The sequence below is a fragment of the Mesoplodon mirus genome (genome assembly GCF_964341445.2).
Source record: "Mesoplodon mirus genome assembly, chromosome: 4".
Classification (NCBI taxonomy): Eukaryota; Metazoa; Chordata; class Mammalia; order Artiodactyla; family Ziphiidae; genus Mesoplodon; species Mesoplodon mirus.
The window spans coordinates 36,564,286-36,829,665 of record NC_138979.1 but is presented as its reverse complement, the minus strand read 5'-3'; the positions used below and the strand labels follow the sequence as shown (position 1 = coordinate 36,829,665).

Here is a 265,380-nt window from a genome sequence, read left to right as displayed (position 1 = left end):
CTTGATAGAGTTAATCATCCTAGCTACTCCTACGTGTCACTATATTTACTCGTATCCTAGATATACTCCTATCCTAGCTCTGTGTGGCTCAGAGGTACAAGCAACCTGAGATGGCCAGGTGCCTAGGCTTCTAATTCACTTGAATCATTACTATGAATTTTTGAAGATATGTTTTCTTGGGAACTGAAACCTCTACACCAGTCTGGTCCTAAACCTCAGATATGAGAAATGCATTGAGATGTAGTGATAACATGCCCCTCTTCACCCTACTTCCTAGCCTGTAGGAGAAATAGCACCATGAATTGGTTGCCAGTTTGGAGCTTATGCTACATCTTGCAGGCCTTACCCAACCTTGCAGGGTATTGTTTTCAGCTGGTGCAGTAGCTGAGTTTTCAACAAACCATTTCACCATATTATCAAGCTAACTGCTTCTAGACTGTGGGGATCCTGACAAGATGAGCAAAGGCCATAGGCATCAACCCATTACTTTGCTATAAAGTGTATTCCCTGGTTGAATGCAATATGTGGGGATACCAAAATGTTGTTTACAACAGTTGATAATTCTATGGATTTTTTTTTTTTTTTTTTGCGGTACGCGGGCCTCTCACTGTTGTGGCCTCTCCCGTTGCAGAGCACAGGCTCTGGATGGGCAGGCTCAGCGGCCCTGGCTCACGGGCCCAGCTGCTCCACGGCACGTGGGATCTTCCTGGACCAGGGCACGAACCTGTGTCCCCTGCATCGGCAGGTGGACTCTCAACCAGTGCGCCACCAGGGAAGCCCAATTCCATGGATTTTGATGGGAGAGGCATGATGGGTAAGGAAAGCAAATCCAAATCCAGAAGAAGGGCCCCTAATGGTCAAGATAAGTTCCTGCCCTGTTAAAGCCATAGCATAAGAGTAGATTGAAGCGAGCTCAGCCGTAGGGCAGGAGGAGGCGTTATGGGAGAGTGAGTGATGCCCACACAGAGCTTGCCTGTGCCTCCAGAACCCTATCCTGGAGCATTCACCTAATGATGGTGGCCATGCCTGATTTTGGCTGGGTGGATCCAGCAACCCCTGTTCATAAGGGCCAGCATGATCACCTGGTAGGCTGTAGCCAAGCAGTTAGACTCCCCAGAGCCCAGTGGCAAGTCAGAGGGCTGTGTGTCAAAAGGATAATAGTTACTAGTTGGCCGGCGTATCACTTGATTCCAAACTCTGGGTTCTCCTGCCATATTTTTTAAATCAAGACTTGTCACAATCTCCATGTGGCTCCCCAGTGTGCCACAGACAGATCCCTCAAGCACCACTGGCTCTGCCAGGTCATGTAGCCTGGTGGCAGAATCATATGTGCTAAAGGCTTTTCCTGCTGGAGAGCCTTCACTTGCTCTGCGCCCTGCCCAAAGCTGGCAGTCTTCTGGGTCAGTCAGTAAATGGGTTGGAGCAAGATGCCCCAAACTGACAATTTTGCCTGGAATTGGGCCTTAGTGGTGAGGAATTCAAAATGTAGGAATTTGTCCTACATTAATGGAGGACCTATTCTGACCTCAACAGACCTCTTGATCCCCAGGAACTTTATCAAAGGAACAGACATTTGCATTTTCACATGCTTTATCTCCCACCTCTGACTCACATGTATATGTCTTACCAAAGCATCTTGGGAAACTGTTGATCTCCAGACCCTATCAACATGATGCCATCAGCATGCTGGAACATTGCATTGCTGAGGTCAAGGTCCCTGTGAGGCAGTCTGTGGTACAGAGCTGGACAGCTAAGATAATATATATCATTCGGCAGGACAGCAGTGGAGTACTGCTGCCCTGCCAGCTGAAGACGAATTGCTTCTGATGTTCTTTGCTCATCAAAATCAAGGAAAAAAATGAATTCACTAGATCAAAGGGTTCATACCAAATGCCAAGAGCTGGATGAATTTGCTTTAGCAAGAAGACCATTTCTGGAACAGCACCTGCAATTGGAGTTATCACGTTTTAAAGTTTACAACAATCCAAAGACCTCCTGGTGTTTTGCACTGGCCAGGTTGTGCTGTGGTAGAAATCACTATGACTTCACTCTTAAATCTGATAGTAACACTAATTTCTACAATTCCCTCACAAATACGGAATCACTTTTGATTTACCATTTCGGTCGGGAGGGCGAATTCTGATGGCTTGTGCTTCTCCTATCCTATTATAGTCATTCTTACCCCACTAATCAGAGCCATTGTGGGGGTTATGCGTGTTTCAGAATATATCCATTTTAACTGTACACTCAAAATAATCTTTCATTGGCTTTGAGATTCCACTGGGTCTACTATGGCGCAAAATTTAGTCTATTAAACATCTCTATGGATTGGGAGACCACATGCTCTTCTATTGTACCCAGAAATTGGACTTGGCTTGGAGCCAGTGTCCTACAAAACCCCTCTCCCCAAGTCTGAGTACTTTCCTTTCCTTTCCGTTCCCAGATAAGTGAACACAGATCCCTTTGGGGAAGGCTGCAAGGAAGGTTAACAATATGCATCTAAGTGTTAAAATAAGGTTTTTCTTCAAAGATATTTGACTTCCTCTCCCTTGAAAGTCTGGAAATTAAGTGGGAGATTTTGACTCTACCTTGGCAGCTGAGACAGACCTCTTTGCCCAACCAGAAACCTTTGGTTACAGTAGTAACTAGCTGATATCGTAGGCACTGTCTGGTCTTTTTCATTCCTGGGGCCCAATGATTAATTAACCACAGCTAGAGGTCTGGTTTCCATGCCCATGTCCATTATGATGACTCCTCTACTGTGTTCCTTCTGTCTATCTCTGCTGCTGAGATCAGGAAGTTCATTTCATAGGAGCTCTTCCAACCAGAATTCCAGGCCTAGAGAGGAAAGCCAGCAGAGCCTCGCCAATTTCTCATGGCAGGGAGTGAGACCATCTTCTGGGTCATGTCAGAGGACAGAGGGCAGATGGGCTGGATGCATGTCAGGGACCCAATAAAGCATTCTTGTTTCCTGAAATCTGTGAGTTCCTGCCTTTCTTGGAATTTTGGTCTTTTGTTATAATTTAACATGGGTCAGTATTTAGTCCAGATTTGTATTATCCACCCCCATCTATAGCCCCCCTCCCCCTGCCCAAATGGTAAGAACTGTATCTGGCTGTATGAGCTTCTATAGAATCTCTGGTGAGTGAGAACATATCAATAAAACCTGAATCAAAATTCTGTTCCGCTATCTTGGTCAAACAGCCTTAAAAAGTTTCCATAAATTTCCCCTATATTTTTTGGCAATGTATATTAGCTAGCTCATACAGTTTCTTCTGGGAGTAACTCTTCTTTTTCCTGATTTGATTCTGCCTCTCATCCCCTGGGTTATGTTGACTGTGGATTCTTGTTGCTGGCAGACCAACAGTGTTGTGTGGGACAGGGTCTGGGTCTCAGTTTTGTACCCTGATGTTGTCAGTACCCCTGAGCTGATTACACTCAGGGAGCCTGTTTCATTCATTAAACTTACAAGGAAATGGAATTTTCACACTAAAAACCCACCTTGCTGTTTTTATGAGACATGTAACCATCCAGAAGACTGGACACTACCTGACAAGGGAATTCTTCCCTTCTTCTGAAAGGAGAACTTCAAGGGAAGCCAAATTTTCAGAAGGTTGTTTGAGCTGAGAACAGACAGACCTCAGTTCAAATCCACATCTACTAGCCATGTGAGCTTGGGCTTGTTGCTTAAGCCCTTGGAACTGAGTTGCACGTGAGTGATTGGAGCTAGCTCTAGGTAGGAGTGTTAAGAAAATTCAGCTGAGTAAATTTAAAGATCTAATTGGCCTTATTCATGAATTGGGCAGCATCGCATCTGGCAAGTATCAATAGAAAGGAGCTCTGAGGAAGTGTACAAAGTGGAAGGTTTTTAAAGGCAGAAAGAGGGTGGGACCATAAAGTCATAAAGGAAAGAAAGGATTATTTCAGGCAAGGTCACCTTCCCTTGGGGGAAAAGGGGAAGTCTATCATGCAGATGAGATGACCTCACTGTGCTCATCAGGTAATTCCAGATTGATTGGTTAAAGGTTGCATTCCTGGGAGTGGCTGAAACTGTAGTAGAGTCTTGGTTTGCTGTCCTAGGGACAAATGACTCCATTTTGTGCCTGTTGTTCATTTTTCTAATAGAGGCATCCCCTACTGACACCCAGAGGTCCTGGAATCCATGAGGCACTGTCCACACACCTCAGAACTGATGTGGTTCAGAGATGGCTCTTTCCTATTATTTCCAAAGGGCAGCGAGAGATAGCAGCTACCGTCTACTCAGCCTCAGGGGATGCATCACGCATGAAGATGAAGGACCTTCATGCGTGATGTACGGAGTAAATCACTCGAACGAGAATCCCCATCTCAGGCCAAGGAATCTGCTTAAGATGCATCAGGTGTCCTACTGTGTAGACTGTGTCACTGGCAGAGAAATTTCATTAGGGCTCTTGTTTTCTAACAGGGCAAATTGTATATTCTTGGAGCAGTTGGAGTCAAATTATTCAGATTATGTGGCTGAGTGCCCATTAAATCAACCCCTGTGGAATTTGTGCTGGGTCTTACTCAGGAAGTTGCTCAGAGACACAGTATCCCTGGTTTCATGGAGTCTGACTAGAGAATACAATTCACAGCTATTAGGTCTAAGTGTGGGCCCAGAATCCATCCTGCCTGCCAAGCTGGGAGACCCTGGTGTTTCTCCCTTCCTTCAAGGTGGGGTGGCTAACAACATCTCCACCCCACCCCTGAAAACCGTCTTTCCAGCTCTCATCCCGTGGGAAACAGTCAGTACTGCCTCCTGACCCACAAGCTGGTCAGTGATTAGCCCCTGGGCTGGGTCAGGCTCTCCACGAACCCCAACATGCATGGAAGTGAAGGGACTGGGACACAGCCTTTGGAAGAGGGAACCTTGCTCCTAAGGCACAGTGGCAGGGAAAGCAGTGTCTCAAAGCGAGGCATGATATAGGCTTGGCAGGCCCATGCAGGAAGGAGAGTTGGTGCCAGTCAGAGAGGAGACCGTGCCTTGTGTCCTTTGGCACGATGTTACTGGTGGAAGCCCACCTGGGTGGAGGGAAGCAAGCTGCACCTGGAAAGTCTCAGTGTCTAGATGTGACACTCAGAGGCATTCATTTTTGTTCTTCCTGACCATTGTATTTAACTTGTGATGCCCATTTGTCAGCACCTCCCCTATGACACTACTGGTCTGTGGTAGATTCATTTGACCGGCTCCTCCCAGGAGGCCTACGGCCCTGCTCACGGAAACTTTTATAAAAGTAGCTGGCTTTGCTCTAAGTGGGTGCCACATCAGACCACTGCCCTGACAGAGGGAAAAAATGGAACAATCAAGGAACTATCTTTGCCTATATAATTAACCAGCTTGTCAACTGTGACTCTATGTCAGGCTCTGGGCCAACAAGGCAATGGAGATCCAAATTAACAGCTCCCACAGCCCCTGCCAATGGCTGGCAGGAAATACTGTGCCTCCCAGAGGAGGATATAGCCTTTGGTATAAAACCCACAAAAGCCACGGATATCATGCTTGAATCACGTCCTTCACAGGATGACGTGAATTAAGACCTACCTTTGTGGAACATCTTAACCTGCTTCAAACTGAAAAAGGAAGCATCTCAACCTCTCGTTATATAAAAAGCTAATATGAGTTGGAAAGGCAGGAGGGATAGAAGGTAAAACGAAAACAGAGACAAGGGAAATACACTTCACATTGTAGCAGCCAGTTAAATATTTGGAAAGAGTGATCTCTTAGCTGTTTGGGGAAAATCCCCCTGCCTGGTGGCCATGGGCCCTCATGGGCATGGGACCAGGCGTCTTACTTTACCAGCCCTTCACTGTGGCTGAGATAGATGAACCCCCAGACCCATTCTTTCATCTTGTACTGGATAATGGCTGTTTGTGCCCATCTGTTCCCAATGAATAGAAAGGGTCAAGGGGTGGACTCTAGCAGGAGACACTGGGATAGTCATGGCAAGTAAGCTGGGGCAGGGGAGTTTGGCCTTTTGGGTGTTTGGAGTATTTCCTTCCTCTGTGAACACCTGGACTTGCTGTATAGGTGCTTAGAAGAGCACTGTGCTCTCAGTCTTGTGAGGGTCCCTTCTTACGGAAAGTGTGTAAGAGTTACAAGCAGAGGGCATACACGTCTAAGATATTTCTCCAGTTTTTTTTTTTAATAAATTTATTTATTTATTTATTTATTTATTTATGGCTGCATTGGGTCTTGGTTGCTGCGCACGGGCTTTCTCTAGTTGTAGCGAGCGGGGGCTACTCCTCGTTGCAGTGCGCGGGCTTCTCATTGTAGTGGCTTCTCTTGTTGCGGAGCACGGACTCTAGGCACACAGGCTCAGTAGTTGTGGCGCGCGGGCTTAGCTGATCCGTGGCATGTGGGATCTTCCCAGACCGGGGCTCAAACCCGTGTTCCCTGCATTGGCAGGTGGATTCTTTAACCACTGCGCCACCAGAGAAGTCCCCTTTCTTCAGTTTTTGTATTTTGCTCTGTGTCATCAGAATTTGTACACTCTTTCTAGTTTAGCATATTTCTACTAGGACTATAGGAATCCCATCTTTCAATGCCCCAAATGAGAAAGGAACCATTGGATTAAATGTCCTTTCTGCTAACCGCCCAGGTGTAAGAGAGAGAGAAGCAGGTTTAGGAAAGAGGAATGACAAGCTCATGCTCACGGAACTTGACCAGGGAGGAGCCTCTCTTTTTAGTCACTGCTTGGACACATGAATAGATGTGATGAAAAAGACCTTATCTGTGAAGAGCCAAGAGGTGAGAGCAGGCAAAACTGTGAGAAGAAAATAAGGGGACTGTTGAATGTCCCTTCTGCTGAGGTCTGCCTCTTACAGTTCAGAATGTTTCACTCACCCCTTGTAAAAATATCCTCTTCATTATATCAGAGTCTGGCAAGGAGAAGGGACTCTCTACCACTCAGACCAAGAATTCCCCTGAAACAGGAGTGGCCCCAGAGAACTGAAGCCAGAAACAGGTAAGGGGTTGCCTCTGAGGAATGGGACAGGGATGGGAGAGGTGGAGCAGCCTCCTCATTATAAATCCTTCTAAGTGCTTCTGTTTTGTTTTGATTGGAAGGGGGGAAAGATACACGATACACACACATGTTGCTATACATATATAGCAACGTGCAGGCCTTTTTGTTTGTTTGCAGTTTCACATATTTATTTTTGGCAGGAAGGAAATCATTGCAAACCTCTTGACTGACAATGTTCACCCCCTGGAATCGTGCACATTCCACATGTAGTATTTCCCCAGTGATGCTGGACTGTTTATCACATTCAAATGTCCAACAGAAAACCATGACTACCCAGACACGGGCATCTCCACCACTTGGTGGGTGGTGGTATTGGTCTACAGAGAAGCTCCCTGGAGAATGGAACAGGAACAGACACTATCAAATTTACAGTAAAATAGGAACAGAGGCAGCCACTTGATTTTGCACAGGTAAAAGCAAGCACTTCAAATCATCCACTCTTCTCGAACCCTGGCATGCCAACTGTCCATCACAGCACCTTTAAAAGCAGAGGCACAAATGTCACAAGTGTTTGACCATAGGGCTGTGTGGTTCTGGATTTCTTGAGAAAGCCGTCTTTAATATACAGCGTTGTAAGTGTTGCCAAGTTATAGATTTACAGATTTCCTTTTTATACAACAAGTTCAAATGCTGCAACTGTGACACGTCTGTGTCATTAGATATATATATATTCCTTGCCTCGCCCTGCTCTGGACCTAGCACCCCACCCCTGGGTCAGTTCCAGGCCTCACTGTACCACCCCAGTGAGATCATCTCCTCAGGAAACAGGCCACAGGGAGTCAAGTGACATGTTGAGATCACACAGCTGGATGGGGCACAGCCAGGACCCATGAAGTCCTCCAGCTCTTGTTCTTTCCCTGGGGGCTCATCCCAACCCACCCAGCCTCCCAACCGCCCAGCCCGTGGCTCTCAGCCAAATTCCACCTAAAAAGAGAACTTGGTTTCTGGGGGCCAGGATCGCTGTTGACTGCCCCTCCTTCAGGGCAGGAGCAGGGGAGCAACACAGGGTCTCCTGGCCTGGAGGAGGAGAGCAGTGTGTCCAGACAGCCCTGAGATGGGACCTGTGACAGCGATGACACCTGCCAGCCTGATGGTGCCAGCCTCTCTGCCAAACACCTCACCTGCATTCGCTCATTTAATCCCCATCAATATTTATTTATGAGGTAGGTACTATTACCCACCGTTTTACAGATGAGGGAACCAGTTCACTTTCAGAGCCAGGACTGAATCTAGACCTTTGGGCTCTAAGCTCTGGGTTCATTTCAAGACACACAGCCTATTAAATCCTTGTTTGAGAGGTCAGGGCACACGAAGATGTCAAGGCTCTAAGGTGCAGCGTAGGGAATGTTTTGGAACAAGTTTGGCTCCTCCTGGATGTGTTGTGCCTCCTGGCTTCTCTCTGGGCACCAAGAGAGGAGGGGGAGGAGAGAGGAGAGGATGGAGGAAGGGGGAAGGGGAGGGGAGAGGGAGCAGGAAAGGGGGGAAGGAGGGGAGGAAGAGGTTAGAAGTGGGCAGAGGCAGAGAAGCAGGTACAGTCCCGTCTGCGCTTCACTGGGGCTGGATGAGGCCCCCTGCCAGGGCAGCTGCAAGCCCAACCCTGTGGGGGCTGCCCATGGTGGCAGGTGTTCTGCTCAGGATAAACCAGATGATGCCACAAACGTTTAGCTTATAATCAAGGCAGCACACAAGCCTCCAACAGAGTGGGGCACAGTGTGGATCTCCACCCAAAAGAGCAAATTGCAAAAAAGCTGGTAGAGTATAAGCCTCTTTTGTAAAATGAATAACCTAAAAGAGTATTCACTTATGAAAAATGACTGGAGAAAAATTCCACAAGCTCAGTGGTGGTCATATCTAGAAGGCTCAGATTAGAGGAATTTTTAACTTCCTGTGTTTTGTATATTTCTATAATGTTTAAATGTTTGCTGATGCATGTGTAATACTTTGGTAATCAGAATGACAAAAAAATGTTTTTAAAGAGAAGGGGTACCCCCCACCCTTCATCCATCATGGTTCCCAAACTTCCAAAACAACCAGCATGTGCTGGTAACTCCGCCTCTGTGTTACCAGGAAGTGTTTATGCATCATAGAGGGTTTTGTCCTGAGTGTGTATGATTAATTATTAAGGAGATGTTGTCAATCCTGTCAGATAAGTTTAATGTTTAGTTTGAGGATTGAAATGTTAAAGGCTTTGTCCACTGACTTTGCACGCTGTTGCTTAGGTGTCAGTTAAAAAGCAATGGAACCAAAGGGCAAGCTGTGATTTTGTTTTGTTTTCAAGACCACTTAGACCTGAAACACTTTTACTATTTATGGCACTACACTGCTTTCCTTATCTTCAAGCTCAGGAAAATAGGTTGTTGTTATAATTACTGATCCAGTGAGGAAAGGGAGACTGTGTAAGATGCAAAATGAACGATAAAACACATGATCCGGGCTTCCCTAGTGGCGCGGTGGTTGAGAGTCTGCCTGCCAATGCAGGGGACACGGGTTCGTGCCCTGGTCCGGGAAGATCTCACATGCCGCGGAGCGGCTGGGCCCGTGAGCCATGGCTGCTGAGCCTGCACGTCCGGAGCCTGTGCTCCGCAACGGGAGAGGCCACAACAATGAGAAGCCCGCGTACCGCAAAAAAACCCAAAAAAACAAAAAAAACACATGATCCAAAAAACTGAGTAGCACTGATGGCAGGTGGAAAAGGAGGCCCCAGGAGTGGATATGGGGAGAGTGAGAGTAATAAAGCTGAGCTTCCTGGAAGAGGTGGGCCTGTTTGGGAGCAGGAAAGAGTAGAGAGGAGGGCATCATTGAGGAGGAAGGCAGATTCACTTATGAGGCAGGAGCTCCGCAGGCCAGGCCTAGAGTGGGGCCCACTTGCCCCGTTTCCTCTTTTCCCTGAGAGAGGCTGGGGTCCCTGCCCCGGCCGTGGCCCTGGGCTCTGGAGACTGTGCTGGACAGAGCCAGGTGGGAGGCCCAGCCAGCTCCAACTCTGGACTCTGCCCAGGAATTTCCACTGAGATGAGAAGACAGGCCAAAGCGCAAGCAGGTTGGATCCAGCCCGTCCCCGTGGAAACGCGTGCTTCCGTCTCCCTGAGAGGGACTTGTTGACCACAAAATATGTGAGTAGGAAGAGGAGCCTGCCCCTCTCCGTGCAGCTGTGTGTCTGTGTTTGCGTGTGTGCATGGGTGGCTGGGCTTTCCCAGGCTCTGCCTGTGTGTGTACTTCCCTACGTGGGCCTGCTCACATGTGCCCTTGCATGTGTGCTCCTGGGTATGTGAGCTTAGCCAGTCTGGCGCTTGGACAGGGTAGGGTGCTACCCAAGGGGAAGAAAAAGAGAGGGGACAGGAGTGAAGAGAGATGGAGTCTTCGTAAGGGCTCTTATTTACAGATGAGTTTAGGCCTATGAACTGAGCTTCAGCAAAGAAAAAAAAGAAAGAAAGAAAAAGAAAATAAAAAAGGACTATATTGGCTCCTGTAATTGAAAAGTGCAGGGGTAGTACTGGTTTCAGGTATAGTTGGATCCAGGGACTGGAATGTTGTCTTCAGGATATTGTCTCTCCATCTTTCAGAGATGGGAGAGTGTAATACAATGAAAATATCACTTAATGGCAATGGTTTTAACCTGTTGCGGTGAATGATGAAAGCTAAGTCCTGTCTTCAGAAAAATGCCTTTCAGATACATACACATGCTATACATAATTCCTTCCTTTCCTTCTCTATGAAGTGGGCAGACCTTGCCCTGTTTCTGCCTGACCTCCCAGATTTACAAGGACTTGCCTCTCACAGGTTCAGGAGTGCAGGAAGGGGGGGCCTTCCTCTGTCACTGGGGCCCCTGGCACAATGAGGGTTGAGCTCTGGGACGGGAGAGGCTATGCCAGGCCACTGTTCCCCGCTCCCCGCCTCCTCCCTTCCATCCTCTGCCCTTCGCCCAGCCCCTCATCTGGGTCCTGCCTGGCCTCCCCTTTCAGCTTTGGGCCCTGACTTTGTCTTTCAGCTGCAAGGTCTGGCGCACGGAGGACGACACACTGAGACTAAGAGAGGCCAGCTCTCTCACATCAGCAGCTGGTGGTTTGGAGAACCTGGGGGCTGAGCTGTTGGAAAGCCTGGTCTGTCCCCTCCCCCACGTTGGTTTGGCCCCTCCTGGTAGGAGGGGCCTTTTTTCATCATCTTCCTCCCGCCCCCACCTCCTCCTCACCTCTTTGCTTGAACACTTAGGACCCCCGCAGTGTGTTGACCTCCTCCACACAGAGCAGCCCCCTTAATCACTCACTAAACATCTGTGCACACCTATCATGTGCCAGTGTAGCCTGCCCTCGTCAGAAAGGTCAGGGAAGGGCTCTCCCAGGAAGTGACATTTCAGCTGTGATCTAAATGATAAGGAGGAAGGGGCTTCCCTGGCCATCCAGTGGTTAAGACTCTGCTTCCACTGTGCGGGGCGGGGTGGGGGGGGTTCGATCCTTGTTTGGGGAACTAGGATCCCACATGCCTCACCGGCACAGCCAAAAAAAAAAGAAATTAAAGGATAAGTAGGAGAACCCTCATGATGGGGGAGGATGGGGACTCTCTGGGGAGCCGTCAGCCTCTGAGGAGCTGGCAAGCTCGTCCTTGCTCTGGAATGGCCAGGTTGAGGCCCTCCACTCAGAACTTTGGAGCCCAGAACTAGGGACCCACTTCCCTCCCAACCTCCCCTGAAGCACAAATATCCCTCCTTCATGCAGGCCATGAGGATGTGTCTAGCACAGAGCCTAGCACACAGTAGGTGCTCAAAGTTTGGAATTTAAGTCCCCTCTGGTTACTTCCTGTGCCCAGTCCCCACCCCAGCCCACTCCCGAGGCGACTGTGGGCACGCTGGTGGCAGCCTGGGTCTCTCCGCACTCCAGGCCCCCAGCTGTAGTTCTCGCGGGAGGCGGGAGGCACACTCCGGTCCATCTCTGGTGGCTTTAGGAGGAAGGCTGGGACCCTGGCACAGTGACTCAAGCCCTGCAGAAGTCAGGGACAGCGGGAGCAAGGCTGGCCTGGAGCCCTCAGGGTGGTAGGTCGTCTCCAGGAAGGATGTGGGCTGGCCTGGGGAGGAGGCCCCTGTGGGGAACCTGGCCTCCTGACAGGGAAGGGGCTCGCTGGACCTTTGCTGAAGAAAGGAGTAAACATATTTTAGCCAACAAATGAGTCCTGCTGACCTCTGCCTCAGAGGTGAGCCGGGCCAGAGGTTCGGAATCTGCTTTGAAGCAGCCAGAATGAAAATCCCATGGTGGACCCCAATTTATATTGAGGAGCTGCTCTGGTTGAAGTTGGATGGGGGCCCTGAGCCAGCCTGGTCCCCTCTTTACTCCCCATCTGCCTTCTACCCTATTCGGTCTCTGGGGCACCTCAGGGAACCTTGAAGCTTAGTTTGAAAACCCCTAGACTGGGCCAGGCCCCTCCTTTCACATGGGGAGGCTGAAGCCCAGAGAGGGAGAGAGATGGACCCAGGTCACACAGGCAGCAAATCGAGCCTAGAGCTTGGCCTCCTGACACCCAGGCCTACTGGGGGGGTCCTGACTGGCCAGATCCTGAGCTGATGAGAGCGTGTTGCCAAAAACTTGGCTTCTGCGCACTAGTGCCAAATCGAATCTTGGAGACAGAGTTTTGGGTGAAGTAGAAAAGCATAGCTTTATTGCTTTGCCAGGCAAAGGGAGACACAGCCGGCTCCTGCCCTCGAAAACTGTGTGTCCCCACCCAGGAGGATTTGGTGAGGAGTTTTATAGCAATGGTTCAAGGGTGGGGTTGCTGACAAGACTAGGGTGTGTGCAGGGCCTGCACCCCTTTAATTTTGTTTCAGGTAATCTTCTTGATGAGTTTCTCTGGTTCCTTTAATCTGGGCTCAGGTGGTCTTTTCTGGAATGAAGAATGCTGACATTTCCCATCTGTTGGGTTTTAGTTCTGTAAAGAGCTCAAAGATATTGTTATGTGTTTCCCTTGAAGGGGACCCAGGACCCTGCCCCAAGGTTGCACTGTTGTTTGTTGGCTGCTCCTCCCTTTTCTCAGCATCCCTTCCCTTCCCTGATTAGCAACTGTTTGAATCTGCCCTTTGGGACTCAGGGAAGGTCATGGAGGCTGGAGTCTGTTCCCTACAAACAAGAAACGGGGGACATAGGCTTCTGTGCCCAGAAGGCCCCTAGGGTCCTGCTCGGTCTCAAGCATTCAGCCGGGTGGGGTTGCGGATTCCATCTGTCTGCCTTGGGACGAGATTGAGGAAAAATGCCTCACTTAGGAGGTGGGCGGTGGGGACAGAGAGAGGGGAGAGAGTTTCCTTTAAAAAGTGACTGGTGGCTGTATGAGTGTGAGTAAGCATCTCCTACGTGCTCAGCCAGGGAGACCACAGAGGTATTCAGGTACCAGCCTTTCCTCCAGGGACAGACAAGTGACCAGTGACCAGACAAGAATTGGCATTTGCACCGGGTCTAGAAGGCAGTGGGGCTGTGTGACGGCTGCCAGTGGACTGTTCACACTTCCTCTCTCTGGGAGGTGCTGTTGACTCAGAGGATGATGTCCCACAGGAGTAAATGCAGAGCTGGGCACCTCCCCACTTTGCTCCTCAGACAGTTGGAAATGGGACAGGGGAGGGGAGGCAGCCATCGTGGTTTGTGCATTTCTGTATGTTGGTAAGGTTCTTCCTTATTGTCTCAGTTTGTTCCTTCCCAAACCCTGGAGGCAGGATTATCACTGGGGTAGTGGTGCTCCTCCAGGCTGAGACACAGCTGGTACAGACAGAGGCCGGAAGGAGTGGATGGCCTGAGCCATTCCTTAGTTTGCTCTGGGCTAGGGTTGCCCTGTAACCCTGTGGGATGTCAAGGCCAGTGCCTGGCTCGCCCCATGTTGCCATTTTACTGGGGACGTACCTGAGTGGCTCCTACCTGGAGGTGTTGAGAATCCCCACAGGGGTGGGAGTCTGGGGGCACCACTCATAGACCCTGCTGGTCTTCTCCCCAGGAGGAGCCTGCAGCCAGCCCTGAGGGTGAGATGCTTCTGCAGGGAGCATGCACAGCTGCTTTGATGGATCTGCACAGGCCTGCTATGTACTGGTGAGCTTGGGGCCCAACCCCACCAGGGAGATAGTCACTCCTGCTTAGCCCCATGGCTCCCACCACCCAGGTTTCAGCCACCTCCACCCCAGTCATCCATATCTCAGGGCAGGGTCATTCACTTACCCAATAACTCAACAAAGGTTTGTTGAGCACAACAAACCTCAAGGCCAGCTCTCGTTCCAAAAGCTGGGGAATGAGAATTGAACCAGACCAGATCTTGTTCCCAAGGTACTCTCTGATCAGTAAGGGAGAGGGGAACAAATATTTCCACATGATGCCAAGAGCCATCTGGGAGCACCAAGGAAGGATGTGGGGGTGATCAGGGAGGACTTCCAGGAGGAGGTAACATTCCAGTCTCACAGGTTGAACAGGAGTTAACCAGGTAAAAGGGGAAGGACAATAGGAGTGAGAAGGCAGAGGAACACTTGAGCAAAGGTGAAAACCTGCAGTATGTGGGCAGGCAGCTGATAAACATTCAAGTATGGCTGGAGGGTAAAGTTCTAGACCGGGAGTGCCAGAGGATGAGGCTGGAGGGATGAGAAGGGGCCAGGTATTGGGAGGGAGTTGGAGAAACTTGGATTTTACCTCCAAGGCCAGAGAGAGCCATTGAAGGATTTAAACCGGGAAGTGTCAAGTTTGGATTCACATTGTGGAAACCCAGAAGAGGCAGGCGGGAAAGACGGGAGGAGATGTTGAGGACCACATTCCATACGGGAGAAGATGAAGTGCTGGAGGATGGAAGGGGGTGGATTTGAGAAATCTTCGAGAAGCCACACCAGCCAGACTTGGGAGCTGATCCCCTGTGCAGGTGAAGGAGGCCCTGGAATCCAGGATGCCTCAGGGTTCTGCTTGGACCACGGGGGTGGTGATGCTGCCCGCCAGAGCCAGGGAACAGGGGTGGAGGAGGGGATCTCAGCAGGGAGGGGGATGGAGAGTTGTTTCGGACAGTGTGTTGGAGGTAACCGCTGCCAGGCCCTCCAGGAGGAGAAGAGGTTTCCCAGGGGTGCTTGGAGAATGAACTGAGAGGTGGTTTGCAGATGGAAACCTGGGGACCAGCCACATGGAAGGAATTAGAGAGGAAGAGGAATCCTGAGACAACCTGAGAAGGCGTGCAGGTGGGGGCAGCAGCAGGACACCAGGAGCAGAGTCGGTGCAGAAGCCCAGGGAGCAAAGGGTTTCAAGAAGGAGGGGAAGATCACCAGCATCTCTGCGGTAAGGGGACCAGCAGGCCAAGGATGGAGCAGTGTCCGTGGGATTTAGGGACAAGGAAGTCATGGTGACTTAGGGTGGACTTGCAAAAGCTGGATGGAGAACAGGAGGAGAGGCAGTGTAGACAGTAAGTCTAGACAGCTCTTGCGAGAAATTTTTTAATGAGAACTGGGCGGGAATATTAAAGGAAGGGTGTGGCAGTGTCAAGGAAGGGGGTGTGTTTGTGAAGGGAGACACTTTGACTGTGTTTATGAGCTGAGGCAGGGAGTTTGTAGACAGAAGAGGAAGAGCGAGGAGGTGGAGATGACTGGTGGAGCAAGGTCCCCTGGGCACGGGGAAGGAGGGGTCCAGGGCCCAGGCGGAGAGGCGGGTCCTCACGGCTGGAGGCTCGATTTGGCTTGGCAGGTGGGAGATCTACAGGGGAGGTGGGTGTGGATGCAGAGGCCTTCGTGGGGACTACACAGGGGAGAGGACATGGAGGCATGACAGCAGGGGCCCCAGTCTTCATGATGAAATCAAAAGCAGGATGCCCTGCTGCGATGGGGCTGGTTCATGGCCCTGACAGCTTCCTCCTCGAGATGTCGGACACCGCGAAGTCTTCCTTTGGCAGGAGCTGAGCAGGGCCGTCTTGGTTCCCCTTGTGTCCACCTTCACTCAGACTCAGATTTGTTTCTCTTGAAGAAATGATTGAATTCCTTCTAGCAGATAATGGAAATGACCTACCATATCCTATTTCCACTTTTGTCTTGGCTGTCAGGAACTCAGTCTCAATCATTAAATCCTCCCTTACTTTCTCCATGTTTGGGATTTTGATTTCCTCCAGCTCTTTGATATCTTTATTGTATCACGTCTTCTATGGCAAGGCTCTCCACGTACTTCCTGAAGTAGGTGTGGTAGAGAAATGAAGCTCATGTCCTCAGCACTTAGTCTGAGCCGTAGCAATGGCTTCCTCACCTTAGGTGGGCTTTCTCCGTGGATGCAAAGATAACACTGGAGGCTGACTGACATGGAGGGCCTCAGTGTCCCCAATCTCAGAAGAGTGTACCTCTTGCCCATATTTCCAGCCAAGTCCCTGGAGGCCTTTGATGGGCCTAGCTCAGGTCATGTGCCCATCCCTGGGCCCAGGGTATGCTGTGGTCTCCCACCCCTGACGTGGGTCAGACACCGCGGGACCACATGGGCTAAGAGTAGGGAGGGGGTGCCCAAAAGGAACAGAAAATCCTATCACCGGAGAGGTGAATGGATCCTAGAAGGATGACAATACTTCCTAATACATGTTTCTCCCGTGTCCTGCCTGGAGGACTTGTCCACACAGCCCTCTCTCCTGCACGACATGCCAGTTCCTGCTGGCCACAGACAGACCCAGGTTGGAATTCCAGTCCAGTTTCCTCCCTGTGTGAGTCACTTCACTTCTCATCTCTAAATGGGGATCACCACAGTACCGACCCGTGAAATGGGTGTGAAGAGTAATTCTGGCGGTGCTATAAGTCGTGCTGACCTTGGTGCCTGTCTCCCACCAGCTCCCCCTCCTTTGACTTCCCACAGCCCTATGCCTGCATCCCTGGCGCTGCCCTGCAGAGCCTCACCTGTGTGCTTCTAACTAACCCCCATACAGGTGTCCCAGCCCACAAACTTCTGCGTCAGAGAAAAGTAACTTTATTTTCCATAACTCGACTTATGGAAAATAAAGTTTCTATTTCAATTTCATTGTTCCAAGTGAGGGATAGGAACTGAGCGTCTGTCAGTTTGGAATATGCCTTCACCTCTTTCCTCAGGAGTCCCTGGGGGTGATTATCCATGATCAGTTCTCAAGGGTCTGCTAACCTGTCCACTTCCCCAACTGGTCCTGGGTTCTCTGCCGCTGCAAGTAGCCATGGAGACACCCCCATCTCCATCGTGGGCCTGTTCTGGTCTCCTTTCTCTCTGAGCCACTCATAGAGATCATTTCCTCTGCTTCGGTGCCTGCTGAGGTGTGCGGAACCTTAGAAGCCTTCTGTGACTCTGCCTGCCCATGCATTCCATGTGCATTCCTCTCCGTGACATTTTGCTGCCTCCCTGGGGCAGGACGCCTTTGCTTGCAAAGCCACAAGTATGCCTGGGCTTTTGCCACCTCCCCTGGCTCAGAGTCCTTTTCTCTGGGACCCACGGGTATCCTCTAGTTTGGCAGCAGAGGGGGAGGGGGAGGGATTACACTTACTCAAAATGTTCCATCCCACATTTTTTATCCAATGGAAATGTTATAAGTCCTTTCCATTCTTCAAGGGCTCTGGCTCTTGAAATTCATAAGCCAGGGAGAGATAGCTCCCCTCTGCTATCTGCTATCATATTCCTCTCTTGAGGTATAGCACAGACTGGCCTAGCTGCTCAAATGGGGAGAAGGGCAAAGGGGGAAAAGGAAATTCCAGGAAGATAAATGGTCACTGATGAATATTCAGAATGGGATCCTGACACACACAAGTGAATGCCTTCCTGGAGCCACTGACTTATCCACCTCTGTCCTCCTCGGAACCTAGTGTGGCTCTGGAACATAGCAGGCGCTCCGTTGATGCTCAGAGATTCATGCTGTCTTGCCTCCTCCTTAAACATCTCCCTCAGCACTTTGGTCAGCACTTTATAGTTTGCAAAGCCCTTTTACACACATTCTGTCAATTAACTTCATAATGACCCTCTGACAAAATAGAGACAATGGTGCTCATTTCCAGACGAAGAAACTAAGGCTCAGAGAGCTCTGGCTGGAGTAAGGTGGAGCTGGAGGATAGGGCTGCGGGGTCCTGCAGACGCCAGTGTCATTATGGATGACCCCGTCTCTGTTTCATCTCCACCTACTCCCAGCATTTGCTGCCTTCCTGCTGATGGCCTGCCTCCTGGATTTCCAGAGGGCCCTGGCATTGTTTGTCCTCACCTGCGTGGACCTCGTCTTCCTGGCCCACAGCCTGCTGAAGAGGCTGCTGGGGCCAAAGCTGCTGAGGTGTGTCAAGCCTCTGGGGCATCCCAGCCTGAACCTCCGGTTTAAGAGGTAAGTGAGGCCCCAGGGGAGTATGGGGGTGGGCAGGCACATTGGCAGAGGGCCACATTGTCAGAGGGGTCACAGCCAGGGCTGGGTGGGGAGGTCCTTTGTCCTTGTCGCACCAGAGGGCTCCTGGACCATGGGGAGCACATGTTACTTGCCTGCCTCCTGGGAGCTCCAGAGCAGGTGTTGCTGGGTAGCTTCAGAGGCATCTTTGTGCCATCTTTGTGGCATTTTGCCAGTTCCCACCTGATTCTCTGCTCCAGTTAAAACAGGTGACTATGATACCTGAGGACAGGAATCAACAGTTTCCTAAATTCAGATATCCCAGCCCATTCAAGCAGGGAGGGCCCATATCAATGCCTCCTGTCAGATCACCTGGAGCATGCCTGAGACATACAGCTGCAGGGGACCAGCCCTGGTGTCTGATTCAGCAGTCTGAACTGAGGTCCAGGAATCAATATTTTTTTAACTTTTTATTTTATATTAGAGTATAGTTGATTAACAATGCTATGACAGTTTCAGGTGTACAGCAAAGTGATTCAGTTAAACATATACATGTATCTATTCTTATTGAAATTCTTTTCCTTTTAGTTAATATTTTTAGTTAGCCACCAGGGGATTCTGATGTAGCCAGCCATGTTCCTGAACAACAGTTTGGGATCCCCTGGTTTTTAAACTGGGTTCCTTAGAGCTGTGGAAACCTTGGAGGTACCATAGGGCAGGTGAGGGAGATTGGAGAGGGGAACGTCAGACACCCTGCCTCCCAATCTCCATTTCAACCAGACAACTCTATTATATCTGTTTTATAAACAGGTTTGCAAAAAAAAAAAAAAATTTAGCTGGAAAAAAATGTTTCTATGGCTTAAAAAAGGTACTCTTTTTTTGTTGATGAAGAAATTGGTGCCCAAAGATAATCAATGACTAAGCCAGGCAGGTGCAGGGCATAATGGTGTTTCCCAAAGTAAGACCCCCATACCACAGCAAAATGCTTTGAGCCAGCCTATAAACAAATTTTTAGTTTTATTTATAAATAGGTTTGTTTTTACATTTGCCTTCTCTTTATTAAATAGATTTATAAAAGGATTTATTTTTACAGTCATCTTCTGTTTATGACAAATCACTGATACTGGTTTTCCATTTGAGGTATTGTTATAAAGTTTCCTTTAAAAAAATATATGCAGGGCTTCCCTGGTGGTGCAGTGGTTGAGAGTCCGCCTGCCGATGCAGGGGACACGGGTTCGTGCCCTGGTCCGGGAGGATCCCGCATGCCGTGGAGCGGCTGGGCCCGTGAGCCATGGCTGCAGAGCGGCTGCTGAGCCTGCACGTCCGGAGACTGTGCTCTGCAATGGGAGAGGCCACAACAGTGAGAGGCCCGCGTACCGCAGGAAAAAAAAAAAAAAAAAAAAAAAAAAAATATATATATATATATATATATATATGCAGGTAGGGAGTTCCCTGGTGGTCTAGTGGTTAGGATTTGGCGCTTTCACTGCCATGGCCCCAGGTTCAGTTCCCAGTTGGGGAACTGAGATCCCGCAAGCTGCGTGGCATGGCCAAGGAAAAAAAGAAAAATACATGCAGATAAACTAGACTGTATAAAAACTAAAATTTTTTGATTCAGAGGACACCATCAACAAAGTGAAAAGACAACCCACAGAATGGGAGAAAATATTTGCAAATTATATACCAAAAAAAAAAAAACACCCCACAGCAAGATACCACTTCCCATCTACTAGGATGGCTATAACAAAAAAGATAAATGATAGCAAGAGTTGGCAAAGATGAGAAAAAATTTGAAACCCTCATACACTCCTGAAAGAAATGTAAGATGATGCAGCTGCAACAGAAAACAATGTCAGTTCCTCAAAATGTTATACGTAGAGTTACCATACCCAGCATTTCTGCTCTTAGGTATATACCTAAGAGAAATGAAAACATATATCCAAAAACTTATATGCAAATGTTCATAGCATCATTATTCATAATAGCCAAAGTGGAAACAACCCAAATGCCCATCAACCATTAAATGGTTGAATAAATTGTGTCTGTACATATAATGGAATATTATTTGGCCATAAAAAGAAGGTAGTACTGATAAATGCTACAATAATGACAAAGCTTGAAAACATTATGCTAAGTAAAAGATGCCAGTCACAAAGAACCATGTACTGTATGATTCCATTTATATGAAATGTCCAGAATAGGAAAATCTATAGAGACAGAGAGTAGAGTAGTGATTTTTTTTAAAATATTTATTTATTTATTTTGTTGTGCCAGGTCTTAGTTGTGGGAGGTGTACTCCTTAGTTGCGGCTCATGGGCTCCTTAGTTGTGGCATACAAACTCTTAGTTGCTCATGCATGTGGGATCTAGTTCCCTGACCAGGGATTGAACCCAGGCCCCTTGCATTGGGAGCTTGGAGTCTTAACCACTGCACCACCAGGGAAGTTCTGATTAGTGACTGACTAGGGCTGGAGGGAGATGGGAGGATGGGGGTGGTGAGTAGAGGTGTGGGGTTTCTCTTTGGGCTGATGAAAATATTCTAAATTTGATTGCAGTGATGGTTGTACAACCCTGTAAATATACTAAAAACCATTGAACCATACTCTTTTTTAAAATTAATTAATTAATTTTCATTTTTGGTTGCGTTGGGTCTTCGTTGCTGCACCCAGGCTTTCTCTAGTTGCAGCGAGCAGGGGCTACTCTTCGTTGCGGTTTCATGCTTCTCATTGTGGTGGCTTCTCTTGTTGCAGAGCATGGGCTCTAGGCGCATGGGCTTCAGTAGTTGTGGCACGCGGGCTTCAGTAGTTGTGGCTCGTGGGCTCTAGAGCGCAGGCTCAGTAGCTGTGGTGCACAGGCTTAGTTGCTCCGCGGCCTGGGGGATCTTCCTGGACCAGGGCTCAAACCCGTGTCCCCTGCATTGGCAGGCGGATTCTTAAACACTGCGCCACCAGGGAATCCCTGAACCATACTCTTTAAATGGGAAAATTGTATAATATGTGAATTTTGTCTCAGTAAACTGTTTTTAAAATACATGCATTTGGGCTTCCCTGGTGGCGCAGTGGTTGAGAGTCCGCCTGCCGATGCAGGGGACACGGGTTCGGGCCCCGGTACGGGAGGATCCCACATGCCGTGGAGCGGCTGGGTCCGTGAGCCATGGCCGCTGAGCCTGCACATCCGGAGCCTGTGCTCCACAACGGGAGAGGCCACAACAGTGAGAGGCCCACATACCGCAAAAAAAAAAAAAAAAAAAAAAAAAAATACATGCATTTGATTTCAGCTTCCAAAATCAGGTCAAGATGGAATAACAGAGACCAGGTTTATCCTCTCACTTGAAGCAACTAAAAAACCAGAACAAATAGTATATGGCTCTTAAGAAATTGGGCATCAGGCAACAAAGAACAGTGATCCTTGAGAAATAGGAAACAAATGAGATGAGCTCTATGATTGCCCCAGCTTACTGCACTGAGGGGGTTTCCAGCCCACAGTGCAGCAAAGGGGCATTAAGGTGGGGCCAGTAGATTTCCTGAGTTGAAAAGACAGAGCTTGGACTTCAGGAAAGCCAAGGTGGCTAGAGTTCACAATGCAGAGTACCAGAGGGGAGAGATCTGCTCCCGGTATCTGCAGAGGGTTCTCCTCCAGTATTCAACTGAGTTCTGATCACTGAATGCGTATGAGAAAACTATACAAGGCCTAGAAAAGAACCACTGAAAAGGATTAGAGAACAGTGGCCAGAGATCACACAGGGTCAGGAATAGTGTTTGCTCTCAAAAGTCAGAGTGGAAAACCTCATGATTCACCAGATATTGTTTAGAGTACTAAGAAAGATCTTGGGTCAGTAATAGGGAAAAATTAACTACAGAATAAACCCTGCTCAGGCTCTACCTAACAAATTTTAAAAAAACATGAAAGAGTCAAACAGAGCATCAGTTAACCATGGCACATTAAGTAGGCAAACAGACAAGTAATTGAAATCTCCAAAGGAGAAGGAGGGAAGAAAAAATACTTGAAGAAATTATATCCAAGAAATTCCAAATCTGATGAAAATTATAAACCCAGACATCCAAGGAACTCTACAAACCTACAGCACAAGAAACATGAAGAAAACCACACCAAAGCACATCATAATCAGAGAAAGCATTTGACAAAATTCCACTCCCATTTCTGATAAAAATTCTGAGCAAACTAGGAATAGAAGGGAACGTCCCCAATCTGATAAAGACCAGCTACCAAAAATCTACAGCTAACCTCATACTTAATTGGGAAAGACTGAGTGCTTACCCACTGAAATCAAGAACAAAGTAGGAATGTCCATTCTCACCACTTTTATTCAGCATTGTACTGGAGGTTCTAGCTTGTGCAGTCGGGTAGGAAAAAGAAATAAAAGGCATGTAGATTAGAAAGGAAGAAGTAAATCTGTCTTTATCCACAGACAACAGGATTGTCTACATAGAAAATCCTATGGAATCTACAAAAAAACTAGTATGACTAATAAGTGAGTTTAGCAAGTTTGAAGGATACAAGCTCAACATACAAAAAACAAAAGTATTTCTATATACTAACAACAAACAATCATAAAATTATAAATGTTATTTAGAATAGCATAAAACATATGAAATACTTAAGGATAAATCTGACAAAAGACCTGCAAACCTGTGCATGGAAAACTACAAAACATTGCTGAGAGAAATTAAAGAAGACAAATAAATGGAGCAAAATACCAAGTTCATGGATTGAAAGAGTCAATATTTTTAATATATCAATTCTCCTCAAATTAATCTATAGATTCTAAGAGTATTCAATCAAAATTCTAGCAGACTTTTGGGATAGGAATCAAAAGATGATTCTAGGGGCTTCCCTGGTGGCGCAGTGGTTGGGAGTCCGCCTGCCGATGCAGGGGACATGGGTTCGTGCCCCAGTCCAGGAAGATCCCACATGCCGCGGAGTGGCTGTGCCCGTGAGCCATGGCCGCTGAACCTGTGCGTCTGGAGCCTGTGCTCCACAACGGGAAAGGCCACAGCAGTGAGAGGCCCGCGTACCGCAAAAAAAAAAAAAAAAAGATTATTCTAGAAGTCATATGGAAATGCAAAGAACCTAGAATAACCAAGACGACTTTGAAAAAGATGAACAAAGTTGATGAATTTACACTACCTGTCTTTAAGACTTATTATAAAGCTACAGTAATCAAGACCATGTGGTATTGGCCTCAAGACAGACAAATAGATCAATGGAATAGAATAGAGAGTACAGAAATAGACCTATATATATATATAACCAATTGATTTTTGACAGGGGTGCTAAGACAATTCAGTGAAGAAATAATAATCATCTCAACAAATTCTTCTAGAACAATAGGATATCCACATGTAGAATAAGAAGGAGGAGAAGAATAGGAGGAGCAGGAGGAGAGAGAAACAAAGGAACTTTAATCCATGCCTCCCATTATATTAAAAAATTAACTGAAAATAGATCATAAACCTAAATGTAAAGCCTGAAACTATAAAACTACTATAAGAAAACGTAGGAGAAAATCTTTGTGACCTTGAGTTAAGTAAATTTTTTAGATACAGAACCAAAATCACAATCCATTTTTTTAAATTAAACTTCATCAGAATTCAGGACTTTTGCTCTTCAAAAAGACTTGGTTAAGAGAATAAAAACATAAGCTATGATTAGGAGAAAAGCTTTGAAAGTCGTATACCTGACAAAGGACTTGCATCCAGAATGTATTAAGAACTCTCAAAACTCAATAATAAGAAAACCCAGTTTAAGGGTGGGCTCAATATGTTAACAGATGCTTAGTTAAAGAAGATATATAAGTGGCAAATAAACACATGGAAAAATGCTCAACATCATTAGTCATTAGGGAAATGCAAATTAAAACCACAAAGAGATACTGCTATATGTCTGCCAGAATGACTAGAATTCAAATGATTTACCATACCAACCATGTTGACAAAGATGTGGAGGAACTGGAATGTTTACATACTGCTGGTGGGAATGGAAAAATGTATAATCACTTTGGAAAAGAGTTTGGCAGTCTCCTAAAAAGTTAGATCTACCATATGAGTCACCCATTCCACTTATAGTATTTACCCAAGAGAAAAGAAAGCATACGTCCACATAAAGACTTGCACATGAATGTTTGAATGTTCATAGCAGCTTTATCTGCAATAGCCCCAAACTGGAGACAACCTAAATGTTCATCAACAGGTGAATGTATAAGCCAACTGTGGTACATCCACACAATGGAATACTACTCAGCAATAAAAAGAAATGAATGCATGCAAAAACATGGATGAACCTCAAAATAAAATCATTACACTAAGTGAAAGAAGTCAGACAAAAAAAACATGTGCTGTATGATTCCATTTCTATGAAATCCTAGAAATTGCAAACTCATCTAGTGACAGAAAACAGATCATTTGCTGCCTGGGGATGAGGGAAGGAATTACAAAGGAGTATGAAGAAGCTTTTGAGGGTGATGGATATAATACACTCACTGCGATACTGGTGATGGTTTCATGGTGTATACATATGTCAAAACTATCAAATTATACACTTTCAACATATTCTATTTATTATGTCAATCATACCTCTAATACCAGGTGGGCAAGGGTGGAGGGAAGGGATAGTTAGGGAGTTTGGGATTGACATGCACACACTGCTATATTTAAAAAGGATAACCAACGAGGACCTACTGCATAGCACAGGGAACTCTGCTCAATGTTATGTGGCAGCCTGGATGGAAGGGGAGCCTGGGGGAGAAGGGACACATGTATATGTATGGCTGAGTCGCTCTGCTGTGCACCTGAAACTTTCACAACATTGTTAATCGGCTATACGCCAATATAAAATAAAAAGTTAAAAAATCATATCTCTAATAAAGCTATTAAAAACAACCCCCTTCCAAAAAAATAAACCCCCAAACATGCATTTCAGTTTTTATAAAATGAGTTAACTTCAAGGAAAATAGTACAGGTGGCATAGAGACAGGGCAGAAATCGTGCCAATGGAACTGGGATGATAGGAGTTTGGGAAACACACCAAAAATAAACAGTCAACTCTGGGGTTAGCCTGATGGATTTCAGGTCCTGGGTCCTCCTCTTACTGGCTGGTGACCGTGTACAGAACTAGTTAAGGGAATAGATTTGCTGCCAGAGTGCCTGGGCTAAGATCTCAGCTTTGCTACTTTCTAGATGGGCAGCTGTGGGCAAGTCATTTAACTTCCTGGGCCTCCGTTTCTTCATCTCTAAGATGAGGACAGTTACTGGAAGTCTCTCAGCACCCAGCATAGTTCCTGGCACAATACAGGTGCTCAGTGAACCTTATGTGTGGTTATAGTACCCAGTGAGTTGAAGACTGGGTCGGGGCTAGACCTTGAATACCCAGTACCCAGACCTGGGCTCTTGAACATTTCAGGCTGCCTCCTGGACAAGCAAATCCCAGCCCCAGGGAGGGAGGTGTTGCTGTAAAAGTTGCATCCAGCCCTAGGTCTCAGATGCTCAACTCTGCATTGCAGACTGACACTACTGCTTCTGGGCTTTGGGTGAGCAGAGCCCATGGTCCATGGTGCTGAGTTCTAGCCCACACAGACCCCACCTCACCCTGGCAAGGTCAGAGGCTGGGCTGAGCTGAGCATCATTGCAGCTTTGAGAACTCCTGCCTCTTGATGGAGCCATGTGCTCGGCACCATGCTAAGCTGAGTACACACATCCTCTGATTTAGTCCTCTCAGCAGCCTTGAGAAATGGGGTGTCTTTGGCTTTGTTTACCCAATGAGGAAACTAGACTCAGAGAGGCTATGTGGTCTGTCTGAGGTTACACAGCGTTCTCTCTCTCCCCCCACCAGCCCTGAGTACACTTTCTCTGGGGCCCTGGGTGCTATTGTGTGGGGGTGAGGAGATACTGACAGTGATGACTTTCTGCCCCTCTCCTGCAGGTGTAGAATAAGCCCTTGCTGCTTTCCTGGGCCTGATCCTACGGCTGGTTCTGGACACCTCTCAGCGGCCTGAGCAGCTGGTGTCCTTTGGAGGAATCTGCATGTTCATCAGCCTCCTCTTTGCCTTCTCAAAGCATCACCGTGCAGTGAGTGCTTAGCTATCAGGTCCAGAGTGGGCTGCAGCCCCTTCTCTCTCTGATATCAGGTCCCCCCGCACCATTTCACAGTGTGGTTAACACCTTCCCCCAGACTCCAGCCAAGCCTCCCAGAGATCCTGATGCACACCTGGGTGTAGGGATCACTGCTAAGGAGTCATTAAATGCTGAGAGGTAGCAGTAGCCCTTAGGAGTCCAGCTCCCTTCTGCTGGGGGTGGGGAGAGTGCATTGAGAGAGAGAGAGTGGGGTCAGGGTGGCTGGGAGCCCTAACTATGTAGGAGGCATGGGGGAGGATCCAGACAGACAAAAGTTACACGGAAGCTGGACACTGACGCCACAACTCCAGCTCCACCTACCCCGTGATGACCCAGGACCAAGTGCCATGGCACACTCCAGGCTGGTCCTTGGTTAGATCTTGCCCTACCCCTGCTCACTGCCCAGGCCCATTGCTGCCAAGTGTGGCCTATTCTGAACTCCATGAGGAATGTAACCATTGGCAACTGGCCCAGAGCTCTGGCTGGGTCCAGCCCTCATCCTACAGACTGGCCAAATCTCCCATAGCCCCTCAGCAGTGCTGTGCCCTCTGCCCTCACCCAACTGTTCCCTGTGGATCTCCCGAGGAGCTGAGCTCACCAGGACCTTTCTATCGGGTGGCAGGTATCCTGGCGGGCTGTGTCCTGGGGTCTTGGACTACAGTTTGCACTTGGACTCTTCGTCATCAGAACAGAACCAGGATTTATTGCATTTCAGTGGCTGGGTGACCAGATCCAGGTGTGTACATGGGGTGCACTTACCCAGGGCGTGTTGGGTTGCCAGGGAATGGAGGAGAAGCCTCTCTGCTGGAGGGAGGTGGGCTGTGAGGACATAGAGAGGGACTGTGACCAGGATGGTGGGTGTGTATGGGGCCCCAGACCAGCTGGGCAGCTGGGGGCTGAGCATTGCAGCTGCTACTTCTCTCAGGCCTGGTACCACCTGCCCAGACAGAGCAGTCCTTTCAGAGGCTGGGTCTGATGTGGAAGAGAATCTCAAAACAGGTAGGTTCCTTGTGGGAAGGCCCACAAGGCATGTGGCCCTCAGTGGTCATAACAAAAGGAACTTATAATAGTCAAAAGTGCTTTAAAAATTGCAAATGATTTACTTTGTATGTGTATATGTGTGTTTAAAAATAATGTTCATTTTGTTGAAGTTATATTTTTTTAATTCCATTTTTTTATTGTGATGAGTACACATAACACAAAATTTACCATTTTAACCTTTTTCTTTTCATTTTAACCATTTTTGAGTGTCATTAAGTTCCTTCACATCATTGGGCAATTATGATTTACTTTTTTCTTTATAAGTATATTTCATATTTATTTATCTTTTATTTATTTATTTATTTAGGCTGTGCAGGGTCTTAGTTGCAGCATGCAGCATCTTTAGTTATGGCATGCAGACTCTTAGTTGCGGCATGCGAACTCTTAGTGCGCCATGCGAGATCTAGTCTCCCGACCAGGGATCGAACCCGGGTCCCCTGCATTGGGAGCGCGGAATCTTACCCACTGGACCACCAGGGAAGTCCCATGATTTACTTTTTAAAATAGAAATTATCAAGGACACAAGGTTGATCCTATACTCACCCCTCTCTCGCCATCTCGAATTTCCATGCGCTCTCTACAGGGAGAAGGAGGGGTGGGGCAGGGAGATCCCACATATCTGGGCTCTGCGCACACCTGCTGGCCACGCCAAGGGTATCTGCATGGGTGTCGTGCAGGAAAAGACAGTTGCTGCTCTGGGCACACCCCTCATTTTATAGATGAGAGCACTGAGGCCTGGACAACTGAAGTGACTTGGCCCTGCTGTCACAGTGCTTGTTCTGGCCCTAAATACAAGTCTCTTGTAGAAGCATAGCCAGATTGCAACACCAAGGCCAGGAGCCCGGGATGGCCACAGGATGGGGCTGTACCATCGGTGGGGAGGGGAGTGAGCAGACACAGCGGACACCACCTTTGACAGCCTTCTCCAGGCAGCTCACTGTTTGCTTCCTCCTTTGTCTCTTCTTTATCGTTCTTGTCCTAACAACTCTCATCTCTTGAGTATTTCTTTACAATTTATTGAAAAGGTGTCTCTTCTGGAGGACGTGCTTGGAAAGGGCAGGCGCCCATGAGTGTGGCTTTAATGACATACGTGGTGCCCCTGCCCCTGTAAAGCCCACAACCTGGGCGGACTAGTTCTGCAGCCTCCATGTCCCTCTCCCCACCCTGGGTTGCAGGGAAGCCCCTCGGAACAGGCAAGCCTCCTCCAGTTCACTGCAACCTGGTTCCCTGGGTCCTGTTTCCTCCTTCCTCCCTTTTGGCCTCACTCTGGGTTTTTGTTTTGTTTTCTCCTTTCAGATCTTCCTGAGCTATAGGTCCAGCTTCTGGGGAGGCTCTGGTCAAGGATGTCTTTGCATTTCAGGTCAGCTTGACTCTTGGCCTGTAAAGCCTTTTAACAGCCTCTGCCCTCCCCCTCCAGCCCAGGCGGAGGGGGAGGGCTCCTGCAGGCAGAGCCCTGCTACTGGAAGCTAATGAGGCTTAAGCCTCGGGGTCCTGAGAGGGACCCCGGCAATGCACTCACCTGGGGGTATGTTTTCAGTATATTTTGTAAAACTTGCAAAAGTAAGATATATCTGTATTCTTTTCCAAAAAAAAGAATCCCCAAATCATAGAAATGCTGGGAGTCTGAGGACAAGAAGAGAGGGTGAGGACATGGGGATAGCACCTGCTATAACCTTAGCCCCTGCCACGCTGCAGGGACCTAGAACTGTAAAGGACATTTTCCAGGAACCCTTACGCTCCAAAGATCCTCTCAGGGTACTCCTCCTTCAAGGCCCCTCACAGGTTACCTCTGCCAGGAAGCCTGCCCTTATTAGTCCAGCTGCAAGCTCTTAAGTCGCTCCTCTGGACTCTCCTAGACCTACAGTCCCTCCCTCCTTCTTTCCCTCTTTCCTTCCCTCCTTCCAACAAAAACGTATTGTGTGCCTTCTGCAGTGCAAAATATTATAGGGGAAATTGAGATAAAGACTGAAAGACTTTACTGTGTACTGGTAGAGCCCTAACTGTAATTTAAAACAAGGCAGACTGTGCTGAGTGTGCGGTGGTGTGACTGCTTCACTGTTCCGGGGTGGAACTGTGGTTATATTTCTTCTTTCCCCAACTGACCGCCCAAACACCCAAGTGCCTCCTTCAGTAAGATCTCGAGTGTAGCTCCTCTGCTTGCCTCACAACCACATTGTCTCAGGACCCTGCGGCTGCTCCAGGCTTAAGTTCTACTTCCAAATGCCAGGTGGAGAGAGACAGAGGCGTGGGCCCCACTTACCCAGTAGCTCGCCCCAGTTTCTGCCCTGTTACCATAGCAGCACAGATGGGAGTTGGTGCTGCCCGCTCCAGCACGTCCTGGACCACAGTAACCATGGGGCTGCCGTGCAGGATCCCATGCGTAGGTTCCAGAGATTTCTGCTTTTCGCCATTACTCAGCCATCGTTCCCAGAGCCTTCCCACCCTGCTTGGGGGTGTTGGGGCCCAAAGACTTCCAGCCCAAGCCATGGGTTTGGCATGAACTTCTGGATGTCAAGCCAGTTCATGAATCCAGACACCTCCAGCCCACCCCCAACCCTGAATCATGGTGAGGTCCTCTGGGAGCTTTGTTCTTTGTTTGCGCCAGCAACTCTCTGGGAAACATCCACTCCATCCAGGGGGTTCCAATAATGTCAGCCCTAGGAGGAAAGGGGGAGGGACCAGGTTCCTGTCCTCTCAGGACAAATTTGTCCATCATGTTTTTCTGAGATCACTTCAGTGTAGGGAGGGGATCACTTCTGTGTAGGCCTCTGTCAGCCCCTCCAAAGGTTCCCTAACACCATTCTTGTAGGGCAGAGGCGGGGAGGGGCTGCTCCCTTTACATTTGCATTTCCAAGTAGGGGCCACCAAGGTTTCAGGGAAAAACAGTGAAGTCCTGCTCCAGGGTGACTTCTTATGTCCACCAGACAGAGAAATAGCGGCAGTGGCTTCTCACACTTTACAAGGCAAACACACAACACTCTGTGATTCGACCTCCCAGGCAGCCAGGTTCAAGTGTAACTGGCACAAAAGAAAGTATCTGGGGAGTCCATTTAGGGAAACATTTTAAAAAATAAGGACAGTGAGGATGCCCCCTTAAGGAAGTGGCATTTGAATTGGAGCCTTAGGACAGGAAAAAATTGGAGGCACAGAGATAGTCAGGAAGAAGAAATGCCTGGGCAAAGGCGCGGAGGTGAGAAAATGCTGGGCTCTCTAAGGTACAGGGTGTAGTTCAGTTCGACGGGCATGTAAGCTATTTGAAGAAAAGGATGGATTGGAGGATAAACTGCAAGTGTGGTGGGGCTGTCTCTTGAAGAGTCTTAAATGCCAGGCTGAGGCACCTGGATTTTGTCCCCAGGAAATGAGGAGCTATTGAAGATTTTTGAGCAAGGAGGGACTTGATTGGAGCTTTGGAACAGTTGTGATTTCAGTAGTAGGTAGGAAGGGTTGTGGCCAGGGTGCTTGGAAAAAGGAACTAGTGAGGAGGCTGCCTCACACCCAGGTGATGATGCAGGGCCACCAGACTGCCACAGTCCAGGAGAGAGGTCACCATGGGGAACGAAGTGGGGGTGTGCGGCTGAGAGACCAGCTCTATGAAGCTCATCACTTAGTTCCACACATTGCAGCTGTTACTTTTAGCTGTTTGAGGACAAATCCTGGGTCTTACTTATTCTGGTGTCAGTTAACTGACCCTGAGCCCTGCAAAGCCCTGCCCAGTGCCTGCTACACTGCTTTTTGCTGAATGAATGAGATGGATAAATGATGGTTCTTCTGTGCAAGTGGGAAGTCTCTCTGCCTGCTGGGAACGTCTGGCTCTTTGAGCGCCTGGCTGTGGGTTGGGCTCCCACACAGCCAGCCTCCCCCTGGCTGGGCCACCATTCCCATGACTGTGTGGTCCTGAGCAGCTTGTCCTTTGGCCCAAAACCAGGGCTGAGCTCTTCTTTCTCCAAACCTCCCCAGCAGAGGCCAGAGCTTCCCAACCTTCTAGAGCCAAAAGCTACACACAGGCTTTGCAGCAAGATCCAGGGCCCCTAGAAACAATTTTGTCCCCCTCTGACCTGAGATTCTGGTGGAACAGTGAAGAAAAGCTTAGGGAGAAGGAAGTCATAGTAACAGCTACTAGTTATGGAGCAAGGACTATACGCCAGGCACTCACTTCACCTTTACAACCCTATGGGGAAAATAATATCATTATCCCCTTTTTGCAGGTGAGGATACTGAGGCTCAGAGTGGTTGTTGCTTGTGCAAGCTCATAAAGCTAGAGAGGATTGGAATCAAGATTGGAATAAGCCCGATGCTCTTGCTTATTCACTTCTGTGCCTTAATATCAGAGCCCTTGCCTTGGTAGACAGTGGTAACGAAGGGGCCTCAGACCTTGGATCTTTGTTTTTCCCTTGGTTTAGAAGAAAACAGTATTTCTTAGGTTCATTTGGTTGAAAGGGACAGAAACCCATTTGAAACTTGCTTTAAAGGGAGGAGAGAGGGAGAACTGTTTCTTGGCTCACAAACTGGAAAGCAAGGTAGAGCTGGTGCCAGCTGGAACCAGGGCCCCAGAGCTGCCAGGCTCATGGCCCTCAGCCTTGAATCTCTGCTCATCCCAGGGTGTTAGCTTCATTCTTTCATACCAGATCTTCTCCGCAACAATCTGTTGTTCCCCCAGCAACACCAGATACTCATTTTTATATGCATGTCACCCAGCACAGGGGAAATTCTTCTCTGCCTGCTCAAGTTAAAAAATCCCAGGGTGGGTTTTGGATTGGTCTGCCTTGGGTCATGTGACCATTCTTGACCCAATCACTAAGGCCAGGGCAGGCGATACTGAAGTTGGAGTGACCAGAGTCTCATGTTCCCACCCAAAGCCAGGGAGTCAGTTGCTCTGACTGAGTGGAAGCCACCCTCTGAAACTCATCATTTGAAGAATTATTGCCTGGGACAGGCAGGTACTATTAACCCCCATTATAGAAAAAAAGACAGCTCCCTGTAGGACCTGGATTAGCTCTGTTTTCAGGGTGCCCTTCTATTCTAAGTGAGCATCTGTGGTCTAGTATAGGAGCGGAGCACACGTGGCAGATAGCATACCTGCCTGGGAGAAACAGCAATGGCATGGACCCTTTGATCTGGAGTCCCTCCCAGCTGTAACGTGGGGCCACATTTGGGCGTCTAGGCTATACTTCCTGATCGGGGTGCTTAGCTCCTGAGTTCATTGGTTGTAAACGACAGAAACACACCTCAAGCTGATTTAAACCAAAAGATTAAACAGAAAGCAAACAAACAAAAAGATTAATTCTGGTAACTGAGAAATCCAGAGGCTTCAGGTCCTGCTGGATCCAGGTATGCAACATCACCTGGGATTTGCCTTGCTTATATCCTGGTTCTATGTTCTTAGTCTTGGCTTTAGTCTTAGTCTTTGTCTTGGATAGGCTCTCTTGAGGTTGTGACAAAGAGGTACCAGGCTTACATCCAACCAACTTAGCAACCCTAGCAGAGAGAGAGAGCCTGTTTTCCACTAGCTCCAGCAGGAAATCCAAGAGTAGGCTCTTTCTAGCCTGGCTTGGGTTATATGCCATCCTTGAACTGTAGCCAGGGAAGATACCTCACTCTGGTGGGCCAAACCTGGAGCCTCTGGGCTGAGAGGAGAGGAGAGGTGGTTTCCTAAAGGAAAGTCAAACTTTTTTACCAAAAGAAGTGAGGGAAGGGGCATCTAAGCAGCTGCTGTCCACGAGAGCCACCACTCAACTTCTCTCCCAGTTCAGCAAAGAAGGTATCCCCTGGCTTGCTGCTCTGTCCATCCCCTCACCAATGTCAGTTGTGTGTCTCTCCTCCCTTTCTAGAAGAATATGTACATACCTGCTACTTGCATCTCTCCCTGAATCACCCTTCAGAACTATGGATTCATAAACCGTTGGGCTAGGAGGGAGCTCATTGATCTTTGGGCCTCCTGTTTGTATTACAAATGGTCAAACCATGCCCCAGAGAGGAGCAGTGACCTGGGTATAACTGCACAGTGAGTTTAGGTAGAGGCAGGGCTAGAAACAGGTTGTTAGACTTCAATTAAGTGATGTTTTCTTCCTCATACTCTAAGTAGAAGTCAGTGACATCAGGTCTCCCTTCCAAATACAAAAAGCATCCCTAATAACAGCAATGATAAATTTAAAACCAATTAATATTTGCTAAAGACTTTGAGGTTGGATGTTCAGTCAAGAGAATAAAAACAAGAGAGGTGAGTTTATCATTAACCAGACTTAGCATTTCCTAGTCAAACACCAACTATTCCCTGGCCCCGGGGAGGCCCTGTCCTCTGCACAAACTCCTGGCCAGTGTATTATTAGCCAGTGGTCTCCTTAGCAAAGGCATGCCGGAATGAGGGAGGACTTAAGACAAATGCTCCATGGCCACAGAACTCCCTTTCTCAACAAGATTTACTAATCACAAAGTTTCATTCACACCCTGCCCCCCTGCCTATCCCTCTCTCTCTCTCTCTCTCTCTCTCTCTCTCTCTCACACACACACACACACACAGACACACACACACACTTGCCGAGCTTGGGGCTTATCCTCAAGCTGGGGGTAGCTTTGTTAGTGCTGAGTCGAATGGAAGACTCAAGGGTTTTCTTTCCGTCTTTTCCATGAATCATGTGGCCCTAGTCCAAGGCCTTTGGCCCATGTCAGCCTGGGGAAATCTCTGAGCTCACTCAGATTTTCAGAATCCAAGCTGCTTCCTGCTGGGCCATGGTCCAGCTCATTGCTCCTCCAGGAAGCCGAATCTCCCTGGGACTCCTTCAGCCCTCCATCTCCTCTGGCACGGTCGACGTGGCAGCCACCTCCTGGCTGTATGGTCTCGATTAGTCATTCCACCTTGGCTCCATCTCCCTTCTAGTAACTTTCCACCCACACGATCGCCTCCCCCCCCACACTCCCGCACCTTCCTGGGTCTGGCCGACCTGGGAGCACATGCTCACTCGCTCCCTCGTTCCCTCGTTCCTTCACTATCACTCCAGTCTCTGGAACATGCACCCACTCACGAAGCTCAGCAGTGCTGAGGAAATGTTCTCCCTGAGGAACCCCTAGGGAGAAAGTGTTTTCGTCTTCCAAGGGTTTCGGGGTGTCTGCCTGATGCAGCCTCTGCAGTCGCCAGTGGTCATCAGTGCCAAATTTGGCCAGAAAAAACACATCAAGTAAGATAAGAACTGACAGGTGCCATTGGATTTAGTCATTAAGGGGTCACTGGTAACCGTAGTGAGCGCGATTTCCAGAGGAGGGAATGGAAGGGAAGTGGAGATGGGGTGGGTTCTGAAAGGAGGGGGATGGGATGATGGAACTGGAGAGATCTTACGAGAATGTGGCATCTGCAGAGGCCTCTGAAGGAGACTTTGACAGGCAGAGATAGATAGGCATGGGGGCAGGCTGGTGAGGTCATTCTGGGTGAAGGGAATGGCATGAGCAGGAAATCAGGAGGCATGCGCAGCTTATCTGGCCTTGGAGTAAGTCCCTTCCGCCCTTCTGCAAGGTTGGTGGACACTGCAGCAGTGTCCTCCGAGAAATTTTCCAGCTTTGGGTTTTTTTGGTTTACTGTGGCCTGGGGCTGGTGACAGGGCTTAGGCCTTGGGGGCTGAGGGTTTGGGAGCTGTTGGGACAGCCTTAGGAGGGCGTCAGCAGCCCTGGCTCAACTCTCTCCATAGAGAGGAAGCGGCAGGGCCAGGCCCTGAGTGGGTTTAGCCCTGCCTTCAGAGCCTGTTTCCTGGGAAGAAGATGGCGTCTGCTCAGAGAGTCTGGTCTAGACTCTACAGCAGTGGTTCTTAGAATGTGGTGTCCACACACCAGCAGCATCCGGAAAGGGCAAACTCTCAGGTGCGCCCCAGATCTACTGAATCTGAAACTCTCGGGGTGGGGCTCAGAAGGTGCGTTTCTGACAAATTCTCAGGTGATGCTGCTGGTCAGGGACCACCCTTTGGGAACCACTGGCTTAGAGGCACTATACTTTTCTTTTCCCTTGAGTAAGGGGGAGCGCTGGTACTAGCAGGACCGGCCTGCTCTGAGTTTCCACAAAGTGGTGGTCAGGACTTACTCGAGGCTGCTACACCCTGGGCTGAGGCTCTCCCTGGGAGGGGATGCCTCTCCTGAAGACAAAGAAATGAGGTTCCAGGACTGGCACTAGGGCAAACCTCCTCAGGGTCATGGCAGGTCCTTGGCAACCTGCTTAGTGGCCAAGGAGGTACTCTGTCTCTTTGCAGGTGTGTAACCTTGGGCAGGTAACCAACATCTCGCAACCTCAGCTTCCCCACTGTGAAGTGGATTTACATGGACCTCAGTTGCTTTGAGGATCCGTGAGTCACCACACGTTGCGTACCTGGCTCCTAGCAGGACTGCATAGTGCACGAGTGGTAGGACTTAATGGCACTTTCCTCCCCCTTCCCACAGCGGCGCTGTCCAGCTGCCTGCCCTGTCTTCTGCCATCTCACATGCTACAGGGCCCAAGGGTATTTCCTGGACTGGCAGATCATATTGGCCTCAGGGCCCTTATTTAGTATTAAATGTCCCAGCTTCTCTTCCACCAAAGATCCCCATCTCCCAGCTAGAAAATGTCTCTTGGTTGCTGCCAGGAGAAAGTCCCAATTCTGCAGTCGGTTTCCGCTGCCCCGGGCCCTCTCCTTCCTGGCCTGAGCCATCTGTGCTAACCTGCCAGGCTGCCAAGTGGTCCCTCGCGTGATAAGTTGAACAGGCCGTCTAGACAGTACGTGATCCTCTCTGCATTTTTCTCCCAGGGAGAGCAGGATGATGTCACCACCCTTGTGATGGGGGGTGTGTCCAGCACCAGGCGGCCCTGGGGAGTCACAGGGCAGGAAGAGGGTTGCTCCACCCAGTGTCTTCGTTCCCTGTCAGGTGACACTCCCTGCAGTGAAGTGCAGTGAAGCTGGTGACGGGGATGTCAAGTGGAGCAGATCCAGACAGAACCCGCGGCATTCATCTGGGACGGGAAAGGGAAAACAACCTCAGCAGGGCTTGTTTCTCTTCTCCGGGGAGCTGCCTAGGGCAGAGTCTCTGTTCTCATCAGGGACCACTCTGTAGTCCCGATTCATTTTGAACCAGAGCTTGAACTTGATTGCTCTCCACTCTCCTTCTGAACAATGAAAACAACTCTTCCTCCACCCCTCACCCCTCTCCGCAGCCCCTCTTCCTTCCAGCACAGCTAAGCTTCTCCTGTTGTCTCTATACTTCCTCACGTCCCACTCCCTCCTTGGTTCGCTGATACCCAGCCTCTGTGCCCATCTCTCCTGACACTGCTCTCACCTAGGTCACCAGGGAGCCCTGAATTGCTAGGTGCCAAGCATCCATCTCAGTCCTTACTGAGTTCTCTGATGCATCTGGCACAGCTGATGGACCGTCCCTTCTAGAAAAGCTGCCCTCAATTTCCATCGCACCCCTTCCTGGAAGCCCTTCAACCACTCAGTTTCTTCTTTGTCTCCACCACGCACTCCTGCTTTTTCTCTCAGCCTTCAGGGATGCTGACCCCAGGGCCCTGTCCTCAGCCACTGCTCTTCTCTTCCAGGGCAATTTCCTCAGTGAACTGCATCTGCCCCGTGGCTTCAACCTGCACTCAACCGAGCCCTGGCCCAGACCTCTCCTCAGAGCTGCTGGCCCTTCTGCCCACCTGCCCAGTCCACCGTCCACTTGGATGTTCCACAGGCATCTCAAACCCAGCAAGTCCAAAACTGCACTGATGAGGTTCCCCCAAAGCTCTCCTGTGCCCGTGCTCCCCTCCCTTGAGAAGTGTCCACCTCTTATAGAAAATTATAGGAGCAGGTGAGAAATTAGAAATGGAGAAAGAAGAAAACAAAGTTTCCACAGTCCCAGCACACAGAAGCAACTACCTTGACTATTTGGGTGTATGCCTCCCAGCCTTACTTCTATGCTTTTAATATTCCATTTTCCCCACTTAACATTCTAGCATAAGAATGCTCCCATGTTATTACTAATTCTGTATAACATTATTTTAAAGCTATTTGGAACAGATAGCACATTCCAACTGTACAAAAGAGGATTTGGTAGAAAGTAAATCTCCCTCCCACCCCTGACCCCCAAGTCATCCAGTTCCTTCCCCAAGGCAGCTGCCATTCCTGGTCATTTGCATATCTGTCTAAGGATATCTGTGCCCACACAAGAGCACCTGCAATGCCATCCGCACCTTTTTTACTCATAAAGTAGCACACCGTGCACCCTGTTCTACACCTTCTCTTTTTTCATTTATTTTTTAAATTTTTAAATAACTTTATTTATTTATTTATTTATTTATTTATTTACTGAGTTGGGTCTTCGTTGCTGCGCACGGGCTTTCTCTAGTTGTGGCGAGTGGAGGCTACTCTTTGTTGCGGTGTGCGGGCTTCTCATTATGGTGGCTTCTCTTGTTGTGGAGCACGGGCTCTAGGCGTGCAGGTTTCAGTAGTTGTGGCACGTGGGCTCAGTAGTTGTGGCTCGTGGGCTCTAGAGTGCAGGCTCAGTAGTTGTGGCGCATGGGCTTAATTGCTCCGCAGCATGTGGGATTTTCCTGGACCAGAGCTCAAACCCGTGTCCCCTGCATTGGCAGGTGGATTCTCAACCACTGTGACACCAGGGAAGCCCTCTTTTTTCATTTAACAGTCCATCTTGAAAATCATCCCCAAACTACTCATAGTGAGCTTCCTCACTCTTGTTTCCTGACTCTGAGTGCACCACTGCACAGCCACACCATAGGTTATCAAACTAGTCCTCCACGGAGGGACATTTAAGTTGTTGCCAGTCCTTGTTATTATAAGTCAGACTGTAACAAGGAAGTACGGGGAAGGGAGGGGGAGGCCCTGGGGAGAAGGAAATGGACATGAGGAAGCTTTGAAGGAGAAATTGAAGAGGCTTGGAGTAAGTGAAAAGCAGTCATAAGCCTGGTAATAGGAAACAGGGTGACAGGAGGAAATGCAGATGGCTGGTCCACAATGAGTGTCATTCAGAGCTCACTGGCACCGAGTGGAAGTAGAACACTAGAAAGATGAGGGCCTCTGATTCAGGCCCGAAGCACAGGAGGGAGGTTAAGGCCAGCGTCATGGGCCAAGGATTGAGCTCAGGGTGGAGGACGGACCCTGTGCTAGGAAGGTGCTGGGCCCTGAGCCAACTCCCAAAACCCTCACAACAACCTGAGAGGTAGTCACTTCCTCCCCATTTTACAGACAAAGAAGCAGGTGATAAAAAATGGTGGACTCAAGTCCTGCTTCTCTACCATAGTCCAAGGGATGCCTGGGTGGGTGGTTAATGTTTAGAGAGGGACAGAGAGGACAGCTGCCTCCAGAGAGGCCCCATATGCGATTTCATGCACTGAATTCAGAGCTTCTTCCCTGACCCCGTTGGGTCTCTGAGTGGCAAGCCCTTGGATGAAGTGGCTGTCTGGGGCCTCCGAGGCCCTGCGTGGTACCCTGCCACCTATCTGCCTCTAACCCCAGGGCCTGTGCTCTTTGCTGGCAGGTTTTGCCCATCACTGTTTTCTTCAGCTGCGCCATGTCAGTTCTCTACTACGTGAGCCTCATGCAGTGGGTGATCCTGAAGGTGAGTTCTCAAGGTCCCAACCCCGGGCCCTCCCAGAATCACAGGCTGACAGGAACCACACTCTCCCAGAATGCCTTGCTCCCAAGCCCACACCCTCCCCAAATCCCCTGCTCTGAGGGCCTGGACCTTCCAGCATCCCCTGCTCCCCAGCCTCCTCTCAGAGTCTACTACCAACCAAACAACTTTTCACAGAGTCTCTTGTCATGCTACTAAGGAGAAATGGCGCCAAAATCCAGTGGGGTCTTTGGGGGAGGGAAGTTTACAGAACTGGGGCTGCATTGAGGAAAAATGTTAGGGGAAAAAATAATTTATACCAAAAAGATCTTGAGAGCAGTGGGTCCTGTGGGCCAGACTTAGCTGATATAAATGTCAGATCCTGTGCTTATGTTCATAAAATCTGCTGCACAAAACCAGGATGCAGGAGACAGACAGCATTGGACAAGAGATTCTGAGGTTTTTAGCTGATTGAGCTCAGAATAAACCAGTATCATCAGGCAGCTGCCAGAAGTGCAGCCTGTGGTTATGTTAAGAGTGCACAGTGCATGGTGTAAGGGAGACAGTTATCCCCAAATCTGGAGAATGTGTTCAACCAAGGGGCTATGACAAACTTCACTATCAGTGGGTTCAGTTTGAAAGGGCCTGAGACCATACATTCCATAGAATGGCTGAAGGAAGTAGGGATGAAGGGCCAAAAAAGAGAAGGCCAGGGTGAAGAAGGTCACAGGTAGGATTCTAAACACTTACAGAAGGTTAGGGAAAAGGCAGCCTGAGAGGAACCTACAGTGGAGAGAAATTCCAGGGAAGCAGATACCATGTGGATTGAAAGAAATAACTTTTTTTTTTTTTTTTTTTTTTGTGGTACGTGGGCCTCTCACTGTTGTGGCCTCTCCCGTTGCAGAGCACAGGCTCCGGATGCGCAGGCTCAGCGGCCATGGCTCACGGGCCCAGCCGCTCCGTGGCATGTGGGATCCTCCCGGACCGGGGCACGAACCCGTGTCCCCTGCATCGGCAGGCGGACTCTCAACTACTGCGCCACCAGGGAAGCCCGAAAGAACTTTTTAATACAGTGTTTCCCAAAGCTTTTCACAAAACTCTAGTTTCACAGCAAGTTAATAAATGCTACTAGGTAAAGGGATCCCATGGTCAAATTATTTTATTTTATTTTTGGCCATGCCATATGGCCCAACCAGGTATCAAACCCGCGCCCCCTACAGTGGAAGCGCAGAGTCTTAACCACTGGACCGCTAGGGAAGTCCCTTGGTCAAATAATTTTATGAAGCTAAGCTAGACACCAGGCTAAACAAATTTAAACAAGTTTTGTGCAGGACTTCTCAGAGCCTTTAATAAACTGGTAAGTACTGGTCATCTCCAAGGTGTGTGTGTACAGCAATTCTCAAATATATTTGACCAGGGAATCCTTTTTTCATGGATGATAAGCCCCCATCAATGGAGGTATGGAAGGAGAAGATGAATGGACCTTTGGGGAAATGTAGGTAAGCGAGTTCTACATGGGTTGGGAGTTGGAAGGAAGACTTTTAAGATACTTCCACCCCTGACTCTCTCTGTCCCTGGGGCTTGCTGATACCAATCCACAAAGAGCACCCTGCTTCCTTCTAGATCTCCTGGCTGATGCAGGCCACCATGGGCCCCATGGCCACAAAGACCCTGAGTGTGGCTTGAAACATCTTTGTGAGCCAGGTCAGTATTGCAGCCTTCTGCCCTCAAGGAGGGCAGGTGCCCTGGGTCCCTAGAGCTCTGATTCAGTCAGCAGAAGAGCCAATCAAACCTTCTCCCAGGGTCACCAAAGGCTGCTACCCTAGGGATGCTCCATTTGGGGATACACTCCTTGCCTAGGTCATGCCAAGGAGGATAGTATCTCCCTGGCACCTCCTACCACCCTAGGCCTAGGCTGTCTTCATCAGCTTAGAGACCCACAAGTCCTACAGATGGAGTCCAATGTTCTCCTTTTATACATGCAGAAACTGAGGCTCGGGGCTGGGAATGCCTTGCCAAGATCCCATAACATAAGCCAGGACTTAGAATCCAAGTCTTCTTCTTCCTGGCCAGGGTTCCTTCCACAACATCAGTTTGTCTTTTTTTCCCTCCCTCTTTCTGAAAATGTATTTTCCAATATAAGTGTGACTCTGAAGGGACTATCAGTCCTGAGTCCCTTGCAGAAGGCCGGACCCTCCTAGGGGTAAGACTCTGGTGACCGTTCCAGAATCCTGGCCCATCTGCCCAATATGTAAGTCACCAAAAAAAATACTTGCCTGGGCTTCCCTGGTGGCGCAGTGGTTGGGAGTCTGCCTGCTGACGCAGGGGACATGGGGTCGTGCCCTGGTCCGGGAAGATTCCCACATGCCGCGGAGCGGCTGGGCCCATGAGCCATGGCCACTGAGCCTGCGTGTCTGGAGCCTGTGCTCCGCAACGGGAGAGGCCACAACAGTGAGAGGCCCGCGTACCGCAAAAAAAAAAAAAAAAACAACTTGCCGAAGTATGCCATATTTCACTGGGCAGTTTAGGAAACTTTGGAGAATATTTGCATCTTCCTTGCTTGATGCAAATGTGTTGATTTCAAAGGTTTTTTTTTTTTTTTTTAAGCCAATTAAGACAGATGTGCTCTGAGATAAATAGTCCAAAATCCCTTAGTTATTCAAAATGAGGCAAAAGAGAAAAAGATATTTCAGTATCAGCATTTATTTTATATAAAATGCTGCAAATGTAATCAATGGTTTTTGCTGAGAAAATACAAATCTTAGGTGAATGTGACACGATAACTGGAAGAGCTCCAAAGGCGAATTAACTTTTGCGGGGACGGGGAGCCTTCAAGGATTAGTGGTATCATTTCAAGCTCAGTGTTGGCAGGCCTGGGCCCTATTCTCTTCTCTGGCCACAGTCTGTCCCCAGGGGATTGCCCCAGCCCCATGACTTAAATACTTCCTCTCCCCTAAACTCCAGTCTGCTATATATACAACTGCCCCCTTGACCCTCCACTTGGATATCCTTAGATAATTTACTACACAAGTCCAAACAAGCAGAACCCTTGATTCCCTCCCTCAACACACCTGCACGTCTCCAAGACTTTCCCTTCTCAGTAAATGGCAACGTCTTCGATGAGGTTGTTAGACAAAAGTCGAGGAGTCATCCTTCCTTCCTTTGCTTCCCTTGCTCCCAGCTGCATCCCGTCCATCAGCAAGTCCTGCCAGCTCTGCCCCACATCACATCCCAGACCTGCCCTGCTGCCCTTTTTCTTTTTTTTTGCTACGAGCCACACTTGTCTCTCACCTCGACACGACAATCACCTCCTCTCTGTTCTCCCTGCCGCTATTGCTGCCCTTACCCATCCTTCACACACAGGCTGGAGTAGCCCTTTATTTATTTATTTATTTATTTATTTTGGGGCCATGTGGCGTGTGGGATCTTTTTATTTTCAATTTATTTATTTTTGGCTGCTTTGGGTCTTCATTGCTGTGCGCGGCTTTCTCTAGTTGCGGCGAGCAGGGTCTACTCTTTGGTGCGGTGCGTGAGCTTCTCATTGCGGTAGCTTCTCTTGCTGCGGGGCATGGACTCTAGGCATGTGGGCTTCAGTAGTTGTGGCTTGCGGGCTCAGTAGTTGTGGCTCATGGGCTCTAGAGCACAGGCTCCGTAGTTGTGGCACATGGGCTTAGTTGCTCCGTGGCATGTGGGATCTTCCCGGACCAGGGCTCAAACCCGTGTCCCCTGCATTGGCAGGCAGATTCTCAACCACTGCGCCACCAGAGAAGCCCAGCATGTGAGATCTTAATTCCCCGGCTAGGGAGTGAACCTGCGCCCCTGCATTGGAAGCGCAGAGTCTTAACCACTGGACAGACAGGGAAGTCCCCTGGAGTGGCCCTTTAAAAACCCGAGTCAGATTATGCCTCTACCTGCTGAGGTCCACTGCTTACCCTGCCTTGTCCATCTGCCCTCCACCTCCCCCATCTCTATCCCTGTTCCATAGCACAGTCTGGAACATAGTATGTACTATAATTATTTATTGAATGAATAAACGAATGGCTCCAGGCTTCCCCACGTGCCCTGAACTAAACACGCCATCGAATGCCCCAGTTCCTTTCTTTCTGGCAACTCCCATGGCTTCACTAAACGTTCAGGCTTGGAGTTACATCTGCTTCTGGTCCTTTGCACGAACAGAGGTAATTCTTTGAACCTCTCTGACCTTCTGCTCTCCTGGAACGTGGAGACGACCACTTCTTTCCTAGAAGGTTGTAAGTGATGAGTGTGAGGGGCCTAGCTGGGTGCCTGGATGTGGGAGGCACTTGACACAGGGGAGCATTATCAGGCCCAAAGGAAGGGCTGGGGGTCCTTCCACAGAGCTGGGCTGATGCTGAGGTTCACAGAGGCTCAGCCAAGTACAGACTCTGGTCCTCACCCCACCCTGCTGTCTCTTCCCCTGGGGTCCCCAGTCCTCACTGTGACCTTCTCACTCCCAGGTGGAGAGGGTATGCCCCAAGTGCCCGTGCTAGCCTGACCAGCTCTGCTTGTTTGACATCTTTCCCGTTTGCAGACTGAGGCTCCTCTACTGATCTGGCCCTACTTGGCAGACATGACACTCTCTGAAACCCACGTTGTCACGACCAGAGGCTATGCCACCATTGCCGGCAGCCTGCTGGACGCCTACATCTCATTTGAGGTATGCAGAGCCCTCCTTCTGCTTGCTGAAAACCAAGAACCTGAAACCCACCTTTGTGGGAGCCCCACACAGCTCCTGGCCAGAGCGACCTGGGGTCTTCTCTCATGGGCTACGTCCTAAACCAGGGCTGCTGTGATAGTGGGAGGAGAAGCTTCACCTGAGTAAGGCAGGCCAGGTGGGCTGGACCATTTGGGCTTCTCACGTGGCCAGTGGGAGCAAAGGTTTCCAGTATTCTGCTTACTGAGGCAAAGTGCTAAGTGTTTTAATATCCCCATTTCAAGGATGAGGAAATTGAGACTCAGAGAGTAAGTGAGGTGCCCAAAGCTAGGATTTGAGCCCAGACCTGTCTGACTGCAAAACTCAGACACACAGTCCCCCACCTAGGCCACCCCTGGAGCTTTGTCCTACTCTTCCTGTAACCCGTCCTCCCACCTCCTTTCCTTTACACCCTCTCTGGGCACAAGTCCTTCCTCTACTCCTAAATTATTACTTGTGCAGCTTTCTGAGCACCGTACATTTCTAAATCAAATTCCAGTGGTATGAATCAGGCCCTTAAACCAATCACAACACTAGTGCATGGCAAGCAGAGATGAATCTTCAATGTGTCCCCTACAAAGTGCCTGGTAAGAATGCATTACATTTGTGTAAAACACTGTACTTGTTTGTGTTTTCACATGCAAGTCTTTCAAGATCTTATTTTTTCCCCTTAAATATCGAAGAAATTCTTGCTTCTTACAGAAATGAATAAAGTAAAAAAGAAAAAAAAACCACTTCACTCCCACTTCCCATGGATAACTGCTCTTACTAGATGAGAACAGCAGTGCTCAGAGTGTCCTCAGTGGGCCAGCAACGACACCTTCACCTGGGAACTTGTTAGAAATACAAATTCTTGGGCCGCTCTGTAGACCTGCTGAATCAGGAATGCTGGGGATGCGGCCCAGTGTCCTGTATTGTAACAAGCCTTCCAGGTGATTCTGATACTCAATTTGGGAACCACTGACTTAAAATATGTCATTCCAGGTATTTCTGTGTAAAAAGTCATTTAAGTACATATAACTGAATATACATATACTTGCTTTTTTTTTTTACTAAAGATGAGGTAATTCTATTCACACTTTTCTGCAACTTGTCTTTTTCTTATAAAATTCTGAGCATGACATGAAATCTGAAAGTGTAAAGGAAAAAGTTGACAGAGCTAACTAATAAAAATGAAAAACCTGGGCTTCCCTGGTGGCGCAGTGGTTGAGAGTCCGTCTGCCGATGCAAGGGACATGGGTTCGTGCCCCTGTCCGGGAGGATCCCACATGCCGTGGAGTGGCTGGGCCCGTGAGCCATGACCGCTGAGCCTGCGCGTCCGGAGCCTGTGCTCCGCGATGGGAGAGGCCACAACAGTGAGAGGCCTGCGTACCGTTAAAAAAAAAAAAAAAAAGAAAAACCTCTGAAAGGTAAAAAAAATCACAATTTTTTAAAAGTTTAATGATGATCAAGAAAGAAAAGTTCATAAATGATAAACAGATATTCAAGCTCACTGATAAATTAAAGCAATAATAACTTATGTTTCTTCTCAAGGATATGCAAAATTTTACATGCCTCTAAACGGCAAGGCTGCAGGGCATTCATATACTCTTTTTTTTTTTTTTTTTTTGGCTGCGTTGGGTCTTTGTTACTGTGCGCAGGCTTTTCTCTGGTTGCGGCGAGCGGGGGCTACTCTTCATTGCAGTGCGCGGGCTTCTCATTGCAGTGGCTTCTCTTGTTGCAGAGCACGGGCTCTAGGCACACGGGCTTCAGTAGTTGTGGCATTCAGGATCAGTAGTTGTGGCTTGTGGGCTCTAGAGCGCAGGCTCAGTAGCTGTCGCGCACGGGCTTAGTTCCACGGCATGTGGGATCTTCCCGGACCAGGGCTCAAACCCGTGTCCCCTGCATTGGCAGGCAGATTCTTAACCACAGAGCCACCAGGGAAGCCCCATATACTCTTCATGGGAGTGTAATTTGCTCTAACCTTTTTGGAAAACACCTATCAGTCAATTTTAAAAATACTCCTCTTTGATCCAGTTAGGAATATTATGATACAGAAATATTTTCACAAGTGGTCAAAAGATGCAAAATTCCAACATTATTTGTAATAGCAAACAACCCAAGAAACATAAATGTAGAGCAGTAAGGGAATGAGCTGGGTAAGTTCATCCGTGCAACGCACGGTCACTCAGCCCCTAGGGTGAGGTGGGCCTCCGTGTGCTGGTTTGGAGAAAGGCAGCCTTCCTCTCCCAGGGCCCAGGCTCTCCTGATGCTGTGTGTGAATGGGTCGGGGGATGAAAGAATGACCAGCCTTGGTCTCAAATTCCACCTGTCTTTCTCATCTCTGTCCTTGAGGATGGCCAAGGGGATGAGGTAACCTGCCCCTCAGTCCCTCCTTCCCTCAGGACCCCTGGGCCACACCAGGAGCCTCAGCTCCGCATACCCACAGAGCTGTCTGGGCAGGATGGCTGCTGCCTAGAGACTTTTCAAGAAGGCCCCTTGCACTCTGAGGCTTTGTCTTCTCCGCCCAGCACCCTCCACCTAGAATTTTAGAGGTCATCTGGTTTGCACCTTTTCTCACCAAGGCCTAGGAAGGACCCATCAGAGCTGATGCATGCCACCCCCCTCCCCCATACCTCACCACCAATTGATTTTGGAAGGAATTTGATATTTCAAAAATGAAAACTTGATACTTTGTTCCTGAAACTTTTTTCATGGTGGCGTATTGGGGGAGGGGTTGCCCTGCTATCTTCGGGACTTAGAGCCTTTAAATGTCTTAACCTTGCTTTGGGTCCCACAAGCCAGTTAAAAGAATGGTATTCTTTCTATCGCATAAGCGTCGTTACCATTACTTAAGACTAAAGTACTGGAAGAACTCTCTCCCTTTTCCACAATCGCCTTACAGCTCAGCCTCCTTTCCTTCCCTGTCTCAGGCCAGAGTCCAGGCCCAGCCCCAGGCAGGCGGGCCTTCCCACTGAAGGGGCCTGGTACCCACTTCCCTTTAGCTCTACAGAATGTGCAGAGGCCACCAGGATCAGCCAAGTGGTCGCGGGTCTCCATCCAAACCTCTGGTACAGAAGCCCCAGGCTACCACCATAGCTGGCCTGGTGAAAGGCACCTAGTCCACCTTCCTTCCCTCCTCCCCTCCCGCCTCTGGATCTGCCCCCAGGCTGGTCACAGAGAAGCTCTCTTCTGCCCCCACCTGGCTCTTGGCCGCCACTACAGCAGCCCCCAGGCTTCCTCCCACAGCCCTTCCCATCCTCTCCCCTCTCTCCTTTCACGCCCTCTTCCAGGCAGTTCCTCACTGTATCTTGGGCTCTGCCCTTAGGCCCTGAATTCCAAAGAGAATCCCCCCTTTCTCTCTCCTCCTTTCTCTTTGATGCTCAGCTTCTGGCTGCCTCTTCCCTGAACCCCTCCTATTGCTAAAATCTGGATATTTCTAGATCTGCGCTGTCCAACACAGCAGCCACTAGCCACACATGGCTATTAAGCCCTTGAAATGTGGTCGGTCTGAAATGAGATCTGCTGTGAGACTTAGTATGGAAAAATCAATTAATATATTTTATTGATAAATTTTACATTGATTACAAGGGTAGAAAGATAAAATGTTTGGTATATTGGGTTAAATTAAATACATTAATGAAATTAATTTCATCTGTTTCTTTTTACTTTTTTAATTGGCTGCTAGAAAACTTAAATCACAGTTGTGCTATATTTATATCAGACGACACTAGTCTAGACCTTCTCCCTGGTCTGAGGTCCCAAGTGTCACTTGACTGAATCCTTTCACTGTGACCTCTACATACATGTCCCTTTTCAGTGTGTTTCCCAAAAACTCTAAGGTAGGCACGAGCTCTCTCTGCTAAAACCCCAGAAACTGGTCTCCCTACCCACCCCTTTGGCTCGGGATCATTGTGAGAAGAGATCCAGATGTGTGCCTTGGGCTGTGAACACAGGATGGGTTGAGGGGATGGCCACTGATGTTTCTCAATCAATTGTGCAAGAGTGGGAGCCCCTGGGACAGGGTCTGGGAGGCCCAAGCAGGGCCAAGTAAGAGTCAACCACATGCTTAGTTTCTACACCTGTAAAATGGGTGGAATTACTGCCCACCTCACAGCAGTCTAAGAATTAAATGCCATAATAAACAGAAAACACCTGGCAAGGGACTTCCCTGGTGGTCCAGTTGTTATGACTTTGCCTTCCAATGCAGGGGGTGCAAGTTCGATCCCTGGTCAGGGAGCTAGGATCCCACATGCCTCACGGCCAAAAAACCAAAACATAAAACAGAAGCAATATTGTAACAAATTCAATAAAGACTTTAAAAATGGTCCACATAAAAAAAAAAATCTTAAAAACAAAAAACAAAGAAACACCTGACATGGTGTTGAAAAAGTGGTTGTTCTTTCTCTGACATATTAGGGTCAGAAGTCCAGCCTTCTAAAACTGGCCCATTTTATGCTTTGGAATGTCTGGATTTATTTCCTTTCTCAGTAAAGACCTTTTTGAAAGTTCACATGGATGGCTCCTACCCTCTATCCCTCTTCACATAGGACACCTTTGGGTAGACGAAGGAGGGCCTTGGGCAGGAGTGGGCCCTGTCATGCTGGGACAGAAGGTGTTCCTGACCTGGTGTCTGGACGCAGCACTGGGGAATGTCATGGCCCTGAGGCATAACTGGCAGCAGAGAGGCCGTGTGTGGGCTGACCCAGTGCCCCCGGGAGCCCTGCCAGTGCAGGACTCAGCCCTTTCCAAGATGAGCAGGAAATGACTGCCTGGGGCATTTGAGGCAGTGGCCACGAATGGTCCATTCAAAGGACAGTGTCCAGGAATGTGCAAGGTGTGCCCCCCACTGAGACTCGAGTTGACAAACCAAATGTAGCCTCCAAGCTGGAGGAAGGGGGAAGATCCTGGCTGGTGGAGGGGAAAATCCCAAGATTCCAGATATGGTATTGTGCCCGCTGGAGATGCGCGGCTGAGGAGGAGGTCAGCAAAGTCCCAAAGCTTGGCCTGGAAAGTCCAGAGAGGACACCTGCCTGAGGCTGGCTATTTCCATGAGGAGCAAGGCCTGCACACCCAGTGGCTGTGATGGGGGCACGTGGGAGGTGGGTGCTGGAGCTGGTACACATCTTAAGTGGTTTCTGCTTACCACTGAAAGGAAATAAAGGGGTTTAAAAGAAGAAGGAGGAGGATATTACAAGGCTTTCAGAGCCTCAGAGGGTCTCTGAGGTCTGCTTCCTCATCAGTAGTTCCTGGTACTTCCATGGGCTTCTTTGGCTGTCTGCTTTATTCGCCTGAACATGTAGCTTAAACTTACCTCCCCTCCTTTTGTTCCTTTTTATTTAAAATTTTAAAACTGCAGTTGATTTATTACAAACTTTAGGAAGAAGTCTATTTTACTTTTCTGCTTATAAAAACAGTATATATCATGTGGACGTTTAGAAATATACAGAAAAGCTGAAAGAAAAGAAAATCACTCTGGCCCCACTAGCCAGGGACAGACAATTGGTTGACATTTCGGTGTATTTCTTTCTGATCTTCTTTTTATGCATAGTTGTGGAGTTTGTTTTTTTCCCTATCATTGTGGTTATGCTCTATATGCAAGTATGCAGGCATTTCTCCACATTATTGTGAAGCCTTGGTAACCATTGTTTTTGATGGCAGCTTGACAATGCATAGCCTTCCCCCCATTGTCAGATGTTTGGGTTGGTTCTAATTCTCCCATTTGGTAAATAACACAGTGGTGAAAAAGTGTTCCATCTCTGTGAAGAGAACAGGGAAACAAAGGGTTTGGGACCACAGTGAGGATGAAAATTCAGGAAGGGAGAATCCCGGAGGTGTCTGGCAGCTCCATCATCTTGCTGTGAGGGCTTCTATAGCGTGGCTCCAGGAGACCGACCCAGGGTCAAAGGGTGTGTGTTGTATGTTGTAGGGGCAGATTTCCTTAGAAACAGCTCTCTGATCACAGGAGTAGAGGTGATGGGCTGCCTTGAGGTGGTGAGTTCCCTGCCACACTAAGTGACCGGAAGGATCCTCTAGAGGGAAGACTTTCCTTTACTACGAGGTCAAATTAGGTCACATCTTGGATCCATTCCAACTCTCAGGTTCTGTGAACTTTGTCTGAAACCATCACAAACCCCTCAGCCAATGATGAACCAGCCCTCAGATCAGTGGTCAAAGAGAGACAGCCTAGAAAGGGAGGAAGAACCTTGAACTTGGAGCCGAAAGACACGAGGGGTCTAATTCCTTCCCTTCCTTTATTTTGGGCAAGTCATATTTAACCCTTTGGGGCCTCGGTTTCCTTGTCTGTCAAGTGAGATCACAGTACTTGCCCTGCCTAACTTCCTGAAGTCCTGGGGGAGGTGTGGGAATAGAAGGTTCTGTGCATACGGCCTGTGACCCTCTACACATAACACGTATTACTATGACCAGTGGCAGTGACAGTGACAGCAGTACCGGTGATGGTGATACACCAGCGGGGTAGAGTACCGTGTCCTCCTGCTGCCCTGGGCCACACCTCTGGGCCTCCACATTTCCTGACAGCTCTCTAGAACCCTCATTCTCACTCTTGCAGATCAATGCTGCCTCCTTAATTGCTGCCTCTGTGAAGGCTGCCCCTTGTGCTTTAGCCCTCTACCCGGACGTGGAGGAGTCCAAGTTCAGGGGTGAGGAAGGAGTGGAACTGACCTACAGGTGAGCACAGCAGGAGGGTCTGCAGAGAGGGGAGTGGGGGGGAGGGGTAGAGACAGGAGCAGAGGTGGGGGCAGCAGCAGGTCCTATTTTCTCTGCCCGTCTCTGTCTTGCACCAAGCGCAGCCCACCTCCTCTCTCTCACTGCCCTGGTCGCAGCTTCACTTGTGAAGATAAAGACTCCAGTTCTCGCTTCTTATTTTCCAGTCTCTGACCAGCAGGAAACATGGACTAGTCAAGGCATGGGCAAGTGACCTGGCTCTTGGGGATGTGCCTGGTGTGTGTCTCTGTGTGTGTGTGTGTGTGTGTGTGTGTGTGTGTGTTGAGGAGGGTCGTGAAAAGGTTCCACACCACTTTCTCTACATGCCTTGAGGTCTGATCCCCAGTGTCAATCGCATTGACATGTTGAACACTGTCCTTGATTTCACTCACACCTCCTGACATCTCTTTATCATAGTCTTAGCAACCTTTGTGTAACATTTAATTATTTTATTTATTTATTTATTTTTGCTGTACGCGGGCCTCTCACTGTTGTGGCCTCTCCCGTTGCGGAGCACAGGCTCTGGACGCGCAGGTTCAGCGGCCATGGCCCACGGGCCCAGTCGCTCCGCGGCATGTGGGATCTTCCCGGACCAGGGCACGAACCCGTGTCCCCTGCATCGGCAGGTGGACTCTCAACCACTGCGCCACCAGGGAAGCCCTAACATTTAATTCTTAAAAAATGTTGAAAGACACGACTTTTGACAAATGTGCTTGTGGATACAACGGGCATCCCCAACAGCACAACTTCCTGAAGGTCTAGAGCAGCGCTGCCCTAGAGGAATGTGAGTCACACCTATAATTCAAAGTTTCTAGTAGTCATCTTTTAAAAAGTAAAAAGAAGCAGGTGATTTTAATAAAATGTTTTATTTAACTAAATATATCCAAAGTATTGTCATTTTAACATGTAATCAATATAAAAATTATTAATAAGGTATTTCATATTCTTTCTCTTTTTTTGGACTCAATCTCTGAAATCTGGTGTGTATATTTGCAACAGATTTCAATTCAGATCAGCCTCCTTTCAAGTGCTCAAAAGTCACACATGGCTAGTGGTTTCTGTCTTGGACAGCATCTGTGCTAGGAGTCTGGGTCTTATCCTAGTGCTTGGGCCAGGCTCTTTCTCTCTCTGGTCTCAGAGGGAAAACAAGGACCACTGGCTCTGAAATGCTCTGTCCAAGGTTCCTCTTTGAGCCTGTACGGTGGGGAGCCCTGCTGTTTGTGGAGATAGGCCAGTAATGATGGCTCTTGATCCCATCAACAGAGATGCTCAAAACCTCTTAGAAGCAGCTAGCAGTGGGGCCGCCATGTCCGTGAGGGTCGTGACCAACATCGCAGCCAACCTGATTGCTTTCCTGGCTGTGCTGGCCTTCATCAACGCTGCCCTCTCCTGGCTGGGAGACATGATGGACGTCCAGGGGCTCAGCTTCCAGGTACAGTTCCGGCCACCCACGCAGCCTGTGGAGGTGGTGGTCCTGGTCGGTGGGTGATGGTGGGTGGACACCCACAGAGCCCAGGCCAACCCCAGTCCCAGCCACGCCTCTTTCCTCATGCCTAGGCTCATCTGCTCCTACATCCTGCGATCAGTGGCCTTCTTGATGGGCGTGGCCTGGGAGGGCTGCCAGGTGGTGGCTGAGCTGCTGGGAATGAAGCTGTTTCTGAACGACGGGCGCCGAGAAGTGGGCCGGTTCCAGGAAGCAGTGGATCTCTGTGAGTGTACCTGTCCCCTCCCTGGGGCAGGGGGTGATGCAGCGGCTGCCCTGTGGGCCCGGCTGAGACACACTGAGGGGCTGCTCAACCTCCCACATCCCGTTGCCCTGGGCAACAAGACAGCTTCAGAGGCCATCTTTCTCAAGGCCTCTTAGGAGGCTGAGGTTGAGAAAGAGCCCTGTTGGAGGTATCTGAGCTCCAGCTGTAGACAGGCCACCATCCTGTGCAGCCCTGGGCCAGCAGCTGTACCTTGCCTCTTCTGTTGGAAAACAAGTGTAGAACCTGCCACTCCTACCCCGAAGGAATGGATGGGAGCATCTAATGAGCTAAGAGAGTAAAACAGGGAGACCTCACCACCACATTCATCTTCAATATATTGGATTCAGTTCCGGGGTTGGTTTCTTCTGTTAAGACTTATTTATCTATCTATCTATCTATCTATCTATCTATTTATTTATTTAGTTGCAGCACGCGGGATCTTCGTTGCCCCGTGCGGGATCTTCGTTGCAGCATGCGGGATCTTTTTCTTTAGTTGCAGCATGTGGGATCTTTTAGTTGCAGCATGTGAATTAGCATGCAAAGTCTTAGTTGAGGCATGTGGGATCTAGTTCCCCGACCAGGGATCAAACCGGGCCCCCTGCATTGGGAGTGCGGAGTCTTAGCCACTGGACCATCAGGGAAGTCCCTGTTAAGACATTAAAAAAAAAGAAAAAAGCTTTCTAAAATGAAACTTTCTAAAAGAATAACAGCTGTATGTAACATGATTGAGAATGACAAAATTACCCATCATCTTATCATCCCAAAATTACAGCTATTATATATTATAATTATAATTAATCATATTATAATAAATATAATAATATAATATATAATTCCATTATTTGGCTATCATACACAATGCTGAAATGAATAGCTTTTTGCACAGAACTTCTCCCTCCTCTCTGAGCATTTCCGCAGGAGCTTTCCCAGATGTGGGATGACTGCATCACATGGCACCGATCCTCGTGTGGTTGCTGCCAGTATCTTTCCCAAGGGGTTGTAACAACTGAAACCGCCCCAGCTGTGCCTGTGAGCATTGATTTTACCACACACTGAACAGGGCTGAGTAGCCTCTTAAAAAAAAGTTTTGATACGTTAAGGGGCAAATAATAGTTCAATGTTTTCATTTGTTACTGGGTTACTAGGAACTTTTAACATAAAATTTTTTTCTTGCCTTTTAAATTATATTTTTAATTGTAAAGGAATGCACTCTTCAGTTAAAAAAAAAAAAAAGTTTGTATGGAGTAAAAAGCCCAGGTTTCCCCTCACTCCTCATTTTCAGCTCCAGTATCACTCCCTTCTCTAGAGATAGTGGGTGGTATGTGCCTTCAGGATCTTTTTAAATAAACTTCATTCCTTCAGCAAGTATTTTTTGAGACCTCTGAAGTGCCAGGCCCTCTGCTGGGTACCAGGGATAAAAAGGGGAATCCGAAAGACATGGTCCCTGGTGACATGGAACTTACACCTAGTGAAAGACACGAGCAAAACGCAAGAAAGCAAAGGAATAAAAATTTTTAAAACCACAATTTGTGGTAAGTTCTATGATGGAAACAATAAGAGGAAATAGGGAGGGGGTCTTCCTTGACTGGGCTGGTCAGAAAAGGCCTCCCTGAGATGTGGTTATTAGGCCAAGACTTGCAAGGAGGAGGAGGGGCCAGGAGAAATTGGGAAGAGCATTCCAGGCAAAGAAAGAGACACATGCAAAGGCCTTGAGGTTGAAAAGCACTTGTTTGGAGAACTGAGAGGAGAGCAGTGAGGTTAGAACAGGTGGTAATTGTAAAAGAGAGTGACACAGGCCGAGGAGCAGTAGGAAGTTACTGAAGATTTGACTTTTGACATTTTAAGATTACTTGGGCGGCTTGGGAGGGTGATTGTAGGTGAGTAAGCAGAATGCAGGTACCTTAATACTTTTTCATCAATTTGTATAAACTCTGTGTGTTATAAAGATATTAACCCTTTTCTGTTACATTTTCTACATATATTTTTCCTAGTCTTTTTTTCTCCCCTTCATTCTGTATTCAGGGATTTTTTTAAACACAAAATTTACACCAAATCTTTGCATTTCTTCTGTAATATCTAAATTTAGAAAGTTATCTCCATTCCAAAAATCTGGCAAGGGTTAAATTCCTGAAACAATATGGTGAAGTAGTTAAAATCATGCACTTTGGAGTCAGACAAAACGGAGTTCAAATTCTGACACAGCTGCATTTTTGCTGTGTGAGCTTCCTCAATCACTTCTGTGAGCCTCAGTTTGCTCCTCTCCAAAATGAGAGTAATAATATTATTTTGTAACGATAATAATTATTCTATATTTCCTATTATTTGATGTTTAAAATATTCATATTTATCTGCTTCAGTGATTTAGAATTAATTTTTTATATGGTGTGAGGTATGGGTCTAAGCCAATCTTTTTTTCCAAATTGTTCCATTTCGGCTCTTAACACTTCTAAGAAATTACACAACCGTTCAGAGCAAAAGGGAAAGAGAATTACCTTGCTTAAATACCTCCCCTGTGCCTGGTACTTCCTGTACATTAGATGATCTTTATGACAGTCTTTCTAGGCAGCTACTATTATTCCCACATTCCTGATAGAGAAACTAAAACTTAGGAGGCTATCAACTTGCTCAACCTGAAATAGGCCGTGACGAGCCTGGAACCCAAGCCGACTGGGCTCCGAATCCCTCCCTCTCTTCACTGGGCCACCATCCTGCTCTTTGGGCATGACAACACCTCAAAGGACCTCAGCCTGAGTGCATTCTCCATAAACAAAGGTGCGGGGCTGCAGCATGTCGGAAAGGGCCGTTCGCCCACTGCTCCTGGGTACAGAGCTTAGTAGGGCCAAAGTGAGAAGACTGGGCCAGCCTGAATCATACCCAGAAAGGCTGGTAATTAAGGAGATTCAAGGGCAGATGAGGAGGGGGCTATGTTTGTGAGGTTGTGTAGCTTGAGTTGACTTAGAGGTAGGTGTGCATGGCTGGAAAAGGGAAGCACCGAGTGCTTCAAAGGTCAAAGGCACATAGGCAGTGGGTAAAATTAAGGCCAGGGTATGGGGTGGTTTGAGCAAACTCCCATCCCATCTGAGGGAAGCCCTTCCCCGCTCATCTTCTGTCTTCTCAGGTCAGAGCAGAAATATGACGTTTGCCCTCTGTGGATTTGCCAACTTCAGCTCCATTGGGATCATGCTGGGAGGCCTGAGTGAGTCCTATAGGGGCCTCTCGGTATCCTGGAGGGTCGGGGATGGACACTAGTCCTGGCTCTGAGACATTTCTTGGGGATCTGTAGGTCTCATTTCTCCCATTAGTCTAAGGCAGAGCCTGAACAAGGTGGCCGTGGAGCTTCCTCCCAGCCCTGGCATTTCATGATTTCTCTGCTGCTGGGGTAGCCCAGGAGGTTAGCACCTTGGCCTTGTAGGCCAAGCCTGGCTCAGGGCTCTGGGGAGGGTCAGGAGGTGCAGTGGTGACCTGCCCCCTGAGGCTTTAGTTCCCGTACCCACAAGGGACAGGCAGGCCTGGTGGGGCCTAGGGAAGAAGGCTCTGCACAGCTCTCAGCTCTTTACAAAAAACATTTCCACCCCCTGCAGTTCCCTGCCTGGTGGTGTAACCATCCTGTTTTGCTGAGTCTTGCAAAAGTGAATGATGGCCCAAGTCACTCAGCTAATAAGTGGCTGCACCTGTGTTTAATCCCAGGTCTGCCTGACTCCAAACTCACGTTCTTTTCCTACACTTGCCACTGATGGCATGGGGGGAGGTGTGGAGTGCTACCTAGGGGCCCGACTCAGGCCAAGGAGGACTCCCAAACTCAAAAGCATCAGGAGGACAGCGTCTGTCCCTCTGGCCACCCAGAAGAGAAAGGGGTGTCAGCAGATGCAGCCGGAGGCACAGATACAGGCAGAGAGGCATGCTGAGTCCTGGCCCTGAGCACTCCTGTCCTCTTGCAGCCTCCATGGCCCCCCAGCAGAAGAGCAACTTCTCCCAGATCATGCTCCGGGTGCTCTGCACGGGGGCCTGTGTGTCTCTGGTGAATGCCTGCGTGGCAGGTGAGTGCAGGCCTGGTGGGCTCAGGACTCAGAGCCCTGATTCTCCAGCTGGCCCTGGTCCGGGGCCAGGCACTGGGGCTCTGGCCTCTCTGGAAGTCCTTGGGTGGGGTTGGAGGGTAGTGAAGGCCTGGGCCCTGCCCACCAGCTGCTTTCCCTGCACAGGGATCCTCTACATGCCCAGGGGGCTGAGGTCGACTGTGTGTCCCTCCTGAACACGACCCTCAGCAGCAGCAGTTTTGGGGTGTACCAGTGCTGCCGCCAGGCCTTCCAGAGGTGAGAACCTGGGCCGTGGGGCGGAGGGACCCTGACAGTGATGGGGTGCAGGAGGCCCGATTTCCCAGCGGAGGCCTTTGGCACCAGGGCAAGGGATAGAAATGTCATGGCTGTGGCTGATGTGACCAAGGGAGGAGGAAGTGGGGCTTGAGGACCAAACTTAGAGATGAAGTTTGGACCAGAGACACGGAGCAACTTCCCCAAAGTTGCACAGCCTTTAGTGGCCAGCAGAGCCAGGCCTAGAGCTCAGACTGCAGCCTTTGCTTCTTTTTGGCACTGACCCGGAGTTCACCCTAGAGGCCCTGGACAACTGCTGTTGATTTTATAATCACACGATCTGTGCATAGCGGGGACAGAACATCTCTGTGCCTTCTGGAGGCTCTTCTTCCCCAGGAAGCAGCTGTCCCCATCGCTCTCTCTCCAGGCCCACCCCCTTGGGGAAGCCACAGGGCTTAGACCCACCTCAGTCATAAATTGGGAAGGGTGACAGGGTGAGTGGGCAGAGTGGGTGCATAAGTAAATGAGGGATGCCCCACTCGTCACCACCTTTCTGCTCTCCCTTTTCCTGCCTCCCCAAGTATGAATTCTCAGGGCCACCTCTGCCTCTTCTCTCCTCTCTATATCCAAACAGCTCCCTGCTCTTCCCTATACCCCCTGCCCTGGGTCTCCCCCATTCGCCCTTCCCTTCTGCTCCAGGGCCCTGAGCCCTGGCATTTCAGCTGATTCCTTCCCCCTCCTCTCTAGGCGCTGGAATCTTGCTGTGGTTTAGCCCCTGCCAGGCAGCTTCTCCTGGAGACCCCTTCCTCTACGTTCAGAGACTCCCCACTGCCTTCCTCCATAGCACTTCCCACACTGGAGTCCTGTGGAACACTGTCCCACAAGGTATGCAGAAGTTTCCATGATCCACTGCGTCTGGGAAACACTAAGCTAAAGAAAGTTAGGGGTTTGTGTTTGTTTACTGTGGACTCATCAGTTTGATGTGGGTATAATAGGAGACATTTTCCAAATTTGGCTATAAGAATCTTTTTGATAGAAGCATGTCTTAGTTGAAGATTCCATGGAAAACAATTTGGGAAATATTGGTTAATGTTCAGACTGCTTTACTCTACATAACTGTGACACTTGCAAATGTAACAGAGCACTGTGTGTCAGTGCACTGTTCTCAGTGCTTCATACTTTGTAACTCAGTCCCTACAACAACCCTGTGAGTCAGATACTATTATTATCCCTAGTTGAGGAATCAGAGTCCCAGAGAGGTTAAGTAACTTGCCTAAAGTGGCACAGCTGGGAAGAGGAAGAGGCAGGACTTGAATCCCCGCCATCCAGTTCCACAAGCTGTGGTGTTTCATCTCTCTGCTAGGCTGCTAACGTTCAAGGAGCTCGGTTGTGTGACTTGCTCTTACCCACTATGCTTGCCTTTTCTCCCCAGCCCAATCCCTCTGCTCCAGTAGGTCAGGCATCTGATGTGTTTTCCCTGCTTGTAAGCCTTTGTTTCTGGAGTTCCTGTCACCCAGCACATCCTGCCCTATGCTCCTCCCACCTCTATCCTCATTTCCCCAGCAGCTTTGGCTGCGGTGAACTGCAGTGCACCTGTCCCCGAGGTCACAGGGCCCCTGTTCACTCACCCACCTCTGTTGGATCAGGCTTCCCATCTGGGGCCTGAGGCAGAGGGAATATGGAACCTGGTCAGCAGTTACCATGCTTGGTCAAGGATTTGGGCTCTATGGGGCACTGGTCTTGCTCCTTGTGACCCCCACAGGCTAGCCCTGGGTCCCTTCCTTAGGGCCCGAGTCCTTGCCCTTAGCTCTGCACAGCAGAGTCTTGGCCTGACTCCCATACCCCATGGCTAGGCTCTTGCCTTGCTCCCTGCAGCCCCCCACTCAGCTCCTATCCCTGCCCCAACTCCCCTTGAGCTGTCACAGGACACCCTCCTGATGTGGACTGCACAACTCTCTCCTAGTATCAGGTGCCAGCCCCTGCCCTGCCTGTCCGTTAGGGCATGGAGCCACCTAAAGACTCACCTTGCCCTCCTTCCCTGGACCACCTGCACACTCATCACCTGGCCAGTCTCATTCCCTAGAAGACTGTAAGCCCCTTGGAGACAGGACTCAGAATGCTTCTGTTTTCTCTCATGGTACTCAGCATGATGTTGGGCCTGTGAAAGGTGTTAAATAAATGTTTACGGAACTGAATTGCAACTTCTCTCAGAGGCACCAGCCTGCATGCCATGCTATACATGTACAGATTGCTTTCAGCTCAAGAGCTGTTCTGATCCAGGGGACAGGCACAGAATTAAGGTCTCCTTGGTCTCGAGCAGCAGACTCATCCTCTCCTGCACCCACCATGCTCCTTCTTCCTCTTCTTGCACCTGCAGAAGCTGGGAGCCCCTTGAGGGTGGGACTGCAAAACTACACTGCTTAGAGGAGAGGCACTGATGCTAGTACCAGGTGCCTGTGCTTAAATGCATCCTAAGCAGCAGCTTCTGAGTCAGGATTGGCCCAGATGCCTCCACTCACCCCACCCACAGCCATGACAGGTATTGCTAATCAATCACAGGACTCCTTGCACTGAATCCAGAAGGGGCTTCAGAATCCATATCAGCTCAGTGCTGGATGAACCCACCTCCAAGTAATTCTAGGTGCCTTTTCTAGTTGGCATACTATTTGCCACTCCTGTGCTAAGAAACAGACCCTAAGAACCCAAACTGCCATTGATTTTGTCTCGCTGGCCTGTGAAGGTCTAAGGTTTTTGTCAAAGACTAGAAATCAAAGGGGGTTGAAGCAAAGAGGGATCCTTGCAAAGAATGAATCCTGTGTAAGTGGTTTGTCCACTCTGGGTTTATGTATTGTTTATTTATTCAATCAAGGGATATATATTGAGTACCTACTTTATTACTTGGCTTGGGCCACCATAACAAAGTACCACAGACTGGGCAGCTTAAACAACAGAAATTTATTTTGTCACAGTTTTGGAGGCTGGAAGTCCAAGATTAGGGTGCCAGCATGGTCGGTTTCTGGTGAGGTCTCTCTTCCTGGCTTACAGAAGGCCACCCTCTCACCATGTCCTTTTATATGGCAAAGAGAGACAGCAGCTCTCTGGTGTTTCTTTCTATAAAGGCACTAATCCCACCCATCACGGGAGCACCACCCTCCTGACTTCTTCTTTTTTTTTTTTTTTTTTTTTTTTTGCGGTATGCGGGCCTCTCACTGTTGTGGCCTCTCCCGTTGCGGAGCACAGGCTCCGGATGCGCAGGCTCAGCGGCCATGGCTCACGGGCCCAGCCGCTCCGTGGCATATGGGATCCTCCCGGACCGGGGCACGAACCCGTATGCCCTGCATCGGCAGGCAGACTCTCAACCACTGCGCCACCAGGGAGGCCCCTGACTTCTTCTAATCCTACTTACATCCCAAAGGCCCCATCTCCAAATACTGTCACATTGGGGATTAGGGCTTTAACATATGAATTTAGGGGGCACACAATTCAGTCTGTAACACCTACTATGTGCTGGACTCTGAGCTAGTCAGGGGGACAAGCAGTGAACCAGACTCTGTAATGAGCTAAAGAATTGGGAACTTCCTTCAAGAAGAGGGTCAACTGGGGAGGGAAGCCCCAACAGAGACTGGATGGAGGTGGCTCCTGGCAAGGATTATTTGAGAGGAGGGAAGGGGAAAGTGACTCCAGCAGGGCTTGTGGGGCACCCATATGTGGCCTGGCCAATGGATTTTTTGAGGCTCTTAGTAGATTAGAAAGTGAAAATAATGCCAGAATAGGATTATACAAATTACCATTTAAATTGTCGTATATATTAACACAGAATACACTGTAGTATCAGGTTATCCACTAGATAATGAAAAGCTGTTTTTTTCAACTAAAGCCTAGTTCAATAATTTAAAAAGCCATTTTTATTCATATTTGAATATTTTTATTTCATATTTGAAAGCGCCAAATCCTAGTCACTAGACCACCAGGGATATATCAAATATTTGAATGTGACTGTGTGTTTTTACATAAATTAGTTTTCTTGAAATACGTAGGTTCTGTGTTCTTCTATATTTAGTGTAATAACAATCAACATAAAAGATATATTCATCATTTTAAAAAAATTTATTTTATTGAGGTATAGTTGATTTACAATGTTGTGTTAGTTTCTGGTGTACAGCATAGTGATTCAGCTCTACATATATATATAATAGTTTGCATTTGCTAATCCCAAACTCCCAATCCATCCCTCCCCTACTCCTCCTCTCCCTTGTTCTCTATGTCTGTGAGTCTGTTTCTGTTTCATAGATAAGTTCATTTGTGTCATATTTTAGATTCCACATATAGGTGAAATCATGGTATTTGTGACTTACTTTTTTTTTTTTTTTACTCTTTCTGACTTAACTTCACTCACTATGATAATCTCTAGGTCCATCCATGTTGCTGCAAATGGCATTATTTCTTTATATTTTATGGCTGAATAGTATTCCATTGTGTATATATACTACCTCTTCTTTATCCATTCATCTGTTGATGGACATTTAGGTTGTATCCATGTGTGGCTATTGTAAATAGTGCTGCAGTGAACATAGGGGTACATGTATCTTTTTGAATTATAGTTTTGTCTGGGTTTATGCCCAGGAGTAAAATTGCAGGATCATATGGTAGTTCTATTTTTAGTTTTTTTGAGGAACCTCCATACTGTTCTCCATAGTGGTTCCACCAATTTACATCACCAACAACAGTGTAAGAAGGTTCCCTTTTCTCCACACCCTCTCCAGAATTTGCTGCTTCGCTGCTGCACGCGGGCTTTCTCTAGTTGCGGCGAATGGGGGCTACTCTTCATTGCGGTGCATGGGCTTCTCATTGCGGTGGCTTCTCTTGTTGTGGAGCACAGGCTCTAGGTGTATGGGCTTCAGTAGTTGTGGCACGCGGCTCAGTAGTTGTGGCTTGCAGGCTCTAGAGCACAGTCTCAGTAGTTGTGGCGCATGGGCTTAGTTGCTCCACGGCATGTGGGATCTTCCCAGAACAGGCCTCGAACCCGTGTCCCCTGCATTGGCAGGCAGATTCTTAACCACTGCACCACCAGGGAAGCTTTGTTTGTAGACTTTTTAATGATGGCCATTCTGACCGGTGTGTGGTGGTACTTCATTGTAGTTTTGATTTGCATTTCTCTAATAATTAGTGATGTTGAGCATCTTTTCATGTGCCTATCGGCCATCTGTATTTATCATTTTAAATTAAGCCCTGGCAGGATGGCCTGGTCATGAACTCCTTTCAGTCACTTGACTATATGAATGACCTCATTTGGAGAGATTAGTAAAAGTCTACATTGGAAGCCCTTTCTGGATTGAAGACTCCTGTTTCCCTCCTGCTGCCCTCTGCTGCCCCCTGCTTGTGCCTGACCATGAGCAAAAGGAATTGAAAGGGTTTCACTCATGGAAAGGGCTGGATGCCCAGAGCTTGGTGAGAGCAGGGCTGGCTCTTTCCCAGGCAGAGCTGGCTGTGGCTGCCCATGGAGCTGACCACAGACAGGCTCAGAGCAGCCAGAGATGCTGCCCCTGGGGGCACCGCAGAGGGGCTGTCCTGCCAGGGGGACGGGGGTAGGTAAGAACAGTATGCCCTGTAGGGAAGGTCACTGTCATAAGCTCAGTGGGATGAGGCCCAGACAGGAGCCCATTGGTGGGTCCGGGCTTCACTCTGATGTCTAGGAGTGAGGGGTACATGCAAAGTGGGTGTGGAGAAGGGAGCAGCCTGGAACACCAGAGCCTGTGTTAGGCCACACCCAGTGGGGGCCACTCTGTGCTGAAGACCACTTCCACTCTAATTTGTCCTGGACCAATACTTGTATAAAGGACAATACAAGTGAGTTACTGGGAAAATAATAATAATAATAAAGGCACCTTTATTGTTACATTCAACACACATAAGATTACTCTGTCAAATTGCTATGCAGTTTCTGAATGTCACTTTCAATATTGATACTTACATTATTATAGATCTAGAAGCAGATGTGGACCACACCAGTCCATGCTGTGAATAGCTCTGTCCTATAGCATTTTCTGTTAATGAAAATTCTTCACAGAATTGTTTCCTCAGATGATTTGTCCTGCATTTCAGATTCTCTAAGGGGAATTGGGAAAAGGCCATAGAACTCTGGTTGGAATCTATGAAACCTGCCTTTCATATGAGAGAATGCATGCAAAATTGCAAGGACAATAGCAAAATTCCAAATAATTTATGCAAATGCTCCCCACTCAAGGAGTGAAGCATAACTCCCCATCTCGTAAGTGTGTGCTATGCTTAGTAACTTTCTACCAAAGAGTACAGTATGGAAATGGGGGAACAAGAAAGGAACTTTGCTATAGAGAAGTCTGGTAAACACTTCCTTAGCCAGGTGGTCATGGTTAACCTCATCAGTGGTAAGTCCAGTTGATAACACATACCCTTGATATGTTGTGTTGAGAAGGGCACTTCACCTCTGTGGTCCTCCTCCCTGAAGCCCATAACCCCAGTCTAACCATGAGAAAAACATCAGGCAAACAAATTGAGACACAGTCTACAAAATATTGATCCTCAATAATCCTCAAAACTGGCAGGGTCATTAGAAGCAAGGAAGGTTTGAGAAACTGTCACAACCCCAAGAAGCCTAAGGAGACATGATGACTAAATGTGTATTGTAGGGCTTCCCTGGTGGCACAGTGGTTAAGAATCTGCCTGCTGATGCAGGGAACATGGGTTCAAGCCCTGGTCCAGGAAGATCCCACGTGCCACGGAGCAACTAAGCCCATGCGCCACAACTACTGAGCCTGCGCTCTAGAGCCCATGTTCTGCAACAAAAGAAGCCACTGCAATGAGAAGCCCGCACACCCCAACGAAGAGTAGCCCCCGCTCGCCACGACTAGGGAAAGCCCGCACGCAGCACTGAAGACCCAATGCAGCCAAAAATAAATAAAATAAAAATTTAAAAAATGTGTATTGTAGTGGGTTGAATTTTGTCCCCCCAAAAGCTATGTCCATAGAGAATGGACTTGAGGACACGGGGAGGGCAAAGGGTAAGCTGGGACGAAGTGAGAGAGTGGCATGGACATATATACACTACCAAATGTAAAATAGTTAGCTAGTGGGAAGTAGCCGCATAACACAGGGAGATCAGCTCAGTGCTTTGTGACCACCTAGAGGCATGGGATAGGGAGGGTGGGAGGGAAACAGAAGAGAGAGGAGATATGGGGATATATGTATATGTATAGCTGATTCACTTTGTTATAAAGCAGAAACTAACACACCATTGTAAAGCAATTATACTCCAATAAAGATGTTAAAAAAAAAAAAGCTATGTCCAAGTGCCAGCCCCCAGTACCTGTGAATGTAACCTTAGTTGGCGATAGATTTTTACAGGTGTAATTAGGTTGAGGATCTCAAGATGAGATTATCCTGGATTTAGTGTGAGCCCTAAATTCAATGACTGGGTGTCTTTATAAGAGAAAGGAGAGGGAAATTTGAGGCACACAGGCACAGAGTTGCACAAAGAAGGCCATATAAAGATGGAGGCAGAGATCAGCATTATCAGCTCCAAGATATAGCCCACCCCATGGGGACAAGCCGAGGAGCACCTGGGGCCACCAGAAGCTGAAAGAGGCAGGAAGCCTTCTCCCTTGGAGCCCTTAGAGGGAGTGTGGCCTACACACTTTGGACTTCTGGCCTCCAGAACTCTGGAGAGAATACATTTCTGTTGTTTTAAGCTACCAAATTTGTGGTAATTTGTTCCAGAAGCCCTAAGAAACGAATACAGGTATCTTGGATGTGATCCTGGAATGGAAAAATGACATTAGGGAAAAACGAATGAAATCCAAATATAGTATGGAGTGTAGTTAAAAACATATTAATAGCGGTCCATTAGTTGTGACAATATACCATGGTAACTGGGTGAAGGATCTGTAGGAACTCTGTATTATTTATGCAGCCCTTCTGTAAATCTAAAACTATTCTAAAATTTACAAGTATATTTTAAAAACTGCATGGGGAAAAAACCCTGCCTTGACACAGGTGCTGTGTAACTTGTAAGTCAGCCTGTGTGTAGCTCTGTCCTAGACAATGCACGTCCTGGTAGGCAACCCACCAAGTCTGTGAGTTGATCAATGAGCCACATTTACTCCCTTTCCACTGATTCTTCCCACGGCACTGATCTCATCTCTCCCGACCCCTCACTTTATTTCAATAATGTGCCTTCAGCTGAATATGAATTAGTCCTGGCCTCTTTACAACCCCATGAAGAACATCATCTGCTTGAAATTACTTTTGACTCAGAATTAGTGAGCCCTGAGTTTGGACAGACCCTATATATCATTTTGAGGATGTCTGCCCCTCTCAACTTTTCTGAGAATTTTTATACCCACTGCATGGATGATCTCTGTCATCATGCTTTTATGTTTGAATCACAAGACTCCACCCCCATGACCATCGTTGATTGAACAAGTACTAAATACCTGACTCAGGAGAAGCAAAGCTACAGTCTTGCCAATGGTCTTTCAGATTCTTGGGAAAGAGTTCAAACTGAAAAAAAAGAAAAAGAAACAGAGCTGAAAGCTGAGTCACCACAGTGGGCCTGGCTTGGAGCTGATCTCATTCCCACCCTTCCTACAGCCTAGTTGCTCAACTTTTCCTCTGATTCAGTGAGAGCTGAATTCTTTCCAGAATCCCCTCTAACCTGAGCTAATGTGAGAAGGTTCCTTTTACTCTGCAATCAAGAGGATGCTGCCTAGGAGAGCCACATTGTCAAACTCCCCAGTCTGCTTGGAATCAAGTGGTCATCATCATTTACTTGAACACCATCCAAACAAGAATCTCATTACCTCTCTGTGCAACCCATTTCCTACTGGACAGCTCCACTTCTTAGAAGGTTCTTTTTGATTTTGCATCAAAAAGGGTTCGCTTTTGATCCCAGTTTTGCCATTCTGGGATACTCAGAACAAGTCCAATCTCGTGTGTGTGTCTTTTTTTTTTTTTTTTTTTTAACCAAAGTAATACTTGCTCATTGGTTTTATTTATTTATTTAAATTTATTTATTTGTTTTTATTTTTGGCTGTGTTGGGTCTTTGTTGCTGTGTGCGGGCTTTCTCCAGTTGCGGCGAGTAGGGGCTACTCTTCGTTGTGGTGCACGGACCTCTCATTGTCGTGGCTTTTCTTGTTGCAGAGCATGGGGTCTAGGCACGCAGGCTTCAGTAGTTGTGGCACGTGGGCTCAGTAGTTGTGGCTCGTGGGCTCTAGAGCTCAGGCTCAGTAGTTGTGGTGCATGGGCTTAGTTGCTCCACGGCATGTGGGATCTTCCCGGACCAGGGCTCGAACCCGTGTCCCTTGCATTGGCAGGTGGATTCTTAACCACTGTACCACCAGGGAAACCCGCTCATTGGTTTTAAAAAGTCAAACTTTGGGACTTCCCTGTCGGTCCAGTAGTTAAGACTCTGTGCTTCCACTTCAGGGGGCATGGGTTCAATCCTTGACCAGGAAATTAAGATCCCGAATGCCGTGTGGTGTGGCCAAAAACCAACCAAACAAAAACAAAACAATAATAAAATAAAATAACATTTAAAAAATAGTCAAATTTTATAGAAACCTTGTGGAAATGTTCTGCTCCCTCTTCCACAAGACGGCCCCTTCAACTGTTAGAAGATGGCAACCATCCATCCAGTCTTCCTTTCTGTGAGCTGAGAACCCTGAGTTCTTTTAGTTGTTACTCACATAGCATATAATAGTTTCAAAAATTGCCCCAGATCTGATCCGTAGTTGTTCTGTACTCATATACAGACAGTTCATGAGTCATGAGCAAATCCAAGGTTGAAGCCAGAACACAGGGTGGTAAATATGATCTCATGGGTGTAACCAAGATGGTGTGTTGGGACTAAAGACTGGTTATAGCCTTGGGGAGGTATTTAAAAGAGGCAGACCTATTAGGAAGGAAGAGTGTTAAGAAGCTACATGCCTGCTTCAGAAATCCTCAAAGCTGAGGGCTTGCATGTTGAGAGTGAAACACCAGGAGGAGTTGTCGGATGGAGAGAATGGAAGAAAGTCCTGGCCTAGATCGCAAAGGGGACCAGAGATAGGATAAGAATGGTGTGGACGGGACCTCATCTATTGGGACATCTATTAGGACTCCTACTTACCCACCACCAAGGGTACAACAAGTTCCTAACTTGCCTGGGAAGTGATTTCCATTGAGGGGAGTTGCTGCTTTGGACCAACTTCTGATGAAGATGTGGAATGGTGAAGTGGGAGTAACCATGCCAACAGGGACTTTGTGAGTGGAAGTGAAGGAAGGGCTGACATAGCCAGGCACTTATTCCACACTTGAAAGTACAGGCATTCAAGAAGATGACTCTGAGTGGAAAGTCAGAATCGAACTCTAGTTCTGCTGTAGTAGAATACCCCAATGAGGAAGGGAAGGCAGAGATGACAGAAGAAATCAGCACAGTTATAAGTGAATATCAGGAACCTGGCTTACAAGAATTTCAAAATAACAGGCACCAAAATCTGACCGAAGGACACATGACCCAGCATAGGAAAGATGGTTGGTTGTCCTCCAATAGTCATTCTCCCCCTCTTTTTTTTTTTTTGCGGTACACAGGCCTCTCACTGTTGTGGCGTCTCCCACTGCGGAGTACAGGCTCCGGATGCGCAGGCCCAGTGGCCATGGCTCACAGGCCCAGCTGCTCTGTGGCACGTGGGATCCTCCCCCACCGGGGCGCAAACCCGTGTCCCCTGCATCAGCAGGCGGACTCTCAACCACTGCGCCACCAGGGAAGCCCCATTTTCCCCTTTTTCCCTTTAGTAATAACTACATATCTAACTGAGCCAATGGCCTACCTTAAAGACTACATTTCTGGGCTTCCCTGGTGGCGCAGTGGTTGAGAGTCCACCTGCCGGTGCAGGGGACGCGGGTTCGTGCCCCGGTCCGGGAGGATCCCACATGCCGCGGAGCGGCTGGGCCCGTGAGCCATGGCCGCTGAGCCTGCGCATCCGGAGCCTGTGCTCCGCAACGGGAGAGGCCACAACAGAGAGAGGCCCGCGTACCTCAAAAAAAAAAAAAAAAAAAAAAAAAGACTACATTTCTCAGTCTTCCTTGCAGCTAGCTGTAGCCATGTGACTAAGGTCTAATCAATGGAGTGTGAGAAGTCAAGCAGGCAGCTTCCAGATCATGCCCTTAGAGAAGGGGCCAGCAAAATTTTTCTTAAAGGGCCAGATAGTAAATATTTTGGCCCATTTTATATCTTTTGCAACTACTCAACTCTGCCCTTGTAGTGAAAGCAGTCATTAGACAATATTAAACAAATGAGAGTGGCTATGTTCCAATAAACTGGGTTTTCAGAAACATGGCCTACATGCAGTCTGTAGTTTGCTGATCACTGCCTTAGATGAAGGAACTCATCCTCCATGTCCCTGGTACATTTCATAATTTTGCTCCATGCCAGTTGGAGCACAGATGGGAAGGTGAGCCCACTTAGGCAATGGAGGCAAAGGCAACACTCTAGGGACAGGGCACTCACAAGTTAGAAGGAGCTTGAGCCCCAGAGGTCTTTGTAGAGCAAGGCTGCCGTGACAATGCAGACTTTATGTGAGTGAAGAAGAATGTCTATCTATCTTGTACATATTATTTGGGATCTCTGTCACACACACCCTGCCAATGGACAAGAAGAGCAAGACAGGCAGGTAGAAAGAGCAGGTTTGCTGCTCTGTGGGGTTCTTGATGAACAAATGGGGAACAACGAATGAGAACCAGCCATCAACCCTGGCTGGTTCTCTGGCAGTGTGGGGCGAGTGCAGTCCACTGGAGCCTGAAAAATGACGACTCCCTCCAATAAAGTCCAAGTCTGAAATATAACACTCACTGGCCACCAAGACTTAAAAGAAGAAAGAGAGAAAAGAAGAAAGAGAGAGTCCTGATAACATGTGAGAGGAAATGGAGAGAGAGCCATGTGGCCAAACTGTAAAGTTTTCCAATTCACCTTCATGATAGGAGAGCATGAGAGAGAGAGAGAGAGAGAGAAAGAAAGAAAGAAAGAAAGAAAGAAAGAAAGAAAGAAAGAAAGGAAGGAAGGAGGGAGGGAGGGAAGAAGGAAGGAAGGAAGAAAGAAAGAAAGAGAAAGAGAGAAAGGAAAGAAAGAAAGAAAAAAAAAGAAAGAAAGAAAGAAAAAGAAAGAGAAAGAAAGAAAGGGTCGTGGTAGGGTCACACCAACTCTGCACCTCAGGCTTCGGGAAGCAGGCAGTGGAAAAGAGGCCAATCAGCTGTACAGAACCTGTGAATGTACAGTGACCTTAGCCCACTAGTAAACATGGCCTGATCCATAAGGTAGACTCAAACCAAATAGACCTGCATTCCCTCCTCTTGGAGAACAGCAGGATGGAGCTAGAAGAAGGGCATTCCTCCCCACTCCTCAGCCAGCTCCCCTCCTGCCCGCCAAGTGTTGCAAATTGTGTATAGAGCTTAAAAGAACAAGGAAGCGGTAAACTCACAAGGACTGTTTGGAAGAGATTTCAAATTCTCATACAAGTTTACGCTGCCATCTGACTTCTCTCCAGTCACCTTCCAAGTCTTTTCAAGATGGGGCTATTTTTTCTTTTTTTTTTTCTTGGCCACACCTCGTGGCCTGCGGGCATCTTAGTTCCCCAACGAGGGATTAAACCTGGCCCGGCAGTGAAAACACTGAGTCCTAACCCCTGGACCAGCAGGGAATTCCCAAAATGGGACTCATTTTTCATCTGTAAATGAGATAGGTAATAACTGACAGATCCCGACTGGCACCCAGAATGCTACAGCTCTCCCAGAAGTCAGTACACACTTTGCATCCAATGACTGCATGTGCTCAAACCAATGTGAGTGAGTCTGATGAGGCTTGGGAAGCTACTACACAGACTGCTTCTGTCATTCAGCTTCAACTGACAAAGGACACATGTTTTCCCAAGCAAAAATTTTGTTTTTCTTTCCAAGAAAAAAAGGTAAGTCATTTAGGGTTGGGATGGGAAACTCACTTTGTAAACTAAAGATTGCTTTTATCTCCTGAAAGTTAGTTTCTCAATAAGATTCTTTTCTACTTTTAGAGGCATCACTTATTTATATTCTAACCGGAACTGTTTTTTTCAAAGCCAACTCCTCAATTAGAGGAGAAATAAACTGTATCAAAGCACACAGCTTTCAAGGGATCTTTTCTTCCCAGTGCCCTGAGGGCAAATATCTCTAATCTCCTCTAATCTCCTTTGTTGGGGCCTGGGGCAAACTGGGTTTTGCAATGTCAGCTGCTCTGAGCCAGAGTGTGGCCAAATGCCAGAGGCAGGGACCAGGGTCATACTGGTGAGAACAGAACCCATAGGTGGGAAAATCTGGTGGCTGGTATGGGAAAGGAGATGGCCCTCCAACTGAAAATTTTCATCATTCAGTGAATCAATTTCATCTGTCTAAGCTGGAATGAATTGCAGGAAGCTCAAGTCAGCAGCTCTCAACACACTGGTGGGTTTTATCACTTGGGAGGTGTGTCACAGTCATTTATTTGTTTCCCTATAGCAGCGAAAATACTGGAGTTTATGAACAATTTAACTTTTTAATAAAAAAATATATAAATCAGAGTGGTATTTTACTCAGAATTCTTTTGGTTGTAAATGACAGAAAACAAATCAAATAGTTCAGGAGAAAAGGAAATGATGGGCTGTCTAACCAGGAAGTTGCTGGGGGACAGCTCCAGGCAACGGGACTCAGGGGTGGGTCCAGGACTCTCTCTGTACCTCTCAGTCCCTGTTTTTCTTTGTATTTGTTTCTTCCTGTGTCCATGGTGACCTCCTGCTGTTGAACTGGCTTTCTCCATAAGGCTGGGATCCTGGCCATCAGAAAATCATGGATTCACATGGGAGCTCACTTCCCTGACAGCTAGTTGGGAAAAAAAGGGCAAATCTTCAAGAGTGTGATTGATCCTCCGGGGTCATATGCCCTCCTCCAGAGCAATCACTAAGGCCTGGAAGGTGGGGGTGTGATGATTGGTCCAGTCTGGCTCTTTTGTCCACTTCCCGATCTATCACTGTGACCCAGGAGGCAGAAGATGGCAGCTCCTGTTGGACAGCATGGTTGGAGACAAGGGGTTGGACAATTCCCTCAAAGAATGGGGGTGTTGTCCCCTGAGGAAAGGCAGCTATTTTTTCTATATATCTGTAAAGACTTGCAATGGTAGCACATCTTTAAAAAGTTTTGAGATAATAGAAATAATGGAAATTTAGCTTTTGAAATAACCTAGAGAAAAGGGACTAACATTTTCTGAATGCTTATTGTGGCATAAGTTATTCGCATATGCCATCCTGTGTAATCCTCGAAAACAAAAACAAAAATGAACACAACCTATGAAGGAGATATTACTCTCCTCATCTGGCCAGCGAGGGAACTGAGGTGTAGAGGAGTGAGGTGGTGTCCTGCGGCTCAATGGCTGAGCCAGTTTTTGAACTCAGTTCTGTTTGACTTTAATCCCAGACTCTTAACTATCATAATGCTTTGGCTTCCTCATTAATCTACCCAATGAACAGATATATGTAAAATACTTTAAATTATTCTTGTTCTGATTAATAGTATTGGACTTCTGTGGTGACTTACAAAGATGGCGGCAAATTCCCTTTCAGAGGCCACTCTATGTCCCCTATCCTTTCATCTGGGCAGGCTTGTGACCACTTTGACCAATAGAGTCTGGGGGAAACATTGCTGTGGGCCTTCGGAGGCTGGGTGTCTCAGTCAGCTTGGGCTGCTATAACAAAATACCACAGACTGGATCGCTTAAGCAACAAACATTTATTTCTCACAGTTCTGGAGGCTGGGAAGTTCAAGATCAAGATGCTGGCAGATTTGGTGTATGGTGAGAGCCCTCTTCCTTGTTTACAGATGGCCACATTCTGGCAGTGTCCTCCCTTGGCTGAGGCGGGGGGCATGCTCTGGTCGCTCATTTGTCTTCTTATAAGGTCACTAAACCCATCATAGGATTCTACTTTCATGACCTCATCTAAACCTAATTACCTCCCAAAGGCCCCACATCTAAATACCATCACATTGGGGATCCGGATTTCAACAAACGAACTTCGAAGGGACACAAACGTTCAGTCCATAGCACTGGGTCATAAAAGGACAGGCAGCTTTGGCCTTGTTCACTGGGATAGTCACTCCTAGCACCCTGATCTACCAGGTAAGAGGCTTCACTCCTCTGAGACTACCATGCTTTGAGGAAGCCCAAGCCACAAAGAGGGGTCACATGGGGGCACTAAGCCAGCCATCCCAGCCGAGCCCAGCCTTCAAGTCATCCAGCCGAAACGCTAGATATGAGTGAAGGAGCCTCCAGGTGGTTCCAGCCCCCAGCCATTTGCATCTTCCCAGCTGAGGCCTCAGATATCATGGAGTAGAGAGACAAGCCAACCCTGTGGAACCCCATCCAAATTCCTGACTCACTGAATCCTAGAGCATAACACAGTGGTTGTTTGGTGTGACTAGGTTTGGGAGGGTTTATTATACAGCAGTGGATAGCTGGAGCAGCTCCAGAGTAGGAATCAAAGACGTTTGGTCACAGAGTGTCTGAATTAAGAGGAAGATGAAATTGAGGACTAGTTTGTAACAACCAAGTAGCAAAGTAGTGGTTCTTCCCAACAGAGAAACTGTTGCAAAAATCCTGGGCTCCGGGCTGCAATCTCCCTTCCTCCACCAGGTGGCGTGGGTGCATCTGCTGCTCCCTCCCGTCCGGTGCCCAAGGCACGGTGAGAGAACAGGTCGGTGCTGCCAGACTGTGCTGACCCCACCCCAGCCTGGATCCCTGGCTCCAAGGCTGCAGAGAGCAGAGCCCCAGGAGGGCCTGGGTGAAGCCGCTGCTGGGAGCCACCTCCTTCTTTTGAGGAAGTCAGCGCCTCTAAAGGAGCGCAGGACCTGAAAACAAAATTCTTCTGGCAGGATCTACCATCCCACTACAGGAGGGTTCAATCTCCCCATAATGGAAGCCCCTTCAAATTGCTCAGTTTCCCCTCCCATCAATCGGATTTCATAAAGGGGCATCGTCCCCAGCCGTCCTGATTCAAGGCTGGGATCCACGGAGAATTCCCGATTTACTCCCTCCTTCCCTCATTTCCTTTTTTCATTCCATCCAAACCAGAGTACTCCATATACGTGATTTAAAATGCCAAGCAGTACCATAAGGTTTATAACAGCAACAACAGAAAAAAAAAATTCCAGCAATTCCCTACCCCACTTTCCCCATCCCTGAATCCCTCCTTCAGACTCTCAGTTGCTTCTTCTGGTATTTACCTACATATTTCTAAATAATGTACTCATATTGCTTTTTTTTTTTTGAAGTATTGATTTTAGATGCTGTATTTTTACTCCCCGTTATGGAAGATGAATCATTGACTATTTTATACCACTCATGCCCTACTTCTCCTTTCATCCTCCCTATATGGTAATATCACAATTTTTGGTAAAGACCGTATTCCATTAATGTTTATTTACCTCATTATGGCTATATGTCTTGTTCATTCATGAACCACTATAATTACATTTCCTTCCTTGCACATCTTTTTATCCTTCTGGAGATATCACTATAATTCTCCTAATCTAATATTGTAAGATGCACCATTATTTATGTACCACCAAGAAACTAAACTGTGACATTCCATTGTTTGCAGGATGCATCTCAGTATCAGAAATGTTATAATGTACATTTTCAAGTTCATATAATACAATGTTTGCCTCCTCTTTGTTGCTGAGTTTTCTTTGCAGTTATCATTAATTCTTCCTAAATTTTTAAAGAATACTTTTTTTTTTAAGCCAAAGACCTTGAGACCTAGTTTCTGCAGGGTCAAACACATCAGACACTATATCTGATTCACTTTTTATTTTTAATTAATTAATTAATTTTATTTTTGGCTGCGTTGGGTCTTTGTTGCTGCACACGGGCTTTCTCTGGTTGCCGCAAGCGGGAGCTACTCTTCGTTGTGGTGCACGGGCTTCTCATTGTGGTGGCTTCTCTTGTTGCGGAGCCTGGGCTCTAGGCTCGCGGGCTTCAGTAGTTGCAGCATGCGGGCTCAGTAGTTGTGGCTCTTGGGCTCTAGAACACAGGCTCAGTAGTTGCGGTGCACGGGTTTAGTCGCTCTGCGGCATGTGGGATCTTCCCGGACCAGGGCTCGAGCCCATGTCCCCTGCATTGGCAGGTGGATTCTTAACCACTGTGACACCAGGGAAGTCCCTGATTCACTTTTTTCCTGGAAATATTCCTCTTGGAGCCTTCCATCCACTGACTCTGGCCTGCTGTACAGCTGTCACCTGGGACTTTCCTACACCTCCCTCCGGTGTGTATCAACTATTTTCTTGTCTTTCTCATTTTGGTGGAGAATGCAAACACAGGAGATAACATTTTCTGAGGCATTGCATACCTGAAAATGTCTCTCTTCTATCATTACGCTAGGTTACTAGTTTGGCAGGGAATGGAATTTAAGTTTGGAAATAATTTTCTCTTACAGTTTTTTTTTTTTTTTTTTTTTGCGGTACGCGGGCCTCTCCCGTTGAGGAGCAAAGGCTCCGGACGCGCAGGCTCAGCGGCCATGGCTCACGGGCCCAGCCTCTCCGCGGCATGTGGGATCTTGCCGGACCTGGGCACGAACCCGTGTCCCCTGCATCAGCAGGCGGACTCTCAACCACTGCGCCACCAGGGAAGCCCCTCTCTTACAGTTTTGAAGACTTTATCCAACTGTATTCTGGCTCCCAGTGTTGAGGCTGAGAAAGCTGATGCCATTCATTCTGATTTTTGATCATCTCTATATGAATGGCTTTTTCCTTCCTGGAAGCTTTTAGAATCATTTCTTTATCCTTGGTGTTCTAATGTCATAATGAATCTTTTTCCATTCATTGTGCTGGGGATTAGGTGGGCCTTTTTTAAATTGATGTATAGTTGATGTATAATATTATATAAGTTACATGTGTACAATATAGTGATTCACAATTTTTAAAGGTTATACTCCATTTATAATTATTATAAAATATTGGCTATATTCCCTGTATTGTACAATATATCCTCATAGCTTATTTTATACCTAAGAATTTATACCTCTAATTCCCCTACCCCTATATTGCCCTTCCCCCCTTCCCTCTCTCCACTGGTAACCACTAGTTTGTTCTCTATATCTGTGTCTGCTTTTTTGTTATATTCACTAGTTTGTTGTATTTTTTAGGTTCCACATATAAGTGATATCATACAATATTTGTCTTTGTCTGACTTATTTCACTTCACATCATGCCCTCCAACTCCATCCATTTTGCTGCAAATGGCAAAATGTCATTCTTGTTTATGGCTGACTAGTGTTCCACTATGTGTGTCACACACAGTGGAATACTAGGTCTCACATCTTCCTTATCCATTCATTTATTGATATGGGTACTTCCATATCTTGGCAATTGTAAATAATGCTGCTATGAACATTGGGGGTACGTGTATCTTTTCAAGGTGGGCCTTTCAATCTGCAAATTTGTGTCATTGAGCTCTGGGAAGTTTTGTTTTGTTTTGTTTTTAAATTTATTTATTTATTTTTGGCTGCATTGGGTCTTTGTTGCTGCGGGTTTTCTCTAGTTGAGGTGAGCGGGGGCTACTCTTCGTTGCGGTGCGTGGGCTTCTCATTGCGATGGCTTCTCTCGTCACCAAGCATGGGCTCTAAGCACATGGGCTTCAGTAGTTGTGGCTCATGGGCTCTAGAGCACGGGCTCAGTAGTTGTGGCGCACAGGCTTGGTTGCTCCACGGCATGTGGGATCTTCCCGGACCAGGGATCGAACCCATGTCCCTTGCATTGGCAGGCGGATTCTTAACCACTGTGCCACCAGGGAAGTCCTCTGGGAAGTTTTTTCATCATTCCTTGATAATTTTCTTTCACTTCCTCTATTCTTTTTTTCTGGAACTATTATTTGATTGTTGGACCCTCTGGATTTATCATCTACTTTTCTTACCTTTCTTCTGTGGTCTCTTTGTGATTTTGTTTGCTTTCTAGAAATTGTCCTTAAACTTATCTTCCAACTTCTCTCTCAACTTTTTTCCTGCTGCCATGATTTTAATTTTCAAATGTTTCTTCCTTATGATTAGATTTTCTTTGTTTTTAACATCTTGTTTCTGTTTCATGGGTGTAATACCATTCCCTATGTCTCTGAGGATATTAATCACTCTAAGGCATTTTTCTCTGTCCATCTGTGTTGTCTCTGGGCCCTCCATTCCTTTTTGTTTTGTTTTTTAAATTTATCTTTATTTATTTATTTATTTATTTATTTATTTTTGGCTGTGTTGGGTCTTTGTTGCTGCACTTGGGCTTTATCTAGTTGCGGCGAGCTGGGGCTATTCTTCATTGCTGTACGCAGGCTTCTCATTGTGGTGGCTTCTCTTGCTGTGGAGCACAGGCTCTAGGTGTGCGGGCTTCAGTAGTTGTGGCACGTGGGCTCAGTAGTTGTGGCTCGCAGGCTATAGAGCGCAGGCTCGGTAGTTGTGGTGCATGGGCTGAGCTGCTCCACGGCATGTGGGATCTTCCTGGACCAGGGCTCAAACCCGTGTCCCCTGCATTGGCAGGCAGACTCTCAACCACTGTGCCACCAGGGAAGCCCTTGTTTTGTTTATTTTTACTTCTGTCTTCCATATTAGATGCTTTCTTCAGATATCTGGTGATCCTGTGTTTTTCATTCATACTTTTTTTCTTTCTTTTTTTTTTTTTTTTTTGGCTGCTCCACTGGCTTGTGGGATCTTAGTTCCCTGACCAGGGATCGAACCCATGCCCCCTGCAGTGGAAGTGCAGAGTCCTAACAATTGGACCACCGGAGAATTCCCTTTCATTCATACTTAACAATGAGACCCTGAAGAGTTGTTTGGATACTGGGGGCTGTGAGGAATAAAGCTTATCAACTGGTGGGGCTCACTGTGGGGTAACTGGGCCAGGATCAGACATCTCACTGGGGGAACTTCGAAATGTCCTTACTTATAGATCACTTTCCTGGGGTCATTGTGTTTCTCTAGAGAAGAATGTTCCAGGGTCCTGCCTGAAGTGTATCCATCGGGCAGAGAGAATTCTGGAAATGGAGTGGCACAAAGGGGGAGGAGATGGTGCTCACCACTTAGCTTATAAACTCTCACTTAATCCCTCTTGTAAAATACAGAACCTCGGGACTTCCCTGGCTGTCAGTGGTTAAGACTTCACCTTCCAATGAAGGGGGTGCAGGTTCGATCCCTGGTCAGGGAGCTAGGATCCCACATGCCTCGTGGCCAAAAAACCGAAACATAAAACAGAAGCAATATTGTAACAAATTCAATAAAGACTTTAAAAATGGTCCACATCCGGCTTCCCTGGTGGCGCAGTGGTTGAGAGTCCGCCTGCCGATGCAAGGGACGCGGGTTCGTGCCCCGGTCTGGGAGGATCCCATGTGCCGCGGAGTGGCTGGGCCCGTGAGCCATGGCCGCTGAGCCTGCGCATCCGGAGCCTGTGCTCCGCAACGGGAGAGGCCACAACAGTGAGAGGCCCGCGTACCGAAAAAAAAAAAAGGTCCACATCAAAAAAAAAAAAAAACTCTATTAAAAAAAATTACAGAGCTTCATCCCTTCCACTATACCTGTTTCCCTGATTCAACCTCTCCTCAGAATAAAACTCCAGTTTCCTGTGTGTGAGTTGGGGACTGGGGCAGTCTCGGGGCTGCATGGGGTGGGCTAGTGGCCTGGGGCTCTCGCTTCCAACGTGGTCCCTGTCTTCGGCCCCACCTCCACTCCCACCTTCTGCGGGAACAGGTGCCTCTGATTCCTCCTTGGCGCGCCTTCTCATCTCTGCCACCTTCTCCTTCTGCTTCTCATCTTCCAAAACTTTAACATCTCTTCCCTCTGTTGTTGCCGCTTTCATTCTCTTTGTCCTTACCATTTCGTCAATATCTCATTTCCCTCCTGTATTTTTAGTGGGGTTTTGAGAGAAAACAGCTGAATGCATATGCTCAATCCACCAAGTTTAGCTAGCAGACCGGAGTCTACTGTGCAGGGGCAGAAGAGCAGAGCGAAGTGAGAGTGTGGGCTCCAGAGCCAGGCACACCTATGGTTGAGTTCTGGCTTCACTTCTTCACATCCCTGTGTGACCTTGGGCAAGATGATGAACCTCTCTGAGCCTCGGATTTCTCATCAGTAAAATGTGACTAAAATCACCTCTTCACTCACAGAGCTGCTGTGAGCACTAACTCTGATAAGGCAGGATTTTCACCCAGCCCTGTTTGAGTGCAAGGCCATGCTCTGAGCCATCAAACCAGCCTGCTTCCCTAGAGAGTGAGTCAGAGATGCGCTTCTCTTCCAGCCTGGATCCCACGATGAAGAAGACACATGGAACAGAGCAACCCCCAAGCTGACTTATGTTGTGAGTGAGAGAGAAATCTTTTTTTTTCAAATTGTGAATAGTCTATTTAAGAAAAAAAGTCTTTAACAAGTTGAAATGACAAAATTAATCTATTACAACTCCAAATTGCATGTTTAATTTGTAAGAGAGTTCATAGCAATGCCAAATCCCATATAAACATTGTGTTCACACTATGTATTTGTTATGGTAACAACTATTGGGTTAAAAATGTATTCAGGGACTTCCCTGGTGGTCCATTGGGTAAGACTCTGTGCTCCCAATGCAGGGGGCCCAGGTTCGATCCATGGACAGGGAACTAGATGCCGCATGCATGCCGCAGCTAAAAAAAAAAGATCCCACATGTTGCAACTAAGACCCGGCACAACCTAAATGAATAAATAACATAAATAACATAAAATATTAAATTTTAAAAATAAAATAAAAATGTATTCAGGGGGTCTTCCTTGGTGGCACAGTGGTTGAGAGTCTGCCTGCCGATGCAGGGGACACAGGTTCGTGCCCCTGTCCGGGAAGATCCCACATGCCGCGGAGCGGCTGGGCCCGTGTGCCATGGCCATTGAGCCTGCGCATCCGGAGCCTGTGCTCCACAACGGGAGAGGCCACAACAGTGAGACACCCGCGTACCGCAAAAAAAAAAAAAAAAATGTATTCAGTTAGCATTTTTGACTCAGTGGGTGACACAAAGTACAGTCAATAATCATCAAGCTACCTTAATCTTTATCCTCTGACAGATTAGGTATACTTCCACATTTAAATAGATGTTTGTTTTTTATAATTCAAGTTGCAAATTTACATTTACATATGTTTTGTGATTGCAGTCCATTAGGAGTCATTTAATTTCATAACAGAGTTGATTTTTATCACATCGAAAATGAAAAAAACTGCATTATTTCATTGCAAGGCTGGAAGCATAGTGTGCTAAACATTATATGGTTGTAAACCACTAAGATTCTGAGTTTGCCTGTTACTGCAGCATAACGTAATGAAAGCTGACTAATACAGCAGCAGCCTAAGGGGGTCCGAGTACCCCAGGATGATGTTGGGTGAGGGAAGCTCCAACCAGGCAAAGTCACCATGTAAGACTGGCAGATGACAGAGCCAGGAAGTGTGTGAGATTGACAACAGCAGTACCTGTGACAATAAGGGACATGCCCTTCCACACGCAGAAGAGGCCAGATGATTTGTTGAGATATTAACTTTGTATTCCTCCCTCCCCTGGCTCTTTCAAGCAGGGAGCCAATCCCTTGGTATTTCCTTGCTTTGGGTATTTTTGGTGGTCAGAGCACAGAAGCTTCTGGAAGTCGATGGCTCTCTTTTGTAATAACCTTGGGTCTATGAAGATTCTGTGACACATCCTAGAAGAGGAAGAAAGGGTGGGCTTTTAAGAGCTAAAAGGAGGGAGAGAGAGAGATTTCTAGCCAAGTCGGGAAAGGGGGAGTGTGATTAGGGCAGGGAAGGGTAGGGAGAGTTCCCACGCCCTGATTCTAGGCAGTGTGCAGGAGGTGACAAGGCCTTGAAGGGAAAGGCTGCCAGGTACACTCAGGGAGGGTAGGTTAGATGCAGAGTGCACACCTCTTCCCTGCAATTCCCACACCCCAGGGGCACCCCAGATCAGCTGAGTCCCCACGCCTGAGGGGGTAAAAGGTCTGGGATAGGGGACAGTCCTGCAGCCACTGGTATGACCAGAGGGGTCGCCCCAAGGCTTTGGTACTGTCTAAGACCCCGGCACCTTGACAAAACACTGGAGTTGGGGGAGGGAAGCTCAGTGATATGCCTGAGATTGAATTTCTTACCAGCTCAGTGGGATAGTGACTTAGAGTCAGCTTTAAACTGAATTAGAAAAAATAAAGAAGCATGCCAGACCGCCACAGCTTTGCAATCCCTCAGGCAGTCCCTAAGCCCACCGCTCGCTCCCATGCCCGCCAGCAAGCAAGTGGCTACCAGACGGGAAGCTCCTTGCAGCCCTCCCCGCAGAAGTGGAGGCCGACCAATTGCATGTCCCTGGGCGGGGGGCCCCCAAATCCTCCATCCTGTGGTCCTGCTAGAAATGGGCTGTCAGAACATTTCCTGAGCAGAGGGAGGTGGGGAAGCAGGCCCAGGTCTGGGAGCAGGGGAGAGGCTAAACCACCCTATGGTGGGCATGGGGCACAGGGTGGGACATGTCACAACACAGCGTAGCAGTGGGCAGGGCTGGCTCATCTTCAGCTGTGTCCTGACCAGGCAGGATACCTTCCTAGGGGTCCAGCTACACTGTTGTCTTCTCCTATCAGCCACTGCCCACCAGGCAAGTTCATGATGGGATTGACCCAGGACAAGCCCTGGATGACAGCTGAGAGTACAAGGGCAACTGGGTGGTTAAGAGGCAGATGGCCCAGGTGATCCTTTCAGGCAAAGTGCCAACTTCTCATCATGGCTCATGAGGATGGTTGTGATCCAGCCCCTGACGACCGCCCTCATTTCATCTCTAGCCACTTCCCAGCACAGCCCCTCCCTTCTCCTAGTTCCAACCTCCCTGAGCTGCTTCCAGTGCCTTGAAGGGACTACATTCTCTCCTGCCTTGTGGCTTTTCTACAGGCTGCCTCATGTACTGGTACACTCCCTCTTCCCACTTAGCTCATTCTACTCATCCCTCAGGACCCAACTCCTACTCATCCTTTAGGACCCAACTGCTACTCATCCCTCAGGACCCAACTCCTACTCATCCCTCAGGACCCAACTCCTGCTCATCACTCAGGACTCAGCCCCTACTTATCCCTCAGGACCAAATTTGGTCTTCTTTTCTAGGAAACCCTCTGAACCCCCAAATCTGGATTGGGGATCTGTTCTAGGCATCCCACAGCACTGGATTTCTATCTTGGTCCTTGTCATACCTGTTATACCAGATTGTTTCACTGTCTGTTCCATAGGCTATTGTGTAATCTCTTGGATGCAGGAACTGTGTCTGTTTCACTTATCATGGTACCTTTAGTACCTGATGTCTGATAAGGAGGATGGAAAGGGAAAGGGAAGGAAGAGAAAGAGAAGGGAGGGGAGGGGAGGAAAGGGAAGGCTGTTTGTGCCCTTCTTGCCTTGCCCACGAACCTTGAGACTTCCTTGCCTTTGAAGCTCTTCAATAAGGAAGCCTAGCATCCGGCCTGGATGGCAGTTTAGTTGAGGTGGTTCAGGAGGCTGTGACTCCAGCAGTCCAGTCTCCGGCCTGGATTTAGCACAGGCTGGGGTGACGATACCCAGGGCAGCTGGAAGCCACATTGCTGGGGGGAAATTTTAACTGCAGCCAAGCAGAAAAGTAAAAGTCAGAGCCAAGCGGAAAGCCTGCATCTGTGTGAGGTGCAGCAGCAGGACGTGCTCAGAGGGCGGGTTGGGATGAAGGAGGGAAACCAGCAGGGACTGCTTGGTGATCCCAATATCTGTTTCCCCCCCTTTTCCTATGTTAAGAGTTTAACTGAATATATGGCCACCCAGAATAAAATCGCCATTTCCTGGCCTCCCTTGCAGCCAAACGGGGCCACATGATTAAGTTTTGGCCAAGGAGATAGAAGAAACATGTTGTATGACTTCCACAAAGTGTCCTGAAGGGAGGGTCCATGCCCTTCGTCTAGGGTGACCCACTTGTCCTGGTTTGCCTGAGACTCTCCTGGTTTTAGCCAGAAAGTGCCACTTCCTGGGCCATCCCTCTGTCCTGGGCAAACCAGGGGAGTCAGTTACCTCCTTCTGGCCAGCATGTGAATGTGAGAGAAACTGGCCTGGAACCATGAGGTGCAGCCACGTGCTGGGGATCGAGAAGGCTGGGCTGCTAGACAGGTGCCTGCACAGTGAGTTCAGGCTACTCAGATGGTCCTGAGTCTGGATCACCTGAGCCTGCATCTCTGATTACTACCTTTGGACTTTGTTTACCAGTGAGAAAAATAAATGTCTATGCTGTATAAGCGTCTGTTATTTAGGCTTTTCTGGCACATGAAGCTGCACCTAATCCTAATGGTAGGGAAACGGGACTAAAGCCTTGACAGATGCTGGTTTGTTACGCTGCCAGTTGTGCAGGGGATGGGGGCTTGGGGGGCAGTCCTGAGAGTGCTTACTGTTCTCGGCAGAGCTGCCTCAGGGGTTGCCCGGGGAGTGAGGGACTGATGAGAGGTCAAGTTTCTACTCCCATCTCGCCAAAGGCTTCAGTGCTTCCTGCTCTTATTTCCTTTGACAAAATTGTTCCCTTCCTAAGAAGCAATTTGAAAGCCACTGGTTCTCAAATGAATGGTGACAGCCTGACCCACTGTCCTGCTCTGACCCTACCGCTCCCGGCTGTTTAGCTACTTCTCACCCACTTACATAGGACTTGGACAAAACTCATTCAGACACAGGCATAATAACGAACATAGAGACCAAAAAAAAAAAAAAAAAGGAAATTAAATCCTAGAAAGAGTTGCATAAGCCTAAACCCCCAGGAGAGACCTGGCACCAGACGGTGTCGCTGGCAGCAGCCCTGTATGGGACTTGCTGTTGCAGGGACCTCCCCGAGGGCCACTTTGGGGTGAAATCTACTCCTGGGGGTGCTGCATCCTGCCTCAGGTGGGCTTGTTTCTAACAAAGCATCGCTGTTCCTGGACGTACTGCCTTCAGGAGCACCTGTGCAACCCAGGAACTGTCTGGGTTTGTGGATAAGGCTGAGGGTGAGTTGTCAGCTGTGGGATGCCCAAGGCAGGGGTAAGTGCAGACATGGATTTGGCGAACCTGGGAGTAAAGATTTCCCACTGGCCCCACCAGAAAGCTCGGCAGTTTGGAGGTACTAGTATAGCCCTATACCGGAGGAGTAAGTGGGGTCCAAGACACCCAGGGCAAGTGGCCTAGAACAGGGGGTCCCTGAAGTGCTACAGTTAAGCAGGAGATGGGGCAGCTCTCCCAACCTGACCCCTAAAGGGAGGGCTTTGTCTTATCCTATCTCAGCTGCCTCCTGGTTGTGCCGTTTCCTGCTCTGCAGCATGAGGAAAATAATAATGCCAACTGCATGCACGTGGTGAGGGTGACGTGCAAAATCTGAGTCCAAGGCCTAGCTTGGTGTGGCTAAGCCGGTGGCTCTGGCCTGGTTCTCTCACGGCTCAGCTCCTCCTTTCATAGGTGGGGACTGGAGGGGGAGGGGGACTTTCTCAAGTCAAGTCACACTGGAGCGGGTGGCAGTCAGGGGTGATTGCAGTTCTGACTCTTGGGCAGGCTATTTCATCACAACCTGTTGGTTCTGGCCTTGGTGATCTCGAGTCTGGAACTAAAAATCTGATTCTCTGTGAAAACTTTTCTCTCTAGAGTCACCTTAAGTCCATGGCCAGCCTGGGACATAATTCTCCAGAGTTAACTCAAGCCCTTGAAGTTGGCTCAGTAGGAGGCAGACAGGCTTCCCTGCCTTAATGAGAAGTTGCTGTGGCACGGTAGTTAAGAGATCTGAAGGCAGGCAGAGCAAGATCAGACCCCATCCCTGACATCCCTGCCTTATGCGCTATTTGTTGAGCCCAGCGGACTACCCCGGCAGCAGCTGGCAGTAACACCTTCTGCCAGTGAGACTGTTGGTAACAGTCACCCCATCAATGATTACATCGATCCATGGCCAGCCAGTAAAATACAAACCACTCGAGATATCTCAGGCAAAGCATTGTTGATGAGAGGAATTGGCTAAAAGGTGTTGGAAGAGCTGGAGACACAGAAGCATGACAAGGGTATTTCCAAAGGGATCAGGAAGCTGCCAGGCCCCAGGAGGACACACACCTTGCTGCTGAGCTGCTGCCCCTATGCTCACCGCCAGCTACTGTTGCCACCAACCCAGCTGCAGCCACTGCCATGATGCTGCCAGAGGCAGACTGGCTTTTCCCTTCCTCCTGCATTCTAACCTCTTCTGTGCCTCCATGGGTTGAACCCAACTAGAAACCAGCTGGTCAGAGGAGTGGGATGGAAAAGAAGGGACGGAGGTCCCGTTAGATCATACGTGGGACAGAAACACGTAAGATGAAGGTCAACAGCATAGATCTCGGAGTCAGAGAGGCCTGGGTTGGTGTCCTTATTCTGTGACCTGGAGCAGGTCACCTCCCCTGTGTGAGTTTTAGTTTCCTCATCTATAAAATAGGAATGCTAATATTCATCTCAGAGTTCTTGTGAAGGCTCAAAAGGAAGTGATCATAAGGAGCTTCAGACCAGTGGCCAACAGCTTAGAAGGGGCTAGTTCCTGAACTGACCCTGCGCCTGCCTCTCACTTCAGGGCCTTTGTACTCCATGCTTTCTCTTACCTCTGCCTGGAATGTTCCTTCCTATATATTTTTTAATGTTATGACTTTGTAGCCCAGATAGGACATTTTTAGTTGCAAGAGACCAAAATTTAGAACTGAAGAGGCTTAATCAAAAGCAGAAGTTGTTAAGGCCAAAAAGTCCCAGCATAGTTCTGACTTCAGGTATGGCTTGATCAGGGGTTCAAGCAATAACATCAACACACATTAACCCTGGATTGGATCATGTGCCTATCTCGAAATCAATTTCTGTGGCTGGGGCTGTGGTACATACTAAACATTCCACCCAAATAATTTGAGTTGATACTAGGGGTGCCTGTGGTTTCCCAGAGGAAAATTAGGTAGCTATAAGGATGAATGGGTGCTGGACAGGAAAAACAGCTATCCATTCATATTTCAGCTCAGGGAAAACATCCTGGTGCTCACTCTCCTCTGTTCAAGGTTAAGTCATTTCCCACTGTGATACACAATCAGAGCTCCTTGTACGTCACAGCATTCATCAGCTTATAATTATACTCTGATGGAGTTGAATGAAGGAGCCTGCCTTCCACCCCAGATTATGAGCTCCATTGATAGGCAGGGGCTATTTGGCCATCACTGTAACCTCAGTATCCAGCCCAGTGCCTACACATGCTAGACGCTCAACAGAGTCTGTACATGAAAGGATGTATCTGGGACCCCGGTTATTATGAGGCCCAGCCTGTTACTGTGACTTTTTCCAGCTGCACTGCTTCTTAGGCTGGAGTCTTCCCCCTCCAAAGTCTTCTCTGCCCTGCAGGCAGGCTTGGGCACACTTATACAGGACACCCCTCCCGAGAGAAGAGAATGACCATTTTCCCATGGGACGTGGGAGGCCTGAGACCCAGAACTCAGGGCGGCTGATTCAGGCCATCAGAAGCAACTTGATGAATCAGGAGAGAGGCCAGAGGAAAAAGGAGGGTTACTTTGGATTAAGAGCTTTAAGAGGAGTGATTCATGATCGTTGTGGCTGACATTTAAAAAGCTCCAAATATTTTTGGTAAACAGTGTGCTGCTTTGCATTTTGCCTCCCATTTCTCCTGGGAATGAAGCAGCCCTCAGTTGCCCTGGGGTGTATCATATTTCACTTTCTGCTTCTCAAGCATCAGTGATGTTTGGCTCCTCAGTTTCCCGTATGTAACTTACTATCGCCAAAACTTATTTTCATGGAAGTGCTTGCCCAGTAGAGACAGGTTGGGCTTTGGCGTCAGTTAGGGCACAGTGTGCAGCCTGGTTCTGCCATCGGCTCTCTGTGTGACCTAGGACAAGTTACTTAACCTCCCGGAGCCTCCATGTTCTCTCCAATAGCGTAAAGATGACAACATCAACCTCACAGGGCTTTGGGGATATTTAGATGGGGAGGTGATGCTTCTTTGTAGTGCAAATTCCAGGTTTAACCAAAGCTGTGGCAGGTGGATGGAAGGGGTGGGAAGGAGCATGTGCGTCAGGCGAGGGAGGAGAATGGGGAAGCTGCAGGGCTCTGGGGTCTCCCTGGTGTACCCAGGGGTGGGCGTGAGTCTGAGTCCCCAGTAGAGAATCTGTGAACTGATGCTGGAAGGGCTCTTTGCCCAGATATAAACTCTGCAAGACACAGGGCACAAACAGCATGCCTTCAGGGCCTAGGAGACACTGTGTGTGTGTGCAAGTGTGTGTGCGCACACGCGTGTGTATGAAGGTGTAGGGTCACCAATCGGCCTGGTTTGCCTGGGACTGAGGGTTTCCCAGGGTGCAGGACTTTCAGTGTTAAAACCTGGAGAGGAGAGTCTTGGGCAAACTGAGACACGGTTGGTGACCCTGTAAGTGTGTCTTTTCCCCGACTTGTGCCTGGAGCCCAGAGGAGCTTCAGCACCCTGAGGACTCCAGGGCCTCAGCTTTCACAGCATCAGGAGCCAGTGCCAGGGCCCAGCTGTTAACACGGTGTGGGGTGCCAGCAAAAGAAAGAATGGGGTTGATCTCACTACCCCACCTCAGAGCCCCCCTCAGACACTCCCAGAAGTAACTGGCTGAAACGTTGCAGGAGTCTGGAGGCCTGCCTTAGTAGAGGGGGAAAGAGCCAGCAAAACATGGGTTATTACCACCATGGTGACCAAGGTGAGGTCTGGGGAAACATGGGTTCCATATAAGGGCCAAGCCAGAACCTGGCACTTAGTGTGATTTTTGTCATTATATTTTTTAATGGGCCATTGATAGTGTAGAGTACTACTTTTTTACTTTTAATCTGGTCACTGTAGAGAAACCTTTCATGTTAATAACTCTTGAATTGATTTCTGAGTATCTTGGATATAGAGCTACATTACTTGCCATTAATGATCAATTTTATCTCCAGTTCCAACATCTGTGCTCTAATTTCTAAGCCACGTCTCATCGCACTTCTCAGACCATCTAGATAACATTGGCTAATAGCAGCGATGGTTGTTGCCTTTCGTCTTATTTCTGAATCCATTAATTATGCTCTAGCCAAGTGCTTCTTGGTCTTGGGGCACTCTTTAGAGTAGACCCGCTGAGTCCCAGCCCTGGGGAGTGTTCTAGTGCTTCACTATTAAATATCTTGAAAGCTCTTAGCTGGAAATAAATATGCTTGATTGTATTAAACAAGCATCTTCTGTTTTTAAGAGCCTTTATAAAGGGTGGGTATTGGGTTATTAAAGACCTGCATCAGCCGTCGTTCTAAAAAACCTGTGTCTTCATCTGTAAAATGGGGGCAGGGGTAGGGGAGTGAGAGGAGCAATAGTAACCACTTCCTGGGGCCGTTTTGAGGAATACGTGAGCTCACACACGTGAAGTGCTTGTCACAGAGCCTAGCACAGTCAGGCTGGCCGGTGTCATCGCTGTCACAGGTCCCATCTCAGGGCTGTCTGGACACACTGCTGTCCTCCTCCAGGCCAGGAGACCCTGTGTTGCTCCCCTGCTCCTGCCCTGAAGGAGGGGCAGTCAACAGCGATCCTGGCCCCCAGAAACCAAGTTCTCCTTTTAGGTGGAATTTGGCTGAGAGCCACAGGCTGGGCGGTTGGGAGGCTGGGTGGGTTGGGATGAGCCCACAGGGAAAGAACAAGAGCTAGAGGACTTCATGGGTCCAGGCTGCGCCCCATCCAGCTGTGTGACCTTGGCGTGTCACTTGACCCCCTGTGACCTGCTTCTTGAGAAGGCCATTCCTGAGGAAACCTGAGGCCGGTCCCACCTACCCGGGACCTACCTGGGAGGTGGAGTGAGGCCAGGGACGGAGCCAGGGCTGGGGCACTGGGTCCAGGGTAGAGGGAGGCATGGACTGTTGTTATTAAATAACAACATGACCTGCAGGGCAGACCCTGTGAATTTCCCCCAAGATACCAAATTCCTCCCCCGCACTGCCCCATGCTTCTCTCCCCTGCACACACCTGGACAGTGCACTTTTCAGAGGAGGTAGGCAGAACCGGCCATAGAATTTGTGGGATCCAGTGCGACATGAAAATATGGGGCTCCTTGTTCAGCACTTATTAAGAATTTTAAGATGGTCACAGCTGAGCATTAAACCGAGATTGGGACCCTTGTAAGCATGGGGCCTTGTGATGGGGACCTGGGATTAGGGACATTCCAAATTAGGAACTTGGGAGAAGGAACTTCCTGTGGTGTGGAAAGCAACGGTGTTGCTATGGGGCTGTGGAGGTAGAGACTGGGGCTCCCAAAGGCCATGGTTTCAGCATCACAGCAAACTGTATCTGGAGAGCTGAGGTGTCAGGACTGCGAGACGGTCCTAGTGGCATCTGGGTCCCTGTATTCTTCCCTTTCTGTATTCTTGAGAAATGAAGCAGTAATTACCTACCCTGGCTGAACTAGTGGAGTTGGGCTCTGACCTTTACAACCAAATACAGCAATGTTAGGAATTTGGGACTTTCTCCAGTAGGTGGGAGAGGATATGACCCTGTGGTCTGGTGGGAAAGTGTGGATGGAGCCAGGGAGCTGGCACTGGGGGCAGAGCTCCTTGTTGGGAGTGTAGGAGTCTGAGACGGCAGGAGCTAATAAGGTCATTTTGAGGAAGTGGGTCCACATTAGGTTGTCAATCCTGAGCTCCAGGAGAACCACGAGTACCAAGGTCTGGAGCCAAATAGAGGAGAGAAATGCAGGTGTACATCTGAATTCTGGAGTGAGAGGACAGCATCTGGGGGCTTCTCTCTACTGTTCTCACCTATAGGAAGTGCTGCTCCCTCCTTACAGTTCTGGCCTAGGGGCGGATCATCCAGTCCCTCCCTTATCTGAGCAAGGCTGGAACATTCAAACACTTTACTACAGGCTTGGGAGTACAGACAGAAATAAAGATAAGAAAGCCAGGAGCCTGGAGAGGATGATCAACAGAGGCCTTGCATCTGGGGGTGGCTGGATCCCCCTTATCCAGGAGCAGAAGGCATGTCCAAAGAGCTCCCCCTTCTCAATCCCTCAGCTCAGACAGGCTCCATGTTTTCATTTCCCCTCATCCCTTCTGGAGCTGGGGTGGGCTGAGGGGTACATAACTTTTTCACCAAGCAATTCAACTTTTAGGAGTCAACCTTACAGAAAAAGATACATTCAAGGATGTTCACGGCAGCCCTGTTTGTGATATCCTAATAGCTGTGTGTGTGCGTGCGTGTGTGTGTGTGTGTGTGTGTGTGTGTGTGATATTTAACATAGAAACAGGTCTGGAAGCATATGGTCCAAACTGTTAACAGTAGTTACCTCTACGGAAGGAAGGGAGTGGGGAAGGAAGAGAGCCTCTCCTTTGCTTCTGCACACTTTATATACTACTGCTGTTTGATTTTTTGTTTTTTTACTATTTTTCTAGCACGTATTAATGTGTAAATTATAAAATGTGTAATTTTAAAACAATTTTAAAATTACATTGTACAAACCTAGGGGCAGGACAGGAATAAAGACGCAGATGTAGAGAATGGACTTGAGGACACGGGGAGGGGGAATGGTAAGCTGGGGCGAAGTCAGAGAATAGAATTGACATATATACACTACCAAATGTAAAACCGATAGCTAGTGCAAAGCAGCTGCTTCGCATGGGGAGATGAGCTCCCTGCTTTGTGATCACTTAGAGAGTTGGGATAGGGAGGGTGGGAGGGAGATGCAAGAGGGAGGGGATAGGGGGATATATGTATATGTACAGCTGATTCACTTTGTTATACAGCAGAAACTAACCAACATTGTAAAGCAATTATACTCCAAAAAAGACATTAAAAAAATTACATTGTACAAAATATTGAAAGCTAGAGAAGTGAACCTGGTGACGTCTGATGCCACAGATTTGTAGGGGTATTGAACCTCGGGGTCATTTCATTTCCTCCAGCAGTTTCTGGCAGTCTGGGGGGAGGCCTGGAGGAAGGTGGTGTTGAAAGAACCCAGGAGAAGGTGGTGAGCTAAGACGCAGGCGCTCAGTAATTATTCTAGGCATCTGATGTCAGTTAGCCCATTTAATCCCTGAGAGGTAGATATCCTTAATCCTAGATTTACAGTAGAGGAAAGCAGCTTGGAGAGAGGATGTATGGCAGGGTGGGGGTTCACACCTCAGGGTGCAGGATCTCTCCCACTTGTGGCTGCTTCAAGTCCAGTTCAACGGGGAAGGCAAGGAGAGGAGTAGAAAACTGAGTGCCAATAGCAGTCTTTGAACGCTGACTCCTAGGTGGAGGAGGAAATAAAGCCAGGAGGGAGCACAGGTGGTAAAAAGGATCAGCTTAGGTGTAAGAGGTGTGGAATGGGAGTCGGTTTGGGTTTTAGATAGAATAAAGCTGTGTGGGACCCTGCATCTTCATGTCTCTCATGAACTGGTGAAGCGGCCATGAGGACTGAGGAGTCGCCTGGGAATGGCCTGTGCTAGTGTGTGAGTGGGGGTCCAGGCTGGCCTCTGTCCCTTGGGTGACTTCTTTCCCGGCCCCACTGACCTCATGCCTGAGACCTCAGAGTAAGAACTGGTCGAGGGAACTTCCCTGGCGATCCAGTGGTTGAGGCTTCGCCTTCCAGTGCAGGGCTATGGGGGTGGGGTGGGGTGCCTGTTGGATCCCTGGTTGGGGAGCTGGTATCCCACTTGCCTCCGGCCAAGGAGCCAAAACACAAAACAGAAGCAATATTGTAGCAAATTCAATAAAGACTTTAAAAATGGTCCACATTAAAAAAAAAATCTTAAAAAAAAAACCAAACTGAAGTTGACCTTCGACTACAATTCTGAGCCTGGTGGGCGTGAAGCAACTCTGCTTGGGGGAATGGATTGGGGGTGGTGGAGCAGTATGTTCTCCTGCGTGCCATGGAACTTCCGGGTACCCACATGGCTGGGGGTGCCTCTCCTGCAGCAGGAGTGGGATTGCTCGTGAGCCCCCTACATACCCCACGGGCTGGGTTTCTTTATAGGGGCTCAGGAGTCCTGGGTGAGCCAGTGGGTGGCACATGCCAGTGAGGTTTGGGTTAGTTCTGTCATTGTGACCCCCTTTTGTGTCCCCTGTTACTGAGGTGTGGGGAAACTGGGTAGAGAAGTGTTCAGGAACCTCAAGGTGCAGATTATGGCCAGGGAAGGAGGGGTGGGGTGGAACTGATGTCAGGTAGTTGAAGCTGAGATGGGGGTGGCCGGAGAGACTGTGACTTCCTGGAGTGTCCCAGGCCGAGTTCCAGAGTATGGATGAAAGTGAGTGGGCGGTTGTCCCTTGTGACCCCAGCAGTGGGCAGAGGACTCATACCGTTCCTGTCTGCTCCTGCTTTGTTCTCAGCCTTAGCTTTCTAAGTCTAGGGTCTCCAAATTGCAGAGCTGGAAATCAGTTAACGCTGCTATCCAACAGGTCTCTGGCAGCAGAGAGGGCAAGAGTCCAGCTCGGGACAGCAAAGGGCAGCGCAGGAGGCCAGTGAGGCGGGGCTGGGGATAAGGGTCCCCACCCCGAATTAGAGCAGGGCTCAAGGATTTCCAAGGTGAGCCCAGGACACCGAGGTCCTGCCTGCGAAGGGGAGCCAAGAGGGCAGCCTGAAGCCCCCAGAGGAGGCAAGGTCAGTGCTGGGAGTCATCAAGGCCGGGCTTCTCAGTGAGGCGGGGAGGGGAGGACAGAGGGCGTGAGATAGACTTTCAAGCACTCTGACGGTTCAAAGCGTTTTCTTCACCAATTACTCTTTATTTAGAGGAGTGCAGATTCTGCCTGGAAAAGTTACGTTCGAAAACCAGCAAAACAGAGGCAGAAAACACTACAGTTGAAGGTAAAAGTCTTTTTCTGTGTCTTTCAAGACATCTTCTTTGAGCCGCTGGTACTTTTATAAGGCAGGGAGGCACACATAAGATTATTGCTAAATGTGCTTAAAGTTGATAGTGTAAGTCACGTGCCAGTGGTTTGGGCCCGATCGGCTAGTATAGAGGGCCAACGGCACAAAACTGCCCTCGGGTTACCCGGCCTTTCAGCTCTGCTGCCCTGAGGAAACTAAGCGGTGCGCACCTCCGGCCCGGAATATCCCGGCTCGAGGGGCGCCAGGGCTGTGGATCTTAGGCTCTTCTTGAAGCCCGACCCGCCGCAGGGAACCCACCGCCTGAGCCCGTCTGGCAGTCTCAGCGCTGCAGCAGGGACTCCAGCCCGGAGCACGCGTCCGGGTCTTTACAGTAGCTGGGCTGGAGGCGGGAGCCGCGGCACCTCAGGGTCATTCCAGGGCCGCGCTAGGAAAGGTGTGGACGGCGGGAGAGGAAAGGGACCCGTCGCGCCGGGGGTGTCGGCTGACCGGGAGCCGCAGCGAGGGCGGGAGAAAAGGCGGGTCCGAGGTGGGCTGCTCGGGGTACTTGATGGACGCCCAGGAGTGCCACCCTCTAGTTGATCGTGGGAGGGGACCCAGGCACAGAGAGGCTAAGTGATTCGCTCAAGGTCACACAGCGAGCCGCTGACGATATGTGTGGGGTGTAGTTCTGCCAACGCGTCTCGCGTCATCACAGGCCTCGCCCGGCACGGCGGACGCCTGGTTCTGCTCCCGCAAGCAAGGAGGCTTTGGGGCCTTGGGCGCCCCATCCTTTGGTTAAGAGGAGAGTAGGACGGCGTCCCCAGCTTGCCCCTAAATGTAGCTTCTTAGCATCCCAGCATCACAGCCTCCCAGTCGCCTGTGTAGGCGGGCATGGTGCTCCAGGTCTTGGCGCGAGAGGGAACGCACAAGGACTGCGGCCCCCGACAATGACGCCCGGACCCCACCTGCCTGCGACCACCCGAACCATAGGTCCTTCCACCGGCCTCATTAATGGCTCAGAGATAGTGACCGTTATCTCTAATTATCTATTAGTCATGCAGCTTCTAAGTTACGGAGCCGGCATTCGAACCCATTGGTCTGGGCTTTGGTGGCCGCAGGCCGGAGGTCAGAGCCCGCCGGCCCGGGGTGGCAGTGTGTGGCCTTGGGCAAGTGTTTCTCCCCGCAGCCGGGCAGCGCGCCCCTCCCGTCGTGGCCGCGCATGCTCAGTGGCGGGAGGGGCGGGGAGGAGGCGGCGGGCGCCCCAGCTGCTTTGCATTGACGCCGGCACCCGCTGGAGGTCACAGCTGGGGGCTGTGTGCGGCGTGCTGCCTGGTAGACCCGGCCCGGGAGACGGAGCCGGAGCCGCTCCGCCCGCAGCTCCCCGGTGAGCGCCGCTGCTTCAGCGCTTCTCGACGGCACGGCTTCAGATCCGACTGGAGCCGAGGAGGTCTCTCCTTCCCTACCCGGGCGGACGCGGCCTCGCCGCCCCGACCGGCTTCCTCCGGCCCCTACCCCTCAACGGCGAGAGAGCTAGGCTAGCTTTCTCCGCCACCAGCCCTCGGACCAGGAGCATTTATTCGCGTGGCGGCAGGCGGAGCGGCGTGGGTGCCCGAGCCTCGAGAGTTGGCGGCTGCAGCGCCGCGGAGCGGGAACGGGACCGTGCGTGAGCGCAGCAGGGAGCTCACCTCCCTCGGGGGACTCGCCTGCTCTCGGGTCGGGAGAGCTCAAATCTCCTCCCCCGAAATTCCCCGGAAGCGCGGCGCGGCCGAGGCGAGCGCGGCGATGTGAGGGAGGCGGCCAGCGGCTCCCACTTCAGGAAGGGCATGTTCGGAGGGGCGGCCGCGGTGCGGTGCCCGCCCCACCGCCCCCTCCCCACCGCCGCAGCTGCTGCGCCCGCACCGCGATAAAAGGGGCGGCCGCACTTCCTGGCGCGAGACCAGTGCTCGCCGCGGCCCGGTCAGGCGGCCGCGAGGCGCCGGGCTGGCCCTTTACTGACCGTTTCGCGGCTGCCCGCCAGCGTGTCGGCGACGCCGCCGCCAGCATGGGCTGTGCCCAGAGCATCCACGCTTCCGAGAGCCGGGCGGTGTACCACGGCGGCAACGAGGCCGAGGACGCGCCGGGCCCTGTGGCGCCGCTGTTGCAGCCCGGCGGTCCGCGCCTCCCATCCGGCCAGACGACGGCCGCCTCGGCCCGGTCCTGTGGCTCCAGCCTCGTGGAGTCCGAGCCAAGCGGCGGCAGCGGCAACGGCAACACGGTAAGGGGTGCCGGGCGGGCGGGGGCTCCGAGGCTGCGGTCCGCGGTGAAATTCGGGCTCCGTGGCGCGGCAGCTTTCCCGCAGGGCCGGGCGGGGCTCCCTCCCGGCTCGCGGTGCCCTGTCGCCCGGCTTTGGATGACTTTGTCGGATGCCAGCGGACCGTCTTCCCAGGGCAGCGGCCGGAGGCGTACCAACCCTAGTTCTGGGGACCGTGCTTAGTAGAGTTGTGCTTAGGACGCTTTCTGAGCCGCGGCGTCGGTTCCTGGGGCACATCCGACCCGACGTGTCGAGCAGGAGGGACCGCTGTGAACTTGACCCAGGCGCTTGAATCCATTACCTCCCAAACAGCGGGTACAGAGGAACCCCCCCCCAAGATATTCTGGCGCGACCCTGAACGTTAAATCAGTGTGAACTTTGTTCTCTTGGTTCTCGTGGTGGAAAGGGAAGGTCGGCTTGCACTGTGAAGCCGGGGTACTGGACCCTACCACCGTGTGGCGTTTTCCCTCTGTCAGCTTTGCACAAGCATGCAGTTGCAGTTTTCCATTTTGTTTGGGACTATTAAAATGTAATCTGGAACATCAGCTTTGCTTCGTTGCACATGTATTTGAGGTTCACTTTCATTAGCATGCATGTTGTACTTGAAGCATATGTAATTAGAAAATAGTATCAGAAACGCGATTTTTGAAGCATTCAACAGAACAAAGTTAATTTTTTATTAAGCAGTCTTACTGGGACAGTTTGTGACTGTGTTTTTAAATTGCGTGTCTTCTCCAGCGCCTATTGCCTTGGCTATGTTTTGTCAGAGTTTCTGGGCTTAGTCTTTGTTAAGGTTTTCTAAAGGGAAGGTATTTTTCCTTTTTAAAAAAAGGAAAAAAATGTTCATGAAGGCAGACTGCGGCAGCTTTCGGGTTCTCTGGTTTGAAATTTTAGAGCAGGAATTCACGCGTTTGTTTATGTGTTATTAAACTAGGGGAAAATATTCCTGTATGTATGGCTGCAGATTGTTGAGGATCATCCTTCTGGTTGCTGCTGTGTTTTAAAAGAGTCATTTGCGAAACTGTCTTGATTTTCTTGCTTATTGAGTACTGCTAGACCTCCCAAATTAGAGGGATAGAACTTGGTTCACTTTCTGTCTTAAATTTCTAACAGTCATCATGCCTTTTCTATAAAAGTGAAAAGTCTTTTTCAGTGTTGCATAACATAGATGAAGTGATATCTCCCCCTGTCTTGCGCTATCTGAAAATTCAAATTCATTCTGATGATCAGATTTGGATTCCTTCTCCTACAGTCTTTGTAGAAACCTGTGATAGTTTAAAACTATTAACCTAAGCTGCTCTTAATGTCACTGTAATGCTTGTACGTTAAGCTACCTAACTGGCTTAAAAAAAAAAAAAAGACGTTACAGGTGAAGTTGAATATGGAAGCTATAACAGCTTTCAAGTGTTTGACCCAAATCTGATATTGGTTATCTTGCATTAAGTAATATTAAACTTTTAGTCACTAACGTAGCTTTTTAAGAAAGAGGCCCTGTGCCTTATTGGTCTTTTTGAGGCAGTGGTCCTGAATTCACCCAGGTGTCTTGTAAGCATTTTCAGTGTAGCAGCTTGCTCTTCTGCCATCCACATTGCCTAGAGGTCCCCTGAGTTTCTAAGAGTCTCAAGTATTCTGCCCATTGTCAGACCATTGTCTTGAGTTGGGGTCCAGAAAAATACATTCATCATTACAGTGCTTAATCCACTGGCATGCATATATATAGTAGGTGCTAAATAAATGTTTGTTGAGTTTTATTTTTGTTGTTAACTGAATGGTGAAACTTTTTCAGTCACTGGAATTGGATTCCATGAAACCTCCAATGTAGGCTTTAAGGTTAGGTTTTTCAGGAGGAGGAGTCAAATTCTAAATAACCCCACAACCATAGAAATAATAGTCCCATGCTTGTTATTCATGAAATATATATCTTGATACCACATCTCAGTTACAGATATTTGTAATTAGGCATATCAGGTAATAGGCAGAGGTAGATATCAGCATTTTTTTAGTTCAGTATTTTTTCTTTAAGGAAATGAATCTTTTGAAATTAAGATATTCAATATACTCTGGAAATTTAAAAACCCATGCTTAGGGAAGATAAGTTTTCAGCAATTTAGCAAAGTCAAATTTTTGTATAATGTATTTGAATTCCTTTATATTAACATATCAAGGTCCAATTTTCATTAAAAATATTTTTCTTAAAAATATAGTAAGTCAGCTTATTGTTGAGTGAATTCCAGTCAGAAATTCATTGAGGAAGTTTTTGTATTTCTATAGCATATAGTAAACACCAGTTCATCAGAATGCTTGGGAGATTGATAATCAATTGCATTTTTGGATTAATGATCCCCTACACCTGTAGCGTATCCCACATGTGTTCCATGAAGCAATTTGTGGACTGTTAATAAGTATTAAATGAATAAAGTGTCCGTGGTCAAATTAGTTTGGGAAATACTGGCTCAGAGTAAGTTTGGCAGATTTCTTTCATACAGGATTTGTCAGAAAGCCTAATTTCCTAAAATACACTCTGAATCTCCAAGTGGTGTTTAGAGTGTGCAACATTTCCCAAATGTGTTTGATTATGGAGCCCATTTGTTGAGGTATATCTTAGGCAGGCCACATGTTAAGACACAATTCCTAACATGAGATACCGATATTCAAAGTACAAGAAATATACTTAACAGTAAAACTCAGTAAACATGATCTGCTTCTTAATGATTCCAAAGGTACTTTAGGATCTTGTAATACATTAGGCTGGGTCATCTTTATGAACTTATTTAAGTATTACTAAAAATACTCTGGCTGTTTATCCATTTCAGGAGTTATAGTCTATGTGGTTACAGATAATGAATGCTGTGTTCAGTTTGAACACTTACAGTTTTGTTTTGTATCAGGGTGCACTTTAACTGTAACATTTAATATTTTCCTGTCAGTCTTTAGATTTACTCCGTTTTCCCTTTCCTTAGCTAGGACTTTGAGTTGCCCTTGAAAGATTTGTGTGAGTGTCCGAGGAGACCCTATGCTCACCCTCCCTCCCTTTTTGCGAACACCCAGTGCAGTGCTAAAGATGGATGCCCTCCCCACCGTGTGTCACTGATCAGCTCTGTGAGGGGCAGTCACGTCTGTTTTGTTCCCTGCTGTGTCCCCCCACAAAGTAAGCCTTCCACAAACATTGGTTGAATTGGAGAATTGTGTGGACTAGGCTGTAGAAGTGGAAGATCCAGCCAGCCCATATAAAGGAGAAATAGAAACCAGTTTTAAGTAGAGTGGAGGCTGTGGAATTTAGATTTGGTTTTTGGAAGTCTCTGGTACTGCTCTTTCAGAGCATTTGTGCTCAGGGAATAATATATTTCCACCCTCGTAAGCCCAGTAGATTTCCCTATAGAGATTTAAGGATTAGTGCAGCTGGGTGGGCAGAACACAACAGGTGACAGATGATGGCGTGGCCACACGCTAACCTCTAACCAGGGGTTACTGCCTTCAACTCTCAGACCGATTCTCCATTTGTCTATCTCTAGTATCTGCTTGTGTCATTTCTTTTCACCCACCTAGTTTTCTCTTATTTTTCACCACCTTCCCCTTCTTCCTAGTCTTCCTCCTTCCTTTTCCCTGCCAGCCCACCATCCTCCACACAACTGGTGAAATTACCCACCCTAGTCCACCAAAGTTTAGTGGTTTCTTGGTGTTTCCTAGCTATGGAATAAAATTTGTTGCCTGCTCTTAACATACAGCGTGGATTAATCAAATTTTTATATTTTCCTAAAAGAAAGTGAATTTTTCTTTGTGTGTGACCTGAGTGACCCCCACCCCTGCAACTAGGGGTCACCGGCCCTTGGTAGATTATCTGGAGTTACTGAAAGTTTCCCTGTGGAAGTGTGGTTGAGGAAATGAGACCCAACTTTCTGTTCCTGAAATAGTGACTATAATTTTATCTTGAGCTCATGGGCTGTGAGTTCTGTCATCATTGTGTTCTTATGCCTTTTGGTGTATAGAATCTCATTATCTTGCCAGGCCTAGCTATAAAGGTAACTGCTTTTAAAATTTTTCTTGAATGCCTATTATATACATAAAATGCTTTGTATTATGTATATATTTTTAGTGCTTAATATCATTGCCACCATCACTTTAAGTTTGGTTCCTAAGAGTGATGTCATGAATGTCACAGCTCTGTCGGCTCAGACCTGCCCTGGGCTGGCCTTGACCCTGTCCTTGCTGAAGTGAGTGTTGGGATGGGGCCTGTGGTCCCTTCTGGCACAGCTGTTCCCTGTGAAGTGGCTTATGACACTGGTTTTCCCTTGGACGGCTTGCCTGTTTGGATTGGGTTCTTCAGTAAGGGAAGGTTTGTGATGTGAGGCCGCAGGGTGAGGCAGACATCTCAGAATAACCTAAAATGCCTTCACGGGCAGAGGATTTTTAAACATTAACATACAAAGAAATCAAAGAACCGAGGGAGACGTTGCTTAGGACATGAGTAAGCCCTTGGTGGTATCCAAAGTCAGTGGCTTCAGCCTGGTTTCTCGACACAGTGGGATGGTAGGAGGCAAAGGACTCTGATGTTCTTAGCAGACTGTTCATATGAGTAATATCCCCCTTTCCTTGATGCCTCCTACGTGGTAGGCACTGTGCTGGATGCCTTTCAGATATAATCTCATTTCAACCCTGTGAGGTGGCTAGTGTCATTTCCCTTTTGCAGATAAGGCGCCAGAGGTTAGAAACTCACCCAAGGCCATACATTAAGCTGGGATTCAAAGCCATTGTTCCTGGTGCTTATCTCCTGGCTTGTTGCTCTGAGAACCACCTGTCTCTATTACATCTACCATTCTGTGGCCTTCTGCTAGGTGACAGACATCGCAGGTCCACCTGGGTTTTAAGCAGGCATCCTGAATCTGTGTTATTAAGATTTTGTTAAGTCTTGACTTACTGGGGCAGTTGGTTCCAGCCCTACCTTAGGTTCCCATGTTTGTGGAAGTCGCAGCCATATTCAGCCCTGTCCCAGTTAATTCCTCAAGTCAGGCATTTTGTGAGGCCCTCTGATCTGTCCTCTTCACTCTCTAAAATGAGTTGGCAGGCACCCCTCAGGGGTACTTTTTCCTCTCCCTCGTGCTCAGGCTGCAGGTAGCCTTCCTTAGCCAGGACCTCCGTAGGAGCCAGCCTGGAGTGCAGCCCCTCGCCCCCTTCTTCTGCCCACAGTTCTGCACATACATATGCTCCCAGACTTAGGCCCAGCTGAAATCTTTCTTGAGGCCCTGGTTATACTTGCACTCTCTTTCCTCTGCTCTTGGGACTTTCTCCTATAGCCCTTGTGGGCTCGGTTTCCTTTTTTGAGCCTCCAGCTGGATTATAGGCCACTTGAGGGCAAGGACTGTGTCCTAGTTTCATTACAGTTCCCAGAGTGTTTGGCACACTAAGTAAATGTTTGGATAAATACACCAGTCTCTAAGGCTGAAAGGGCTTTTATTCATATTCCACGGGTCTATCTCACCTGTTTAAATTTAACCAAAATTATTGGAGTGTGTTGTTATATGTTTTAATAAAAAGCCAAAATACCCTGAAGCCAGTGATTAATCTGTGGAGTGATTAGTAAAACTTTTGCCTCTCACTTTGGTCGTGTCAGGCTTGAGCAGTGTTCCTGGGTCTCGTCCTTCTGTTCTACTTTTGTTCTGCTCTGGTAAGAAGAGTGGTGGAATATCTTGTCAGAGAGCTGTTTTGACAACTTCTGTGTTGCAGTTTCTTAGCTACAGGCCTCATATGCAGTTTGCCCATCTATATAGACAGGAAGGCTATCACAGATTTCCCCAGACTTTGGGGATGGCCTCAAAGAACTCAGCGAGGGTGGCTGGCCAGTTCTTTTATTCTGTGTGGATTGGAACACACCTTCGATCTGTTGAGTTCACGCGCATTTACTGTCTGCCTGCCTCTCCCTTTCATGTCCTGGTAGTGTAAGTACAACAGCTGCTTCAGCCTTGTCACTCTGCTCATGGGACAAGCAAAGGGCTGGTGGCACATCAGCAGTTTCCACGTGGTCTTCAAATGTTTGCGGTTGCCGGCAGGTCCCTAGTGAGGTGTATTTGAAAGAACGGAGGTGGAGGAGCCAGAGGTGTTTGTTTTTAAGTCCAGCACTGTGAGGTAACGGCTGTGTAATATTTGGCAAGTTCTGATCCTAAGTTTTCTCAAACATAAAATGAGACTAGAATACCTGGGTTTTGGTGAGGATCACTTAAAATAATCTGTGTGAAAGTGTTTTGTAAACTCCAAAGCACCGGTATGTGTAAGGATTGATCTTTTTCTTTCAGTTACCTTTTTCAAAGGCAAACTTTGCTCAAATATATCTGCTTTTTTTGGTTTTTTGATAATTTTTTTGAAGATTTTTTTTTTGATGTGGACCATTTTTAAAGTCTTTATTGAATTTATTGCAACATCGCTTCTGTTTTATGTTTTGGTTTTTGGACCGCGAGGCATGTGGGATCTTAGCTCCCCGACCAGGGATCAAATCCACACCCCTTGCTTTGGAAGGCAAAGTCTTAACCACTGGACCACCAGGGAAGTCCCTATCTGCTTATTTTTTAAAGCACATCTCTTCCTTTTTAAAATATATTTTTGTCTTTTCCCTAATATTTTATTGTGAAAATTTTCAAACATACAGCAAAGTTGAAAGAACTACCGTGTGTATACCTACCACCTAGATTCTGCTGTTAACACTTTCTTTTATTTGCTTTACCACTTCTCTCTATCCCTTTATCCACCCAGAAATCCATTTTATTTTTGGAGTCATTTCCAAGTAAGTTTCACATATCAGTATACGTGACTCCTGAACACTTCAGTATGCATATCACCTAGAATTAAAAATTTGTTACCTTTTTTTTTTTGTATAAATGTATATGCTTGTGTAATGCAAATCTCTGTCAGGATACAGACTATTACCATCACCCCAGAGAGTTCTCTGTGTTCCTCTTCCATTCCTAACCCCACCCACTAACAACCACAGGTTTTTTTTTCCCATTGTAAATTATTTTTGCCTGTTCTAGGTGTCATATAAATAGAATCTTATAAAAATAATGTATTCTTTTGTGTAAGGCTTTTTTCATTCAGCATAGTATTTTTGAGATTCATCTATGTTGCTCTTTTTTCTTGCTGAGTAGTATTCTGTTGTGTGACTAGATCACAATTCACTTATTCATTCTCTTCTTGAGGGATGGTAGGGCTGCTCTTAACTTTTGGCTATTAAGAATACAGCTGCTATGAATATTCTAGTATAAATTATAATGTGGGCATATGCTTTCATTTTTCTTGGGTAACTACCAAGAAGTAGAATTGCTGGGTCATAGGATAGCTATTATATTTAGCTTTTTAAGAAACTGCTTGACCTTTCTCCAGCGTTATACAATTCCACACTCCTGCCAACAGTATATAATAAAAATGCCGTTGGTCCACGTCCTTGCCACCGTTTGGTGTTATCAGTCTTTTAATTTTAGCCATTCTGGTGGGTGTGTAGTGGTATCTCCTTGTGGTTATGATTTGCATTTCCTTGATGGCTAATAATTTTGAGTATGTTTTCATGTGCTAATTGATTGTTTATATAACTTCCTTTTTGAAGTTTTTATTTTAACAGTTTTTTATTAAAAGGAAATATAAATATTTTCATGACCTCTGGGTAGGGAAGGACTTATTAAACAAGTTACACAAAGCAGTTACCATAAAGGAAAAGGTTAATAAATTCAACTACGTTAAAATAAAGAACTTCTCATCAAAAGAGAGTGAAAAGGAAGGAAACCATAAACTGGAAGAAGATATTTGCAACACATAACACCAATGAAGGATTGGTATCCGGAATAAATATAGAACTCTTACAGTAGATAAGAAAAGGACAGCCCAGTTGAAAAATACGCAAAGACTTAGGGAGCTTATCAAAGAGGAAACCAAATGGCCAATACATGTGTGAAAAGATGTCAGCCTCACTGGGGAAATGCAAATTAAAACCACAATGAAATAACATTTTACACCCACCAAATGGGCAAATGTTTAAAAGCCTGACAGTATTTTTGAGGAATTCTTCAACACTGTAAGTAAAAGCATAAATCGGTTGGAAAACCATTGTCATTACCAAGTAGAGTTAAACATGTGATCCTATGACCTAGCAATTTCAGTCCTAGAGACACATATGTGTATTGAAACATGCATAAGAATGTTCATAGGAGCATTGCTTTTAATAGCAAACGTTCTGATAAAACTCAAATATCCCTCAGCAACATAATGGATGAATAAATTGTGATATGCAAAGGAATGCTTTTCAGCTTTGAAAATGAATGGCTTATAGGTACAGATGAACATAGATCAATCTCCAAAACAATGTTGAAAGAAGGAACTTATAGAAGAATTTATAAAGTATAATTCTTTTTATTTAAAGTTTAATAGCAAAACAGTATGTTATATAGGAATATATGTGATGTACATATAGATATTAAAACTATAAAGAAAACTAAAGAAATAATTGCAATAAAATTCAGTTAGGCAGAGAAAGTTTATTTTACAGACTAAAATGATTAGCAGGTTAATTTGAGTGCCTAGTACAGAAGATACAGGAGCCAAGCAGGAGGCCCTGCCCTCAGGGCAGAAAGAGTCCTCTCTGGACATGTGGGGCAGGCCTCTGACCTGGAAGTGAGGATGATGCCTGAGGGATGGAGTGGGTGTTCAGAGAACTGGCAGGAGCTTGGTCTGGATTGGTCAGAAGGTGCAGAGGGAGGAAGGGAGGGAGGAAGGGAGGGAGGGGTTTGGCCTGGGCTAAGAAGACTGGGAGGACCTGGATGGGTAGAGAATGGGGGTGTGTATGGGGTGGGGGGTTGCTGGCTTGTTCCACAAACAGTGAGGAGGTTGACCAGGGATAGGAGGGAAGGCTTGAAAGCCAGGTTAAGGAGTTTGGAGTCCATCCTGTAAACTTCAGAGGACTTTCATTTTCAGCATTGTAGTTACAGGATGAATGTATTTTATGAAGATTAAGTTTTAGGAGGAAAGTGCACTGGGTGGGGTAAGGAAAAGTTAGAGGCGGGGCATTACCCAGGGGACTATTGTGGTGGTTCAGGCACAAGGTATGACCAGGTGTAACTAGGTAGTGCAGTGGTTTGGGAAAAGAAGGAAGGAAGAGCTGGCAGGCTAGGGAATGGATTGGATTTGGGGAGTGAGGGATGAGGGAAGTGGAGGGTGACTCAGAGGTTGGGGTTTACCAGCTTAGAAGGACTGTGATAACATGCTCAATTTCTACAGTGCTGTATAGTTGACTGGGCGCTATTTTTTTTTTTTTTTTAACTGAAGTATAGTTGATTTACAATGTTGTGTTGATTTACAGTGCTGTGTTTTCTGGTATACAGCAAACTGATTATATATATATATATACACACACACATATATATATTCTTTTTCATATCCTTTTCCATTGTAGTTTATTACAAGATAGTGAATATAGTTCCCTGTGATATACAGTAGGACTGTGAGGTAGGAAGGAGGGATTTTATTTTCCCTGTTGAAGACCTAAAAGAAGCAGAAATTTAAAGAGATCAAAGGACTTGCCCAAGTTTGTGGTGGCTGCTTACAGAAACAGGGTCACTATAATAGCATAGGGTAGAAGTCAGAGGAAAGAGAGGGTAGGGAATTTTTAAAAGCCTTTCTTGTATCTTGGTTCTGGATTTATTTTATAAAATAAACTTTTATTACTTTTTCTCTTACAAAAGTAATGTTCATTTTAGAAAACTTGAAAAAGAAAAGGACCTTAAATTGCATAATCAAGAGATAAGCTACTCATAAAATGGTAGTATGTTTCCTTCCATCCATGTAGATAACTTTAAATAACTGTAATTAAAAACTATTTTTTAAAAATGGTTTTATTCTTTTAGTTCTAGGAAACATTTAATTGTTATTTCTTCAAATGTTGTCCCCCCTTCCATTTCCTCCCTTCCCTTCTGCAGATTCCTCCAAATGATCGGATTTAGGCACATCTTTTATCTGTCCTCTATATCTCTTCAGTTTTCTTTTACTTCCCATCTCTGTGCTATAGTCTGGGAGGGTTCTTTAGCTCACTCTCCTAGCTCATTGATTCATTCCTCAGGGTCTACTCAGCTATCTAGCCCTTTGAGTTTTTTTAAATTTATTTTATTTTTGGCTGCACTGAGCCTTTGTTGCTGCGTGTGGGCTTTTCTCTAGTTGAGGCGAGCAGTGGCTTCTCTTGTTGCGGAGCACGGGCTCTAGAGCGCAGGCTCAGTAGTTGTGGCGCACGGGCTTAGTTGCTCCGCCGCATGTGGAATCTTCCCGGACTAGGGCTCGAACCCATGTCCCCTGCATTGGCAGGCGGGTTCTTAACCACTGAGCCACCCTTCGATTTTTTAAATTGGACAGTTTCTGTATTCAAGATTTATGGTGTATTCTTTTTATAACTGCTTATTCATGGGGTTTTTTTGTTTTGTTTTGTTACAGCATACTTGTTATCTTTTTGAGTATATTAATTATATACACTTTAAAGTCCTATTCTGATTGCTGTTTATTTAAAACATTTTTTTGAGATATAAATGCAGTTAGCACAGTATACAAATCTTAAAGAGTATGGCTTGATAAAATTTTACCCACATATGCTGCATGTAATGACCACCCAAATCAAGAGAGAATATTTCCAGCACTTCAGAAGACTGCCCTGTGGCTGTTGACTAATTTTTTTTTTAGTATTTCTAACATGTTATTATGAGAAATCTCAAATATGTAGCATTCTTGAAAGAATTTTGCAGTGAACCCTTGTGCACCCCAAACTCCTGTATTTTATGGTAGCATTTTACTGTACTTGCTTTATCATATATGGTCAGCCCTCTGTATCCATGGGTTCTACATCTGAGGATTCAACCAGTGGGGGTGTGTGGGGGGGAATCCAGAAAGTTCTAAAAAGCAAAACTTGAATTTGCCTTTTAATAACGATTTACATAGCATTTACATTGTAGTTACAGCAATTTACATAACATTTACATTGTATTAGGTATTATGAGTAATCTAGAGGTGATTCACAGTATACATTATACGAGAGGATGTGCTTAGGTTATGTGTAAATTCTATGCCTTTCATATAAGGGACTTGAGCATCTGTGGATTTGGTATCTGAGGGAATCTTGGAACCAATGCCCTGCAGAAACCAAGGGACAACTGTGTATCTGTCTGTCTATCATCTCCATCTCCTTTTTCTTTGATGCATTTTAAAGTAGTTGCAGACATCAGTCCACTTCTCCTAAAATATTGCAGCATGCATATCATTAATTAGAGTCCAGTATTTGGATTTTTCTTCTGAGGTAAAATTTACATGCAGTGAAACGCACAGATATTTATTGTGCATTTGCTGAGTTTTGACAGATGCATACATATATCTGTGTAATCCAAACCTCTGTCAAGGTTATAATATTACCTTTCCAGAGTGTTCACTCATGTTCCTTCCTAGGCTGTCTCTCCCTGCCATCCCTGCAACCACCTTCTAATTTTCTTCCCACCATAGATTAGCTTTGTCTGTTCTGGAACTTCATATAAGTGGAATTATGTAGCATGTACTCTTTTATGTAACACTTCTTTCACTCAGCATTACGTTTTTGAGATTAATCTATGTTTCATGTATGAGTAGTTCATAGTATGATGACTATTAACTTTTAAAAGCTCATGATCCACATTGTTAAATTGCCCTCTAGAAAGACGTGATCAAATTTTAGTATCACAGGAGCATATGAGAGTGCTTGTTATGCTTTCAACAATCTGATTGTGGGAGAGTGATATTTTATTAGTATTTTAATGATAATTTATTTCATTTATTGTTACTTTTTCTTTTCCAAGTGTGTTTTGGACACTTGAACTTCCTCTTCAGTGAATTCATGTCTGTTGCCTATTTCTGTGTTTGGGTTTTAGAGTTTAAAAAAATTTTATTTATGAGAGCTTTTTAATGTGTTTGGGAATTAAGTTTTGATCTCTTGTGCTTATTGCAAATCTTTTTCTCTTTATTGAATGTATTACTTTAAAAATAATAGACAATTTTAAAAAATTGTAGACATTTTATATTTTTATGAAATCAAATCTAGCACTCTTCCTTCTTTTATGTTTTTTTTCCATCTGCTTTATACAGCCTCCTCTTTTATTACAGTATACAGAGTGTAGAAAATTAGCAAATGCTTTCACAACCTAGGGATCATTTATTATAACATGTTAGTACATATCCTTCCAGATTCTTTCTCTTTCCCTCTCTCCCTCCCTCCCTTTCTCTCTCCCCCCCTTTCTGTCTCCCTGTCTTTCTCTCTCTCCCTGTCTCCCCCCCCCCCGCATCTATCTCTCTATCTGTACAATTGCATTTTTTCACTGAAATTAGATTATATAGTACATACTGGGTTTTTAAAAATTGTGAAGTATACATAACAGACTAAAATGATTAGCAGGTTAATTTGAGTGCCTAGTACAGAAGATACAGGAGCCAAGCAGGAGGCCCTGCCCTCAGGGCAGAAAGAGTCCTCTCTGACGTGTGGGGCAGGCCTCTGACCTGGAAGTGAGGATGATGCCTGAGGGATGGAGTGGGTGTTCAGAGAACTGGCAGGAGCTTGGTCTGGATTGGTCAGAAGGTGCAGAGGGAGGAAGGGAGGGAGGGGTTTGGCCTGGGCTAAGAAGACTGGGAGGTCTTCCAGAAGACTGGAAGACTGGGAGAATGTACCATTCTAATCATTTTTAAGTGTTCGGTTCAGTGGCATTAAGCACATTCACTTCGTTCTGCAACCGCCACCACCATCCATCTCCAGAACCTTTTCATCTTCCAAAGCTAAAACTTCACACCCATTAAACTCCTTAATCCCTCCTCCCCCAGCCCCTGGCAACCACCATTCCCTTTTGACTACTCTAGGTACTTCATATAAGTGGAATCATGTAGTACTTGTACTTTTGTCATTGCCTGATTTCACTTAATGTAATGTCTTCAAGTTTCATCCATGTTGTAACATATATCAGAGTTTCATTCCTTTTTAAGGCTGAATAATATTCCATTGTATGCATATACTACATTTTGTTTATCCATTCATCCACTGATGGACACTTTGATGGCTTCTGCCTCTTGGTTATTGTGAACAATACTGCATATGAACATAGGTGTGCATATCTTTGAATTCCTGCTTTCAATTCTTTGGGGATATATACACCCAGGAGTGGACTTGATGGATCATATGGTAATTCTATTTTTAATTTTTTGAGGAACCAACATAAATACATACTGTTTTGCAATGGACTTTTTACAGCCAATAATCTGCACATTTCCATTTCCGATAATTTTTTTCTTTTTCTTTTTTTTGCGGTAAGCGGGCCTCTCACTGTTGTGACCTCTCCCGTTGCGGAGCACAGGCTCCAGACATGCAGGCTCAGCAGCCATGGCTCACGGGCCCAGCCGCTCCGTGGCATGTGGGATCTTCCCAGACCTGGGCACGAACCCGCGTCCCCTGCATCGGCAGGCGGACTCTCAACCACTGCGCCACCAGGGAAGCCCAGATAATTTTTATTTTTTCTTCCTTTATTTTAAGCTTAAGTCCTTATTCATCCAGGTATATAATACAGTATTCATTCATTTGTTTTTGAATTTTTCATTTTGATTATTTAATTCCAACATTTAGTTTTTAAAATTTGACATTTATTTTGGTTATATAATGTGAGATAACTCTCCAAAATAGCTAGTTATTATTCTAGCATCTTTTATGTGAATAATTATTTTTATTCCCAATTGATTTATACTTTCACCTTTATCATATCTTTGCACTGTCTTTTTTTATTTGGCTGTGCTACATGGCATGCGGGATATTTAGTTGCCCAGCCAAGGATTGAACCCATGCCCTCTGCAGTGGAGGCACAGAGTCTTAACCACCGGACCGCCAGGGAAGTCCCTGCATTGTCTGTTTTTGGTTATCTATTCTTGCTTGTACTGTTACTGCACTGATTTCATTTTTTATAGCTTTATATGTTTTAATAGTGTCTGATAAGGTTAATCCTTCTCATTATGCTCCATTAAAAAAAATTTCCTTAACCCATTCTTATCTATTCTTCCATGTTAATTTTGTTCTACCCTCAAATTTTGGGGAGATTTTCCTTGTATTGGAGTTAAATCCACTGTAATTTGGGGAGAATTGATAGCTTTATAGGATTCTTCTGTCTGTACGGATGAATTTATTGTTTATCTTATTTTATGTATTTTCATATGGGTCTCATTTCTTTTTAGGATAATTCTGTTGTAGCCAGAATCTTTTCTGCATTAAATCTTTTAACCAATTATTTCAATTAGATAAAATATATTGATGTTGCTGAATTTAATAAGTATCATTATAGTTTCTCAGTTGATTGTCTTTTTTTATTATTGTGAAATAGATAAATTTTAAGTGTAGAGTGTCTTGGATTTGAGATAAATGTTTCCATTATTAGTTGACTGATGGTTTGGGGGTTTTCTTTCCAAAAGTATCAGTAATACTTCTTAATCTTTGTTTTCTTATTGGATTGCTTTGGAGTTTCAAAACATTGTTAAATAATAATGGTGTTAGTGTGCATCTTTGTTTCATCCTGATTTTAATGGTAATGTGTCCAGTTCTTCACCCTTAGGTGTGATATTGGCCTTTGGTTTTAAGACAATATGCATGCATAAGAAATTTTAAATTAAAAAAATTGTTTTTGCCATAATGTATTTTTTAAAATTGAAGTATAGTTGGTTTATAATGTTTCAGGTGTACAGCAGAGTGATTCAGTTATATATATATTCTTTTCCAGATTCTTTTTTTTTTTTTTTTTTTTTTGCGGTACGCGGGCCTCTCACTGTTGTGCCCTCTCCCATTGCGGAGCACAGGCTCTGGACGCACAGGCTCAGCGGCCATGGCTCACAGGCCCAGCCGCTCCGCGGCATGTGGGATCTTCCCGGACCGGGGCATGAACCCGTGTCCCCTCCATCGGCGGGCGGACTCTCAACCACTGCGCCACCAGAGAAGCCCCAGATTCTTTTTCATTATAGGTTATTACAAGATATTGAATATAGTTCCCTGTGCTATACAATGGGTCCTTATTGTTTATAATTTTATATATAGTAGTGTGTATCTGTTAAATCAAAATTTTAAAATGTAAATTTTAAATGGATACTTTGTATAGTATTATATCCTGACTTTTAAATTTAATAATAAATTGCAGCTATAGTCAATCCTTGGTATCTGCAGGAGATTGGTTCCAGGACCCCCAGTGGATGCCAAAATCTGTGGATGCTCCAGTCCCTTATATAAAATGGTATAGTACAGTGGGCCCTCTGTATCTGAGGGTTCTGCATCTGCAGATACAGAGCGCCAACTGTATTTTCCCATGTCATTAAAATTTCTTCAAAACATAATTTATATGGCAGTACTAATGTTGCCATGTACATCTTCTTACTTAAGTCTTTATGCATATCTGTGATCATTTTCTTAGGATTTATTTTTAGAAGGAGAATCTATTATTTTTAAGTCTTGATTGAAAAACAGTTCTGTTACAGCAAGTTTTAAAACATTTTGGGCAGTCTATAATGAAAAAGCAGTATGTTTTATTTAAAATTTTATTTATGAACTTGGCCAGATAAGTTACATATTGAAATCTTCCATTTTGTTAGAATTTTATTACTTAATGAGACTTTTAACTTTACCATACCCAAGTTCCTCATTTTATGGAGGAGGAAAGGGCAAAGTATTCTCCTATCTAGCGGTTTTATTGTATCAGAAGCAATAAAGAAATTGAACACTTGAAATTTCTGGTATCATTTGGGTATCAGAATTTGGATATCATTAGTGAAGTTGCTTGATTATTGCAAAATGTTTTTTTTTTCATTTTAAAGTCATATACAGATACCTATTTTCTTCTAGGTTTGTAACCCATACATTTGGAGTTGGAGTTATGCAGTATTTATGTAGTCATTCACTACATATTTGACTGGCTTCCTTTACTGCCCTAACGTTTTTATTTTTTATTTTTTTTAAAAAAATAAATAAATGAATATTTATTTATTTATTTATTTATTGCTGGTGTTGGGTCTTCGTTGCTGCCTGCGGGCTTTCTCTAGTTGCGACGAGCGGGGACTACTCTTCTTTGCGGTGTGCGAGCTCCTCACTGCGGTGGCTTCTCTTGTAGCGGAGCACGGGCTGTAGGCGCTTGGGCTTCCGTAGTTGTGGCACACAGGCTCAGTAGTTGTGGGGCACGGACTTAGTTGCTCCGTGGCATGTGGGATCTTCTCGGACCAGGGCTCGAGTCCGTGTCCCCTGCATTGGCAGGCGGATTCTTAACCACTGCGCCACCAGGGAAGCCCCCCTAACATTTTTAGATAAAAGCAGGAAGTCTTGTTCCTTTTGCCTCCCGAAGCATTTATGCCATATTTTTTTTGTTATTCTAGTGTTAAGGGTCCTAACACTAGGGTTCTGAGAAGCCAAAGAGTCCAAGTGAGGTGAGGCTTTATTGCAATAAAGCCTTGCCTGGGATGAAGGCAGGCATGAGGTCGGCCTGGCACTGCAGTCCAGCAGTATTATCAAAAGCTCAGAACACCATTATGGGGGTAACTGATAGTCAACGGTATGAGCCAACATATACTTGTTTTTAATACTGACAAAAATCAGTCAGTACTTCTATTAGACACTCATCCCTACAGTGAGATTAGTTTTCAGAGACTGAGTTAGAAAGTGTTTTAGAGGCCTTCTAGTCTCACTTCTCCCCCATTACAGGAATTCACGCATCAACTTTGCATCTACACAGAGAACTCTGGTTTGGTAAGTTTGCGTGATAGTCACCGATTCTTTATTAGACAACAAAGTATTGGATCACAACAAAATCTTCCTTCATTCATTCAAGCCACATTTATTTAGAGCTTACTGTGCACTAGGAACTGTACTAGGCATTTGCAGGTAATGTGAGATGAGTGATGTAGTCTCCCCTTTTAGATGATACACTTGTTACGGAATAGGCTTGCCTCTATTTGTATGTGTCTCCCTGACCCCTGATTCTCCAGTGCTTGTTCAGAAATCTGAATATACCATTGCTGTGATACAAAGAGGGCAGGAGATGGGCTTACCTGGTGGTGCAGTGGTTGAGAGTCCGCCTGCTGATGCAGGGGACACGGGTTCGTGCCCCGGTCCAGGTAGATCCCACATGCCGCGGGGCGGCTGGGCCTGTGAGCCATGGCTGCTGGGCCTGCGCGTCTGGAGCCTGTGCTCTGCAACAGGAGAGGCCGCAACAGTGAGACGCCCGCGTACCGCAAAAAAAAAAAAAAAAGGAGGGCAGGAGAATTAGCATCAGACTTGGATTTGAATTCTGGCTTTGGTACTTACTCACCTGTGAGCTGGGGCAAGTCATGGAACTCGTCTGTGAGCCACAGTTCCTTGTATATAAAATGAGCATATGGGGACTTCCCTGGTGGTGCAGTGGTTAAGAATCTGCCTGCCAATGCAGGGGACATGGGTTCGAGCCCTAGACCGGGAAGATCCCACATGCTGCGGAGCAACTAAGCCTGCAAGCCACAACTACTGAAGCCTGCATGCCTAGAGCCTGTACTCCGCAACAAGAGAAGCCACCACAGTGAGAAGCCCGCACACCACAACAAAGAGCAGACCCCACTTGCTGCAACTGGAGAAAGACCGCGCACAGCAACAAAGACCCAACGCAGCCAAAAAAAAAAATAAGCGTGTGAGAGAAGGTGTGAGAAGATACCTGTCATGCACCATAAACATGACAGATTTTTCTGGTTTCTCTTTGCTTATTGATCAGAATTGTGTTTTCTCACTAGTAGGTCAGGAGAGAAGGAAGCTCTGTTAAATCCTTTCAGTGCTGCTGAATATACTGATAATGGAAAAATAAACAGGGGTGCAGTGGTTTTCTAGCCTGTAAACCAAAAAACAGTTTTCAGTGCCAAAAGCTATGTTTGTCTTGAGGCCAAGAATATTTCTGCAACGTAGGACAGCTTCAGATCCCACATGAATCTCTCTGGTAATCGCACAATTTTGGTTTGGGTTCGCTTGTTTACAAGGCTAGCTTTGCTACAATGTAAAGTTTGCTTACTGTGCTCAGTTTTCTGCTGGAGTAAAATAACGTAGGCTGGCTGGAGAAGGTCTCTGGTTAGGGCTAGTAGGAATTGAACTTGTTCTTCCAGTGGGCAGTCTCTGGCCAATCGGAGCAGCGTGCCTGTCCCATTGCCAGGCTCTAGAAAGCCCTGCGAGCATGACACTTTCTCTGGGCCCTGGCTCTTCCTCACCAGGTTGCTTTGGAGTCAGTGGTTTCTAATCGGTGGCATGAGGGCTTTGCCCCGCTCCCAGTATTCTCAGCCTTCTCTACTACTCTGGAGCCAGGTTGCTAAAATGATCTACCTTCTTCTTCTGCGTCATGAGGAAAATTCTGGAATTTCTACCCTACCTAAGCTATTCTTCTGAAAAACATGTCTTCAGACCTTATTTCTCTGGTTCCCAGATAAGCTGATCCCACATGCAGACGTCTGGGACATCTGCTACCCTGCAAGCAGAGGTTCAGAGAAGGTGCAGGGTGATCAGGTGCAGACCTGATTATACCATTCCCTGCTTCAAACCCTCTGTGGCTTCCCACTGCCACATTCAGACTCCTTTCCATGACCTCAAAGCCCAGCCTGATGTACCTTCTGCCCCCTTCTCTAGCTTTATCCCATGCCTTTACAGACTGAATGCTTCAAATGCTTACTTATTCTTCTAGGCACTTAAAGACCTCTGGGCTTTTGACTGTGCAGTTTCCACGAAAGTGCTCTGCTGAGACTTTCTCCCCAACTTAATCAGCAGAAATAGCAGAAGAACTTTGGCGAAGGTAGAGCTCTGTGAAGGAAGTAGGTGATTGCTGTAGGAAGTATCTTGTGTCTGGAAAAAATGCCCTCAAATTTTTGTGTTTGTGAAATTCCATTACTTGAAAAAAAAAAAGAAAAAAGACAAGCCTAAGATGGGATGAAGGGTTCAAACTGTCAAGGTCATGCATGCTCAGAAGATGGAGAGGTCCCTATAGGCTGCGCTGGGACAGCATTTACCCTCCTGCCTGTTTCACTGTGGCCCTGAGGGCCCAGGGAGTTGAAGGAGGTCGGAGAGAATGGATGTCCTAGGAGCGTGCTGGCGGCCGATACAGCGTATCCTTGCTCACCTCCTGGAGGGGTCTGAGACTGCTGAACTGGCCTTTCCTTGGTGGGCCCCTGAAGAAGTTGTCCCTTCATTACAAATGAAAGAGCATCTGGATTGGATGGTGCACTGCTGAGGGTCAGGTTGTGTGGGACAAACATGCTTTTTTCTCTGGTCAGCACCTATTTTCACCTGGCTGGTTCCACCTTGACTTACTGAAAATACGGGACACTAACCTGAAAATCAACCAAGATTGATCAAATGTAACAATAAAACCATCATGTATTGAATGTTTACTACATACCAGGTACTGTTCTAAGTACTTTATGTGTATTAACTAATTTAATCTTTAAGAAAACCCAGTGGGCTTGGTGTCACCCTAAAGGTTCACCTTTAAGAGTAAGAAAACTGAGGCAAGTGGGAGGTTTAACAATTTCCCCAAGGTTTCCTGGCTAGAAACTGGCAACACTTGGATTTAATCCCAGTACACTGATTTCTGAGTCCATACTCGACATTGATACTCCTGTACTTTTCATTTTACTTTTGGAGATCTGTGAGATATTATGAACTTTTTTGTTTATCTGTTTTTTGAGGCAATTTTCCTGATTCTATTGGTCAGGATTCTTTTGATTGCAAGTTACATCAACCTGATCTAAACAAGCTGAGGCCCAAAGTGAAATTTGTGGGCCACCATAGCCTGGCTTACATAACCAAACCATGGGAAGGACAGGGGTGTGCCAGCCTCTGGGCCACATGAAACCAGGACTCTTCTCCATCTTTCCCTTTCATGTGGTCTCATCTTCATTTTCTTGGACTGCTTCTTTCTGCTCAGCAAGAAACGGTGCCCACCAATAGCTCCTGGCCTCATGTTTCACAGCTTCATTAATGGGGAGGGACTGAGCCTCTTCCTTTGATTCCAATTTGAGAGTCTCTGGGAAGAACTAGGACAGCCTGGCTTGGAACACCTGCCTGTGCAGCGGCCACTGGTGGCTTCTGTGATGGGCAACAGCTTTCACAGAAGTAGGTAGTTGGATGGGGAGCAGCTCTCAGAGGAAGGGAGGGTGCTGGTCAGACAGATGGTAGCTGCCCCTGCACTGGGGTTCAGCTCAAGCCCACAAATGCTTTTCAGCTTGAGAATGAATACTGCTTTTTATGTGAAATGACAGTTTATTATTCCTAATTCTGACTCTGAGGCAGTTTGCATTCTCAGTTATCAGAGAAACTTTCCAGTAATTCTGTTTGCTAAGAGGAGAATGGCTAACTTGTAGGAGATAACTTGTGGGAAAATTTCCCCAAGTTTTGACATAGAAAGGGCTTTCCAGTTGACCCGCTTCCTTACTTGTGCATTCTGCCTAAAAGATACTTAGTGATGCTGTATTGCTCATTACTTCTCTTTTTATCCTGTGGTTTCATAACTATTACTTACTTTCTATTCTGTTTTTGCATTCCAGTGGCAAGATCACTGCATTCTGTGTTTTTGTGTTTGTTTCGTCCGTTAACTGCATCTTGGGCAAGTCATCCAACCTTGTGGACCTTAATTCCTTCACCTGTTAGGATAGGCTGATTGTTGTAACCCCCAAATATACAAAAGTCTCAACTTGAAAGAAGTTGCTCAGTCACGTCAAGTTTAAAATAGGTGTTCCTGATCAGTGGAGGACTCTTCTCTACGTGGCGATTCAGGGACCAAGGCTCCTTCCATCTTGTGGCTCTGCCATCTTCAACACGTGGCTCCCCAAGATCATTGTGCACATCTGCACGGACAGCTTGCAGAAGGGGAAAGAGCATGAAGGACTGTGGGTGAGAGGTTTTTAGGGACCAGATCTGGAAATAGTCCATGTCTGTTCCATTGGCCACTTGGCCACACCTGACTGCCCTGGAGGCTGGGAACTGTGGTCCATCTATATCTGTTTGTGCCCAGGAAGGAGAGGAGCTGGCTTTGAACAGCCAGCCAGTCTCTACCACACCTCTTTGGTAACTTTTGTAATTCTTCTCCTTTTCCCCTCTCCCATGCTTAGCAGTTGTGCAGTTTGGGTGGGATGGAGCCCACCCCCAGCGCCAGAGCGGTCCCTAATGTCCTTACTGCCACAGTTATTTGTTCAGTAGTAGATGCATAACCCAGGCCTAAGTCAGACAGGACATGAAGTCCTCTGGTCCCAGTCACTAGTTCAGAGGCAGGCATGTGATATAAACTGTCTCAATTGGACTGGAGTGGTTGAGGGATAGATGTCCCCACCCCACCCCACCCCCCAGTGAGGACAACGCCAGCTCCTGGGCAAGAACAAGCTCGGAGAACTGCAGAGTCCCAGAGCCAGAGTCCCTACCGAACCTCTCCTGAGGCTCGAAGGATCTCACTCTGCACTTCGTGTTTGCATGAGTCGATAAATCCACTTTATCACACAATAATTTGAGGTTAATTTTCCTTACTTGCAGCCAGAAGTATCCTGACTGATAGAACTTAAGAAAGGGAAGGGGAGCAGGGAGAGAGAAAGGATAGAGTAAGGATAGAGTCTGGATGTCTAAGTTCTGCTTTGGCTCGTTGCTACCACGTCTGTGATGTTTCTCCAAATACTTGAACACCCAAGCAGGGTCCGAATGGATGTTATCCTAATTTGACTTCTGAGTTCCCTGGAATTACAACTGAGATAACTATTTTTTAACATTCTTCTTTTTTCTACCTTTAAACAATAATTTCTCTCTGGATTGAATGACAGTTTCATTGAAGGATAAATTTGGACATTTTATTTGTCTTCTACCAAAGTGAACAGGGCATAGTTCATATGCTTTCTTTTCCCATGTTTTATTTCAGCAACTTCTCTAAAGTTTGCCTTTTCATCAAGAAAATATATAGAATAAATGTACACATTGCAGAAGACATTTGGTTTATATAGCTGGGTATTATCTCTGTATTATATAGGCCTTCTTTATTTCTTGAGTTGAAATGTTCCAAGCCCTTTTGAAATTTGAACAGTTTATCAAATTTGTTGATTTTATAGCACCTCCATCTTGAAAAAGAATGCCACATGATGTTCCTGAAAGAACATTTTGAGAAAATTATATAATATTCAATAAGGCAGTTGAAAATAACCTGTTAAGTATTTAGGAATTGTTGTTCAAGAAACTAATTTGCACAGCCAGAAGCCGTTAGCTCAGTGCACAGACACCTCATACTGCTGTGGTGACAAATGTGAACCTGAAGGTCCAACCTGACTCATTCAGAGTATGGAGAACAGCAGAGGGCTGACGACCTCCTCATTAGAACTGCCCTCCTTTGCTTATTCAGAAAAGATTGAGGTAAAGAATACTTACTGTAGGATTAAAAAGCAAACAGATAAAGAGAATTGGGGCCAAGGGAACACAGGGGTAGACTACTCAGTTGAGTCAGGTATCAGGTCGTATGTGGCAATGCATGCCACAGAGACTTGCATGGTTGCCAGGGGGTTGGGTCACACATTTGGCTCTGAGCTTCTACAGCCTCAACAGATAGGAAAGCAGTCCCAGAGTTCCTGAGATTTAACAGAAGCTAGTGACTCAGGAGAAGTGTAGTTTCTGAGCCTAGGCCTGAAGAAATCACTGTCCCTTTTTAAGGGTCAAGGCTCTCAACAATGTTCCCATACTAAATATGGTGGTGAGTGTCCCTCAGTGCAAGCTGAGGGCGTGATACTTGTGGACTCCAGATCAGGCCAGAGCAATTGGACCCAGGCACCCTGCTAATTGGATTCAGGAATTAAAATTTAGTCTGTCTGGGAGAATGTAACATTATCAATTTTTAATCTTGGCCAATTTTATTTACATTTATTTGATTAGAAGTGAAGATCAGTCTTTTTCCAAATGTTTATCAACGATTTGTAATTTCTCTTTTGTGTATTGTCTGTTACTTTGGCGATTTCCTATTGGAGAACTAGAGGTTTTTTTTTCAATCTGTATGTAATTTTTTTAAAAGTTAAGACTGTTATTAGTCCATTTGCCACTTACGGTTAATAACTTTTTTTTTTTTCCTAGTTTGCCTTTTAAATTTGCTTATGGCAAATGTTTCTAGGATTGCTTACTGAAATGGGATAAGCAGTTGTGCTGGGAGTGGGAGGATAGGGTTAGGGAAGCTGGCCTGAGAAGGGGGAACATTTGGAATAGCCTCTCTAAGGAGGGGAGAAGGTGTGGTCGGGGGCGTGGAGAAAGCACCCTGGGCAGCACATGGCACCCAGCTGCCTTTGGACGTCACGCATTTACATTCCATTCTGCAAGGTCGTGTTACTATTCAGCAGGGCTCTGCCACTCTTGTGTATGTGGGCATGAGCTGGCCGGTGGGGCTGATCTGGAATGGGAGTTTTGCATTTCTCAGAATGTCCACTAGCTACTGACAGGGCACACAAGAGAGCAAGAGTAAGGGCTGTGAGTTTGGGTTTGACAGAAGTAGCTGACCCAAGAAAAGGTCTGGGAGTTTAGGATAACAGGTGAGCTAAGGCCTGATAGTCTCAGTGAAAGGCACACAAGCCTCGTGCTCAGCACAGCGCCTGCTGTATAGAACTGCCCAGTACCACTAAGTCTCCCAGCAGCGTGCGCTGGAGGTGAGCAGTGAGGACAACAGAAGAGGCCAGCCACAGAGGCCCAAAGACAGGTAAACAAATCCTGCTGTTGGAGGGCACAGGGTGGCACTGGAAGGGGGGCCCGAGGAGCTTCCAGTATGCTGGTAATGTTGCTTCTCCATCTGGGTGCTGGTTATACAGGGGTGTTCAGTTTGTGAAACTTCATCTGTTTGTACACTTATGATATATGTACTTTTCTCTGTGTTCAATAAAATGTAAAGAAATGAAAGAGCGAGTGCACACTTCGGTGCCAGACCACCCGTTTTCAAATCCCAGCTCTTTATAGCCACTTTATAGCTGTGGGACCTTGGGAAAATTACTGAATCTTTCTGTGCCTCAGATTTCAAATCATGTAAAATGAGGATAATAATAGCACTTATACCCTAGGCGTGCTGTGAGGATTCAATGACTCAATACATGTCAAGCGCTCTGAATAGTGCCTAGCAAATAGTAAACACTCCCTATTATTAGTTATTTTGGTTAATAATGGGTATTGCTATGATAAAGCGAAGAGGTATGAGAGAGAACTGATAAACTGGGAAGTTGTGGTCAGAGAAAACTAGTGGGCATTCTGTCAGATGATGTCCTGAGTGTGGCCATGCAGTGGTGCCTGAGTGGGGTTGGGTGGACCAGACCGGGGTTCGGTCAGAATTAAACGGAAGGAACTGTCGTGTGGTGGCGTCGCCACGTGAACCTTGACCTTGCCTAGGACTTGAGGTGGAGAAGACTGATGTCGAGTCCCAAGGCCCTTAGTGAGTGTGAGTAGCCTGTGGCCTCGCGGGGTGATGTGAGTCTCAGAGGGTCAGAGCTGGGGTGGCTGTCTGGGAGTGACAGTGGGGGCATCAGGAGCAGCCTCCCTCTGACAGTGGTCTGGAGGAGGGCAGCTGTGGGCTTTGCGGGGTTTTATTCCAGGGCTTTCCCAGCAGTCTCTCTGTTGCGTAGTTAGTGGCACAGAGAGGTGTCAGAAGCCAGGTGACATTTGCTGTGTTGTGACAGTGAAATACAGGTTAATTACATCTGCTCCAGTGTATTTTCCGAATTCCGTTCTCAGTCGGCTGATACCTGTGATGGTCTGCCTGGCTCCCTGTCACTGCCTTTCTCCTTGGACCTTGGCTAGATTTGTTTTGCCCCACCAGACAGACCGCTCCTCCTCACAGTGTAACTCCCCCCACCCCCAAATTTAGTTGCAGGAAATTAAAGTCATCCTAGTTCCACGCTCTGGGAGAGTCTCATTTCTAGTAACTGGCCCTTGTTGCTGCGGACACACTGCCATCTTTAATTCCACTGCCGGGTATGGGTCTTTCTCTTATATTCTATCTGAGTTCCCTGCCAGTGCCCTGGCTTACCCACAGCTGAGGCCTCCTTTGCATTTGGCCATCCCCCTTTTTTGACTGTAGGCCCCAAGGATGAGGTCCTACCACCCGACCGTGACTCCCTGCCATCACTTGACTGTCTGCCCGAATCCATGATCAGGGAACTAGATGCCGCATGCATGCCGCAGCTAAAAAAAAAAGATCCCGCATGTTGCAATTAAGACCCGGCGCAGCCTAAATAAATAAATAACATAAAATATTACATTAAAAAAATAAAATAAAAATGTTTTCAGTTAGCATTTTTGACTCAGTGGGTGACACAAAGTAGAGTCAATAATCATCAAGCTACCTTAATCTTTATCCTCTGACAGATTAGGTATACTTCTACATTCAAATGGATGTTTGTTTTCTTTAATTCAAGTTGCAAAGTTACATTTACATATGTTTTGTGATTGCAGTCCATTAGGAGTCATTTAATTTCATAACAGAGTTGATTTTTATCACATCGAAAATGAAAAAAACTGCATTATTTCATTGCAAGGCTGGAAGCATAGTGTGCTAAACATTATATGGTTGTAAACCACTAAGATTCTGAGTTTGCCTGTTACTGCAGCATAACGTAATGAAAGCTGACTAATAACAGCAGCAGCATAAGGGGGTCCGAGTACTCCAGGATGATGTTGGGTGAGGGAAGCTCCAACCAGGCAAAGTCACCATGTAAGACTGGCAGATGACAGAGCCAGGAAGTGTGTGAGATTGACAACAGCAGTACCTGTGACAATAAGGGACATGCCCTTCCACACGCAGAAGAGGCCAGATGATTTGTTGAGATATTAACTTTGTATTCCTCCCTCCCCTGGCTCTTTCAAGCAGGGAGCCAATCCCTTGGTATTTCCTTGCTTTGGGTATTTTTGGTGGTCAGAGCACAGAAGCTTCTGGAAGTCGATGGCTCTCTTTTGTAATAACCTTGGGTCTGTGGAGATTCTGTGACACATCCTAGAAGAGGAAGAAAGGGTGGGCTTTTAAGAGCTAAAAGGAGGGAGAGAGAGAGATTTCTAGCCAAGTCGGGAAAGGGGGAGTGTGATTAGGGCAGGGAAGGGTAGGGAAGTTCCCACGCCCTGATTCTAGGCAGTGTGCAGGAGGTGACAAGGCCTTGGAGGGAAAGGCTGCCAGGTACACTCAGGGAGGGTACGTTAGACGCAGAGTGCACACCTCTTCCCTGCAATTCCCACACCCCAGGGGCACCCCAGATCAGCTGAGTCCCCACGCCTGAGGGGGTAAAAGGTCTGGGATAGGGGACAGTCCTGCAGCCACTGGTATGACCAGAGGGGTCGCCCCAAGGCTTTGGTACTGTCTAAGACCCCGGCACCTTGACAAAACATTGGAGTTGGGGGAGGGAAGCTCAATGATGTGCCTGAGATTGAATTTCTTACCAGCTCAGTGGAATAGTGACTTAGAGTCAGCTTTAAACTGAATTAGAAAAAATAAAGAAGCATGCCAGACCACTGCAGCTTTGCAATCCCTCAGGCAGTCCCTAGCCCACCGCTCGCTCCCATGCCCGCCAGCAAGCAAGTGGCTACCAGATGGGAAGCTCCTTGCAACCCTCCCCCCAGGAGTGGAGGCCGACCAATTGCATGTCCCTGGGCGGGGGGCCCCCAAATCCTCCATCTTGAGGTCCTGCTAGAAATGGGCTGTCAGAACATTTCCTGAGCAGAGGGAGGTGGGAAAGCAGGGCCCAGGTCTGGGAGCAGGGGAGAGGCTAAACCACCCAATGGTGGGCATGGGGCACAGGGTGTGACATCTGTCACCCCACAGCGTGGCAGTGGGCAGGGCTGGCTCATCTTCAGCTGTGTCCTGACCAGGCAGGATACCTTCCTAGGGGTCCAGCTACACTATTGTCTTCTCCTATCAGCCACTGCCCACCAGGCAAGTTCATGATGGGATTGACCCAGGACAAGCCCTGGATGACAGCTGAGAGTACAAGGGCAACTGGGTGGTTAAGAGGCAGATGGCCCAGGTGATCCTTTCAGGCAAAGTGCCAACTTCTCATCATGGCTCATGAGGATGGTTGTGATCCAGCCCCTGACGACCGCCCTCATTTCATCTCTAGCCACTTCCCAGCACAGCCCCTCCCTTCTCCTAGTTCCAACCTCCCTGAGCTGCTTCCAGTGCCTTGAAGGGACTACATTCTCTCCTGCCTTATGGCTTTTCTACAGGCTGCTTCATGTACTGGAACACTCCCTCCTCCCACTTAGCTCATTCTACTCATCCCTCAGGACCCAACTCCTACTCATCCTTTAGGACCCAACTCCTACTCATTCCTCAGGACCCAACTCCTACTCATCCCTCAGGACCCAACTCCTACTCATCCCTCAGGACTCAGCCCCTACTTATCCCTCAGGACCAAATTTGGTCTTCTGTTCTAGGAAACCCTCCGAACCCCCAAATCTGGATTGGGGATCTGTTCTAGGCATCCCACAGCACTGGTTTTCTATCTTGGTCCTTGTCATACCTGTTATACCAGATTGTTTCACTGTCTGTTCCATAGGCTATTGTGTAATCTCTTGGATGCAGGAACTGTGTCTGTTTCATTTATCATGGTGCCTTTAGTACCTGATGTCTGATAAAGAGGATGGAAAGGGAAAGGGAAGGAAGAGAAAGAGAAGGGAGGGGAGGGGAGGAAAGGGAAGGCTGTTTGTGCCCTTCTTGCCTTGCCCACGAACCTTGAGACTTCCTTGCCTTTGAAGCTCTTCAATAAGGAAGCCTAGCATCCGGCCTGGATGGCAGTTTAGTTGAGGTGGTTCAGGAGGCTGTGACTCCAGCAGTCCAGTCTCCGGCCTGGATTTAGCACAGGCTGGGGTGACGATACCCAGGGCAGCTGGAAGCCACATTGCTGGGGGGAAATTTTAACTGCAGCCAAGCAGAAAAGTAAAAGTCAGAGCCAAGGGGAAAGCCTGCATCTGTGTGAGGTGCAGCAGCAGGACGTGCTCAGAGGGCGGGTTGGGATGAAGGAGGGAAACCAGCAGGGACTGCTTGGTGATCCCAATATCTGTTTCCCCCCCTTTTCCTATGTTAAGAGTTTAACTGAATATATGGCCACCCAGAATAAAATCGCCATTTCCTGGCCTCCCTTGCAGCCAAACGGGGCCACATGATTAAGTTTTGGCCAAGGGATAGAAGAAACATGTTGTACGACTTCCACAAAGTGTCCTGAAGGGAGGGTCCATGCCCTTCGTCTAGGGTGACCCACTTGTCCTGGTTTGCCTGAGACTCTCCTGGTTTTAGCCAGAAAGTGCCACTTCCTGGGCCATCCCTCTGTCCTGGGCAAACCAGGGGAGTCAGTTACCTCCTTCTGGCCAGCATGTGAATGTGAGAGAAACTGGCCTGGAACCATGAGGTGCAGCCACGTGCTGGGGATCGAGAAGGCTGGGCTGCTAGACCGGTGTCTGCACAGTGAGTTCAGGCCACTCAGATGGTCCTGAGTCTGGATCACCTGAGCCTGCATCTCTGATTACTCCCTTTGGGCTTTGTTTACCAGTGAGAAAAATAAACGTCTATGCTGTATAAGCGTCTGTTATTTAGGCTTTTCTGGCACATGAAGCTGCACCTAATCCTAATGGTAGGGAAACGGGACTAAAGCCTTGACAGATGCTGGTTTGTTACGCTGCCAGTTGTGCAGGGGATGGGGGCTTGGGGGGCAGTCCTGAGAGTGCTTACTGTTCTCGGCAGAGCTGCCTCAGGGGCTGCCCGGGGAGTGAGGGACTGATGAGAGGTCAAGTTTCTACTCCCATCTCGCCAAAGGCTTCAGTGCTTCCTGCTCTTATTTCCTTTGACAAAATTGTTCCCTTCCTAAGAAGCAATTTGAAAGCCACTGGTTCTCAAATGAATGGTGACAGCCTGACCCACTGTCCTGCTCTGACCCTACCGCTCCCGGCTGTTTAGCTACTTCTCACCCACTTACATAGGACTTGGACAAAACTCATTCAGACACAGGCATAATAACGAACATAGAGACCAAAAAAAAAAAAAAAAAAGGAAATTAAATCCTAGAAAGAGTTGCATAAGCCTAAACCCCCAGGAGAGACCTGGCACCAGACGGTGTCGCTGGCAGCAGCCCTGTATGGGACTTGCTGTTGCAGGGACCTCCCCGAGGGCCACTTTGGGGTGAAATCTACTCCTGGGGGTGCTGCATCCTGCCTCAGGTGGGCTTGTTTCCAACAAAGCATCGCTGTTCCTGGACGTACTGCCTTCAGGAGCACCTGTGCAACCCAGGAACTGTCTGGGTTTGTGGATAAGGCTGAGGGTGAGTTGTCAGCTGTGGGATGCCCAAGGCAGGGGTAAGTGCAGACATGGATTTGGCGAACCTGGGAGTAAAGATTTCCCACTGGCCCCACCAGAAAGCTCGGCAGTTTGGAGGTACTAGTATAGCCCTATACCGGAGGAGTAAGTGGGGTCCAAGACACCCAGGGCAAGTGGCCTAGAACAGGGGGTCCCTGAAGTGCTACAGTTAAGCAGGAGATGGGGCAGCTCTCCCAGCCTGACCCCTAAAGGGAGGGCTTTGTCTTATCCTATCTCAGCTGCCTCCTGGTTGTGCCGTTTCCTGCTCTGCAGCATGAGGAAAATAATAATGCCAACTGCATGCACGTGGTGAGGGTGACGTGCAAAATCTGAGTCCAAGGCCTAGCTTGGTGTGGCTAAGCCGGTGGCTCTGGCCCGGGTCTCTCACAAGGTTGTGGTCAAACTGTTGGTTGGGGCTGCAGACCGTTGAAGGCCTGATCGGGGCCGGAGGATCCACTTCTAAGATGGCTCACCCACGAGGCTGTTGGTAAGAGGCCTCAGTTCCTCTCTACATGGGCCTCTCCTACAGCTGCCTGAGTGTCTTCACCCCACAGCAGCTGGCTTCCTCCAGAGCAAGTGATCCAAGGGACAGAATGAGGTGGAAACCACAGTGACTTTTACTATGTAGCCAGCCTTGAAGTAACATGCCTCATTTCTGCAGTGTCCTACAGCCCAGCGCTATTTTTTGGTTTTTAGTATCTTTTTTTTTTTTCCACACCGCGCAGCATGCGGGATCTTAGTTCTCCAACCAGAGATGGAACCCGCGCCCCCTGCAGTGGAAGCCCAGAGTCTTAACCTCCAGACCACCAGGGAAGTCCCCACAGCGCTATTTAACAGGGCAGGGGCTACACAAGGGTGCGAGTACCAGGAGGTGGGGCTCGTCAGGCTCTGTTGTGGGCTGGGACCACGTGACCACACAACCGCTGAACCAGTCCTGGAGCACCTGTTGCCTGACTTCTTGTCATGTGACATAAGAAGTCCTATTGTTATTGTGCTGCTTACAGCCCAAAGCATCCTGATAGCCCTTCCCCAAAAGTCCTTTTTTTTTTTTTGCTTAAAACAGCCAGAGTTGGATTCTGTGACTTACAAACTAAAGTCCTTGACTGATACCAGAGAGTAAGTCTAGACCATCAGCCCTCTTCAGGGAAGAGGGAAAGGTGGGCTCTTGGGCTGCAGGCATCCTCTGTGACTGTCACTCCAAACCTCACAAATCTGACCTGCTTGTCCAGGGTCTAAGAATAACCACTGTGAGGGGAGAGAAAACCTGGCTTTTACATGCCTAAATCGTCATAGTTAGATAAAAATACTAAAGAACAATCCTTGCTGCAATGACACGACTTTGCTTCTGCCTGATTCTCCAGCTAGCTCTGTGGCTGAGTCTCTGTGGAGGGATGGACTCCTTCTCCTTCTTTCTCCCCTGGCTGAGATTCCCTGTTTACCTTTGGGATGGGGCTGATTCCAGCAGAGATTCCCAGGTTCTGTCCCTTGGGTGGCCAGCAACCAGGAGGATCTCACAAGTTGCCACCGTGGGCCAGGAGAACATAAGTTTACACAAGTCTGGTCTCCTACCAAAGGGAGGCCAGAAATCAGGATTCTCTGAGCTCTCTGTAGCCTTCACGTGGGCACTGGCAAGCTTTCACATTTCAGAAGGAAGAGGAGCCTTTTTGAGCTCACCCTCTCTGACCTTCTGGATCACCTGCAGCTGGGAGCACGGTAGTTGGGTGGCCCATGGACGCTGGCAGCACCATCACTGCCAAGCTTACTAATTATGTGCTGGGAAAGAGTCAGACCCCGCCCAGATTTCTGTATTCTGCTGGGTCCCAAGGGCACCCATGCAGAGGGGCAGACTGCAGGGTGAGAAATTATATAGGGTCATCTTTTTTTCTTTTTTAATAAATTTATGTATGTATGTATTTATTTATTTTTGGCTGCGCTGGGTCTTTGTTGCTGCGCGCGGGCGCTCTCTAGTTGCAGCGAGTGGGGGCAACTCTTTGTTGTAGTGCGCGGGCTTCTCATTGCGGTGGCTTCTCTTGTTGCAGAGCACGGGCTCTAGGCATGCAGGTTTCGGTAGTTGTGGCGCAGGGGCTTAGTTGCTCCGCGGCATGTGGGATCTTCCCGGACCAGGGCTCGAACCCGTGTCCCCTGCGTTGGCAGTCGGATTCTTAACCACTGCGCCACCAGGGAAGTCCTCTAGGGTCACCTTTATCCAACCGCATACTCCCCTTCAACTCAGAGAAGTTGTGAGTGACACAATGAAGCATTTCTTAGAAACAAGAACTGACGTCCATCACTGCGTGAAAGGCTCGCGCAAAGGGGTGAAGGGGTATGGTGGGAGAGAATGCAGCGGCTTGGGGTCCGGGCTCCACCACATGCATCGCGTGGCCTTGGACAAGTCCCCTCTTGCCAAGCCTGCTTCCTTCTTTGAAAAGAGAAGCTGAATCGCAAAATGTTAGATCTAAAAAGGACAGGGAAGTTCATCTGGTGGCCTCGTATGTCAGGTAGAAGGCTTTGGGCTGCAGATAACAGAAGGCCCAGCTAAAAATAGCTTACACAACAAAACTGTTTTACACCACCTAACAAGGAGTTCAGATGTTGGGCGGTTATGGGATTACACTCAGGACAGCGAGGACACAGCTTCTGTCCGTCTTTCCACTCTGCCGCCCTCAGGTGTTGGCAGCTCTCCCTCATAGTGGTCAGGTTGCTGAAACAGCGCCAGGCATCCCTTTGTTGCCCAGCCATTCTGTAGGCAGAAAGCAGTCAGATGTCTCTCTCGTGTCTCTATTTTCAGAGTGAGGAAAACCTTCCAGAAACCCCTCTCCACACCATCCCCCAGAGACCCCCTGCATCCCATTGACCAGGGGTGTGTTGCGTGCTCATGACTAAACCAATCCCTGACTTGAGGAAAGGAGTGACTGCGATTGGCTGGAACCAATCAAGCATCACCCCACGGGCTGGGAAGGGCCTGGGAAGCAGGTGAGAGGAGAACGGCTTCCCAGGCCCTTCACGGTGTGTTGGGGAGGGAACACACCGTGTCTGCCATGGCTCAACTCCTCCTTTCATAGGTGGGGACTGGAGGGGGAGGGGGACTTTCTCAAGTCAAGTCACACTGGAGCGGGTGGCAGTCAGGGGTGAATGCAGTTCTGACTCTTGGGCAGGCTATTTCATCACAACCTGTTGGTTCTGGCCTAGGTGATCTCGAGTCTGGAACTAAAAATCTGATTCTCTGTGAAAACTTTTCTCTCTGGAGTCACCTTAAGTCCATGGCCAGCCTGGGACATAATTCTCCAGAGTTAACTCAAGCCCTTGAAGTTGGCTCAGTAGGAGGCAGACAGGCTTCCCTGCCTTAATGAGAAGTTGCTGTGGCACGGTAGTTAAGAGATCTGAAGGCAGGCAGAGCAAGATCAGACCCCATCCCTGACATCCCTGCCTTATGCGCTATTTGTTGAGCCCAGCGGACTACCCCGGCAGCAGCTGGCAGTAACACCTTCTGCCAGTGAGACTGTTGGTAACAGTCACCCCATCAATGATTACATCGATCCATGGCCAGCCAGTAAAATACAAACCACTCGAGATATCTCAGGCAAAGCATTGTTGATGAGAGGAATTGGCTAAAAGGTGTTGGAAGAGCTGGAGACACAGAAGCATGACAAGGGTGTTTCCAAAGGGATCAGGAAGCTGCCAGGCCCCAGGAGGACACACACCTTGCTGCTGAGCTGCCGCCCCTATGCTCACCGCCAGCTACTGTTGCCACCAACCCAGCTGCAGCCACTGCCATGATGCTGCCAGAGGCAGACTGGCTTTTCCCTTCCTCCTGCATTCTAACCTCTTCTGTGCCTCCATGGGTTGAACCCAACTAGAAACCAGCTGGTCAGAGGAGTGGGATGGAAAAGAAGGGACGGAGGTCCCGTTAGATCATACGTGGGACAGAAACACGTAAGATGAAGGTCAACAGCATAGATCTCGGAGTCAGAGAGGCCTGGGTTGGTGTCCTTATTCTGTGACCTGGAGCAGGTCACCTCCCCTGTGTGAGTTTTAGTTTCCTCATCTATAAAATAGGAATGCTAATACTCATCTCAGAGTTCTTGTGAAGACTCAAAAGGAAATGATCATAAGGAACTTCAGACCAGTGGCCAACAGCTTAGAAGGGGCTAGTTCCTGAACCGACCCTGCGCCTGCCTCTCACTTCTGGGCCTTTGTACTCCGTGCTTTCTCTTACCTCTGCCTGGAATGTTCCTTCCTGTATATTTTTTAATGTTATGACTTTGTAGCCCAGATAGGACATTTTTAGTTGCAAGAGATCAAAATTTAGACCCAAAGAGGCTTAATCAAAAGCAGAAGTTGTTAAGGCCTAAAAGTCCCAGCACAGTTCTGACTTGAGGTATGGCTTGATCAGGGGTTCAAGCAATAACATCAACACACATTAACTCTGGATTGGATCATGTGCCTATCTCGAAATCAATTTCTGTGGCTGGGGCTGTGGTACATACTAAACATTCCACCCAAATAATTTGAGTTGATACTAGGGGTGCCTGTGGTTTCCCAGAGGAAAATTAGGTAGCTATAAGGATGAATGGGTGCTGGACAGGAAAAACAGCTATCCATTCATATTTCAGCTCAGGGAAAACATCCTGGTGCTCACTCTCCTCTGTTCAAGGTTAAGTCATTTCCCACTGTGATACACAATCAGAGCTCCTTGTACGTCACAGCATTCATCAGCTTATAATTATACTCTGATGGAGTTGAATGAAGGAGCCTGCCTTCCGCCCCAGATTATGAGCTCCATTGATAGGCAGGGGCTATTTGGCCATCACTGTAACCTCAGTATCCAGCCCAGTGCCTACACATGCTAGACGCTCAACAGAGTCTGTACATGAAAGGATGAATCTGGGACCCCGGTTATTATGAGGCCCAGCCTGTTACTGTGACTTTTTCCAGCTGCACTGCTTCTTAGGCTGGAGTCTTTCCCCTCCAAAGTCTTCTCTGCCCTGCAGGCAGGCTTGGGCACACTTATACAGGACACCCCTCCCGAGAGAAGAGAATGACCATTTTCCCATGGGACGTGGGAGGCCTGAGACCCAGAACTCAGGGCGGCTGATTCAGGCCATCAGAAGCAACTTGATGAATCAGGAGAGAGGCCAGAGGAAAAAGGAGGGTTACTTTGGATTAAGAGCTTTAAGAGGAGTGATTCATGATCATTGCGGCTGACATATAAAAAGCTCCAAATATTTTTGGTAAACAGTGTGCTGCTTTGCATTTTGCCCCCTATTTCTCCTGGGAATGAAGCAGCCCTCAGTTGCCCTGGGGTGTATCATATTTCACTTTCTGCTTCTCAAGCATCAGTGATGTTTGGCTCCTCAGTTTCCCGTATGTCACTTACTATCGCCAAAACTTATTTTCATGGAAGTGCTTGCCCAGTAGAGACAGGTTGGGCTTTGGCGTCAGTTAGGGCACAGTGTGCAGCCTGGTTCTGCCATCGGCTCTCTGTGTGACCTAGGACAAGTTACTTAACCTCCCGGAGCCTCCATGTTCTCTCCAATAGCGTAAAGATGACAACATCAACCTCACAGGGCTTTGGGGATATTTAGACGGAGAGGTGATGCTTCTTTGTAGTGCAAATTCCAGGTTTAACCAAAGCTGTGGCAGGTGGATGGAAGGGGTGGGAAGGAGCATGTGCGTCAGGCGAGGGAGGAGAATGGGGAAGCTGCAGGGCTCTGGGGTCTCCCTGGTGTACCCAGGGGTGGGCGTGAGTCTGAGTCCCCAGTAGAGAATCTGTGAACTGATGCTGGAAGGGCTCTTTGCCCAGATATAAACTCTGCAAGACACAGGGCACAAACAGCATGCCTTCAGGGCCTAGGAGACACTGTGTGTGTGTGCAAGTGTGTGTGCGCACACGCGTGTGTATGAAGGTGTAGGGTCACCAATCGGCCTGGTTTGCCTGGGACTGAGGGTTTCCCAGGGTGCAGGACTTTCAGTGTTAAAACCTGGAGAGGAGAGTCTTGGGCAAACTGAGACACGGTTGGTGACCCTGTAAGTGTGTCTTTTCCCCGACTTGTGCCTGGAGCCCAGAGGAGCTTCAGCACCCTGAGGACTCCAGGGCCTCAGCTTTCACAGCATCAGGAGCCAGTGCCAGGGCCCAGCTGTTAACACGGTGTGGGGTGCCAGCAAAAGAAAGAATGGGGTTGATCTCACTACCCCACCTCAGAGCCCCCCTCAGACACTCCCAGAAGTAACTGGCTGAAACGTTGCAGGAGTCTGGAGGCCTGCCTTAGTAGAGGGGGAAAGAGCCAGCAAAACATGGGTTATTACCACCATGGTGACCAAGGTGAGGTCTGGGGAAACATGGGTTCCATATAAGGGCCAAGCCAGAACCTGGCACTTAGTGTGATTTTTGTCATTATTTTCTAATGGGCCATTGATACTCTAGAGTACTACTTTTTTACTTTTAATCTGGTCACTGTAGAGAAACCTTTCATGTTAATAACTCTTGAATTGATTTCTGAGTATCTTGGATATAAAGCTACATTACTTGCCATTAATGATCAATTTTATCTCCAGTTCCAATATCTGTGCTCTAATTTCTAAGCCTCGTCTCGTTGCACTTTTCAGACCATCTAGATAACATTGGCTAATAGCAGCGATGGTTGTTGCCTTTCGTCTTATTTCTGAATCCATTAATTATGCTCTAGCCAAGTGCTTCTTGGTCTTGGGGCACTCTTTAGAGTAGACCCGCTGAGTCCCAGCCCTGGGGAGTGTTCTAGTGCTTCACTATTAAATATCTTGAAAGCTCTTAGCTGGAAATAAATATGCTTGATTGTATTAAACAAGCATCTTCTGTTTTTAAGAGCCTTTATAAAGGGTGGGTATTGGGTTATTAAAGACCTGCATCAGCCGTCGTTCTAAAAAACCTGTGTCTTCATCTGTAAAATGGGGGCAGGGGTAGGGGAGTGAGAGGAGCAATAGTAACCACTTCCTGGGGCCGTTTTGAGGAATACGTGAGCTCACACACGTGAAGTGCTTGTCACAGAGCCTAGCACAGTCAGGCTGGCCGGTGTCATCGCTGTCACAGGTCCCATCTCAGGGCTGTCTGGACACACTGCTGTCCTCCTCCAGGCCAGGAGACCCTGTGTTGCTCCCCTGCTCCTGCCCTGAAGGAGGGGCAGTCAACAGCGATCCTGGCCCCCAGAAACCAAGTTCTCCTTTTAGGTGGAATTTGGCTGAGAGCCACAGGCTGGGCGGTTGGGAGGCTGGGTGGGTTGGGATGAGCCCACAGGGAAAGAACAAGAGCTAGAGGACTTCATGGGTCCAGGCTGCGCCCCATCCAGCTGTGTGACCTTGGCGTGTCACTTGACCCCCTGTGACCTGCTTCTTGAGAAGGCCATTCCTGAGGAAACCTGAGGCCGGTCCCACCTACCCGGGACCTACCCGGGAGGTGGAGTGAGGCCAGGGACGGAGCCAGGGCTGGGGCACTGGGTCCAGGGTAGAGGGAGGCATGGACTGTTGTTATTAAATAACAACATGACCTGCAGGGCAGACCCTGTGAATTTCCCCCAAGATACCAAATTCCTCCCCCGCACTGCCCCATGCTTCTCTCCCCTGCACACACCTGGACAGTGCACTTTTCAGAGGAGGTAGGCAGAACCGGCCATAGAATTTGTGGGATCCAGTGCGACATGAAAATATGGGGCTCCTTGTTCAGCACTTATTAAGAATTTTAAGATGGTCACAGCTGAGCATTAAACCAAGATTGGGACCCTTGTAAGCATGGGGCCTTGTGATGGGGGCTTGGGATTAGGGACATTCCAAATTAGGAACTTGGACAAGGAACTTCCTGTGGTGTGGAAAGCAATGGTGTTGCTGTGCGGCTGTGGAGGTAGATACTGGGGCTCCCAAAGGCCATGGTTTCAGCATCACAGCAAACTGTATCTGGAGAGCTGAGGTGTCAGGACTGCGAGACGGTCCTAGTGGCATCTGGGTCCCTGTATTCTTCCCTTTCTGTATTCTTGAGAAATGAAGCAGTAATTACCTACTCTGGCTGAACTAGTGGAGTTGGGCTCTGACCTTTACAATCAAATACAGCAATGTTAGGAATTTGGGACTTTCTCCAGTAGGTGGGAGAGGATATGACCCTGTGGTCTGGTGGGAAAGTGTGGATGGAGCCAGGGAGCTGGCACTGGGAGCAGAGCTCCTTGTTGGGAGTGTAGGAATCTGAGACGGCAGGAGCTAATAAGGTCATTTTGAGGAAGGGGGTCCACATTAGGCTGTCAATCCTGAGCTCCAGGAGAACCACAAGTACCAAGGTCTGGAGCCAAATAGAGGAGAGAAATGCAGGTGTACATCTGAATTCTGGAGTGAGAGGACAGCATCTGGGGGCTTCTCTCTACTGTTCTCACCTATAGGAAGGGCTTCTCCCTCCTTACAGTTCTGGCCTAGGGGCGGATCATCCAGTCCCTCCCTTATCTGAGCAAGGCTGGAACATTCAAATACTTTACTAAAGGCTTGGGAGTACAGACAGAAATAAAGATAAGGAGGCCAGGGGCCTGGAGAGGATGATCAACAGAGGCCTTGCATCTGGGGGTGGCTGGATCCCCCTTATCCAGGAGCAGAGGGTATGTCCAAAGAGCTCCCCCTTCTCAATCCCTCAGCTCAGACAGGCTCCATGTTTTCATTTCCCCTCATCCCTTCTGGAGCTGGGGTGGGCTGAGGGGTACATAACTTTTTCACCAAGCAATTCAACTTTTAGGAGTCAACCTTACGGAAAAAGATACATTCAAGGATGTTCACGGCAGCCCTGTTTGTGATATCCTAATAGCTGTGTGTGTGCGTGCATGCGTGCGTGCGTGCGTGTGTGTGTGTGTGTGTGTGTGATATTTAACATAGAAACAGGTCTGGAAGCATATGGTCCAAACTGTTAACAGTAGTTACCTCTACGGAAGGAAGGGAGTGGGGAAGGAAGAGAGCCTCTCCTTTGCCTCTGCACACTTTATATACTTCTGCTGTTCGATTTTTTTTTTTTACTATTTTTCTAGCATGTATTAATGTGTAAATTATAAAATGTGTAATTTTAAAACAATTTTAAAATTACATTGTACAAACCTAGGGGCAGGACAGGAATAAAGACACGGACGTAGAGAATGGACTTCAGGACATGGGAAAGGGGATGGGTAAGCTGGGGCGAAGTGAGAGAGTGGCATGGACATATATACACTACCAAATGTAAAACCCATAGCTAGTGGGAAGCAGCTGCATCGCATGGGGAGATGAGCTCCGTGCTTTGTGATCACTTAGAGGGGTGCGATAGGGAGGGTGGGAGGGAGACGCAAGAGGGAGGGGATATGGGGAAATATGTATATGTACAGCTGATTCACTTTGTTATACAGCAGAAACTAACCAACATTGTAAAGCAATTATACTCCAAAAAAGACATTAAAAAATTACATTGTACAAAATTTTGAAAGCTAGAGAAGTGAACCTGGTGACGTCTGATGCCATAAACTTGTAGGGGTATTGAACCTCGGGGTCATTTCATTTCCTCCAGCAGTTTCTGGCAGTCTGGGGGGAGGCCTGGAGGAAGGTGGTGTTGAAAGAACCCAGGAGAAGGTGGTGAGCTAAGACGCAGGCGCTCAGTAATTATTCTAGGCATCTGATGTCAGTTAGCCCATTTAATCCCTGAGAGGTAGATATCCTTAATCCTAGATTTACAGTAGAGGAAAGCAGCTTGGAGAGAGGATGTATGGCAGGGTGGGGGTTCACACCTCAGGGTGCAGGATCTCTCCCACTTGTGGCTGCTTCAAGTCCAGTTCAACGGGGAAGGCAAGGAGAGGAGTAGAAAACTGAGTGCCAATAGCAGTCTTTGAACGCTGACTCCTAGGTGGAGGAGGAAATAAAGCCAGGAGGGAGCACAGGTGGTAAAAAGGATCAGCTTAGGTGTAAGAGGTGTGGAATGGGAGTCGGTTTGGGTTTTAGATAGAATAAAGCTGTGTGGGACCCTGCATCTTCATGTCTCTCATGAACCGGTGAAGCGGCCATGAGGACTGAGGAGTCGCCTGGGAATGGCCTGTGCTAGTGTGTGAGTGGGGGTCCAGGCTGGCCTCTGTCCCTTGGGTGACTTCTTTCCCGGCCCCACTGACCTCATGCCTGAGACCTCAGAGTAAGAACTGGTCGAGGGAACTTCCCTGGCGATCCAGTGGTTGAGGCTTCGCCTTCCAGTGCAGGGCTATGGGGGTGGGGTGGGGTGCCTGTTGGATCCCTGGTTGGGGAGCTGGTATCCCACTTGCCTCCGGCCAAGGAGCCAAAACACAAAACAGAAGCAATATTGTAGCAAATTCAATAAAGACTTTAAAAATGGTCCACATTAAAAAAAAAATCTTAAAAAAAAAACCAAACTGAAGTTGACCTTCGACTACAATTCTGAGCCTGGTGGGCGTGAAGCAACTCTGCTTGGGGGAATGGATTGGGGGTGGTGGAGCAGTATGTTCTCCTGCGTGCCATGGAACTTCCGGGTACCCACATGGCTGGGGGTGCCTCTCCTGCAGCAGGAGTGGGATTGCTCGTGAGCCCCCTACATACCCCACGGGCTGGGTTTCTTTATAGGGGCTCAGGAGTCCTGGGTGAGCCAGTGGGTGGCACATGCCAGTGAGGTTTGGGTTAGTTCTGTCATTGTGACCCCCTTTTGTGTCCCCTGTTACTGAGGTGTGGGGAAACTGGGTAGAGAAGTGTTCAGGAACCTCAAGGTGCAGATTATGGCCAGGGAAGGAGGGGTGGGGTGGAACTGATGTCAGGTAGTTGAAGCTGAGATGGGGGTGGCCGGAGAGACTGTGACTTCCTGGAGTGTCCCAGGCCGAGTTCCAGAGTATGGATGAAAGTGAGTGGGCGGTTGTCCCTTGTGACCCCAGCAGTGGGCAGAGGACTCATACCGTTCCTGTCTGCTCCTGCTTTGTTCTCAGCCTTAGCTTTCTAAGTCTAGGGTCTCCAAATTGCAGAGCTGGAAATCAGTTAACGCTGCTATCCAACAGGTCTCTGGCAGCAGAGAGGGCAAGAGTCCAGCTCGGGACAGCAAAGGGCAGCGCAGGAGGCCAGTGAGGCGGGGCTGGGGATAAGGGTCCCCACCCCGAATTAGAGCAGGGCTCAAGGATTTCCAAGGTGAGCCCAGGACACCGAGGTCCTGCCTGCGAAGGGGAGCCAAGAGGGCAGCCTGAAGCCCCCAGAGGAGGCAAGGTCAGTGCTGGGAGTCATCAAGGCCGGGCTTCTCAGTGAGGCGGGGAGGGGAGGACAGAGGGCGTGAGATAGACTTTCAAGCACTCTGACGGTTCAAAGCGTTTTCTTCACCAATTACTCTTTATTTAGAGGAGTGCAGATTCTGCCTGGAAAAGTTACGTTCGAAAACCAGCAAAACAGAGGCAGAAAACACTACAGTTGAAGGTAAAAGTCTTTTTCTGTGTCTTTCAAGACATCTTCTTTGAGCCGCTGGTACTTTTATAAGGCAGGGAGGCACACATAAGATTATTGCTAAATGTGCTTAAAGTTGATAGTGTAAGTCACGTGCCAGTGGTTTGGGCCCGATCGGCTAGTATAGAGGGCCAACGGCACAAAACTGCCCTCGGGTTACCCGGCCTTTCAGCTCTGCTGCCCTGAGGAAACTAAGCGGTGCGCACCTCCGGCCCGGAATATCCCGGCTCGAGGGGCGCCAGGGCTGTGGATCTTAGGCTCTTCTTGAAGCCCGACCCGCCGCAGGGAACCCACCGCCTGAGCCCGTCTGGGGCGCCAGGGCTGTGGATCTTAGGCTCTTCTTGAAGCCCGACCCGCCGCAGGGAACCCACCGCCTGAGCCCGTCTGGCAGTCTCAGCGCTGCAGCAGGGACTCCAGCCCGGAGCACGCGTCCGGGTCTTTACAGTAGCTGGGCTGGAGGCGGGAGCCGCGGCACCTCAGGGTCATTCCAGGGCCGCGCTAGGAAAGGTGTGGACGGCGGGAGAGGAAAGGGACCCGTCGCGCCGGGGGTGTCGGCTGACCGGGAGCCGCAGCGAGGGCGGGAGAAAAGGCGGGTCCGAGGTGGGCTGCTCGGGGTACTTGATGGACGCCCAGGAGTGCCACCCTCTAGTTGATCGTGGGAGGGGACCCAGGCACAGAGAGGCTAAGTGATTCGCTCAAGGTCACACAGCGAGCCGCTGACGATATGTGTGGGGTGTAGTTCTGCCAACGCGTCTCGCGTCATCACAGGCCTCGCCCGGCACGGCGGACGCCTGGTTCTGCTCCCGCAAGCAAGGAGGCTTTGGGGCCTTGGGCGCCCCATCCTTTGGTTAAGAGGAGAGTAGGACGGCGTCCCCAGCTTGCCCCTAAATGTAGCTTCTTAGCATCCCAGCATCACAGCCTCTCAGTCGCCTGTGTAGGCGGGCATGGTGCTCCAGGTCTTGGCGCGAGAGGGAACGCACAAGGACTGCGGCCCCCGACAATGACGCCCGGACCCCACCTGCCTGCGACCACCCGAACCATAGGTCCTTCCACCGGCCTCATTAATGGCTCAGAGATAGTGACCGTTATCTCTAATTATCTATTAGTCATGCAGCTTCTAAGTTACGGAGCCGGCATTCGAACCCATTGGTCTGGGCTTTGGTGGCCGCAGGCCGGAGGTCAGAGCCCGCTGGCCCGGGGTGGCAGTGTGTGGCCTTGGGCAAGTGTTTCTCCCCGCAGCCGGGCAGTGCGCCCCTCCCGTCGTGGCCGCGCATGCTCAGTGGCGGGAGGGGCGGGGAGGAGGCGGCGGGCGCCCCAGCTGCTTTGCATTGACGCCAGCACCTGCTGGAGGTCACAGCTGGGGGCTGGGCGCGGCGAGCTGCCTGGTAGACCCGGCCCGGGAGACGGAGCCGGAGCCGCTCCGCCCGCAGCTCCCCGGTGAGCGCCGCTGCTTCAGCGCTTCTCGACGGCACGGCTTCAGATCCGACTGGAGCCGAGGAGGTCTCTCCTTCCCTACCTGGGCGGACCTGGTCTCGCCGCCCCGACCGGCTTCCTCCGGCCCCTACCCCTCAACGGCGAGAGATCTAGGCTAGCTTTCTCCGCCACCAGCCCTCGGACCAGGAGCATTTATTCGCGTGGCGGCAGGCGGAGCGGCGTGGGTGCCCGAGCCTCGAGAGTCGGCGGCTGCAGCGCCGCGGAGCGGGAACGGGACCGTGCGCGGGCGCAGCAGGGAGCTCACCTCCCTCGGGGGACTCGCCTGCTCTCGGGTCGGGAGAGCTCAAATCTCCTCCCCCGAAATTCCCCGGAAGCGCGGCGCGGCCGAGGCGAGCGCGGCGATGTGAGGGAGGCGGCCAGCGGCTCCCACTTCAGGAAGGGCATGTTCGGAGGGGCGGCCGCGGTGCGGTGCCCGCCCTACCGCCCCCTCCCCACCGCCGCAGCTGCTGCGCCCGCACCGCGATAAAAGGGGCGGCCGCACTTCCTGGCGCGAGACCCGTGCTCGCCGCTGCCTGCCCGCGCGGCGATGATACGGCGCTCGCGGCAGCCGCGAGGCGCCGGGCTGGCCCTTTACTGATTGTTTCGTGGCTACCCGCCAGCGTGTCGTCGGCGCCGCCGCCAGCATGGGCTGTGCCCAGAGCATCCACGCTTCCGAGAGCCGGGCGGTGTACCACAGCGGCAACGAGGCCGAGGACGCGCCGGGCCCCGCGCCACCGCTGTTGCAGCCCGGCGGTCCGCGCCTCCCACCCGGTCAGACGACGGCCGCCTCCGCCCGGTCCTGCGGCTCCAGCCTCGTGGAGTCCGAGCCAAGCGGCGGCAACGGCAACACGGTAAAGGGTGCCGGCGGGTGGGGGCTCCGAGGCTGCGGTCCGCGGTGAAACTCGGGCCCTGCGTTGCGGCAGCTTTCCCGCAGTGACGGGTGGGGCTCCCTCCCGGCCGCGGTGCCCTGTCGCCCGGCTTTGGATGACTTTGTCGGATGCCAGCGGACCGTCTTGCCAGGGCAGCGACCGGAGGCGTACCAACCCTGGTCCTGGGGACCGTGCTTAGTAGAGTTGTGCTTAGGACGCTTTCAGAGCCGCGACGTCGGTTCATGGGGCACATCCGACCCGACGTGTCGAGCAGGAGGGACCGCTGTGAACTTGACCCAGGCGCTTGAATCCATTACCTCCCAAACAGCGGGTACAGAGGAACACCCCCCCCCCAGGATATTCTGGCGCGACCCTGAACGTTAAATCAGTGTGAACTTTGTTCTCTTGGTTCTCGTGGTGGAAAGGGAAGGTCGGCTTGCACTGTGAAGCCGGGGTACTGGACCCTACCACCGTGTGGCGTTTTCCCTTTGTCAGCTTTGCACAGGCATGCAGTTGCAGTTTTCCATTTTGTTTGGGACTATTAAAATGTAATCTGGAACATCAGCTTTGCTTCATTGCACATGTATTTGAGGTCCACGTTTATTAGCATGCATGTTGTACTTGAAGCATATGTAATTAGAAAATAGTATCAGAAACGCGATTTTTGAAGCATTCAGCAGAACAAAGTTAATTTTTTATTAAGCATTCTTACTGTTACAGTTTGTGAAGTAAGCCTTTCTCCATCCTCCCCTGGAAAATTACCCCAAGCAACTAGGAGGGGGAAGAAAAACACAGAAATGAAAACTCTGTCTTTGAAGAAATTAGGAGATGTCTGAAACCCCAAACCAGAAAATAAGTGGAAAGGGTTTTTGAAAGATTGGACCAGGAGTATGAGAGGAAGTAGACAGAAGACACTTGCAGCTGCAGACCTTAGGAAAAGAAAACTCAAGTTGCAAATAGTACTTTCCAAGGTGAGGGATGCACCCTGGGGTTCAAAACCAAAATGTTTGGTTTGAAATGGTGGAAATGAGTGCACAGGCTGGTGGCAGATGCTTCACCGGATCCAGTTTGATACCAAGATGCAGAGGAGCATGGACTGAAGGAGGACTTATCGCAAGTAACATTTGTGGGGAGCAGGCTGAGCTGTGGTGACAGGAAGGAGAGGACTCTGCGCTGTGAACAGCCCTCACAGCTGCCTGTCTCTTTGGCTGGAGAGAGAGAGAAGCTCAGGAATACCTTCCCCCACTCTGTGTGTCCACGTATACCATCCTGCCAGAAAAGGAAAGAACACTCCCGTTCCCCGGAACATGGCTCTGGCTCTTCTCCCAAGTGAGTCTTCTTCAAATAACTGGTCTAGAATAAACCGCCTTCAAAAATGAGTAATCAAAAATGGACCAGTTCAGGATCTAGTCAAACATAATTACTTAAAAGAGGATGAAGAAACATGAAAAAGACAGAAAGATGATGATGACCAGCCCTCACTAGAAAAACACTGGCACAGAACAAGTGAAAATTATGACAAAATATTTCACAAATTAAAGAAAAAAGTCAATTTACTGCTGCAAAGAGCTGGAGCACAAATCAGAAATACAGGAGCTCAGGGAAGAAATGGCAAGTCAGTAGGCAAAAAAAACTAAGTTCAAGAAAGAAAGTGAAGGGAAAAATAAAACCCATCAAAGAAATGAAGGCAAGTTAAAAGTTAACCAAGACAGTGTATAGAAAACAGAAAAGGAGTGAGCGAAGTGAAAACAGAAATAGTTTAGACATATGAATGAAAAGTACAAAAATTCCCTGAAGAAGGAAACAAATAATAGACAAAATAAAAATTTAAAGGTTTCCAGAAAGGAGAATTTGAATCTACAGTTTGAAAGGACGCACTGTATACCCAGGAAAAATTAACATAGAACCGTCAGCATTGCAGTGTATCCCAGTAAAGTTATTGGACTTAAAATGTAAAGAATTATTTGGATGGCCAGACCAAAAGTTCAACTAACTTATAAAAGGGGAAAATTTGGCTGTTCCTTATCATCAATCAACATGGGAGAAGACTGACAAAATCCTTAAGAAGAGTAAGATTGACCCAAGGATTTTATATTAATTGAAATTGTATTTTTTTAAAAAACTAGTTTTTAAATATAAGAACTTGAGAAAGAATATCTCCATGAACTCTTCTTGAGGAATCTAGTGAAAGACAAACTTTAGTCCACCAAGCGGTAACTGGAAAAACTCCAGCAAAAGAACTGTTACAAGCATTGATCAAGTCTGTTTACCTGTAGGTTAAAACAAATTTGGAGATTAGTGCAATAGAACAGAATGTGACGGTTATATGACCTGACAATATGAAATTATCTAACCGAATTTGAGAGGAGAAGAGGAAAGAAAATGGTGGTAAATTTAGAATATTCTTTCCTCATCTTTAATAAGTAGGGTTCAAAGGGTATCATTTAAAGCTAGCAGATAAACTACTGGAGGTTTAGGTATATTTAAGAGTACAAAGTTAAACAGGATGTAGTATGATGGACTAAAATAGGACAGTGGAGGGATGGTGCAAGAGAAGAAAATATCTTAATTTTATCTTTTCTCATGGGGGATTAAATAGATACTGTCTAAAGAAATAAAGGCTTTCAGATATTAATAAAAGTAACCAATAGATTAAAAAATAAACCATCTTAAATATCAAAATATACACACAAAGGAAAATGAACAGTCTCTACAAAGGATAACAAAAATAATTGATAGAACTAAGGCCACTATCTGTCATATCAGTAAATATAAATGGAAATTGGAGGTCATCAGCTTGGTCATCAGGAAGTCGAATCACATACTCTACTAATATGGTTCCCTAACAGAAGAGGCACTGCAGTGGGAGGGACACAGCAGGATACTCCAGAGGAACCACAAAAATGCTCCCTCCATAAGAGAAAAAGCTTTAAAAATCCATCAGGCTCCTAGAGTGAGAAATCATCTAATAGAACCAGTCACATGAGACCTTCTCTCTGGTCCTTTCTTATGCTCCCTGCCTCAGAAACAGCAGCTGGCAGGTAGGGGAGGAAGTGAGGGGGAGAGAAGCAGCACCTGCTTCCCCAAACGCGTGCTGCCCCGCAACTGGCCCTGCTGGTGGAGAGAGAATCTTCTTCAGATGAAAATTGAAGTGCTGTTAAGCTACTGGACTGATCATTTTCTTTTTAAAGTACCTAAACTCTTTTTGAAAGTTAATGCAGTTAATGCATAACTCATCAGTGTACAACTCGATGAATTCTTTTTTTTTTTTTTTGCGGTACGCGGGCCTCTCACTGTTGTGGCCTCTCCCATTGCGGAGCACAGTCTCTGGACATGCAGGGTCAGCGGCCATGGCTCACGGGCCCAGCCGCTCCGCGGCATGTAGAATCTTCCTGGACCAGGGCACGAACCTGTGTCCCCTGCATCGGCAGGCGGACTCTCAACCACTGCGCCACCAGGGAAGCCCCCTCAATGAATTCTTGTACATGTAACCAGCATCCAGATCAAGAAGTAGAATATTCCAGGAACCTATAAGGCTTCCTGATATTCTCTTTCAGTCACCTACTAGGCTACCCCCACCCCCGCCAAAATATATTGTAGATAGTTTTGCCTGATTTGAACTTTATGTAAATGAAGTAGACTGATCACTTTTAATTACTAAATTGAGGCTGTATTTGTGACTTAATGAGTGTACTGGGTCGAATAGTGTCCCCTCAAAATTAATGTCCACTGGAACCTCAGAATGTGACTTATTTGGAAATAGTCTTTGCAGATGTAATTAGTTAAGACAAGGTCATACTGGATTAGGCTGGGCCCTAAGTCCAGTGACTGTTGTCCTTATAAGAAGTTCATGCCATGGCAGAGGCAGAGATGGGAGTGATGCAGCTACAAGCCAAGGAAAGCCAAGCATTCCTGGCAACCACCAGAAGCTGGGAGACAGGCGTGAAATAGCTTCTCCCTCAGATCCTACAGAAGGAAGCAACCCTGCCTACACCTTGATTTTGGACTTCTGGCCTCCTGAACTGTGAGAGAATAACTTTCTATTGTTTTAAACTACCTAGTTTGTGGTCATTTGTTGCAGCAGCCTTAGGAAACTCATAAAATGCAACTCTAGGACTTAGTATTAAGAAAGAGAGGGCAGAAAATGTATGAGACTTGTCCTCATTTTAGGAGTGGAGGAAGCACTACTTCCATTAAACAGGTTTAAAGCCGGAAAATGACTTAAAGACACTTTTGTTTACCCTGCAAGAGCCTTGCATGTTCAACGTACCAATTATAGAAGCAAACTGTCGGCTCACTGGAATATCAGACTCTCAAATGTCACCTTCCAGAAGGGCAGTGGAGATAAGACTGCCCCCAGATTTATTTCATGCATTGCATTCACTACCAAGCTCTTTATTCTGAGTCCCATGTTCCCAAGCACATTCACCTCTGCAAGTGGGTTCTGTGAGAAGTTCTTCAGGGATTCCTGATGGGGCCCTGTCCTCAGACCCACCACAGGTCACAAGCCCCCAAGTTCACATGCCCTCTCTGCCATGCAGTACATAAAGCTAATCCAAGTTAAAAAAAGGCCGTAAAAACAAAACCACGTATTCAAACTTTTCGTTCTCTCCTGTTAAAAGTCTTCCTTCAGACCACCTATGGTATGGTGGGTTAAGCCAGCTCTATCCATGGATCTGCCCCACAGTGTCTTTCTCTTGAAAAGTATTCAGTGTGCTAGGAATCTGTATGTTTCCTCAAGTCCTCAGCTACCTGTTTACTGAAAACTATTTAGGAAAAATTAACATATAATTGGTGAAACTAGCTACTTATAGAAGTCGTCTGCCCTAATTTCATTTCTGAGGGTAATTCATGAATATAGCTTCATGTTTTAGATTTATTCCTTATCACTGCCATGTATGTTTGATACCTTATCTAATACTTTTTCTAATAACTCTTTTAAAATTAATTAATTAATTTTTTGGCTGCTTTGGGTCTTCGTTGCTGCACACGGGCTTTCTCTAGTTGCAGCGAGCGGGGGCTCCTCTTCCTTTGTGGTGCGCAGGCTTCTCATTGCGGTGGCCTCTCGTTGCAGAGCATAGACTAGGTGTGTGGGCTTCAGTAGTTGTGGCATGTGGGCTCAGTAGTTGTGGTTCACGGGCTCTAGAACGCAGGCTCAGTAGTTGTGGCGCATGGGCTTAGTTCCTCCGCAGCATGTGGGTTCTTCCCGGACCAGGGCTCGAACTCGTGACCCCTGCATTGTCAGGCAGATTCTTAACCACTGTGCCACCAAGGAAGCCCTCTAATAACTCTTTTTACTGGGAAAATTTTAAATCAGCATGGTAAAATTCAAGTTTCGTTTAGCTTGCTACATAAAGATATTTTGAGTATATATAGATATACATTCAAAATTTATTATTAATCTCCAAAATAGTTTTGCTGTTATTTGTTATTGGTCTTACAAATTTTTCTACAAAATCACGTCACATCCTAACCTTTTTTTTTTTTTTTTTTGCGGTACACGGGCCTCTCACTGTTGTGGCCTCTTCTGTTGCGGAGCACAGGCTCCGGATGCGCAGGCTCAGCGGCCATGGCTCACGGGCCTAGCCGCTCCGCAGCATGTGGTATCCTTCCGGACTGGGGCACGAACCCATGTCCCCTGCATCGGCAGGCGGACTCTCAACCACTGCACCACCAGGGAAGCCCACATCCTAACATTTTTATATGAGAATTGTGCCTTTGAATGAACTAGAGAAGGCTTACTTCCAGTTTTTTGTATATCATGCTTTCTTTTGAGATTCAATTACGTGTGCTCAAAACCAGTGCTATTTTTCACTTATTATATGTTATAATTTAATGGCAAACAATTTTTCAAAAGGAGGTCAGGCACTTTCTATGATATCTAAACAAAATGTTGACAGTAGCAGTTGACCTGGGGAGCCAAAATACCCAGAGTAGCAACAAGACAAGAATCTAATCAAGCAGAACTTCTCTTGAGTATTTGGCTAATTGAGAAGACACTCAACTGTAACAAAATTAAAGACTGGATCATTTCTTTGGAGACCTTTGAGAGAGAGGTAGAATAGCCATTCAGCTATTCAGCTGTCTTCAGGAAAGCTATTCAGCTATCTTCAGGAAAGATCTCACAGTGAATTTGGAAAGAGAACAGAACGATATAATATAAGCCTATCAGGAAACCTAGTCAATCTTGATTTTACTCCAACAACTGGGATTTATTCTTTTCTTTTTTTCCTTAGGTATTTCCTTTAGGAACATTTATTATGAAAACATGGGGAAATGTTGGGGATTATAGTTATTTAGTAATTGAATTCAGAATTCAGTAATTCATTCAGCAGTTACTGAGCACTGTACTTTCTTAGGTTCCAGTTTTATGAAAGTGAATAGAACTCAGAAGCCAGTCTGGTAGGGGAGACAAGTGCGTATGATCCCACTGTGATGAAGATAAACCCAGGATGCCTTGGAAACACATAGGTGTGGCAGCTCATCCAGATAAGGGTTGGGGCCAGAGGCATAGGTAGAGTTTCTCCGTGATTGGGTTTAGAAAGATGAGGAGGAATTAGAGGAGAAGAGGAAGAAAGCAGGAGTGTGCCACACTGAATGAGTGACATGGCCACGGCAAGCGAAATGGGCTTTCAATGAGTTCTAAGTGGTTGGGGCAGCTGAAGCTTAGGCTTCAAGCACTACAGGAGCCTTGAATGCCATATCAGAGTCCAGGCTTTATGTAGGGCAATGTGGAGCCCCTGAAGGATTTTACATGTAACTATATTTATGGGTCATATATTTCACTCCTTTTGAAACGTAGCATTCTGATGTTTTTCTGCTTTGGATTAACATGCATTCCTCACCCCCTCCCAACACCAGCAGTATACAGTTTATCTGTTAAATTCAGGTAGTGATGACAGAAGGAAGATAGAACTGACTTTTTTGTCTTGCTGTTCACACCGTTAGTACAAGAGACTGTTTAAGTGTAATAGATGTGAAATGAGCAGAAAGATATTTTGAAATGTTTTGTGTTAGTTCTTTATGTATTTTTGTACATCCTGTAAAAATATGTCATTCCCTATATGTTTTCAGGCACTTGTGAAACTTTAGGGGTATGAATTCCTTTTTAGGACTTGTGTGGATGTATTCTCATTATTAATTATTACTGAAGTGAAGAGGAAATGATATCAGCAGATGTGTGGAGCTTTTATTTGCACTGAATACACTATTCATTTAGACAAAAGGATCATTTCTCAATTCAAATCAGAATATTCTAATTTAAGGCCTAAATCAGTTGTGTCATAATCGCTATGGAAACAAAGCTTTCTACTGTGTAGTAATTGCATAAATAACTCATTTCCCCTGGTAGATACACAAATTGTAGATGCATATGCTTTTTCCATTCTGTCAAGAACTCTCTTAAAATAGAAGAGACTTTAGCCAATGACACTTGTTTATATGTTTTATATAACTTTAAACTTTATATAAAGTTTAAAATAACTGTTCAAATTTCCTGCTTACATGCATTTTTGTAAAATTGTTAAGACTTAAAAATTGTTGATGAGCTCACTTTCTTTTCCTGATTGAAATTCTGACACAGAGGATTGAATTATCCTTCTTAGTCCTTAGCATATTAACATCACCTGCCTGTGCAAGGCTCTCTCCAGTTGGGTTGTCTAGTTTTGTCTCACTGATCTTCAGGCATTCATTATATATTATAGGTATGAGTCCTCTGTCAGTTATATGTTTTGCAAATACATTCTCCCATTCTGTGACTTACCTTTTTAGTCCCTGACTAGGGTCTTCTGATGAACAAAATTCTTAATTTAAAAATCTAGTTTATCAATCTTTTCCTTTATGGTTATTGCTTTTTGTGTTTAAAAATCCTTGCCTACTTCCCAAGGTTCCTCTCTTTTTTTGTTGTTTGGTTTATTTCTATCTGGTTCTCCACTCCCTCCGTGCCCACCATTCTCATGTATTTAATGTATGTCATTTTGTTTTTATGTGTTCTTATAAAGTATGTACAGTTAATGTGCTTATGTATTTTAATTTATGTAAGTGGTATTGTATTACAGATCCCATTCTGTTTTCTTACTTTTTTCACTTAACATATACTTTTAAGATCTACCATATTGGAATTCCCTGGTGGTCCAGTGGTTAGGACTCTGAGCTTCCACTGTAGGGGGCAGGGGTTCAATCCCTGGCCGGGGAGTTAAGATCCTGCATGCCACACAGCGTGGCCAAAAAAAAAAAAAAAAAAGAAAGAAAGAAAAGAAAGGATCTACTATATTACTGTCCCCCAGGTAGACATACCCATATTGCTTGCAATTCCCTGCCACTACACATAACCCTGGATAGGCATCTTTGCGCATGTCCCCTTAAAGATCTATGTGAATAGACCCAAAATTCTCACTTCTGGGACATAGAGTATGCATAGGCAGTTTTGGTTTAACCTTAGTAATTGGTTCCTGAACATCACATACTCTAAGTGAAAATTTCAACTAGGAGTCATTTCTAACTGTTTTGAGTGGGAAAAATTACAGTTCATTATAAGTCAACTCAAAACCCTGAACTTATTTCCTAAAGCATAACTGTAACTTACTAAACCACTGTACATGAATAACAGTCTAGCATATTAGAATGTAAAATGCTTAAAATAACACTTTCTAATCACCAATAGTTATTAACAAGTGGTTGCTTTGAAGGCACTAATAAGGTCAATTTGCCTGCCCCCCTTCCCTCCCCTCCCCCATAACCTGTCAAAGGAAGCAGAGAGCGGTCTCAGGGAGGATGGTGCTGGGATGCCCTCTCTGCACCAGTTTCAGAGATGACATTCCCTTTGACACTCCCTGCTTTCCAGCACGCTTATGCATTTATGACTATGATCTAACAAGTATATTCGGATTGTAAATTGAGACTTCCTGCACAGAATTTTGTTCAAAATGTATTAGACGTCTGGTTTCCAGTTCTGTACATAAGGAGCTTGGAAGTCAACACTCTGTCCTAACAACAATTAAAGTTCAACAGACTGAAAAATTAACTGTTCTTAAATCCATAATAGAGGGGAAGACACAGAGTAAACTATTGCCCCCGAGATTGGATAACTAGGCAAATACAGGGAGTCACTGCTTACCAGAGACTCATGCGGAGAAACCTCCACACCAAACAGTGCCAGGTAGGAAAACCTGAACTGTGACTGGTGAATTACTGGCAGCTCAGTGCAGGTAACTCAGAGTTAAAATCTCCAGGAGAACCGTGGCATGGCGGCCCCCACAACATTGTGAGATTTACCTGCAGGAGCTTGACCAGATTTCCACAGTAAATAGCAGAAAAAAATGTTAGCTGCAAGAAATCCACTTTAAATATAAAAGTGCATATACATTAAGAGTAAAGTGGTTAGAGAAAGATGTACCATGCTAACACTAATCAAAAGCAAGCAGACTAGCTACATTAATTTCGGACAGGGCAGACATCAAAGTAAGGAAAGTTATCAGGGATAAAGAAGGGTACTACATATGACAAAGAGGTCAACTCTCGAAGAAGACATAACGATTCTTGATGTATATGCACCCAACAACAGAGCATCAAACTGCATCAGGCAAAAACCAATAGAACTGCAAGGAGAGATAGTGGATTCTTCTATCACAGTAGGAAACTTCAGCACCCCCTTTCAGAAATGGACAAATCCAGCAGGCAAAAAACTATGGAACGACATAGTTGAACTCGACAGTACCATCAGTTAACTGGATAAAATTGACATCTATTGACTACTTTATCCAGCAACAGCAGAATGTACATTTTTCTTAAGCTCGTATGGAACCCTCACTAAGATAGACCACATTCTGGGCCACAACACCTTAACAAATTTAAAAGAATAGAAATCATACAGTGCCTGTCCTCAGACCACAATGGAATTAAACTAGAAATCAATAATATAAAGGTAACTGGAAAATCCCAAAATATGTGGAGATTAAACCGTACACTTCTAAATAACACATGGGTCAAACAAGAAATCTCAAGAGAAATTTTAAAATATTTTGAACTAAATGAAAATGATAACACAATTTATCAAGATTTGTGGAATGCGGCAAAAGCAGTGCTTAGAGAAAAATTTGTGGCATTGAATACATATATTGGAAAAGAGGAAAGGTCTAAAATCAGTAATGTAAGCTTTCACTTTAGAAAACTTAGGGAAAAGGAAAAGCAAATTAAATCCAAAGTAAGCAGAAGAAAATAAATAATAAGAATTAGAGCAGAAATCAATGAAATTGAAAACGGGAAATCAGTAGAGAAAATCCTTGAAACCAAAAGCTGGTTCTTTGAAAAGATCAATAAAATCTATAAGCCTCTATAGAAGGCTGGCTAAAAAAGAGAGAAGACACAGATGACTAATATCAGAAATGACGGAGTAGACTTGACTGCAGAGCCCACGGAAACTGAAAGGTTAGTAAAAGAATACTGTGAACCAGCTCTGTGCCCACACATTTGATTACATAGATGAAATGGACAAATTCCTTCAAAGACACTATCTGCCAAAATTCACGTGAGAAGAAATAGATCTGAATAGACCTATATCTATTGAAGAAGTTGAGTCAGTAGTTAATAACCTTCCACAGCAGAAAGCACCAGTCCTGTATTGTTTCACTGGTGAATTCTACCAAGTATTTTTTTTTTAATTTGTATTTTCTATTGGAGTATAGTTGATTAACAATGTTGTGTTACTTTCAGGTGTACAGCAAAGTGATTCAGTTATACATATACATGTATCTATTCTTTTTCAAATTCTTTTCCAATTTAGGTTATTACAGTATATTGAGCACAGTTCCCTGTGCTATACCATAGGTCCTTGTTGGTTATCTATTTTAAATATAGCAGTGTGTACATGTCAATCCCAAACTCCCAGTCTATCCCTCCTCTATACCCTTCCCTCCTGGTAACCATAAGTTCGTTCTCTAAGTCTGTGAGTCTGTCTGTGTTTTGTAAATAAGCTTATTTGTATCGTTTTTTTAATAGATTCTGCACATAAGCAATATCATATGACATTTGTCTTTGTCTGACTTACTTCACTTAGTATGATAATTTCCAGGTCCATCCATGTTGCTGCAAATGGCATTATTTCATTCTTTTATTTATTTATTTGGTTGCACTGGGTCTTAGTTGCGGCTGGTGGGCTACTTAGTTGCGGCTCGTGGGCTCTTTAGTCGCAGCTCACCAGCTACTTAGTTGCAGCACGTGGGCTTCTCAGTTGTGGCAGGTGGGCTCCTTAGTTGCAGCTCGCCACCTCCTTAGTTGCAGTACGCGGGCTCCTTAGTTGTGACATGCGAACTCTTAGATGTGTCATGCACGTGGGATCTAGTTCCCTCACCAGGGAGGATCAAACCTGGGCCCCCTGCATTGGGAGCATGGAGTCTTATACACTGCGCCGCCAGGGGAGTCCCATTATTTCATTCTTTCCAATGGCCGAGTAATATTCCATTGTATATATGTACCACATCTTCTTCTTCTTTTTTAAAATTAATTAATTTATTTTTGGCTGCATTGGGTCTTTGTTGCTGCGTGCGGGCTTTCTCTGGTTGCGGCAAGAGGGGGCTACTCTTCGTTGTAGTGTGTGGGCTTCTCATTGCAGTGGCTTCTCTTGTTTTGGAGCACGGGCTCTAGGTGCTCGGGCTTCAGTAGTTGTGGCACACGGTCTCAGTAGTTGTGGCTCACGGGCTCTAGAGCACAGGCTCCGTAGTTGTGGTGCACGGGCTTAGTTGCTCCACGGCATGTGCGATCTTCCCGGACCAGGGCTCAAACCTGTGTCCCCTGCATTGGCAGGCAGATTCTTAACCACTGCGCCACCAGGGAAGTCCATGTACCACATCTTCTTATCCATTCATCTCTCAATGGACATTTAGGTTGCTTCCATGTTTTGGCTATTGTAGACAGCGCTGCAGTGAACATTGGGGTGCATGTATCCTTTCAAACTGTGGTTTCCTCCAGATATATGCCTAGGAGTAGGATTGCGGGATCACATGGTAGCTCTATTTTTAGTTTTTTAAGGTACCTCCATACTGTTCTCCATAGTGGGTATACCAGTTTACATTCCCACCAACAGTGTAGGAGAGTTCCCTTTTCTCCACACCCTCGCCAGCATTTCTTGTTTGTAGATTTTTTGATGATGGCCATTCTGACTGGTGTGAGGTGCTCTCTCATTGTAGTTTTGATTTGCATTCCTCTAATAATTAGCAATGTTGAGCATCTTTTCTTGTGCCTCTTGGCCATCTGTATGTCTTATTTAGAGAAATGTCTATTCAGGTCTTCTGCCCATTTTTTGATTGGGTTGTTTGTTTTTTTGATATTAAACAGCATGAGCTGTTTGTATATTTTGGAGACTAATCCCTTCTTGGTTACATCGTTTGCAAATATTTTCTCCCATTCTGTGGGTTGTCTTTTCATTTTGTTTATGGTTTCCTTAGCTGTGCAAAAACCTTTGAGTTTAATTAGGTCCCATTTGTTTATTTTGTTTTTATTTCCATTACTCTAGGAGATGGATTGAAAGAGATATTGCTGCGATTTTTGTCAAAGAGTGTTCTGCCTATGTTTTCCTCTAAGGGTTTTATAGTATCCGGTCTTAAATTTAGGTCTTTAATCCATTTTGAGTTTACTTTTGTGTATGGTGTTAAAGAATGTTCTAATTTCATTTATTTTTAAGTGTAGCTGTCCAGTTGTCCCAGCACCATTTATTGAAGAGACTGTCTTTTCTCCATTGTATAGCCTTGCTTCCTTTGTTGTAGATTAATTGACCATAGGTGTGTGTGGGTTTATTTCTGGGCTTTCTGTCCTGTTTCGCTGATCTGTATTTCTGTTTGTGTTCCAATACCATACCGTTTTGATGACTGTAGCTTTGTAGTATAGTCTGAAGGCCGGGCACCTGATTCCTCTAACTCTGTTTTTCTTTCTGAAGATTGCTTTGGCTATTCGGGATCTTTTGTGTCTCCATACAAATTTTAAGATTTTTTTGTTCTAGTTCTATGAAAAATGCCATTGGTAATTTGATAGTGATTGCACTGAATCTGTAGATTGCCTTGGGTGGTTTAGTCATTTTGACAATATTGATTCTTCCAAAGAAGGACACTACATAATGATCAAGGGATCAATTCAAGAAGAAGATACAACAATTATAAATATATATGCACCCAATATAGGAGCACCTCACTATATAAGGCAAATATTAACAGTCATAAAAGGAGAAATCAACAGTAACACAATAATAGTGGGGGACTTTAACACCCTACTTTCATCAATGGACAGATCATCCAGACAGAAAATCAATAAGTAAACACAGGCCTTAAATTACACATTAGACCAGATGGACTTAATTGATATTTATAGAGCATTGCATCCAAAAACAGCAGAATGCACATTTTTCTCCAGTGCACATGGAACATTCTGCAGGATTGATCGTGTGTTGGGCCACAAAACGAGCCTCAGGAAACTTAAGAAAATTGAAATCATATCAACCATCTTTTCTGACCACAGCACTTTGAGATTAGAAATCAACTACACGAAAAAGGCTGTAAAAACCACAAACTCATGGAGGCTAAGCAGTATGCTACTAAACAACCAATGGATCACTGAAGAAATCAAAGAGGAAATCAAAAAATACCTAGAGACAAGTGAAAACATAAGCACAATGATCCAAAAACCTATGGGACGCAGCAAAAGCAGTACTAACAGGGAAGTTTATAGCAATACTGTACAATCTTATCTCAGGAAACAAGAAAAATCACAAATAAACAAACTAACCTTACACCTAAAGCAACTAGAGAGAGAAGAAGAAACAAAACCCAAAGTTAGTAGAAGGAAAGATATCATAAAGATCAGAGCAGAAATAAATGAAATAGAAACGAAGAAAACAATAGAAAAGATTAATGAAACTAAAAGCTGGTTCTTTGAAAAGATAAACAATATTGATAAACCTTTAGCCAGACGCATCAAGAAAAAAAGGGAGAGGGCTCAAAGCAATAAAATAAGAAATGAAAAAGGAGAAGTTACAATGGACACCACAGAAATACAAAGGATCGTTAGAGACTACTACAAGCAACTATATGCCAATAAAATGGGCAACCTGGAAGAAATGGACAAATTCTTAGAAAGGTACAACCTTCCAAGACTGAACCAGGAAGAAATAGAAAATATGAACTGACCAATCACAAGTACTGACATTGAAACTGTGATTTAAAAACTCCCAACAGGGGGCTTCCCTGGTGGCACAGTGGTTGAAAGTCCACCTGCCGATGCAGGGGACACGGGTTCGTGCCCCGGTCCGGGAGGATCCCACATGCCGCGGAGCAGCTGGGCCCGTGAGCCATGGCTGCTTAGCCTGTGCGTCCGGAGCCTCTGCTCCGCAATGGGAGAGGCCACAACAGTGAGAGGCCCACATACCGCCGAAACCAAAAAAAAAAAAAAAACTCCCAACAAGGGAATTTCCTGGCAGTCCAGTGGTTAAGACTGTGCTTTCACTGCCGAGGGCCCGGATTCAGTCCCTGGTCGGGGAACTAAGATCCCGCAAGCTGTGCAGCAGCACAGCCAAAGAAAAACAAAAACCAAAACCTAAACCTCCAAACAAACAAAAGTCCAGGACCAAATGGCTTCACAGGCGAATTCTATCAACATTTAGAGAAGAGTTAACACCTCTCCTTCTGAAACTATTCCAAAAAATTGCAGAGGAAGGAATACTCCCAAACTCATCTGTGAGGCCACCATCACCCTGATACCAAAAACAGACAAAGATACCACAAAAAAGAAAATTACAGGCCAATATCACTGATGAACATAGATGCAGAAATCCTCAACAAAATACTAGCAGTGTGAATCCCACAATACTATAAAAGGATCATACACCACGATCAAGTGGGATTTATCCCAGGGATGCAAAGATTCTTCAGTATTCGCAAATCAATCAGTGTGATACACCACATCAACAGACTGAGGAATAAAAACCATATGATCACTTCTACCAAACATTTAAGGAAGAAATTATACCAGTTCTCTCCAATCTCTTTCAGAAGATAGAAGGAGAGGGAATACTTTCTAACTCATTCTCTGAAGTCAGCATTTCCCTCATGCCAAAACCAGACAAAGACATTACAAGAAAAGAAAACTGTAGACCAACATCTCTCCTGAACATAGATGCAAAATTTTTCAACAGAATATTAGCAAATCAAATAAAAAAGATATAAACAGACCCAGGTAAACAAGACTGGTCCTACATCAGAAAATTAATCCACAACATCAACTGACTAAAAAAGAAAAATCACATGATCATATCAGTAGATAGAGAAAGCATTTGACAGAATCCAAAACCCATTCATGATAAAAGTTGCTCAGCGAACTAGGAGTAGAGGGGAACTCCCTCAACTTGATAAAGAATATCTGCAAAAAACCTACAGCTCATATCATACTTAAATGGCGAGAAACTTGAAGCTTTCCTGTTAAGACCAGGTACAGGGTAATGATGTCCCCTCTCACCACTTCTTTTTAACATCATACTGAAAGTCCTTGCTAATGCAAAAAGTCAAGAAAAGGATATAAAAGGTATACAGCTTGGGAAAGAAGACATAAAACTGTCATTGTTCACAGATGACATGATTGTCTGTATAGAAAATCCAAAACAGACAGAAGAACTCCGGAAACTAGTAAGTGATTATAGCAAGGTTGCAGGATACACAGCTAATATACAGAAGTCAATTGCTTTCCTATATACTAACAATGAGCAAGCAGAATTTGAAAATAAAAGCACAATACCATTTACATTAGCACCCAAAAAACAAATAAAAACTTAGGTATAAATCTAACAAAATATGTGCAAGATCTATATGAGGAAAACTAAAAAATTCTGAACAAAATCAAAGATGAGCCAAGTAAATGGAGAGATATTCCATGTTTGTGGGTAGGGAGGCTCAATACTGCCAAGATGTCAGTTCTTCCCAACTTGATCTATAGATTCAATGCAATCCCAGTCAAAATCTCAGCAAGTTACTTTATGGATATTGACAAACTGATTAAAGCATTTACATGGAGAGGCAGAAGACCCAGAATGGCTATACAATATTAAAGAACAAAGTTGGAAGCCCAGAAATAGACACACATAAATATAGCCAACTGATCTTTGACAAAGGAGCAAAGGGAATACAATGGAACAAAGATAGTCACTTCAACAAATGGTGCTGGAACAACTGGACAGCCATATCCAAAATAATGAATTTAGATACAGATGTCACACCCTTCGCAAAAATTAACTCAAGGTGGATCATAGGCCTAAAAGTAAAATGTAAAATTATAAAACTCCTAGAAGATAACATAGAAGAAGACCTAGATGACCTTGGTTATAGTGATGCTTTTTTAGATACAACACCAAAGATGTAATCCATGAAAGAAATAATTGATATGCTGGACTTCATTAAAATTAAAAACTTCTGCTCTGTGAAAGACAATATCAGAAGAATTAGAACACAAGCCACAGACTGGGAAAAATATTTGCAAAAGATGTGTCTGATAAGGGACTGGTGTCCAAAATATATAAAGAACTCTCAAAAATGCAACAATTAGAAAATGAACAATCTGATTAAAAAATGGGCCAAAGACCTTAACAGCTACCTCTGAAGAAGATATACAGATGGCAAATAAGCATATGAAAAGATGCCCAACATCGTGTGTCGTCAGGGAAGTGCAGATTAAAACAACAGTAAGATACTACTCTGCACCTATTTAAATGGCCAAAATCTGGAACACTGACAACACCAAATGCTGACAAGGATGTGGAGCAACGGGGTTGGAGGGTGCAGACAGTGCAAGGGGGAATGCAAAATGGCATAGCCACTTTGGAAGACAGATAGGCAGTTTCTTAGAATACTAAACATACTCTTATCATACGATCTAGCAATTGCTCTCCTTGGTATTTACCCAAAAGAATTGAAAACATATCTATACAAACACCTGCACAAGGATGTTTATAGCAGCTTTATTAATGTGTCAAAACTTAGAAGCAACCAAGATGTCCTCCAGTAGGTGAATGGATAAATTTTGGTACATCCAGACAGTGGAATATTATTCAATACTAAAAGGAAATGAGCTATCAAGCCACAAAAAAGACATGGAGGAACCTTAAATCCGTATTACTAAGTGAAAGAAGCCAATATGAAAAGGCTACATACTTGTATGATTCCAACTATATGGTAGTCTAGAAAAGCAAAAAACTATGGAGACAATAAGAAGATAAATGGTTGCCAGTGGTAGGGGGTGGGGAGAGATGAACAGGTAGAGTACAGAGGATTTTTAGGGCAGTGAAAATACTCTATAGGATATTATAATGGATACACATCACTGTATATTTGTCCAAACCCATAGAATGTACAACACCAAGAGTGAACCCTAAGGTAGAGTATGGATTTGGGGTGATTATGATGTGTCAGTGTAGGTTCATCCTTGGTTAAAAAATATATTGTCTGGTGAGTGATGTTAATGATGGCAGAGGCTGTGCCTGTGTGGGGGCAGGGGGTATAATGGAAATCTTTGTACCTCCCTCTTAATTTTGTTGTAAACCTAAAACTACTCTGAAAAAAGTCTTAAAAATATATTTAGTTTGGAGGATGTAGATATACATTTTAAAAATATAAATACCAGACAACTTCTGGTCAAGATTTTACCTTAGGACTTCCTTGGTGGTGCAGTGGTTAAGAATCCGCCTGCCAATGCAGGGGACACGGGTTCGAGCCCTGGTCCGGGAAGATCCCACATGCCGCAGAGCAACTAAGCCCATGCGCCACGGCTACTGAGCCTGCGAGCCACAACTGCTGAGCCCACGTGCTGCAACTACTGAAGTCTGCACACTCTGAGGCCTGCGTGCCACAACTTTCAGTTTGGAAACCCACTTTCTGTCAAAACCTACGTTTTTAGCTTCCATACCTAGTAAGGATTTCTTCATTGCTCTAGAACCAAACCAGGGGCATCGTGAATGCTCATGCATCCCCTTTCACTAGTGATAATGGCTACTAGCTATGGAGCACTTAACTGTATGCCAGGCACCATGCAGAGAGCTACATATCTGTTACTCATTTCATCTTCACAGTCACTAATTTCCAGGTGAGATTTAGCAAAGTGAAGAAACTTGCCTAAAGTTACAGTTTTTTAGGGGAGAGGGGTCAGAGTTCAAACCACTGTGTGTCCCACCTCAGGAATACTGGTGAAGGGAAGTTTGGATGATTCTGGATAATTCACTGTGTTGCGTGGGTTGTCATTCTCAGTGTAATCCCCTTCAGACAGCATTGAGGTCCATTAAGCAAACCCAGTAAAATCTAGGCTGGGGCTTGCAGTTGTGTTGGTGGGAGTGGTCAGGTAGGCGGGCAAGCAGCTGTGGAGCCTTCTGAATAAGGCTCACTGCTGTCTGAGTGTGCAGGGTGTGAGATAAACATGACTGATAAATGTAAATACGCCTGAAATAGACTTGTCCCAGAGAGAGGCAGGATGCTAATTTATTAGTTGGAATATTCCTTTTGATATCTAGATCATCCATGCCTGCTGGATTCAGTTTTTCTCTGGGAGGGAGCTGAATCGATACGATAGCACTGAGTTCCCAACCTCTGGCTTCCCTCTGCTGGACTGCCTGTACACCCTACCCTCCTCATTCTGACGGGAAGATCCAAGTGGTCAGTCTTCTCTTTTTGGAGGGGGTGGGGAAGAAGTAGATTCGGTCTTGCCTCCATGATGTTATAGCTAGATTTCTGCAGTTGTATTTGAGGATTCCTAAATTTCACTGACACAGTGAAAGAGAGGCTTATGGGTTGGGTTAATCCTTCAGTTGGCTACCCTCAATTTTTCTGGGTTGATCTGTTTTCACCTCCAGAGGCAGTCTTCTTGCAGGGTTTCTAGAAAACCTTTATTTGTCCCCTGTATCAACTACATTTAATATAATATTTAAGAAGTGGGTCCTATTCTGTACAGTATTTCAAGGTACTGTGATGTTAATGGTTCTTATTAGAGATTACCCTAAGTGCTCTGAAAGAAACAGCTCTTTGGAAAAATACAGTTGTTTTTTGTTTGTTTGTTTTTTTGTGGTACACGGGCCTCTCACTGTTGTGGTCTCTCCCACTGCGGAGCACAGGCTCCCGACGCGCAGGCTCAGCGGCCATGGCTCACAGGCCCAGCCACTCCACGGCATATGGGATCTTCCCGGACCAGGGCACGAACCCGTGTCCCCTGCATTAGCAGGCGGACTCTCAACCACTGCGCCACCAGGGAAGCCCGGAAAAATATAGTTTTAAAAATGCCTCTCTGTGTGTAAAATTATAGTTTCATAGCAAAAACTTCTTGGAAAACCTTTTCTGTAGATATTTAGAATTTATTGGGCATTTGCTCACTGTCAGGAATTGTGATAAGCTCTTTAAGTAGTTCATTTAATCCAGACACCATTTTTTGCCCTGCACTGTGGGTTTGGGAAAAAAGGACCTGAACAGTTTCACCCTAGCATGTGACTTGATTTTGGCATCCAATTGAGGTAACATATAAAAGGCTTCTTGTAAATATGTGCTGTTTAAATTGACTGAAGGGCATATTAAGACCAGGTAAGGGGAGAAAAAAGAGACTGGGACATTGAGGATGGATAATGGAGTATTTTGCTTGCTCTGGGAGAAGGACCAGGGGAAGCGGCTAGGAAGGAGCTTTGCCTCAGGGTAGATCTTGGTGCCATCTTGTGGGTGGATCTGGAAAGGACCAAGCAGATCCACACCAGCTTCTACTAGGATGCCCTGCAGAACCCCAAATTTCCACATAACACTGACATAAAACACTTCATAAAACTGAATTCTGGTCTGGGAATCGATGGATTTGGTTGTGTTCTGTCCATCAGCAAGTCCTGATCACTCCACCTGCAAAACACACCCCAGATTCATCTACTCATCTCCATGGCAACTGCTAGGCCAGGCTACCATCCTCTCTCACTTGGACTACTACAGAAGCTTCCTTACTGCCTCTTTGCCTCTACTCTCACTCTCTCACTGACTGTTCTCCACAGGTAGCCAAAGGGATCATTCATTCATTTATTTTATTATTATTATTATTATTGGCTGCACTGCACGGTATGCAGGATCTTAGTTCCCTGACCAGGGGTCAAACCCGGGCCCCCTGCATTGGGAGCGTGGAGTCTTAACCACTGCACTGCCAGGGAAGTCCCCAAAGGGATCTTAAAAAAATAAAAATCAGATCATATCATTCCCTTGTATAAAACTTTCTAGTGGCTCTTCATGAAATTTAGAATAAAACCCAGTTTCCTCGTTCTGGCTTAGAAAGCTCCGCATCTTACAGCTCCTGCCTAGCCGTGAGCTCATCTCGGCACTCTTCCCCCTCCTTTCCTCAAATGTCCACCCTGTTCCCACCTTAGGTCCTGTGCTCTGCCTGGTGCTCCCTCCTCCACTCCTGGCGTGGCTGACTCCTCGTCATTCAGATCTCGCCTTCCACAGTGCCCCCTCAGAGAGGCCTTCCTTGACTCTGATTCAAAACAGCAACCCAGTTACTCTCTGTCAAACCCCTCCCTGCTGTGTAGCAGTATTATCTGTCTTGTTCTCTGTTGAATGCCTAGTGCCTAGGAAACCATCTGACACACAGTGAGTGTTCAACAAAGATTTGTCAAATGGATGGATGCTGCTTTCCAGGTTCTTGGTCTTATTTCAGCTAGATGCAGGTTAGGGTCAGGTAACTTTAGGCCTTTCCCATTGAAGGATGAAAAGACCACAGGGGGCTTCCCTGGTGGCACAGTGGTTAAGAATCCACCTGCCAATGCAGGGGACACAGGTTCACGCCCTGGTCCGGGAAGATCCCCCATGCCGCGGAGCAACTAAGTCCGTGTGCCACAACTACTGAGCCTGCGCTCTGGAGCCCGCGAGCCACAACTACTGAAGCGCACGCGCCTAGAACCCGTGCTCTACAACAAGAGAAGCCACCGCAATGAGAAGCCCGCGCACTGCAACGAAGAGTAGCCCCCGCTTGCCGCAACTAAAGAAAGCCTGCGCACAGCAACGAAGACCCAACGCAGCCAAAAATAAATAAATAAATTTATTATTAAAAAAAAAAAAGACCACAGGAATTAAGTTCCTGTAAATTGGGCCCAGTTCCCACCATTGCCACTTACCAGCGCTTTAATAATACGGCTCAGTTTGGTCATCAATAAAATGGAGTTAATGAGCTTCCCTTACTCATAGGGTAAGGACTAAATTGGATTTAAATATGATTGGAAGCAAAGTCTTTAGCACATACTAGACACCTTCTTTCTATATTAAATCTGCACCATGTTGTCATAATTTACGTTTTCCCCTCCTTCTACTCAAGACAGTGTAGGCATTTGGTCTTTGCACTCCCAGTACCTACCTCTGTGCTTGGCTTATAACATAGTAAGTGGTCCACAAATGTCTGGGTTAATTTTGACTCTCCTCACCTAAGAACTGGTGTCTCCTGACTCTTGTCCAGGCTGTGCCCCTTTGATCAATTTACCACTCTTTGCCCAGAGAGAGACAAGATGGCCACTGGCTGTACAGGGAAAGCCTGGAGGGATAGTATGGCTCAAGACAAAATCTGATTTATGTCTTTGCTATAGTTCCTAGGTTTGTAAACAATTAATATAAATCGATCCCAGCATAGCTTTCTGTTTCTAATAAAGGGATGTAGGAAAAAGATAGATCACATGATTCTTTTGTGGTTCCTAGTGCTTAGGCTTTTCCTAAGATTGCTTCCTTCCTTTGTGTTCCTTTACAATATAAAATATATATGAAAATACTTTGAAAACTGGAAATGCTGTATTATATACATGTGTATATGTATAAGCTGGTATGAGTATGATTTTTAGATAAATGATTGGTTCAAAAAGATTAGCTCATTGTAAAGCAATTATACTCCAATAAAGATGTTAAAAAATAAATATATTACATTTTCAAAAGACTTAATAAAATAAAAATTTTAATACAGAGATAACAAAAAGATTAGCTGTTGAGTAAACGTTCATTCAGAAGTATTTTTTGAATGTCTGCCATGTGCTAGGCACTGTTTTGGGTATTGGAAATATAGCAATAAATAAAGCAGATAATCCCTGTCTTTGTAGAACTTGAATTCTCATGGGAGAGACACTCCTTTAATAAGAAGATAATAAAATATGTAGTGGGGCAAATGGTAACTAAAGCTGCAGGAAAAAAAAAAAGCAGGCAAGGGATAAGGGAGGGTCAGGGGAGTAGAATATTTAGACAGGTTGGAATTATATATCTCTTTCCTCTCCTACCCCCACTGGTGATCAAGATTCGTAACTTAGTAACTTTGCCCTGCAGTTAGGTCAGTTAGGCAAACAAAAGAAAACTGATAGGTGGTTCATCAAGGTGTCTAATAATAATGTATTTCATATTTCCATCAGCTATATTAACAAAAAATTACTTTAAAATAATAAAATACAAACAGACATCATCCTTATCTGATATCCCAATTTAACAGTCTTTTTTAAACAATAAATCTTAACAAATATATAAATATTTAAAAACCCAAAAGACTAAATTCAACAACTTGTATAATTACTGATATCAGTTCATGAATATATTATTGTTCCTGTATTACCTAAAAATATCAGTTGCTTTTGAAGCTGAAAGCTATTATTAAAACTGATTTGAAAATGACTATTCCCTTCTAAATATTAATGTGAAAAATAAATAATTATTAAGAGGGCTATGGCCTGAAGCATTAGGTCAGTTTGATTCTGATTTTCATACACAAAGAAAGGATGAATGCACGAATTCTAGTACTTCCGATCCCCTTATCCAGAGCAGTTGGGAAGTTGTTTACTCTTTGAGGGCCCACTGCTGACGTCTGCTCACTGAGTAATGTCATCAGATTTCCTGGTGGTGGTTATTTTGTGGGGGGGCAGTGGTAAGCAGTTGTCCGGCTCTGCTGGGACACTGCTTGACAGAGGTCCTGAGAGCCGGATATACCCCGTAGACAGGATGTAAGGTTAAAATGCAATCTAGTTAAGTAAATAAAGAAAGTATTCAATGGTAAAATAGAATTGCTGAAACATTAATGTTTTAAAATGATGCTGCTAAAATTATACTGAGGTAGAATCCATGCTCTTTAAAAAATTAATCTAGGGCTTCCCTGGTGGCGCAGTGGTTGAGAGTCCGCCTGCCGATGCAGGGGACACGGGTTCGTGCCCCAGTTGGGGAGGATCCCACATGCCGCGCGGAGCGGCTGGGCCCGTGAGCCATGGCCGCTGAGCCTGCGCGTCCGGAGCCTGTGCTCCGCAACGGGAGAGGCCACGGCAGTGAGAGGCCCGCGTACTACAAAAAAAAAAAAAAAAAAAAAAAATTAATCTATAACTTATTTTATTTCTTAGAATTAATGCGGTGGTGAGTTATTTTTACAAGTTGAGATCATAAAGTTACGCTGTCCTTTGTTTGTAAAAGTTATTTCACCCACTTTGGGTGTAGACCATGTACTCAGAATTGTTTTCCCAGGAAGAATGAGACTTTTGCCCTTAGCTGTCCATTCTTTTTATTATTTATTTATTTATTTAACATCTTCATCGGAGTATAATTGCTTTACGTTGTTGTGTTAGTTGCTGCTGTATAACAAGGTAAATCAGCTATACGTATACACATATCCCCATATCCCCTACCTCTGTGTCTCCCTCCCACTCTCTCTATCCCACCCCTCTAGGTGGTCACAAAGCACCAAGCTGATCTCCCTGTGCTATGCAGCTGCTTCCCACTAGCTATCTGTTTTACATTTGGTAGGGTATATATGTCCATGCCACTCTCTCACTTCGTCCTAGCTTACCTTTCCCCCTCCCTGTGTCCTCAAGTCCATTCTCTACATCTATGACTTTATTCCTGTCCTGCCCCTAGGTTCTTCAGAACCACTTTTTTTTTTTTAGATTACATATATACGTGTTAGCATATAGCCGTCCATTCTTGTATCTTGTCCCTCAGCTTGTGACCGACACTATATAGTATGTATTTTTTAAAATCAAGCTAGTCGTTAACATTTTAAAGTTTTATTAATTATTATAGCCTTTAGCTTATTTTTCTCCTCCTGGTTTCCTTAAGTTTGTACTGTTGACTTTCTCAAATTTAGTGATTTGAAAGCTTAGTATATTTACTTAATTCTTGTTTCAGGACAGAAAGATCTAAGACTGTGAATTTTGCCTCTGAGTAAAATTTACTAGTATCTGTAGGTTTTATTACATGATATTCTCATTTTTATTATTTTCCAAGCAATCTGTAGGCATAGTTTGCATTTTCCTCTCTGATCCGGCAGCTGTATGAGTTTAAAAATTTCCAAGGAGGGGGCATTTCTTAACTTATGTTTTTAATTTTGGTTTGATTGCCTTATGGTTGGAAATAAAAGCTGTACAAGGAATATATTTTAAAGTTTCCTTTGTGACCTAGTATATGTTTTTACGATATTCATAAATATTTTCTTTCTCTCCGTTCAGACTTTATCTTTTGTCTCCTTGATCCTTCATAGCAAATTTCATGAGTATCCTCTGTGAGAGGCTGCAGCCGCCGTTTCACACAGAGGACCCAAGTGCTGTCCAACAACCGCTTCATCCTGGGCAGTGGCACAGCCCTCCTGTTGATGGGTTTTCTGGTTTCTTTTGTGCAACTCCACCCTCCCCCAACACTGTAGAAAATCAGCAAAATGATTTCCCTTCTTTTTCTTTTTCCTGTCATTTTCTTCCTTCTCTTTCTTTTTCCTGAGTAGTTTCACTGTCTTCTCCAAGCAGTAGGCCTGTATCATTTCTTGTTCTTTCCTTCATTCATTTCTTTAAACTTTGTTCATAAAAACCAACAAAGTCATTGTTCAGATTGATCTCTCTCGGTGCCTCTTGCCTTCCTTCTCACTGCACTGTGGGAGTATGATTATGTAGATAGAGCACATCTCTCTCTTTTAAGACTCTCTTGGACCTCCTGGATCATATTCCATCAGAAATTCTGGCTTTGGCATCCAGCTGTGCCTCTGGATGAGGTCGGCCTGTGACTGCCCAGCTCTGGAGGATAGACGGTGCTGTGGGATGTCTGGGCTCACCCTTCCACCCTACTGCAAAGCCCTCCTCAGTCTCAGGTCTAGAGTAGTAGCGACCCTCATTCTTACACCTTCTGAGGGATGAAGTTACTACAAAGCAAATCAGAAACTGAGCCGGTGTCCCATAATTAGTAGACATCAGCTTCTAGCAGTTAAAAATATACATGGACTTCCTCCATCACTAAGCAGGTTTTGTTGCCTGTGTTTACTGTAGGAGAGATCACTGCCTGAGGGGAGAGATGGGAGGTAGCAGGCAGTTAGGAAGTATCTTGTGGGAAGGTTTATAGATCTAGTTCTGCTGCTGCTGTGTTTTAGGTATGAAATCACACCGTCACCCAGAGGCCTGGAGTAGGGTAGGGATCCCCTCAACACATATATACAGTGTTTCTGGAAAAATTGCAAAATGTGTCTCTTCCTCCAGGTAGCAACCCAAGGCCCAGGGTTCATGGCTTGGGGCTGGATTTTAGCTCTTCATTCTCCCTCTCTTGTGCTCCTTTGTTCAGTGCACAGACTTCCCAAACCTTCCAGTGGCCCTGGGTTTGCAGCACAGTTTATAGAACTAAACAGACTGGTCAGTGGAATCCCAGCTGCCACTTGCTGCTGTGTGGCCTTAAACAAAGAACTTGGAACCTCAGCTTTCCAATGTAAACTCTCAGCATGTTGCAAAGGTTCAGCGAGATAACGTATGTTCAGACCTTAGCACAGTGCCCAGTATATGCTGAGCCCTCCATTGGTGCTATGATTCTATTACTTGTTGGGGTTTGGTTGTGACACTGTATTTATCTTTGTGTGTTGGTGTTAAGTTCTCAAATAGATAAGCTTTTTTTTTTTGGCTGCGCCACAAGGCTTGTGGGATCTTAGTTCCCCGAACAGGGATCAAACCCAGGCCCCCTGCAGTGAGAGTACAGAGTCCTAACCACTGGACCACCAGGGAATTTCCCAATAAGCATTTATTGATAAGCACTGTGCTTGTCTGTAAAATGAAAGTGTTAACCATTTCTCAACAAGGAGTCTTTGAGGTCCCATGGTTCTGATAGCTGGATTTCATTTTTTTTGTGTGCCATTTTAGATGTAAGATTTCATTGTCCATCAGGGGAAAGATGGGAGTAGACATGGAAGAAACCAGTGTTTGTTCGGTGTCTAATCTTTGGGGGCTCTTTATATTGTAATCTCACCTGATCTCTGTAACACATGAGGAGTTGAGGCCGAAGGTTGGGTAATTCACTTAGAGTCACACACAGCTAGGAAAAGAAAAGCCGGGATCAGACCCATTTTATGTGTCCTTCTCTGCTCTCCACCTTTCCTGGGGTTTATAAGGAGATAACTGAGATCCCTGTGTCTAATAAGTATTTACGTAATTTTTCTCTAGAGTAGAAATTTCATTTTCATCTGTGGCACTGATGAGAGAAAAATTTAAGCAAGCTTATCTTTTTTTTTTTTCTTTTCATTTTTAAGCAGATCTTTTTCTTGCAGGTAGCAGTAGCTGATATACAATTTGGCCCCATGAGATTTCATCCAGATCAGCTCCAGGTAAAAATATACCATGCTGTACTTTTCACCTTGATTTTCTTTAAAGACGGGGAGGGAGAGGGTCTAAAGTTATACATTGAAAATAATCTTCTGTTTTAGATAAAATACTGGATCAATGTTGAATTCCCTGAACTTGATAGCAGTACTACAGTTATATTAGGGAATGTACTTTTCTTAGAAATACACATTGAGGTATTTAGAGATGAAATGTCTGCAACCTACTTTAAAAGTTTCAGCAATAAAATAATATGTATAATTGTGTGTGCGTGTACTTGTGTAGTATGTATGTGGAGAGAGAGAGAAAGCAAAGGTGGCAAAATGTTAACAATTGATGAAACTAGAAGAATGGTGTTCTAGCATTTATTGTCATTCATGACTTTTTGTAGGTTTGAAATTTTCCAATATAGAGAGTAAAAGCATGGTCTACTCTATGTTACTGAATCAGCTGTAGCAGAGAGAAAATATAAATTTTCTAATCCAAAATATTAAACAAAATAACCAATTGAAATTTAGCTCCAGCGTTACTTGATGCTTCCTGTACACAAACGCATGCTCACTGTTACATTTTTTAAAATGTGAAAAGGACTGGCAGAAATGTGCTCTTGGGACTTCCCTGGTGGTCCAGTGGTTAAGACTCCACGCTCCCAACGCAGGGGGCCTGGGTTTGATCCCGGGTCAGGGAAGTAAGATCCCACATGCTGCACAGCACAGAAGAAATGTGCTCTCTTAACTCTTTGCACTTGTGATATTTGTGCACCTGGGTAAGTTTAGAGGGACTGAGTCTTGGGGAATGGGGTTTCTGTCAGCTTTGCAGTCTCTTTCCCTTAGGCTGTCCCACCTTGACTGTACCACGTACCACAGTTGCCCCCTGTTAGTCAGTCTGAGTGTGAAGGGATGGAGCAGTGCACTCCTGCCCCAGGTTTGGTGCAGGGGAAAGGCATCAGACGCAGGCATCGCCCATCCAGGCCAGGCGCGAGGACAGCCAGCTGTGTCTTGCACCTGGTGCTATTCTTGTGTCACTAAGCAGGCAGTTTTTGAATTGTAACGTTGTGGTCTACTTTAAGTCTCCTCTCTTATAATCAAAGTAATTTTTTTTTAACTTGGAGGAATTACATAAAGTCTTGAGTCAGAATATTTAAATGTATTATTTAAAGTATTAAGTATTCTGGGAGTTTGACTGCAATATTGGTGTTTGCCATCTAAGGACTTACCTAGTTAACTTACTGTTAACTAAAATAAATATTTGTGGGTTTTTTGTTTGTTTGTTTGTTTGTTTGTTTGTTTGCTATACGTGGGCCTCTCACTGTTGTGGCCTCTCCCGTTTTGGAGCACAGGCTCCGGACGCGCAGGCTCAACGGCCATGGCTCACGGGCCCAGCCGCTCCATGGCATGTGGGATCTTCCTGGACCGGGGCACGAACCCCTGTCCCTTGCATCGGCAGGAGGACTCTCAACCACTGCGCCACCAGGGAAGCCCAATATTTGTGTTTTTTAATTGATTCAATTTTAAGATAAAGTACTTAATCAAGTCTTTGTTGAGTTCTTCCAGTGGGCTTATTAGCAAAAGAAATAAGCATATGATCCATGCACTGACTTCCAGACTAAGAACAGATAGAATAACACTCATTTCAGGGAGCTGAGTGATAACGTCCCAGAGTTACATGTAGGAAAAGGATTTACTCAACAGATCGTTATGCTCACATCTGAGTACTTGCCTTGAAAACACTTGGGAGTTTTCTGTGGCTTGTTAAGAAATGACAATTCTAACGACACCTTTTTTTTTTTTTTTTATAAAAGTGTTCATGCTTTTTTGATTCAGGTACTTTTAGTGTTTCCCAAAGAAGATAAGCAGTGTAATGGATTCTGTAGGGCATGTGAAAAAGCAGGGTTTAAGTGTACAGTTATCAAGGAGGCTCAGACGGCCCTTGCCTGTTTCCTGGACAGACATCATGACATCATCATCATTGACCACAGAAATCCCCAACAGCTGGACGGGGAGGTGCTGTGCAGGTAAGCCTGAGACTCAGGCCTCAAGAGTCCCGCTGGCATTTGTGACAGTAAACGCAGCCCCAAATACATGAGGTTAAATTCAGTGTCTTTTAAGTTGCCTTCCATGCAAGTAAAATAAGCAAGACATTAGAATATTATTATTTCTAGGAGGGATCTCTATCTCTTTTGTTTTGTTTTGCTTTGCTTAAAACAGTAAGAAAATCTGAATGTGAACCGTTAAGGGTTAAGATGAAATCCTGTATGTAATTAACCACAACTGTCACCTGCATAGTACTGCAACAAGAGTTATTATAGTTTTCTAGATGTTTTTACAGTTATAAAAATTTGAAAATTGTCTTCTAATGTTAGGTGTATGTGCCTTGTTTCTCATAATTGCAGAATATCAATATCATGAGAGAATTTGGGTAGCAGACATAAATCTAAGAAAAGTACTTTCTAAAGAAAGTCATTTGCTGCTGATGGAAGCAAGGCAAAAGTGAAATATCAATTTTATTTAAAAGAAAACTTTTATTTTGGGGAAGACAAATCATAATTTTAATATAATATAAAATTTTATAATGTATTAATTTTAAGGACATTTAAATGTTGACTTTTAGGAGATAGAAAAGATTGAAAACCAAATATAACAGGGGTTAAAAACTGAGCTGACAGGAAAATGACATCCTATCAGAAGGTTGTTTACAAGTACATGGTGATTTCATGTACTTGAGAGTTCACCTTTCATGTAGTCAGATGAGGTGGCTTTTACCCAGGTGTGATCCGCCTCCAGTAAAGCTTCCCTCTGGCCTTGCTCTGTGTTGCCTGCCATGCTGCCTGTGTTCCTTTCCTATTTCTGTCTGGTTGATGGCAGTTAGCCATTGTCAGTGTAGCCCAGATTTGTTTGACGTGTTATCTGACAGCACACCCGTGAGGGATGTGGAGATGTGGAGAGAGCTCTGACCCTGGGTCCTATGCTCGGCTCTTCCCTTGCCCAGCTGCCTTTGGGTAACTCTCTGTCTTCTCTGAGGATGTGTTTTCTCAGCTGTAAATTTGGAACACTTGGTTTCCAAGATCCTTTCTCTCTCTAGCATTTGATGGATAGCACTCAGAGGAAGGGAAGAAAATACCTTAGTTATGTGGTGCTTTTAGTCTTGGTAGACTGCTGCTAGGCAGGAGAAATATCTAAGGAGAGCCAAAGAGCCCAGACAGAAAAGGTGAAGGGGGGTGAGGTGCTGAGGACACCTTGGCTTCCTTCACAGTCTTGTCCAGGTCCAAACCTGGCCACAGGTATGTGCTGGACGATGACATTCATACTCATAAAGATGGCTCTGCTAGACCATCCTGTGTTATAAAAGAAAAACTAAGTTGTGGTAGTTATGGCCTGCTTTTTTGTATTGTGGTAAAATACACATAACATACAATTATGCTCCACTTTTTGAAGGAGGAGAAAGTACTGTTGTTACACATTTTGGGAATATTCTAAACAAATAGGGTAACTCATTCAACAAATTTATAAATTTACAACTTATACAGTTTTAAAACAGAGAAAGTGACCTAGGTTGCTTAACGTGTGGTTTTAGAGAAGCTTAGACTGTCATGAGTACATGTCTTCTACCAAGTCCCCACCACCCTCCATCCAGCCTCTGATGGGGGTTAGGGTTTCCCAAGGGAGAGTTCTGAGTTTCATAAGTTCTCCTCCATGTTGAGTCCAGCTCTGTCCATATTTGGCCCCAGATTTCCAACATTTGAGGACAGGAGTGGTCTTTTCTGGTTGGAGCACATCCTCACTGCTGTCAGCGGCTCCTCACAGAGTGTGGTTTCATATTCCAGCCCCATCAAGGAGGCCTCCTCTGAGTACCTTCTTCCAGTCAAGATCTCTTGTAGGCGTGGCTCCCGAACCGAAAAGCTCACGGGTTTGGGTAGATGAGCATAGAGTAAGCAGAGCCGTCACCCCCCTGTGTTAGCCAGAGAACAGACCTCTACAAAGGCACCCCCGGTCACGCTCCTTTCCTGACAGCTGTGTCACAGCCCTGGCCAAGAATCTGAAGTCTTTCTCACTAGCTGTGTTCTACCACATCACTTTTGTCTTGTTGGCTGAGGATTTGGAGGACAAGGGGTGGGGGGAGTCCTTGTGGCATTTGGAGTGAGTTTTCTAGAGGCAAGAGTGAGCCCTGATTTACTTTCCTAGTCAGTTTCATCTCAGTTCTGGCCCTTACCTGGTTTATCTCCCTTAAGATCATCCCTTTTAAGGGTGCCTGCCCACTGTGGACTGTTCCTTCAAGGAATCTTTCCAGGCTGTCCCTCGTGAGGCTGCTCGCCCTCTCTCTCCACTTACACTGCTCGCTAAGAGACCTTAGCCCTGGCAGAGCCCTGTCTGTCCCTTCTGCTTCCTTTGGGGATACCTGATCAACACCCCCTGTGAAGGGTTTTTCATCAGTTGCTGATTTGTCTGAATGATTAGCATTCAGCTGTATCTCTCTACTGGGGACACATGGAACTCCTTACACTCCTTACCAGATGCCTTCCTAGGGGTTAGATATTCTGTGTCTGCGATATTTTCAAACTCACCAGTTGAGGGAACCCTACTTGGCAGGTCTTCTTGGTTCAGGACACTGTGCTTGTTACCAGAGCTACATAGGTGAATAAGACATGGTTCTTGCCTCTGAGGAACAAATGCTTTTGTTGACGGGGGCAAGCGAGCGATTTCAGCACAGCTCATAGATGCCCACAGAGGAGGTATGCTGCGGGTGCCTGTGTCTAGGAGGGCTTCACAAGGGGGTGTTTGAGTTGAGTCCCAAAGGATAAGCGGGAGTTCTGAAAGGAAGGACGGTGGAGAAAACATTCTGGGTGGAGGAAGCAGCATGTATAGGACTGGGCAGGGTTTCCAGGGCTCCTCTGCCTGGTGTCAGGTGGCTGCTGGATCCAGCAGGTACGGGCCCTGGCTCAGGGTGAGGCTGGAGCAGCAGACAAGCCTGCTCTGGAGGGCCTTGTGTGCTGAGCCAAAGGCTTTGGAGTCTGCCCTGTAGGCAGTTGAGACCCTGGCGTAGTCTACGTATTCTACGCAGGAGAGTGTCCAGAATGCACTGCCAGAGAGAGCACTGTGGCTGCCGCCTGGAGAGCGGAGAAGGAGATGGAAGGAGCGGAGGCCTGTCAGCCAGCTGTGAGGCTGAGGTCAGGGCCTCCTCCCAACTTCCTGTAGAGACAAAGACTGACCACAGCAATGAACGAACCAAAGATAAGATGACAGATATGTCGGAAGTTGGGAGACAGAAAAGGACAGAGATTCTCACTGTATCTCTTGTGCTATGGGGACCAATAAATAAGCCTGTTCCTGGAATGTCCTCTGCATACTTCAGCCTCTGAAGCTGAAATTCCAGTGGCCCTGCAGGAAGGAAGTGGGAAGAGGCTTTGCTTTACTCCCACTGTGTCCTGCTGAGCCTGGGATGCTGGAGTTGCACTGACCAGAGCCGGGCACCATCACTTCTGTGATTTACTTTCTACATCCACTAGGAAACCCAAGACAGGGAGCAGAGGGAGATGGACAAAGACGTGGTTTTTCCTACCATGTAAGAAGGGGCAGAGGCGTAAGGAGCCTGGGAACATTCCTTCACACATTGCAGTTTCAGAACAGCAAACTGCATCGGTTGTCAGGTTTAGCCAGAGAATGGCAGACAGCAAGCCAGGAGTCCCCTCTGTGCAGCAGAGCCATGCATGCCTGCCTGCAGCGCTCTCTGAGCACGAACTTGCACCTGTTGACCTGATCTGCAGGTCCAGACCTCAGAGGAGGACGGCTGCTAACCCCAAGGGTCCAGCAGAGGGGTGCAAGGGAGACTCCTTTGACCATCTCTGCTGCAGACACTCTGCCTGGGTTGATGTTGCTCCCGTTCAAGGATAAAGAAAGGGACCAAAAAGCTGCCAAATTATGGAAGGGGAAAGAACAGCCTGAAGACAATGAAAATTGTTTTCTATGAGAAACTGAAGAACCTTTTAGAAGACATATGCTTAGTGTACTCAGAAGAAATGAAGAGCTAGTCCTCTGTGCAACAGGAGCAGGGCTCTGTAATGATGTTTTTTGGGTTTTGTTTTGTTTTTTTGCGGTACGTGGGCCTCTCACTGTTGTGGCCTCTCCCGTTGCAGAGCACAGGCTCCGGACGCGCAGGCTCAGCGGCCATGGCTCACGGGCACAGCCGCTCCGCAGCACGTGGGATCTTCCCGGACCGGGGCACGAACCCGTATTCCCTGCATCGGCAGGCGGACTCTCAACCACTGCACCACCAGGGAAGCCCAGGGCTCTGTAATGAAAGGGAAGATTTTTATAAAGGGAGGTGGAGGAAGTAAAGCACTGCGTAGAAACCCAACATACGTTAACAGAATTAAGTCTGTGTTGACGTGAAAGGATGCTCAACATCACTAATCATTAGAGGAATGCAAATCAAAACTACAATGAGGTATCACCTCACACCAGTCAGAATGGCCATCATCAAAAAATCTATGAACAATAAATGCTGGAGAGGGTGTGGAGAAAAGGGAACCCTCTTGCACTGTTGGTGGGAATGTGAATTGGTACAGCCACTATGGAGAACAGTATGGAGGTTCCTTAAAAAACTAAAAATAGAACTACCACGTGACCCAGCAATCCCACTACTGGGCACATACCCTGAGAAAACCATAATTCAAAAAGAGTCATGTACCACAGTGTTCACTGCAGCACTGTTTACCATCACCAGGACATGGAAGCAACGTAAGTGTCCATTGACAGATATGAATGGATAAAGAAGATGTGGCATGTATATACAATGGAATATTACTCAGCCATAAAAAGAAATGAAATTGAATTATTTGTAGTGAGGTGGATGGACCTAGAGTCTGTCATACAGAGGGAAGTAAGTCAGAGAAAAACAAATACCTATATGCACAAACAAAACAAATATGCTAACACATATTTATGGAATCTAAAAAAAAAAAATGGTTCCGATGAACCTAGGGGCAGGACAGGAATAAAGACGCAGGTGTAGAGAATGGACTTGAGGACACGGGGAGGGGGAAGGGTAAGCTGGGACGAAGTGAGAGAGTGGCATGGACATATATACACTACCAAGTGTAAAATAGATAGCTAGTGGGAAGCAGCCGCATAGAACAGGGAGATCAGCTCAGTGCTTTGTGACCACCTAGAGGGGTGGGATAGGGAGGGTGGGAGGGAGATGCAAGAGGGAGGGGATGGGGGATATATGTATATGTAGAGCTGATTCACTTTTTTATAAAGCAGAAACACAACATTGTAAAGCAATTATACTCCAATAAAGATGTTTAAAAAAAAAAAGTCTGTGTTGAATGCAGAAGCAAGATTGAACTCAGAGTGCTGGGTGCTTTCATAACAATCTCTGGATTTACCTTGGTCTGAACATCCTTTTTACTATCGTAGATTCCATTCTTTTCAATGTGAAACTCATTCCACGTGGCAAGAGGGAACAGTGGCATAGTACAAGTAATGGAGTTGTGGTTTTGTAAAATTTAAGTCATTGAAGAGCTTTGCTGTGTTCATACAGTAAGCCTCCAGCATGTGGCCTTTTTTCCAGTTTTGTATCAAGACCATCATCAGCATTACTTGTAGTTTCCTAGTGTATCTGGAGACTCGTAGTTGCCCCCCAATATCCATTTCTACTCTTTTCTTAATAGCAGAATATCTAGTGTTTAGGTGGGAATACGACCACCTAGAAAATATACCGCATTCCCTAGCTTTTCTTGCAGCTGACCAATGGAAGTGTCATGTGCATCTTCTGAAAAGTGTCCTTGAAGGGAATATGCATGCCGTTCTTCCTGCTGTCTGGAATGTGGATGTTATGGCTAGAGCTCAGCATCTGTCTTGGACCATGAGGAAGAAACCATGTACAGACAATAATAGAGAAACATAAGACAGAAGGAGCCCAGTTCCTGATGCTGCAGAGTGCCATTGCAGCTTGGACTGCTCACCTCTGCACACCTTGCATGTGGGAGACAAGTCTTGTTTAAGCCACTTTCTCTGGAGTTTTCTGTTGTGCATAACCAAATCAAATGCAAATGTTTCACCAGGTAGCATGGTTCTGCGAGCTTCCCAGTATGCTTGTGCAGCCTTTCAGAATCTCATGCTGTAGACTCACGCCCCATCTTTCTTTTTTTTTTCTTTTTTTAAGATTTTTTTTTGATGTGGACCAGTTTTTTTTTAAGTCTTTATTGAATTTGTTACAATATTGTTTCTGTTTTATGTTTTGATTTTTTGCCCAGGAGGCATGTGGGATCTTAGCTCCCTGGCCAGGGATCGAACCCACACCCCCTGCATTGGAAGGCAAAGTCTTAGCCACTGGACTGCCAGGGAAGTCCCTCACGCCCCATCTTTTTTTCTGACTTCTTGAAATCTTCCTTCCGAATGTCCGGGTGTATATTTTGATGACGCCATGTCATTTCTTTCTTAGTTTTCATGAATTCTAAAGTAAAGGGTGTTATTTTGCAACCCGGTTCCTGACATTTCTATTTCCTAGCCAGTTCTTCCTTCTTATGGACCAGAGAAAGTTAAGAATACACCTCTGCCTTTTCATACCGTGTTAGACCTCCTTTGCAGGGACCTGCTTGTCTCCAGGAAACATGGTCTTCTACTTTGTCCTTAGCCCAGTGCCCCTCATCTCTGTATCCAAATCTACTTAACTGAGATCATCTACCTGGTTGCGTACTTGCTATTATACCACTCAGATCTCTGTTTTTCTTGTAAAAAGATGAGAGCTGGTTTGAAATGGCTGGCTGCATACTTAAATTGCCTTTTCTCCCTCTAAATCTTCGTGATATGATAGAAGTATAAATGTAAGAACAACTACAGTGTCCTAAGAAGTCATGGAAATACCATTTGTGAGTCCATGTCTTTCATTCCCTGTTTAAGATTAGTGCTAGGGTGAGTATTAGCCAACAGGTTAGAAAAGTGACCTGGCCTTGTCTGTTGTGTGAGGGTCTGCCATGCCAGTCACCCTCCCGAGCTGAAACAGCCCTTCCCATGGCTCCTTCTCCAGGAGGGTGAGCTTGGCTATTTTCTAGGCAGGGAGACCATGTTTGGACCAGGGCCTGGCACCTGGTCAGCAAGCCCTTCAGCGACCTGTTGAGAGGGCTCTTCCGGTAGAGCCAGGTAGCCAGTGCCCTTTAGGTTTGGCTCCCTCTGGAGATGGTAGGCAAATAGAAGCTGGAGGAGTGCAGTGGACCCTAGGAGAAGCAGAAGTGTTAACACAGAGAGAGAGAGAGCGAGAGAGAGAGTGTTACGAGCTACGTGGTCCATGAGAGAGACTGGCTGGTCCCTAGGGCTGCTTTTCCATCCCTGAGCAACTTCCCAACCCCAGAGCTAGTCTGCATCTGTCGTTGGACTTCAGCCTTTCTCAACCTGAGCTCCATGAGAAAATTAAGCTTCAGTGCCCTGAGGCAGGGATAGGCAAAGGGGAACACAGTCAGGCCCATTCATTTATGTATTGTCTGTGGCTGCTCTCGTGCTACAATGGCAGAATTGAGTAGTTGTGACAGAGTCTGTATGGCCCAAAAAGCCTAAAATATTTACTATCTGGCCCTTTGCAGAGAAATTTTGCCAAAACTGAGGCATCCATTGTATATGATGAATTGACTTTTCTCTTATGCATCTGGAATGGTTATGTTATGAACCATCCTTGGGAGAATTGAGAAATAGTCACTCAGATCAGTTTCCATGTTCAGTGATTCAGAAGTGACACAAGTGATTCTTGAATCAGCAGAACTGAAGTAAGGCAGTAAGTCCGGGCTACTCTCTGTCCCATTCCGGACACATTGTCCAGGGGCCAGCGTGCTTCTGACTTGGCTGGGGCAGTCTGGATCCAGTCCTCTCCATCTCCTCCGTCTGAAGTCACCCTCCGGTGTGAGTCCTCTTCCTTCCAGGCCAGGGGCCGAGTTCCTCCCTCTTCCTGTGGCCTGGCTCTTCTTCTCTGGATAGGCCTGCTTTCTTCCCCAGGGTAGGATGGGTCAAAGCCATTGCATATCTCCAGTGGAGCAACTTCTTTTCCTCCTACTCCTCTCTGTCACATTTATCTCTGCCCTCTCCCATCTTTTGGCTGGATTTTCATTCCCCGTGACTTTCTGGGAAGCTGCTTCTCCGGAAGGTTGAATTCAATCCCTGTGGGCAGACTCACACTCCTTGGGTAATTTAAGTCTTCTACTTTTCTCAACCAGTCTTCCATTCTTAATTTTTCCTGCCAGGTGTTGATTCTCCTCTTTCTGACTGATAAGAATATCTTGCATTTCCAAGTTTTGAATATTTATTGTTACTGTTTTTGCCTGCATTCTACTTGGGAACCCTTCTTTGCACTGCTTAGAATACAGTGGAGAGCTGACCCTTGGGCTGCTTCACCCCAGCTAGTGGTAATATACATAAACTTGCATTTTCCTTTGGTAGGAAGAGACGAGTAACCCCTTTCATGTAAGCCCCAGGTAGGGAAAATTTTCTGCCTGAAACAGCTTAGGTTAAGAAAGAGCAGAACAAGTAGAAGGCACATCATTTGCACTAGCTGTTATCTTCACACTCCATAATTGTTAGGGTTACCATAGGCCACTAGTTAGGAGTTTGTCCTCCAAAGAGAGAAAGATCAAGTAGCTAAGAAGGTGACTCCAGCGTATGAAGGGATCTTTTGCTCTCCCTTCTCCCTCTCCCCCAGCTTTAATTGTTCTACCAAAATCGTTTAGGTATATTTAGTTTTTAAATAATTGCTTTAAATTTATTTTAAACTTTTTTTAAAGGTCTATCAGATCATCAGAACTCTCAGAAAACACAGTTATTGTTGGTGTAGTACGCAGGTAAGATATTTCCTTCTTTCCTTCTTTTTTGATGTTGAAATTCAGGTGTCAGTGTAATGTTTGCTTTTAACAGAGGCCCAAATAACAGCTTGTGGGCCGTGACAGGCCTCACCCTTTTTAGTTGGGCCTTTTTTTCTTTACTCTTTCTTATTTTCTTTCACTTTGGCAGTTAAATTCATGGCTGGAGTTTGTACTCTCATACTAGGTTTTGTGATTTTGGACTGCCTTTCACTTTAGAAATAGAGAGAAACACGAGAGAATTCCATTTAGAAACACGAGAGAATTCCATTCCTAAAGTATGAATGTTTTCCAGGCGTATTTCCTAGGGACTTCAAACTCCAAATATCTATGAAGATTTGAATTATATATAATTGGGGGAAATCTTATATTTCATTTTAAAATTGGAGGTAAGGAAAGAACAGAAATAATTTAGTTTAAATTAAAATTTTTATGTATCAAATAGATATACAGTCACTCCTGTATCCTGGCTGTTAGTGTAATCTCTGTATTTCAAGCATTAATATACACTGCCAAAAAGCCAAGTGTGAAACTAAAACAGAAAACTGTTTTCAACTTTATACGTTTGATTTGTATGTTAATCTAATTCATCTAAAAGTGCTCATTATATGACAATTATAATATTATGTAAATTAATGAGTAGTTAAAGATGTGAGATGTAATTGATAAAAACTGCCTCTAACCATTTACTGTATTCTTTTGAAGGGCGGTTAGAGAAGAGTCATCTGTAATGTCCCTCATTGAGGCTGGCTTTACAAGGGTATGTACCCACTTTTTTGTTATACAAGTATAATTCAGCATGAGAAGTTATTTTATCTGAGTTTAGAGCCCAGCAATAGTTTTGAATTAATTTGAAGAAAAAAATTGTCCTTATGCTGTGTTACAGTTTGGTTTAACTTTATAATCTGGTAATCTAATAATCCACAACACTTTGCTTTCTTAGTCTCTCAAAACTATGCCTGCTAAAGTCATCTAAACATATTAAAATCTCCTTTAATGGCTTACTCATTAAAAATTGTACCATAGGATGTGTTGTTATAATGCTTACATGTTTACATGCAACTTTAAAGCCAGTTCAAGGATTCTGGAAGTAAGACCGCCCCAACATGGCTCCCTTTCTTTCCACCACTGGCTCCAGTCTGTTGGTTTCTCTTAAGCCAAAAAGCTTCTGAAGGTTTTGGTCAGCTGGCTGCCAATGAGCCTTGGGAATCATGATGGAGAGAGCTTATGTAAGGCTGATTGTTGGGCAGATTTGTAGCCCAAATTAATATTATCAATGAGGTAGTCCAGAAACCTCAAGCCTTGAACTTAGTTTAAAGTGATTCTGGGGCTTCCCTGGTGGCACAGCGGTTAAGAATTCGCCTGCCAATGCAGGGGACATGGGTTCGAGCCCTGGTCCAGGAAGATCCCACACACCGCAGAGCAGCTAAGCCCGTGCACCACAACTATGAGCCTGCACTCTAGAGCCTGTGAGCCACAACTACTGAGCCCGCGCTCCACAACTACTGAAGCCTGCACACCTAGAGCCCATGCTCCGCAGCAAGAGAAGCCACCGCAGTGAGAAGCCCACGCACTGCAACGAAGAGTAGCCCCGCTCGCTGCAACTAGAGAAAAACCCGCACACATCAATGAAGACCCAGTGCAGCCAAAAATAAAATACAATAAATAAATGTATTAAAAAAATAATAAATAAGGTGATTCTGGATGGTAGCACTCCCAGGTATTTGGAAGAAGCAAATTACAAATCCTCCCAGAGAAAGACACCTTCTTCTTTGGCCTCAGAGAATCTCTGTGAATAATCAGTCAGGGGCAGCAGGCAGCACTCAGCATTAACCAATCCACCAGGAGACAAGGCATTGCAAGTGAGAACTAGCAGGGGGAGAAAGACAGCAGGAACCAGACCCTCACAGTCCTCAGAAATTAGCATGATCAGATATGAATTGTAAAACAATTATGCCTATTATATGTAAAGCAATAAAGACAAGACAAGCTTGGAAATACCTGCAAGGAATAAGAAAGTGTAAAAAGTGACAGCACGTTTTTAGGTAGAACGTAATCGAGTTTTGAGAAGTGTGCATATAGTAACTGAAAACTTGAAAACTTGGTAGGTCAGAAGAAATTATCCAGCATGTAGCACAAAGATAAAAAAATAGAAAATAAGTTAGAGAGGTTTAGAAATGTGGAGGGTAGAATGTACAGTTTAGCATATATATAACTGGAGTTCCAGGAGGACAGAAGAGAGAATGGGGCAGTATATTTGAAGAGAATTCTCCAGAAATGACGGAAGACTTTAGTCCACAGATTCCAAAATTCCAAAGTAGAGTAAATAAAAAGAGGACATATCATAGTGAAAAAACAAACAAACAAAAACAAGATCGTAAAATCAGCCAGAGGAAAAAGATTAACCTTCAAAAGAATAGCAGACTAACAGCTAGCTTCTCAGCAGCAATAAACAGAAGATAGAAAACAGTGGAATAATATTTTCAGTGTGATAAAAGAAAATAACTGCCAACCTAGATTGTTACACCTAGCCTCAATACTTTCAAAATGAAGGTGTAATAAAGACTTTCAGAAATATGAAAATTGAGGCAGTTTGTAAGTAGCAGATTCTCACAAGGAAATTCGTAAGGAGGTACTTCAAACAGAAGCAAGATAAGTCCCAAGTGGGAGGCCTGAAAGGCAGGAAGGAATGAGGAACAAGAAAATGTGAATGTGGGGTAATTATAAACACATGTTTACTGTATAAAACAGTAATAATGTTTCATCTGATTAGAGATTACGGTGAGAAAAGGACTGGAACCTGAGAGTCACACACCCAGCTAAGTTACTGTTCGTGCCCTTTAGGGCAAAAGAGATATTCCTTTTGGGGGATATACGTAAAATTCAGAGATGTGTTTCCCCAGTAGCCCTGTCTGAGGAAAATGATTGAGTAAGGACTTCAACCATAGAACAAATGAACTGGAACAGAAATTCTAAGATGAGGGAGAGAGCGGTAGAGAGAAGTGATAGGAGGTGAGCCTGCCCTGCGCACGTGCTCCCCTGCTCCCCCCTCCTCCTCGAGCCCTCCCTCTTTCTGTGTCTGCTTGTGTACATACACGGGTATGGATATGTGTGTGCAATGTAGAATATATATGTTTATATATAATTATCATTACATAACATCCAATAATAGCTCAGTATTTAAATTCTAGACTATCTGAACAAACCCTAGGTGTCTCCAAGGTTTGGGGGGAGGAAGTAGAGGTAAAAGGGTTCTTGTGACCTCACCTAGCAGACAGGGAATGGGGGTGGGCAGTGAAAGTATTCTGAAGCTTTCTTCTTTATGGGAAATGTGCTGGTGGGAGATGCTTTGTTCTGGAGGTAACTGGTATCTTGTTTTCAAATAATAGTAAAGAAATCTATGTCTGCTTTTGAGATCGGTGAAAAGGAAAGTAACCATTAATACAGAAGTTTAAGTAGACTTCCAAATTAACAAAATATGGAATTTGCGGGAATTCCCTGGTGATCCAGTGGTTAGGACTCCATGCTTTCACTGCCAAGGGCCCGAGTTCAATCCCGGGTCAGGGAACCAAGATCCCACAAGCTGCTCAGCACGGCCAAGAAACAAACAGAAAAACCATACGGAATTTATAGCAACTTGATCAAACTGGCAGATCCAAGGAAGGGGAAACAACAGTGTGAAAGCAATCATAAACACAAAGTAAGATAAGAGTAAAATCAAGTGCATGGGAATGGGCTGAATTCTCCCATTAAAGGATAAGCCATTAGATTGGGTTACAAAAATACAATTATATGATGTTTATAAGCAGTAATAAAAGGAGCTTAATAATAAAGAAACAAAGAGGTAGCAAATAAATGCAGACAAAAGGAACACAGGAATTCCAATATTAACATCAGATAAGGTGGAACTTAAGACCTTGTTTTATACACACATAATTTTATATAAAAATTTTAGATTATTATTATTACATAGATTTTTGGTTCTCCCTTTTTGACACTCCCACAACATTCACACATATCAGTGCCTGTCCCCATTCCCTGACCTCCAGTAATCCATGTGAGCTAGTATGAGAAAAACCACATCAGCCAGCGTGAAGGTGAGCATTCCTTTAAGAATCCCAGGTTGGAACTTGTAGATCACCTATTCCCAGGAATCGTTAGGTCATCCCTCCTTAAACTGCTTAGGGAAGCATTCACAAGGGGCAAAACACTTTCCCAGATAACTTTGAAGATCTTTATATTATTACTCTTAAGCTGCAGAACTGGCTGTCCTTTTTTGTGTGTGTGTGGTACACGGGCCTCTCACTGTTGTGGCCTCTCCCATTGCGGAGCACAGGCTCTGGACGCGCAGGCTCAGCGGCCATGGCTCACGGGCCCAGCCGCTGCGTGGCATGTGGGATCTTTCCGGACCGGGGCACGAACCCATGTCCCCTGCATCGGCAGGTGGACCCTCAACCACTGCGCCACCAGGGAAGCCCAGAACTGGTTATTCTTAACAAGTACCTTCGATGCTTCCACTTTGCAGTGAAACTAGTGAAACTTGGGGGATAGAATATTCATCTTGCCTTGGGTTGTTTGCTTACCTACAGCCACCAGCAGTCATTAAGCTTTTTATTTGTACGAGGTCATAGATGCAGTGTTGGAAATTGTGTGTTTGAAATTCTGCGCAAGGAAGTCCATCAGCACAGCTTCGTGGACTGGGAAGCGTGTCCTGGTAGAAAGTCTAGTTAACCATGGACTTTGTATTTTCCTAGTATAATTGAGTTATCATGAAACTAATTTGAAAATTCAAAAGTAACCAACATACACACTTTGCCTGCCCTCTCACCCGTACAACTTAATCAAGGTGTCCCCCCGAAGCGTTTGCTGGGAACCACAGTTAAGTGCATGTCTCTGCGAAAACACTCCCATGCAAAAAACACAAAGGTTTTAAAGTAATCATTTTAGAGGTCTGTGACTTAGGAAGTATGGAGATGGCAGCAACCTCACCACTTTATAAGTGACGAATCCAAGTCGGTGAGCAGTCCTCAGAGACTACACGCGCTAACTCTTCTCATGCAGAGTCCTGTACCCTCAGGTAACAAAAGGATAGTGAGGTGACAGAGGGCACGGAGACAGAGCAGAGCATCCAGACCTGGAGGGAAGGTGATTCTCCAGAGTCTCATGCTGGGAGGCAGTGGGGCCCGTGCTTGAACCCAGCCCTGGACCTGAAAGCCATCACCACAGTGAGAACTCTGGGATTCAGGGGGCAGTCAGCTATTCTGTGGATTGGCCATAGTTCAGGAGTTCAGGATGGATGGATGGAGACCTACTTGCCTCCTCAGTTGGACTTGGCGGCTGAGCTTTTGCTGACTAAAATCTCGAAGGTTAGGGTTTGGTATCTCTCAACACTGGTTGTGGGTTAGAACCCCCTGAAAGGCTTCCCTGGAGACCCTGTTTCAGTTGGTGTGGGGAGGAGCCTGCACATTGGTATTATTTTTTAAGATTGCAAGGAATTCTAATATGCAGCCAAGGGTTGAGAACCACTGGGTGGGGCCCAGCAAGGTGGGTGTGGTATGCTCTGGAGAAAGCAAGGCTGAGTTGTCTCAGGAGTCTGCAGGACTGTGGCCCCGGCCCCTCTTGTGGGATGGGTTGGGGAGGGGAGACCAGCTGCTGTTCAAGCAGAGGGAATAGCGGCCTGATGCCTGAAGATCCCTGGACCTGCTGCCCTTCTCCACCCTCCATGCCCTGTGGAATCCTTGGGACATGAATGAAAGCTGGAGAAGGGCAGGAAAGACAGGATATTTAGATACACAGAACAAAGCAGAGGTAGTGAGGGGGAGGGGCAGATAGCAGGAGCAAATGCTGTACTTTTAGTCACATGTGCTTGTTTTTTAGCCATGATGTCTAACTTTGGGGTAAAAAAGTTTGGATATGTACATTCACACCCAGTGAAAACTCTGGTGGCATGCATGGGAGGCCATGACACATAATACACATGGCTCCGTGTCCCAAGATGTCACGTGCAGAGCAGGTGAAGCCAGGCAAGCGCGTGGACAGCTGGAGACATCTGTCCATCTCAAGTCCCCCACCCCTTGTCTACTGGAGTGGCACAAGCACTATACCCAGAAATCTCTCCTCCCTATTCCTGCCTGGTCCACAGTGGGCGCCTCTGCAGATGGGCAGTGTTCCTGGATGTGCCTGAGGGCTCATGGCTGACTGAGGAGTAAGCGGCAGGGCCAGCACTCTCCTCCCCTCTCAGCAGCGGGGAGCTGGTAGGCATGTCACCTCTCTCAGACTTCTGTGGGTAAGAAGGGCTGTGTTTGGCCTGCAGGCCCGGGAACCATCATGCCCATGGCCAGCAGGCCTTGCCTTCCCTCCCAGGGGACGGCAGTCACTGTGCTTTATGTTTGTGCAACAGTTTACAGTTAGAGTGCTTTCTCATGGTCGTCTGGTGGAGCAGGGTGTCTTGTTTTGCAGGTGAGGAAGCAGGCTCAGGAAGGTTAAGGGCCTCATTGAGAATCATACAGCTTTTAAGGCATGAACTTGGGGCTGGATTTTTAGGTTTCTTGACACAACGACAAGACCCTGAGCACTGTTCAAACAGGGATATCTGCCTTCACTGGCAGTAGAAGGAGCTCCACAAGGGGCCCTATCCCCTAGATTGGTCTGGCTTTGGTTGTCGATAGTGGCCTGCAGATGTCCTGCCTCTTAGCCTCAGCTTCCTCCTCAGTCAGATATTATCCGTGTATTGAGCAGGTGAAAGCAAGAGCTGTTCACAGAAATAGGGGTGAGTAAATGTTCACAAATATTTTTTTACATCTGAATCTAACTACGTGACAGAACGTAGCGACTTGTAAGATGTCTTCATGAAATACGTAATTTGGTGGTGCTCAGGTTTCCCATTCCCATGTAAATTTGCTTCGTTGAGATGTTTCCATTATGTAAAGGTTATTATACAAAACAGTTACCGTCCACAGCAATAAGAGAGACCTGGGCAAAGCCATGGCTCTGCCAGTACCTCTGCTGTGGAGGGTAATCCTTTGTCAGCTTAGTTGAGCTGCTGTTTGAAGTGACTGTAGGAGAATGTTGCCTGAGTGCGAGTTACCTCTGTGAAACTCAGCTGCAAAGAGATGTGCAAGCATATTTTTGCTTACCGTGAGCTTGTTCAGCTCGAAAGAGGACAACATATTGCTCTTGAATAAGTGAATAGACTCTGAAAGTTAATATAGACAGGACTTTAGTTAATAAATTTCCTCCTTCTGTATATTCTAGGCTCTGCTAGTGACGTGTAGACATCAAAAATCCTCTTACTTCAAGGCAGTGAAAGAAAAGCCTTCTTAAGCGCTCTTTTTTTTCTTGAACTTTTTTTTTTAGTGGAATTAAATATTGTGTTAGTTTCAGGTGTACAGCAAAGTGATTCAGTCATATATATATACAAATATACATATGTATATATATATATACATATTTATACTTTTTCAGATTCTTTTCCATTAAAGGTTATTATAAGATATTGAATATAGTTTCCTGTGATATACAGTAGGACCTTGTTGTTTACCTATTTTACATACAGTAGTGTATATCTGTTAATCCCAAACTCCTAATTTATCCCTCTCCCCATCCTTTCCCCTTTGGTAACCATAAGTGTGTTTTCTATGTCTGTCAGTCTATTTCTGTTTTGTAAATAAGTTCATTTGTATTTTTTTTTAGATTCCCACATATAGGTGATATCATATGATATTTGCCTTTCTCTGTCTGACTTACTTCACTTGGTATGATAATCTCTAGGTCCATTCATGTTGCTGCAAATGGCATTATTTCATTCTTTTTTATGGCTGAGTAATATTCCATTGTACATACTACACACACACACACACACACACACTCACACACACACACACACCCCACATCTTCTTTATGCATTCCTCTTGATGGACTATTAGGAGGTTGCTTCCGTGTCTTGGCTATTGTAAATAGTACTGCTGTGAACGTTGGGGTGCATGTATCTTTTTGAATTATAGTTTTCTCTGGATATATGCCCAGGAATGAAGGCCTATTTTTTTCTAATTCCATTTATTTACTACTTTATTGAGATACTATTCATATACCATGTAATTCAGCTATTTATTTATTTTAAACTTGACATAATATTTTTATAAAAATGTAAAATAATTATAATGCAATTTTCCATTTCCTCATTTTACTTGACAGTGTGTCTCGTACATCATTCCATATAAGTGTGTGTATAATAGCTGCATGCTGTTCCATTAAATGGTTATACTATAGTATACTATAGTTTTTTAAATTAATTTATTTAAAAAATTATTTTATTTTTTTCTCTTTCCAGCAAATACCTTGCCCTTTCTGCCTTTCTTTCCCTTCCTTCCTTCCTTCCTCCCTCCCCCTTCCTTCCTTCTTTCTTTCTGCCTTTTCTTCTCTTTATTGAGGTATAGTTGATCGATTCAGCCACTTAAAGTGTACAACTCAGTGGTTTCTTAATATATTCTCAGATATGTGCAAGTACTATTTTTTAAAAGCTAATTTGGTACCCATAAGTTTTCATCTCTCATTTCCTGTTCATCATGAAAGATAAATTATTTTTTAGATTTCAGGTACCAAGTTGAGAATCCTGTTGGAAAGAATTATTTTTTATATATGTATTTAATCATTTAAAGGTGCACATTTGTTTATCCACAAAATCCCCTTTCTGTTTGTAGAGGTATGTAGAAAACCCCAGCGCCATGGCCTGTTACAATGAACTGCTCCAGATGGAGTTTGGATTGGTGCGCCCACAGCTGAAACTCAGGTAATTCTGCTGCTTCTGGTAAGCCGACCATATCACACAGAGCATTGTTGCAAGTGAGGACTTCGGTTGTAGACGGCTACATTTTGGTTGTAACTGACCTCCTGCTGAAATGGGATGGGGTGGTGGGAAGGCATCTCTCCTCACAAAATGCTTTCAGAGTCTGCCTGGGTGTCTAATGGGTGGTCATGTTAGTGATTGGAGACTCAGCATTTAAAGATGGGGCTCCAGTGGTGACTTCCCTGGCAGTCCAGTGGTTAAAACTTGACGCTGTCACTGCCGGGGCCCTGGGTTTGATCCCTGGTCGGGGAGGATAACACAAACCACATGGCGTGGCCAAAAAAAGAAAAAAAAAGATGGGGCACCAAAATAATAGCAAATGAAAAAGCAGGATGCAAAAGTATATATACTGAATTATCTGTTTTGTTTTTTAATTAAAAAATTACTTTTAATATACACATACACCCAACCCATTAACATTATTATCTCTGGTAGGTGACATGTTTTCTTCTCTACAATAAGCATTTTGTAATTTGCTCTTGCTAAACAGTTTTTTTTTTTTAACTGATGAGTGGAAACCTTGTTCTTTGTAGAGTGAGAAAAGCAGAAAAATTAGTAAAATTATATGAGGTTGACAGAAGTGAAAAAAATGTCAGTAGCTCTTTATCATCCTAGGTCTCTTCCTTGGGTGGTCTACTATTCTTTAACATTTCCTTTACCAGGATCAAAGAGAGAATGAAGTCATTCTGTTTGTATGTGCCCAAGGCAGAGAAAAGGGGATTAGAATTTGGGGTATTAACGTTGGTAGGGACCAGCACAGGGTATCACATGCAGGGAAGAAAATACTTCATAGACAAAATGAAATGAAGTGTGAGGTAGCAAAGAAGTGCTGCTGAGCAGAGATGTTTCAGGGCTAGTGAGGTTTACAAAAGAGCTCCTTTTTATTGCCAAAGTTTTCAGGGAAACTTGAGATGGATGGTTGGCCTTGGGCCTGCCTCCTTCTCATTCCTGGGTCTTCCGCAGCCTGGCTGCAGCACTCCCACAGTGAGCTGGGCTGCTGCCCTCTCTGAGAGGAGAACGGAACTGTGGAGCAGGGGGTGATGTTAGAGCTTATTTCATCAAATCACGAATCACGATGCAAAAACCAAGACCCAGGGAGGTTAACTGACTTACATCCAAGATCTCGCACGCAGCACATGGCAAAAGTGGTCCTTTAGGTTGTAACCCCCATTTTCAAAACTGCACTCATTGTCTCTCCTCATGCTCTACTTTGTTCTCTGTGTACCAGCTGACAGCCAAAGGGAGATGTCCACTATAAAGGGAGATATGAAAATGTTGATAATGAAGGGAAGGGGGAAATGGGGGGCTAGAGAATTGGGAGCAATAGAGAAAGACTTGTTCTGAGAGATATTAAAATGCACTAAAAAGCTATAACAAGCATCTTTGTGTTACTGCTAGATCAGTAAACTAGAATGTAAAGTCTAGAAATAGACGTGCGTGTATTTAAGAATTTAAGAATTAAGAACATAAGTATATGTGTTCAACATGGCAATTTAAATCCACACAGGAAAGGGTAGACTTTTCAATGAATAGAATTGTGACAGCTTATTAACTGGAAAGAAAATTAAGTTATATCCCGATCTCACACCCAGTCCCAAAATAAATTCCAGTGTGCATAATGTTAAAAAGTGTGGCCACATAAGTACTAAAAATGTAAGTGAACATATGTATTTGGATAATGAAGTCTTTTTAAACTCAGCATGGTGTGAAAGCCAGATTTTATAAAGTAAGAGAATCAGATTAGACAACATAAAAATGTTAAGCTTGTCTCAGTAAGTATACCTTAAATAATGTTAAAAATTTAGACAAATAACAAACTGGGAAAAATACATTCTTAACATACAGGACAGGTAGGTTAATATCCTGAATACGTAAAGAGCTTTGATGAATAAGTTTAAAAATGGAAACACCCAGTAGAAAAAATTTAAAAGGACATGTTGTGAACAAGCAGTTTGTAGGAGATATTAATGGCCAATAAACATGAAAAAAAATATTCAGCTTCACTAGTAACCAAAGAAATGAAAATGATATACCATTTTGTATTTACCAGATCTGCAAAAATTAAAAAAGAGTGATAAAACCCAGTAGGGCTTCTCACAGATCCATCTCCTCCAAGCTTGTTATATCAGAGGTGGGAACTTACTTCTCGTTGTTTTTTTGGTTCTTGTTTTTTTAAATAACAGCTTTATTGAGGTAATTCTCTTGATTTTTATATGCCAAGAAAGAAGAGCTAATTTTTATTGGCTAAAGCTGCTTTGTCTTATTTAGCTAGACAGTGTAGTAATACCAGGAATAAAGTAAAGGCATTGTAATTATTGGTTTTATAAATGTAATCTCTGCACTTTATGAACAAGTAGACAGTTGCTTTCTCTTTTTCATCTTCTGAGGCATATACAAGAAAAAACCTGAATGCATTCCCCAGTCATGGGGAATTTGTTTGACTAAATTATGGTATAATTTTACAATAGAATATTATATAGTTATTAAAAGTGATGATAAGGAACTAATTATTGATATGGAAAGATATTAATGTATATGGTTCAGTGGTACAAGCAGATGATAAAACTGTAGAGTATGATCCTATTTTTATAAGTATATGTATTACATGTATATTTACACAAGAAATTGCCTAGAACACCAGTTGATATGCGTAGGTGTTGGGATTTCAGATTATTTAATCTCATTTATTTTTAAACAGATTTATTGAGATAAAATTGACATTCTATACAATTCACCTATTTAAAGTACACAGTTCAGTGGCTTTTAATGTATTCACAGAATTGTGCAACCATTGCCACAATTTTAGAACATTTTCATTACCCGCAGCCCTAGATAACCACTAATCTAATTTCTCTATATACATAGGTCTGCCTCTTCTGGACATTTCATATAAATAGAATCATACAATATGTGGTCCTTTTAACTTAGCGTGATGTTTTTCAAGGTTCATCCATATTTTGGCATGCATCAGGGCTTTATTTCTTTTTATATCTGCATAGTATTCCATTGTATGGATATACCACATTTTATTCATCCTTTCACCAGTTGATGGACGTTAGGGTTGTTTCCACCTGTGGGCTCTAAGTTTTTGTGTGGATGTATGTTTTCATTTCTGTAGGGTATCTACCTAGGAGTAAAATTGCTAGGCCGTATGGTAACTCTATGTTTAACAGCCTGAGGAACTGCCAGACTGTTTTCCAAAGCAGCTGCACCATTTTACACTCCCACCAGCAGTGTATGAGGGTTCCTCACCAACACTTGTTTTTCTCTCTATGTTTGATTGTAGATATCCTAGTGGGTATGATGTAGTATCTCATTTATTATTGTTTTCTAATTTTTAAAAAATAAACCTTTGTTACCCGTGCAATTTAAAAATGTTTTCAAACACTGAGGACAAGGGAGAATGCTCACAGTATAAGGCTAAGTGGAAGCAGGGAACAAAGCTCATGATCCCGATGATCCCAGTTTTGTGCAAAGAATTTGTTGAAAGTGATAGCTACAGATGAGGGCTGCCTCCTTTCTGCCAGGCTTCGTGTGGGGTTCTTGACTCCATTTTCTCATTGAGTCCTCACGAGGACCCTTCAGATGGTGAGAAGGCAGAGACCCAGGGAGGTTCAGTCATGTCCCACAGCCAGCGAAGGGCTGTGATCTGACCCTGGGGTGTGTTCCACCTGGTCCACTTGTCCTTAGAATGAAGGAAAGGCACCAAATTGTATATAGTCATGATCCCAAGTACTGAGGTTGCAGGAGGCGCTTATTTCTTCCTTAGGCTTTTTACTATTTCCCCCTACTTTTTCTTGAGTTAGCATTAGTTACCTTTATAGTCAAAGAACACATTTAAATAAGTTAATGTAATATTCCAAGATTGTATTACATTTTATAATATTTACATTAAGCAGTCCTTTTTCTTTTCTACTCATAAAGGGCTTGTAACTCAATGTTCACTGCATTAGAAAAAAGTCAAGAAGCAATTGAAATTACAAGTGAAGACCACATTGTACAGGTTTGTTGTTTTGGAAGTTTGTCCTTCTGAATTTCTGGTTTGTTTGCATTTTTAAGATTGAACCCCTTCAGTATGTTTTTTTTTTTTTTCCTCTCTTTGAAGTTCAAGGGACCAGTTTTTCCTTAGAGGATTATCAGAACAAAATCTGTAAAATATATAATTTAAAATAAGTTCCCTATAGGTAAGAAAAGGTTCCAATAATTGCTTAACGTGCTAGAAAATATTCTGTAGAAATATGGCATTAGCATTTATTATTTCTCACTTTTTTGCCTATTTATTTACTTAGCAAGGAGGGACTTTTATCCAGAGGATTGTTTCTGTGGTGGAGTGGGGTAGAGAGAGACTGTTGCAGCAAGGAGAGGCTCTGTCCATAAGGGCTGCACGCTCTCACCTTTCCTACTGCTTTTGAAGATAGTTTACACCTATAGAAATTTACTAGAAACTACTCAAATTTTCAAAAATAAACTAGCAATTACTTCACAAATTATCCATTATTAGAAAAGTGGCTTCATATAAGTGACTGAAGATAACATGGCTTTCAGATAACAGCAAACCGGTAACATGTATTTTCATATAACAGCAAAAGAGGGAGTTGTGCCAGAGGAATGTTCCTTTTGTCTGAGAATGAGCCCCACTTTGATTTTAGTTCTGAGCACTCCAGTTCTTCACTTTAATCTAACTAGTGACTTTCTTGGTAAAGAGTTGATGATGTTAGCATACAGGATGGTGCCCAGACAGGCGACACTGGCCGGTGGTCGAGGGCACAGGCTTGGTATCAGTCAGGCCTGGCTTCCAATCAGCCTCGGCCCCTTCCTAGCTGGGCATCTTCGGGCAGGTGACTTAATCTGTCTGAATTTGCTGTCTCATCTGTACAAATGGGAATAATATTAACGCTAACAACGACTTACCTTTTGTAAGGATGTTCTGAGGATTAAATGTGTTACTGTGTGTGAAGTGCTTTTACTACAGTGCCTAGCAAGGAAAACAAACCTTAAAACAGTATGACGATTGTTTTATCATCGTCATTATTTGTTATTCCTATTAGCACATGCACAGCTTTCCCATACATTTTCTTCTAGTCTTACAGTCCTATTTGAAACTTAACCATAAAGCCTTGCATTTTTAAACACTTCCTAGTTCATAGCCTGCTTTCCAAACTCATTATTCATTTGCATCATATGAGAGAGGCGAAATAAGTGTTTCATTCCCATTAAACAGATGTGCAGACTGAGACTTGGAGGGGTTAAGTGACTTGTGGGAGTAGACCCTGGGTTTTCAGACTCCCAGTCTGGTGCTTTCTTCCACTGTATCGTAATCTCAACAGCCCTTTTGTGGCAGCCCTGGGTCTGTCTCCGTGCAGCTTCTTTCCTCTGCTGGTGTTTCCGTGGAGTGGGCCTGCTGCCCTCCCTGCAGCCCCAGGAGAACAAGGCAGCAAGCCCAGCCCGGTGTCATCAGAGCAGAGGCTTCTCCAGACTCCAAGGTTTTTCTGGTGTTGTGCTCTTGTGGCTTTAGAACCGTCGTAGTGAGCGCCAGGCTCCTGGGGTTTCTGGGGGAAAATTATGATGGTTTAGGTTGAACATCTTTGATTGTCCTCTTTTCAAAATTTCTTTTAATTCACATGATGTTTTTTCCTTTGTCTCCCCCCAGTATGCAAATCCAGCATTCGAAACAACAATGGGCTATGAGTCAGGTGAATTAATAGGGAAGGATTTAGCAGAAGTGCCTGTAAATGAAAAAAAGGCTGATTTGCTCGATACTATAAATTCATGCATCAGGATAGGCAAGGTAAGTAAGAGGTCACTACCCTTGTTACTCTCACATAACAAAGAGGGAAGGAAGGAGACCTAGCGCTCACTGAGCACTGCTAGAGCCAGGTGATCTCAGTCTCACTCTTCCCAGAAGCCTGGGGAAGTGTAGGTAGTGTTATCTCTGTTATGCCCATTTTGCAGATGAGGAAATTGAGGCCAAGAAAGTATATAAAACCTGACCAGCCAATAAGAGTAACTTTGACACTTAACATCATTGTTTTCATTTTTGTAAGAAGTGAGTAAGTTGATCTTTCTAATAATTGATCTTCTAAGTGGTAGCTGTTGGCAAATGGTCTGGGTAAAGGATTGCCAGTGAGTTAACACATTCTCAGAACACACTGGAGCCCATCAGTTCTCTGAGCCTCGTTCATTCATTCAGCATTTTTTGAATGCCAGGTGTGCTAGGTTCTGGTATAGAAAGAAGGGCAAAACAAAAATCCCTTAGAGAACTCATTCCAGGGTGCAAAACAGACAGATAAAAGTAGTCATTGCGTTGTGATGTGAGAAGTTACAGCACCCTGGTGCTGAAGGGTTAGACAAAGCAAGGCAGGCTCAGTCTGAAAGGTTATTTCTGTCTCTGAACTGTGGCTTCTGACAGCACCTCACTGTTATTAGGTTTTAAAATATGATGGGAAGGAAAAGGCTACTGCTGTCCATAGTCATTCTTAGGCTTTTCTGCTGGGCTCTTTTTAACTTTTAGAAGTTGGGACTATGAATCTGATCATTCAGAACATTTGAAAAATCGGTGACCTGCTCTCTTGCTGGCTATCTGGAGGCCCTGTGGAAGTGATGCCCTTTCCCTGTGGCATTTGGCCCGTGCCTGTCCCTTAGCACACAAGGGCAGTCTGCCAGAGGGGGCAGGAGGGTTATACAAAACTTATACCCCCGCTTGGCTTGGGCCCCTCGGAATACACTGTGAGTGGGTTGGTGTCCTTTGCTTTCCCGCGGCTCTGAGCACACGAGATGGCTTTGCAGTGAGAACAGGGAAAGAACAGGCCAGCGGCGGGGCCCAGTAATGCACTCTCAGGGGAATCACAAAAATGGGCACTTCTTGAATCCTATTTTGCCTTCAGCTTTTCTGTCGAGGATGATGATTTTCTTACTAGAGAGAGTGGCAGGCCCTCTGGATAGAGAAACAAAGGCTGAGATGAATGAAGAGGCAGACCCTTAGGTGTTCAGACCCACCAGTGTTCCCTCCCTGGGCCGAGAGGGGTGTCCTTGGAAGGCAGCTCCAGAACAGCAGCCATTCCAGACCCCCGCAACCTTTGAGGGGCTTTACCATGGCCTCCCCAGTCCTGGCGGTTTGGTCCAGCCAGCAGTTCTGTTGTGAGGTTCACCAGCGTATGAAGCAGATGGTGGCTCTCAGGCTCCTTGATCTGGCAGTGGCCCTTGCAGTGAGGAGAGCAAGTTGAGATGGGGGTGGGGGCACCCAGTGGATTAGCTGTAGGTCCTGGGATTCACCCAGATCCCTGTGAGCAGCGTCTTGCCTCCTGAGGTGTGCCGTTGGGCACCAGGTGCAAAGGACCTCAACAGCAGGACACCTGTTCTCTAAAATCTGTATTTGCTATGAGCAGAGAATACGAAAGGTTATTGCACTGTCAACCTCTGTACTGCTTTATTTCAAAAAGAAACCAGGTGGGGATATATGTATATGTATAGTTGATTCGCTTTGTTATACAGCAGAAACTAACACATCATTGTAAAGCAGCTATACTCCAATAAAGATGTTTTTTTAAAAAAGAAAAGGAACCAGGGCATTTGTTTTGCATGATTGCAAGTTCTTGAGAGTGCAAAAGCTGCTGTTTGTCCTTTGTTGGTACCCTGCTGGTTCACGGGCAACACTGCAGCAGGACAGACCACTTAGCTGGGCAGTTTTTTGAGGAGAAAGATATGTGACCTTTCTAATCAAGTCTCCCTCAGGAGAAGAAGGGCTTGTTGAGAATCAGCCAGCCCTTGACAAACAATGGTACCATGGTCAGTGGAGAGAGTTCAGACATGTGCTGGGAGCCAGGATGGAGCCTTTGGAAGTGGTCAGATGACCGGGAGGGGCTTTGGAATGTCAGATTCTAGGTGTCCAACCAGTTGGATATCCTTGGGGGCAGAGGAGAAATTCTGATAATGTTCAAACAGAAAATACTGCGCACACCACTCTCTATAAACCTCCTCTGCCTGCTGTTCTCAGCCACTGGCTCCCCTTTCAGGTAAAACTGATACTATTAGGCACCTTGATTTTCAGCCCCACACTCCTGCTTGCTTCCTCCCTTTATGTTTCCTTCTTGGCTCTCCTCCTATCTGTCAGGGCCCTAGAACCCCTGGCCTCCTGTCTTCTCAGATACCTGAGCCTTATATTGGCTCTTCTCTTTTAGAAATTTTGCATTTTTTTCCCCTCAGTAACTGTCTTGCAGGTGCTGAAGGAATGTCGGCTGCCCGGCTGGCTGCCTCTGATAATGATGTGCAGTTGCAGAGCCCTTTAGCTCTTCACACCTTTTACCTTCCCCAGGAGCTTTCCTCCCTCGCCGCCTCCCCTCTTCTCCCACTTTTCCCCCATCTCTTTCCTCCCAGGTTTACCAGGGCTCTTTGTCCCCTGCTGGTTCCTCAGAAAGCTCCCTTTGTTGTTGAGCACCTTTTCTGCTCTGCGTAGATGTCTTCCACCTTCCCAGTTTTAGCCCCAGTGTCTTTTCCAAGGTCTGTTTCAACATCCTGCTGTCATTTTGGTATCACCTTGTATAACGGTGATTTTCTCTCATCCCCCATTAACAAAAAGCCCAATCCCCCTCCACCTCTGCTGTCTACTGCTCGTTGACCGTCCACACAGTTGCCTGGACTTTGATTCCTGGAATGGTTTTGGTTTCTCCCTACCCTTTAGTCCCCTCCATCAAATCCATCACCAAGGCTTGATGTCTGTTAAACCCCTGCCTTTGAGGGTCCATTGCCTGGGCCTGACCGTGTTCAGGGCCCTCTTCCCACACCCTGAGACTGTGGTGGCTGAATGCAGTTAGGCCTCCCTGTCCCAGGACCCTCCACTTCTGGCCAGTGCACCCTACGCTACTGGAGATTTGTCTTACCAGATCACCACTTTGATCATGTCACTCCCTGTGTGTAGAGCTCAAGTCCCTTATCCTGGGTGCTAGGATTCTGTGATCTGACTTTGGCCTCACTTTTCCATTCAGTAAACAAAAGCCCCAAGTGTTCTTTGACTGTTTACCACCTGCCAGCACAGTGCTAGCCCCTGGGATAGGACAGCTGGATGATGATGATTTAATTCTTAAGGCAGTGGGCACCCACCAAGAAGGAACTGTCTCGGTAGTCAGCGAAGTCCAGCTCGGTGCTGAGCTTGCCCCAGAGTAGAAGGGAGGTGCACGCCTTAGTGTAGTTCTGAGAGGAGCTCAGCCTGAGAGAGACAGGCAGACACCTGTGCAAAACCAAACAGGCCATTTACAGGACATTTGCCGTGTGTCAGGACTTGGCTAAGAGTTTATGTGTGTTACCAGATTTAATCTTCATAACAGCATTCTAGGTAGGACTTTACTATTTTTAGGAACTGAAACTTCGATTTTTGATGTATTTTTGATAAGAAATATGATCTGTGTTAAGTGAATATTTTTTGTTTCCATTGTTGACTGGAAAACTTACAGGCAACTCTGTTATCTAAGCAGCGTCATAGCAGAGTCATTGGCTAAGTTGTCCTCCATTAGCTGGACTGTCCAGCTCTGGCTGACATGGCTTCTTACACCTTGACTTGGTAGCTGGCAGCCACTCACTCTGTTCAGAAAGGATTGGAGGAGAAAATCCTGAATATGTGTTTTGAAGTGCTGATTGACTGACTGAATTGGTCTCCCATATTTTCCCTCTCTTTTTATATAACAGCTCTGTTGAGAGATAATTCACATGCCATACACTCCATCCATTTAAAGTATACAGTTCAGTGGTGGTTGGTATGTTCACAGAGTTTTGCAAATATCACCTCAGTCAGCTTCCCGTATTTCTCTTGATAGTGAGCTTCAGAAGTAACTCTTAGACCTGTCTGCTGAAGCCTTCTCTGGTGGCTGCATGGGGCTGTGGGTGTGGAGGACAGGCTCCAGATTCCTGCCCAGGGATCCCTGTCTAGTCCTTGCCCAATTCGGGCACAGGCCGCTCTCCCCTCAGAACTGTAGTGAGGAAGGCCCACACCTCCCTTCTGCTCCAGGGCAAGTAAGCACCTAGCTGGGCTCTTGGGCTGTTTTTTAATTTAGTCCTTTCTTGGCGCCCATTGTTTTCAGAAGGACGTCAGGAAGCCTCGGTAACCATCCTTTGCTTCTGTCAGTGTCCTGGTTTCTCTTGGATCCACTTTCCCAGAGGAGTCTGAAGATGAGATTTTACCATTAGCATTTGCATGCAGGTCACCACGCCCCAAGCATTCATTTCAGAATTGACTTTGTGTAAGAATATGGACAGGAGACTTGAGCCAGGCTGCCATGGTGTTCCCCTTCCCACCTGGGTCAGCTTTAGCTCCTGTGGGACTCTGGAAGGTCTAGAAGGGTATGAAACACCCTAGGAGTTCAAGGTCCTACAGTGGGTTTTAGGGATTTTTCTAGCTTAAGGACCTTGGTGACTCTTGGAGAAATTCAGAACGTTTTAGGTGGTCACAAAACCCAGCTCCGGGGCTTCCCTGGTGGCGCAGTGGTTGAGAGTCCGCCAGCCGATGCAGGGGACACAGGTTCGTGCCCCGGTACGGGAAGATCCCACATGCCACGGAGCGGCTGGGCCCATGAGCCATGGCCGCTGAGCCTGCGCGTCCGGAGCCTGTGCTCCGCAACGGGAGAGGAAAAAAACCCAGCTCCGTCCCACGCTTCTCTCCACCACCCTCAGAGTAGGGGAGCCACCTGTAGCCCCTGTTTGCTCACTGTGGTCATAGCCTGGGCATACCTGCTCTCCCATTGCAGTTCCATTCTGAAATGGCAGCTCTGGCTTTTAAGGTCTCACTTGGTTTTTCTGCCTGAGCCCAGTCCTGGCTGTTACCTCATTATCCCCACCCTACCTGCAGAGGGTACACAACACAGAGGGTGGCCCCTTCTCTGCCCCAGTCTGAGACTCTCCCCCTCCCAAATGCAGGGGCAGAGGCCACACTTCCCCCACCGCCGCGGCAGGTAGGAGCTGTGAGAGGAGGAACCTGGACGAGAAAGTGCTCCTCGTTCATGGGCCCAGGGCCTCTCTTGCCAGCAGAAAGCCACTGAAAACATATGACCATTTAGACTGTGGTGACCTGGCTTTTGTTGTCAGTCTAGGAGGAGATGGACTTGGGAGGTTGAGAAAGAACTGTCAACCCAAAATTGCCTTTGGGGTTGGGATGATTTTATTATCCTAATAGCTTTAGTGGCCATGGTAAAGGAGTGGAAACCTGAGGTGGAAAATGCTTTTGGGTTTTTGTTTTGAACACAATGTATAATGATGCCTACATTCCACTTATAGGAATGGCAAGGAATTTGCTCTGCCAAAGAGAAAAACGGAGATAATGTACAACAAAATGTGAAGATACTACCTGTCATTGGACAGGGAGGGTAAGTGGGAAAAAAAAGTACTTCAGTCAACATACCATGTTCGGCTTATTGCAAAATTTGCTTTGAATACTTAGTAAGTTGAGAACTGCATGCAGAAATTTATAAGAAAGACTTGTAACAAGGTCAGGTACCATCAAAGAATGGCCTTCCAGGGTGGCTTCCTCATGGTCACAGCCTGACCCTCCAGCTGGTGACCCAGAGCCGCCAGACTCTGACAGTCTTAAGCTGTGTGAGCACATAAAAGACTCAAGTATTTAAATCTGAATGCCACTTTACTGAGCTGTGTGCTAAGAACACTCACTTGTGGACTCCCTATGTTTAAAAGATTTTTATCTAATTTGATAGCCTATGTGTTATTTCTGCACAGAACTATCAAATTAGATAAAAGTATTTTAAATACTCTCATTTATGGAAACGCATATGAAACAGATGTGACCACAGATTGGAAGGCATTGTATATCAGGAGCCTGAAAATGTCATATGGTTTGTCTCAGAATCTATCTTAAATAATACGAACAGTGGAAAATTATGAATGTGAACTGTAGAATACCCAACGATAAAATACACAACCATGAGAAATGATGATCATAGAAAATTAAATTATAGGGGAAAATGTTTTTGATAAATGCAAAAGTCAAAATGTAAAATCATACCTAGTGTATGCTCTCAGTCATAAAAATGAAAGAAGGACAAAAAGACCAGGAGGATGTGTAGCGATGATGGTTGTAACAACTGCCGCTGTTCGTGAGCCCTTCCCTCCCTGGGCAGGCTCTCAGTGCCTGGTAGATGTCACTTCATTTCATCCTGGCCACAGCCCCATGATGTCGGCACTGTGACCGTCTCTGTTTGACAGATGAGGAACCTGAGGCTTAGAGAGGTGAGGCTTGGCCCAGAGTCCGGCCACCAGCCGCCAGTCGCCAGCAGCCAGTGCTCAGCAGAGCCGGGCTGCAGGCCTCTGCGTTGACCGCGTGGCCCACGTGCTTGGTCCCCAGGCTCTGCTGCCAGCTGGCGATTGCCTCAGGGAGACGGCTCTGTGTGGGCTCTCTGTTCTGATTCTCTACCTTTTTATGGCCTTTCCAAATTTGGGGGGGATAACTGTAGGGATTGGACTACCAAAGGGAAAATCTGAAAAACCGAAAATAAATGAGGAGAGTCAGCATCTTCTGAGATAAGCCCCGGTTCCTTTGTTCTAGACTCGCACATTCGGCCCCAGTGTGGCCTGTGGCTGTTTCCATGAATGACTGTGAGCAGATTGTTTGCTGAAACTTGAAGAAGAGCATCAGTAGAAAGGGCTGTGAAACTGAAAACATGTTAAGGAATTAGAGGCTTTGGGTTGGTTAACATGTAGTACATTTTTAAAACCTAGGTATTTTTTATTGTGTGTTGTGATGACTCAGAAGGATTTTGTTGTTTTTACTGAAGAGTCAACTTCTCTTCTACAGAGACACCAGAGGATGCTTGTAGACTCTTGTTTGTTTATTGGTGGCCTTGGCCACACACAATAGAACTGCTCTCCTCCAGGCATTGTATGTATTGTGAAAGAGAGATAGATGCTCCTTTCATAATGAAAAATTAGCTAGATATCCACCAGAATAGAGAGCCAGGAGAGAAATAATACATTGTTTTCTACTTGCAGAAAAATTAGACACTATGTGTCCATTGTCAGAGCGTGTAATGGCAACAATAAGGTATGTAAGGAGAGCCCTTGGGACCCCAGGGACCCAGCAAGATTTCCCTTACTGTATAACTAGGCACCCAGAACTAATGGCTTCTAAAATTCATTTTTAGGCTACGAAAATAGCTGAATGTGTTCAGTCTGACACTCATACAGGTATGGTGCCCCATATTCATTCTTAGGGTTCACTGAGCTTTTGAAAAAATAAAAACAGGTCCTGCCTCTGACGAGCTTGTCTGTTGCGTAGGTGGGACTGTATTTTCCTAGCACCGTGGCAGCATTTCTCTCCCTGACTCCCAGGCTGGTTTATGAGACAGAGGACCCGAGCACAGGTGGGCGATCTGACAGGTGTCCTGGGGTGGGTCTCAGCCTGTGGGGAGAGAACTGGTCACCTCCAATTCATGAACTTATGTGAAGATGTGTTGAGTGGAGTGTGGTTTGTTGGCATGATCTGTGCTCGAAGAGGCAACTGTGTTGGTATCAGACTACAGTGCTTTAACAGGGATGCTTTCACCACCAGCCTACGGGGAGGTAGGTGGACCCCATCAGACCCGCCTCACGTCATATCCGTCTCGTGAGGACTTGATGTGCTTTGGACACCATCTGCTCACCCCATGTCTACGTGACTGCAGATGTTTTTCCCTGGCCCGGAATCACCTGTTTCCTTCCAGCGTATATCATGGCTTCAGCAAGCCACTTTCCTACTCTGGCCCTTACCTGTGATGGTGCAGGTCCTCTCCGGCTCCATGCCAGAGGCTCTCCATCCAGCCTGTGTGGACGCTTTACAGCACCCTGCCATGCCCAGACAGTGCTCTGGTTGCCCAGCTAGTCTGTAAGAGCCTCCAGGGAGAATACTTTGTCTTCCATACCTTCAGCTGTTGATGATGTGCTTTCAGCAGTACCGGCACAGTTCACTCATTCATTCTAGGAGTGTTTCCCACATGTTTTTCTGAGTGTTTACTGTGTACAAGGCACTGTGCTGAGTGCTTAACTCACGGTGTATTTAGTTGAAGCCTTGCAATAACCCAGAGGGGTAGACACTTAATAGATGAAGTTCCCTTTTTACAGATAAAGAAACTAACTGAAAGGCTACATAATTTGCCCAGGGATATCCATCTAGGAAGTGGTAGAGTTGGCACTCAAATCCAGATGGCCAACTCCAGAAGCTCTGAAGCACATGCTGGAACAGTTCTTGTGGGCGCCCCAAGAGTAATCAGGCTTTAATCTGAAAAGAGGAGAGACTTATTGACACGAAGGGACACATAGCAAGTGATAAGAAGTGATCATTAGTGGGTGAGAAAGGCAGAGGAAGAGGGGGAAGTTCCAGACTGGGAGAGGTGGATTTGAGTAAGAAGATGGGTGTGAGAGGAAAAGCATTCCAGAAATAAATACAGTTACTGAACAGGGAAAGTACAGAGTGTGTTCTAGAAAGAGCAAGAGCAGGGTTAAAATTCTGACTGGTATAAAAAAGGTCAGTGTGGAATGGAGTTGGGATGGTGAAGGATCCTTAGATGCTAGGTGGGAAATTAGGATTTTCATCGGTAGGCAGTGGGAGTTTGAGGATTTTTGAGCAAGGGAATAGTATAATGACACCTGAGCTCTAAGAAGCTTTTAGAGTCTGTATGTAACAGATTACATGGAAGGAGGGACCAGAGACGAGAATACCAGCATTGCCATCGTGTAGAGGAGAGAAAACAGGCCAGGGCATAATTCATCCAAAACAGTGCACGGGCACCACGTGCCAGGCCAAGTGACTGTCTCTGCATGGAGAAGCCTGCTTTCTGTGCTTCTTAGTAGGGGGATGGGTAGCACAGGGGAGGAGGAGGGGGTCCGGAAGAGCCTTGCCAGCAACGTGCCAGGTTCCGGGTCGGGTGGTGCGGAGCAGGGCTTCAGCGTATTTTACAGGTGTTCTCATGCGCTGCCAGGGCGGGGGCTGGGCAGACCTGAAAGGAGTGTTACTCTGGACCTGGAGAAAGTGAGCTTTCTCGGGCGCAGGAGGAGGGAGCTCCCCGTGTGCGAGGCCGCAGGGAGCCCGCGGTTGGGCAGCGGCTGGAGGCTTGGCAGTGTGGGGTCGGTGAGACCCCGAGGCGGGGGAAGGGGGTGTCCCGGTGCAGAGCAGGCCCTCCTCAAAGGCTTGGACGGTTGAGAGTGTCTGAGAAAGTTCTCTGAAAGTCTGTTCCCAGCAGAGTGACTCTGGGGCAAGTCATACAAGCAACCTGATTCTCAGCTTCCTCGTACCCGAAACGGAGCTCCTCCCGGGGGACCACGGCGTTGGCGTTGGTGTTGGGATGGAGGCTGCCCGTTCGCGGGGCTGCAGGATGGTTCCTGCTCCTCACGGCTTCTCCAGGGTCTCCTGGATTTGCCCAGCAGGCCAAGGAAACCCTGCTAACCTTCCTCTCCTAAAAAGATGGGCAGTGCGGAAGGATTGCAATATTCTGGAGCAGGAAGCTGAGCGCAGACACGTGAAGTCGTGGGTGGCGCTGAGACTGAGCCCAGCTGGGCGGCCGAGGCCTGTTGAGCGTTCCCTCCTGTGGCGCGCGGCTGCCTCAGGTCTCGGGTCAGTCCTCGGATCAGTCGTGGGTGTGGAGCCTTCTCGAGGCAGGAGGGCCTGTGCGCAGGCTCCTTCAGGCTGCGGGCTGGTTGAGAGGTCAATGTCACCCTGCCGCGAGGTTCCCTCGGCCCTCCCTGCAGGAGCAGCAGCCCGGCAGGTGGAGGCGCTTTAAGAACCAGCAGCAGAACTCTGCAGGGACTCAGAGGAAGAGCAGCGGGCTGAACACGGCAGTCGCAGGAAGGTCTGGTCTTGCCTTAGGGGAGTCACTTAAACGCTGAGTAGAGGTTCAAGCCTGCTTCGCCCCCCTCCACTCCTGCCACATCCCTGGCCTTGGGACATGTTGCTCCTTGCTTCCCTCCAGCCAGCTCCGCCCGGTCTGCTCAGGCAGCGCCCTCCTCCAAGAAGTGCCTTCCTCCTCTGCCGGCCTCCAGCTGCAAAACATGGCTCATCTCCTCTCTGCCCCCCTCCCAGAGGAGACCTGCCCCTTCCTCCTGGGGCTCCTTTTGCTCTCCAGCATCATGACTGACTCTTAGTTCACCCGCGTTTGTTCCCCTCCGGACTACCCCCTTTGAGGGCATGGGCCCTACCATATTCATCCTCACACCCCTAGCGCCTGGCTTAGAGCCTGACACGTGGTAGGTGCCCAGTAAATGTTTGTTGAGTGCCCTCGTGTCATTCACAGCTGGTGAGGAAGTCAGTCAAGTCAGTAAAGCAGGCGGTTACCAGCAGTGTTGGGGGTGAGGCATTAGGGCAGGATTTCCCAGAGGTGATGATACCTGAGCCGCGTCTTACCTGCATCTTCAAAGAGGATCGAGAGTTAACCAGGTGAAGGAGGCGTCAGGGGAGGGGTGCGTCTCTAGGTGGGGGTAAGCAGTTTGCACCAAGGCAGAGAGGTTTGGGAGGTGAACTAGCACATCATAAATAGTTCGTGATGGCTGGAGAGAGAGGAGGTCCAGATATCACAGGACTCTGGGTGCCACACTGGGGAATTTAAATCTGATCCTAAAAACAGTGATGAACCATTAAAATGTTTTAATTGGGAGAGTGATCTGATCAGATTTTTGTTTCAGAAGGATCACTTGGCTGCCTGTGGAGAATGGGTCGAAGGGGGCAAGGTTGGGGCCGGTAGGTCCAATAAGGGAGGCTGTCATTACAATCCAGAGGAGGATGACAGGTGTCTGAGCCAGGACAGGGACAGAGAGGGGTGGATTAAAGAGGTGTTTAGGAGGTCGAATTCGTAGACTTATCTGACCACTTGAGGGCAAGAAACGAGGAGGAGTCATGGATGACTTGTCTCCAACTTAAGCAAAAAGGTAGATGCCGTTCAGCAACCTGGGATGAGCAGTGATTGAGGAGAAGATACTGAGTTCACTTGGGTAGTGAGCCTGTGTGAAGTCCCTGAAGGTGTCCAGGTGGAGGTGACGAGTGGCCAGTTAAGATGTAAGTCTGGAGCTCAGGAGAAAGGCCTGGGATTAAGACAGCAACACAGGAATTAGGAAAAGCTATAGAAAAGGATGGAGGTCTCCTGAGGAGATTGCGTTGTCTGAGAGGGAGAGCTAAGAGGACTGAACCTTTGGGAACACCAGGGGTGCTGAGGAAGAGAGAATGAATCATGATGGAAACTAGGAAGGAACGATAAGAGATGCAAGGAAAGCCAGCGTTGGACTTGTGCAAACCAGGAGTCTCCAGGAAGCATGATCAGTTGTGTCTAGTACCACAAGTCAGGTAAGAACTGAATCGTGTCCTTCAGATATAGCAACAGGGAGGTCATCGGTGACCTTGACAAGGTCACTGCCAGTGCCCACATGGAAGAGAAGGTAGCAGATAGCAAGTGGAGAAGGTTCCGGATGGTGGGGAGGAGTACCAAGGGCCTGCCTTTGGATCCTGTTTGTGAGCAGGAATCCAGATGAGGAAGCCGGGAGAAGGCAGAGAAGACAGAAGAAGCTGCAGGTGCGGAGAGCTGAGCTCGAGCACCAGCTGTGTGCTCACTCGTCCGCACAGCGGCTCCCAGTTTCCTCATCTGTGAAATGGGGACAGGTTGGAGAGGCTTGCCACCACGTGTGACACCCGGCAGGTGCACAGAGGAGGGCACGAGAAGGAAGGTCAGCTTTGCCTTGTCATTGATTGGCGTGGAGTGAGGGAGAGAGGAGTCGAAGACAAGCCCTGTTTGGGCCTCGAAATGCAGTGGTGCCATCCACAGGAAGAGGGGGCAGAGAAGTACACCCCAGACTAGTGCTCCTGTACTACCCTCCCAAAGAGAGGCACATTCTTCCCGGGGACATTTTAGAGCTTGTATTGTAGAAAAAAATACAAAAAAGTTTTTTTTTTTCCTTTGGGGCAAGGGTGGATGGAGATCAAAATTTTCCCACCACTTTATTCAATTACATAGAAATACAATAGATGAAATTCTCTTGAGTTCATTTCTGCTAGTTTTTGCATCATGAGACTCTGTGATTACATAATCTGGAAACTGAAAAGCACTACTTTATGACTGTACCAGGTGGGACATTTTGAGAAAGTCAGCCTCCCTTAAAACGTAATTGTTCATAGTCTTCACCTCTGTGCACTCCGTTGATTTTTGTGGCATCCTAAATGGTATTCTAATGCTTCAATTTTGTTTTTTTAGACTTTTATATTGGTAAGTTTCCTAATATGTTGTTAAAATCCCTTTGCAGAGGTAATTTGTCATTTAATTGTTTCCACAGCTAATCAGTCAGGCAAACATAACGACCGGAGAGAAAGCTCACGAGATGTCAGAACCGCTGCCTCTCGAACAAGCAAAGGTAGGTGACAAAGACAAGAGGAGAAAGCGCGGTCCTGTGAGTGTTGAGCCCATGGAGACGTGCGACACTCCCTCCCCAGTCTTATCTCTGGGTCACTGCCCCCCTCCAGCTCAGGAGAGGGAAGGGGACTCTCTAGCAGTCTGTGTCCATTTCTCCCTCACCCCCAACTCCTTTGCCAGTAGGTTCCATTCTGACCCTTTTGATGGAGTCAGGGAATAAAGAAAAAAAAAAGATACATTTTACCATCTGTTCTCTAGTTGATTTTCTTTTAAAAAAAATACATTCATTCATTCATTCACTCATTCACTCATTCATTCATTTATTTATTCATTCATTCATTCACTTATGTATGTATGTATGTATGGCTGAGTTGGGTCTTCGTTGCTCTGCATGGGCTTTTCTCTGGCTGCAGCGACTGGGGGCTACTCTTCGTTGCGGTGTGCGGGCTTCTCATTGCAGTGGCTTCTCTTGTGGAGCACGGGCTCTAGGCACACCGGGCCTTCAGTAGTTGTGGTGCGTGGACTGTAGAGTGCAGGCTCAGTAGTTGTGGCGCACGGGCTTAGTTGCTCTGCGGCATGTGGGATCTTCCCAGACCAGGGATCGAACCCATGTCCCCTGCATTGGCAGGCGGATTCTTAACCACTGCGCCACCAGGGAAGTCCTCTAGTTGATTTTCTATAAACTGTAACAGCAGATGTCAGTTTATCTGTTGTAATTGTATGAGTAATGCATTTGGAAGTTAACAACGATATATTCCATTGTGGGTTGCAATTTGCCATGGAAGCTTGCCTTTTGGTGGGGAAGTAAGTGAGCTGCATTTGGGGATGTGACAGACTTTTCATAAGCAAATATTATTTAAGTTCTAAGTGGAATATGATTTTTTAATGGTTATATAGATATGTGGCCTGAGTGATCTAGGAGTTTTAAAACTGCAATGACAATTATCTGTAGGTAGTGTGGAGGCAAATATTACTGCTAGCTATGTACTTTCTTTGACTCAGATGAATTGGGAAGCATAGGGAGCTGATTGTTACTAGATAAACAGCGAAAACTTTGCAGATGTTACAGTGGAGATCCAGTGCCTCACTTCTCTCATGGGTTTCTCGTGAGGACCGGAAGATATGTCGTGTGTCCCTTGCACTGGAAATACGAAACGGATCCCACCCCTGCTGCAAGGACGGGGAGCAAAGTGGTGTTACAGGGAAGAGTGTGGACTTTGGCCTCAGCATTGCTTTGATTCAGGTCCCAGCTTCATCTACTTTCTGTGCAACCTTGGGGGTAGACCTTTGTGCTTCCATTTCCTCATCATCATATGGGGATCATTATGCTGTCCACAGAGGACCACGTAAGGATGAAATGAGTGAGCGTGGTGCCTGGCCAGGGTCATGGCAGCAGCTGTCACCGTCCTCACTGTGGCCCTCATGGTCACGGCCCTCGGGCACAGCAGAGCAGAGGCGAGGTCACTCGTGCCCCGAACTGTCTTTACTGCCACACTCTGACTTCTGTTCATCCTTTGGATTACTTTGTCCATTTCTGTATTTTTGAGAGTTAAACACTTTTAATGTTTGTGGGTTTTAACCACTGTTCTTTTTAATTGACTTATAATTTACATATAATACAATTCATATTAAGTGTTGAGTTCAATAGGTTTTGACAGTTCTGTACATTGAACTGTATAGACTGTAACCACCCAGCCCAAAATAGATACAGAAAATACACACATGCAGGCCTGCACTTGCGCACATGTTTCACCACACAGAGGCATCCACCGATTTCTTGCACCATAAGTTAATTTGGCCTCTTCTTGTGCTTCATAGAAATGGAGTCGTATAGTATGCACTCTCTGTGTGTCTGGCATCTTTCACTCATTTTAGTGTTCTTGAGATTCATCCTTGTTGCTAGGTGCTACCGTTCTTTTTTATAGCTTGGTAGTACTCCATTGTATGGCTGTGCCACAATTTGCTTATCCATTCTCTTATTAATGGCCCTTTGTGTTCATCTTTCCACTTTGGGGCTGTTCAGAGTAAGGCTGCTATGACTATTTTTATGCAAGTATTTTTTGTGTGTGTGGACATGTGTGTTCATCTCCTACCTAGGAGTGGAATTGCTGGGCCTTTGTGCAGCTGCAAACAGTTCTCCAGTGTGGGTTGTACCATATGTACCATCACTGATCTATGAGAGTTCCAGTTGCTCTGCATCCTCCCACACTTGGTTATACCAGTGTTCTAAACTCTAGCTGTTCTACTGGATGTGGTTTTAACTTTAATTTTCCTGATGACTAATGAGGTTGAGCACCCCTTTCATATGCTTACTGGCCACTGGATATCTTCTTTTGTGACGTGATGTTCAAATATTTTGCCCATTTTTATCATTGGGTTTATCTTTTTCTTGTTGGTTTGTAGGAATTCTTTTTATATTCTAGATATGGATATAAGTATTCCAAATGTACTGTTCTTAGTCTGTGGATTGCTTTTTCACTCTCTTAATGGTCTTTTAATGAACAGAGGTTCTTAATGAATCTTAAAGTTCATTTTATCAGTGTTTTCTGTTATAGCTAGTGCTTTTTTGTGTCCTGTTTAAGAAATCTTTCTCGGGCTTCCCTGGTGGCGCAGTGGTTGAGAGTCCGCCTGCCGATGCAGGGGAAACGGGTTTGTGCCCCAGTCTGGGAAGATCCCACATGCTGCGGAGTGGCTGGGCCCGTGAGCCATGGCCGCTGAGCCTGCGCGTCCAGAGCCTGTGCTCTGCAACAGGAGAGGCCACAACAGTGAGAGCCCCGTGTACCGCAAAAAAAAAAAAAGAAAAAAAAAAAAAGAAATCTTTCTCTATCCCAAGGTCATGAAGAATATTCTATGTTTTCTTCTAGAAGCTTTATTGTTTTATCTTTCACTCTGGGTCTGTGATCCATTTCAAATTAATTTTTACATCTAGTGAAGGTAGAGATCAAAGATTAATATCCCCTCCTACTGGGAAACCCAGCTGGTGGCCCATCATCATATTGAAAAACCATCTTTTGCAGTAGTATCATTATTGTAAACCAGTTGACTATAAATATATGGCCTGTTTCTGGACTCTGTTTCATTGTTCTGTTAGTCCTTGCTTGCACCGATACCACGATTGATTACTACAGTCATATGGTAAGTATTGATATCTGGTAGTATAAAGTTCTTCAAGATTATCTTGGCTATTCTAGGTCCTTTGCATTTCCATATAACATTTAGCATCAGCTTGTTAGTTTACACACACACAGCTTCTTGGGAGTTTATTTGGGAGTGTCTTAAATCTATAGAGCAATTTGGGGAAACTTGAAATCTCGGTAACACTGAGTCTTTCAAAACGTAAACATGCTCTTTGTCTTTCTTTGGGTTGTCTTTTATTTTCCTCAGCAATGCTTTGCATTTTCAGTGTATAGATCCTACGTATCTTTCCATTAGATTTATTCCTAAATACTGATTTTTATGATGCTGTCATAAGGGCGTTTTTTATTTCAGTTTCCAGTTGTTTGTTGCTAGTATATAGAAATATAATTGACCTTTTGTGTATTGACCTTGTACCCAGTAACCTTGATAAACTAGCTTATTGATGATAAGAGTAGCGTTGGTAGATTCTTTCAGACTTTCTGCATACACAGTCATCACAATCTTTGTACCTTTTATTTCTTTTTCTTACCTTATTGCATTCACACTATTGTTTGGTCTTTATAAGTATATGTCACTTTCATTATATTTTTAAATGAGAGCAGGTCTTTTTATGATATAGTGATAGAATAGTGGTTTTTATTTTTGGTTTAATGACGTTGTTGGGTAAAATGGAAAGACGGGAACCATGTGCGATCACCAAAATAGATTTAAGGAGTTTTGTTGGTCTCTGAAATTTAGAGCATTTGAGAGCCCCTGAGTTGGTTAATCTTGGTTGTTTCTCCTTGGGCCCCAGTTTGGTAAAATAAGGCTGACGCATCAGGCTGTGGAACAGTCTGTGGTCCTTTAAGACCTTTGGTAAACAGCATTTGGCCTGACAGTGGGGCTTTCAGGGAGAGACACAGAACACTATGTGAATATTTTTTCCTGCCAGTTCACTGCCCAGGCTTCTCCCTACCCCAAAGGAACTGGATCTTGACAGGAGCAACAAAAAATTAACAAACTTTAGAGTCTAAGATTTGCTGCCTGCCTCACTTAAGATATTTACCTAATCCGTCTAGATTAAGCATAACAGGGGAAAGCACCAAAGGATGCCTTGAAAAATTGAACCAGAAATTCGTGTATTTCAGTTAATTGAGTTGTATTTATTGCTCCCGCCATATATGAAACAAGGAGCCTCTGTGGCATTGTCTTTCAGAACATGTTCACTCCTGGAGAGCAGCAAGCTGAATAATTATAAAGCCTTATTGTTAGAAACACAAAAAGAGGTGAACTGTTTGGCCTTGACTTGCTAGATTGTCTCCTCTGTTTTCTCTCTGGCCTGTGACCTCAGAATTTCAGTCTGTGGCCGCATGTGCATCCTAATGCCTAGGACTGAAGGAGGCAGAGCTGGTGATGCCAGAATCCCAGGCTTGTGAGGATGGGAAGGAAGCTCAGCGACCAGGTAGTTCTGGTCCTACCCCTTCATTGTGCAGCTGAGCACGCTGGGTGGGGCCTGGGGCAGGAAGGGAGACAGATACCCAAGGCTGTGCACACCCTGATTTCTGTGTCACGTGATCTCTCCACAGTTTCCAGCCAGAGACGGCGCTCCTCCATGGCCCGGATACACTCCATGAAGATCGAGGCGCCCATCACCAAGGTGAAACCGTTTGTGGTCGGTCTCCATTGAGCACGGAAGTCCCTTGTTCTCCTGGTTAATTGTTTTCAGCAAGAAGAACCACGAAGGGACCCACAACAATAACGATGCTCTCCTAGTTGTGTGGAGCTGCCTCGTGTGAAGAGAGAGGATGTGTGACATGAGCACTTTAACTAGCCTTAAGTTAGCGTTGAGCCCCACTGCCAGCCTGACTCTCTGGATTGCTTTCCCATTGTCTTTAAGATTATGAAACTCAGGTCTTTTTCTTTCCATATTATAGGCAATCAATATCATCAGTGCTGCCCAGGAAAGCAGTCCCATGCCTGTGACAGAAGCCTTAGATCGTGTGCTGGAAATTCTAAGAACCACTGAATTATATTCACCACAATTCGATGCTAAGGACGATGATCCTCATGCCATTGACCTTGTTGGGGGCTTAGTGTCTGTAAGTATATTTGACCAGGCTGCTGGCTAGATCCTGCTGTTCTCATTTGTTTTCTCAGAGGTTATTTGTTTATGTGCTGGCCTACACAGCGTTCTTTGTGTGTGGGGCTCAGTCAAGGCCTAAACCCTCCATTGCTGCCCTCTGGCCGAGCCATCACCCACCTGCTGCCTACCGCCCAGGGGGACCTCAGCTTGAAGCAGAGAAGGGAGGAGCACATTCTAGACAGCTAGCTAGTTTTAAGGTTTTGAAAACGGGCAGAAAAGAAAAATTTATGAAATATTCCATACCATATTACAAAACAGAATGACTGTATATGTCTAAAGAGGCACCAAGGGGACTTCCCTGGTGGTCCAGTGGTTAGCGTGCTACCATTGCAGAGGGCACGGGTTCGATCCCTGGTCCAGGAACTAAGATTCCCACAAGCCACACAGTGTGCCCCCCCCCAAAAAAAAGGCACCAGTGAATGGGGCGTAGTTTCCCTCTAGAGCATCCTATACAGATTTGGTGATTTCATGGGAAAGAAGGCCTTGGAACCATTTCATTAGGAGGCTTTATACCATGGGCTCTTGAGGGGTCTAGGTGCCTCCTCCACCCCTTCTAGTGTAGAGGCCTTACAGGGGAAGAACAACTTTGTGGAAGACAGATCATTCCATTGCCATCTGTCACCTTTTTTGTCTTGGTGACAAAATTCAGAAGTAAAAATTCATCCCTCCTCCTAATTCCTGCTTTCTAAAGTCACTTGATTTCATAAAAATAAGGTTTTAAGCAATAATCAGATGGGTAGAGGGTTCCCAGCGATGATGATGTCTAGTTGTGGTCTTGTCTGTTTGGGACAGAGACTCCTTCAGCCTGTAGGTGAGGGGGTGGGGAGAAAGGATGAGGGGCGGGCTGGGATAGTGCCCGGGGGTGAGGGGTGAAGAGAGGCAGGGTGGGGAGAAAGCACCGCAGGGCTGAGGAGAGGGGCCACTCAGGGGCTTGGGGTGGAGCAAGGGTGCTTAGAGAGCAGAGAAGAATCTAGTTTTCCTGAGGAAGGCTGGTGTCCACAAGCGTTGAGGAGGGTGGCAGGAAATGGGGGGAAAGGGTTGAGGGCAGAGGGGCGTCATCTGGTCCTGAGTGCCAGCAGGACGCTGGGCTCTGGGGCGTCTCCCGAGCTCGCCGTCCTGGTGATGCCCCTACCCCGGAGCTGAGCAGGTCCTTCCAGCGTCAGGCTGTGTGCTCCTGGGTGAGTGACGGAGCTCGGGGTTGGCCGCAGAGGTGATCACAGGGAAGCCTCAGCATGCATTGATGGAGAGGGCTGCCCGCAGTGTCCTCTGGGACCCGCTGTCCTGGGGTTTTCAAGGAGTAAAGAATAGTTGTGACTTTCCTTTCTCTTGTTTCCTTGATTTTTATCAGGATGTTTTTCGAAGACCATCCAGGAATGAGTATGTTCTTTCAACAAAAAGTAAGTTTCTCCTTTTTAGTTTTTTGGACCACTATTACTATTATAGCCATGCTTAAGTGATGAAAATAAATTTATCAGATAGAAGTTTTAAGATAATTTTTTTTATCAATAAGAAGTTTTTTGGTATATCATCAAAAATGAGAAACAAAGCAACCGTTCCCTGAAGCAGAACTGTTCTCCCTAAGGAACAGTTAATGCTGTAAAGCCTATTAATTTTGTTCTCCGAATCACATCACTTTGCAGACCTTCAACAGGTTTCCAGCAGTGTAATCACCCCCACCTCCCTTCACGACGTCCCATCACAGATAACTCAGGCCATGGAAAATGAGGAATCCTGGGACTTTGATATTTTTGAACTGGAGGCTGCCACTCATAAAAGGTGAGTCCACATGGAGCTTGGCAGACAGAGAGCTTGATTCCAAGGGCCAGTGTGGAGAAAGTCACCCAAGGAGTATGGTTTCTGCACAGAGCCAGTCCCTGGTCAGGGAGGAGGCTCAGGAAAGTGCAGCAGGGCAGCAGGTGCCCTGAGTCACCAGGGCCTAGGCCTCAACGAGGGGATCAGTGAGAAGCCAAGGGGAGTCTGCCTGGTTGTGACTTCTGCAGAGAGAGCAAGCATGAAATTGAGCAAGTGACTTAACGTCTCCAAATAGCAGAGGTTTTTTTTCTGTAAAATATGGTTATTAATTTCTCCTGTAGGTAGTGATATGTTGAGATAGCAGCAAAGAGCCCCGCTCAGAGCCTAGAACTAAAAATTAGAAATACACAGACATACACATTGATAAGAGCTGTCCCCAGATCTTGGTTGCTGTGTTGGTGACAGGCATGGGGACACCCCGAACTCCAGTCATCCTGATCTGAATGTGGTCACCGAGAATAGGGTGGGATTGGGATTTTACCTTCAATTTTGTACTTTGCTGGAGAAGAACGGTCAACCAAAGGCATGTGGTCGGCTTGGCACACAGGAAAGGGTGTCCAGACCTGATGCCAGCCAGCATTAACCTTCAGGAGGGTGAGGTCCGGACTCTGGCAGACAGAAGGCCACTGCAGGAGAGGTGTGCTCTGCTGGCCGCGGGATAACTCGTCAGGTCTCCTCCCGGTCTGGGTGACGGTCCCCAAGCCAGCCCTACCCTTGACTCATGCTCACAGTGAGTCGACCTTCTACAACATTCTGCGTCCAGGTACCCCACACAGCCGAGGACTGCAGAAAAGAATATTCCCGTGGTAAACAGAGCTTTGGGTACCTGGTTTACATACTGGTACGTTGTATTCGTGTGAACTGGGACAAGGCAGGTCTGTTCAAGTCCTGTGAGCCCAACCACCTCTGGATACTGCCTCAGCAGAGCCAAGTTTCTTGATCTTCCAAGCAAAGGCCAGATGCTGGATGAAGGTGACTTCTCAAGGAAGGGCCTGATTTGGTGGCCAGTTCGTCACCTTCTCTGGGGAAACCTCCTCATACTGTAACACCCACCTCCAGATTGTCGAGACCATCACATGACATGTGACAGTATCTGGCTCATAGGCTGTCATCAGGAACTGTTGTTTTCTCCCACACAGGACATCTGGCCAATGACTTAGGTCCATCAGGTCCAAAGGAGAGGATAGGGTTTAAGGTGGAACAGGTTTAGCCTGGCAGCATGTTGATTTGAAGACTCTACTAGTGTCAGTAGGAGTCTGCATCAGGAGGGGCAGGGTGAACAAACCTCACCCCAGCCAGTGGGGAGCACCAGGTGAATGCTCCCAGAATTGGAGCTGGGCTCCACCCAAGGTTGGCACTGGCTACCAGGAGAGAGGGCAACAGAGCGCCACCCGCGTGCCACCCGTGTGCCACCTGCACAGGCTCCACTTTGCTGCCCTGCACACTCTCTGAAGTCTGGCTCGGGTTTGCTTGTTGGATCTGAATAGATCCAACACTTTGCCTGTTTCTTTGCTTTGTTTTAACACTGTGGATGTTTTTCTCTATAGGCCTTTGATTTATCTTGGTCTCAAAATATTTGCTCGCTTTGGAGTCTGTGAAGTCTTAAAATGCTCTGAGACAACGCTGAGATCGTGGTTGCAAATTATCGAAGCCAATTATCATGCTTCTAACCCCTACCACAATTCTACACATTCTGCCGATGTGCTTCACGCCACTGCCTATTTTATCTGCAAAGAGAGGATAAAGGTGAGCTGGTTTGTGCTCCACGCTTAACAGGCAGGAGCAGTGGGGCGGCTGCTGTGCAGTGTGACTGCTCAGGAGGGCCCCACACGGGTGCAGCCTGGCCCAGGAAGGGGGCGGCCACAGGAGAGGAGGGTCAGGCAGGAGGCCACGCTGTGGCTCTGGGGAGTTGATAATGAATTCATGACATGACCCCAGCCATTCCTGGAAGAATAAGGAGCAGGGTTCGGTCCCCGGGGAGGAGGCCAGCAAGAACAGGAGAAGGCTGTTTTTCTGAGGGGTCTTACTCTGACCCTGTAGGCAAGGTTGGATATGGCTCCTTTAGGGCCCCCACATCCCTCAGAGTCAGTGGGGTTTGAGACCAAGTTCATCATCTTTGCCCAGCACTGCTCCCACCCAGGGTCACCTGCCTGGCCCAGAGTCCCATCATCCAAGCAGATACCCATGTCAGAAGCCTGGGGTCATCTTCAGTTCTCTCCTCTCCTCCAGCCCCCAGCACCTGGTAGGTCATCTGACCTTGCTGACTACAACCCCTAAGTGTTCTCAGAATCGTCTTCTCCTCGCAACGCCCCTGCCGCTGTCCTGGTGAGGGCCCCGTCATTTGTCGTCTAGATGGTGCCAAACAAAAACTCCTGGCTACCCGGCCTCCTAGGGAACTCACTCTGACCATGTGGGTCCCAGGAGCAGCCTCCCATCTCCCACAGGATTTAAGCTTTAAACCCCACAGATGGTGTGCACCGCTCGCAACACACAGGCCATGTTTGGGCTGTGCTGAACCACTTTAGTTTCTAACGCTCCTGCCCTTGGCATGCTGTTCCCTTTGCTGGTGCCGGCTTCCCTCACATCTCCCCCTGCCCTTCAGGAATCAGTACCAGCCTTCATTCCTCTAGGAAGCCCTCCCTGGGGCACCCTCCTCCACACCCAGCTCGGACTGGGGCACCCTCCTCTGTGTCCCCACACCCTCCTGGGCACCCTCCTGATTGTACCTCCTTCAGCATCCATCATAAAATGACACAGAGGGTCCAGGGAGCTCTAGTGTGTGGCCATTTCACTTTCAGAAGTATTGTATACTTGAGAGCAGATGAATCAAACTGTTGGTTTTATACCTAATAAAACAGGGCCTCGTGAGGAATGAAGATAGCGAGGCATCACTGCCTGATGTCCTGGCATCTGAGGAAGGCCACATGGTGGCCAGGACCAGCCCTGGCAGTCAGCAGAGTGAGGGCCAGTGCATCCCGGTCCCACTTCCTCATCTGTACCTGCGACTAGTTAGTTGTAGGGAGGAGAGCAGTGTGCGGGGGTGATTCCAGCACATGGACATGTTGAGTCACTCCTCACCCTGAAATCTTATCTTCTCAGAGCTGGGTCTCTCACTTGCGCTTTCTCTTTCCCTCTAGTTTGGTTTTTTGGGTTTTGTTGTTGTTTTAATAAAGGTCATGACTAAGACTGTAGGCAGAATAAGAGTCCTGAGAGAGGGCTGTTTTTATAAAGCATGAAGACAAATGGCAGAGGAGAGATGTCTTTGTCATGATGGTTCAGCATATAAAGACGACCTAACTTTTGCTGTAATTTATTGATTCTGAACTCCTCTATAGATAACATACAAATATATATTCAGAAAGCTAACTTATTTTTAATAGCATTTATTGATATAATTCACATCATAAAATTCACCCATTTAAAGATAAAACTGTTGAATTTCAATTTAAATAAATTTTACAAGACTGATTTATTAGATATACACCTTCTTTTCAAGTGTTTATAGAATATTTCCAAAAATGATCTTATACTAGGACACAATTACTGTCTTGATAAACTTCAAAATTTCATAGTCTGTATTTTCTAACCACAACAAAAACTAGAATTTAATAACTAAAAGTTAAATAAAAAATGTCAGTCACTACAAATGAGAAAATATTTCAAACAATTTAGGGATAAACAAGGAAATAAAGCCAAAAATAACAGTTTAGAAAACAACAAAATGAGAAACCTATGTATCAAAACCTGTAAAATGGGAAGAGCAAAGTGATAATCCAGAATGATTCTTTGAAACAACCAAGAGAATTAAGTTCTAGCCAAACTAATCAAAAACACAGTAAACACAGAAATACACGCATTTGAAATGGAGATTAATAGAAGAAAGTACCATACACTTCTGTACTTAAAGTTTTAAATCAAATTAATGCTGGAAGTAGAAAACCAAAAGAGAGGTCAGTACCATGGGAGTTGTTTTTAAACTATCAACTAATTTCTTCAAAACCTGGCTCCTGACCCAGATGGACAGGTGAGTTCTTTAGCCCTTTAAGGAATTTTTCCATGTTATATAAACCATTTCAAAGTCTTGAAAAAGACGGAAAACGTCCAGATCATTTTACAAAGTCACAAAACCCTGAAATCAACCTGACAAAGATAGCAGCAGAAGGGGGGAGAAAACTGTAGACCAATCCCCAGTTAATGTAAGTGATGCTAACTTAAAAAATTATTTCTCTCTTCTATTCAGTAATACTAGTTTATGTTGGTCTAAGTCAATATCTCAGACTAAAGGCCTTTTTTTGTGATGGGTCTAGAGACAGACTTTCTGAGGAGGTGACTCCTGTCTGTTGAGGACACCCTGTCTTGGTAAGTCCTTAACTTGTGTGAGACTGAGAATCAGATAATGTTTCCTAATAAACATGCAAAGATGAAACTGTGTCTGAGTGGACATAGGAAAACTGAGTTTGCTCAACATTATGCTTTTCTCAGAAATCCGAAATATCCTTACCTTAAAGTAATAGGGCAGAAAGAAAACTACCCAGAAGGCTACCTTGCTTTCAATGCCATGCCCCAATTTTTAAATGATCTCTTGTTTTCAGCAAACTTTAGATCCACTTGATGAGGTCACTGCCCTCATTGCAGCCGCTGTCCATGACCTGGACCACCCCGGGAGAACCAACTCCTTCCTGTGCAATGCTGGGAGTGAGCTGGCCATTCTGTATAACGACACTGCTGTGCTCGAGAGACACCACGCAGCCTTGGCCTTCCAGCTGACCACTGGTGATGATAAATGCAACATCTTTAAAAACATGGAGAGGTAAGAACAACGAGTTGGAAAGTATGTTTCCTCTCTCTTTTTTTTAAAAACAATTTTATTAAGATATAATTCATATACTCTACAGTTCACCCATTTAAAGTGTACAGTGGTTTTTCTTATATTCAGAGTTGTGTGACCATCACTACAGTCGAAATTTAGAACATTTCCATCACCCCGCAAAAGAACCTCGAGCTCATTAGCAGTCTCTCCCCATTCCCCCCTCAACTCCCACAGCTCTAGGTCTACTTTCCCTCTCCATAGATTTGCCAGTTCTGCACATTTCATATAAATGGAAGTATCCCCAATATGTGTCTTTAGTGTCTGGCTTCTTTCACTTAGCACGATGTTTTCAAGGTTCAGTTCCATTGTGTCTTGACATTCCAAGACGACAAAGGCTGACACCTCGAGAGACCCAGAGAAGCTGTCACCTTACATCTCTGCCTGGAGGACTCCACTCAGCCCAGCAGATGTCTCGTCATTGTCTCTGTTCACACGTCCCTTCTTTGCGGAAGCCTTCCCTGACCCCTCACATTAATTATTCAGGCTCAGGTTGCTTCGTTTGCCTGATTCTGGTTTGACTCTTAAGCGCTGTTAAGATCACAGTGTCATATGTCTTCTCTTCCTCACTGTGCCCTCAGTGTCTAGTGTGGGGCCTGATAACTGTTAGGTGGACGAAGTGATCTGTCATGAGGAACACTTACCAATTTGGATTTTTAAGGAAGGCTTTTAAACTTTTAAGGGATTTAAAAAAAAACTCCCTTTTGCCATGTTTTAGAATTTCATATGTGGACTTAAAGTTGGTTTTATTCATAGTTGCCGTATATACATCAGTTACCTCTGGAAAAATTCACAAGACCCTGGTAACTTTGGTTGTCTCCAGGGAAAAGAGCAGGGTAGCTGGGGCTGAATGGAGATTGCAGTTTATACTCTTTGTACCTTTTGAATTTTTAATTATATCATTTCCATCCTCAAAAAATAAAAATTTTAAAGTAATTAAATAAAAACAAGGGCTGGAGGAAGAGGTATCAAGTATGCCCTGTGATTCTCTCAGCTTTCAGAAGGTCTGCCCTCTACGTTTCTGGGCACTAAAATTATTGGGTCTCAAGGTTCCTCTGTGTAGGGTACATTCTTCATAACCCAGACCTCCGTCTTCATTCAGAGAGCTGGCTTTGGTCACCCCTCCTGCATTCCATCTTTTTTTATCTTAAGAACTATGTGCTTTTTACTTCAGAACGACAACACCTTGAACATTCTGTCTATAGTCTTACCCATAAGCTTCTGATTTTAACTTCTGTTCAGGTTCCCCTTGCTAACAGCAAGCTAGGCAGTAAAACCTTTAACTTCCACATTCTTTTAAAGTATGCCCTGCCACTGACTTCCAGTGCATTAGAATTTTAGCCACAGTGGACATGTGTCCTAGATAATAGCTTGTTTTCAGGAGCATCTGTCTGGTCTGGATCAGTAATCGGCAGCAGCCTCTCTCGTTTGTTGTCTGAAACAGGAATGACTACCGGATGCTGCGCCAGAGTATTATCGACATGGTCTTAGCCACAGAAATGACAAAGCACTTTGAGCACGTCAACAAATTTGTCAACAGCATCAACAAGCCCTTGGCAGCATTAGAGGAAGATGGGGTAAGCGAGCTGATTGCAAAGGGAGCCTGTGCTTGGGGCCCTTATTCCTATGTGTTGTGGGGAAGCATGGGCCTAGGATATCACGAGTGTTATCATTACCCCCATTGGGCTCACTGAATTTAATTTCCATTGGTTAAAAAATTAAAGTACAAAAACTTGGCAGGAAAAAAAAATAGGATATACAAAAATAGATAAGAAAACTCTGAAGGGAGGGTCAGGTTTTAGATAAACTACCTTTAGATGGGTGGGCCATTCCTGCGCCCTTTCTCAACAACTGCCCCCTTCCCCTCTTCTTGCGCATTTTGGGGTCAGTTGGAGCCCATGAGGTCTCTCACCAGCCACGCCCTGCTGTGCATATTCTGTGGTAGCAGCAGCTGTCCTCTGTTGGTCTGTGTCAGAGGAGGGTGGGGTTGGGAAGGATTCTGTATTTGGACCACAAGGTGACATCATCGTTGCTCCTCATTTTTGGATTTGAGGCATGGAGCCCAGAACAACTTCCTGGCAAGGAGAACATTAAACCTTTCCCCAGGCAGGAGACCACAGGTGAGGAAGCAGACCAAGCTAAGTTCTCATCCTAGTTCTCCTTCACCATTTCCTTGTCTGTAGAATGGGCATAATAGATCTCAAGGCATAGGACTGATGGGCATGGCACAGGGTAGGCACTTAATAAATGGCATCTGTTATACTAGATTCCTGGTGAGAGCAGCACCTAGAGAACATGCTCTTCTCATGAACCCTCTTCCTTTGAGGCCCACATGCCTGCCCTACCACCTACCCCATGTGCACTGAACATCTTGGCATCAGCTCACAGCCTTTTCCACATTCCTCCTCCCCAGCGCCTGTCACCACGCACAGGGATGACTTATCCTCAGGCTAGGATGACAGCTCCTTGAATTCTAACTCTACTCTGCAACTCATGTGTTAGGCCATGGCTTTTGACTGTCCCTGGCTTTCTAGCTTATTACCCTTCACCCTTCCCTGTTCTCCAGTTTGTCAGTCTGCCTTTGACTTCACTCCCTTTCCAAGGACTTGGCAGAGCAGAGGCACCCACACCAGCCTCTTTTATTGACTCATGCCCTGCCATCCTGGAGAGGGCTGGTTATTGCCTGGGCTACTGCTCCTGGCTGACCCCATTCCCACAGAAAGAAACCACGTACCTCGTAGACTTGGTTTCCTCCATCTATTCTGGGAAGTTCCCAGACTTAGCTGAGTCTTCCATTCCGCTTGACAGTCACGTTTCTCATCTCTGTTGTCAGTACTTGGAGTTACTGCTGAGAGACTGGAAATCAGTGTCCAGTGGGTCACAGCAGGGACAAAGTATCATGAAAGAAAATAGTTTCCAGCTGGCAGTACTGTAGTCACACACCTGAAAAGAGAAGGGTCAGCACAAACCTGGTTGGCAGTGGGAAACAAGGAGAACTACTGTGGACACTCCCACCGTCCACTCTGGCACTCTCCAGGAGGCTAGGCAGCCTAGGCTTAGGATGCCTCCTGCCCATCTTGGTGGTAGATCTGTCCCCACTGAGATAGGATCATCAGGCCTTCTTAGACTACTGTGACTACTCACAGAAATCACATGACTGACTCCTTTGGAAAGTTGCCTGATGGGCACAGAATCAGAATGAGGAGATGCTTGCTCATGTCTTTTGCCATGTTCTTTGCCCCAGTACTCCCTCTTCCAATCTGAATTTGCTTCAGGGGGCCAATAAGCAGAGAGTGCCTCACACCATGGATTGAGATTCCATATCCAGAGGGGCTCCTTGTGAACCAGACAGCATGTGGTACTGTGAATAGGCAGAATCCAGGACTAAAGGTAGAACTTAGGTTCTTATCCTGGCTCAGCTGGGTAGCTTTGAATAAGTTTCTTCACCTCTCAGAGTCCCAGGGTTCTCATCTGTAAAATGCAATAGTAAATAATACTGATTTTCATGCCTACCACAGGACCTTTTTGTGAGTGCAGACCAAAAGAGAATGACTAAGTCCTCTGTACACCATAAAATGTTAGGGCAGCGCTTAGGAAGTATCACTATATCTGACACAACCTTGGTACACGGACAGCTAGTTCCCAAGATCATACCTCTCACAGAGCTAGGTGATTGGAGATTGGCGTGTGAGAAGCAGAGCCCCTGGTGGACTACAAGACGCTTTGTTACGAGGGCAGAGAAACCTTTTATTTTTCAGTTCACTCTGTTTTTTAGTGAATATAATAAAAGATAAAGCCAGTCTTTGAGTGCTTACCAAGGGAGCATGATAGACATAATAGAACAGAAAGAAAAGGTAACTGTGAGAAATAGAGTGAGAGGCAGAGCCAAAGAGAAGAGGAGAGGCAGATATGCCAACCTCCAGCACTACCCTCTGCTTCTGGGTCCTGCTGGAATCTCACTCGGCCTTGGTTTTCCCGTTTGCATAGTAAGGGGCCAAGCTCAATCTGCAGAGTATCCTCAGCACTGTTTTGTGAGATCCTAACTTGTAGATCCTGGGCAGTGCCTTATTGTGGTTACTGTGGGACCACAGGAGTAAAACAGCTTGGTACCTGGGGACCCATTTTGATTGCTTTGAATTCCACTCATGTTTTAGGAAACTGATAAAAATCAAGAAGCCATCATCACTATGATCAGAACTCCAGACAACCGCAGTTTGATCAAACGAATGCTGATTAAGTGTGCTGATGTGTCCAATCCCTGCCGACCCCTGGAGCAGTGCATTGAGTGGGCCGCACGTATCTCAGAAGAATATTTTTCTCAGGTAAGATGCAGCTTCTTAATTCCTTAAGTAAAAGAGAGAGAAACACCATGAGGACCATAAGAAGTAATGGACTTAAAAACTAGGAAGTAGAGTTCTAAATGAAATTCTGTCCTTGAAGAACACTGCCTGTATTACAGGCTTACTGGTTATAATTCTATTCGTTTTCCCTTGTCTGAAAATGTATTTTATTTTGCCTTCATTCTTGCCAGATATTTTCACTGGATATTTGACATTTTCTCCTAATAGTACTTTAAAGATGTTAATTACACTGTTGTCTGCCCTTCATAGTCTCTCTGGGTAGGAAAAATTTCTTGTGAGGCAGAAAAAAAATTAGAAAATATAGTGGCTAAAATTTTTCCAAATTTAGTGAAAGGTACATACATACAGATTTAAGAAACCCAACAAATCCTAACCCATGCCCAGGCACGTCATAGTCAAGCAGCTACAAGCCAAAGATACAGAAAAAATTTTGAAACCACCCAGAGAAAAATGATAGATTACTTATAAAGAGAACAGTGATTCTCATCTTTTATAAATTCATGTCAGAAACTATGAAGGCCAGAAGACACTGTGGAACAACATCTTTAAAATGCTGTTAGGAGAAAACTGTCACCCTAGAATTCTGTATCCAATGAAAATACCCTTCAAGAATGAAGGCAAAAGAAACACATTGTCAGACAAGGAAAAGCTAACAGAATTCATCACCAGTAAACCTGCAATATAAGAAGTGCTAAAGGAAGTTCTTAAGGCTGAAAGGAAATGACACTAGATATAAAATTGGATCTTTAGGAAGGAATGAAAAGCACCAAAAACGGTAACTAGCAAAACCACAATGAAATATCACCTCATATCTGTCAGAATGGCTATTATCAAAAAGATAAGAAATAACAAGTGTTGTCAAGGATAAGGAGAAAAGAGAGCCCTTGTGCATTGTTGGTGCACAATGTACCAATGTAAATTGGTGCAGCCAGTATGGAGGTTCCTCAAAAAATTAAAAATAGAACTACCATATAATCCAGCGATTCTACTTCTGGGTGTTTATCCAAAGAAAACAAACCCCAAAAGCTGTACGCACCCCCATGTTCATTGCAGCATTATTTATAATAGCCAACTTGGAAACAACCTAAACATCTACTGATGGGTCAGTGGGTAAGAAGATGTGTGTGTGTGTGTATATATAGATATATATACACACACACACGCAATATTATTTAGCCATTAAAAGAGAATGAACTCTTGCCATTTTTGACAACATGGATGGACCTTAAGGGGTTTATGCTAAGCAAAAAAGACAAATACCATATGATCTTACTTACATGTGGAATCTTACAGAGAACAGATTGGTGGTTGCCAGATGAGTGAGTTGGGGTGCAAAACTGGTGAAGGGAGTCAAAAGGTACAAACTCCTAGTTATAAAGTAAATAAGTCATGGGGTTATAATGTACAACATGGCAACTGTAGTTAATACAGTACTACATATTTGAAGGTTGCTAAGAGAGTAGATGTTAAAAGTTGTTATTACCAGAAAAAATTTCTGTAACTATATATGGTCACAGATGTTAACTAGGTTTATTATGGTGATCATTTTGCAATATATGCAAATATTGAATCATTATGTTGTACACCTGAAACTAATATAGTGTTATATGTCAATTATAGCTAAATAAAAATACAAAAACACTTTAAAAAATGGTAAACAGCTGGGTAACTATAAAAGATTCTTTCCTCCTTTTAATTTCTCTGAATACATAGAACTATCTTAAGCACAAATTATAACATTGCATTGTAGAGGAAAAATAATTGAAATCTTACAGAATATGTTCTCCAGCCACAGTGGAATGAAATCAGTTACAGTAAGGTATCTAGGTAAACACCAAATATTCAGAAATTGACAACACATTCCTAAATAATCCATAGGTCAGATAAAGGAAATTAGAAAATATATAGAATTAAATGTTAATGAAAGTATATTAAAATTGTGGGATGCAACTAAAAGTGATTAGAGGGACATTTATAATTAGAGAAAAAGCCCTAAAGTTAATGACTTAGATTTCTCTTTAAGAAACTAGAAAAAGAAGACAGTAAACCCAAAGTAAGTAAGAAAGAAATAATAAATATAAGAGCAAAAATTGAGGAAATAGAAAACAGACAGTAGAAAAAATTATAGGAGACAAGATGGTGGAGTAGAAGGACTTGAGTGCATCTTCTCTTATGAAAACACAAAAATCACAACTGACTGCTTAACAACCATCAACAAAAAAAGACTGGAACCTACCAAAAAAGATATCCTACATCCAAAGACAAAGAAAAAGCCACAACGAGATGGTAGGAGGGGCACTTTCACAATATAATCAAATCCCATACCCACCAGGTGGGCGACCCACAAACTGGAAAATATATATCGTAGAGGCCCTCCAACAGGAGTGAGAGTTCTAAACCCCACATCAGGCCTCCCCAGCCTGGGGGTCTGGCATCAGGAGGGGAGCCCCCAGAACATTTGACTTGGAAGGCCAGTGAGGCTTGAGTGCAGGAGCTCCACAGGACTGGGGGAAACAGACTCCACTCTCGGAGGGCACACACAAGGTTTCACATCCACTGGAACCCAGGGCAAAGCAGTGACTCCGTATGAGCTTGGGCCAGACCTACCTGTGGGTCTTGGAGGGTCTCCTGAGGAGATGGGGGTCAGCTATGGCCCACTGCCGGGGCAAGGACACTGGTGGCAGAGGCCCCTACGGGATATTCCTTGGTGTGAGCTCTCCTGGAGGTTGCCATTTTGGCACTGAGACCTGGTCCCACCCAACAGCCTGCAGGATCCAGTGCTGGGATGCCTCAGGCCAAAATACCAACAGGGTGGGAACACAGCCCCAGCCATCAACAGACAGGCTGCCTGAAGTCGTCCTGAGCTCACAGCCACCTCTAGACACACCCCTTGACATGGCCCTGCCCATCAGAGGGACAATATCCAGCTCCACCCACAAGTGGGCAGATACCAGTCCCTCCCATGAAGAAACCTGCACAAGCCCCTGGACCAACCTCACCCACCAGGGGGCAGACACCAGAAGCAAGAAGAACTACAGTCCTGCTGCCCAAGGAACAGAGCCCACAAACACAGAAAGTTAGACAAAATGAGATGGCAGAGAAATATGTTCCAGACAACGGAATAAGATAAAACCCTGGAAGAACAACTAAGTGAAGTGGAGATAGGCAGTCTGCCTGAAAAAGAATTCAGAATAACAATAGTAAAGATGATCCAAGATCATGGAAAAAGAATGGAGGCAAGACTGAGAAGATACAAGAAATGTTTAATGAAAAGCTAGAAGATTTAAAGAACAAACAGAGATGAACAATACAATAACTGAAATGAAAAATACAGTCGAAGGAATCAACAGCAGAATAAATGAAGTAGTAGAACAAATAAGGGAGCTGGAAAACGGGATGGTGGAAATCACTGCTGCGGAACAGAAAAGAGAAGAAACAATGAAAAGAAATGAAGACAGTCTCAGAGACCTCTGGGACAACATTAAATGCACCAAAATTCACATTATAGGGGTCCCAGAAGGAGAAGAGAGAGAGAAAGGGCCTAAGAAAATATTTGAAGAGATAATAACCGAAAACTTCCCTAACACAGGAAAGGAAACACTCACTCAAGTCCAGGAAGCGCAGAGAGTCCCATACAGGTTAAACCCAAGGATGAACGCACTGAGACACATATTAATAAAATTGACAAAAATTAAAGACAGAGAAAAGCAACAAATAGTATACAAGGGAATCCCCAATTTTTCAGCAGAAATTCTGCAGGCCAGAAGAGAGGGGCAAGATATATTTAAAGTGATGAAAGGGAAAAACCTACAACCAAGAATACTCTACCCAGCAATGCTCTCATTCAGACTTGATGGAGAAATCAAAAGCTTTACAGACAAGCAAAAACTAAGAGAATTCAGTACCACCAAACCAGCTTTATAACAAATGCTAAAGGAACTTCTCTATGTGGAAAAGAAAAAGTCACAACTACAAACAAGAAAATTACAAATGGGAGAGCTCACCAGGAAAGGCAAACATACAGTAAAGGTAGGGAATCATCCACACACAAATATGATATCAAGACCAGCAAAGAGGTTTTGAGGAGAGTACAAACACAGGATATTGGAAATCCATTTGAAACTAAGAGACCAGCAACTTAAAACAATCTTGTATATATATAGACGGCTGTACCAAAACATCATGGTAACTGCAAACCAAAAAACTACAATAGATAAACAAAAAAGAAAAAGCAATCCAAACACAATACTAAAGATGGCCATCAAATCACAAGAGAACAAAAGAGGTACGGAAGAAAAAAGACCTACGAAAACAAATCTAAAACAGTTAACATACATATCGATAATTACCTTAAATGTAAATGGATTAAATGCTCCAACCAAAAGACATAGACTGGCTGAATGGTTACAAAAACAAGACCCCTATATATGCTGTCTACAGGAGACCCACTTCAGATCTAGGGACACATACAGACTGAAAGTGAGGAGATGGAAAAAGGTATTCTATGCAAATGGAAATCAAAAGAAAGCTGGAGTAGCAATACTCATATCAGACAAAATAAACTTTAAAGACTGTTATAAGAGACAAAGAAGGACACTACAAAATGATCAAGGGATCAATCCAAGAAGAAGATATGATACTTGTAAATATGTATGCACCCAACATAGGAGCACTTCAATATATAAGGCAAATTGCTAACAGCATAAAAGGAGAAATCGACAGTAACACAATAATAGTGAGGGACTTTAACACCCCACTTACATCACTGGACAGATTATCCAGACAGAAAATCAGTAAGGAAACACAGGCCTTAAACGACACATTAGAGCGGATGGACTTAATCGATATTTATAGACCATTCCATCCGACAGCAGCAGAATACCCCTTCTTCTCAAGTGCACATGGAAATTCTGCAGGATAGATCACATGCTGGGCTGTAGAGCAAGCCTCAGTAAATTTAAGAAAACAAATCATATCAAGCATCTTTTCCAACCACAAGGCTATAGATTAGAAATCAACTACAAGAGATAAAAACTAAAAAACACAAACATGTGGAGGCCAAACAATATGTTACTAAACAACCAGTGGATCACTGATGAGATCAAAGAGGAAATCAAAAAATACCTAGAGACAAATGAAAATGAAAGCATGACAATCCAGAGCCTATGGGACATAGCTAAAGAAGTTCTAAGAGGGAATTTTATAGCTATACAATCTTACCTCAGGAAACAAGAAAAAAAAACAACCTAACCTTACACCTAAAGCAACTAGAGAAAGAAGAACAAACAAAACCCAAAGTTAGTAAGGGAAAGAAATCACAAAGATCAGAGCAGAAATAAATGAAATAGAAATAGAAATGAAGAAAACAGAAAAAAATCAATGACACTAAAAGCTGGTTCTGTGAAAAGATAAACAAAATTGATAAACCTTTTTCTTGATAACATTCATCAAGAAAAAAAGGGAGAGGGCTCAAATTGATAAAATTAGAAATGAAAAAGAAGTTACAACTGACAACACAGAAATACAAAGGATCATAAGAGACTACTACAGGCAATCATATGCCAATAAACTGGACAACCTAGAAGAAATGGACAAATTCTTAGAAAGGTACAACCTTCCAAGACTGAACCAGGAAGAAATAGAAAATATGAACAGAGCAATCACAAGTACTGAAGTTGAAACTGTGATTAAAAAACTCCCAACAAACAAAAGTTCAGGACCAGATGGCTTCACAGGTGAATTCTATCAAACATTTAGATGAGAGTTAACACCTCTCCTTCTGAAACTATTCCAAAACATTGCAGAGGAAGGAACACTCCCAAACTCATTCTATGAGGCCACCTTTACCCTGATACCGACACCAGACAAAGATACCACAAAAAAAGGAAATTACAGACAGACCAATATCACTGATGAACATACATGCAAAAATCCTCAACAAAATACTAGCAAATCGAATCCAACAATACATTAAAAGGATGATACATTATGATCAAGTGGGTTTTATCCTGGGCATGCAAGGATTCTTCAGTATCTGCAAATCAATCAGTGTGATACGCCACATTAACAAGTTGAGGAATAAAAACCATGTGATCATCTCAATAGATGGCAGTAAAAGCTGCTGAGAAAATTCAACACCCACTTATGATAAATAAGTCTCCAGAAAGTGGGCATAGAGGGAACCTACTGCAACATAATAAAGGCCATGTATGACAAACCCACAGCTAACACCATACTGAATGGTGAAAAGCTGAAAGCATTTCCTCTCAGATCAGGAACAAGACAACGATGTGCACTCTCGCCACTTTTATTCAAGGTAGTTTTGGAAGTCCTAGCCACAGCAGAGAGGAAAAAGAAATGAAAAGAATCCAAATTGGAAAAGAAGAAGTAAAACTGTCACTGTTTGCAAATGACATGTTACTATACATAGAAAATCTTGAAGATGCTACCATAAACTACTAGGGCTCATCAATGAATTCGGTAAAATTGCAGGATACAAAATTAACACACAGAAATCTCTTGCATTCCTATACACTAACAACAAAATATCAGAAAGAGAAATTAAGGAAACAATCCCATTCACCATTGCAACAGAAAGAATAAAATACCTAGGAATAAACCTACCTAAGGGGGAAGGGGTAAAATACCTGTACTCCGAAAACTATAAGACACTGATGAAAGAAATCAAAGATGACACAAACAGATGGACAGATATACCATGTTCCTGGATTGGAAGAATCAATATTGTCAAAATGACTATACTGCCCAAGGCAATCTATAGATTCACTGTAATCTGTATCAAATTACCAGTGGCATTTTTCACAGAATTAGAACAAAAAATTTTGAAATCTGTATGGAAACACAAAAGACCCTGAATAGACAAAGCAATCCTGAGAAGGAAAAACAGAGCTGGAGGGATCAGGCTCCCTGACATCAGACTATACTACAAACCTACAGTCATCAAAGCAGTATGGTACAGGCACAGAAACAGAAATATAGATCAATGGAACAGGATAGAAAACCCAGAAATAAACCCACCCACCTGTGGTCCTTAATCTACAACAAAGGAGGCAAGAATACACAATGAAGAAGACAGTCTCTTCAATAAGTGGTGCTGTGAAAACTGGACAGCTACATGTAAAAGAATGAAATTAAAACATTCTCTAACCCTGTACACAAAAATAAACTCAAAATGGATTAAAGACCTAAATGTAAGACCAGATACTATAAAACTCTTAGAGGAAAACATAGGCAGAACACTCTTTGACATAAATTGCAGCAATATCTTTTTTTTTTTTTTTTTTTTTTTTTTTGCGGTATGCGGGCCTCTCACTGTTGGGGCCTCTCCCGTTGCAGAGCACAGGCTCCGGATGCGCAGGCTCAGCGGCCATGACTCACGGGCCCAGCCACTCCGCGGCATGTGGGATCTTCCCGGACCGGGGCACGAACCCGTGTCCCCTGCATCGGCAGGCGGATGTTCAACCACTGCGCCATCAGGGAAGCCCGCAGCAATATCTTTTTCGATCCACCTCCTAGAGTAATGAAAATAAAAACAAAAATAAGCAAATGGGATCTAATTAAACTTAAAAGCTTTTGCACAGCAAAGGAATCCGTAAACAAAATGAAAATACGACCCACAGAATCAGAGAAAATATTTGCAAACGAAGCAACTGACAAGGGATTAATCTCCAAAATATACAAACAGCTCATGCAGCTCTATATCAAAAAAACAAACAACCCAATCAAAGAATAGGCAGAAGATATAAATAGACATTTCTCCAAAGAAGACATACAGATGGCCAAAGAGGACATGAAAAGATGCTCATCATCACTAGTTGTTAGAGAAATGCAAGTCAGAACTACCATGCGGTACTACCTCGCACCAGTCAGAACGGCCATCATCAAAAAAGTCTACAAACACGGGCTTCCCTGGTGGCGCAGTGGTTAGGAATCCGCCTGCCAATGCAGGGGACACGGGTTTCAGCCCTGGTCCAGGAAGATCCCACATGCTGCAGAGCAACTTAGCCCATGCACCACAGCTACTGAGCCTGCGCTCTAGAGCCCGTGAGCCACAACTACTGAAGCCCGTGCACCTAGAGCCCATGCTCTGCAACAAGAGAAACCACTGCAATAAGAAGCCCACACGCAGCAATGAAGACCCAACTCAGCCAAAAATAAATAAATAAAATAAATTTATATATTTTTAAAAAGTCTACAAACTAAATGCTGGAGAGGGTGTGGAGAAAAGGGAACCCTCCTGCACTGTTGGTGGGAATGTAAATTGTTACAGCCACCATGGAGAACAGTATGGAGGTTCCTCAAAAAGCTAAAGCTAGAACTACCATATGATCCCGAAATCCCACTCCTGGGCATATATCTGAAGAAAACCATAATCCGAAAGGATACGTGCACCCTAGTGTTCCTTGCAGCACTATTTACAATAGCCAAGACATGGAAGCAACCTAAATGTCCATTGACAGAGGATGGATAAAGAAATGGATAAAGAAAATGTGGCACATATATACAATGGAATGTTACTCAGCGATAAAAAACAATGAAATAATGCCATTTGCAGCAACATGGATGGACCTAGAGGTTATCATACTAAGTGAAGTAACTCAGACAGAGAAAGACAAATACCATATGATATCACTTCTATGTGGAATCTTAAAAAATGATAAAAATGAACTTATTTACAAAACAGAAACAGGCTCACAGACTTCAGAAACAAACCTATGGTTACCAAAGGGGAAACATGGTGGGGAGGGATAAATTAGGAGTTTGGGATTAACAGATACACACTACTATATATAAAATAGATAGTCAACAAGGACCTGTATATAACACAGGGAACTCTACTCAATATTCTGTAATAACCTATATGGGAAAAGAATCTGAAAAAGAATGGATATATGTATATGTATAACTGAATCACTTTGCTATATACCTGAAACTAACATAACATTGTAAATCAACTATATTCCAATATAAAATAAAAATTAAATTAATAGTTTAAAAAATTACAAAGCCAAAAGTTCATTCTTTGACAGAATTAACAAAATTGGTGAATACCTAGCTGGAATAATCAAGAGGAAAGAGGGAATGCAAATTACCAGTATCAGGAATGAAAGTATCATCATTTGACAGTGACAAGAAATAACAGATTCTTGTCAAATTGACAAGAATAAATTTGACAAATGAAATGGATGAATTCCTTGAAAATTATAATTTACCAAAACACACAGGATTAAGCAATAACCTTAGAAGCCCCACAGTAAAGAAATTCTTTGTCAAAATGTTTTACTTAAAGATTTTTTTCACAAAGAAAACTCTAAATGGTTTCATTGAAGAAGTCTATCAAACATTTAAGGAAGAAATAATGCTAGTCTTACAAATTATATGAGAAAATAGAGGTGAGAACACTTTTCAACTCATTTTATGAAGCCATTATTATCCTGATATGTAAACTGACAAAGACAGTACCAGGAGAAAATTACAGTTCATAATCCTCATGAACACAGATGCAGAGGCACTTAATTGAAAAGTATATAAAGAGGGTTAATATATCACTAAATAGAGTTATCCCCCAAAATGCGAGGTTGGTTTAATATCAGAAAAACCAATTATTATAATTCACCATACTAATTAAAGGAGAAAAACCATATGATTATTTCAGTAGATGGAGAAAAAGCATTTGACAAAATTCAGCATCCATTCATCATAAAAATTTTTAGCAAACAAGGAATAGAACTTATTTTTAAAAGGGTATCTTCAAAAACTTATAGCTATCATTATATTTAATGGTGAAATATTAAATACATTTTTATTAAGATTGGAAACAAGGGAAGGGTACCCATTCTATTCTGTTCCATCAGTGTATTTGTTATCTTTATGCCAATACCACACTGACTTGATTATTGTTAACTTCTGAAGGCAAATAGTATAAACTTCAACTTTTTCAAATTTGCTTTGTTTATACAAGGTCCTTCACCATTCCATATAAACTTTAGAAGGAAATATTAAATACATTTTCTTTAAGATTGGAAACAAGGCAAGGGTACCCATTCGGACTCCTTTTATCCAACATTTTATTGGCAGTCCTAGCCATTGCAACAAGGCAAAGGAAATAAAGATGTACAAAGAACAGAAAGTAAGACATAAATTTGTTTCTATTTGCAGATGACATGATTCTTTTTAATGTTGAAAACTCTAAGGAGTGTACAAAACAATTACTAGCATTAATAAGTGGAAATTATTTAGCAAGGTTATAGGATACAAGCTCATTATACAAAGTCAGTTGTATTATTTGGTGTACTAGATGCAAACAATGGGAAAATGAAACTAAAAACCCAATCCCATTTACAATAGCAATAAAAAACAAAAATTACTTAGGATAAATTTAACAAAAGAAGGCCAGTTCTTTACACTGAAAACCACAAAACACTGCTGAGAAAGAACACTCCAATAAAGGGAGAGGTGTACCATGTCCACAGATTGGAAGGCTCAATGCTGTTAAGATACAGTTCTATCCAAATCAATGTATAGATTCAGTGTAGTCCCAATCAGAATCCCAGCAGTTTTTTTTGGTAAAAATTGACAAACTGATTCTAAAATTTATATGGAAAGCTGAAGGACCTTGAATAAAGAACACAAACTTGAAGAAGTTGGGCGATTTATACTATTTGACTTCAGAACTTACAATAACCAAGCTGGTGTGATACTGGCATAAAGATAACAAATACATTGATGGGACACAATAGAAATCCCAGAAATAGGCCACAATTATACAATCAGTGGGGAAAGGAAAATTTTTTTCAGCAAGTGGTGTTGGAATATTTGGATATCTCTATCCAACAAAAAATGAACCACAACTCCTACCTCATTCTGTGGAGAAATATCAGTTCACAATGGATCATAGACCTAAGTACAAAAGTTTTAGAGAAAACATAGAATATGCTCAATTAATTGGAATGAGATAGATGTTTCTTAGGTACAGAAAACAGCAACCATAGAAAGAAAATTTGGTGAGAACCAAAATTCAGAAATTATTCTCATCTAAACACAGCTAAGAAAATGAACAGGGAAGGCACACTGGAAGGAAATATACACAAATCATATCTGACAAGGGGTTGTATTCAGGATATATAAAGAACTCAATAATAAGCCAAACCACCTAATTAAAAATACCAGTTGTTTAAAATCATTGTCACTTTGGGAAGCAGTTTATCAGAGGTTTTGTTTGTTGTACTGTGGTACAACAAAAGTACCACTTTGGATGGTCTTGGTTTTTCTTTCATTCCTTTAATGTAGCATATTACATCAATTGGTTACAGGTGCTGAATCATCCTTATATTGCAGGACTAAAGTCCCACTTAGTCATGGTGTATGATCCTTCAATATGCTACTGTTGCTAGTATTTTGTTGAGGGGTTTTGCATCAGTACTCATAAGGGATACCAGTCTGTAGTTTTCTTGTGTCTTCGTCAGGCTTTGGTATCTGAGCAATGCTGGCCTCATTGATTGAGTTAGGAAGTGTTCTCTTCAAATTTTTGGAAGTGTTTGAGAAGGATTGGTGTTAATTGTATTGAAGAGCTTGGTAGAATTCACAGGTGAAGCCATCTGGTCCTGAGCTTTTCTTTGCTGGGAGGTTTTTTATTACTAACTGAATATCCTGACTAGTTTTAGGTCTATTGAGATTCTGTTTCTTCATAATTCAGCCTTAGTAGGTTGTGTGGGTAGGAATTTGTACATTTCATCTAAGTTATCCAGTTTGTTGGCATACAGTTGCTCATGGCGCTTCCTTATAATCCTTTTATTTTTGTAAAATCAATAGTAATGTGTCCCTACTTCCATTTCTGATTTCAGTAATTGGAGTCTTTCTTTTTTTTTAGTCAATCTAGCTAAAGTTTTTTCAATTTTGTTGATCTTTTCAAGGAACCAACTTTTGGTTTTGTTGATTTTCTCCATTTGTTTTTCTTTTCTCCATTTTTCTTATCTCTGCTCTAGTCTATTAGTTCCTTCCTTTTGCTAGCTTTGGGTTTAATTTGTTCTTTTTCTAGTTCCTTAAGGTCTAAAGTTAGGTTGTTGATTTAAGAGCTTTCTTCTTTTTTAACATAGGCATTTACAGCTATAAATTTCCCTCTTAGCACTGCTTTTACTGCATTCCATACCTTTCCATACATAGTGTTTTCATTTTTGTCTCTGGGTATCTTAAAATTTACCTTGTGATTTCTTCTTTGACCCTTTGGTTGAGAGTGTATTGTTTAATTTCCACTTTGAGTTTACTTTCTGTTGTTGATTTCCAGTTTCATTCCACTGTTATTGGAAAAGGTACTTTGTATGATTTTGATCTTTTAAAATTCATTGACTTGTTTTTTGGCCTAACATACATATATTCTATCCTGGAGAATGTTCCATTTGCACTTGAGAAAAATATGTATTGTTTTTGGGTGAATGTTCTCTATGTCTATTGGGTCCAATTGGTTAACAGTGTTGTTCAAGTCCTTAATTCCTTATTGATCTGGCTGTTCTATCCATTATTCAAAGTGTGTTATTGAAGTCTCCAACTATTATTGTAGAAGTGTCTGTTTCTCCCTTCAATTCTGACAGTGTTTTCTTCATATATTTTGGAACTCCAATTGTTTGGTCCATATGTGCTTATAATTGTTAAATCTTCTTGGTGAATTGACCCATTTATTAATAATGTCCTTTGTCTCTTGGAACCATTTTTGACTTTAAAGTCTTTTTTGTCTGATATTACCAAAGCCACCTCAGCTTTCTTTTGGTTATCTGCATGGAATATCTTTTTCCATCCTTTCACTTTCAACCTATATCCTGGTATCTAATGGAAGTGAGTTTTTGTAGACAAAATATAGTTGGATCATGTGTTTTTATCCATTCTGCCAGCTGTGCCTTTAGATTGGGGAGTTTAATCCATTTACATTTAAAATAATTACTGACAGAGGACACACTTTTGCCACTTTGTCTTATGCATGTCTTATAGCTTTTTTGTCCCTCATTTTTTCCATTACCGCCTTTGTGTTTGATTTTTTTTGTGGCACCATGTTTGATCCACTTCTCATTTCCTTTGCAGATATTCTATGGGTAACTTTCTTTATGGTTACCACAGGAATTACATTATAACATCCTAAAGTTCTAGCAGTTTAAGTTGTTGATACCAACCTATATCTCAGTTGTATACACAAACTCCTATACAGCTGTGTTTCTCCACCCCACTCTTTTTTTTTTTAAATAAATTTCTTTATTTTTTGGCTGCATTGGGTTTTCGTCACTGGGCACAGGCTTTCTCTAGTTGCGGTGAGCGGGGGCTACTCTTCATTGCAAAGCGTGGTCTTCTCATTGCAGTGGCTTCTCGTTGCAGAGCATGGGCTCTAGGTGCGTGGGCTTCAGTAGTTGTGGCACATGGGTTCAGTAGTTGTGGCTCAAGGGCTCTAGAGTGCAGGCTCAGTAGTTGTGGCGCACAGGCTTAGCTGCTCCATGGCATGTGGGATCTTCCCAGACCAGGGCTCGAACCCATGCCCCCTGCGTTGGCAGGCGGATTCTTAACTACTGCGGCACCAAGGAAGTCCCCCACTTTGTTCTTGATGTCACAAATAATGTATTTATATATTGTGTGCCTATTAACACAGATTTGTAATTTTTATGCACTTGTCTTTTAAATCCTGTAGAAAATAAAAAGTGGAATTTCAAGCCAAAATTGCAATAATACTCTTTTTCATATGTGCTTATGTATTTACCTTTACTGGAGATCTTTATATCTTTATGACTTTAAGCTGCCATCTAGCTTCCTTTCACTTCAACCTGATAAGACTCCCTTTATCATTTCTTGTAGGCTAGATCTAGTGGTAATGAATTTTCTTTGCTTTTGTTTATCTGGGAATGTCTTCATTTCTTCCTCGTTTTTGAAGGACAGTCTGCCAGATATAGAATTACGGGTTGACAGGTTTTTTTCTTTTAGCCCCTTATGTAATTATCCCAGTGTCTACTGGCCTCCAAGGTTTCTGCTGAGAAATCAGCTGATCATCTTATTGAGACTGTCTTCTCGTGTGTATGTGATGAGTCACTTTCCTCTTGCTGCTTTCAAGATTCTCACTTTGTCTTGGCTTTTGACAGTTTGGTTATAATGTGTTTCAATATGGTTGTTTTGGGGTTTATCCTACTTGGAGTTGTTTACCTTCTTGGATTTGTAAATTTATGTTTTTCTTCAAGTTATGGCAGTTATGGGCTATTATTTCTTCCTCTTTTTTTGAATTTATTTTTTTTTATAAAGCAGGTTCTTATTAGTTATCTGTTTTATACATATTGGTGTATATATTGTCAATACCAATCTCCCAGTTCATCCCACCACCACCATCCACGCCCCTGCTTTCCCCCCTTGGTATCCATACGTTTGTTCTCTACATCTGTGTCTCTATTTCTGCCTTGCAAACTGGTTCATCTACACCATTTTTCTAGATTCCACATATATGCGTTAATATATGATATTTGTTTTTCTCTTTCTGACTTACTTCACTCTGTATGGTAGTCTCTAGGCCCATCCACGTCTCTGCAAATGACCCAATTTCATTCCTTTTTATGGCTGAGTAATATTCCATTGTATATATGTACCACATCTTCTTTATTCATTCGTCTGTCAATGGGTGTGACCTGGCTATTGTAAATAGTGCTTCAGTGAACACTGGGGTGCATGTGTCTTTTTTTGAATTATGGTTTTCTCTGGGTATATGCCCAGTGGGCTATTATTTCTTCAAATAATCTCTGCTCCTTTTTTTTTTCTCTTTCCTACACTCTGATAATGCATGTATTTGTCTGTTTGAGGTTGTCCTGTAAATTACTTAGGGTCTTGTCACTTTTTTCTTTCTCCTCTTCAGACTTGATAATTTCAAATGTCCTATCTTCAAATTTTTATTGATTCTTTCTTCTACCTGCTCAGATCTGCTGTTGAACCCTTCTAGTGAATTTTTCGATTCACTTTTTGTGTTTTTCAGCTCCAGAATTGTTATTCAGCTCTTCTTTATAATTTCTGTCTCTTTATGGATACTCTCATTTTGTTCATATATCATTTTCCTGATTTCCTTTAGCATTTAATCCATGTTTTCTTTTAGCACTAGTGCATATTTAAGATAGTTGTTTTAAAGTCAGTCACTGCGGGTACCTCTTTAGGGATGGTTTCTGCCAATTTATTTTCTTCTTTTGAATGGGTTATGTTTTTCTGTTTCTTTGGGCTTGTGATTTTTTTGTTGTTGTTGAAAATTGGACATTTGAAAAAACAGCCACCTCTCCCCGTCTTTGCACTTTGGCTCTGTGCCAGGAAAGTCTTTCGCTAATTATCTGGGCATGCTCTGAGTCTTGGGATTAGCCAACATGAAAGCTTACGGTCTCTTCAGGTCTTTTCTGAGCATGTCTTGCCCAAGACATTTCCCCTCTATATACAGCTGCTTTTGAATATCTTAATTTCCCCAAGAGGCTTTTCCTTGGGGCCTTAAATGGTGCATTTGTTTGTCTCCACCTGTACTCTCTTACCGCAGGCATCTGTGTGTCTGTCATCTCCATGCAGCTTTCCCGGACAGTAACCATTGCTCTTCCACCTGAGAGCTGGATTAGGTGAAATAGAGGCTAGTCCTTTAGACACACTCCAGACAGGGTGGAATGTTGCAGATAAGGTCGGCCCTACACGCCTTCCAGTTCGATTTAAACAGTTGAGAGCTGGGCTGCTGTCTCATCTGGACCAAGACTATGCTAGGGAGGAGTGGGGCAACGGTGAGTACAAATACCATGACACTTCCTACCACTGTGAGTATGACTTTTTCTTGATTGGAGATTCACGTGATTACTGTAGAATCTTTGACCGTCTCCCAGGCATGGAGATCTCATTGGTGGCCTAGAAGTGGGGCATGGGCACGGAGGACCTCATTGGCAAACAGTGGTCTTCAAAAGAGAATAAGGGCCTGAGAAGCTCCATGTACCTGTCACATTGGGCCAAAGAGAAGTAATACAAGCATGAGCGTTTTCATTGACCTTCAACAAGTCAGCTGCTTCCATGTAGAGGGGAGGGCAGGCCTAGAGTGCAGCACCGACAGAAAAGCCTCTGGAGCCATGAACTGCTGAGCTCAGTGAGCCTCTGCTATGGCTTTCCCAAGAGAGCTGGTTCATTATCCAGCACGACCAGGGGGGAGTGCCAGGAGAGCACCCACCCTCTGGTACTGCTCTCTGAGCCAGACAGGCCAGTGGGCTGTGAACCTGAGGCTATTCCTGCACCCTCCGCCCCTTCCCATACACACCAGGGCAGAGACTCGCGTAGAGCTAACCCTGCAATTTTCTGCGACAGCACTGGGGGATGGGGCTGCCAGCCTGTGGCCTAACAGCAGAGGCTTCACCAGCCAGCAGAGGCCAAGACTTGTCAATATTCCCTAGTCTCTTCCCAGAGCACCCTCACCCTACCTTCCACACCTCCTGGAGTTGCTCCTGGCCAGACAACTGGTGTAGATAGTCTCTGCCCTGCCTCTCAGGGCTCCCTGGGCTGTACAATCCTAGTCAAGTGTGTGCAACTTGGCTCCCTGGCCTGGAGCAGCAGGGGCTCTTACTGCTGCCTTCTGCCCTGACCCATAGTCTAGCACCATCCACCTGAACACAGGGAGCACAGGCCTCTTTCTTAGCCCTGTCCCCAGCACCCTCAACACCCACCTAGCATAAGTACATCTCTGCAGCATGGTGCTAGGTACAGTCCCTCCTAGGAAAACCCCCAAAGGTTACCTGCTGCCCTCAAGTGGAGATTCCATGTTGAGAGCTGTAGTGAGTCTTTGTCACTTCCAGGGAAAGTCACCTGCTGTTAGCTGTGGGGCCTAGTTCTTCCAGTGGCTCGGGCCTTGGATCCACCTTTGTGCATGGCAAGGTGACTTCTAACCAGTCCCTGTGGCCCTGCTGGTGATTGCCAGGCCTCGGCCAAGACAGCAGAATAGAAGTGGAACGGAACAGGGGAGGCAGCTCCTGGCCAGTTGTCAAGAACAACAAGGGGACTGGCCCAGTTTGCCCTATGGGAACAGTTCCAGGGGTAAGAGTTGGAGGGACAGGCTCCGAACCCCAAGAGTAGGTTTTCTTTTGGTCCCACTGAACACCTGAATTCTTGTCCCAGTGTTGGCCACTCAAGAAATGTCCTCCACTCTCCCACAGCCCCCGATGGCCCACAGAGCTCAGCCACCAGAGTCAGGCTTCTGGCAGATGGCCGAGCACACCACATACCTCCTGTCCTCAGCCCTTGCTCTCACTGACCGGCCCTCCAGAGGCCAGGACTGGTCAACAATTTATCTCGTCCCAGGATCGCCACCCCTTCTGTCATCTTCTCACTATGCCTGGCCCAACAGGGCAGCCTGCCTGGACCATCAGGAACAATGATCAGGTGCCCCTGAGGACAGCTGTGCCTTCCAGAGCCAGAGAATGGCTCCAGCCCTTCTAGCCAGGCCCGCCCTGGCCTTACTTGGTCCTACACTCAGTCCCCCTCATCCTGCCCCTCGTGTGACCGTCTGCTTAACTCTCAGCCCTGGTTGCCTGCTCCAGCACGGACCTCTCGGTGATTCTAATCGCACCCACAAACTCTCTGAGTTCCCACCTCGTTCCAGGAAGAGCCCCTGCTTCATCGTCACCCTCCAGGCATCCCCTCATCCTTTTCTCCAGGACCCTTTGATGAAAGCAACCTTATGAATAAAAAGAACAAGAAACTCCTTTGTATCTTTCAAGATATACTTGCCTTTCCCCCTGGGATCTTAATTATATTTTCAGCTTTTTACGTATCTTTCTGGAATCCTGAAGATGTTCTGGAAGCGTCTATCAAAGTACATAAAAAACTCATCCCAGAGCTCTTTTTTACCTCAAGCGTGTTCAGAACTTATTCAAATAAAATAATTTGGCCCAAGATGAGAAGCAGCCACTTGTCCCTTCTCTGTGAAGGGGGCTGTTTCTCACTCACCATTGCCGCCCTGGATCAGGCCCTTGAAACGCCTGCCAGGTGGGAGGATGGCTGAGCTGACTAGTGTGCTCATGCACTGCAGGTACTGTTTGCAATCGTACCTCAGGAGCTTCAGCAAGAGGTTTCCAGGTGTTGAAAATGTGGGTTGGGTTGGGGTGTCCTTGGTGCCCCTGGCATAGAGCAGTCCCCATTGGGGACAACATGGTATGTAGTGGCAGATCCAGGTTGTTGGCTGGTGCTGTAATCGGCTTCTCCCCACAAGCGCTCTGGGCTGCCAGGAGAGGCTTTTGGCAGAGGGGTTGCTCCTGATGGGGAGTGGAGCCAGATACTGGAGTCTCGTAATTCTGGCATTTTCTGCTTTGCAGACTGATGAAGAGAAGCGACAGGACTTGCCTGTAGTGATGCCAGTTTTTGACAGAAATACCTGCAGCATCCCCAAATCCCAAATCTCTTTCATTGACTACTTCATCACAGACATGTTTGCTGCTTGGGACGGTAAGAACGCTTTGAGCATCTTTCCCTCAGTAACGGGGAACTGCCTATTAAGTAGTGCATAGTGTAGTTTTTGACTGTAGAATATGTTTGGGGGCTCAGACTTTGAAGAAGGGCTGAGAAGCAGTGAGCTGACACCGAGGGCCGTGGGGGCGGGGTGCTCTCTGTACTCTTCCTCCTCAACTGCCCCTGGCCCCAGGGGCTAGACGTTGTTGTGCCGGTTTCATAGATGAGAGGATTGAACTTGGGGCTGCACAGCCGGTGGTGGAGAGCCCAGGATTCAGAAACACTTACGCTGATTCCAAACCCCACATCATTCTGTGGGAGCCCTTTTGCCATCTGCTCCCCCAGCTTCTCCCGCCTCACGTGGTAGCCAACCCGAGAGCAGGCTGGTCTCTGACGGGTACACGTCCCTCTTCTTCAACCTCAAGTGCATGCAGGAGCCTGTCACGTAAAGGACTCTCAGGGAAGGAGCCCCACTAATACTCCCTGTCCAGATCCATGGGCAGGAGACGAACCCCCATCTCAGGGTGCTGGGAGGTGTGGGAAGGACTCAGACGGTGGAAAGAGCTGCAGCCTTGGGGCCAGACTGCAGGCTCCGCAGCTCCTTGAGTCCAGATTCAAGGCCTCTCCTGGCCCCATTTTCTTCTTATGTAAAATGACTTGCTCCCCACTCATGCCCTAGGGGATGTGCTGCAGGTGGAAGATGGTGGTATAAAGGGTTGGGGGGGGGGCAGGGAGACACCCAGGAGAGCCAGTCAGGGCGTAGGGCCTGGCTCCTGGCACCCTGGGCCCAAAGGTGCTGATCAAACGGTGAGTATGCAGATGAGTCCCCCTTCTGCTTCATCTACCAGTTGTCAGCGCACCAGGTGGTTACAGGGGAGCTGCTGGCACTGAGCACAGGACTTGGCTTTAGTTCATTCCAGCCGCTGGGTTTGCTGTGTCTGCTGAGCACTGTGCAGTTGTCTACTCCTCTCCGCCCCTCTTCTGTAAAATGCTCTCTCCTTAGAAAGCCTCAAAGTCTAAATTTACTGAAGCTGTGAATCTTTTTTCTCCAGCCTTTGTAGACCTGCCTGAGTTAATGCAGCATCTTGACAACAATTTTAAATACTGGAAGGGACTGGACGAAATGAAGCTGCGGAGCCTCCGCCCACCTCCTAAATAGTAGGCGACACTGCCTGGGGCCCTGACGCTGTGTCCCTCCAGTCACTTGGGATTCCTGAGGGCAGTCAGAGTTCCTTGGTCCTTTCGCCCCCTGGTCTGCAGAGCCTGTAAGAGCACACAGGGACGTCAGCAACCTTCTGTAGCCACCATCTGATGCCATTGCCATAAAGTGAGACTTAGTCCACTCAAGGTACCTGGGCCTGCTGCAGGGGCTCTTCAGAAAGTCACGTGAGAACCATGGTTTGCATTCGCGTCCGTTAAAACATGAGCTCGGGACTGCCCCCGCGAAGGACGGTGATGGATTTCCTGCCAGTGACAGAGAGTGTCTTGTTGCAGTTTCTCTCAGTTATGTTCAGCACTTAAGAACAGCTAATGGCAATCGGATCTTTTTTCACATCATAGAAGGTGCAATGACTTCTCTTTTAAAATTGAACAGAAAATGCAAAGAAATTTTGAAGTTGATTATTAATATCAATTATTAAATTTTTTATTTATTTTATTAGTTCAATATTTTCTATGAATTTAAAAATACTTCAAAGCCAAAGCCAACTTTAAATGCCATAACCAAATTACATGATTCATATTCATTAAATATGTATTACTTTGTGTACAGACTTATTTTCATAATGCAAATTTAAAATATAAAATGACATTTTTACTGCACTATAGAAATATTTGTGTATGTTAAACTTTCCTGATTGATACTAATTGGGAAAAGCTGTTTTGTGGGTGGGTCTGATCCTAGAAGCACTCAACGAGAAGGGCTCCTGTACAGCAACCAGAGCTCAGAAACTGCTCTAGTTGTCTGACGGGCTCTGCAGGTGACTCCCCAAAGTGAAAGAAACTAGGACTCCACACTTTTTTCCTAAAATTTTATAATTGAATTTCCAAACGTCTACCTTATTTTATAGTGTTTCTATGAAATATTCTCCATAAAAACAGAGAAAATGCAGTATTTAGTGAATTGACGTTTTATAACCAATCTGTTTTCATCTGCATTTTGCTTCCTGAAATTTATAAAGGTTCTGTATCTTCAGATTTTGAAAAGTAGCACCATAAAAAATGACACATGATGACATGTCAAAGCACTTGCTGTTTCCTTTTAAACTTGTATGTCTTTGTTCCAGATAAAAATGAAATTAAACTATTTGTTTTTAAGACAACATGTGCCACCTTTTCTTTGAAGTTTTATACCACTTAAAATACTTCTTTTTCTCCCTGTAAATAAAGAAGATACCTTTATTTTACAGAAAAGATGAATGGTTAAATGACTTTTTCAGGGTCACAAAGGGCCAGGTGACTATGTTGACAAATTCTCAGAAATACGTTAATTCACCAGTTGGCACCCTTTCAGAGAGATCATGCACCCTGGAGGGGCTCTCAGGGATGGGTCCTGGGTACCTGATGCCCATTCAGAGATGTCAGGGCACTCTGGAGATCTGACAAGGCCAGCCCCTCAGGGGTCTCTTTGTCTAAAGAAACAAAGGCCCCTTTTTCCTGTGTGGAGACATGTGACCTAAGTTGATAACTGTGGACTGATGTGGGAAGAAAGCCCTCTCTGCTCCTCTAGGCGCCAGGAAAGAAAAGGAAATGATCCCACAAGGAACTCAACCATCATGAGGTAGAGACAGAAAAATCAGAAGGAGACTTTAAGATAAGTATCTTAACATGTTTGAAGAGGTACAAGAAGCAACAGAAACCATAAGGTAAACCAAAGGAGTTTTGGAAAAAAAAAAAAAAGATTTGAAAAAGAACCAAAGAGACATTCTAGGTATGAAGGATACAGTCATCAAAACAAATGGAGGGACTTCCCTGGTGGTCCAGTGGCTAAGACTCCACTCTCCCAATGCAGGGGGCCTGGGTTCCATCCCTGATCAGGGAGCTAGATCCCCCATGCATATCGCAACTAAGATCCACATGCCACAACTAAAGATCCCACATGCCACAACTAAAAGATCCCTCATGCCGCACCTAAGACTGGCACAGCCAAATAAATAAATAAATAAATGTGTTTTTTTTTTAAAAAAAGGAAAACTTCTGTACAGGTTTAACAGAAAACCAGACATAACTAAAGAGAGAATTAGTAAATTGGAAGACTTAAGAAAATGACTGCAGCACAGAGATTAAAAATGGAAAATGTGAAAGCAAAGTTAAAATATGGATAGAATGAAATGCTTCAAAATGTGTCGAAATTAGGTGATCCAGAGGGGAGAAGAAATGGGGAGAAGCACTATCCAGAGAAAGCCTGAGAGCCCCTCAGGACTTGACAGATGCAAGTCCGTATATTTACAGGGCACATCAAATCCCAAGTAGGAGGAATAAACAACACAGTGAAACTGCAGAGCATTGAGCTCCAAGAGTAAAAGCTGTGAGAGAAGACAGATGGCTTACAAAGGAACTAGTGTTAGACCGCCATCAGACTTCTTCTCATGTGCAACAACCAAAAGACAAAGGAGTGATACACTGTGGAAAAAACTGCTGGAAGATATACTTCTTTAACATGAGTTCAGAAAGAAGAGGTAGGGTATAGAAAGCAGTGGTAAACAGACATTGGTAAACATCCAGACAAAACTAAGCAGGTATATACTGAGTGGGGGAAAAAATAACAGCAAGAACTGGGCCACATTCTGAGGTTCCAGGGTATCTGAATTTTGGGGGACACTATCCAGCCCATTACAGATGGTGATATCCATCTTGTGCACACACTCCTGTTCTTAGCTGCTTGCTCTGATGAAGCAAGCTGCTGTGTTGCACCTAATACATGGCAAGGAAGCAAGGGCAGCCTCCAGCCCACAGCCACCATGGAACTGAGTCATGTGCCAGCAACCACAGGAGTGTGTTAGAAGCAGATTCTGCCACAGTGAGGTCTTCAGATGAGGCCACAGCTCCAGCAGACACATTGATCACAACCTTATGAGAGACCCTGAGCCACAGGACCCAACTCCGCCACACCAGGGTTCCTACCCACAGAAACCGTGAGAGGGTAAACAGCTGTTTTATGCCAGTAAACTTTATGGTAATTTGTTGCAGGGTAACAACTAAAACACATACGATACACAGCAGTTAAAAAGAATGAAGCAGAGCTACAGATGTCAACTGGGAAAGGCTTAATAATAATAATGAATGAGGGCCTCCCTGGTGGCGCAGTGGTTGAGAGTCCGCCTGCCGATGCAGGGGATACGGGTTCGTGCCCCGGTCTGGGAGGATCCCATATGCCGCGGAGCGGCTGGGCCCGTGAGCCATGGCCGCTGGGCCTGCGCGTCCGGAGCCTGTGCTCCGCAACGGGGGAGGCCACAACAGTGAGAGGCCCGCATACCGCAAAAAAAAAAAAAATAATAATAATAATAATAATAATAATAATGAATGAAAAGGCTAAGTTGCATTCTGACAGCATCTGCGTCCATTTTTTCAATACCCAAAACAATACACTATTGTTCATGGAAAAAATAATAGTAGGAGCATTAAAATGTTCAGGAAGTTTACAAATACTGTGAACTGGCTTGTGCGACACTAAGCTCCTGGTGTACACACAAACTAGAAAACCAAGAGATTTCCCTCCACACTCCCTTGCACCAGGTTTCTGTATCTAATTTAGGTTCCCCTGTCAGATGCAAGGCTCTGATTTAGAAATGCATCAACAACGGAGAGCACACGTAGAGGCATCGGGTTTTGAACTTCTTCCACCAGCAGCTCTGACTGCAGTAGAAGCAGTGAGCCTCGCGCTGCAGCAGCTGCCTGGGCGTCCCAGCCCTCAAGTGTGGTTTAGGGAGACTTTCCAGGAAACTCAGTCACGAGTCTGTTTCTTTAGCCCTTCCACTGATAAATCCCTTCCACTTCAACTAGCCAGAGGGGGTTCTCCAGTCTCAAAATAAAGGCCCTTGACCATGACCAGGAGGACACACACTCCAACTTCACGAAGGCAGTTACCTCAGGGGCAGGGGAGGCACTGGTATTGGGGAGACGTTCAAAGGGAACTATCTGTACCTTTTGATTTCAAAGGCAAAAAATCTAAGGCAGACACAGCAAAATATTAACAGTAATTCTGGCGATGCATATATCAGTTTTTAAAAAGTATATCACTATACTTTTCTAAATGCTGAAATATTTCAGTCTTTTTTTTAATGTGAAGATCATGCCTGGTGATAAGATGGCTAGGAGAATATTTTAGCTTTGACAAAGTCTAAGTAGTATACAAAACAGGGAAACCATATGAAAAAACAATAATGAAGTCAATTATAAAATAAAAATATTCTAGATACCAACCACAATAAAAATAACAGAAATGTTTGTAATTCATTTTACAAAAAGCTTACGTCCACAATACTGATTTTTGGAAACTTTTAACATAAATAGTAGGAAGAAGTAGGAAAATGATATGAACAGAAAGTTCATAGAAAAAAGTATAAAAGATTCTTAACGTTTATGCTAAATCTAATAGTAATTGAAATGCAAATTAGAACCAATTTGAGGTATTTCTCACTTTTAAGATTAGTAAGGAATAAAGAGCTTGATAACTGTGTTGAGAAAGATGTGTGGACACAGGCACGCTCATACATGGCAGGTGAGTGTAAATTAGTACAACCTCCATGGAGGGCAATGTTGCCAAATCCAGCCAAATCACAAATATATGTGCGTTGTGGCCTAGCAACTCTACTTCCAGAAATCAATTTCCAGAAATATCTTCCAAAGATATACTCACACATGGGAAATGATACATATACAGAATTATGACAGCCGTGCTTGTAATAGTAAAAGATTGGAAACAGCTTAAATGTCTATCATTTAAGAAGAGTAATTACGTAAATAAATGATGGTGTGTCCCTACAATAGAATCCTGTGCTTTCTTAGGTATGAAAAAGAATGAGAAGGGGACTTCCCTGGTGGTCCAGTGGTTAAGAATCTGCCTTCCAATGCAGGGGAGGCGGGTTCGATCCCTGGTCAGGGAACTAAGTTCCCATGTGCCATGGGGCAACCAAGCCTACACGACACAGCTACTGAGCTCGCACGCTTCAACTAGAGAGCCCGCATGCCACAAACTACAGAGCCCACATGCCCTGAAGCCTGGGTGCCACAATTAGAGAAAACCCACAAGCACAACTAGAGAGAAGCAGTTGTGCCACAACAAAAGATCCTGCATGCCTCAACGAAGATCCTGTGTGCCGCAACTAAGACCCGATGCAGCCAAAAATAAATAAAACAAATAAATAATCTTAAAAAAAAAGAATGAGAAGGTTCTTCGTGTGCTGATATGAAGAGATTGCCAACATATATTAATACGTAGAAAAAAAGCATAACACAGGATATACATATATGCTAGCATTTGTTTAAATGCTAAATAAGCTTAAAATCTCTGGATGTGCACACAAGAAACAAGTGACATGGATTGCCTGTGGTGACTAGCAGTCATAGCCTAGGGGAAGACTCTTCATTCTATGTCCATATGTGAATTCTGAACAGTGCTCCTGAGGAATACAAAAGGTTTGAATAAATGAAAAAGCGCAAACCTTATTTTCACGATGAGTTAATTTTGTAAAAATGTCAGTTTCTCCCTAAATTATTCTATGAATTCAGAATGATTCCCAATTGAAAAAAAATCTTTTTAATCTAGCTGTCATTCTAATGTTTATCTATTGTATGAAGGAAAGGAAAACTCTGAAAATGAAGAGTAAAGAGAGAGGACTAGCCCAAGACATGCAAACATATCATAAAGCTGCCATGATTAAACCACTGAGACACTGACCCCTGCAAATGAGTAAATGGAACTGAATAGAGCCAGAAATATAACCAAACACACCCAGGAGTTTAGTAGAATATTAAAGGTGCTGCTTCACATCACTGGAGGAAAGATGGATTCATTCAATAAATGGTGTTGGGATGACTACGTAGCTATCTGAGAAATTGATTCTTAATGCACCAATGCTTTAGAAGTGAAAATTAAACACAGAAGTATTAGAAAAAGACATGAAGAAAATATCTTTATCATCTCACAGTGGAAAAGGCATGATATAAAATCCGGAGTTTAATTCACTTCGTTATACAGCAGAAACTAACACAACATTGTAAAGCAATTATACTCCAATAAAGACGTTAAAAAAAATCCAGAGTTTATTTCAAAACAAAACAACAAAACCCTGCTAATTTCACCCGAGTTTAAGAGAAAAGTCAGTCTGCCCCTGGGCCAGGGCCGGCAGTGGGCAGAGAGGGATGGTGAAGTTGGCACACGGCACTAACTCAAGCGACCATGGGGACCACGCAGAAATCTCATGGGTGTGCATTACAGCTGTTTATAAGTTTGGAAACAACCAAAATGCCCAGCAATAGGTGACTATTAAGAAGAAAAGTTTGGTATGATTCCAAACTGGAGTTCTTTGCAGCCGGTAAAAAATCATGATTTAGAAAATTATTCAGTGAAATGGGGCAAGCTCAAGGCAGTGTTATTAAGTGAAAACTCGTTGAAGAATATGGAATGACCCATTTTGGAGGAAGAGGGGAAGATAAACGGGATTAGAAAAAAAAAAAAGACTAGAAGGAAATGCACTGGCATGTTTGCAAGGGTTGTTACCTCTGGAGACTGGGGTTACTGGGGCTTCATTGCCTGCCTTGTGCTTTTCCGGGTTTCCCCAAACTTAATACATGTGATTATTTCTACAGTTAGAAGGCCCTAAGGTTTGAAATCTGAATGACTGAGAAGGTGGTGTGAGTCACGTAACTAGGACTCGAGAGGGGAGACGGCCAGTCCAGACTTGGACGTAACTGCTCTGATGGCCTGTGGACACCCAAGGAGGGAGCCAGCTGGAGGTGAGGCCTGGACTCTGTAGTGAAGCCTGTGTCGTGTTTAGCTCTGTGGACATGACACAAGCCTTGAAGTAGTCAAGCGCAAGGTGGGGAGGGGACAGCTGAAGGGCACAGCTGTAAACCCTGCGGTCAGCGTCCACAGGGCAGCCACAGATGAGGCCTGAACCCCCAGGGCCTCCCAAGGCTGGAGAGGAGCAAAGCAATGACAGTGTTCCAGATTTTTCACCTCCTGTCTGAGCAACCTCACAGAGGACTCTGACCTCCCAGCTGGAAAGGACAGTGGCGAGTGGGCGCTGCTAGCATGTCCTTGGGGGCAGAGAGAGGCCAAGCAGTGAAGCAAAAGTTACCAACCTGGGAGGAAAAGGTTTGTGGGCCCACCTTGTTTGAGCTGAACCTTTCTATAAAGGAGAGAAAAAGGCCAAAGAAAAGTAAGAAGTAGTTTTGCTCCCCCATGTTCTTCAAAGAAATAATTTGATGTGGAAGAACTGGCTTCTGAGTCACAAGGAAACCTTTTCCCCAAGGATTGGGATCAGAAACAATGGGGAAAGGAATTATTAAAACCATCAGTTCACAACAAGCTCAGGAAGAAGCTGAATAAACTTTGAACAATTTGTCTCATCCTGCTATAAAAAGAGGAAATTTCGGAAAGTTAAGAACCATCACGTGTGTACAGTTACACACCCTTTCACTCCACTGACACGGTCTCAAATCACGAGAGAAAGAACTATGTCTTCACTCTTTCCCAAAGGCCTATGCGCAAGAAAACAAAGCCCTCAGCCCCTCATTTCTCACAGTGGGGGCAGTGCACCAGCAGTGTGGGCGCCACCAGGAGCTGGCTGGACACGCAGCCCTCTGGGCCCACAGACCTGCTGCCCAGAACCTGCATTTCAGCAGTCTGCCTCCCTCAGGCCCGAGCACACTGATTTTGAAAAGCATGGTTTAACAGATGCTCTCTGTGCAAAATGAAAAACACCCTGCAACAAGGTGTTTTCACAAGCCACCCTTCCTACTTCCTCTCACCCCCACTTCACCAGCGCCTCAAACCCCAGCTGAAAGGCCCCATTCTTGTCCCATGGAATAGATCCTATTTAATCTAGAAAAGGAGGAAACACACTCGGCCATCAGGAAGCAATAGCATTAACTTAGGGGCCAAAAACAACACTGCAGACAGAGAACAATGCAAGAGGCGGTGTGGGGAGGATCAAGGCAGCATAGCTGGGCGGTTTTGGTTACTAAGACAGAAAGGAGGCCCGAGTGCATATTACACGTGGAGGGTTGCCTGGGCAGTGTTTCTATAAAAATAGAAATAATGGTTTAAAATTTATCTGAGGATTTTCAGATATTAAAAATAAGTTTCCTTCCAGACAGAGAGACTGGCCTCACACGAGGCATTGGTTTCTCACTCTATTGTTCAGCTCAAATTATCCCAAAGCACCTAGCAATTTGGCCACAAACCTGGTTTAAGGCCATGGCCTGCAGGCGGGGTGGAACTCTCAAAAAGAAAATGATTTCAGAAGGAAAAAAGTGATTTACATTCTAAATGATTTTATAAAAAGACTCAAGTTTCCCTTAAGATTAACTTTTAAAAATTGAAAATTAAAAATATTTTTTAGTATGCTCCATTCCAAAAATGTATAGTTTCCAGAATTTCACACAAGATTAAAAATGAAGATTAAAACAAGCTAATGGGAGGATAAAACATGCTACAATGTTTCATAATTGCTACAAGTAGCAGCAAATTTAGCTTGGAGTTTCCTAGCAGCCAAAGTAACAACAGAACAAGATCAGTTCAAAATTGATAACAACACAATAAGCAGGAAACTCTGGAAGTCTTTTCTTAGAAATTTGAGAAAATTTCTCCTATGGGATACTCTGTAAGGTAGTTCTGGTACTTTTGACTAAATGCTGTACTTGTACTATGACATCAAGACCTTAGAACAGGGGACTTCCCTGGTGGTCCAGTGGGTAAGACTCCCTGCTCCCACTGCAAGGGGCCCAGGTTCGATCTCTGGTCGGGGAACTAGATCCTGCATGCATGCCTCAACTAAGAGTTCACATGCTGCAACTAAGAAGACTGAATGCCACAACAAAGATCCTGCATGCCACAACTAAGACCTGGCACAGCCAATCAATCAATCAATCAATCAATAAAACACACACACACACACACACACACACACACACACACACTTTTTAAAGACCTTAGAACAAAGCTCCAAGTTCAGGTTTAATGTTGACACTCACTGCCTGCAGGAAGGCCACCATCTCTGCTTCACCGGCACTGGGGTTACCTCTCCCACCAGATGATTACCCTCTATCTACCGTTGACTGCTCCAGCAATGGACAGGTGACCCTATTCTGCCCAATATGCCACAAAGAGAAGTCTACAAGGATGATTCTGAATCAATTTCTCACTCCCACCAGAGAGCTACAGGAAAAGACTATCTCCTCTCTCTCTGTAGGTTGGTTGGGTCTGGATGTGATACTTGGGACTGCTGCAGCCATACTGCAGTCCAAGGATGAAGCCACCTCCAACAGCGACAGTGCTGAAGGATGGAAGAAACCTGGGTCAGTGTTTATCAACCAGTCCCGGAACCCTCAAAACTCTAGACTACCTGTTCAGTGAGATAATTGCCTGTCCTTATGAATGAATGAATCCTGTTCATTCCCGTTCATGAATCCTGTTTCCACTAAATTCATTCAGGGTTTTCATTTCTATGGAAACAAAATGTAAAAGCCGTTTTTAGAGGGCACATACAAAATTAGAAATGGGAATTTTCTACACACAAGAGAAATCTTGCCTAAATAAGACTATTCATCCCAGCATTATCTGAAGGAGCAGAAGACTGGATATAATCTTAAAATACATCATTAAGTGGGTGGAGACAGATACCCATCATAAATCATTAGTCAAATGCATGCACAGTGGAATCTCAAAGAGCCATAAAAAAGGAATGGGATAATCCCCAAAATATACAAAGCAGCTCATGCAGCTCGATATCAAAAAAACAAACAACCCAATCCAAAACTGGGCCAAAGACCTAAATAGACATTTCTCCAAAGAAGATATACAGATTGCCAACAAACACGTGAGGATGCTCAACATCACTAATCATTATAGAAATGCAAATCAAAACTACCATGAGGTATCACCTCACACCAGTCAGAATGGCCATCATCAAAAACTCTATAAACAATAAATGCTGGAGAGGGTGTGGAGAAAAGGGAACCCTCTTGCACTGTGGGTGGGAATGTAAATTGATATAGCCACTATGGAGAACAGTATGGAGGTTCCTTAAAAAACTAAAAATAGAACTACCATACGACCCAGCAATCCCACTACTGGGCACATACCCTGAGAAAACCATAATTCAAAAAGAGTCATGTACCACAGTGTTCACTGCAGCACTATTTACAATAGCCAGGACATGGAAGCAACCTAAGTGTCCATCGACAGATGAATGGATAAAGAAGATGTGGCACATATATACAATGGGATATTACTCAGTCATAAAAAATGAAATTGAGTTATTTGTAGTGAGGTGGGTGGACCTAGAGTCTGTCATACAGAGGGAAGTAAGTCAGAAAAACAAATACCGTATGCTAACACATATATATGGAATCTAAAAAAAAAAAACATGTTCTGAAGAACCTAGGGGCAGGACAGGAATAAAGATGCAGACGTAGAGAATGGACTTGAGGACACAGGGAGGGGGAAGGGTAGGCTGGGACAAAGTGAGAGAGTGGCATGGACATATATACACTACCAAATGTAAAATAGATAGCTAGTGGGAAGCAGCCGCATAGCACAGGGAGATTGGCTTGGTGCTTTGTGACCACCTAGAGGAGTGGGATAGGGAGAGTGGGACGGAGATGCAAGAGGAAGGGAATATGGGGATATATGTATACGTATAGCTGATTCACTTTGTTATACAGCAGAAACTAACAACAATATAAAGCAATTATACTCCAATAAGGATGTTTAAAAAAAAAAAAAAGGAATGGGAAAGAAACCAGTTTTCACTAAGTGAAAAAAGTGTAGGGCACTGTGTACAGTGTGCTCTAATATGTATTTAAGGGACTTCCCTGGTGGTCCAGTGGGTAACACTCCACGCTTCCAATGCAGGTGGCCCAGGTTTGATCCCTGGTGAGGGAACTAGATCCTGCACGCGTGCCACAACTAAAGATCCCGCAGGCTGCAACTAAGACTTGGTGCAGCAAAAATAAATTAATTTAAAAATAAATAAATATTTTTTAAAAATAAAAAAATAAAAAGAAATATGGGGACTTCCCTGGTGGTGCAGTGGTTAAGAATCCGCCTGCCAATGCAGGGGACATGGGTTTGAGCCCTGGTCCAGGAAGATCCCACATGCCGCAGAGCAACTAAGCCCATGCACCACAACTACTGAGCCTGCATGCCACAACTACTGAAGCCCACATGCCTAGAGCCCGTGCTCCGCAACGAGAAGCCACTGCAATGAGAAGCCCACACACCATAACAAAGAGTAGCCCCTGCTCACTGCAACTAGAGAAAGGCCACGTGCAACAACAAAGACCCAAGGCAGCCAAAAATAAATAAATAAATACATTTATTTTTTTTAATATATTTAAAAAGAGAGAAATATATATATATTTTTGCAAATGGTATTAATGATCCATTGCTACATAATAAATTACTCAAACACTTAGCAACTTAAAAGAACAAACATTCATTATCTCAGTTTCTGTGAGTCAGGAATTTGGAAGTGGCTTAATAGGTGTCTCTCATGGGGTTATAGTCAAGATGTTGGCTGGTGAGTGATACCAGTGAAAATGGAGTAAGGATCTTCAAAAATTATAACCTCCATAGAGGCAATAAGAAAACTGACAAAAATTGTCAGAACAAATTTTTCAGAACTCTGGAAGTTAACCAAAAGATTGCAGCAATCAGGAGTTTTAATCAAGAAAAGTATCTAAATCTCAATAACAACAGTGAGCTTTGTGGCAATTTAACTTGTCCTATTTTCATCCCCCTCTCTCCAGCTCCATGACAGCCTTGAAAATCAACAGTCACAAGTGAAAAATAGCAGCCTGGCAGACAACAGGAGAGGTGAATCAGGGTTGGAGCTACTTAAAAGCTACATTCCTGTAGAATTGTCATTATATGACCTGTCTGGTGGCTCCCTGGAAGACTCTACTTGCAAGGCCGTCTTTATTGATTAGACTTGGAGCTTGTCCAATGTGAAAATCTTTTCCCTGGAGGTGTCGGTAAAAACATTTCAATGCAATTGTTTGATTTTATGACTGCTGTAGGCAGTGGATAACAATTGGGGCAAACAACAGGCTACCCGAAAAGCTTAAAAGTAAAATCTAGGGAAGGAGATGTCCATAACGGCTGTGAAAATCTGACATACTCCTCAGAATCTATAAGGTTAAGGTATATGTAGGATTGTGTGCATGCTCAGAAAAGAACTGATAATGCTGTCACCTCTAGCTGATGTTGAGGCTTCTTACAAGGAGAAAGTGAAGTCTAAGGCAGAGTTGTCAAGTGTCTGGCCGAGCGTTGAAGGCATGCCACAACAAGCATACAGAACCCCTTGGCAATGACTGGGTGATTTATTGGTTCCAGATATTAAAGGAAATCTCTGACCAATCATTAGCTGGCCACTAATCTAACTGAGCAGAGACTTCAGTGGCCACACACAAAAAAGAATACAGACCTTAAAAAAATAGTTCAGAAAAGTCATTAAACAAACAACCCCAGCAACTACAAAAACCTTTGAGGATGAGGGAAGAACCTGATTTCCAGAGTTCCCACATTATATCAATTTAAATGTCCAGTTTTCAACAAAATGTTACAAGACATGCAAAGAAAAAAAAAAGTGTGATCCATATGGGGCAGGGGAAGCTATCAACAGAAACAGTTCTGAGGAAAACCAAAGACTTTATTTATTTATTTATTTATTTATTTACTTATTTTTTGGCCACACCACATGGCTTGCGGGGATCTTAGTTCCCCGACCAGGGATTGAACCCGGGCCCTCGGCAGTGAAAGCCTGGAGTCCTAACCACTGGACTTCCAGGGAATTCCCCAGACTAAAGACTTTAAATCAGCTATTTAAAATATGTTCAAAGAACTAAAGGAAATACTATCTGAAAAACTAAAGTATTAAAAAAATATATTACCAAAGAGAATATCAATAGAGATAGAAATTATAAATAAAGAACCATATAGAAATTCTGGAGTTGAAAAGTATAATGACTGAAATGAGAAATTCACTAGAGGTGTTCAACAGCAGATTTCAGCAGGTGGAAGAAGGAATCAGTGATCTTGAAGATGGGTAAATTGGGCTTACCAGTCTTGAGGAATAGAAAGGAGAAAAAAACTAAAGAAAACTGAACAAAGCCTCAGAGACCTCTGGGACAGCATCAAGTGTACCAACATATGCATAATGAGAATACTAGAAGGAGAAAAGAAAGACCAGAAAGAAAGGAATAATGGCAGAAAATTTCCCAAATTTGATGAAAAACATTTGCCTACAGACCCAAGAAGCTCAATGAACTCCAAGTAGGATAAACTCAAGGAGAGCCATACCAAGACACATTGTAATCAAACTATTGAAAGCTGGAGACAAGGAGAGAATCTTAAAGGCCACCAGAGAGAAATGGCACATATCACGTGCAAGACATCCTCAATAAGATTAGCAGCTGATTTCTCATCATAAACTATGGAAGCCAGAAGGCAGTGACATGACATGGCAGTGAGATGTGGATGGGCATCCAATATATAAAGATTAAATGTGGATGATAATAACAACACAAAGGAAGGGAGAAATAGAGCTATATAGGAGCAAAATTCTGTATATTATTGAAATAAAATTAATCTTAACTATTGAATAATTATAAATTAAGATATCCAGAACAACCACTAAGAAAATAACTCAAAAGATATTATATAATGAAAGAAATGACAAGGTACACTAGAGAATATGTACTTAACATAAAGAAGGCAGTCATGGAGAAATAGAGGAATAAAAAAGACATAAGACAGGGGCTTCCCTGGTGGCGCAGTGGTTGATAGTCTGCCTGCCAATGCAGGGGACACGGGTTCGTGCCCCAGTCCGGGAGGATCCCACATGCCGCAGAGCGGCTGGGCCCATGCGCCATGGCCACTGAGCCTGCGCGTCCGGAGCCTGTGCTCCACAACGGGAGAGGCCACAACAGTGAGAGGCCCGCATACCACAAAAAAAAAAAAAAAAAGACATAAGACATACAGGAAACAAATAGCCAAAAGGAAGGCATAAATTTCACCTTTACATTGAGTACACTCAATATAAATGGATTAAACACTACAACTAAGGTGGAGATTGTCATAAGGGATTTTTAAAAAACAATCAAACCTTACGCTATCTACAAGAGACACACTTTAGATTCAGACACAAATAGGTTGAAACTAAAAGGAGAGAAAACAATATACCATTCAGACAGTAACTGAAAGAGAACGGAAGTGGCTATACTAATATCAGACAAAATACACTTTAAAACAAAAATTGTTACTAGGGACAAAGAAGGACATTTTATCATGATAAAAGGAACAATCTCAGGCTTCCCTGGTGGCGCAGTGGTTGAGAGTCCACCTGCTGATGCAGGGGACAGGGATTCGTGCCCCGGTCCGGGAAGATCCCACATGCCGCGGAGCAGCTGGGCCCATGAGTCATGGCTGCTGAGCCTGCGCGTCCGGAGCCTGTGCTCTGCAATGGGAGAGGCCACAACAGTGAGAGGCCCGCATACCGCAAAAAAAAAAGAAGAAAAAAAAAGGGACAGTCTCTCAAGAAGATGTAACAATTATAAACATATGTACCCGATTACAGAACACCGAAATACATGAAGCAAAAACTGACAGAACTGAAGGGAGAATTAGACAGTTTAACAATAATTGTTGGAGTCTTCAATACTCCACTTTCAATTATGGATAAAATGAGTAGACAGAAGATCAACAAGGAAACAGACGATTTGGACAACACTATAAGGCAACCACTTAGAATGCATTTATAGAACACTGCATCCAACAACAGAAGTATACACATTCCTCTCTATTATACACGGAACGTTCTTCAGGATATGCCATATGATAGGCCATGATGTAAGTCTCAACAAGTTTAAAAGAATTGAACTCATACAAAGTATTTTGTATGAAATGAATGAAACTAGAAATCAATAACAGGAAAATTTGGAAATTCACAAATATGCGGAAATTAACACCATCTTAAATCACCAATAGATCAATGAATAAGTCCAATAGATCAATGAATAAGTCACAAGAGAAATTAGAAAATACTTTGAGATGAATGAAAATGAAAACATAAGAGGCTAAAATTTATGGAATGGAGTGAAAGTAGTGCTTACAGAAAAATTTACAGCTGTAAATCATACAATAAAAAAGAAGACAACTCAAATCAATAGCTTCTTAATACATTAGTGTTTGGATTGGCCAAAAAGTTTATTCGGATGTTATGGGAAAACCCCGATGAACTTTTTGGCCAACCCAATAAAAGAAGTGCAAACTAACCAAAGCAAACATTAGGAAAGAAATAATAAAAATTATAGCAGAAGTAAATGCAATAAAAATAGGAAAACTACAGAGAAAAATCAACAAGACCAGAAGTTGATTCTTTGAAAGAAGAACAAATTGAAAAACTTTGGGCTAGACTGACAAATAAAAAAGAGAAAAGACTTAAACTGTTAAAATCATGAATGAAAGGTGGGGGGACACACCGCTACCAACCTTACAGAAATAAGAAGTTTTATAAGAGAATACTATGAATAACTATATATCAACACATTAGATATGTACAAATTTGTACAAATGTACAAATTCCTAGAAAGACACAAATTAATGAAACTGACTCAGTAAGAAATAGAAAAGTTGAATAGACCTACAATAAGCAGAGACAGAATGAGTGATCAAAAAGTTTCCCACAAAGAAAAACTCAGGACCAGATGGCTTCACCCCTGAATTCTACCAAACATCTAAAAAATAATTAACACCAATCCCTCTCAAATTCTTCCGAAACAGAAGAGGAAGGAACATTTCCAAACTCATTTTGTGAGGTATTACCCTGATACCAAAACCAGACAAAGATATCACAAGAGAACTATAAACCAGTATCATTTATGAATATAAATGTAAAAAACCCTCTACAAAAAACCAGCAAACTGAATGCAGCAACATACAAAAAAGTGATATTTATCTCAGGAAAGCAAGATTGGTCCAATGTAGGAAAAGCATTGTAAAACATTTTATTGATAGAATAAAGAATAACTACATGATTGTCTCAATAAGCACAGAAAAAGCATTTGACAAAATTCAACTCTCTCTTATGATAAAAACACTAATAAACTAGGAATAGAAGGGAACTTCCTCAACCTGATAAAGGGCATCACAAAAAACCCACAGCTGACATCATGCTTAATGGTGAAATACTGGAAACTCTCTCCCTAAGATCAAAGATATATCTACTCTCACTACTTCTATTCAACACTGTTCTGAGGCAATGCACTGGAGGTACTCACTAGGACAAATAGGCAAAAAAAGAAAAAAGAAATAAAAGGCCTACAGATTGGAAAGGAAAAATTATGTCTATTTGCAGATAATATAATCTTGTATATAGAAAATCCTAAGGAATACACACATACAAAACCCCATTAGAGCTAGGGTTGGGGCTCAGAGCAGGCCACCCCAAGATATGTCCCATGGCATATTGATTATTTTGAATTAAAATTACTTAAGAAACAGCTAGCAGAAAAAATGATATAAAAAAATACTCTGACCTCCCTATTTCCCCCTGAAAGGGGGGAAAAAAATCTCCCATGTGTAAGTATCCTCCCTATACCAGGAAGATAGAAAGCATCCTTATCATCAGAGCTAGAGAATTCAAGGCTAAGAAAGCTATATAAACAAATTTTGCTACTTCTTTATTACTCTGCAATCCCAAGCACAAGACCCTTTGTTAAATTTTCACAAATAATTGTTCCTTTGTTTAAAAATGATATATAAACAGCCTGCTTTGGTCACTTTGAGGGTCCCATTTCTATGAGACTTCCATGTGGACAAATTAATTTTTTTTTCGTCCTGTTAATCTGTTTTGTGTCAATTTAATTATTATACCAGCCTGAAGAACTCAAGAGGGGTAGGGGGGAAATGTCCTTCTCCCCAACAGTAGCAAGGTTGCAGGATACAATTTCAATAATATAAAAATCAAGTGTAGGGACTTCCCTGGTGGTCCACTGCCTAAGACTCTGTGCTCCCAATGCAGGGGACCCAGGTTCGATCCCTGGTCAGGGAACTAGATCTCACATGCGGCAACTAAGAGTTCACATACTGCAACTAAAAGATCCTACATGCTGCAAATAAGACCTAGTGCAGCCAAAAAAAAAAAAAGAAAAAAAGTCAAGTCTATTGTTATAGAATCAAAAAATGAAGTTAAGGAACTATATTCAATATCTTGTAATAAACTATAATGGGAAAGAATTGAAAAAGAGAATATATATATACACACATATATATGTATAACCAAATCACTTTGCTATATGCCCGAAACTAACACAATATTGTAAATCAACTATACTTCAATTTTTATTTATTTATTTATTTTTTTTGCCGTACGCAGGCCTCTCACTGCCGCGGCCTCTCCCGCTGCGGAGCACAGGCTCCGGACGCGCAGGCTCAGCGGCCATGGCCCACGGGCCCAGCCGTTCCGCAGCATGTGGGATCCTCCTGGACCGGGGCACAAACCCATGTCCCCTGCATCAGCAGGCGTACCCTCAACCACTGCGCCACCAGGGAAGCCCTATACTTCAATTTTTAAAAATGAAATTAAGAAAATTCCATTTATAATAGCATCAAAAAGAATAAAATTACTTAGGAATAAAGAAGTACAAGGCTTGTATACTGAAAACTACAAAACATCACTGAAATAAATAAGTTGAAAAATATCCCATGTTCATGCATTGGAAGACTTAATACTGTTAGGCAGACGGTAGTCCCTGTTAAGGGTGGAACTGCGTCCTCCCCAAAACGATACATTCACATCTTAACCCTAGCGCCTCAGAATGTGACCTTATTTGTAATAGGGTCATTTGTAAATGTAATTAGTTAAGATGAGGTCATACTGGAATAGGGTGTGCCCCTAAATCAATATGGTTGGTGTCCTTATAAAAAGATGCTAGGAAGAGACAAGAAAGGATTCACCTATAGGTTTCAAAGGAAGCATGGCGCTGAAGACACCTTGATTTCAGACTTCTAACTTTCAGAACTATGAGACAATAAATTTCTATTGTTTTAAGCCATCCAGTTTGTGGTTTTTACTATGGCAGCCCTAGGAAACTAATAAAGTCCACAAATTGCTTTATGGATTCAATGCAATCCCTTTTAAAGGCCCAACTGCTTTTTTTTTTTTTTTTTTTGGCAGTAATTGACAAGCTGATCTTAAAAATTCATATGGAAATACTGAAGACCTGAATAGCCAAAACAATCTTGAAAAAGAATAACAAAGTTGGAATACACACAGTTCCTGATTTTAAAACTTTCTATAAAGCTACAGTAATCAAGACTGTGTAATACTGGCATAAGGATAGGCATAAGTTAATGGAATAGAATTCAGAGTCCAGAAATAAACTCTTACATTTATGATTAACTGATTTCCTACAAGGGTGCCAAGACCTTTCAATGGGGAAAAGAACAGTCTTCAACAAATGGGGCTGGGATAACTGTATATCTACATGCAAAAGAATGAAATTGGACCCACTACCTCACACAACATACAAAACTTAACACAAAACAGGTCAAGAACCTAAACATATGAACTAAAACTACAAAACCTTTAGATGAAAGCATAGTTGTAAATCATAGTGATCTTGGATTAGGCAATGATTTCTTAGATATGATACTTAAAGCATAAGCAACCAAAGAAAAAAACAGATAAATTGGATTTCATCAAAACTTAGAACTCTGTGCTTCAAAGGACACTATCAGAAATGTGAAAAAACAATTGATAGAATGAGAGAAAGTATTTGCAAATCATGTATCTGACAAGGTCCTAGAAATCAGAATATATAAAGAATTCTTACGACTGAACAACAAAAGATAAATAATCCAGTTTTTAAATGAGCAAAGGATTTGAATAGACATTTCTTCAAAGAATATATACAAATGGTCAATAAGCACATGAGCAGGTGCTCAACATCCTTAACCACCAAAGAAATGCAAAACAAAACTACAGTAAGATACCACTTCACACAAAAAAGGCAGTTAATAACAAGTTTTGGTGAGAATGTGGAAGAACTGGAATCCCCATACGTTGCTGGGTGGAATGTAAAATGGCGCAGCTACTTTGGAAAACAGTTTTGCAATTTTTCAAAAAGTTAAACATCAAGTTACCATGTGACCCCAACAATTGCACTCCTAGGTGATATACTCAAGTGAAATGAAAACATATGTTCACACAGAAATTTTCATACATTTCATAGCAGCATTATTCACAATAACTAAAAAATTGAAACAACCCAAATGTTCATAAACTGATGAATATATAAACAAAATGTGGTACTATCCATACACTGGAATATTATCCAGCCATACAAGGGAATGAAGTACAACATGGATGAACCCTGAAAACATTGTGCTAAGTGAAGGAAGCCAGACACAAAAGGCCATATATTATACAATTCCATTTATATGAAACTTCCAGGCAAATCCATAGAAATTAAGAGTAGATTAGTTGTTGCCATGGGCTGGGGGTGGGGAAATGGGGAGTGAATTGGTATGAGGCTTCTTTTGGAGGTACTGAACGTGTTCTGAAGTTATACAGCAGTGAGAGTTGCACAATTTTGTGAATATACTAAAAACCACTATATTTATACTTCAAAAGGGAAAATTATATGGTATGTGAATTATATATCAATTTTTTAAAATAAGATGTTGGGACTTCCCTGGCGGTCCAGTGGTTGGGACCCCATGCTTCCACTTCTGGGGGCACGGGTTTGATCCCTGGTTGGGAAACTAAGATCTTACAAGCTGCACAGCGTGGCCAAAAAAATAAAATAAAATAAAAACCCGGGAAATCTTTAAAAATAAAATTAAATTAAAAAAGATGTTATACAGGCTGCAGTCATCTGAAAGCTTCACTGGGGCTGGAGGGTCTGTCTACTTCCAAGATGAGTTTCTTACATTGCTGTTACCAGGAGGCCTCAGTTCCTCAGTGTCTTTGCAACATGGCAGCTGGCTTGCCGCAGAGCAATTGATCCAAGAAAGAGCAAGGAGGAGGTCACAAAATATATCGATGACTCAGTCTTGGATGTTACACACTATCACTTCTGTCATGTTCTATTAGTTATAAGGGAGTCACTAAGTCCAGCCCGTAACCAAGAGGAGGGATGAAACCTACACCTCTTGAAGGGAGGGGGCTTTAATAATGTGTGGACACACTTTAAAACCCATCACATATACATGTAACATATCTAGGACACAAAAGAAACTGACAACAGGGCTCCATGTGCAAAGGGGGAACTAGAAGGCTGGAGGACATGAGTTGGATGGAGATTGCTCACTGTAAGCTCATTTTTATCTTTTGAATTGTGAACCATGTGACATGCTGCCTGTTCAAATAATTAAAAACAATCTTAAAAATTTTTTTTAATTCATTTTCTTTTAAGAAGGAAAATAACTTGCTTTGCTAGCTGAATTTGTTAGGTTGAAGTCCTAAATCAAATTGCACTTTTATAAATAAAAATATATTTTTATATATTTATATTCAACTATCCATACATACATACACATCTTCTCACTCCCTAGCTCCTAACAGCCAAGGTTTAACGAAAGAAAAAAACTGGAGGGCTTCCCTGGTGGCGCAGTGGTTAAGAATCTGCCTGCCAATGCAGGGGACGCAGGTTCGAGCCCTGGTCTGGGAAGATCCCACATGCCACGGAGCAACTAAGCCCGTGAGCCACAACTACTGAGCCTGCGCGTCTGAAGCCTGTGCTCTGCAACAGAAGAGGCCGCAACAGTGAGAGGCCCGCGCACTGTGATGAAGAGTGGCCCCCGCTCGCCGCAACTGGAGAAAGCCCTTGCACAGAAACGAAGACCCAACACAGCCAAAAATAAATATAACAAACAAACAACAACAACAAAACTGGAATCCTTCTTTGGGTTCTAAAATTGGATAACCTAGATGAAATGGACAAATTCCTAGAAACACACAAATTACCTAAATTAACTGAAGAAATGGAAAATCTCACTAGACCTATAACAAGTAAAAACATTGAATCAGTAATCAAAAATTTCCCAACAAAGAAAAGTCTAGGACCACATGGATTCACTGGTAAATTCTATCAAAAATTTAAAGAACAATTAACACCAGTCCTTCTCAAACTCTTCAAAGAAATAAACGAGGAGAACACTTTCCATCTCATTCTATGGGGTCAGCATTTCCCTAATACCAAAGCCATATTAAGACCATCACAAAAAAGAAAATTACACATCAATCCGTTATGAATATCAATGCAAAGATCCTCAACAAAATACTAGCAAACCAAATTGAGCACATTAAAAGGATTACATACCATGACAAAGCGGAATTTATAATAGAAATGCAAGGGTTCAACATAAGAGAAAAATGAATGTAATATATCACAGTAGTAGAAGGAAAGAAAAAAAAACATACTGTCATCTCAATTGATACAGAAAAGGCATTTACAAAAGCCAACACTCTTTCATAATAAAAACTCTCAGAAAAACTAGAAATAGAGGGAAGATTCCTCAACATGATAAAGGGCATTTATGAAAAAAACCGCAGCTAACATTATGCTCCACGATGAGAGATTGAAAGCTTTTTACTTGTAATTTCATGAATGAGACAGGAATGCCTGCTGTCACCACTGCTATTTAACACTGTACTAGAAATTCTAGCAGAGCAATTAAACAAGAAAAGAAAAAAAAGGCATCCAAATTGGGAATGAAGAAGTAAAACTATCTCTATCTGTAGGTGACATGATCCTACACATGGAAAATCCCAAGGAATGTACAAGAAAGTTACTAGAGCGAATCAACAAATTCAGCAAAATTGCAAAAATCAGTTGTTTCTATATACCAGTGATGAATAATTAGAAAAGAAAACTGAGAAATCAATTCAATTTACAATAATATCTATGTGTGGGTTTTCCACACCAAGCAATTCACCAGTTCTCTGTAGACACCAACTGGGTGCCCTACAACTTACTTCACTTCTGACACTCACTACCGAGAGTTAGCGCAGACCCCACAGATTAAAATCTCAATCCCCCTACTTCAGAGGCTTAGTCACAAGTTTTGAGTCCCCAGGTTACCCATACTTCTGTCTGATTCGGCTACAAATTGGGGGTTCCCATGACCCCATCTTAGGTTCAGTAATTTGCTATAACAGCTCACAGAACTCGGAGAAAAACTTTACTATTACTGGTTTATTATAAAGGATACAAATGAACAGCCAGACCAAGAGGTACATAGGGTAAGGTCTGGAAGGATCCTCAGCACAGGATCTTCTGTCCCCAAGGAGTTTGGGATGTGCCACCCTCCCAGCACACATTCACCAACCTGGAAGCTCTCCAAACCCCATCACTTAAGAGTTTTTATGGAGGTTCAAATATGTAGACATGATGAATTAAATCATTGGCTATTGGTGATTAACTCAATTTCCAGCCCCCTCCCCTCCACAGAGGTCAGGGGGTGGGGCTAAAAAGTTCCAATCCTCTATTCACATGATTGGTTCCTCTAGCAACTAGCCCCCATCCTGAAGCGATCTACAGCCCACCAAGAGTCACCTCATTAGCATAAACTCAGGTATGGTTGAAGGGGGCTTATTATGAATAACGCTCAGGAAATTCCAAGGGTTTTAGAAGATTTTATGCCAAGAACTGGGGAGAAAGACCAAATATATATTTCTTATTATACCACAATAGCACAATCTAAAAGAATAAAATGCCTGGGAATAAATTTAAGCAAGGAGTGAAAGGCTTGTTCCCTGAAAATTATAAAATATTCCTCTAAGAAATTAAAGAAGATCTAAATAAGTGGAAAGACATCCCATGCTCATGGACTGAAGACTTAATACTGTCGAGATGTCAATACTACCCAAAGCCATCTACAAAATTCAGAGCAACTCCTATTAAAATTCCAGTGGGCTTTTTTTGCAGAAATGGAAAAGATGATTCTCAAATTCAGTGCATGGAGTCCATGTAATAGGCTGAACTGTATTCCCCAAAATTCATATGCAGAAGCCTTAACCTCCAGTACCTCAGAATGTGACTATATTTGCAGACAGGGCCTTTAAAGAGGTAATTATGTTACAATGAGTCCGTTAGGGTGGGCCCTAGTCTAATCTGACCGGTGTCCTTATTAGATGAGGAAATTTGGATACACAGAGACCAGGGCTATGCATGCATAGAGAAGAGCATGTGAGGACATAGCAAGAAGACAGCTAGCTCCAAGGTAAGAAGAGAGGCCTCGGGAGAAATCAAACCTGCTTATATCTTGATCTTGGACTTCTATCCTCCAGAACTGTAAGAAAATAAATCTCTGTTTAAGTCTGTGGTATTTTGTTATGGTAGCACTAGCAAACTTATACAGCCCAGGTAGACCAAAAAAAAAAAAAATCAAAAAAGAACAAAGTGGGAGGACTCACACTTCGTAGCTCACTACAAAGCTACAGTAATCAAAACGCTGTGGACTGACAGAAGGACAGACTTATAGACCAATGGAATAGAATTGAGAGTTCAGAAACAAACCCATACATTTATGGCTGATTTTTGACAAGGGTCTCAAGTCCAATCAATGGGAAAGGAATAGTCTCTTTAACAGATGATGCTAGGACAACAGGACTTCCATATGCAAGAGAATGAAGTTGGACTCCTACCTCATACCATATACAAAAATTAACACAAAATGTATCAAAGGATTAAATATAAGGGCTAAAACCATAAAACTCTTGAAAGAAAACATAGGAGTAATTCTTCATGCCTGTGGATTTGGCAAAGGATTCTTAGATATGACACCAAAAGCATAAGCAATAAAAGAAAAAATAACACATTGAACTCCGTCAAAAGTTAAAACTTCTGTGTATCAAAGGACATTATCAACAGAGAGAAAAGACAACCCTCAGAATGAGGGAAAATATTTGCAAATCATATCTGATAAAGAATTAATATCCAGAATATACAAAGAACTCCTACAACTCAGTAATACCCAATTTAAAAACTGACAAAGAACTTGAACAGACATTTCTTCATAGAAGATATACATATGGCCAATAAACACCTAAAAAGATGCTCAACATCACTAATCGTTATGGAAATGCAAATCAAAACTACAATGAGATACCACTTCACACTCACGAGGATGGCTATTATCAAAAAAACAAAATCAAAACCAAAAAAATCCCCAGAAAGTAACAAGTTTTGGCAAGGATGTGGAGAAACTTGTACACTGCTGGTAGGAATGTAAAACAGTGCAGTTGCTGTGGAAAATAGTATGCAATTTCCCCAAAAAATTAAACATAGGTTTACCACATGAACTAGCAATCCCAGTTCTTGGTATATACTCAAAATAACTGAAAGAAGGGATTTAAACAGATATTTGTACACCCATGTTCATAGCAGCATTCTGCACAACAACCAAAAAGCAGAAGCAACCAAAATGTCCACCAAAATATGAATGGATAAACAAAATGAGATATGGGGAATAGGGAGTTATTGTTTACCGAGTACACGGTTTTTGTTGGGGATGAAGAAAAAGTTTTAGACATAGTGATGATGGTTACCATAACACTGTAAACATATTTATTGCCTCTAATTGTACAATTATGAATGGTTAAAATAACAAATATTATATGTTAAAAAAAACTTTACCACAGTTAAATACAAATACCAAAATTCATGGAACTGATGATGATGGTTAACTCTATGAGAGTGAGTAAAATTCACTGCTAACAGTACTGGTTCAATAATTGACAGATTTAGATATTTTCTACAGAATACGTATTAATGAGTAACATAATGAATAGCACAGGTTTTAAACACTTTACATTTCTGCAAGCTTTGAAGTCTGTCCAAATAAGCCCTTTCTGCTCTGCACGTATTTCTATCAAAATCAGCTGTAACATTAGCTCAGCCAATTCCTACTTCAGGTTATACTGAATCAGTGATTTCTCATCTTTAAAAATATTCTCACCTGTAGTTGTTCTATGCAGATTATTCTAGAGGCTAGTTCTTTAGACTCTTCAAAGTTGGCACTGACTCTTGCATAAACAGCTGAACAGTATTGGTAACATTTTTTGACTCATCAAGAACCAAGGAAAACCATTCAAAATCATTTGCCTTGTTTTGAATTGACTACTGATATTGCTCCCAATGTTCTCAACTCTTTAAGCAACCATTCTCACCCCTTTAAGCAACCATTCTCACCCAAAGGCTAATAGTTTTAAATAAGTTTACTTACTCTGCACACGTTTCTTCCAGAGAAATTAACTCACCATTGGTAAACAGCTTCCCTTGCCTACCGAATGAATGGGCTACTCATACCTTAAAAACATAACATTTAAAGCAGTTTCTTTTTCTTTTTTTTTTGATGACACAATTGCATATGTATTGTTTAAAATGAAAACAGGCGAGTTCACAAATTACTTCTGGACACTGAAAAATGAACTCTGGTTGCTTTTCTTCTGGGCAGCACCTAAACTCTGGCTGCTTTTTTTCTGGGCAGCACGTAAACTCTGGCTTTGCAATATTTCAGGTACATTACAGTCTTCTGAGAGAGGCCCAGTACTTCAGAATCCCTGGGGTGGCCAGAATGCCTCTGGCTTTTTCCGCATCCCGCAAAGGGCTCTCTCCGTACTCCTTCAGCCACTGGCAGAACTGATGGACCTGGTGCTCCTCAAACTCCTGGAGCTGCCTCTGGAAGCCCAGGTTGGGGTTTGCACAGGACCTCTCCGCACGCACAGTGCACAGGGCATCTTCCCAGTCGAAGTCGGTGACCGTCATGATGTATGCAACCACCAGAGTCACACTCCTGGAGACGCCGGCCAGGCAGTGAACAAGGCAGCCCTCACCTTGCAGGCGGCACTCGTGGATGAATTTAATACTTTCTTTGAAATGTCTTGTCAGGTTTTGAGATGGTGAATCCGCTGCTGGAATGCACAGGTATTTAACCCCCTCCAATGTTGGCCTGGCGCTGTCGTGCACAGACAGAATGTGTGTCACCTTGTTCTTGCTCAATTGCTCTGCATCTCTGGCATCTTTGAAGTTGCCGATATACAGGCCAGGCAGGATCTTGTTCATCCCATTCCCCATGGCGGCCGCGCGGTCTAGCACCCGGGGCGCACTGAGGGCATGTTGGAGCGGGCGGGGGAGCAGCGGGCGGGCGGGGGGGGCACTGCACGCCCGCAGCGTAAACAGCAACACGGACCGGCGGCGCCCAGGCCTCTCTGTCCACTGAGCTCCTGTCCCTCGCGCCCTCCGCACTCCCCGGCCGCCGGGCCGCGGCCCAGGCGCCCCTGCGGTAGGGGATGGTAGCGCCCTCCCCTCCCCCTCCCGGAGAGAGCCCGGCGCCTGCCACGCCGGCCCCCAGGACTTGTGGACACGGTTCCTAGGGGCCCGGCCGGGGCACAGGGATTATGTCTCCCGGGGGCCGGGGCACAGGGACATGACTCCTGGGAGCGGGTCCCTCCAGGATTATGGCTCCTGGGGGGCCCGGGCCCAGGGCACACTCGCACCCCCGCCCCGGCCACCGTTGCCCTGCGCGTTCCGAGACGGGGTCGGGCGGAGAGGGTTCTCTTTTTTCTTTAACGTTAAGTATGCACTAATAATTTTTTAAAAATTAAATGTCACGATATGGTGACAGGTATGGCCCTCAAAACACGACTGAGTTATAAATGTATAACTGCAACCTGTAGCGCAAAGTGGTAGCACTGCTGTGTACTGTCTCTGTGGCAACTATTTAATTCAGCCAGTGCATCAGGAAAACAGCCATCTACAATTTGTAAACAAATGAATGTGGCTGCACCCCAATGAAACTCTGTATGTAGACACTGAATTTCGTAGTTTCCACAGGCCACAGTATTCTCCTCTTGTTGTTGCTATTGTTTTAAAGCATTTAGAAATGTGAAAACCATTCTTAGTTCATGGCTTACCCACAAACAGGCAGCTGCGCATAGTTTGCTGACCCCTGCAGTTGAAAAAGAGAAAATGAGCTTTACTCACATTCCTCACAATTGAATCCGGTTGTTTTTTTCCAGTATCTAATGAGGAAAAGCGGCAACCTCGAGTAAAGTAAAAAGAAGTTACACCTCCAAGTGCTAGTCCTCTGAAACTATGGATAAAATAATCAAACATCTGACAAGTTTAATTTAGAAAAGAAGACAAACATAACATTTAAAATGACACATAACAGGGAGTTTTCCTAATTATGAGAGAAAAACTATAATTAATTAAATACTAATAAAGTTAAAAATATTAACAACATAGGCAATACAGAGAATATGAATTTACAGATAGAGGGAAAAATTTGTGCTTCAACTGTTAAGAGCAACAACCTGGGTTTTGATTTGGATTCTACAGAGAGGCTCTGCACCTTTCACTGCCTTGGAGCTATTTTACAACTCCGTAAGTTGTAGATACATGATAATACAAATAATTCTTATCCATAGACAAATGAAAATAAATAAATTCTGTTGGGTAGAGGTTCAGCTGACTTCCCTCCTGTGGAAGCAGTCTTGTGTCCATTTATAAATTCATTTCAACGTTCTTTTACTCCAAATTTGTCCTTGACTTCTCCTTTGAACTGACTGTAACATCTCAGTTCTCTGAGTTTTTAAAAATGCTTAACATGTGTTCATTTTATATCCATCTGTATGAGAGCCATTTCACTTTGTTGAAAATTATACTTTAACACAACTAAGGGCAATATAGAAAAAAAAAAAAGATAATTACCTCCAAAATTTTCCTGGGGCACTTTCAAATCTTGAAGAAGCAGAGTCTGTGACACAGAAGGCAGAAGACTCTCTTGTCTATTTTATGCGAAGAGCATTATCTGACCCCAAACATGGGAGACGGCACCGAGGGCCAGCCAGTGCTAGTCGCTAGGCTGGCAGCTTCCAAACCCAGCTGGGATTGGAACTGCCAGCAAG

At 45.2% G+C, this 265,380-nt stretch overlaps 3 protein-coding genes and 1 long non-coding RNA gene across 7 annotated transcripts; 3 read left to right on the top strand and 1 right to left on the bottom strand.

Moving 5' to 3' along the window:
- The first annotated feature begins 7,396 nt into the window (after positions 1–7,396).
- On the top strand, positions 7,397–10,290 carry LOC309801832. Its single transcript, XR_014293670.1, has 3 exons — positions 7,397–7,453; positions 7,999–8,206; positions 10,039–10,290. It is a non-coding gene; the product is annotated as an uncharacterized lncRNA (long non-coding RNA).
- A 101-nt stretch (positions 10,291–10,391) lies between these two features.
- On the top strand, positions 10,392–56,869 carry SLC28A1 (solute carrier family 28 member 1; the record flags this gene model as incomplete). The annotated part of the gene is given in 24 exon segments (XM_082618725.1): positions 10,392–10,402; positions 11,029–11,140; positions 11,979–11,999; positions 12,002–12,066; positions 14,004–14,064; positions 14,068–14,095; positions 18,140–18,323; positions 26,258–26,267; positions 26,269–26,403; positions 27,071–27,184; positions 38,974–39,054; positions 40,672–40,731; positions 40,735–40,752; positions 43,598–43,723; positions 50,310–50,428; positions 51,728–51,896; positions 52,023–52,319; positions 54,852–54,984; positions 55,331–55,408; positions 56,151–56,249; positions 56,412–56,432; positions 56,435–56,522; positions 56,773–56,839; positions 56,843–56,869. Coding segments are annotated over 24 exon segments (2,124 nt in total).
- Positions 56,870–92,679: 35,810 nt separating this feature from the next.
- Positions 92,680–238,541, top strand: PDE8A (phosphodiesterase 8A). Of its 4 annotated transcripts, none has more exons than XM_082618482.1 (22): positions 92,680–93,627; positions 163,364–163,420; positions 165,239–165,429; positions 174,181–174,237; positions 174,961–175,015; positions 182,955–183,043; positions 187,025–187,103; positions 188,751–188,888; positions 194,360–194,448; positions 196,085–196,136; positions 196,237–196,279; positions 201,380–201,457; positions 206,160–206,245; positions 206,508–206,672; positions 208,065–208,113; positions 208,357–208,492; positions 210,076–210,274; positions 213,121–213,338; positions 214,840–214,972; positions 217,550–217,717; positions 236,104–236,233; positions 237,289–238,541. In XM_082618482.1, the coding sequence occupies exons 1-22, from the start codon at positions 93,415–93,417 to the stop codon at positions 237,393–237,395; spliced, it is 2,532 nt and encodes an 843-aa protein (XP_082474608.1). In that variant the 5' UTR covers positions 92,680–93,414; the 3' UTR covers positions 237,396–238,541. The 4 variants fall into 4 exon arrangements, with proteins under 4 accessions (XP_082474608.1, XP_082474610.1, XP_082474611.1 ...); XM_082618484.1 differs by having other exon boundaries at positions 92,681–93,627; positions 206,160–206,230; positions 237,289–238,540; XM_082618485.1 differs by lacking the exon at positions 92,680–93,627 and adding an exon at positions 136,500–136,798 and having other exon boundaries at positions 206,160–206,230.
- Positions 238,542–262,793: 24,252 nt separating this feature from the next.
- Positions 262,794–263,619, bottom strand: LOC309802051 (dual specificity protein phosphatase 22-like). The gene is made up of 2 exons (XM_082617252.1): positions 262,962–263,619; positions 262,794–262,928 (listed from the first exon to the last, which is right to left on the bottom strand). The coding sequence occupies exon 1, from the start codon at positions 263,543–263,545 to the stop codon at positions 262,994–262,996; it is 552 nt and encodes a 183-aa protein (XP_082473378.1). The 5' UTR covers positions 263,546–263,619; the 3' UTR covers positions 262,794–262,928; positions 262,962–262,993.
- Between the last annotated feature and the right edge of the window lie 1,761 nt (positions 263,620–265,380).

Bases quoted from the DNA above. Each gene is read 5' to 3' on its own strand.
- PDE8A (XM_082618482.1), top strand. From the start codon at position 93,415: ATGGGCTGTGCCCAGAGCATCCACGCTTCCGAGAGCCGGGCGGTGTAC. The intron at 183,044-187,024 runs GTAATTCTGCTG...CTACTCATAAAG, and splicing joins CGCCCACAGCTGAAACTCAG to GGCTTGTAACTCAATGTTCA. The intron at 236,234-237,288 runs GTAAGAACGCTT...TTTTTTCTCCAG, and splicing joins CATGTTTGCTGCTTGGGACG to CCTTTGTAGACCTGCCTGAG.
- LOC309802051 (XM_082617252.1), bottom strand. From the start codon at position 263,545: ATGGGGAATGGGATGAACAAGATCCTGCCTGGCCTGTATATCGGCAAC.